The 216,568-nt window shown below is 42.1% G+C and overlaps 3 protein-coding genes across 22 annotated transcripts; 1 reads left to right on the top strand and 2 right to left on the bottom strand.

Moving 5' to 3' along the window:
- Window positions 1-14,601: 14,601 nt before the first annotated feature.
- Kdm5c (lysine demethylase 5C) lies at window positions 14,602-52,741 on the bottom strand. 12 transcript variants are annotated; one of them, XM_060375032.1, is made up of 27 exons: window positions 52,253-52,741; window positions 48,584-48,661; window positions 46,096-46,218; window positions 45,631-45,801; window positions 44,184-44,318; window positions 41,487-41,610; window positions 41,211-41,413; window positions 40,067-40,225; window positions 38,499-38,618; window positions 38,224-38,382; window positions 33,511-33,692; window positions 33,248-33,410; window positions 26,085-26,204; window positions 25,780-25,974; window positions 22,074-22,255; window positions 21,871-21,995; window positions 21,590-21,737; window positions 20,815-20,920; window positions 19,878-20,236; window positions 19,142-19,280; window positions 18,466-18,645; window positions 18,167-18,304; window positions 17,403-17,984; window positions 17,040-17,118; window positions 16,704-16,903; window positions 16,233-16,425; window positions 14,602-16,083 (listed from the first exon to the last, which is right to left on the bottom strand). In XM_060375032.1, the coding sequence occupies exons 1-27, from the start codon at window positions 52,400-52,402 to the stop codon at window positions 15,962-15,964; spliced, it is 4,635 nt and encodes a 1,544-aa protein (XP_060231015.1). In that variant the 5' UTR covers window positions 52,403-52,741; the 3' UTR covers window positions 14,602-15,961. The 12 variants fall into 12 exon arrangements, with proteins under 12 accessions (XP_060231015.1, XP_060231008.1, XP_060231009.1 ...); XM_060375025.1 differs by having other exon boundaries at window positions 14,602-16,425; window positions 52,253-52,740; XM_060375026.1 differs by having other exon boundaries at window positions 14,602-16,425; window positions 44,184-44,315; window positions 52,253-52,740.
- A 7,976-nt stretch (window positions 52,742-60,717) lies between these two features.
- Iqsec2 (IQ motif and Sec7 domain ArfGEF 2) lies at window positions 60,718-146,603 on the bottom strand. Of its 9 annotated transcripts, XM_060375177.1 has the most exons (16): window positions 145,614-146,603; window positions 119,335-119,364; window positions 105,550-105,645; window positions 83,849-84,110; window positions 82,675-83,076; window positions 77,151-78,046; window positions 75,426-75,587; window positions 74,842-74,964; window positions 73,070-73,236; window positions 70,484-70,623; window positions 69,628-69,753; window positions 66,999-67,098; window positions 66,115-66,276; window positions 64,180-64,353; window positions 63,622-63,671; window positions 60,718-63,042 (listed from the first exon to the last, which is right to left on the bottom strand). In XM_060375177.1, exons 1-16 carry the CDS (start codon window positions 146,318-146,320, stop codon window positions 62,077-62,079), a joined length of 4,563 nt encoding a protein of 1,520 aa, XP_060231160.1. In that variant the 5' UTR covers window positions 146,321-146,603; the 3' UTR covers window positions 60,718-62,076. The 9 variants fall into 9 exon arrangements, with proteins under 9 accessions (XP_060231160.1, XP_060231162.1, XP_021520007.1 ...); XM_060375179.1 differs by lacking the exon at window positions 63,622-63,671; XM_021664332.2 differs by lacking the exon at window positions 105,550-105,645.
- Window positions 146,604-172,298: 25,695 nt separating this feature from the next.
- Window positions 172,299-172,559, top strand: LOC110566474 (protein transport protein Sec61 subunit gamma). The gene has a single exon (XM_021664329.2). The coding sequence runs from the start codon at window positions 172,299-172,301 to the stop codon at window positions 172,491-172,493; it is 195 nt and encodes a 64-aa protein (XP_021520004.1). The 3' UTR covers window positions 172,494-172,559.
- The last annotated feature ends 44,009 nt before the right edge of the window (window positions 172,560-216,568 follow it).

The raw sequence follows: 216,568 nt of genomic DNA, 5'->3' as shown, positions 1-216,568 counted from the left end.
ACAATAGGTGTGCACCACCACACCTAACATAACACTGCTTTAAAAAAAATAGAGGTCAGTGAGATGGCTCAGTGGGTAAAGGCTTTCTTTCGTTTTGTTTGCTTGCTTGCTTTTGGTTTTTTGGATACAGTTTCTCTGTATGTAGGCTGTCCTGGAACTCACTCTGTAGATCATGCTGGCCTACAACTCTCAGAGATCTGCCTGCCTCTGCCTCCTGAATGTTGGGATTAAAGGTGTGCACCACCATTGCCTAGCCTCTCTCCTTACTCACCCACCATCTTGAGGACCTCCAGAGCCCAGTGTCATTTGCAAGGCCAGCAGGGTGTTTTGCACTACAACAGGGACATAAGGGAGCATAAGCTCACGTGTGGTGGTGTTCTGGTATAAAAATAGTGCCACAAACCACTCAGACTCTGGTGTCAGATATGGGTTTTGCTTAAATGCTAGAACATTGCAAGAAACAGAAAGCTGAGTAAGTCTTCTCTTCCCCCAGATAGCCTAACCCCAGGTCCCTACACTTAGCTTTTCAAAGTTGAAGGGCCAAGAGATCAGTGTGAGGTAAGAAAGCTTACAGAGGAGCAACTTTCCCCTTAGATCTTTCCCAGATATATCCAGCAGATAATCTGTCCTCTCCCACCCTTCCTCCCCAGAAAGACAATTGATTCCTCTGGTCTGATTTGTAATGTCTATTGGTTTAGGGGTTTGGCATAAATCTCTGCTCTGGTTCTTGAGGGGTAAATCTCCATCCAGCTATGCCATATCAAAGTGTCCTATTCTACTCTCCCAGTAGAGGTGAGGGCTGACTGGGGTTCCCACCGTGCTAATCATAGTAAGCACGAGTCCCCTCATTCAGAAGGGGACCTTGGAGTGTCAGGGGTCACGGTTACTTCTGAGTCCTCAAAAACTTTTAGTCACATATATAACCCTGATTTGAGGTCTTCTCAAATCCCAAGTGATTTGAGATCCCAAGAAATATAATGGGAATACTGGAGGTGCTGGGATGGACAAAGAATTGAACATACAGGGGGGAAAAAGGCCAAGCTGCAGAGAAAGGAAAAGTAAGAAATTTATTTCTTTGGTCTGGGAGGGGCCCTAATTCTTGGATTCTGCTCTATCTTGGATACTTTATACAGCTCCTGGGCCTTCCTCTTTCACTTGTTAGTTCTATTTAGATACTTGCTCTCATATCTTCTTGTCATTTTTCTTCACACTGTCTCCTAGGAATTAAAAGGTACCATCTCAAGGAGCCCACATTTATTTTCTTTTTCTATTTATGTCCCTTTATTATTCTTTACCCCCAACTATTGCAGCTATTGTCATTGCTCTTGGTCATCATAAAGAACTTGATGGTAAGTCCCTGTTGCTAGAGACATCACACATTTCAGTCACAGGACATGAAGAAATTAAGATGGCACTGACCTGGAAGCTTCCTCCCTACTAGCTAGCTTGTGTAGTCTTGGAAGGTTCTAGATACACTGCTGGAGGAAGAAAAGTAATCAGCAGTCTTATCCAGCTGAGTTATTGTGAGGTACAATAACTGCTGTCCTGGTGAAGATATGCACACTGCTACAATAGTGGCATGAACATCATAGGAGTAAACAACCACTCACTTTCTGACTGGATTTTAGGCCTGATCCACAAGGCAGAACTCATGGCTGGGCCAAAAACCCAAGTTAACCTAAGTCTTAAGGGAGAATCTAATGCTATTATTCTCCTAGATGTACATAATAATAAATTTAAAGGCATGTGACACCACTGCACAGCTACGAAGCACGCTTATGACATACAAAAAAAAAAAGTTTGTACATATGGTCCTTATGCAGATCAAAAGGAAGAAAGTAAAAATCGAGGAAAGGAAATAATTTCAGTACTGTAATGATTATCATTGAAAGGAAACACTTCAGTAAATCTTTAAAATTTGAAAGGAAAACAAAAGGGATTTGGGAATCTGTTTCAGTATTGAGACTCATTACTAGATTGATTCCTGAATGTTTCAGAAGTAGAATCCAAACCACGAGGGAGGAATTTTACACATTTACACACAAATAATGATAGAGTGAGAGAAACCTCAGTGAAAAGTTTTGTATTCATCTCTTATATCTAGTTCTGAAAATTTTCATCACCCCAAACAGAAACTACATGCAGCAAGCAATCATTCTACTATAATCTTCACCTCTGGCAACCTCTAATCTACTTTCTGTCTTTGTGAATATGCAAGTTCAAATAATATCACTTAAATTAAATCACAAAATCATTGTCCTTTTGTATGTGGATTACTTCATTGAGAATGTTTTCAAGGTTCATCTATGATAGACCTATTCCTCCCTGGAATCTTCAAGTATGGTGTTATACGTGTCAAGCATTGTTAAATACTAGTAATACTGTTACCTGCTATTAGAATCATTGATTCTCCTATTATTTCTTCATTCTAAAAATCTTTAATGTTTAATGTTTTCTGAATTGTTAACACTTATAAGATCAGGCTGTTTGGGAGGTCCTTCCTTCCCTTCTAACTGGCTACAGTAAACAGAATCAAGCAAACTCTTTGGCAGCCAGATACTTTACCCTCACTTTAGCCAGGCACCTCCTTGCTTTGAATAGTATACGGATACCCAGGGAAGCCTACATTGTAACCACAGCTACTTGCTATGGAAGGACACCTCCAACTCCCAGAAAAGATTCAGTCTGCTGCTGATATTTTTAACTATCACAAGCCTTGGTGAACTCCAGCAGTCATCTTCACCCATGGCAGAGAGGGAGCACCTCCTCTATGTGTCCCAAGCAGGGCTGTGATCGATTGAAGCCACACACCCTCTGGGCTTATTGCAAACTGGCTCATTTTTCAGATTATCAGGGAGCAACCTTCCTGTGTTGTCCCTCTAGTGTCGCAACATAGAAAATAATGGCATTTTTGTTTTGGATCTATATCATTAGGAGAGTGACCAAACTAGTAGCATGAAGGGGGACAGTAAAAGGAAGAAGCAGTAGAGTCATAACAGTGGCAAAAGCACATGCTGCAACGTAGCAGCACTGGTAGTAGCGTCAACATCAGTAACAGCACGGCTGAAGAGTTTCAGAATGGCTGGGGACAAAAAAAAAAAAAAAAATAATAGGAGAGGCCATAACGGTGAAGAAGAGAGAGTGAAAGAACAGAAGTGATGAAACAGGGCAGAGCCAAGGTTGTGAAATGCCAGTATTTCACGTAGAGATGAGAAGCTATGGGCCTCAATATCTGAAACAGTGCCAGAGAGAAGCTAAGCTTTAACACCCTGAGAAGCTGTAACACTGGCCACTATCGGAGCTGCGAGCCCAAGCACCCACCCAGGAACTAAAACTAGCATGTGCACTGCTGCTGGAAGCTGAAGAAAATAGCTGTCAAGTACCAGGTGTGTGGGTGGTTAAAACCCAAAATAGTGAGCCCCTCATTCAAAAACCTAGAGCTATAAGCCTTTGACTTCTAAAGGCAGGAACAGTAAGCCTTTTTTTAGGTCTCAGGCCTTGACACTATATATATTTAGTATTCATCTCCTATCTAGACCAGACCTATATAGACCGGTCCATCTCCTAGGTCTCAGGCACTTAAAGCTCCAGAACTGTTGGTACTAGAATTTCTTTTTGCCTGTTAACAATGTTTATCTGGTTAGAGCAGAAGGACCCAGTCAGCTGATTAATAATGCATATATCTTATGCTATATGCCGAATTCCATTTCCCATTCCTCTTTATGTCTGAGTAATAGTTCAGTATTTGTACATACCACATTTTGTTTATACATTTATCTGTTGATACGCGTGGTTTTCATCCTTTTGCTATTGTGTGCAATGGAATAAACATCAGTGTATAACTATTTCTTTTACCTTTTTTAGTTATTTTAAGTGCATACTGAAGAGTGGAATTGTTGTCTTATACAGTGGCTGCCTCATTTTATATTCCCACCAACAATCTCTATATCATCTTCAGTACTTACTGTATTCTGGTTTTAAAATGTATTACAGCCAGGCAAGACAAACACATGCTTATAATTCCATCACTTGGAAGAATTGAGAGGATCACATGTTCAAGGCCAGCCTGAGCTACATGGTGAAAACCCCTCTCAAAAAATAAGAATGTTTCGGGCTGGCGAGATGGCTTAGCAGTTGAGAACACTAACTGCTCTTCCAGAGGACCCAGATTCAACTGATAGTACCACATGGCAGCTCACAACTGTCCGTAACTCCAAGATCTGACACCTTCATCCAAATATACATGCAGGAAAACCACCAATGCACATAAAATAATAAATAAAGCTGAAAGAAATTAACACAAAATGGTTTATTTAAAAAAAGAATGTTTATTAGAACTAGATATTTAATCCTTGCATTTGGAAGACTGAGCCACAAAGATCCCAATCTAAGGACAGCCTGGGATACATGAACAAGCTCCAGGGCAATCTAAGCTACACAAAGAGACCTCATCTTAGGAAAAAAAGTGAGAGAGATTAAGAATCATTTAATGTGCTTCTTGGTCATTCTCATATCTTCTTTGGAGAAATAACCTATTCAAATTGCCCTTCAAACGGACATTAGCCATATGGTACAGAATAGCCATTCTATAATCCACAGATCCAAAGAAGCTAAGTAACAAGGAGGGCTGAAGAGAAAGTGTTTGAACCTCCCTCAGAAGGGGAGATAGAATAGACATTGGAAGTGAATGAAGAGAGAGAACTGGGTGGGAGAGGGGGTGGGTGGGGATCAGGTGCAAGGAGATCAGGGGATGGGAAGTGAGAGGGCTGGGAGAGAGAAGAGAAACTAGTGGGGGGGGGCATCATGGGAACAACAGGCTCCTGGGAGGATATGGAGGTGACTCTGGCATCACTCTTAGCAGCCAAGGATGTGGAGTCTGAAGTGCCCACCTCCTATTCCCAAGCAGGACTTCCAGTGGAGAGAGTGGTACACCAACCTACCACCCAAAAATCCTTTGACCCAAAATTTACTTTGCCAACAAGGTGTGCAGGGATAAAGATGAAGCAGAAATTGAAGGATGGGCCAAACAATGACTGGCCCAATTTGAGACACACCCCATGGGAGAGAATCAACCCCTGACACTATTAACGATACTCTGTTATGCTTGGAGTCAGGAGCCTAGCATAACTGTGATCTGAGAGGAACCCAGCAGTGGATTGACCCACAGCCAAACATTAGGCAGAGCACGGAGAGTCTTGTGGAAGAGTAGGAGGAAGAATAAAAGGACCTGAAGGGAACAGGAGCTCCACAAGAAGACCAACAGAGTCAACTAACCTAGGTCCATAGGGGCTCACAATGACTGAAGCACCAACCAAAGACATGGACTGGACCTAGGTACCTTACACATTTTTTGCTGATTGGCAGCTTGGTCTTCATGAGGATCCCCTAGCAATTAGAGCAGGGACTGTCTCAAACATGGGCTCTGGTGCCTGCTTTTGGATCACTTCCCCCTTCCCCCAGTTGGGCTGCCTTGTTGGGCCTCAGTGGAAAAGGATACATTCGGTCCTGATGTGACTTGATGTGCTGGGGCAGGTTGTTGTTGGTGGGTTCCCCTTTTATGAGGAGAAGGGGAGGGGAGAAAAGGGAAGAGAGTGGGAGGGAGGGATTAGGAGGAGAGGTTGGAGGGGGCTGCAATACGGATGTAAAGTGGGCAAGAAATAATTATGTGGATGGATGGGTGTTTTGCCAACATGTATGTCTGTGCATCATGTGCATGCCTGTTTCCTGCAGAGGTTGGAAGACAATATTGGATTCCCTGGAACTAGAATCACAATTTTGAGACACTATGTGGGTGTTGAGGATTAAACATGGATCTTCTGGCAGAACAGCCAGCATTCTTAACTGCTGAGCCACCTCTCCAGTTCTAATTTTATTTTTTCAGATTTATTTATGTGTATGAGTGTTTTGTCTGAATGTAAATACATTCTTCATGTGTGTGGTGGGTGCCAGAGGAGGTCAGAAGAGGGCATCAGATCAACAGTAACTGAAACTACAAATGGTTGTGAGCCACCATGTGGATACTGGGAACTGAACCCAAGTCCTGTGCAAGGGCAACAAGAGCTCTCAACCACTAATCCACCTCTTCAGACCACATCTCATTTTTATTTTTGCTTTTTTTTTTAATTTTTGTTTTGCTTTTTTTTTATTTATTTTATTTTTGCTTTGTTTTTGAGACTGTGTCTCCTTAGCCTAGAACTTGCTATGTAAATCAGGTTGGCTTCCCAGTCACAGAGCTCCACCTACTTCTGCCTCCTGAGTGCTGAGATAAAAGGTGTGAGGCCTGGCATGCGCTTACTTTTCCTTAAGCAGATAAGTTATGCTTCTATCTTGAGAGCTTATTGTTTCTTCTTCCTGAGTACTGGGATTGTTCATATGCTGCCATGCCCAACTGTTTTGTCCATTTATAAGTTGTAGTACCTTTTTGCTGATAAATTATTTTTATAGATGGAATAGCAAACTCTTAAGATACATGAATTAAAAGCATAGTTGAGGGGCTGACTCAGCAGTTAAGAGCCTGCACATGGTGCTCTTATAGAGTACTGAAGTTCAGTTCCCAGCACCGATATCAGATGGTTCATACTGCCCATGACTCCTGCTTCGGGGGGATCAGATGGCTTATTCTGGCCTCCAAGGACACCTGCACTTGTGCACATATCTCCATGCACAAATGCAAAATTAAAAATAAAACTTTAAAAATCACACACACACACAATTTTTACTTCTTTGATAATGTCATTTAATACAGAACCAAATGTTGCACAATGAACCAAATGAAGCACTATGCATCTGAGGTTGCTCATGCTTTTGGTGTTATAGTTTAGAATCCATTGCTGGCTGGGCATGGTGGGACACACCTTTAATCCCAACACTTGGGAGGCAGAGGCATCTCGATAGATCTCTGTAAGTTTGTGGCCAGTCCGGCCTACATAGTAAGCACCAGGCTATATATATCAAAACCCTAGCTCAAACAAAAACAAACAAAATGAACCCATTGCTAAATTTAAGGTCTTAACCAACAATATTTCCTCCTAAAGAGATTTTTGGCTTTATCTCTTGAATTTACATAATTGATCCATTTTGAGTAAGTGGTATAAGGTGAGAGGTAGGGGGTCCAATTTTATTCTTTTGCAAGTGGAATTCAGTTGTCTCAGCATCATATGTGAAGGAGACTATTCTCTCCTTTACTGTGTGTTAACCTTGTCAGAAACTAACTGGGTGACTGGGAGAAATTAGATGAGTTCACTCTCCAGCATCATTTGCTCTTTTTTCAAAATTATTTTGGCTGGGAGGTGGTTGTACATACCTTTAATGTGAGCACTTGGGTGGGAGGCAGAGACAAGCAGATCTCCGTGACTTCAAGGCCAGCCTGGTCTACAGTGTGAGTTACAGGATAGCCAAGGCTACACAGAGAAACCGGTCTCAAAAAACTAAACCAAAACAAAACAAAACAAAGAAAAAAAATTATTTTGCCTATTTATTGTATTGAATTTTTGCAAGTCCATGTGAATTTGAGGACTATTTGGCTTTTCAAAGTTTGTGGCTCACTTTGTCTGGTATCACATCTTGTCTTCTAATCTGTGGTTATGAGCATCTCTTCAGTTCTTTATGTCTTTTAATTTATTTTAGCAACTTTTAAATACTGTTTTTATACACAGTTTTAGTATTTTATGAGTGTTTTGCATGCATGTATGTCTGTGTACCCTGTGTGTGCCTGGTGCCCTCGGAAGCCAGAAGAGGGCATCAGATCCACCAGAACTGGAGTTACAGACAGCTGTGAGTTGCCACGTGGGTGCAGAACCTGGGTCCTCTGGAAGAGCAGCCAGTACTCTTTATCACTGAGCCATCTCCCCAATCCTTAATATCTTTACAATGTGTCCTCCTCCATAATCATTTACTCCTATTTTATTCTTTCAGATGCTATTGTAAGTGGAATTGCTCTAGTTTACTTTGAATACTTGTTAATGTGTAAAAACTGATTTGTAGGTATTGCTCTTGCATCCTTCAACTTTTTGAAATTCATTAGCATCCTTCCTGCATCTAAAATATGTCTTCTGTATGAACTGAGATGTTTGTGTTTTTTTTTTTTTCCTTTTGTTCTATTAATGTCATTTTCCCTATGATGAGTCACTATTGCATTCCTAGAGTAAATCTTGTCATGGTTATATAATACTTTTAATTTGCTCCTGGATTTGGCTGAAGATTTTGCGTTTATATTATTTTTGATATATTTTCAACATGAAGACATTCAGCAGTCCTCTAGTATACATAATACTAAGTACACTTTATTAGTTGAAGCATCTATGAGGGTTTTTTGTTTTGTTTTTTTCTTCCTGGGACGAGGTTTCTTTGTGTAGCCTTGCCTGTTCTGGAACTATGTTGACCAGGCTGGCCTTAAACTCAGAGATCTGCCTGCCTCTACCTCCTGAGTGCTGGGATTACAGGTGTGAGCTACTGCACTGGCACTATGAGTATTTATGAAAGTTGTTTTATTGGTTATCCAAAACTTAGACCCAACAATAGCTTGTTACATGAGTCATTTTATTGGCATGGCAGATTTTTCTAGGTTCTGGATACATTGTTTAAATGTATAAAATATACATGGCATAAAAGAAGGGCCCTACTAGGGAGGAAAAGTCATTTTTCCTTTGGGGTTTGGCCCCTTGTAGTTTGCCCATACTCCCGTAGTTGGCTCCACACCCATGCACATACACGCAATACTAACTATACTAATATTTTTAAATAGGGGGTTGGAGGGATGGCTAGTGCTAAGAGCACTTATTGCTCTTCCAGAGGACCTGGATTCAGTTCCTAGCACTCACATGACAATTTACAACTGTCCAACTGTCTGTAACAATGTTTGTAAAATAAAGTTACAGTGGCACAACTTCTGTGGGGCAATGTAGACAGAGAAATGCAAATGATGAAGGCATCAGAATCTTAGAGTTGATTAACCTTAGTAAACCACTCCACTTATTAATTATACTAACATTCCTTTCATAAGAACTCTGAGAAAATACATTACAAAGTATAGCCAAGACTGGCTTGGTAATCAGCAGCCTGGTAGCCTTTTCCCTCTCCTTCCTGCGGATAAATGCAGACTACATTTTACAGCGTACCCTTTAACTGGGTATGCCCAGTGTCTGACATCTATCTTTTTAATATCCTAAAAATAATCCTCTCACTTGGTCATTTTCACTTTTGATTGACTAGGGTATAGATAAGGACTATAATGATGCTATGTTTTGAAGATTTCAGTGGAGACATAGGATCACCTCCAGAGACAGGATGAATTTGGTTTCTATAATGGATAGCAGAACCATGACTGTAACCAGAATTTAATAGTCTGTGTAAATCTGAAATGGTTATTTTAGTATGGCTTTCCTAGCACCAAAACTGGTGGCAGCCAATCTCTGAATTCAAGGCCAGCCTGATCTACAGAGAAGTTTCAGAACACCCAGAGTGACACAGAGAAACCTTGTCTTGGGTATAAGTCCTACTTATGTCTAGCACTGCTAACAAAGGCTTGTCTAGGGACCAAAGTGTGGAGTACCACTCTCTCCCTCAGTTCACAGAATCCGTATAAACGAAGGAAAAGGGTCCTTTTGAAGTAAAATTTTGCTAAACCTTTTCTTAAGTGTATATGATAAAATCTCCCCACTTCTTTCACCAAAGACTTCTGTATTGGTAACAAAACAAAACCAACAACAACAAAAAAAAACCTACTAGATCTCTTTAAATACACTGAGTATTAGTTCTAAGTGCTAATCTCTGCTGGCCCAGACTATCATTATGGCACACCAGCTGGAGTGGGATTAGATTATACATAAAGTTTTGTCCTGAGACATTTTATTGGTCCAGGAGATTTTTCCAGTATCTGGATACTTCACCTATTTATTTATTTGTTTGTTTCCTTATTATGAGACAGGGTGTCTCTGTGTAGACTTGGCTGTCCTGGACTTACTCTGTAGACCAGACTGGCCTCAAACTCACACTGATTTGTCTGCCTCTGCCTCTGAGTGTTGGGATTACAGTCATGCAGCACCATGCCTGGCTCTGGATATTTAAATATACACAATATACATGATATAAAGAAGAGAAAGGTCCTGCCAGGTGAGAAAGAGTCATTTCTCCTCTGGGAATTAACAAAAAATAATACAGATACAACATTTTTAAGATTTTTTTTTATTACATCTATTTATGTGTGTATGCACACACATGGAGATCAGGACAACTTGCATGAGTTGATTCTCTCTTACCATGTGGATCCCTGGGATTGAATTCAGGTCACCAGGCTTGTGAAGCAAGCACTTATACCCACTGGGCCATCTCACTGACCCAAGATACAACATATGTACAATACAAAACAAACAAACAATGGAGGATAAAACTAAGTGGTAAGAGCTCAGAACAAAGAAAAATAAAATTAGAAAAGTGGATCTATTTTTTCAAATGAAAATCTGAGCACATGACATCAAATAGTAATATGCATTAAGTGTTCCATCAGATCTGCTAAATGATGTACAGGTCTGGAAGCTTACACTTACTCCATTGTCATCCCATTTCTCATCATCTGAGACCTCACTGGTGGGGGGGGGGGTTCCTTGTGACCAGACAATAAAAGATGCAATATTCAAGCTTGATTATAGATGCTCTGCACAACATGCTGCCATCTGCTAGAAGTGGCTAGTTTCAAACTTAGAACCACTTTGGGTTGATCTTCCAAACAGGAAAATTACCGTCATATAAATAGTTTAAAAAAAAAAAATCATAGCTGTTGGCTGATTCATGTCTGCTTTCACAGTTAAGGATTTGGAGACAACAAGACTGAAATGCTGAAAAAGACATCTGAGGAAAAAGGTCTATTCAATGGCTGTCCATCCTGGAATGAGATGACCCACAGTGTGAGAATTTTCATGACCCTCACAAACAAGCACCACTACAAAGGAAGATCTCAGAAGAGATAATCCATTCTGTGAATGTGGCCAGTCTCTATCCTGTCACATTTATCCTTAACAACAGGCTGCTGAACAAAGTGGCCACAATGGCGGGCATAAGCTCTAAGAGTTGACCTGGTTATAGGTTACTGATGAATGTTCAACATGCCAAAAAAGAAGTCTAAGCCCTTTGTCTTGATGGTAACTGATTACACAGGCACTGCAGGAAGCCACACAGTGCTCCAAAATCCTGAGAAAAAAAATTCTCAGTTGCAAACATGTGCTACCTCTCATGAAAAAGGAAAAAAAAGCACAGAAGTTAGGGTTAAGAGGCCAGAAAGCAGAGCCCAGAGCATGAAAACTCATCTCTAGTCATGGAATCAAACCAAGGAACTTCATTTGCCCAACAGCTTCTGCTTCCAATGAACACACACACACACATATCCTTTGCCCTTTTTGAACTGTTATGTCTGTATATGCCTTTCCCACCATATATTAGGAAGCATATTACGAAGTGTTAGGGATTGATAACTTGTGTTTTCAAGTTTCAGAGATCTACCTACAGAGAAAAACAGTACTTGAGTCAAGTCATACGTAGTGATTATGCTCAAAGCAACACATTGATATTTAGCACCTTTGAGGTTAATGTTGTAATGGGATGTGACTTAAGGAATGAATATATTTTGTATATGGAAGGGACATGAATGAGTACTAGAGAACGAACCATGGTAGTTATATCTAAGATGATCCCCTCAATGACCACCGCCCTCTGACATTTACATTCTTAATTCCTTCCTTCTGAACATGGTCTAGACCTTTTCTCCTCCTAATGGCTTCTAATAAATACTGTCAAGTGCAACAATAGAATGCCATTTCTGAGATTAGATTATGGAGTCATTTGTGGGGTTTTTTTCTTCCCTATCTTGATCTCATGAAGCAAGCTGCCATGTTGTGAGCTGGCCCATGAAAAGTTCAACTCACATGCAAGGAACTGACTGAACTCTGTCCAATGGCCAGTAGGAATGTAAATCCTGACAACAGCCAATGACAGAACTTCTAAGTAGGTCCTAGCCCTGGAGAGGACTGCAGCACCTTCACTGATGCCCACGAATGACCCTGATAAACTCAGCTGAATTGTAGCCAGATTTCTAACCCAAGAATGTATGAGCTGACTGTTGTTTTATGATAGTTTTGGCTTATTTGGGATGGGATCCCACTGTACAGCTCAGGCTAGCTTCAAATTTGCCATCTTCCTGCTCGTACCTCCAAAGGTTTGGTTTTAGAAGTATGTGCCATCCAAGCTATTGTCTTACAGCAATACACACTGAATGCAGACAGGCATGGGAATAATTGTGCAGAACCTTAACAATATGGGCTTCCATCTACCAGCCAGCATTGCTGAGGTCCCAGTTTAATACCAATAAAGTTCCACTATGAACCAGTTACTTATACCCCTTCTGATATAAATAGGGCTTCAGATTTACAGATGGGGTTTGGCAGGGCCCAGCATATTATCTTAGGTGTCTATTCCTAAATGCTTACTAAGAACTTTCACAAGTATCTTACACAGAGCATAGTACCCAGGAGTTAAGTGCCCTGGTCTTAATTTTAGGTCTTTTAGGACACATGGTTACCGCTTCTCTTTCAGGGCTCTGATGAACATGGCCCAGACCCAGGCCCTACTTCCAGAGTGCCATTCTGGACCAGGAGACATCATACAATGCAGAAAAAAAAATTCACATGTAGTATAGAGTTGGAAATGCTTCTATATTTGCCTCTTTCTAAACTGACTAAGAGAGGCTTCTACCCCAACTCCAGGCTTGAAGTAGCAGAGGATTAGGCTTGGTTCTTGCCCCCCCCCAGGAACTCTCAGTATAGGAAGTTTCAGGTAGAAGGCAAGAGACTCATTAAACATAGTGTTTCAGACATTATTTAAGGCACAGTGGAGGCACTGAAAAGATAGAGGAAGAAAAAAAATGGACACTTGGGCCAAGTGAGGAATTTAGATGCTACATGTAGTCTGAGCACTCAGGAGGCAGAAGCAGGCAGATCCCTGTGAGTTTGAGGCCAGCTTGGTCTACATAGTAACTTCCAAGACAGCCAGGGTGATACAGAGAGGCCCTGTCTCAAGAAGGAGAGAAGATGAGGGTAGATTTGTCCTTAATAGAAGCAGTAACTCTTTCATAATCTACATACTCAGGTACTATGCTGATGGGAGTGGAACTGTCTGGCAGGATGTAGCAGCAAGATGTATCTGTATCCTAAATGACTGAGAGAAAAATCTTCCCATTTATTTGGTACTCTCTTGAGGGAAGGAAACCTTGATAAAATGCCCCTTTCAAATTGGCCTTTGGGAAGGCCCAGGATACATTTTGATTCATGACTGATATTGAATGAGCTAGCTCACTGTGAGCCGTGCCACACCCCTGGGCTGGTGGTTCTGGGTGCTTTATGAAAGCAGGGTGAGCAAGCCAGTGAGCACTCCCCCATGGCTTCTGCATCAGTTCCTGACTCCTTCCCTGGATGATGGACTACAAGCTGTCAGATGAAATAAACCCTTTCCTCCCGAAGTGGCTTTTGTTGTGTTTTATCACAGCAATGGAAACCCTAAGATGGTTCTGCATCAACGATGGCTACATGTAAACTGTGAAAGGGGTAAATAGTGTATGAGGAATATGGCAGGGTGAAGTACCAAGCTGCCAAAGGCTGCCTGAAAACTGGTCCTGTGGCCCATGGACCACAAAGGATCTCTACCTTGGCCTGAACAGTTCACTAGCCTAGGAATTGTAGGCACAGTCTTTTCCTCTCCATTGACTTCTTCCAGTGCCTGGCTACTTGGAGTAGAGTGGTAGTGAAATGTCAAGATTAAGCTCATTTGGGTTCTTGTCCCATGTGTCTCTTCTGCTACCTCTAACTCTCACTGGAAACCATGATTAATTCCAATGGGTAGGCAAAGGCCAGGCTTTTCCCCTTGATTGCAACTTAGGATCAAAATGGACCCAGTGCATGAGTATTCACTAGTGTCTACCTTTCAACATAGACTAAAAGACTGGATGAGGCAGGTCTAAGCCATGTTCTCACCACTGAAAATAACCAAAAGCCGGTGAGATTATGTCATATCACTAGGTATCTACCAACTGGAGATCCCGGGAAAGGATAGAAATGAAGCAAAATGATCCTTCTGAGCACATAAATGAGGAAGGGCAAAGTAAGAGTGCTGGTGTGCTGAGTTCCTGAGCTAGGGATCAAGACTTCGCTTTAGCTTGTAACACCTATACAACCTTAAGGAGAGGAAAAAGTCTGGAGAAGCCAGGGATGCCTGGAAGCTAGCTAGAGAAGCAGGGCCTCCAAGCTTTTACTTCCTCCTCTATCCCCTAGGTAGACTCTGGACAGAGTACACTCAGAACCACAAGAATGCTTCTTTGTCTTCAGAGGGTTATGTACGGTTCCTTTATAAATATGATGTAATCTGATGGGTATTATATGGGAAAAATGCATATAGATACCCACAAAAATGTGTATAAACAATTTGAGGAGGGAAGTCCCTGATCATGCACAGTCCCTTCATCTTTCAGCCTCAGAAAGGTGAAAAATCTAACTACTGTAGGGCTATTAATAGGCCTGAAGCTACTATGCCAAGTCAAAGAAGCCAGACACAAAAGGATCATACATTGTATAACTTCATTTATATAAAATGTCCAGAAGAGACAAATGGGAGTGGAAAGGGAACACCTAGGGAATGTGGGGTTTCTTCTGAGGGCCATAAAAACATTCTAAAATTTTTTGCAGTGGTAATTCATTCAATGACTGAAATATACTAAAAGCCACTGAATTGTATACTTTAAGTGGATGAACTGTATGGTATGCAAATTTAACTTCAATAGGACAGTTTAACAGTGACACAGAAATTACAAATTAACCACACATTCATTAGGGACAGAAAGAACTAACAGAGAAACATCAAGGATGGTCTGACTCACCAACTTACATATTTAAAACAGCTGAACTTTATAGCATGGAAACTACCTCAATAAAGCCATGAAGAAAAAGTCCCCCAGAAAACAGAAAATTAAGAGCACAAAGCTAGGGGAAGCTGTTGTGCAAAACACCAAGAGGGACCAGTGCCCATTAGTCTGAAGACAGGGAAATGGCTTGGGGAAGGAGCAGGATATCTTTTCCAAGGTTAGAGAGAAGCTGGTAAGATTGAGATCCAGAGCCCTGCTTCCCTGGTCTTGGCCCTGGCACTACCACTAGCACTGCAGCTGTTCCATTAACAGGCGAGGAAGGTTCTGCTCTCTTTTTGAAGAGAAATGCACTTCAGAAACATGTTTCTAAAAACATTCCTAAGGGTTTTATTTCTAACGAGGAAAATAATAAAATAAAATTAAAATAGGCTTTAGTTGGAACAAAGTTTCTTGTTATGTTCTGTTTTTCTTCTTTTGAACAAATTAATTACACACCAACAATCTTCTTTTATTACAGCGTGAACCCAGGAGGAGGAAAGGAGACAAGGGAGGATAGGAAGGAAGGGTTGAGGTGGGTGTGTGGACAAGCACCAAAAGCCTTCAGACCATAGGCAGCCCTGTTCAACCCCAACAAAATTCATTTCAAATAAAAAAGTGAGGACAGCTATGTGAAGTTTCCTCCTCCTGGGTGGAACAGTAAGGGAAAGGAAAAGATGAAGGGGAGAGGAAAGAAGTAAAAAGGAGGTGGGAGGCAAAAGTGTGAGGTGGGGAGGGAAGGTTAGTGTAGCATGGCCTGACCCAGGGCCAGAACTGGGGATAAGGGAGAGGTCCCCCAGTCTGTATGTGCCTGGATTTGTCTCTGGAATGGTGCTGGCCCAGCCCCATTTGATCCCCTGCCCACCTGTCTATCTGCCTCTGGTGTCTGGGAATGCTGGTTAGAGGTTACCAGGGACGCAGGACTCCAGGGGCCGGCCCCCAGGAGCTGAGGTCTGAACAATACCTTGGAGTCAGAATATAAAAGTCACGGTCTTGGGGATGGTGGTGAGGGGGGAGTCTCTCCACCTACCCGCCCACCTCCAAGAAGCAGGCTTGATGGTCAGAAAGGATCCTTGAGGCCAAGGAAGGATCTTTGTAGGGGTCTGTGCTAGGCTCAGCCACTGTCACAATTGTTGCCGAGATGGCTGCTGTGGGCAGGACATCAACAGCCGGGAAGTCAGAGTAGAGAAAGGGCCTAAGGTGTCTGAACCAGCCTCTAACACTGGTTCTAAGCCATCCTGGTCCTCCTGGGTGCTGGGGCTGCCATTGGTGGGGAAGGGTACAGGAGGGACCTCACCCCCAGTCTCCTCCTCCAGCTCCTCTTCCTCCTGGACTTCCTCAGCTTCTGGTCCTGAGCTCCGTACCCTCTTTGGCTCTAGCTCCTCTCGGGCCGGGTCATCAGCCTCCCCACCCCGATCCACCTTCTTCCGCCGTCTCCTCTCTAGGGCTCGGCCTCGTGTCCGATTCCCATGGCGCTCTGCCTTCTCCAGCTGTGGACACAGAAGGCAAAAAGACAGGCTCTAAGTGGGTTCTGGTGGTTTAGGGCTGTAATGCCTGTAATGCCTGTGAGACTAAAGCAGGAAGACTGCTGTAAGTTCAAAGCCAGCCAGGACTATAAAGCAAGTTACCAGGCCACCCATGGCTATATAACAAGATCCTATTCCAAATCCCCTCTCTCCCAAAAGATAAGCATTGGCAAATAGTTAGGGCTTGAGAGATCCCTGCCTGCTTGGCCAGACCTGGCCATGTCAATGACTCTTCTCCTTACCTCCAGAAGCGTGTGGACCCTCTCCAAGTCTGGAGGCTGCCCAGCCTGCAGCAGCTGCCAGATGCTATGATTCTCATCTAGGGTCACCTCAAGCAGATCTCCTTCCATCATAAGTTCCTCCAGTGGAGCTCGGGTTGCCTCAGGCAGTTCCAACACAGGGCCAGTCAACTGTGGTAATACCGAGGATAGCAGCTCCAGATCTGGAAGATGTGGGTTCGGGTTGGATTAGAGGTTGTCCTTGGTCTTATCCTACACCACTATAACAGAGCTGAGGACATCAGGGGTCACACTGGTAATAACCATTCAACATCCCACTCACACTACAGCTAGACCTACCTCTCTTACCTGAGCCCTCCTCTGTGGCTACCTTTTCAGGACTGGTCACACTGTCCCCATTCTCCAACAGCCCCTGGACCTATCAAATATCAAGATCAGGAAAAGGCAGGGGGTAACTGAACTGAAGAGCCAGGCCCTACTCTTCCTTCACCGACATGAAAACCTGGAAGACTCTACCTCCTGGAGAAAGGCAAACATGGGGTGGCAACAGAAAGCAGGGTCTAGGAACATGGACAGATATAGGATGGAACAAAAAGGCTAGGCCAAAGGACATGGAAAACTAGAGAACAGGGGCAAAGCTAGAGCCTATGTAGAGGACAGGGGACAGGAATTTGAGGATAAGAGCTGGGGTAAGAAGCTCACCTTAGGCATATTGCCAGTGCCCTCTCCACCATCAGAAGAGTAAGTAAGGGATTCCTCAGGCTTGGATTCAGCCTGTAGCCGTTGGCGGAGTTCAGCCAGCCGTCCCAACAGAGCAGTCACTTCCTCAGAGGCCAAAACCTGTCTGGCACGGCCTTGCCAGCTAATGGCTCTCTCTGTGAGGCACTGTAGAGCCTCACCCTCAGGCAGCCGCACAGGCAGTCTCTGTAGGGCTACCAGCAGTGCCAGGATGGTTTCCAAGCGTGGGCGCCGTGAGCGCATACATAGAGGGCACAAGAATTTGGTGTCCCATTCCCACCAGGCCAGCAGTGGGGATGAGGTAAGACCAGGCCTCTGGGAGCCGAGGAGGCGGGGTACTGTCACACACCGCCCATGGAACCAGTCCTGACACAGGTCACACTGCAGAGCTCCCACCCCAGCTGGCACTTGCCCACACACGCAGATAGAGGCTGTAGAGGAGGCCGTTGTCAATGATGCCAGTGGACTTGGCTTGGCTGAATTGGTACGACGAAGCTGCAGGATCCCTTCCTTTTCCTTCTGCTCCCCTTCTTTGAAGGCCACGATCTGCCATGCCCAGGAAATGGGGGAGAACAGGTAAATAATCTGATTCCTTCCTTCTCTGGATTCAACACCCCACTCCCAAACCAGGACAACTGAGCTCAGGAAGCAAGTGGTCTGCCCATAGTCACAGGGTTCAGACAATCATCGCCAGGCTCTTTACACCCATCTGTATCTAAGCTTCTTACCACAGAGCCTGGGTCCCTGAGGTCCTGCGCAGACAGCCCCAACAGCTCTGTGTCAGATTTGTACAACCCCAGCTCCTTCTCCATCCACCGGCTGCGTTTGGTGCTGTCTGAGCCGGCGTCTGCACACGGGCAGAGCACCTGAGGCAGGCAGACAGAGGCAAATGACCAGGCTTCCCTATCTCCCATATCCTCTCCTCCCCTCACCCATGACCCCTCAAAAAACTCATATTGTCATATAAACTACCTCAAAACAGCCAGTCAGACAAAAAGAGGGTATAGGTTAAAGTGCTAGACCTCACCTCCAATAATGTGTAGCAGGAGTTCTTTTTGAGGAAGGTCTTGGAGGCCTTCTCTCTCCAGGAGTGTGCTGTCAGTACCTGCAGCTCTAGCTGTCTCAGTTCTTCCAGCCCCACAGGAAGGTCCCGACCCACAGCTACGAGGCCCTCCAAGTCATCCAAGCAGGGATAGTGGTCACCATTCTGAACATGAGCAAGAGAGAAAGGCAAGTTGAACTTGGAAATATCTACTATTTTTTCATGTCTGGCCTGAGCTGGGAAGATGGTCTGCCCTCATACTCTCAAAGCAGAAACAACTGACACCGACCTCAGAAATACTCTCCACCATGCATGACGCCTACAGCTACTCACTGGTTCAGTCCAGGTAGCCAGTGTGTCTTCAGGGATACTGAACTAGCTATGCTTTTGTGGTCTTCCTTTTCTACCTACCACCAGGTACCTGTCCTTTCTACTTTCATAACACCTGCATTCTTGCTCTATCATCCTCATCCTGACCAGCACCCCACTTCCTTCAGGACAGCCTCGTAAATCCCCCTACCAAGAATACTGCTCTGCAAATACATTTTGCCTCCTCATATGTGCTCATTCCTTTCTCTAGCCATGAAACGCAGCATAAACGCTGTATATCATGTCTTCCAGCTACATGGAAAGTCTAGCTACAGATGGGGCTGGTCCTTACTTGGATCTCATCCACATCAGCAATCCACGCCCGGGCCTTAGCAAGAGCCTCCTTGAGAGACTGGATATTGGGCAGGTGAACAGGTATGTTTTCTGCTTCATGGATTATGGCCTCAAGTGTGGCTGGTGGATGCTTCTGCCTAAAGACAACAACAAAGAAGGGGTAGGGGAGCAGGCCAGTTTAGTCTATGGATCAGAGCCCAGCCTGATTAGCAGCTATATACGGCTATGCAGTTGTCTTTCCTGCGCTTATATGTTGATAAAGATGGTTGCCAGGCTCTGCTTTATTCAGATTGCATGCACCCATATATCCTCCGCCACAGGTCTTACACCTATGTTTGCCACTCTATCAGCCTGCTAGAAGTTCATATACTAACCACCTGTGTATCCTGTGACACCCCATGTGTGTGGCATCTTTTTACCTATATCCACTCATCTGCTTGTTTCCTGTGCTTCTGAGCATGTATGTATACATGCTGACCTACTGATACTGGGACATACACAGACACACACTCCTGTTATCTTCTGCTTTTCCATCAGCCTACCTCTGCCTCTATGTATATAGACTTAAAAAGAAAAAAAAAGAGAAAAGAAAAAGAGAAGAAACAAAAGAGCAGAGAAACTCAATATACCTACATAAGGGTATGATGGCCAAGGCCATCCATAGCCATTCTTTTCAGATTCTCCACTAAATTTTGAAGGTAAGCAAAGTCAGGGAGGGGACAGACTGGACTTACCTGGCTTCTAGGCAAAGGTGGGCTTTCTCTTCCCAACGTTCAGCGATGGTCAGCAGCTCCTGAAGCTCTGCCTGGGCCTTGTCCACAGCAGGGCTAGGGGCTACATTGGCGCCTGCAACTAACAGTCCCCTCATGATGGCCAGGGTACCCCTTTGGGCAGAGGGAGCCAGCGTGCGTTTTACCTCATCCAGCCACCGTGCCTGTTCCACCTGCCGTTGAAGCTGCTGGGCTTCAGGTACCTCCACCCCCAGCTGCTGCCCTCTCTCCAACAGGGACTGCAGCAGCCCTGGACTGGAGGGCTGTGAGACCAGGGCCTCACGGGCCTCAGTCTGGTAGGCTTCTACCTGTTCCAGAATACCCTACCAGAATACAGGATGAAGAATAAACCCTTCAGTTGAAGGCACTTAAGAGGTCCCACCACATATCTTTGCTCTAGCACCTCCCAACACAATGTTTTAAGAAAAGGAAATCTAACATGGACTGAATTCTCATTCTCTAAACTCTAAAACACTAGTTCCTGTAACACTTGATCGCTCATTATGATGCTCATATTATTAAAATGCACATTCCTAGGCTGTTTTATTCATGATTGACCAGAAATTTATACTTCACTTATCTTTGCATGGGATTCTGTTCTCAAAGCATTAAGAGATCCTCTACCCTAAGAAATATTATGCTGTATAAACCCTCATGCTTGGAAGAAGGCCCCCTATCTTCTCCATCCTACTTCTATTTTTATAAACTTTATTGTTTCAGGCCCAACAAAACAAAAACCCTTGTAATCTCTTTTACTTAGGCAAACCTTCCCTTGACTCAGCATATTGTACTCATATCCCTGCTCCCTGTTCCAAGTCCCAAATCTAAAAACTTGCTCCTACTTCCTACTATTTTCTCACACATGCAACCTACTGTCTTACCTAAGCCCACCTCTCCTCACCTTGACACCCCCAATCTGGTGCATGGCACAAGGCAAGTTGTTCATCTGGCCCAGAAAATCCCGTAGCTCAGCCAGAGTCATCTGTAGACCAGCCACCCTGTTGGGGCTACAGAGTTCCATATGTGAGATTTCAGATCCAAACCCAGACCCCTCCTTCCATTTGTGCCAAAATCATTCTTCACCATATCTCCTCTACTTTGATCTTGTACCTCAATGTTTCCACAGTTGCCTAGACTACAGGGAGGGTTTTTAAATATAAGCATATTCATAAGATGAAGGGATAGGAGGAGAGAGGGAAACAGTTGGAGGGTGAAGGATCTTATAAACTAGTGATGCTAACAGAAGCCAGACTTTATTCTTACTCCCCACCTGCATGGAGCTGGAGATAGAACCCACAGCCTCATACTCTAGGTAAACATTAAGTTACACTGTTAGCCCCTAGACTGTACAATCTACACTCTACTGCGACTATGCTCAAGTTTTCTTGTTTGTGTCCTATTCTAGAACCTAAACTTCTCACAGCCCTCCCTGCCCACAAAATCCTTCAACCTATCTCTCAAATCTTCTATAGACACTGATAAACACTTCTAACTTTTCTTACTGCTAACACTCCTCTCTATGAAGAGTTGCCTATCCTCCTTGTACTTGCATGTGCTTCCCAGGCCATTTCAACCTGGCAATTTCCTGCTGATGTTCCACAGACCCCATTACATGCAGAATCCACCTCTTACAAGACACTTTTCATTAGGTGTGGCAACACCTCACACCAACATACCCAGCTTCCTGGCCACTGACCAATCCCAGGGCCCGGGACACACAAGCCTCAGCCTCACTCAGGCAGTTCTTCAGTCGCTGTAGAAGCTCACTGTTAGGAAACCTTCGCTCACGAGCCTCAGATTCTAGTGCTCTCAGTTCTTCAAGGCCTGGAAAAAGAAAGAGAGCCGCAAAGAATAGGCAGCATTGAGTAAAGGCAGAAGAAAAAGGCCAGGGACACAGAAGAGAACAGAATTTGTCTGCAGAGTCCCTCCAACCCCCCACCCCGCCCCAATCACTCACTGCGCTTCCGCCCATCTTCCACTTCCAGGGCCATTCGTACTTTGTTAGCCCAGGTGTCAAAGGACTCAGCTCGAACTTTCAGTTTATGCAGCATGGCAGGGAGCTCATCTAAGGTGTACCGATACCTGGGAAAGAACAGGAAAGAGCACATTTTAGCCCAACTTTGTACTCTCCTCCTTCCTTCAAGTAGGTCCTCGACTTACCGAAGGTACTGCCGGCTACTGGAGCACTTGCAGAGGTCATTGATGTGAGAAAGGCAGACAAGGCCATCTGGGCAGTCATAGCAAGCGAGGGCAGATAGGAAGCATGTGGTCTTGCATTTTATGCACTGACGTTCATCATCTGGAAGCAGCTCAAATGCCTCTCGCTCAGCCTCAGTGATACCCTGGGGGCATAAAACCCACATATTATTCAGAACCAGACAGGGTGACAGAAATCCCATCTCCGCTATCAAAGTAACTCAAATCTATGATGATATCTGTGAAGATTTGAAAGCCAAAGTTCCCATCACTTCTGCCCTCTGTCAAGACCATAACCTCAAAGCAGGGGTTCAGACGGATCAGGATTGACTGGATCAGCACAGACGTTAGGACAAAAAGAAAAAATTATGAAGACAGAAAAATTTGGGTGAGATTCAGATTAGGGGCTGGGCATCGTGGCAAATGCTTGCAATTCCAGCATTCAGAAGACTGGAACTCAATGCAAGCCTGGAAAACATGGCAAGATAATGTCTCACAAAACTAAAATAAAGGACAAATGAGATGACTCAGCAAGTTAAGGTTCTTGTTGCACAAGCCTGGCAGCCGGAGTTAAATTTCCAGAACCCTATGTTAAGACACAAGGAGAAAATGGACTCCCAAAAGTTGTCTTCTGACCTCCACAGGCTCACCATTGCATGTGTATCACCCACCCAATAACCAAAAAAACAAATATTTAAAACAAAAATAAACAAAAAAGATTAAAATGAAAACAAAGGGACTTTTAGTGAGAGAATGAAGAATGCAGACCTAGGCAGCAGAGAGGTGGAAATGTAGTCTTCCTAGGAAACAATGCTGGCTTCAGTTACTCAACATTCACCATGTTCCAGATATTACTCCTGCTTAGTAAATGGAAACACTGTGTACCAAGAAATTGCAGAAGGACAAATGTGCTTTTTTTTTTTTTTTTAATAAAAAAGCAATCCATGCCTAAAAATGAAAAGCCAAATATGCTGGAGTGACTGAAAGATAACAATCATGAGCAATTTTAGGAATTTTAAGAAGAAATGTTGGCTCCAATAACTTTGTCTTACATACCAACTTTAAAAACAAACCTCAAACCTCTGTGAGTTATGAGATCAATGCATATTACAAATCTTGCTCCACTGCTAATGAGGTTGTGACTGTCCATTCATCGTGATAACATTATTTAAATCTTTCTGGATCTGTCTGCTTCTCTTGTCAACAGTAACTATCATCCTTGATTGTTCTAAGTATTTCAATTAAGAACTTAATAAATAAGATTATGGATTATGAAACACTCAACAAATATCATTAGCTCTAAGTTTTAGGCGAGAATATGCATCCCATAAGCACATCTCATTTTTACTAAGTATTAACAGAGAAAACCAGCAACTTATCAAAGTGAGTTTCTAACTGCAGACAATTTTGAATCCAAAGCTAGAGAATACTGGAAGGATGAAGCCTTAGATTTCTTCAGATCACAGACAGATACATGCATCGTCTCCATAAAAATACTCAAAAATGCACATCATCTCTTAAAGACCTCACGATTAGGGTGCCCAGAACTTATCTCTGAGTTAAGTCCCAAAGAATTTTGTCCAAATGGGAAGGTAAGTCTCTATTCTTTTTTTTTTTAAATAATTTATTTAACTTTTATGTGTATTAGTGTGACGGTGTCAGATCCCTTGGAATTGGCATTACAGACAGTTGTTAACTGCCATGTGGATGTTGGGAACTGAACCCGGGTCCTTTGGAAGAGCAGACAGTGCTCTTACCCACTGAGCCATCTCTCCAGCCCAGGTCTCTATTCTTATAATCTTGATTTTTGTTCCTTTTCATACTGTGACATAGCACAGGACCATCATTTAATAACACAGAGACTATGACACATGGAAAAGCCAAGAGATTTACAAACTAATACAACAAATGAGAAACTCCAGACATCTAGCATAGCTGAAGTTTCAATAGCTGAAACTTAGCCTATATCTAACACTCACAGCAAAGTTATGAGTATGTGTCTATGTGTAGATGCTATGTAGCCTCGGCTGGCCTGAAATTTAGAGCAATGCTCTTCTACCTGCTTTCTAAATGCTGAGATTATAGGCATGCATTACCATAGCCAGCCTGTACATGAACTTTTAAACTAAAAACATATTACCCCCGAAAACAGGTCACTCAGAATCCCTTAGGACCAGCATTCTTTCTAATTTTTTCTTTCTTTTACAATGCTGAAGATCAAGCCCAGTATCTTCTGCATGCTGGGTGACACTCTGCCATCAGTTATGTTAAACTTCCAACATCATCTCATGGAGGATCCTCATTACATCACTTCCTTATCCAGGCAGGTATAGCAATAGCCTCTCAGCTACACACAACTGATACATACTTATGGAAAAAATCTATTGAAGTAGGATCACTTTCTATTTGACAGCATTATTTTACCCAAGTTAATGGACCATTGACAAATTAGGAAAATAGCTGAGGGCATTGGAAAGACTGTTTAGCAGTTAAGAGAACTTGCTGCTGTAGAAAACCTGGGTTCAGTTCCTAATACCCCGGCTCACAACTGTCTGTAACTTTAGTTCTTAGGGATCTAATACCCCTCTTTTGGTTGCAACAGATTCTGCATATACATAGTGGACTCAATATATTTGCAGGCAAAATAGCCTTTCACATAAAAATAAATTACCCCCCGCCCCCCCCCCCCCGTGAGATAGGGTCTTACTATGTAGCCTTGGTTTGCCTGGAACTCATTATATAGATCAGATTGTTCTCAAATTCACAGGGATCCACCTGTTTCTGTATCTGGGGTGCTGGGATAAAAGGTATGCACCATCATGCCCAGCCATAAATTATAACAACATTAACAAAAATCTTAAAAACAACAACAAAAACCAAAAAGCTAGTTATGGTGGAACATGCCTATTAATCTTAAGCTCAGGAGATTGTCAAGGAGGATCAAGAAGTAATAAGTCCCCAATAAATAGATAAATAATAATTTCCTAAGAAACACTCCATATTTCAACCATTTTTTTTCATGCACCAATACTACTGACATCAGCAGTGGTATACTGCAATGGTAGTAATACATTCTCTTATAAACATCAGCTCACTCAAGCTTTACAACTACCATTACAAATATCACGCTTAAGTTGGGCGTGGTGGTGGTTCAGAGGCCAACCTGGTCTGCAAAACAAGTTTCGGGACAGCCAGGGCTATACAAAGAAACCCTGTCTCAAAAACAAACAAAATCAAACTTAGGTATTTATTACCATTTTATAGGGTTGGAAAGTGAAACTATCACTTATATTTTAAATAACTTAATGAAGTGACCAAAATGATCATCAACAGGGGTTTCATATGCCTGCCTATTTTAATGGGCCATTTGCATAAAGGTAATAGCCATTGTAACCATAGCCTTGCAATTATTGAACAAATGTCCTTACCTCATTCAACTACCTACAAAGATAAACTGAATTCCCATTTTTCAGATAAGGAAGCTCACCCTCAGTGACATAAACTGACCTGTATAAAGTTAACAGGCACTGCAAGGACTGAGAATAAAATGTGTACCTCACTCTTTTCACTATACTCCATGAAAAAAGGCTGCATCTATCCCTGGAAGTTACCCTAGTCTTTCTCAACCTTTACCAGGTTAGGATGCCTGATCAAAAGCTCTACCACTCACCTTTTCCAACAGAGCCTTTCGCAGACGCCGCTCCTCCTGCACCATAATGAACATCTCCTTATGTACAGCTGCTGCCAGATTCAGGTCCAGCTTCTCTGGGCAGGCAGCCATCTTGCAAATAAGCTCCTCGTGAGAAAAGACACAGTATCTTCGTAGCCGGCGGTAGTGCTCAATGCACTGACGCCCAGCAGGCAGCTGTGGACAGGTTCAAAGTTAAAACTTGGCCAAGCCTGAAGGAAGCAGTGTCTTGACTTCCCCACAACCTTTCTGTTTCTCCCTACCAGCCCATCACATTTCATACTCACCCAGTCAGCAGTGCAAAAGTTGACTGCCTCAGCAAAGTTGTAACCTTGGTTGAAACCACTGTGGTAAGCACGAGGAAAAGTGATAACAAATTCTCCTGCACACTGGTTTGTTCGAACAACCTAAGGGGGGGAAAAGAAAGGCTAAGAACACTGAGATAAATTGAGGCCTCTCAGTTGTCAGCAATTTGACTGAACAGCAGGGTCCTAAAAGAGAGAAAGGAGAGCTTCAGGGAACAAAGTATGACAACAGAATCTTAGGCCTCTGCTCTGAAAGGTGATCTGAGTCACAGGAGGCAGGAAATATATTCATCAAATCACTTCAACTTTCCTAGTAATTTTTTTATTTGTTTGCTTTTTTTTCTGAAACAGGGTTTCTCTGTACAGCCCTGGGTGTACTAGACTCACTCCACAGACTAGGCTGGCCTCAAACTCACAGAGATCTGCCTGCCTCTGCCTCACTGAATGCTTGTATTACAGGTATGTGCCATAGCGCCCAGCTATCATTTTTATATTTTCATTCTATTATTTAGAGTACTTATTTTCTGCAACTTTCCCCCACCCCTTTTCAGATTTCACTTTTGCTATTAAAATTTCAATGTCTCAAGAGCTCAGTGGATTCTTTATATTCTTTTTGAAACAGCATATTGCTTTTCAGGTTTGCAGTCCCACTTATTCAAGACACTCAGTGGAAGCCCCAGGTAGAACCTAACCTCCATATATGTTTTTCTTATACATACGTACAAATGAGAATTTTATGAGGCCTTCTCATCCTAACAATGTACTTTTTGCAGTCTGAAGCATGACAAAAGTAGCACCTTTTTCCCCTTTTTACAGATATTAGCAACCTCAGCATATAATTATTTTCATTCCTTAAGTTTATATTTTTCACAAAAAAAGAAATACAGCATCTCTTTGTCATATCTGACCTTCCTATATCACTCTTCTTGCAATAAGGACATTATTATGTAAGACAAACGGTGTTTGAAAATAAGCACTACGATACTTTGGCAGCCAATCTAATAACCAAGGCAGACTAAGTGACTAACAATATGGGTAGCATCTAGAGCACGGCACAGTAGACAAAAGGACAATTAATGCCTCAGGTAGGAACCTTAAGACAGAGCATAGTAACATGAAATCTCATTGTTCTACTCAGAATAGCGTATCATTTTAAAGTAACTATTCATTTCTGGAATTTCTTACTAAACATTTTTGGGTTTCAATTGACCATGGATAACTAAAACCATAGAAAGTAAAATAATGAATATTTGAAGGTGTTAATGTGGTTTATTTTCCTTTTAAAGTTTACTCCTCTCTGCCATGCCTATTTCTCCAAGCTGCTTTCTTATATTTGGTTCTACTTTTTTCTAGGTTTTGTTGTTGTTTCATTTTGGTTACTTGATAATCTGTGACGGCCTACTTATTTTTGAGAGAGAAAAAAAAAGCTGAACTTAGAAGTACATAGGTAACATTTACCAACTTCTGAGCTTCACTGCAGGATGATCTGGACCACTTATTTTGGGAAATTCTAAAGAGCTTTTTTTTCTTCTTCTTCTTCCACCACTTAGATTGCCAAATTCTCCTTCCTCCCTAAAAAGTACTCATACTTTCTGTCTGCAGAAAGCGACCCAGCTGTCAGCAAGTTAACAGCGATTGAGGAAAGTAGCCAGGATCCAGTATGCATACAAAGATGAATCCTATTATTTTTATTGTAATTCTACCTTTACCTGTACTAAGTATCCCTAGATCTCAACCCTCTGTTCTAATTTCTGCAGAAATAAATCTTTCAGAGTGAGGCAATATCACAATACCAGACACAAATGATGTGAATCTCAGTTTCCCATATAGGCATGAAACCATCCACCATTATCCCCAGAATGCCAGGTTCTGTTAAGTACAACTCTTAAGAGATTATAAAATATTGAATTACATTGATTCTTATGTGTTCTCAGCAGCTAAGAACACTTGTTGATCTGGCAAAAGACTTGAGTTGGGTTCTCAGTACCCACATGAGGCAGTTCACAACCTCCTGCAACTCCAGGTACAGAGGATTAAACATCTTCTACTGGCCTCCAAAGACAGTTCCTCCCCCCACCACTACAAGTGTGTGTGTGTGTGTGTGTGTGTGTGTGCGCGCGTGTGTGCACGTGCACAGCGCCCCCCCCCCCCCACATATACACATAAATAAAAGTAAAATAAAAGTAATTTGGGGTGGTTTTCTTTCTTTTTTCTTTTTTTAGTTTTTTGAGAAAGTGTTTCTCTGTGTAGCCTTGGCTGTCCTGGACTCACTTTGCAAACCATACTCGGCTCAAACTCACAAAGATCCGCCTGCTTCTGTCTCCCTGAGTATAAAACTAACTTTAAAAAAAGTTGAACTGTAGTGTCTGCTTTTTAGTGAAGAATTTCATTGTTGGGTTGGAGAGATGGCTCAGAGGTTAAGAGCATTGCCTGAGTTCAATTCCCAGCAACCACATGGTGGCTCATAACCATCTATAATGAGATCTGGTGCCCTCTTCTGGCATGCAGGCATATATGCAGACAGAACACTGCACACATAATAAATAAATCTTTTTTTTAAAAAAGTTAAAAATGTAAATGGCTACTTTTACTCCTTATTAAAACCCAGTAAAAAAAGGATTTTTAAAAAGCTAGATCATAGAGATGGAAAAAACAGAAAACAATGATAAAATTCTTTTTTTAATTTGATGTTAAAATTGTTTTTAGGTTTGTGTATGAGTGGTTTTTCCTGCATGTATATGTGCACTGTTGTGTGCCTGATACTCAATGAAGTCAGAAGGCATCAGGCTCTTCCTTGGGAAGAGCAGCCAGTGCTCTTAACCACTGAGCCATCTCTCCAGACCCTTAAATCCTTTCTTTAACAAAGAAGTTTCACAAAATGTTTAAAGATAAACATTCAGTGCTAGCCAACATGCAATGAAAGGATAAGTGCCATGTAAAGAATCAAATTCTCCCAGAAAAGAACATTTTCTTTCTTTCATTTATTATTATTTACTTGGTACTAACAACTAAAGCCATGATCTCTGAGCTATATATCCAGCTCACTAATCTGCTATTATATACCAGAAACTAGTTTGTTTCAGCACAGTAATTCTTCTGCAAGGATTCCAGAATAATTCAAGGCATAACAACAGCTAATATAAATCTTCCCATTAATGATGTATCACTATCACATTTTCTTCTAAAATCAGTCAGCCTTGAAACATTTTTTTTGCTTTTATTATTGTTATGCTTCCATCACCAATCACCAAAAATGTTTTGTAAAATAATAATAATAATGATAATAACAACAATCACAACTGCCCATGGCACACTTCACCCAAGTCCTTATGGTATAAACTCCATGACTACATGGATAAAGTCATGAGTCTGGCAAGCAAATTCTTACTCTTTTATCTAGGACTGTGCATTGGCTAGCACCAAATGTTGATCTTTAAAAATTTTTGTGAAACTTCTTATTTAAAAAAACAAATTAAATATACAAATACTTTTACAAACCTGTTCCAGATACCCTAGTCCTAACTGGACTAATCTGCTGTCCTATGGTATCTCCCAACCTATTTTAATTGTTTACTATTCTCTGTCTTCCACCTCTAAGGCAGGAACTGCTTTATTGACCTTCAGGGTGGTGACCAGTGTTCTTGAACACAAAAAGTATTTTAGCAGTATTTATTGAACAATCTCTTCCCAGACTTTATAACTTCATAGATGCAAAAGCCAAGTTCCAGAGAAGCCTCAAGTAGAAGACAAAGAAAAATGTTCCTGATTTCCTCTTAAGCTAATTTTAACAGTGTTACTTTACTGTTTCTTACGTAATGGTTTAAAAAAAAGCACTCCTATCCAGATGTGGTGGTTCATGACTAAAATCCCAGCATCTGCAAGACTGAGGTAAGAGAATCAAAAGTTTAAGGCCAGCCTGAGGTACCTAATGAATTTAAGGCTAGCCTGGGCTATCTCACCATCAAAATAAACAACAAGAAACAGTCATTCTACAGTTATTAAAAATAAGAAATGTGGGTCTTCCACCACATGGGCCCTGGGGATCAAACTCGGGTCTGTAAGACCCACTGAGCCATCTTACTGGCCTGAAAAGGAGAAATGTGAATAAACAATAACAAAAAAATTGTTAAACCCCAAGAGTAAAGTGAATATTATTTGTCCATAAAAATAAAGGTCAGTAAAGTGAATATTATTTGTCCATAAAAAGAATAAAGGTCAGATATATACTGTGACATAGATGAACCTTGAAAACACACTGAGATACCCCCCCATGAGACCAACCAGTATTCTAGTTGCATGAACAGAAAGGAAGGCAAATCTAGAACCAGAAAGTAAGTTGAACGGTTGCCTAATCCTATAGGCTAGAATGGAGAATGACTGGGAATGAGTAAAAGGGATTTTTCTGGGGTGGCAAAAATGTTTTAAAATTGGATTGCAGTGACGACAACAAACCTCTGTAAGGACATCTAGATTATATAATTAAAACAGTGAAATTTTACAGAATGAACAGAATCATACTGCAATAAAGTTGTTTTTTAAAAAGACAATGGTAATTATAAAACCATACTAGACCAGCAGTGTCCAAGAGAAATATACTAAGCACAAAGATACCTAGGGAAAAAAAAAAACTTCCTTTCCTGGTACTGGGTACCAAACACAGGGCCTTCTGAATGCTAGACAAATGTTCTACTGAGCTGCAGGCACTGAACTTAGGATCCTCTTGACTCAGCTTCTCATATTATAAGGCACATAACATCAAGCCTGGCCACTGTAAAATTCTTTAGTTGCCACATTTTTAAATTTACTTTTTTAAGTAAAAACAAAAACAAACAAAAAAAATAGAGGTAAAATAATTTTCATCTGTTTTATTTAACAAAGCCAGAATATTGTCATCTCAATGTTTAGATGGTATATAAAAGTATTTGTGAGATACTTTACATTTTTTGTTTAATACTAAGTTTTGAATTCTAACATCCACTTTATACTCTCAGTACATCTCATCTGGGACTAGACACATTTGAAATGCTCAGTGGCCACATGTGACTAATGGCTATCAAGGTGGACAGTCCAGTTCTGGTCATATATACAAGACATTATAAAATTCACACAGTTCACTGCTACATCAAACTTTATATAAAAATAATAACATGGAAAATATAACAAATGTTTGGGATGGAGGGAATGGGGAATGACCTATTTTCCATTTTTGGAAAAGCAGATGTGCTTCCTTAAAAGAAATGTCCTTTACTAAAGGAAGGGTAAAGTGTGTGTGGTAAGTTTGGGGCACACAACATGACATGACACAAAGACTTAAACATAGCTTACTAAACTGTAGCCTGTCAAGTAAGGACATGAAAATCAGAGGTGATTTGGATTGGAATGTATAGTGTCAATCCAAAAAGTCTAGAGGTTCTGAGAACTAAGAAGTTTGAGAGAGGCAGGACAGTCAGAGGCAAGCAGTGAAGCAGCACCTGGCTAGAGAAGCTAGTAAACCACGAACAGGAAAAATACTGTAGAGGTAGAAGTAAAATGCATGTTTAAATATCTGTGATAATTTTTTAAAAAAGAGGTTAAGTACTGAATCCCTGCCCCATTTTGTATTTTAGCTGCCCTAATCCTTAAGTGAATTGTCTTTTACCCTATAGTTTTCCTTTACATTATAAACAAGGAGTATGCTCTGGACGAGGGAAAAAAATGTCTGAGGAGAGATTAGACCCAACACCCAGCAGAAATGGAAGGGACTATGATCATTTTCTGTTTGATGGTGCTTCAAGTATGCCATTTGCCTAAAAGTACTAAGTTATATCCCCAGCCCTCCTTTACTACCTAGAATTTAGTAATCTTTATATGGTGTGAAGTAGAGAAGGAAAAGGAGAGGTTCCAAGTAGAAGAATGTTATCTGTGCTGTTACTGTAGGATGCCTTTTCCCCTAAGTCCTTAGATAGCCTGATCCTTGGTTAAATGTAATTAAAAGTTATTAGAAAACATATATTAAAATAAAGTAAAAAGAAAAAAAAAGAAATGTACATAAGAAACATTGCTGACTCAAAAGCTGTGCTGTAGAGATGTCCTAGCATACCTCAAGAATACATTAATTTGAGATTTACCAACTAACTACTACATCCTATGTATTAGAATAAATGCCAAGGACAGAACAGATAAGAAGGAATATGAATAATAGTAGAACAGAGTCCAAGCAAATTGGCACATGTCTGTAATCCCAGCACCTGGGAGGCAGGAGGATCAAGCACTGCAGAGTATCCTGGGCTTCATGGGAGCTCGTCTCAAATAAAGATTAGTGATACACCAGCAATCTGGAGGCAGAGGCAGGTGGATCTCTGACTTTGAGGCCAACCTGGTCTACAATGAGTTCTAGGATAGACAGGGCTATGTAGAAAGACCCTGTCTCAAAAAAAAGAAAAACAAATTAAAAATCCCGCAAAAAACATTAAACAAGCAAACGAATGAATGAATGAATGAATGAATGAATGAATGAAGCATTGTACATTCAGGTAATTGTCCTAATATTCAATGTCTTCTTTCATAACATGACCTCTAATCTGTACGTAGTATTTGACCATTCAGAATAGGAACCCCATTCCCCAGTATTCTTTTTGTTGTTGTTTCAGAAAGATGGGTCAGTGGATAAGAGCACTTGTTGCTCTTGCAGAGGACCTGAATATGAGTCTCAGCATTCACATAGTGGCTCATAACCACCTTATTAACTCCTGTTCAAGGGGATCTAATTACCTCCTCTGGCCTCCATGGCACTGCATGCATGTGGTACATATACAGACATGTAGACACACACATACATAAAAATATACAAAATTAAAAAGAAAAGCAAGAATATTTTGTAGCCCTTTCCTTTATTTCCATTTTTTACTAGCTAGAACCTAGACATGATAACAAGACATTCTTAAGGTATCTCTCTCAAACACAAGGCCCAGAGAATTCACTATCCCATCATGTATCTAACCAACTATGATGACCACAGATCTCAAAACACTCATATCTATAGCCCAATCATGGCAGAAAAGGAATAAGACAAAGCAGGAATAATCACAGGTGAAGATTACAACTACCACCACAGAAGTCATCAGTACCTCATTCTTATACCTTGATAATGGGCCCTGGGCACTTACCGGCACACCATGGGACATGAGGGTGTTAGGATTCATGAGGGTGACAAGTTGGTGAAGGAGATCAGGCTGACTATCAAAAAGCTCAGGTGTCAGCTTCTTCATCACTTCTTCCAAGTGTTCTGCTGCAAGTGATGGGACCCCATACCAGGTTTTTGGTTCACCCCTGCTCAAGTTAAAAAGGGATACAGAATGGTCATATACATGTTTATGTAGTAGGGAGCCCAGCCAAACTGCCTCCCCAGCTTACCATAGCCACCACTCACCAGTGGAGGTAGTTAATAGAGTAACTCCAGTGATCCTCAATATGCCAGCAAAAGGCTGAAAAGACCATGCCCACATACAGCCAAGGTACCTTCATGCCAGATATATCTGCATTGATGTGGCATAGTACAGACTGCTCCAATACAGGCATCACATTCAGGTTCCAACCACTTGTAGCATACTCCTGTCAGGTCAAGCGTTTGTACAGGATGAGGATTATACCAAGGAACCGAGTATCCCCCCAGTACTGAGGCTTGAACTTCAGGCTTCACAAATGCGAGCCAACTGTTCTACTAGTGTATCCTGAGTCCTTTATTTTGAGACAGGGTTTCACTAACCTGCACTGGAAAGCCTTGCTTGAGCTTGTGATCAACCTCCTGAGTAGCTGGGATCATAGGTCCAAATTACCAATCTCAGCATTTTTATTTATTTTACTTATGTGTGTGTGTAGTGTAAGGTGAGTGTATGTTTGAGTGGGATCACATGTGTGAACACAAACGTGGAGGCCAGAGGTCAACATTAGGTATTTTCTTCTATCACTCTCCATGTTACTTTTTGAGACAGGATCTAAGATTGATTCCAGACTTCAGCAACTGGCTAAACAGGCTCTGCTGATCCGTGTCTCTACCCACCTTCCCTCAGCACTAGAGTTAGAGAGTCAAGCTACCACACACCTGGCTTTTATGTGGTTTCTAGGGATCCAAACTTAGGTCCTCATGCTTGTATAGCAGGCACTTTACTAATTAAGCCATAATCACCATTTTTTTTGTTTGTTTAAGACAGGATCTCACTGTGTAGCCTAAGCCAACATCAAAGTCATAGTAATGCTGCCTGAATTTCTTAAAGGCTCACATTACAGATGTTGAGTGATCACACTAAACAAGAACTTAGTTATTTGCTTTTGCATAGTCTTAATTTGGGCACCATACCTAACAAATTGAAGTGAAGTGAAGTCCTCTTCACTTCTTCCCCCCAAGTGCACACACACAAAATCTCAACTAAATTCACTTTAATTTTGTGAAGATTGTGGATATGTATCTACCATAAGGACTGGTCTGCCAACCGGTTTTCAACAGAAGTCCCAGGAACATGATGTGGTACATACCTGTTAATGCTAGTAATTGGGAAAATACGACAAGAAGTTCACAAATTTGAGGATAGCCTGGGCTATGCTGAAATACTCTTAGTCAAAATATAGAGTGAAACTAGGTGTGGCAGTACATGCCTTTAATCCCAGCACTCGAGAAACAGAAGCAGACAGACCTCTGTGAATTCAAGCAGAGTCTGCTCTACCTAGTGAGTTCTAGACAAGCCAGAACTACAAAGTGAAGCCCTGTCTCAACAAAACACAACAAATAAATAAAACAAAAGAACATATATTGGAGAAAGAGTAATCCTTCTAATAAATAATGCTACATAAATTGAAATAGCTATATACACAAGAAAAAAAAAAAAAACCAAAACCTAGGGCCCTATCTCATTAACAAAAGCAAACTCTAAACAGATTAAAACAAATGTAAGACCTAAAACTATATAGCCAGGACAGCCAGGTGTAGGCAGAAAAATCCTACCTCAAAAAACAAAACAAAACAAAACAAAACAAAAAAATCCAAAACAACCCCCCCAAAACCCAAATACACAAAAAACAAAACAAAAAACAAAAAATACTTAACTATGAATCTACGAAATAAAACACCAGAAAACATTTAAATAGGCAACATTCTTATACAAAGCTACAATAGCACAAGAAAAAACAACAAAAAGATAAATGTCACTGCAACAAACTAAAAAGCTTCTGCACTGCAAATGAAACAATAAGGCAAGCTAGATATATCTGTTTGTAATCCCAGGACTGTTGGTATAATGTTCTTTTGGAATGTATACAATTTACCCTTGTTCATTCAAATGCTGATTTCTCTACCCCACTATCTGGGGTAGAGGAATAAGCATTGTGATGCTTATTCTAAGCATCACCTGTCTCAAGTTCGTGTAAACATGCCACCATTTGTTCTCTGTATGGTCAATAAAACAACCAGCCACAATGCTGAGCAACGGAAAGAATAGGGTGGGACATCCTGATCCGGAGGGGAGGAGAAGGAAGTGAGTGGGAGGAGTCGGGAGAGCAGAGATCAGAAGGAGAGGGCTCAAAGGATGAGGGGAGATAAACCGGACCTAAAATATGACTAAAAGCAAGTATAAAGTGGGAAATTCTGAATGGTAGGAAACTATGTGGGCTTAGGATGTTTAGGATGGAGTAACTATTGCCCAGCACTGTGCTCTAAGTTAATTAAATGGTCTGTGTGTGGTGATTTAGGTATACAGTTGGATTAGGAATAGTTAACCACTGCTTAACTAAAAGATAAATCAATAATAAATATTATTAACCCACAACACAACACTCAGAAAGCTAAAGAGAAAGAAGAAAGACTGTCATACAAGTTTATCAGGAGCTTATGCTGAGTACCAGGCCAGGGCTGCATAGCAAGACATTATTTCAAAGAAAAAAAGCAAAATTGAAAAAAGCTAAACAAAAAACACACTAACAAGAACACAAAAAAGACAAAACAACAAAGAGACAACATACAGAGTAAATATCTGCAAACTATTTGCCTAACAAAACATGGAACAACCAGTTAAAAAAAATCCCTCAAAAAATTCAACAAAAAAGCAGATAATCAGATTTTAAATTGCAGCAGATTATAGTTATAAACAATTGAAAGATTTAGTAACTGTTAAAATGATGACATACAAGGAGCAACCAAGTATTTGAAAAATGCTCAGTATCATTAATCATCAAAGAAACAAAAGCTAAATCCACAATCACCTGGTTTCACTAAGAATAATTCTTATCGAAAACGCAGTTCTGCATGATGATTTTTATTTGTGACTTTCTTTTATAATAAAGTTTTAGTAAATTAAAAAAAGAAGACAAGTAGATAAGGGATGAAAATAGGTGGCAGAGTACTTGCCTAGCATACAAAAAGCCCTGAGTTCAATCTCCAGTATAGCAAAATAATAATAAACACTAGCAATGTTGTGGAGAAAAAGGAAGCCCCAGCTACTGTAGTAAAAACATTAATCAGTGCAGCCATGCTGGAAAACAGTATGGAAGTTCTTAAAAAGAAAAAAACACTGAAGATAAAACTACCATATGATATAGCAATTCCACTATAGGTTACATAGCCAAGAGAAACAAAATCTGTATTTTGAAAAGTTTTTTGTACTTCCATGTTTACTATAATACTATTTTCAAAAGAGCCAAGAAAAGGAAATCAGCCTAAGTTATTTATCAGCCAAAGAAAATGTAATATATAATACACACATTGGAATGCTTTTCAGTCATTCAAAAGGATGAAATCCTATTATTTGTGGCAGCACAGAAGGAACTGGTGATCACTACATAAAGTGAAATAAGCCGGGCACAGAAAGGCAAGTGCCACGTGATCTTGTCCCATGTGGACTATAAAAAAGTTTATTTCTTAGATATTGAAAGTAAAAAGCTGGTTCCTAGAAGCAGGCACAAAAAGATTGATTAATGAATACTAAGTTAAATTTAGACAGAAGTAAAACATCTAGTATATTACCACACAGTGGGATGACTAGAAACAATGATTATGTATTATACATTTCAAAAAGCTTTAAGAAGGATTTTAAATGTTTTAATGGTAAATAAAAATGTTTCAGAAGATATGCACTGATTCACACAATGTATACATGTTTTAGAAACATCACATGGTACTCCATAAATACAAATAATTTATTTCTTGAGATTAGTCTTTATTTTTAAGTAAGTGTATACATGTGTATCCCCTAAGTATCCATGGAGACCAGAAAAGAATGATGGCTATCCTGGAACTAGAGTCACAGCCAGAGCTGCCCAATGTGGGTGCTTGGATCAACTTTGGGTCTTCTGTAAAAGCAGCAAGTGCCGAGCCATCTCTCCAGCCCCAATATGTAGAATTTTCATATTTTTATGCTCCAATTTTTCAAAAGTTCAAATTAAAACCTAACAAGCAAAAACAAAACAAAACAAAAAGCCCTGAACCCAAATGCATTTTTCCATTCAGTTAAGCCTGGACTCTCAATTATACCTGTGCATACTAATCACTCCTTAGGTCACTTTACCTACTTCTCACAAATTTGCAGGCCTGGCAGTAGTGGTACACACCTTTAAGCCCAGCACTTGGGAAACAGAGGCAAGAGGATCTCTGTGAGTTCGAGGCCAGCCTGAGCTACAAAGTGAGTTTAAGGATAGCTAGAACTACACAAAGAAACCCTGAAAAAACAACAAAACAAAACAAGCAAGGTAGATATACCCCAGTATTACAAATAAGGAAATAGGGCTCAGAAGGTCAGTTAATATGCCTGTAAAGCCTGCTCTATTTTTGAAGGGAAATGGAGGAATGGATCTGAGGGAGGGAGAAGGTGGAGTTGGGGTTGGGAGAGGCTGAGAGGAGTGAAGGGAGGGGAAACTTCAGTTGGGATGTAATGTATGAGAGAATAATTAAAAATAATAAAAAGCATTTAATACATTCATGTTCCAGATACTACCTAGGCTGTGTTCTTTTCATACAACACTTCATCTAAATCTCAAAGTAACTACTTGAGGCAGGCATAATTATGCCTGTCTTACAGGGATCTTGTGTCTTTCAGATGATAAATGACTTGCCCAAGCTCATACAGCTGACATATAACCATGATAATCACCCACTCACCTCCTCCTCTGGGGTTAGGTGCCTCTTACTGTCACTGACAGGAAAACCACTGCCAAATTCTTTGGAATGGATGTCAGCCCCATATTCAACAGTCACATCTTCCTCGATGCTATTCACCAGCCGCCAGAACTCTTTCTCTACAAGTTCTGTGGGTACCATCTGGGAGGACAAGAATAGTGGAGTACATCTTATCCTGTCCACATTAGTTCAGGGGAGGTACAGTACCAGTGCCTATGCACCTGGCCCCAGCACTACCCTAGCCCTCCATCACCTACGTGCACAGGCATGTTGAAGTAGTCAGCTTTAAAGGAGTCAGCCATCTCCCCAAAGCTCTGCAGAGTATATTCCCGGGTAGCTTGTTCAAAGCCAAAGGCTTCAGGGGGTCGCTTACACTCCTGAAACCCAAAGGAGAACAGCTCATAAAACAGAGGCAAAGAGAGAATCATCTCAAGTGGAACTGAAACATGGAACCGAAGTAGGGAGGGAGAACAGCCCTCAGTCTGCCTTCAAGGATCCTAAAGCAAGCCTTGCTTTACAGCCCTACCCTTTGCTTCTTAACACACCATTTTGTACAGTAGGCTAGTCCTTTTTTATCCCTTTGTATATGTGCATGAGCACACCCAGTCTTGTCTAGAATAAGACAAGACCATCAGTGCATGCCCTTAAGAAACCCAGAGAGAAATGTAGAAGATGAACAGAGACAATACGGATGAAGATAAGACAGACACGAAATGGATCTGTAGACATCTTAGGTACTTGGCCCTCACTGCTTTTGTGGCTCCTTACCACACCTATCTGCCCTAGGCACATTCTTTCCTGAATTCTTCTGTTCCTGCAAAACCCTGTTTCCCTACCTGAAACATCAAACAAATCTAAATACTCTATTAGGAAGAAAGCAAGTAATCATCTTACCCATTTGATAAAAACTTTGTCTTCAACTTATTTAATTTAGAAGAAATTATGAGGTTACAAGTCTTTATAAAATATAAACTAAGATCTTTAGGTGTCTTAAAGATAATTACATATCAGACCAAAAAAATATTTGGGACTCCAAAGGACATTTAAAAGAATTTAATTCCTAGCCAGGACTGACGATGTAGGCCTACAATTCCACTTACTTAGGAGGCTTAAGGAGGACTACAAATTTAAGACCTGCCTGCACCACAAAGTGAGTTCAAAAAGAAAACTAGCCTGGGGATATAGTTCAGCGCAAAGTGAGTTCAAAACAAATCTAAAATAACAAAAACAAAACCAGCTTAGAGATATAGTTCAGTGGTAGAGGGCACTTCTTTAGCATGCTCAAAACTACAGGTTCCATAAATAGATAGTCTATCTACAGATAGTTAATTCTGTCATTTAAAGCTCATTCCTGACATCTTCCCTAATCACTACTCTCACTTTACCTTGAGCTGAGCATGGTGGCTCATACCCATAATCCTAGGCTCTGGGAAGCTGAGGAAGAAGGACTGATGGAAATTGGAGGCCAACCTGCACTATAGAGTGAGACCCTATCTCACCAACCAACCAACCAAACCAAATCTGATCAACTACAAGTCAGGGTTTCTAACATCAATTTTAACAACTGCTTACATGTCATTATACATAGTCATCACTGCACTCAGTCCACCTAATTGTAATACCCCATAGATAGTCTAGGAGCTACCAGAGGACATAATTTACATAAATTACATCTTCTCTTCCTCTTTCACAAAGCTCTGCAAAGCCTAGCCTCACTCAAGAAGTCTCAAAACACAGTAATATTATGGCCAAGGTAGAAGGCTCCCCATAGACTATCCAAGGAAGGCAAGATATCCCATGTGGACTAAGACTGGGGAGGCCTTACCGCCATGACACACTTTGGACACCTCCAGACACCTTTCGGAATTTCAGGCAAAGGAGGCAGCAGGCAAAAGATGTGGTAATTGTCATCACAGCCATCACACAGCAAGAGTTTGTCATCTTCATCTCCTCGGGAACACATTCGGCACACATATGACTCAATCTGCCAGAGAGAAGCAAAGGGTTATGAATATAGATTCTGCCCAGTCTTCAAACACCAGCCCCCCCCCCCCCCCCATAAAATCCTACTCCAGAGAGTTCTCCATTGGAAGCCAGAGGTGTTTGCTGGCTGGGTTGTTCATGGCCCTATATAGGCTAGTCACTCAAGGCCTGGAGTTCAGTTGTATGTATGTACAACCTCCCCCAAATAAACAGAGATGAGGAATGTCTTACTAGTCTTCAATCTTCTCAGTTTTAGTCATTCAATAAACACTATGGCAGAAATGAGAAAAATCTGGTATTTGCCTTCAAAAGGCACTCAGTACCCTAGAGTGTTCATAAACATCGAAACTACCATAGCAGACTAAAAGAAGCACTGCGGGAACCTAGAGAAGGAAGCAACACTCATATTACTTAGAGATGATGGGCTGCGGGGAAGAAGTACTTCACTCCAAAGTGGACACTTGAATAACTAACACTTGAAAGCCAGCTGGTACTTGGTAACTGGAGCAGAGCACAAAAGAGAAACTCTTTGAGGTAGAAAAAACCATATGTACAAGGGATGTAAGATTATAAAAGAAATAAAGCTGCATCTCTTGAAGAAGAAAATGAATACACCTACAAGTAGTTCCGAACAGCTATAGCAGAGAAGTGCAATAGATAGTGCTGGACAGTGAGGTTACAGGTCAGCGGGGACTAGATCATGCATGATAATGAAGATAATGAAGATTTTAGTCTAAAGCACTGGACAATAAGAGTCTTCTCTGGACACTTCTAGCACTTTATGTTGACAATAGCCGTTAACTCTTTCTTGTTCTTTGTTCCAAATTAGCTGACCTTGTTTTCCCCATTTAAGTAAAGCTACCTGTAGGTAGGGCCCTCTAGACCCACTTTTCTACTTAATGTAACCTAGTCCAGTGCCATGCTGGAGAAATGCTCACTGAAGGGATGAGAAGCAGAGCTCTAGGTAGTCAGGGCTGGGTCCTTACAAACTGGGCATTGCTGTGGTTCCTTCGCAGCCTCATGGTCATCTTGGTGCAGGGCTCAGGGCTATGACTCAGTTCCTCCTTGCCTTCTAGAAAGGTCTTGGGTGAGGCCGATTCCATCTTCACATCCCCACCTAATTCCTCCTTTACCACCACAGTGGGAGGACACTCAGGCCCTTCTTTATCTGTAGGAGAGAAAAGTGGTTCTAAATTTAAATCTCAAACATTTACAGTCTTGTCTCTCTCCACTGAAGTCATCGCCAGTGTCTCAAGTCTCACCTTTTTTCCGTAGAGTCTTATCCTTGGCCATTAGGCCCAGCCCCATCATCTTGGGGCCTGCTCCATATATCTGTAGCTTCTTCAGTTCTGGATTCTTTTCAATGTCCTCCTCTGTGGGTTCAGGCTACAAAGAAGGCAGGAAATGAAATGCGTCAAGACTACTATCTGGAGGAGACAGCCCAATTCTAAAAGAAAAGCTCAGAATACACACACATACACACACACCTATATCACCAAGTTTGTGCCAAGAACTCATGCACAAATGGCCCAGGGCAACAATTCAGAGTTGCTTTTTAAAGACTAGGATAAGTCCTCAGTCTTATCTTTAAAGGGCTACCAAGATGACTCAGCAGGCCAAGCTGCTTGCTTGTTATCAAGCCTTACAACCTGAGCTGAATCCCTGGGACCCATGTGGTAGAAGGGAAGAACCAACTGCAGTAAATTGTCCTCTAGTATATGGGTGCTAAAGCAGAAACACAGATATGCACACAAATCTAGTAATAATCATTTTTTTTAAAAAAATTAGGGGTTCCCTTGCTCAGATGTAGTCCATAGATTCAGTCTCCAAGTGGGTTTCCTAGTAAGGGGTACAGGGCTGTCTCTGACATGAACTCAGTGGCTGGATCTTTGATCACCTCCCCCTAAGGGGGAGCAGCTTTACCAGGCCACAGAGGAAGACAATGCAGCCAGTCCTGATGGAACCAGATAGGCTAGGGTCAGATGGAAGGGGAGGAGGTCCTCCACTATCAGTGGACTAGGAGAGGGACACAGGGGGAGAAGTAGGAGAGAGGGATCAAAAGGAGACAAGGGAAGGGGATACAAAATAAATAAACTGTAATAAATAATTAATAAAAATAAAAAAATAAAAATTAGGAGTTCCTAAGGTCTCAACTCTGGCTGCCAGGAGAAAGAAAGTGGACACTGGTACGTTCCCTACGCCCTAGTGGATGACCACACCCATGTACAAATGAGCAATACAAACTGAACTCAGCTGATTAAAATCATTAATTAAGTAAAAAAAAAAAATAAAAAGACATGGATGGTAGATGTGATAGAGGATGCTGGAGTAAGTGTGTGGGTGGGTGAAGGGTGTATATGATCAAGATACACTGTATAGCTACATGAAATTTTCTTTCTTTCTTTTTAAATTTTCAAATAAATAAATAAATACACAAATTGCAGGAGCTACAGAGATGGCTGAGTGGGTAAGAGCACCCATGCAGGCAGTTTACAATTAATCACCTGTAACTCCAGCTCCAAAGAATCAGACTCCTTCTTCTGGTCTCTGTGGGCAATTGTACTCCCATGCCCATACTTCATAAAAACAGATGTACATACACATTAAAAAATAAGTCTAGGGATTGGAGAGATGGCTCAGTGGTTAAGGGCACTGGCTATTCTACCAGAGGATGCAGATTCAATTCCCAGCAGCCACACGGCAGCTCACAATCATTAGTAACTCAGTTCTAGAAGCTCCAACACCCTCTTTTTGTACCCATGGGTACCAGGTATGCACATGGTGCATACACATACATGCAGGTAAACATCCATACACATAAAATGTTTTATAACTCTAAAAACAAAACAATAAAATTTTTAAAGAATTAAAAAAGGAATTAAAGGTAGAATCTCAGTTTTACCAACTATAAAATAAAAGCATTAACTTCTACCTTACAGTTTAGGGATTTTATATATTTTAAGTAAAGTGGTACTCAAGCCACCTTTCCTGAATAAATGTAGCTGCCATCCCTTATCAAAGCCTCTCTTTACAGCAAATGGAAACCATCACAGAAAAACCACAACTGGACATACATAAAGATCAATGGATCATGTGGAGCTCAGCCCCAGTGAATAAATCTGAATCACAGCTGTTGTATTTATGGCTCAGGGAATATCATGGAAGAAAGATGGAAAGATTCTAAAAGCCACATCACCAAGAAGCCTGTTGTGAAAGTCTCCCAAAAATGGCTGCACGAACAAGACCAGAACAACAGTAATATCAATGAAAATGTTAACATGAATGGGGGTTAAATTTCATGGGGTCTCATCCCTAGACAAAGAACTAGAGATAAATACTGACTGCTAGGAAGTTAATTAGCTTTTTCCTAGGGATGAGCCCCTTTATTGTCTAATGCAGATGGCTTTGAGGGAGGGCAACTGGGAGTGGATGGAAGGAGAAAAGGGAGAGAAGAAAAGATATAATTAAGTCCATTTCAACTATAAATGTTAAATAAATAAATAAATAAATAAATAGTGACATTATTGTTGAGTGTGGAAGGTATATGCCTTTAATCCGAGCACTCGGGAAGCAGAGGCAGGCATATCTCTAAGTTTGAGGCCAGCCTGGTCTATAGAGTGAGTACAAGGACTACCCGGGTTACACAGAGAAACCCTATCTCGAAAATACAAAGAAACAACAAATAAATAAATAAGGAAAAAGAAATAAGATAACTTCTACTCTATGAGCAGACTTGACTAAAGAAAGGAACAAACCAGGCACACAGAGCAGACATACAAAAAGTATAGTACAAACAGTTCTTCAACTCAACTGAGTAGAGAAAGGACAATAATAAAGCCATAGAGACATGATGATACTTAAGAGCACAAAAGAAATTGCAAGAGTGTACACAGCTTCAGTCAGAAAGCAGTATTCTTTCTACCACAAAACCCCAAAGTGGCAAGAAGAAAAGTACTCACATCAGGCTGTAGTCTCTTTGCCCGTCGTCCATAACTGTTGAACTTGGAAGGCTGCACAGACTGTCGAAGGGGGATGCTGTGGGGTTTATATTCCTTGTCTTTCTCCTCATTATCAAATGGACGTGTGTTACACTGCTAAGGATAAGTAAAGAGTAAGACCCAGGGAATAGAGAACTTCATCTGCCAAAGTAAAACCTTCCTTTGACCAATGGCAAAAGTTGTGGCCCATGCCCCTAACCAACACCAATCATAGCCCCATTTTGACTGGTCTTTATGACTGATACCTTACATACTTTGGGAATGCTTTTTCTTTCTTTCTTTTTTTGAACAATTACTTGTTTTTGTGTGTCTATCTTATGTACGTGGCATTTATTTCACAGTGGGCATGTGAAGGTCAGTGGACAATCCCTGGAAATCAGTTTTCTCCTTCCACCATGTGCATTCCAGGTCAAACTCAGGTCATCAGGTTTGGAAACAAGCACCTTAACCCAATGAGTCAGTTGCCTGCCAATGATGAGGCTTTTTCTTCTTTTTTCTCCCTTCTGGTGGGGAGGAGTGTATGTGATGGTAACAACCCAGGGGTTCTATAGATAAATAATTATAGGGCTGTGACAATAGATACCATCAGAAGACAAGAAAGTATCACTAGGAAAAGATAAGGTGCAGTTTTCCAGTCTCCAATCCATGGAACTAATCCTATTAAAAATAATAATATGTGGTTGGTGGTACACATTGGTAATCCTAGCTCTTGAGAAGCTAAGAAAAAGAGGATCAAGGGCTCAAGGCTAAGAGACCAGAGAGATGGCTCAGTGGGTACCTGCTGTCAAGCCTGAGATTCTCAGTTCAATCCTAAGGACCCACATGATGGAAAAAGAGAACAAAGTTCAGAAAGTTATCCTCTGACCTCTACATGCATGCATCTACACACAATAAATGTAATTTATAAAGTTCAAGGTAAGGATCTGGGGATACAGCTCAGTTACTTAAGTATTTACCTAACACAGACAAACTCAGCATGTTGGTACATGCTTCTTATCTCAGTGACCTGGAAGGTGGAGGCAGGAGGATCAAGAGTTCAAGCGTGTCTTTGCCTACAAAGTTTGAGACCAGCCACTGCTATATGATAGCACTGTCTCGAAAGAAAATAAAAAAATAATCTACGACAACAAGCTGAAAGCCCATATTTGGGGGACTGAAGTAAGAGGTGTACAATAAGTTCCAAATAACAAAGTCATGTCCAAACTCCCCACCAAAAAGCAGTTTTAAGCTGTGATACAAAGTGAGTGGGCTAACTACATCGTAACTTCCAGGCCAGCCTGCCACATATCAAGACCCTATATCAAAATATAAATAAATTTAAAAAATGAAAAACAAACAAAAAAGAAGTATGCCAATATATGCCCAAGGATAAAGGCCTTCTTACTCCATTGCAGTCTGGCATCCTTACCACAAGGTTGGCTCCAGACTGGTACATTTCATAGGGATAAACGATGCGTTCATAGTGAGAGCGTAGCAAGGAACCAATGTTCTTGCCAGGTGGGTAGTTGAGGCGCTGGGCCACACGGGCCCATCGACGGTCCTTGCAGATAGTTTCATAACCACCTTCTTCCACCACAATCTGAAAGGAAGAGCAGGAAGAGACATGATACACTGTATATGTAAACACATAGAAGTAGGCCTACAGAAAGGGTAAGGAGGACAAATGCAACCTCTCACTTCACCAGGAGCTACCCCTGTGCGCAATCTCGAACTGTTGTTAAGAGATGGCAAAACATGCTGATGTGCTACCAGTCTAGCTGAAACCCAGTCTCCAAACCAAAAGGGGTCGTAGAGCAAAAACCCTAGCAAGGGCATATTGAGTTAGGGTTGGGGAATATTTGAGAAAACAAAAAAACAAAAAAACTGTTCTTACTTTGCTGAGGCTATAGAGGTCCAAGATCCGCCGTTCTACATTGGGAATCTTTAAGGATGAGCCCTGGATCTCCCAGAATTTGGCAATCTGGTCCAAATAGTTCAGTTTCACTCTTGTCTGGGCCTAAAGAAGAAATGGCTCAAAAACACTGGCTACCACCTCCTTCCACCACCCACCCATCACCATCAACACTTCATCCTACCCCACCCCTCAACATGCCACAGTAACATATCTTTTGGGTCAAACTTAGGAGAGGAGAAAGGAAACAAAGTAGACTTCTCCCAATGAAATGAAATCTGGACTCTTTGTTTCTTTTTTTTGTTTGTTTTTCGAGACACTGTATCATTGTGTAGCCTTGGCTGTGTTGACCTTGAACTCACAGAGATCCACCTGCCTTTTCCTCCCTGAGTGCTTGGATCACAGGCATGTACCACTGCGCCAGCTAGCTCTGGACTCTTAGACAGTGGTTGGCCCCACTTTTCTCTCATTTCCCAGGAAAAGCTCATTATAGTCTTTATACTCTCCCTTGTTCTCCCGACAAGGCTGTTTGTGTATGTATGTGTGTATACACACACACACACACACACACACACACACATATATATATATACACATATATTTAATTTATTATTTATATATTATTCTGCCTGCATGTATGCTGATACACCAGAAGAGGACACCAGATCTTATTATAAATGGTTGTGAGCCACCATGTGATTGCTGGGAATTGAACTCAGGACCATTGGAAAAACAGCCAGTGCTCTTAACCTCTGAGCCATCTCTTCAGGCCCAGCTGTTTGTATATTATCTCTTTTATAGATAAAGAAACAGGGCCAAAAGAGTTAAGCCACATAACAAGTGCCAAGATACATGAATATTAAATAACTCTGCTTTCTTTCTGCTACTACTGATTTGCTAGATTTGAACAAATGCATAATACTCATGGCATCCCTATATATTTTTATTAGGAACTAAGTCCAAGAGTGGTAGCTAACACCTGTAAGCCTAGCACAGGAAAGGGAGAGGCAGGAAGATGAATCCAAGTCTAGCCTCCATTACATAGGAGATTTAAGGCCTGCTTGGGTTACATGAGACACTGACTCAGGAAACAAAAAAGAGGAAAAGGAAAATAGTACACTAAACCTAGAAATATGGACTTAATTAAGAATAGCAAGAATCATCTGGAAATTTCAGAATTGTATATAAGTTCTACATAGGGCACATCCACCTCCTTTTTTACCATACAGTATGTTTTATGGTGGCTGAATTATGAGAATGGCCTGAAGAACTAAGCTGGGATACTGAAACATCAGTGGTACCTGGCTAATTCAAGACCTGATACAGACAAAAGATCCTAGAAACAAGGCTTTCCATGCTTGCCTAAAATCTCACTGGCCTAAAAAGTGTTCCCAAAGTCTTTTATCACCTGAGTCATAGGTCCTTTTTCTAGAGAGAACTAGGTGAGTTGTAGGTCAGTTTTCTGAGTCCTAGTTGAGAAGAACTAATATCTACCTTTTGATAAGAAATGAACTAAAGGGGCTGCAGATACAGCTCCTTTAGTTCAGGTTAAGAGCACTGTTTGTTCTTCCAGAGGTCCTGAATTCAATTCTCAGCAACCACACGGTGGCTCACAACCGTCTATAATGTGATCTGATGCCTCTTATGGCATGCAGGTATACATGCAGATAGAGCACTCATACATGAAAGAAATAAATCTTTAAAAAAAAAAAAAAGAACTAAAGCTCCTTGGCTGTGGGAATACTTAAGGGGCTAAAAAACACCTTCCATCTGAAACCCTTACCTTTCCAAACCTGGCCTCATCCTGCTCCTTCTTCCCCTCAGTAACCACCATGAAATCTCTAGAAGACGTGCCCTAATACTTGCCCACAGCTGTACCAGCCACAGGCCTGGTCAGATTTATTTCTCCAAGGAACTCATACCACTTACTGCAGATTACTCTGATTTTGGCTGGAACAACTTCTCAACTGAGTTTAGGGCAGTAGTTCTGTGTTCCATATACATCCCCACACACCTACCCTATGACATATAACAAAACAGAGAGGGAAAAGTCTACCTGCTGACCCCTGCCCATGTTTCTAAACATTCCAGCCGCTACACAGACCAGTTTTTGTGCTGTTTTTGCTCTTCTACTTCACCACCCACTCTACCAAGTATCAAAGAAGGAAGGTTGGAAGCACAAAGCCATGGATACATTAGATATATGAGGCTACACTGAGCTGGTCAAGGAAGGAAAACGTCTTAGTCAACCACATAGCTACTACCTTTTGTTGACCCAGGTAGGGTAGATATTGACAGGGAAAATTTGTAAGTAACAAAGTTTTGTGGGAAAAAATATCCACAACCTTTGGGGAATCAAATCAAAATAGTGAACTCCTGCCCTTATATCCGGAGCTGCAAAGCTTCTTCTATGTCCCAGGCATGTTTATCCTTTCTTTCTCCAAACCACATCACCAGCCATTAATCTTACCTCCAGCTCATTCAACCTCTGGATTCGAGGAGTAAACCTGAAGTTGTCCACTTCCACAGCAAAGGGTGGCTGCCAGTCCTAGGAGAATAAAAAGGGGGAAAGAAACTTGGGTTATCCTAATAAAATATCAGAGGGCATCAAAAGCAGCTCTGTGCTCCTAAAATTTCTAGCCACCTTAGATCCATCAACCTGGCAAACATCTAAATGAACCCACTCTTAACTCTCCCCAAGCCTTATGACAGATCATAAAGGCCCTTCAGGCCCATATGCAAGGCCTCATGCACATGCCCTGGTAAACTTCTAAGTCTCTCTCAACAGTACAGTGTTATGATTTGGAGAAATATAAAAAAGTTCAAAATAGTTAACCACAAACCCTCCTCATACCCAAATCAACCTTTCCTAGGAAGGACACATAGCCTAGACTTCTGGCAACCATGCAGGACCTACACTTAGAACATCTGGGTTTATGTTGTAGCTCTACTACTTACTAGCTAGGACATCTTACCTTTCTGAATCTGTTTTCTCATCTGTAAGGTTGGCATATGAATCCTTGCCTTGGCTTCCTCACAAGACATTTGATCTAAGTCTGACCCCACCAGTGAATACACATGCAGGATAGCTCAACTCTGGTTCTGGCAGGGGTTAACAGTTTAGGCCGTCAATGTCTATTATCTCGGTTAAAGGGTCTAGAAGATACTGCAGGGAAGACCAAGGAACATGAATTTGCATCGCTGACTCACTCACCAAGTCTGAAAGGTTTCCTGTGGGTCCTTTCTGATATACTTGCCTGGTATAAGAGGCAGGGAAGGAAGTCTGGGAGTGAGTGGGAAGCCCAAAAGTGGTGGCAAAGAATACAAGGATTTATGGAGGGGAAGCCAAGAAAACTTAATGAAAGCAGGAAAAGCTTTACCATGCCGAGCTGGAGCCTGTTCTGTCCTACCCAAAAGATAGCTATGAAGACTTCCCTTCCTAACAACCTCATGAATACTTCCTCAGAGAGTCCTCTCTTTCCTGGAGCTCTGGCATGTAGAAAATGGTAAAAGATCCAAGAAAAATCTAGATCAACATCTTCATTCTACAAGTGGGAAAAGTAAGGCCCAGAGTAGAAATCATATGCTAGTAGAGCCAACACTTGAACCCATGTACTCTGATCACTGGTTCTTTGCACTGCGCCAAGCTACCAGCATTCACACACAAGTGCATACATATGGAAGGAGAGTAAAGGAATGAAAAAAGAGAAAAAGGGCCAGAGGATTCATATTTGCAAGTACACATATTCTTCCCCAACCCATGGTAGTAAACAGAAAGCACTTGAGGCTGAGTGAAGCAGGAGAAAAGAATTAGGCTAAAATTAAAATTAAAATTAAGCCCAGTGAAGCTCTCCATACCCTCTTATATCCCACCAGACTACAACACTTCCCTCAGCAGATAACCCAGAAAAAAAAAAAGGTGCTTAAGCCCAAAACTCCAGGCACCCCCTTTCCCTGCTCAGCCAAGTTCTAAACAATCAGTGAAACATCAAACACTTGACAGAACACTGCAGCACTGAAATCCTGAATCAGGAGCTATACGTGCAACAGATGGAGAAGGCTAGCAAATCTCTCCTTGTCAGTCCGATACCAGTATAAATGCTCAGGATGATGGTATTTGAAACATAGTGACAAACACGATGGCTATCTAATTCAAGAAATTGTGTGATGCTCCCATTATTACCCTGTCCTCCCATCCATCTATGCCAAATGTAGCAGTCACATGCTCTGAAATTCAAACCCCAAACCAACCCTCTAAGACAAACTCCAATACTCATTCACAGAAAGGTTTGCACCCTAAGCCCATGAATCACTTGGGTGAGTAATTCAAGTTCCAAACAGAAGAAACTTAGCTGCTTTAGGGCCTAAAGAGGGTTTATGAGAGTATGTGTGCAAGGGGGAAGGATATGCAGTGGAAGTGCACATGCGCCTGGCGGGGGGGGGGGGGAGCACTCACGCAAACACACACACACACAAAATCATGAACAACAAAAACAGTGAGGTCTCTTGGACTGGAAAGAATGCTATTGGGATAGAGAAACTAAGTCTACCAAAGGACAGTCCCCTGTGGACACACACACACTGGACTTGTCATTCTTTCCCATCTTGTTCCCCTGAGGCAGGGTAAAATCACCTTAGGCCAACCTGCTCAAAGGCCCAAGGGAGAAAAAGGGAAATTCAGATCTCTGTTATCCCCGTGTCAGATAAGCCTCTCCAGGCCACTTCAAAGTATTTCCTTAAGGCCATCCAGGAATCCAACCTTTCCTTTCTGCTGGCCTTCCAGGACGGTGATTACCAGTTGTGATTCCCTCGCCATAGAAAAGCGTCCTTAGATACCTGTGGCCAGGCTCCAACAAAAAAGAAATTAGTTTATACTTCCTAGACTCTTCCTAGACTCTAGGACCTAGAGGATCCATCTAAAACCAGCATATGGAAGGATAGTGAAAGCACTGAGTTGAATAAGGACACCTAAGGTGTTCTCCTCCTTACGTGCTAAAGCTCCACATTCTGAATCACCTCCTCGAAACAATGTTGCAGCCAAACTGAAACCAGCCAAGAATCCCATGTGCTCACTAAACACTGATCCTCATTGCCCCTCCAGTGTCAGCAACACAACAGTCTGTACTAGCTTTTGGAAAATTTCTCCTACTCTATTCAGTACTAACAGCAAAGATATGGTGCTTTTTGCTGATATTTGGAAACTAAGGGAGATTTCCATAGCTCCACTCTTGTTTCTGGGGACCCAAGAAAGCCTTATTTTAGAGGATCGCCTATATTCTGAGCCAGGGGCAGAGGAGAAATCTTCTGAGAAGGACACACACGCTGACTGGTCTAAACTTCTCCACAGGAAGTCTGTGGGGACCATGCGCAGCCAATTTCTGACACTGCCTTCAACTAGAAAAAAGAACAATTTCCAAAACCCATCTCTGAAGAACCAGAAAGAGCAGTCGCTGTGAGAATGATTTCCTGACTGGCCCATCAGGGCAGGATATTATCATAGATGAATTTGGCCTGACACAATGTGAGTAAACATGAGTCAACACACATAGGAGCAAACCAATGACCACATCAAGCACCTCACAGTCACAGTAATTACTACTTACCAGAGTGTACTATGCTACCTAGTTTAATCTAATTATTCCCAGCACACAATTCACAGGCTCAGGGATTACCTTACATGCCCAAGGTCACAGAGCTGCTAACCTTCTAAGTAGTTTTAAACTCTGGACTATCCCTTTAAAGATATGATCTTTTCATTACACCACACAGCCTGCCTTAAAGCAAATAATGACAGTAGTCATTATTTAGCATAGCCTCAATCTGAGTGATACAAACTAACCAAGAGGTGGATTCTCGGTGCTTCCCTGTGACTCTCCCCAATCCACTAAGCATCTGTGTATTGAACCAAGAGAAATTCTCAAGAGCAGAGCGAGAGTGGGTCTCAGACCCGAGGTCAATTTATGCCACAAAACGAGAGGGTCCCTGACCCCAGCACCCTTTTTCCGACTCAGGAGGCATCCACAAGATCCCAGTCAACCCATCTTCTTCCCACACCTGCTGCCCTCCTCCCGGGACTTCACACAGTTACCCGGATCCACCCACAAGCTCGTCGCCGGCGACCATCCGCTCCCGGCCTTACCGCGGGTGGGCGGATCTTGCAAATGCCGGACTTCTCGGCGATGGGTCTGATTTTCGCGATGTAGCCAAGAGGATCTCGGAACTCGGCCCAGCTAGGCTCGAACACCGGGCACTCCGGCGGCGGTAGGAAATCGTCGGACCCCAGCTCCATGGTGGGCCCGAGGGCTGGGCCAGAGATGGGGAGGGCTCAGACCGCCCTTAAGAATTCATGGCGCCGCCGCTGTCTGAAACCTAGGCACTTCTCGGTGTCTAGGCCCTAAGCAGGACAGCCACCGCCCGTCAAGGGCTTAGGGGGGCGGGTGCCGTGATCTAAAGGTCTCAGGCTGAGGTTCCTGTTACCGGCCCTTAATCCTGTTCCGTTTCTTCCACACCCAATCGCTGCCTCCCAACTATTGCAGCCTTTGCTACTACAGTTAAGTCCCAGCCGCGGCAGGTTTCATCGCTGCCACCGCCATCTTGGTTTGTCAGCGTCTACCCCCCCACCTCCGTACCTCACCACAACAAACCAGATCCGTCCGCGAGGTGTCTTTCTGAGTTTTGTTTACTTTGAGACACAATAAGCCCTAGGAAGCCTTCATTTTGTGGTGATTGAGTTAAATCTTGTGGAATATACCCGCTATTTGGCAGTGGCTAGTTAAATGTATTTCCCAGACTGAGAGAAAATAGTTCACCTCATTGGCGGAGGAACAAAATTGTAATTTTATTACCGGATCCTTTTACCGGATGAATCGTCGGTGGACGTTTAAAGGCCAGTGATGCGCATGCGCATTCTCTAAACAAACCGGAAGAGGAGCTTGTGTATATAAGTAGTGGGCCTGCCTTGGTACGCGCCCATGCACGTTCGCACACACTCGCACTCACGGACGAGCACGCGCACGCGCACACACACGCCCTAGATCCCAAGCAGGCTGTCAGCTCCTCCCCAATGTCCTTTGCTTCTTCTCCCAGGTCTTTTCAGTAAGAACCACGGAAGGCGGCGTTTTCGAGGAATCTCCGCCCCCTCCCCCTCCCCATTCTTCTAGCATGCTGCTATGGGAAGACTTACCAGATTTAACACCTCTGGGGTTTTTTCTTTGTTTGTTTGTTTTTTAATTTATTTATATTTTTATATATTACATTTTATTCACATCCTTGACCCTTGATTTTCTTGTTCATGAAATGAAGTTAAGTTATCCTTCCATTACTTAGGAAGATTAGAGAAAATGATGGAGTAATATTCTTCCCATCTTGCAGACGAGAAGAATGAAGCTCAGGACCAAGTCACACAACTAGGAACTGGCAGAGCCAGAATTCAAACCCACAACTGTCTGACTCCCATAAAACTCTGCCTGTGAAAGTCTCAGATGTTCCCCACATGGAAAGTGTTTAGGAAACCAGTTTCTTTTCCAAGCTTCAAGTCTTGTTGGGGACCAATCAGAGACTGGGTACTCCAGGCTTCAGAATTTGGAAGCAACAGGGATCTGACCTCATGGTGAAAGCTGGTGTTGCCTCACCCAGCGTCCTGAGAGACACGAGCTGGTATAGAATGTAGGCAGAGCAATAATTCAAGGTCTTGGCTGGCCTCCCAGCCACACCCCCATCTATTTTGTAGATAAACTACATGAGAATGACTCTACTTTGGTGGCAGGAATGAAACCCAGTGTTCTGAACATGCTAAACAGGTGCTCTGCTACTGAGCTCTCTACCCCTAACCCCTATGCCTCTTTTTAATTTTGGTTTGTAAAATTCCAAAACAGATATGAGTTCTTTTTGTTGTTGTTTGTTTGGTCTTTAATTTGAGGATGTTTGCTTGTTTTATTTCTTTGACATGAGGTCTCACTTGCTATGTAGCCAAGGATGACCTTAAACTCCTGATTCTCCTGCCTTCACCTCCCAAGTAGTGGGTTTACAGGCAGTAGCTATTCCCAAATAGCTCTAGAATCCATCTCTTTCCCACCTCTACCACCCTCTGTTACATCACTTGTAAACCATTTAATAACTCTCTATTATGAATTATTTTTCAAATTTTTTATCTTTATTTTATTTTATGTATTATGGGTATTTTGCCTGAATGTAGGTTTGTGTCTTTGGAGGGAACTGGATCCCTTGGAACTAGAGTTACAAACAGCTGTGAGCCACCATGTGGGTGCTGTGAATTGAACCTGACTCTGAAAGAGCAGCCGTGTGCTTAACTGATGAGCCTTCTCTCTAGCTTCTATTGTTTTCTTTCTTTTTTTTTTCTTTTCTTCGGATGGAGTATCGATATTAGTTTGACCAAGCTGGTCTTGAGTTTGTGTACTCAAGCAATTCAACTATCTCAGTCTTCTGAATACGTGGAGCTATAGCTATATACTAACACATCCAGATTCTACCCTGAACTATTATAAGGATCCTAACAAGATATATATGATAGAGTCAGAGAGAGACATACTCAAACAGAAATGCAGGTGTATAGTATGTGCATAATACAGACACTTAACAAAATCATACAATCAAAATAATAATTAAAAATTAATCATAACAGTAGTAGATTATAAATCAATTAAAATCCATAATTCCACACTGATATAAATAGACAAAATTAGAGAACAGGGAAAGTTTGGTTATTTTTCTTTTGGTTTTTTGAGACAGAGTCTCATGAAACCCAGGCTGGCCTTGAACTCCTGATCTTCCTGCCTCCACCTCCTAAATTCTGGGATTATCATGTGCCATTATGAGAACATTTAGAATTTTAAACAAACAAACAAACATGGAATAATGGAGGTAAGAAATCATCAACAGACACTGAAGCTTTTTCCAAATAAGATGATACAATTAACATATATCTATAACCCTAATGCCCAAATCTGACTTTCTATTTCTTTGGATGTAGAATAAGAAAAGGTCTCATCCTATGGCCTAAGCTGTCCTAGAATTCACAGCATTCTTTCTGCTGTGAATTCTATAAGCTTCTGGGATTTAATTTGTCAGCCACCATGCACTATCCAAGTTCTAATTTTCAAACTCTTTACTAGAAAGAATCTTTGTTAAAAATGAAAACAAAACAAAGCAACTGATTTATTGGTTAGGGTAGGGAAATTATAATATCTAAGGGCAGGCTGGCAGTGATGGTGCACCCCTTTAATCCCATCACTCAGGAGGCAGAGGCAAGAGAATTTGAGTTTGAGGCCAGGTTGGACTACAGAATGGGTTTCAGGACAGCCAGAGCTATACAGAGAGAAACCCTGTCTCAAACACACACACACACACACACACACACACACACACACACACACGAGTATCTAAGAGTGTCGGAGAAAAAAGTGGTGTTCAAAGAAAGATGGAGACAAGTCAAAGGACACAGGAGCCATCTTAGAGTCTATCTACAGATCAAATCTGGGCCATTTTGTGTTCATTGATTTTGTCTGTTGTTTGTTTTATAGTATTTGGGATTCAACCTAAGACCACTGTATTCTAGGCAAGTGCTCTTAACACTAAATTTTATTTCCTTTATATATATTTTGCTTTGTTTGTTTGGCTTTGTTTTTATTTTTATTTCTGAGACAGGGTTTCTCTGGGTGACCCTAACTGTCCTGCAACTCACATTGTAGACCAGATACAACCTGCCTCTGCTTCCCTGGTGCTAGGATTAAAAGCATGTACCACCACCACCCAGCTTTATGTCTTTTGCTTTTAAATACAGGGACTCAGAGCTGGGCACTTTCTCTATGAGCTCAAGGACTTTGTGGGCTACATTGTAAGTTCTAGACTTTGTCTCAAAGCTTCTTTGTTTCTTTCTTTGTTACTTTGTTTCTTTCTTTGTTACTTTGTTTCTTTCTTTCGGGGCAGGGAGGCTGGAGAGATGACTCAGTGGTTAAGGGCACTCACTGGCTGCTCTTCCAGAGACCCAGGTCCAACTTAATGCCCACATGGCAGCTCATACTTGTTTGCAGCTCCAGTTCCAGGGAATCCAATGTCCTTTTCTGGCCACAGGCACCAGGCACACATGTATACAGACATGCATGCAAGTGAACCACCACGACACATGAAATATAGTAATAATAATTTAAAAATTTAAAGACAGGGTCTCAGTTGTCCAGACTGGTCTTGAACTCACTCTTCAGTCCTGTAGCTCAAACTTGTGGTCCTGCCTCCAGAGTAGTTGGAATTACAGGCAGACCTGTGTCACTATGCCCAGCTAACTCTATTTTGAATATTTTCAATGTCAAAATATTAATGTTAGTGGAGCCAAGTATGGTGATGTATTATTATTCCCAGAACTTGAAAAGTTGACACAAGAGATCATAAGTTAGAGGCCAGCCTAGGCTACACATTGAGATCCAGTCTCAGAAATTGAGAGAAGTGAAGAGATTAGAAGGGATGGAAGGGGAGGGGAGAGGAAGAACGAAGGGAGTTAAGGAAAGGATAGTAGGGAAGGGGTTTGAAGGACAGAGAGGGAGAAAGAGATTTGGGTTATTGAAAAGAAGCTGTTTGTATTAGAATAACAGGAAAATGTCTTAAGGTTAAAATAGAAATTTATAGGATCTCACTAATCCCAGCCTTAAGAGTGTAAAAATTTGTTTTAAGAAAGCTGGGTGGTGAGATAGCATAGTAGGTAAGACTGCTTGCTTCTAAGCCTGCCAAATCTGAGTTTGATCCCTGGAAGAAAAAGGCCAATTCACACAAACTGTTCCCTGACATCCACATGTGTGCCCCTACCCCACATCATGCATATGAACACAAACAAATACAAACACAAATAAATATTTTTTAATTAAAAAAAAAAAAAGACCTGGAAGCTGGGCATGGTGCTTTATGCCTTTGAGTCCAGCATTCGGGGAGGCAGGCAGATCTCTGTGAGTTCAAGGCCAGGCTGGTCTTTCTGTGTGGCAAAGGCTACACAGAAAAATTCTGTCTTGAAAAAACAAAAACAAAACAGAGAGAGAGAAAGAGAGACAGTGTGCACTATTTGGAGGTTACTGGGCAGCGGTAGTGCCTGTCTTTAATCCCAGCACTCAGGATGCAGAGGCAGGCATACCTTTGAGTTCCAAGGCTAGTTCTGAGTTCTGAGTTCCTGGTCTACTGAATGAGTTCCAGGACAGCTAGGGCTACACAGAGAACCTCTCTCAGAGAGAGAGAGAGAGACAGACAGACAGACAAACAGACAGACACACACAAAGACACAGAGAGACAGAGACAGGGGAAAACTGCTGAGGAAATGAGTCATATGGCACAGTGCTTGCCACAAGCAGCAAAAGGATCTGAGTTTCATCTGCAGCATCCATGTAAAAAAAGCCAGCCACAGTGGTTCATGGCTGTAATCACAGCACTGAGGCAGAGACAGGAGGATCCCTAGGAACTGATGGATAGGTTGAATGAGAGACCCCTACCCCCAAAACAAGATGGAGAGCTTTTGGGTAAGATACATGACATCAGCCTCTGGCCTCTACATACATGTACACACACACACACACACACACACACACACACACACTCATGAGCCCTGAGGCCCACTTCGCACATGTCCAAGGAAATGTATTCCTACCCTCTGCCATCCTGGCACTAAAAGACAGGGGCTGCCATGGTCCAAGCCTCTCACCCTTGACAGCAGAAGTTGGCCACTCTCCTCATGATGCTGATTAATTAGGGTTTGGTTTAGTTTGAGGTTTTTTGAGACAGGGTCTCCTTTGTTCCTCAAGTTTGCTTTGTAACTCAGGTTTCCTTTGAATTATTAATCTTCCTGCCATCACCTCCTACAAGTGCATGTTTAAAGGCACGTGCCATCACACTTGCTTTCTATCCAAATTTCAAAAGGTGCCAGGACCCCTAACAGGCAACCCTTGAGAGGGCAACAATAAAGCTGTGAGGGTGAAGTTGAAAAGTCTATGAAGACCCCAGGAAGTTAAAAACATCAGGGAAATGGAAACATCTGCTGAAAAAAAGCTTCAGGTGGCCAGCAAGGCCAGCCAAAGAAAGCAGTCATGTGGGCTCCAACAGAAGGGCCACAGGGGAAGGGCATTCCATAACAGTATGATACCATATGACCTAGTCACTAGACATGAAGCTACAGAATGTAATATTCACCCTACTGGGTTTTCAGCCTTGCTTCGGTCCTATTCCTCCTTTCTTTATCTTCATTCATCCTTTGTGGAATGAGAATGTACTACTGCTTTGGAATTCTATAACTTTTTATTTTAAAAATTACATTAATTAACTCTCTCTCTGTCTCTCTCTGTCTCTCTCTCTCTGTCTCTCTCTCTCTCTCTCTCTCTCTGTGTGTGTGTGTGTGTGTGTGTGTGTTGGGACTTCTGAAACCTTGGCTAGGAAATTCTGTGAAGGACTCCTAACTTTTGCACTTATTTCTCTAGGTGGCTGAGAACAACTGATTGTAAGTCTGGCAGGAGGTAGGCATTTCATATGTATTAGGTAACAATTGTCATGCAAGATTTTTATCTTCATTCTAGAGGGTGAAAACCAGGCTCTGGATGGCTAGGTGACTTGCCAAAGAAGCATGGGTCAGTATATGAATGCTAAAAGCTCAACTTTGCCAAGACACAGCCAATCTCTACCTGAACATAGAAAAAGTGTGTGTGTGTGTGTGTGTGTGTGTGCTGAGATCAAGGGTAGCCTAGCTTAGTCTAAGGAAGAAACCAAAACATGCTGAGTGGACCCCACATCTGGGCTCTTCAAACACTCAGGTCCAATTCATAGAAAGGCACCAATGCTGCTCTTGCTAGTTATCTTCCCTGGGGAGCCTTTCAGTGTACTTTACCAGGAAGAAAGCAAACTCATTGATCCAAGAAGTGTAGGGTCATCTAAACCATTCCCTTTTTAGAGATCTTTGCGGATTCTAGGAAAGCAGCAAAACTATTAACTGAATGCTGTGTCTGGGGAGCTTGCTGACTCTAAGAGCCATTGCTCTGCCCCATTAATTCCTCCCATGGTAGGCTGACACCCATGGTGCTAGAAACAGGTCCATTTTACAGGGAAGCAGCTTGGGGCAGTGGAAATGGTTTGGGGCTACAAGTCAAGAAAACCTCATCTTGACTTTCTGTGTGGCCTCTTTTCCTCTGTAAATGAAAGATGGTTATTAGTTATTTTATAATTCTAAGTATATACACAGAGCTCAGATAAAGTACCTAGACCTGGGCCTTTCTGGCCCAAGTTACCTACCTGCCCTCAAGAATGAAAATATGGCCAGCTGTTGCATGGAGGGCCAGAAGCAGGGGTTTCAAGGCAAAACTAGGCCAGTCACAAAAAGAGTGAGAGCAGTGGCCCACACATGTTCCACATATCCAACCTCTACAAAGAAGGTAAGAGAACTAACCTGTTAAATACCTACTCCACCCTAGCTGCTTGGCATTTATTACTTCATATAATCATCACAATTCCATGTAACTGTTTAACTAGCCTGGCAGAAATGAAGATCTTCTTCTTCTTCTTCTTCTTCTTCTTCTTCTTCTTCTTCTTCTTCTTCTTCTTCTTCTTCAAGGGATTTATTTTTAATTATGTATATGTGTGTATCCATATATGTCAGTATGTGCAAGTGACTGTGTTGGGTCCCTTAGAGTTGTGGAGTTATCAACAGTTGTGAGACACCATGTGGTAGTTGGGAATCAAACTCCAGCACCTTCCAGGAATACAAAGTGCTCTTAACCTCTGAGCTATGTCTCCAGCCTGAACATTTTTAAGGAGATGATCAGATTATTGAAACACTGGACCCTAAGAAAGGGAATTTTGCCAGGAATCTCAGGCCACAAGGGGAACTTGTCTCCAGGAAAGAAGATTTCACCCACTTCTAACCACCTTACAGGATGAAACTGAAGCCCAGACAAGGATGGTGCCTGGGACCACGTATTGCCTATTTTTGGCACTTTTTTTTTTTAATATTCTGCCCTCTTTTCAGGACCCTAAAGACATATTTGTGGGTTTTTCTAGATCACTTTGTCCCTCTTCCCAATATGGTCACATTGAATAAATGTCTCTTTTCTTTTGTGCTCTCCACTTTTTTTGTTTTTCAAGACAGGATTTCTCTGTGTAGCCCTGGCTGTTCTAGACTTGCTTTGTAGACCACGGTGGCCTCAAACTCAGAGCTCCACTTGCCTTTGTCTCCTGAGTTCAGGGATTAAAGATGTGCACCACCACCACATGGTTCTTCTGCTTTCTGCTTTTAATTTGTCTCTTTTAATTGGCTTATTGTAGAAAAGTGGCTGAACCTTTGGAGCACAGGTTGTAAGCTCATGTTCCTCCACAGCATAACAAGAAGTGATCATTTCAAGTGGTAAACTGAAGTAAGGAAAACTTGGAGGTTGACTCCCTGAAACTCTTGTGCCTAAGTGAAACCTCAGAATGTGAACTTATCAACCCCAAGTCCCACACTCTTGCTACCATCATGCAGAAAATATATGAAATGAGACGGGAAACCCACCCTCATCTTGCTTTGTGCTCCTCTCTCCATGGGCTTCACAGTGGGGGAAGGGGACATAAGTAGGAGGCAGAGGCCAGAGGTGAGCACAAGGTCTTTTATGAGGCATCAAATATACATTCTTATATACAAGGAGGGAAAAAAGACAATGCCTGAACCCCAGCTCCTCTCCATAGAGTCCTTCCCACCAACACCTTCCCACAACCCCAAGCCCCAGGGACCCTTTGACATAGAGAGTCCATCTGTCTGCTGCATTGCAGCCCATTCTGGACTGGGGAGAGAAAGGCAGGGACTGTGAAAGGAGCTGAATGTAGGGCAAGAAGAGGAGCTGGGCCTTGTAAAAAATATATTTATAAGAAATAAACAGGGCTGCAAAGGGCTGGCGAGGCAGTGGAGATTTTGATGAACAAGAGGGGCTTGGGCATTCTGGCTCACAGCCCCAGCTCTGATGGCTTCAATCTCTGCCTCAGGGAGGACATCTTGGGCTCACGATGGTCCTCTGGGAGTCTTTCCCCAGGGCTGATGCTGGGTGCCCTGCCCTAGTGAGATATGTGTGGGAGATATCTGTAAAGTGCATTGTCTTTAGTTGTAGGTGGGAAAAATAGAAGGAATGGGGGGGCATGCAATATGGGTGAGGGAGGGCAGTACCCTTCTCATCCCAGACCTGAGCCTCCTTCCCCACCCCACCCCCACCTCCAAAACAAAAACCTTTCTGGACTTTAATCAGGATAAGAACATTGCAGGGCAAGGCAAGTTCCTGAAGCCAAAGAGGTCTGGGCTGGGGCCCTATTAGGAGAGAGGGCACAGACTGGCTCAAGAGAGGAAGCACTGCCCTCTGTAGGGGCCAGCACAAGCAAGGTTCCACCCACGGAGTGCACTGACGGTCTCATGTGTCCTCCAGCAGGCAGAAAGACACATGGAGGTGTGTGGCTAGGTCCTGAGGTCAGAGAGAGGGCTGAGCCAGCTGAGTTTTGGCCACAGCTCTACAGAGCTCTCTCTTAGCCCCACACAGCCAGAGGAGCTCTGGGGAAAGCCTTCACCTCTACAGCTCTAGAAGCCTGCCTTCTCCACCAGCTTGCAAGGAAGCTCACATTTGCCCAGAGGTCTGAGGCCACCAACTAGACCTCCAGGGACAAGAAAAGAGAAGAGGAAGACAGGAAAAGGAGGACAAGAACTGCTGAGAGGCCCTTACCACTTCCCAGCACTGCAGTGCCCTAAGTTCAGGCTGCAAGGGGCAAGGGCCCACCAATTTGAAAGGAAACCCCATGGCAACTGCTAGGGGGCTGGAAGAAGGGTCTGGAGAGATGAAAGAAGTGGAAAGAAGGACACTGCTGAGTGTATATATAATTTGAAAAAAAAACTGAGGAAGAAGAGAGGAACAAGGTCCCTCTCTTGTAGATTTCCCCAGACTGTCCTGTTCCTCAGTACACGTATTCCATTCCTCAGACCACAGTGCTGATCCGGCTTGGCTTGGCCTTGGGGTTTGCACTGGGTTGATTAGCCGTGCCAGGGGGCCCAGAGGCGTGCAGTGGGCCATGGGGAGAGGTGGGTGGTAGGGGTGAATGTGGGGTATGAGGTGAGGGTGGGGGCAGGGGAGGGTAGGAGGGGTGAGGTGGGATGGGTGAATGTGGTGACAGTGGTGATTGGGGGTGGTGAGGGTGGGAGTAGGATCCCCCTGGTGGTCGGGACCCAGGGACCCCAGCTGCACCCGATGCTGGCATCATCTGTGGGTGGTGACTGAAGATGAAGTGCTTGGGGCCCTGTTTATGGGCAGGAGGGTGCTGTGGAGCAGGACTGTACAGCGGTAATGGGGATGTGGGCTGGTGCAAGGGATGCCGGCCATGTGGAGCAAACTGTGGGTGTCCTCCAGCCCCTCGTCTTGGGGCTCTGCCTGGCCGGCCCAGAGTATAATGCTGGGGTCCTGGAACTGGGCCATGGGTGTGGAAGTGTCGATGTGGCCCCACAGGTGGGGCTGAGGCAGGTGGTGGTGGAATGGAGCTGAGCTGGGGCAGGGGTGGAGGCTGCTGAGGGGGTGGAGGCAGAGGGGGTTGCTGGGGTGGGAGGTAGGGTGGTGGGGCAGGGCCCGGTCCTTGGCAGTACTGGGCATGCAGGGCCTGGAGCTTAGACTGCCCATCAGGTAGCACCCCCAGGCCACCATGGCTGTGACCATGGTGGTGGTGGTGATGGTGGTGGTGGGTGGAGGAAGCAGATGAAGACGAGGCAGAAGCCTGGCCTGTTGGCGGTGGTGGCATCTGGAAGGGCCCTTTGCCTCTCTTGCTTCCAAATAGGGAGCCCAGGAAAGATGAGGAGTTGGAGACTGGCCTCTGGCTCTTGTACTCCTCTGGCGGCGGGGGTGGGGGCGGAGGTGGCATCCTCTGGTGAGGGCGTGGACTGCTAATAACAGACCCCTGAAAGGGGGGAGGAGGGGAAGTCAGGCCAGTCTAAATATCCTAAACCCCCAACCCTAAACTCCACCCCTGTTCCTGAAGCTGGAGCAACAGGGATCCCAAAGTAACAGCAAACATCAAACAGCAGTCCTGTATTTGTGGCCAGCTCTGCTCCCCAGCTCTGTTGCCACATCTACTACCTCAGTTGAACCTCAGGGGGCAGAGGAAGAATCAGTAGGACTTCCTGACCATTTCTCAGGCCAAGAAAATGTTAGGCCTAGAGAGGCAGAATGACTCGCTCAGGAACAAAGAGCAGGATATGGAGGTTAAAGTTTCTTGAAGCCCAAGTCCAAGGGCATCCCTATTTGGAGTTGGCCTGGGGTTGAGAAGGGGCATGGGAGAGTGGAAGACAGACTGAGAGACAGGCAGAGTGAGGACAGACAGAGTTGAGGACAGATGGAGAAAGTGGTTGGCTGGGAGAGGCAGCCATATGGTTTCCAGCACAGAAGAGGGGTAGGCAACAGGTCCCCTCCTCCTCTGGGGCTCCACAGCCAGGGCAGGGCTCATGCAGAAAATGATGGGGCAGGAGCTGACACTTACTTCGATGGTGCTGTCCAGCGATCCCACGCTGTTACGCCGCCCCCGCTTCCCTGCACCCACAAGCAAGGAGCCCAGCGTCAGAGCAGCAACCCTCCCTCCCCACCCTGCTGGGCTCCAGAGCTGGGCACCAGGCCTAGGTCCCTCCCAGGGACAGACACCCCATTACCCCTTTCCCCCATTGAAGAGGGGGAGGTAGGGAGGAAGAGAGGTTGAGAAGGAGGAAAGAAAGGAGGAAAAGATGGAGGAGAGGCAGTAAAGGAGAAACAGAAGAGGGAAAAGAGGAGAGGGGCTGAGTCCGTGGCCCCACTTTATATTCCCTGGCAGAAACCCTGGGCCCCACTTGTTCTGACCTGGCTACCAAGCCCCCCTGTGGCATAGTGCCCAGGGCTCTGAATGTTGTTTGTGTGTGTGTATGTGTGTGTGTGTATCTGTCTGTCTGTCTGTTTGGTCTGTCTGTCTGTCTGAGTGATGGAAGAAGGCTGACAGCCAGTGATAGGAGGCAAAGAGGTCACCTGGTCCCACAGCTCCCCAGCCAGGGCAGGGGCCCAGAACACTTACCTGCATCAGAGAGGTCTCGCAGGGAACTACTGAGTGCACCCCGCTTGAGCCCATCGCCTGCCCCATAAGTGTCCTCCAGACTACTGCGGGCCAGAGTCCCATTGACTGAGTCCTTGGCTCCTCCAGGCTGTGAGGCATTAGGCCGCATCATACCTTTCTGCTTCTCCAGCTCCGCTGGGTAGCAGTAAAGAAAATGGACAAAGATTTAAAAAAAAAAAATAAAAAGCATTAAGAGCCCATCTGATTGACTACAGTCTTCCTTTATTTTCCTCCCTCTTTCTGGTTCCCAGGCTTCCTGCCAAACCCCTACCCCCTAGTCATACTTGTTTCCCCTAAAGTTCAACTCTATCCTCAAAGCTCCTAGGTGCCCATCCCATCCCATGCCACGTACTCCTTCCTTTTGCTCCCCCCAGGAAAGTTTAAGTGTCTACTCTCCCTCCTCCTTTTCCATCTTCTTATCCTTCATTTCTTTACCCTTTTGTAGAAAGACCTCCTTAAACACCCCTGCCCTTTAAACAAGAGCTTTGCAGTAGATGGCTCACAATAAGGATGGAAAAGCCCTTCTAGCCTACAGTGAAGAGCAGCCCTTTCAAAGTTCAACAAGTTCTCAGATGCCTTGCTTCAGAGGTGCTCTTGAAAGAGCAAGGACATGAAACTGATTGGAAGCAAATCCTTTATTGTGTGCCAGGCAGTATGCAGGGAGCAGCATATACTTGATCTCCCTCCTTCCACATTAATACCATCATCTACACTATGCAGAAGAAGAAGCTGAGAAATTTGAGAAGTCACAGATTTTGCTCAGGGGCAGAGAGTTGAAATTTGTGAAGCCAACATTCTAGAAGCAGGTCTGGGCCCCCTATACCTTCAGTGAGGTCAGGGAAACTCTGATCTACCGGGCCTCTCCTTCTCTTGATATGGATAACCTCTTGACTTTCCCAGGGGATCCAAAATCTACTGAACTGATATTCCTCCTCAATGAAGACTTATCAAGGAACTGACTACTTCTCTCTGCCTTCTTTCTCCTCAATGTCATATTACTTAACTGGGACTGCTTAGCTTAGAAAAGAGAAAACTTGGAAGGCATTAGGAAAAATGAGAAATAATTACTATTTTCCATTGTATATGAGCAAGCTAACTTGGTGTAGCCCCTGGGAAGTGAATTGAACCTCAACTCAGGAACTGTTTCTGGGTAGAGTAGAGGAGACAGGGAATGATATTTGTTTAACACCATGGATGCATTGGGGCACTTTGTCATCTGCTTCTCTTCTCTTCTCTTCTCTTCTCTTCTCTTCTCTTCTCTTCTCTTCTCTTCTCTTCTCTTCTCTTCTCTTCTTTCCTCTTTCATCTTCACCTTCTCTATCACTTCTCCTCTTCCATTCCCTCCCCGCTCTTTGTGACAGAGACTCAATACGTGGTCAAGGCTTGCCTGGGAATTTGAAATCTTCCTACCTCAGCCTCACCAGTGCTGGCATTACAGGTGTGCAACCAGTATGCCTGGCTGCTTGTCAAACTCTGTGGTTTCTTTATCCTTGTTTCATTTGAACAAAGGGTTCAGAAGGCCACAGAAGGCACTCAAGTTTGCCCAGATAACAAGTAGCATACATGAAATCTAAAGCTACAGTCCTATCTTCTATGCCCTGAATCTTCTCCCTGATACTAGTAGTTCAATAGAAGGAAGAATTAGCTCATGATTAGAGGATGGGTTTGGAGGCCACAGCATAGACTGTCAATGACTGGAATAATCTGAGGTTAGGAAGTAATGACTTTCTTGTCACTAAAAGCATTTAGGCAGAAGCTAAAGGGTTCCTGGAACAAGGGTAGGAAGGTTGGGCAAGCTAGCCCTCAACTCTATGGTTCTCAGATGACAGGATTCTTGGTGTCTGTGGGGACACTGTATCAGGAGAGAGGTAAGGAGTCATGGCTGTAGCTACTCACATTCCACACGGTACTTCTCCATCTCCTGCACCTCAGCAATGGATTCCCGCAGGTCAGAAGTAAAGCGCAGCCTGTCTTGGAGGCTAGGAGCATTGAAGATGATGAGGACTTTTCGTTCCCCTCCAGGTACTGCAGACAGTAACTTGATCCCAAACTGATAATCTGCAGCAATGAGAGAGGACAGGAAAAGCTGGATATTTCTGCCAAGTCTGAAGCAAAGTGCCTAAGACAAGAAACTGAGAAATGACACAACTCTCTCTCCACTGTTGCCAACCATCTCTGAGACAGTCATGCTGTTTTGGCTAGGCTAGTCTCAAACTCCTGGGCTCAAGTAAGTTTTCTGTCTGTGCCTGTGAAATACTGTTCCTACAGGCACACATGTCCATCTTGGAGATGATTTCTGTAACATCCAACTCTGAAATGCCTTTTTTGTGCTTAAAAATCTTCAGTGGATTCCTTTTGTCCCCAAACTCCTGGTAACCATGGCAACCTTATTACTTATACTCCAGGATGTAAAGGCAAAGAAAATTCTGATCTCCTTTCTAGAAACATTTTCCTTTGTCCCTCTGCCTCCCATGAAGACTCTGTTCTCTTGAATGACACCCTGTCTTGCTCTCCACAGTACAGTCATTCAAAGTACAGTGTGACTGCCACCTCTTCTGCCACTAAGGAATACACAAACATCGCTGTTCTGTGCTCTCCAGGGGCCACACCCAAATCACGTTCCATTCTAGTCTTCCTTTAAGCCTTGGACCAGTAGATACTTTGGGGACTTGAACCCAGCTGTAGAGGACTTGGACAGCTGGAAGCTAGTGTACATGAAGGATGAGCATGGGCTCTGGTAAGCCCCTGGGATGCATGCTAGGGTTCAAGAGGGGACTCACATGAATTCTGGAAGAGCTGCATGTGCATTTCCACCAGGGGAAAGGACTGACGAAAGCTGTATGTCACCAAGATCTTCTTCTTCTGGAAAATTTTGGTGACCTTTGGCAAACATGGGTGGGAAAAAGATAAGACGCAGGATTGAGGGTGGGGATTTTTGCAAGTGATACCCATTTCTAGTAACCACCTTCCCCACCTATTCCCAGTAAAAGGCATATGCATATGAGCACATATACCCACAAAGGAGAACTGAAACTTAAGGAACAGAGAGGTGGGAGAGAATGCAAGATTGTGACATCATAACCATGCACAACCAGTATTTGCAACTTCTAAAGGAACTAAATGAATGCTGGTCCCTCCAGGAAGCTTGTCCTAGTACCTCACATAGATTTCTTTCTTTCTTTCTTTCTTTCTTTCTTTCTTTCTTTCATTCTTTCTTTCTCTTTCTTTCTTTTGATAGGGTATCTCTGTGTAGCCTTGGCTGTTCTGGACTTGATTTGTAGACCAAGCTGGCCTCAAACTCACAAAGATCCACCTGCCTCTGTCTCCTGAGTGCTGGGACTGAAGGCCCAGCTCTCATACAAATTTTCATTTCCATCTTCTGCGCTTCCAGGGTGCTGGTTTTAAACCTTTCTCTTGTCAGACTCCATGGTAGTTCTGAATATGTGATTGGCCCCTGTTGGCCAAGAGAACACTGGGTGGTTTTCAAGTTTTCTCACTTAACCCAAATTCCTGCCATCCAGAAGTAGCTTATAATGGCAACCTCTGCCTAGCCTATGAACAGGATCAATAACCCAAGGTCAGAGGTAAAGCGCAGTATTTAGACATTTTAGATTCTCTACTAACATAAGCTTGGACAATCTGCAAGTGGCTAGCATTCTATTTATTTTGTATGCTGGGGATGAAACCTGGGTCCAGACTCTATCACTAAGCTAAAGCCTCAACCTCTACAAATGGCTCTTAAAACACACATTTGGTTTAGGTTGGTGACACAGCACAATGGTGCCAAACACTTTTTGGCAATGGTGTGGTGTGACGGTTGAGACAAGGCCTCTATCATGCAGTTCAGTCTGACCTTAACTTCCTGTTTTTTGTGCCTCCATCTCTCAAATGCTTAAATTACAGATTGTATCACCACACCATGCTGCAAAACACATTTTAGGGCTTTTGGATTTTGAGTCCCTGAGAACAAGGACTGAGTCTGACTTATCTCCATGTACTCAGTGTCTAGCATAGAGCTAGACACACAGGGATGTCAGTGCATGGAAGTTATCTAACACTCAGCACCTGGGTGGGCCCGGCACACCTGGCTTCAGACTTGAGTATCTCTTCCTCCTCTTCTCTTTTGTACTGCTGGGAATGGAACCCAGATCCTTTCATATGCTAAGCATGCACTCTACTACTGAATTGTATTGCCAGGCACTGACTTCCTATTGAATCCTCTTGACAACTCTAGGAGATAAAGGGTTAGCACCATTTCATGAAGCAGGCAACTAAGGTTTGGAGAGAATTTTAGACGTATTTTTGGTCTAAAGTGGTGATTCTCAACTGGAGATGATTTTGGCCCCTGCTTCCACAAGATACGGAAAAACGTCTTTTGTTCCTTCCACTTTTTCTTCTCTGAAGACGTTCTCTCCTGCCCCTGCCTCTTTTTTCTTTTCTCTCTCTCTCTCTCTCTCTCTCTCTCTCTCTCTCTCTCTCTTTTTTGTGCTTTTCTCAAATAAAATAAAACACATTTTATTTGAAGACTTGTTGCTGGCTTCTAGTAGGTATCCCAGAGCGCTGCTAAATGTACTACAATGCACAAGACAGGCCCTTGCAGGAAAGAATTGTCTGTTTCAAAATGTCAACAGTGCCAAGATGGGGAAATGCTAATGAGGAGAGAAGACCAAGAGAGAAAGAAGATTGCTGTTCTCAAATCCTTGGAGTACTGTCTCAGAGGACAGGGAGAATACTTATAGAGTAAGAAGTGAACCACATCAGGAAGCAGATTCTGGACAGGTGTGGTGGCACATGCCTTTGATTCTAGTACTCCAAAGGCAGAGGAAGGTGAATTTCTGTGAATTTGTGGCTAGCCTGGTGTAGGTAGTGAGTTCCAAGACAGCCAGAGCTATATAGTAAGTGATACCCTTTATTTAAAAAAACAAAATTAAACCCCAATTTCCACCCCCTAAGAAAAACAAACAGATTCTAGCAAACAGGGCTAAGGCATCTTGCCCAGGAAATCCTGAAAATCCCTTCTGCTCTGCAGAATCTAATAAATCCCATCACTAAAATATGGTATCTCTGCTGTACCAGTGATGTGCTTTGTTTTAATCACTTCCAACAGCAAGACAACTGAAAAATTCATAGGGTCACAGATTCAGAACCCTCTGTGCAACTGCAGTGGATCGGAACATTTCCTACCGTTAACCAGGTTATAAGTGTATCATTTCCCCCTTGTGCTCACATTCGCTGTCTCTTGTGTGGCTATCACTACAGCAATATGAAGGAAAAGGAGGAGCAGAGAAGGGCTATGCCTTACTGGAGACAATGCAGATGACATGCCAGAGCACTATACCAACCACACTCCAATACCCAGAAGCTTTGCTGACTATCTCCCTCCCATTTCCTTCTGTACAATGCCCATACCACAAGGAGGTCATTGAAGAGGAAGACCTCCCTCTGATGCAGCCCCAGCCTCTGTGGGCGGTTTGGATCTGGCACCTCATAGAGCTGGCAGCAGCAAACCAGTCGACGGTGAGGAAGAGACAGGACCTGGATAGATGTTGAAAAAATCGGTGTCAGCAAGGCCATCCCATCAGTTCCAGGCCTCTGTTACCTTAATAAGGCACATCTGTCACTCTGACACAAAAAATATAAACAACTAAGTCCTTTAAGCTTTTCTGCCACCTTGCCTTTTTCTCTCTAAAACCCTCTGTCTGAAATGCCTTTCTTGCCCACCCAGCCATATTTTGTTCCTCTTTCACATCGTAATTCCAAAGTTATTTTCCAAGAAGCATTTCTGACTTCCCTTGGCTTAACATGGCATTTCCCTGCTTTTTGTTCCTCTAAAGTAGACCATGAGGCAGAAGTATTATTTGTGTCTTTGTCTTGGAATCTCACTAAACTTTGAGTGCCCCTAAAGACAGAGATTGTGTCTGATTCACATCTGTGTTTCTGGATTCCAGTAAAATGCTGGTATCAGTAGTAAGGCATCCATAAATGTTTGTTGGCCAAAGTATATCTGCTTCTTAGCAAATATTAGCTTGGTTCCCCTTACTTGGGTTGGGCAGACAAAACCATACGTAAAATGAAAATATTCATACCAAATCTGTGATGACCTTTGCAATATACTAGATACATTTACACGGAGAATATTCCATAATCTGCACCATGATCCCTAAGGAATATCATATATCCCACTTCATTTTACAGGTAAGGAGAATCTGGGGCTGGGGGGGGCGCAGAGACTTGCCACATAATAGGAGCCCCGAAAGGCACTTACCGGTTTCTTGCCAACAATCATGCGCTCCACAGCCTGCACCTGGGACACATGGTCATCATTGGTACGCAGTTCACGACCCTGGATGCGCTGGTAGATGCCTACTAGGAGGTCTCGAGGGATGTCTTCACCATTGTCAACCCCTATGTGGAAAATATAACAAAGGAGTATATCACATTAATATGGAAGGTAGGCAGTAGGGGGTTCTCCATAACACCCTATACCCGGGAATGAACCTTAGCAAAAGAGAGTGGGTATTCTTGGCCTTTTAGTTATGAAAGGGACAGGAAGGTGCCTCTCAATAAAACAGCCAATTACTTTTTTAGCCAGGATAGGGATTTTGCCTAAACAACTTACAACACACTATAATTAAAGACAATCAGGTACTACTTTTTATTCACACTCACACACACACACACACACACACACACACACACACACACACACTCATCCCTCCAAGCCAGATTAATAAACTGGAGTTGCCAGATGGCAGCACACGCCTTTAATTCCAGCACTTGGGAGGCAGAGGCAGGTGGATCTCTGAGTTGGTCTTCAGAGAAAGTTCCAGGATAGCCAGAGCTGTTACACAGAGAAACCTATATATCAAAAAACAAGCAAACAAAACCTATCCCTTCATATCCATGGGAGATTGGTTCAAAGATCTTCCATCATTACCCAAATCCAAAGATGCTCAAATCTCATAGACAAAATAGTGTAGTCAAGTACATTTGCCAAGTGGTAAGATAAGGTGTTGGTCTTGTAAACTGAGGCAGTATTTTCATATAACCTACATATATGCTCCTGTTACTTTAAATCATCTCTGTATTATTTACAATACCTACTGCAATGTTGATTCCATGCAAACAGTAGGTTTACTGTATTATTTAGGGAATAATGGCAAGATAAAAGCTTGTATATATTTAGTACAGATCTAAGTTGTTGTTGTTTGTTTGTTTTTTTTTAGATGTTTTCAATCTACAGTTGGTTGAATTCATGGATGCAGAACCCACAGATATAGAGGACTGACTCTATATATGGTAAGCATACAATTATAGATGAATGAATAATGGCAAGATTAAGGGAAATAGCTACAGGTGTCCTCTGATCTAACTTCCCCTTCCTAAGTCTACCATCTTTCTCCACTCTTGACTGTGTGCTGAATGAAAAGTTCTCACTCTTCTATTTAAAACCTCTGCTAGGAAAATGATGTCTCCTTTGGAAATACTTCTTCCTTGGACAAATGCTAAAAGTACATTCTTCTTCCCTCTGCCTTTTTTTTAACCTTAGCTACCAGACAACAGCTTAAATCCTTCAACTACATAAATTATGACAGTCAGCAACTTTGTCCTGTTCTCTCCATCTCTATTTCCCTCTTTCATTTCTTTTGAAATAATTGTAATATTTGTGCCATTTTAGTAGGCTGCTCTTTGGTTAAAGCTAGAGTTTGACATCAATACAATAAACCAAAAGAAAACATCAGGGTGACACCATTTATCTAGCATTGGAAGATCTCAGAAAGTGGACCATTTGACCTTTCCAAGTGTTCATCTACCTCATCTCAGTTATTTTTCTAAACAACTTCACATTTTCTTCCTTTGTACCTATGTTGTTCTTTCTGCTAGGTAAGCCCTCTTCCATTTTCAGTCTGCCACCTTCAAGGCTCACCTTAAAGTACAAACCCTCCAGGAAATCAGTAGGAGGTGACTGCTCCTTTCTCTGAGCTCTGGTTATCTTTTGGCCTCTTTGACATCAATGTTCACTTTCTGTCTTGCTGTTGTTATCTAGGCACTACATTCGAATCTCTCCCTCAGACTAGAAGAGCTCTCAGAACAGAGACTATTGCAGACTCCCCTCTATTGTCCTTAGTACTCATTTTACTTGGTATACATTAAGCATCCAGTGTCAACTGGCTGAGTGGTTGTTTGGCTAAGTGAATATGTGAATGGAGGAAAAGGTATATAAAGTATCTAATGTAATCTAACATAATCAAATGTGTCTTAGTGGGGATAAATAGGAAGACAAGGAGACAGAGACTGAGGACTGAATAAAACAGTTTAAGAGCCAAGCTTTCTTTTTTTTTTTTTTTTAGACAGGGTTTCTTTGTGTAACTATGGATGTCCTGGAACTCACTCTGTAGACCAAGGTGGCCTCAAACTCATGGATCCACCTGTCTCTTTTTCCCAAGTTCTGGGATTAAAGGCATGTACCACCATACTTGGCTTATTCTGTTTCTTTTAAGACAGAGTCACATTCTATAGCCTGAGTCAATATTTAGTACATAATTGGTCTGAGAGTGAGTACATGGACAAACAACTATTTTTCTTTGCAGTGCTAGAAATCAAATTCAGAGATTTGCATGTTCTAGGTAAGCACTCAGCTACTGAGTTACCCACACAGCCTGGCAAATAACTATTTGAGTGAATTAATAAGTGAATGCCCTGGGGACATCCAGCCAGGAGATAAAGTGATAGCACAGAAGAAGGCAAATTTATAAGGACATCTGAGATCTCTCTCATCCCACTCCTATCCCCACCCTCTTTTCTTTTCTCAGATGGCGTGCAAGAAAAATTGATGGGAAATTCTGGTCACCTCTAAGGTTCTTAATGAAGTCATCCAGTTTCATCTTGCGTTCAGCCTTGACACTGGGGCTGTACATGTCCGTATTGAGGAGGATGATAGCAAAAGCAAGAATGAAGATGGTATCTGGGTTCCGGAACTGGCGTACGAGGGCAGGGTTACAGACACAGTACCGCTGGCTGTGAGACAAGAAGGGTCAAGTCCAGACACAGGTGCCAGTAATATCCACCTACCCACCATTTGCCCAGGTTGTCATCACAACCCTTTCTTTCAAGGAACACCACCTTAGCATTTGGTGTCTGTCCTTTTCAATTTTTCCAACACCACCATGAAACAATCATATTCACTACCTTCTTAGAACTTTTCCATGAGACTTATGGACATTATCTCAAGCAATTCACCACAGCACCACATGAATCTTATTTCCCCATTTCTTTGCATCTGTAGTGGTGGGGATTGAACCCTGGGCCTTGAGAATGCTAAGCATATGCTCTACCACTGAACCACACCTGCAACACAGGATATAATGAAGACTTGAAGTGGTGAGGTAATGTGCCCAGGTAATAGAGCTGGTGAATGGTAAAACCTGGATGAAAACAAGTCATCTGGCTACAAAGCAAATCTTTCTCCCATAATAGAAAATGAGTTCTCAGCAATTCCTCCATCACTCCTGAAAAAGCTCCAAAGGGTGGAGCAAGATGAACAATTCCACATTTGGCTAAGGCTGAGGATCTGGCTTGCTTCCATGTATGTGGACCTATCTGCATTGCCCACGTGGCACGCCGGGGCTGGCTACCCAGAGGCTATTTAAGCTGTGGGCTGGCTTTCCCCAGGGTCAGATGATTGTTCAAGGTTCCTGAATAAACTGCATTGAAAAAAAAATGGATAGGAGTTCCCTCATCTTACAGCAAGTCACAGAGGAAAAAAAAAAAAAAAAAAAAAAAACAACTAAATAGATCTGTTTAGTTTATAGTCATTTTGGTATCCTCTTATGAGTTTAATTTTTTTCTCCCAATAAGTTCAAAAAATAAATTATTCAAATGTTAAAAAAAAAGATTTAGAGCCAGCTCTGTCAGATCTTCAAAGCATTTAGAGTTGAGGACAAATATATTGGAGTTAGATACACTCAAGTTCAAACCCTGGTTCAGCTAACTTACTCACAATGCCCCTGAATTTCAGATTTGTCATCTACAAAACAGAAATACCAATAGAAGCAGCTACCTCATAGAATGGTAGCCTTTTTTCTTCAATACTAGGCACAGAAACCAGAGTCAGTCGTAGTAGGCAAATGCTCTATTACTGACTTACACACCTAGATCCATGAATGTTACCGTTTATTACTGATCTTGTCACTTATTACTATGCCTGTATCTCAAATGCTCGAGCTAGATACTTTACTCTCACTAACTCTAAACCTTACAAATGCCTCTCAAGATGGGATTTATCATTTTTGAATTTTTGTTTGTTCCATTTGTCTTTCTTCCTTCCTTCCTTTCTTTCTTTCTTTCTTTCTTTCTTTCTTTCTTTCTTTCTTTCTTTCTTTCTTTCTTTCTTTCTTTCTTTTGAGATAGGACCTCTCAATGTAGTCCTGGCTGTTCTGGAACTCACTACGTAGACCAGGCTGGCCTCAAACTCAAGAGATCCTCCTGTTTCTTCCTTACCACACCAGACCTTCATTTCTGTTTTATGGCAAGGAAATTACAATGCTCAGAAAATTGTCTTCTGGGAGTAGGGCCCCAAAGTAGAAAGAGGCAGGCAGCTTTAGGAGTGGGAAGCAGGCATACCTGAAAGCTTCAATGAGTCGCTCCACTTTCTGGGCCTCACCCTGAACTCGGATATGGGATTGGAACTTCCTGAGTGCATCGTCCAAATCCATCGAGGAGAAGTCCATCTCATCAACCACACAGCTAAAGAGCAAAGAAGCAGGGTGGGTGGTGGCACTCTTAATTTCTCTACACAAACTACTGACTCACCCACTTGCACAAGCAGCCCAACACTCCCACTGACAGACTCCCAAACTTTGGACCTATGGCCACAAGTATAACATCTGAGGACTGTTTGAGACTGAAGTAAGAAAACTGAAGGCACATGCTTTCCATTAATCTATTCATTTCAGTGATGAGAAATTGAGGCCCAAAGCAAACTCTTAGATGAGCATGCCCTTCACAGAACCACTCTTGGGAGACTTTGGGCATAGGGTCGAGAGAGATAAGACCCTTTTGGTGCAGAGGGTTATGGGAACAGGAAAATCTACTCATCGTGTTTTGAAATTTTTATCTGAACAAAAAAGACAGACTGCTCCTTTCCTCCCTCCTGCCTTCCTTTTCCAGGAATCCCTGGCCCGCCTGCCCCATGTTGGGGTCCTCACTCCAACACATCTCTGTTGAACTGCTTCTGCCGGTTCCCCAGGAATTCCCCAATCATCTGCCGGCTCAGGCCTTTCCGCTCCAGGATGAAGTGAGCCACCCCCACAGGAGTGTCTGACAGGAAGCCTCGCTCAATCAAATACTGGATACCCTTCTCTGGCTTCCTGCAGAAAGAGAGGAGGTAGATGAGATATTTGTTCCTCTAGAACTGTGTCTATTTCTAGAACTGATTTGGGGCAGGGACTAACTAAGGCTTCAGGGAGCCTAGAATCTATAATGTGGTCAATTCCTTCAGGGTACAGATGAAAGCACCACAGTACAAGAAGAAGACACTACTTTCCTATTTCACAGAGTTTCAAAATTCAAAGGTATGCTCACACTAATTTCCTCTTTTACTGGAGGCATACCACAGTTGGAAGAAAGTAAGTATCAAAATGAAAGCCTGCTCTCTGTCAGGGATTATGATAGGCCCAGCAATCATCAGAGAGTCTTGAGAGAAGGCCTGAGCTTTAGATCAAGACTGCTTCTCTGAGTCACAGACCCTCTGGACAGGAAGAAGTGGTTATTTTGTTCCATGTCCTTCATCCTATCCAGCTTCTCAACAGACAAGGCACCTCCAATGTTTTCATAGAGTGGGGCCAAAACGTCTAGGGTGGGAACTTGAATGCCTTAGGACCTCCCATAAAACTAAAATTTGGGAGTTTGGACTTTGATGTTCTAGGTCATCTACCTGATCAACCCTGTTCTAACTGCATGACTTTGGACAACCTCTTTTACTTCTCCAGGCCTCAGTTCTTTATCTCTAAAATAAGAATGTTATTATACTACCAACCTTGTTGAGCTATTGTGAAAATTAAATATAGGTGGCAGTGTTTAACAGAATATAAAGATGTGAGTTATTACGTCAAATGCCTTCCATTATATCTAATGTTTTCTAATTACATCTTCTGTTTTCTAATTATTTTCTAATCAAATGCCACACTCTCACCCCCATTCCTAAGCACCTGGCACAGAACCAGGCACCTAGAGAGAGCTTAGTCACCATTAGTCACACTAGCCTTCCGCCAAATATGCAACCCTGCTTAAGGAAAGATGGAAAACAAAACAAAACAAAACAAAACAAAACAAAAAAAACAAAAACTGAAGCCCAAAGAAGGAACACGAGTTACCTAAGACTAGACAGTGAGTGAACAAAGGTACATTAGGGGTCCAGGTTTAGGGTTCTTTATACTTGAGATTGCCTCTCCTCTAAAAGAGGGGGATATAGGAGGGACAATGCCTAGAAGCCATTTGGGAGAGAAGTCTTGCTCAAGATCATACAAACAGGTACTGAAAGCACTATGACCTGAACTCAGACATGTTTGGGGGCTCTGTATTCTGCAACCTTGTTTTTCTTCTTTGTCTCCTATTTTATTTAGTTGTCTTTTGAGAATGGGTCTTACTCTGTAGCCTAGGCTGGCCTGATGCTCACAAATGAGCCCAAGTTATCTTCTAACTGTGGCAATCCCTTTGACTCAAGTCTATTACATGCTAAGATTTACAATCATGAACTACTACATGTACTTTCTGCCACCTTCTACTAGTCCTCGTCCTTGGACATCTGGGAAGAAATACTCTTTCACCAAATGAAGGATGGTAGAACCAAGGTCACTGCTTGGTGATAACTCCTAAAACAAGGTCCATGCAGGGTGGGAAGAGATAAGGAAACTAGAACTGAGAGCACATACTTATTGAAAAGGTTGAGGCCAATTCTGTAATGCCGCCTCTGTACCACATCATTGTTGAAGGCTGGTGAATCCCAGCTGTGCCTTGTCTCCCGCTGGTAAGTCTGCTTGCATAGGCCAGTGGCTGGAGGTTCCCTTAGGCTATCCCGAGATGAGGAGCCAGAGCTGCAGTTGATGGTCTCATTGGAGTTGCTGGAGCTCTCCAGGCTCTCATTGTCTCCACCATCAGAGTTCTCACCTGCTGCCTCACACTTTCCCAACCTCCGACCTCCAGCCACACCACTGGGCCCAGTGCCACTATTGGGGGCTGGTGGCAGGGGCCCTGGTGGGGCTGGAGCTGGACCCTCAGGGGCAGGGTAGTGTCGGTGTGGGATTGGGGCCCTGCCTGGTGGCCCCTTGTGCTTCAGGGTCCCATGGGGGCTGCAGCCATCAGCCTCATACACCAGCTGGCGGTGAACAGAGCCGCGATCTGAGCGGTCACTCAGGTCTACAGAACTGTCACTGGGAGGCTCAATGGTAAGGAGGGGAAGGTGTGCTGCCCGGAGCCTGAAATCCCGGCACTCCAAGCACCCAGGACCCCTTCGAGTGCCTTCCTCACGGCTACCATCTTCCCGGGTCCCTGGTGGCATTGGTGGAGGAGCTGGTGGGAGGGGAGCTGGTGCCCAGAACTCAGGGCGGCCTTGGGGTGGGGGCTCGGTGCTGGGTAGTCGCTCAGGTGATGGAGGAGGAACTGGGTCATCCAAGTAGAGGGGAAGGTCACTGAAAGATGTGGCTGAACTGTCCTCTTGCTGTTCCTTTGATTCCCGCTTCTCCAGTTGTGCTGACCCTGGCTCCTCAGACATAGGGCCTGATGGGTGGCAGTTCAGGGCCTCATCAATGGATTCAGCTAGAGACTTTACCTGCACACAGTGAAAGGTAAAAAAGAAAAAGGAATGATAAAAGAGGAATGGTACAAGGGTCAGAAGGCAAGAAGAGAAGGAAGAGCAGGGAAAGCTTCCTGGTGGCTCAGCCAAAAGAGCAGATCCCCTTTATTTTAAACTTTTAAAATTAATATTTGTTTATTGTCTGTGTATGAGTGTTTTGCCTGCATATATGTCTGTGCATCACATGTGGAGACCAAAAAAAGGCATCAAATCCCCTGGAATTGGAGTTACAGAGGGTTATGAGCTGGCAGTCAAACCCAGGTCCTCTGCTATCTCTCTAGCCTTTTATTATTTCTTCTATATATACACACATTTTTATTGAAAATAATTTTTTTCATATGATATATTCTGATCGCAGGTCTCCTCCCAACTCCTCCCTGATCTTCCCTACCCACCCAACCCTCTACTTTCTCTCTTTAGAAAACAGACAAACAACAACAAAAAAAAACAGAAAAATAATTTAAAAAAAGAGAAACACAAGAAACACACACAGAGACATCCAATAAAAACTCATAAAACACACAAAATTGGAAGCCATAATATACAAGCAAAATGCCAGTAAGACAAAAAAAAGTACAAACAAAGCAGTATGAGATAAGGTCTGCAAAATTACCATTGAGTTCATTGTGTTTTGTCCAGTCCCTTATTTTAACCCTTATTATTTTTTTAAAAAAAGTGTTTACAAAGAACCTCATAGATTCTTAATAGTTTATAAAATAATTTCCAGGGAGCCACTGTGGGTTCACAGAAGCCAGGACTAACAACGACATGACTGGACTAACAATGACTGGAGTATCCTTCTTGGATACTCCAGTATCTCAGTCTCCATACTGACCCAAGTCAAATAGTATCTCCTTCCTGATTCAAGCCACACTCTTGCCTCTACCATACCATTTCAACTCCCATCCAGGAAAACCCCATATTTCAGTTTCCTCCCAGAGCTCTCTGTGTGAAACTCTCTTACGAAATCCATAATATTTACTCTTGAAAATCTGAACTACACCTAGTAACTCTGTCTCCCTGTGTACCCAGCTTCCAAACTGACCCCCAATAATCTCTTCTTCCTGGTATTCATAACATTGCACTAGAGTTGGTATGTGTGGCTCACCACACACTGTAGAAGTGAAGGTATATTGTTTCTGGGAGGAGCCTGTCAAATATTGCAAACTTTGTCTTCCACGCTCTTTGCCTTTTACTCGTTCAGACTTCTCACCTACTGGGAAGCTACACTGTGAACAGTCCTAAGGGAGAGGAACTGCCAACAAAGGATTTACTGAGCATGGAAGCAGACCTGCCAGCCCCAGTCCAGTCTGCTGAGATTGGGTCCTACACAGCTTGACAGTAGCCTCCGAAGAGACCTGGAAGCAGAATCATTGAGCCACAGCCCTCACAGCTTCCTGGCCCTCAGAAACAGCATGAGATAATGTTTGCTGTTGTTGTATGGTGGTACACACCTGTAATGATAGTACTCCAGTAAGCCGGGAGGACCTCAAGTTCAAGGCCAGCCCGAGCTATACAGTGCTACTCTGTTCAGAAAAAAAAAGAAAGAAAAGAGAGAGTTTGCTGTTTAAACTCAGTTCTAATCTCAGGTTTTAAACTTTGTTATTACTGTATGCATGCACCCATGATGTGTGGGTGTAGGTACATAAGCCACACCATGTGTGTAGAGTCAGAGGACAACTTTGTGGCATTTCTTCCTCTTTCCACTGTTATATAGGTTCTATAGTTTGAATTCAGATCACCAGACAAGCCCACCGAGTACCTCAACTCACTGAGCCATCTTACTGGCCACTAAGGTCAGTATTCAATTACTAAAAATTTTGGAGTAGTTTTCTGTACAGCAATAGGTATTATACATCCCCTCCTCAACTGATTTAGCACTGAGTGCTAGGATCAGGCCTCCTTCTTCTATCTTTTCCATCAGATGGCATTATCCTATTCTTTAGTCTTCCCTTGAGGGATAGGTACAAGTCCAGTTGGTATTTTAGATCAGCTACCACTTGACACAGAAAATATGCTTATTTATCATATGAATGAATGGGTGCATGATACAGACCTTCCCTTCATTACTTCTTTCCTTCCCTCCATTTTACTAGCCTCAGAGAAGCAAGTATAGACCAATGACAAGCTTAGATAACAGAGTTTAGATCACAGTTATTTCTTCTTTTATAAAGCTTCATTCATTCAACAATTTATACCAAGTACTTCCTTTGTTTTAGGGAGAAAAAAAAAAAAAAACAACTAACTTAGCAGTTACCAAATACCAGGTACTTTCATGTATGTTACCTAGTTGAAATGCATTTCACAACAGCTCTAAAATAGCACTAAGTAGAAAGCTACCTTCCTTTTGCTGATTAAAATAATGAAGCTATGCGGCTGGGAGCTGGCACAGCTGTGATTTTTACCTAGAGCCATTCTGAAATGTCCTCAGCTTAGAATGATCTCTCATCCTACTAATTGCCATGTCCATTCCCAACATTCCATGTCTTTAATGATGTAAACACTAAATGCCTGAGCAAATAATGTCCTGTAATCCCAGCACAGGGAGGAAGCACTGGCAGGCGGATCTCTGTGTGTTCGAGGCCAGCCTGGTCTACAAAGTGAGTCCAGGACAGCCAAGGCTATACAGAGAAACCCTGTAAAAACAACAACAACAACAACAACAACAATAACAAAATCCCAACCCCAACATCTCTAAGTAGCTACATCTTTTCAGTCATGTAAAGCCTAGTTACAATGCTATTTTCTCCAAGAAACTGATGGTTCTCCCAGAATCCCGTCTGGTTCTGAGCACATTCTATTTTAGCAGATAATCATACACCTATACGCTTCTGCTGTCTACTAGACTGGAAGATCCTTAAGAATATGTACCAGAGCACATGCCTCCATCTCAGGCTCCTCCTTTATAAAACAAGGAAACGTATCTCTACCTCACAGATCTGTTGTGAAGCATAGAGAGTACCCGGCACCCAGCAGGTGCTCCTTATGTTACTAAAGCCTTTATTTGATATATATCAAGTTTCAAACAGTGGGAACTTTCTGTATTCTTATTTGTCCCATATATTCTTATTTTATTGCATTTATTGTATGTGTGTGTGCTTGTATATCACAGCACATATGTGCACGTGAAAGGAAAACTTTGAAGAATCATTACTCTGGGCTGGAGAGTTGGCTCAGCTGTTGCCTTAGTTACCTTTCTAGCCCAAAATTTCAAACTCCTTCCACAATCCTCCCCCAAACATGGTCAGGTCTGTCACAGCAATGTCTCATGGACCTCATACCAACTTATGTTTTAGTTAGGATTTCTATTACTGTGATGAAACACCATGACCAAAATCAACCTGGGGAGGAAAATGTTTATTTCAGCTGACAGCTTGTAGTCCAACATCCAAGGAAGTCAGGCCAGAAACTCAAAGCAGACACCTGGAGGCAAAAGTTGATGCTGAGGCCATGGAGGAATGCTGCTTATTGGCTTGCTCCCCACAGCTGCCTCAGCCTGCTTTCTTATAGCATCCAAGTGCCAACAGCCCACGATAGCAACACCCACAGTGAGCTGGACCCTCCCACATCAATCATCAACCAAGAAAATGTACCAAAGGCTTGCCCACAGGCCAATCTGATATGAGTGGGCATTTTCTGAAATTAGGGTTCCTCTTCCAAAATGACTCTATCTGTGCCAAACTGATGGAAAACTAGCAGCACAGCAGTTAAGAGCGCATGTTACTCTTGCAGAGGACCCAAGTTCACTTCCCAGCACCCACATGGTGGCTCACAATCATACATAATTCTAGTTTCATGGAACTAGATGCCCTCTTTTGAATACAACAGGTATCAGGTATGCACAGGGTACACATATATACATGTAGGCAAAATACCCAAACATATAAAATAAACTAAACAATCCTTTTTATAAATCAAATTTTGAGGACTAGAGAGATGGCTCAGTGGTTAAGAATATATACTGCTTTTGCAGAGGACCTGAGTTTGGTTCCCAGCACCTATGCCAGATGATACCTTACAACTGCCTTCAACTCTAGCTCTAGGGGACCGAACATCATTTTCTGGCCTCCTTGGGCACCTGTACACATGTGGCATGCACACAAAGATACACAACATAAAAATAACATTTAAAATAAAGAATCTGTTCTTCCTTCCATAGGGTGGGTTTTGGGGAATCAAACTTAGGTCTTTGGCCCTATGCACCCATGTTCTAACATGCTTGCTTTAGCAATGTAGTTTTGTTGTAACAGTGCTGGAGATGAAACACAGGACCTGGCACATGCTACGCAAATGCTCTACTACTGAGGCACATCCCTGCCCTTGGGTTTGTTCTTTTTGTTTGTTTGTTTGTTTGGGTGTTTTGGTGTTTTTTTTGACACAGGTGTCCCCAATGCTCCTACCTCAGTCTCCCCAGCACTTTGATTATACACTCAGCTGTATTTTTGTTCTCATGTTAACAATTCTCTCTCATCAGTCTCAGTTAAAATCACTGGTATTTGTTGCTATTAAGTGCTTAGTAGTACAGTTTGGAAAATAAATAAAAGACAGTAAAAACAGCCAGAGCCTAGGAATGGAGAAGAAAAGGCCCTTACAGGGCTCCTGACCTGTTTGGAGAAGGAGTCCTCGAGCTCTGTGATGTCATTAGAAAACTCTCCAGATGTGGTAACTGAACTTCCACCACCATCGATGCCCCCACCACAGGAGCCTCCATAGGGGAGGCCCCGTTCAAGCCGGTGGCTCCGGGCACCAGCCATGGCACCCTCATCCAGCGAGGCAGGCTTGCCCTCGAAGTATGCAGGGTTCTGTGCTTTCTCGTACTCTTCAAAAGAGAACTGCATCCTCATGTTGGACAAGATGATGCGGCGGGACATGCGGCTCTCTGAAGCTGAGCTGCGCAGCCGCTCAAAGTTCTTATTCATACGGTACTGGCGAAAGGCTGTCTGGATGGTCCTGGCAGCCCTGCGGCTCAGGAAGGAGCCCCCATACTTCCTCTCCAGCATTTCCACCTGTCAGAGGAACAAGTTCAGAAAGTTGCCAGAGCCTCATGGCCTTGGTCTTCAACCATATCCCATCTAAGTCACAACTAACTGCTGGACATAATGATGTGCTATGTGCTCAGTGTTTTCTCATTTGTACTCACAAGATACATACAAGAAGAATTATTTAAAGTCAGAAAAAGCTTAGAGAAGCAAAAAAAAAAAAAAAAAAGAAAGAAAAGAAACAGTAATGAAGAGTAGGAAGTTGAAGAAAGAATCAGAAAAGCAGAGGAAAGCAGGAAGGAAGGAAAGAAGGGAGAAGGGTGAGGGAGGATTCACATATAGTCCAAACATTTTGGCATAGCAATAACTAATGTGTTGATAACCCTTCCAGGCTTTATGTTTCTTAAATCTTGTATTGTCCCCCCATCCCTCCCCTCTTTTCTCTCTTTTCCACCCCTAGACAGTGTGTTGCACCATACTGTGAATTTGTCAAGTTATTTGTGTGCCTCCCCTCCCCTTAGATTGCATGTCTTTGAAAGCTGGATGCAGGTCTCATTCATCTTCTGGACAAGATGTTTGCTCAATAATGTTTGCTGGGTGAACAGGAGACTCATTGCATGTGCAGTGTGTGTTGTGAATCACCTGTACAGTGATGGGCCCTGGAGCCAGTCTTCTCCAGATCCAGCCTTACTGTCCCTCCCTGAATACCACCCTCAAGTGCCACACCCCACCTCCTCCCCCCCCTTTGGCCTTTTCTGTATCCCACTCCCATTATCAAGCAGAGCCATCTCTTCTGCACCTTCTTGTCCTGCAGGTCTGTGGAGAGTTCATAGCTGTCTGACAGGGCCTTGGAGCGCTTTATCTCCTCCTCCTCCTGCTTCCTCAAGGCGACACTGGCTGGCTGGAGGCGTGCCCTCTGAGCCCAAGGAAGGCCCACCCCAGCAGGGGGGCCACCCATGTGGCTGCTGGTGGGGGGCAGCTGGCTCAGCCGGTAGGGGGGTTGGCTCCCAGGACTATCAACCGCTGTGCTCAGGTCACTGCCTGGGGTATCACCCTCCACACTGTGGAGATGAGATAAAATGAGCCAGGATGTGGCAACAGGAGAGAGGCTTGCTAGGCCTATCTGAGTGAGTACACTAGATCCTGCCCCCAACCCCATCTTCTCCCAGTTCCTCAGATTCCTAGGAAGCCCAACATTTAAAAGACCTTCGATCTGCCTCCTCACAGCCTTCACAGTTTCTTCCCTCAAGTGCCCTTATTTATCTTCATTGCATTTCAGTCCCTTCCCTTTGGAGCTCCATTATCCGTAATTCCATTCTGAGATACTGGTCCCTCAAGGGTGTCTTCTCACAACCCACTGCCCCTCACAATCTGATTCAGTCACAACCTTATTCCTAGTCACCCACTCCTGTCCCTAGTAGCTCCAGCCTCACATCTTTCTTCCCCTGATGGCCTAGTTGTTCCCTCTCCAGACTTCTCCCAGCTCTAGACCCTCATAACCCCATGCAGTGATTTTCCTTGTAGTGCTATTCCCAGAACTACCCCAGACCAGTTCCGTTGACATATCGCCCCTCCCAGTCATGTTGGATGATTCCTGCCCATCCAGGTTCTCCCCTTCCCCCACCCAGCCCTGCCCCTGTGCCCTGCCCCTGCCCTTAGCAGCCTGGAGTCCAGGCCTGGCAGTTCCCAGGGTTCCCAGGCTGTGGCTGCGGCTGCGGCTGCTGCTGCTGCTGCTGTTAGTGCTGCTGCTGGTGTTGCTGCTGCTGCTGGTGAGAGGGCAGGGTGAAGGCACAGGCTGGGCCACAGTGGGAAGTGCCTCCCATTCAGCATCCTCACAGGTAAAGAGCTGCCCTGCGGGGAAGCTTCCTTTTTCTCCTCATGTCCTCCTTTGCTCAGGGGAGGAAGGCAGGGGGTTCTCAAGCAGAAAGGTAGCAGGAGCTGGGTCCCAGGTCTTGCCTGCTGGGGTTATCTAGAGCTGTTGTTCTGCCAGATCTGCTCCCACAGTGCCATGGCAACCGGGCTGCCAGGGAACCCAGGTGGCAGCAGAGCTCCAGGGCATGCTGAGAAGCACAGAGGTGGGGAGAACCAGGAAGCCTGAGGCATGGAGGAGGTTGTGGGAGAATGGGTATGGCTGGGACTAAAAGAATGATTTTTTTTTTTTTAAATTGGGGAAGTAGTATTTGCTGGAGGGGCTCTTGGATAGTAAAAGAATTAAAGGGCCACTCCTCAGTCTCTATTGAGAAAGGACAGAGGACAAGGCAATGGCAAACTGGGGAGGGGGTGTTGGGGGGTTGGGAGGGGTTAACTACTAGCACAAGAGCTTATGCTGGCTGGGGCCTGTCAGTCTTCCATGCTGGAGGTCAGGGGTAGTAGAGCTGGGCTCTGCCCTTGAGGGAACTCTCACTCACTGTTCATCCTCCACCCTCCCAAGCACTACTCAGAAGGAGAGTGAAGGACAGCTTTCCACCCTAAAGTTTCTTTTTCTTGGACCTCAGAGGCCCCAATGCCACCCTCCACAGGTTAGACCCAGCCCAGCATCAAAGACACTCCTCTTGTCTCCCTCAAGACACTCCCTCTTGTCTCAGCATTCTCTCAAACATCTCATTTCATTTCATCACATTTCAAACCCAGCTTTGATCAACTATCTTTTCTATCCACAAAACAGCCACAGTTCTCACTGCCTACAAGTTAGTCCAACTTTCAATCATTCTGGCATTGAAGGCCTCTAAAAGTTCAACAAACAATGCTTCTAGAATACTTAGTATTTAGGTACCATTCTTAGCAGTTTGTACTTAATAACTTGGTTGCTCTTTCTAAATAACACTATGAGGTTGTTCTCTTTCTTCATTTTATATAGAAAACAAAGCCTAGAGAGGTTAGCTATCAAGCAGGATTCAAATCCAGGCGGTGTGACTCAATCATTAAGCAACCCCTTAATCTAATTTACTCTACCCAGATTCTGTTTCTCTGAAATGTTCCTCAGGCCCCTACCTCCCAAACTACTTATCTATTCCTAATGCTATCCCCAACATTTCTTCTAGTGCAATCTGAAATGTTCCACACACTAGTTCTGTTAAGATTCAAGGCATGTGCCCTTATTGAGGATGCCCCCTTGAATCTTGCAATCTGACAGAAATTACTGCTGATCTTGCTCAGAACTACTATCTTTTCACATGACTCTTTTTTCTGGAACAGATTAGCTTTGGCAAAGAGTGCATGACTCTCAGTATCCCAGCACAGGAAGAGAATTTGGTAATCTCCTATCTGGCTGGCACAGGGTATAGAGCCTAGACCAGAGTAGGTGTTTCTGGCCTGAGGAAGTCAGTTAATGTTCTTGATGGCTAATCTAATAGAACTCTCACCCAATTTTTTACAACAAACTTCAGTTTTATTTGCAAATCTCTTCTCTATGCTGTGGACAGAGAGAATGTTGAAACATACAAATTAGCCCATCTTGCCTTCTCATCCAACCTTTTCACAGCTTTCCGTAATTCACTCAATAAACAACAGCCAAGTACTTCCTGTGTGTCAGGCACAGCACTAAGCACAGAGAATACAATAACAATCAAAGCCACAAAATTATTTCTTCAGGAAGATGATATTATAGTGAGGGAAACATACCAGAATGAAAGAAAGAAAGAAAGAAAGAAAGAAAGAAAGAAAGAAAGAAAGAAAGGAAGGAAGGAAGGAAGGAAGGAAGGAAGGAAGGAAGGAAGGAAGGAAGAAAGAAAGAAAGAAAGAAAGAAGGAAGGAAAGAAAGAAAGAAAGAAAGAAAGAAAGAAAGAAGGAAAGAAAGGAAGGAAGGAAGGAAGGAAGGAAGGAAGGAAGGAAGGAAGGAAGCTATCATTTCAAGTAGAAATAAGTGTTAAGACGGAAAATAAAGCAGAGTGCCAAAGAGTGCTATTTTAAGTGTGGTGTGTGTGTGTGTGTTTAAGAGAGAGAAAGGCAAAGGCGGGCTAGAGACAGAGACAGACTAGGGGTAGAACTCAGAAAATTATGCAGGCTATGCAAGGTCTTTACAACTGAGCCATGAACCCAGGCAAAAGTGCTATTTTAAATGTGGTGTACAGGAAAGCCTGGGATGGGGGCAGAACCCTGAGGGAAATGAGGGAGTGAGCTGTGGAGGTGATTAAGGCAAGAAAGTCGAGTCAACAAAACAAGTCTTCATGTTTAAAGATCAATTAAAAGATAGTAAAGTCAGAAGTTAGTGAAAAAGAGACAGTAATGAGAGGGATGAGACAGGTGATGAGAGTTGTACTAGTTAATTTTTGTTAACTTGACACAAGATAGAGTCACCTGGAAATGGGGAGCTTCAGCCACTAGATTGGCTTGTGGGCATGTGTGTGGGTATTTTCTTGGTTAGTAATTGATGAGGGAGGGCTCAGCCCACTGTGGATGGTACCACCCTGGGAAGGTGGTCCTGGGGTATACAAGAAAGCAGAGTAAGCCATGAAAAGCAAGCCAGCAAGCAGCATGGTCCCTGCCTTCAGGTTTCTGTCCTGAGTTCCTGCTCTGACTTCCCTGATGATGAACTGTTAGCTGGAAGTGTAACATGAAATAAAGCCTCCCCCCCCCCCCCGCCAAGTTGCTTGTGCCCTGTGATTTATTACAGCAACAAAAAGCAGACTAACACAAGGGGCACTGAGCCTATCATAAAAACTTTTGATCTGATTGAGATGAACATAGGAGGGATGTAACCTAATATCGTCAATAAAACAGCTTCCAGCTTCCTTACCTGTCCTGAGCCCTATCCCACACCTAAACCTGGCTACCTTCTGTTCACACTTCAACATTTAGTTCAGGTGTGCCCTTTCACACCTGCTTGCCTCCTTCACACATGTTGCCTTAAATATACACCCCTCCTTTATGTACAACTCTACATTCATCCCTGCTCCTTGCAATTCCCTGCAACAGGCACTGTTTCCTCCTTCATAGTGAAAAGAGGTAAGAGTTAATATAAGTGTAACTCAAGGCCACACATAGCTTATTAAGTAAGAAAGCCAAGATGCAAACTCAGAGCTCAGATTGCCCTCTAATGATATTTCAGTGCCTCTCCTATTCCCAGCCCTGTGCTGCTACAGACTCTTTACTCCTTGGTAATTCCTCTCTTGAGAACTTACCCATTTTGACTGCAATCACAGTTGCAAGAATTGTAGGGTGGCAGCACAGCCTCCCATTGGAGAGACTGGACACACACACACACAAAGGAGATTACTTAAGGGGTTGCTTCTGCTATCATACATATTGAAGAATCTGGGGCTGGAGGTGTGGAACCCCTCAACACTTTAGCAACAGGCCAATCACATGGAACTCCCCAAACACACACACGTGGATAAATATAACATCATAGACACATACAAAGGTTAACAAATCTAGAAAGAAATATATACATCCACAGTCACATGATGTAGACATGAATACACGTAGATACAAATACACATTGCATGCTGGACTATTCTTTAGTGGTAAATAAGAGCACAGAAGGGGGAAATAAACCATGCCACACCACAGAACAAAGTAGAAAGCTATCAGGGCTGGGGAATACAGGAAGTGATGGGGGAGTAAAGGAGAGAAATTCCTTCTGCTTGGGGGTGGCTGAGCAGAATAAAAATAAACTGGCACTTAACTATGCACCTACCCCGTGTCAGGCATTTTCCACACATTATTTAATCTTCATGGCAAACACAAAGGAGGAATTAGGATTCCTGTTTTACAGAGGAAGAAAACAGCTCTAAGAGGGAAAATGACTAACAAAGGTCACAGAGCTAGCAACTGGCATGATGGGGATTCAGACTCAAAGCCTGTACTGGCCCTCCTGCTGTCTTGAATTCTTCCTGGGAGAGGAAGCTCATGGACTGTGCTTTGCATAGGAAGAGCTAGGATAGATGAAAGTAGAGAAATCTTGTAAGCCAAGGCTCTAAGATGAGGGGAAGCAGGTTAGAATGCCTTCTAGGGACTTGAGGGGGGCCTGCCCATGACAGATGGTAGGGCACTGACCCTCCCCAGATGCTACTACTGTTTACTGTGGGGGGGGTCTTCTCTCCCTCCTTCTCTTTATCGGTACTGCCTGGAGCCAGGAATTCAGCAGGGAATGGGAATCAGATGCAGTTGCCATGGAAATGAATGGAGGCTGTTGCTATAGATACCATAAGATGAGGGCAAGAGGAAAGGAAGGTTGCTGTAAACTATCCCCATGAAAAGTTAGGTTGGAAAGGGAATGGACTGGAAGTGAGATACAAGAAAATAAGGGGGTAAAGGTATGTGGATAGAACCAAAGGCTTTAAGGATCTAGAAGGAAAAGGCTGGGCTGGCAAGAGTAGCAGGGTACACTAAGGAGCAGCAGCCACTGCCTCTGACAGCTCTTCTGATGTTTTTGTTTTGTTTTGTTATGTTATGTTATGTTTTGGCTGTCCAACCAGTGCCATGGACAGTCCAATCCCAAACCCAGCCTGGATTAGCTAATAGCTAACTCCTGAGGGCTGACCAGGTAGACAGTGGAAAAAAGATTCTGGGAGCCAAAAGACCTGGGTTGGAATTCTGGATCTGCTCATTTGCAACCCTAGAACAATATTGGTTGGAACTTATTTATTCTTTTCACTACGCCTAGCAACTGTGCAAAGGGTGACTTTTATTCCCAAAGCAGTTATAACATAGGTGGGAATCTAAGGCACAGAGAGATGAACTCAGTTGCAAAAAGTCTCCAAACTAAGTAGTGGAGGAGCCAAGACTCAGAAGAAAGCATATCTGAGCACACGAGGCTACTAATATGGCTGAGTGGCAGAGCATCTGCCTAGCATCTCCAGGTTCTGGGTTCAATCTCTACCTCTACATACACAAAACAATAAATCTATATAGGAAGCTCATGCTCTTCCCGTCCCCTTCCATAGTGGAGTCCTTGCACTATTCATCTCTCCATTTCTTCCCATACTGGCACACAATGGAATAGCCCCCTGGTGGAGTGGTAAGTGAAGAAGCAGGAAAGCCTGGAGTTAGATGGGAAAAGCTCCTGCACTTAAGAACAATGACTCATGGATTTGTACAGAAGGTTCACAGAGTTGGAGTTAACTTTGCAAACAAGTTTTAAGAATCATCCAATCCCATTGATCCAAGTGAAGCCCAGAGAGTGAAAGTGACTTTCTGTTGAAAATTTCCCTATCTTCTAGGCAGAAGTAGCACTTTGAGACCCATGCCATCCCCACCCTCACCACTTCCTATTGCCTCTCACTCTGCTCTGTAATGTTCCAAACAGGGAACAACAACAGGCTACTTGCAATTCCCCTATAGCAAGCTCATACATCACCTTTCTGGGCTTGCACTCAAAAAGACTTGCTTTATTTTTCTTGTCCAAATTGTCCTTTCTTCTTTTCACCTGTCGACTTAACTGGCCTAGATGAACTCATCTTCATTTAGTGGACCCTGAGCAGGCAGAATCTCCAGAAAAGTCAGTTCTGACTCACTTTCACCCTCCCAGAAACCAACAAGATCAAGTACGGTCTCCTCTATGTCTCATGCACACCCATCTTATGGTGGCCTTTACTACCAGTTAACATGTGAGTCTGTCTTGAAGTATGCATTGTCCACTTTTGATCCCCATATCTCTTTTCCAAGAGTAGTGGCCTGGCATGATTCTCTTTCATGGAGCTATTATACCAGGTCAGGACCTAGCATACCTCACTCAGCTACCTTGTACCCTAACTCCACAGGTATCATAATGTCTGTATGTGTGTAAGCATCTGCCTGATAGCTGTTACCCTAAGAACCACAGCCCCATGTTTAAAAGTCAACCATATTTTGCCCTTGTGATTAAATTCCCTGGGCACATACATAGAGACTTCCAGGTACAGAAAGCCAGACCTCATGCAGAAACCTCATATTCTCAGAATTCCTCATGCCCACTTTCACGTCATCACATTCCCTTAGATATACAAGAGCTCACACAGTCTCTCAGTACTGAGACCTCTGTAGCCTGTCACACACACATGCATACAGATGTACAGACACATGGAGGCATCTTTATCTCATAATGGATATAAATCTGCTCCCTTCCCACAGCACACACTTCTCTGTTTGATCCAGCCAATTTAGTTGGCCAAACAGGAGTTAGAACTCTTACAGTCCCAGGATGACTGTCCGTCCTTGACTTGTCTTCCTTCATTCAGCTAACCCCCGCCCACCTCCTTCTGTTTCCACTCAAATAAAGTATACATGATGTTCTCCCAGTCACAGGTCACCTAGACTCACATATCTTGGAGAGACACTTGAACAGAGTAATTACTCACCATTCCCCAACTTGATGCTGGAGCATGCCAGTGGGTTTTCCCCCATATGGTCCCTATTCTCTGAAATGTATTTTCACCTCTTGCCATCTAATCAAATCTTTCATAATACTTGAGACCCAGTTTTTACCCTTCTTCCTATAGCAAGACCTCCTGGATCCTACCACTCCCCATCCACTATTTCATTTCCTAACATATCATGGAAGGAGGAGCACAAAGTCATGAAGACTACTGTCTTCTCTCCCAACAGTACTCCTAAAAGCAGTGGTTCTCAACCTTCCTAATGCTGTGACCCTTTAATATAGTTTCTAATGTTATGGTGACCCTCAACTATAGAATTATTTTTGTTGCTACTTCATAACTATAATTTTGCAATTGTTATGAAACATAATATAAATATGTGATATGCAGATGGTCTTAGGCAACTCCTGTGAAAGGCTCATTTGAACTCCCAAAAGGGTCATGACCTACAGGTTGAGAATCCCTGCTTTAAAGAACTTACAGCCAGATCAAGAAGATGTTTATAGTCATGTTGGGCTTCTTCTCAGAGATCCTAAAGTTACAGTATCAGAATCAAGGAATCCTAATATCACAGAATATTACAATCATATCATCAGAATTTTTAATGGTAGAATTATGAAATCTAAAAAATCACAGGATTGTGGGATCCAAGTATCATAACACTGTAGAGAGAGGAGTCACAGAACTGCATGAACTATGTCCCAGAATCATTGTATCTTCAAAGTTCATAATTATAGCTTCTTAAAATGGTAGCATCTCAGATTCAGAATGTCAGAGCTGGAAGAACTCTAAGTGACCCTGGTCAAACCACCCTTCCCATTTTCCAGATGAGAAAACTATGTATCATAGAAGTTGAGGGCCATGTTCAAGATTAACCAGTTCCAAAGATGCCTCAGGCTAGTGCACTAGAGAAGGTAACAGGTGTGTTCATGTTGGGAGACATTCATACATTTATTTATTGAATGGCTTTTAGGCAATGATAAGCCACAAATCAAACCCTACTCTGTCTTCCAGCCCATTACCAGCCCTGGATAGGAAAGAAGGCAGAGTTCTGGTGGGGATGGAGAGAGGGAGATGGGGTGAGGTGGAACATACATCAGACAGAGAGAAGAGATCAGCTTTTATTGATGGAAATTTCTTTATACATAGCAACACACATGCTGAAAGGCCTTTTTCTCCTGATCATGTTTACAGAGCGCTACGGGCGTGATAGGGTTGGGGAGAGGGTATGAGGTGAGGCCTTCAAGCAGTGGAGAAAATGGCAGCTATGGCCACACCAAGGGAATGAGTGACAGAGAACTAGGCAGGCTGGGTTCCTGCTCCCGTCTGGTCCTCTGGGCCCTAGGCACCCTGCATCTCTGTTTGTGCTCACAGAGGACAGAGGTAGGTCCTTGGGGTGTCATTTGGAGACCTCTCCAGTAGTAACAGGCTCCAGGGTGCCTGGGAAGTGGGTATACGGGTGCAAGAGGGTCCAGGTTCCAAGCTTCAAGCTCCAAGCTCTGCTTCTCCCATATTTTAGTAAAATCTAGGACTCCAGCTCTTTAATTCAGGGGCTAGAGCCTAAGGGAGACAGCAGGGGTAGGGAGGAATTCCAAGAAGGAGGTAGGGGAAGAAAGAGCATGATGCTTGCCCATCTGGTTCCTGAAGCAGGGGGCAGGGTCCCATGAGGGATCCACAGAGGCAGGGGTGGGGGCTGGTTAAGGCTTTTGCTTCTGCATAGAAAATGGCCCTTGTCCTCTCAGTTACCGAGAGGAGGGACTACTGCATTCGGAGGCCGGACAGCAGAACTGGTGAGCGTCTTCCTCTTCCTCTTCCTCAGTTTCCTCCTCCTCCTCCTCTTCCCTGGGGCCAGGAAGGGCAGGGTAGAGGCCACAGGCAGGGGTGACAGAGAGAGGCAAAGACATTAGTTTGCAGAGAAGGGGAGATACATGAAGGGCCAGAACTGGGAGGTTGGGCTAGGATGGGGAAGCCAGTATGACACATTATCCAAGGCCACATTCAACTCAGTCTCTAAGGAGCCTATGTCTGGTCCCCTTGTGGAATAGCCCTCCCAACCCAGACTTAATCTTAGGGTCACCTTCACAGTATAGAAACACAATTTCTGACTCTGATAGGTGCCCGACCTTAATTTTCCTATAAATAATAGCAACTTGTTTTATGCTAGAACTTTGAATAGATCATCTCATCTAACCCTTGCAACAGTTTTGCAAAAGCATCATTTTAGAAACAATGCTTAATCTCAGAGAAGTTAGATAAGTTGGCCATAAAATACAGTCAGGATTTAATTCAGAGTTCTTATAGCTTCAGGTCTCAGACTCAGTCCTTCCAGGTTTTGTGTTAGAAGTCCATTATGTCCTTATAGGACAAAGATTTGTATTTCCTCAATATCAGCAAAAACAAGCAAACAAACAAAGAAACAAATGAACAAACAAAAAAACAAGATGCTTAGAAATCAGTACAGAAAATACACAGCATTAGAAGCAAAAGACCTGGATTCATGGGTTGGGGATATAGCCCAATGGTAGAGCACTTGTCTATCATAAGCAAGGCCCTAGATTCCACTCCTAGAACCACAAAAAAAGAAGAAAGAATGAAAGAAAAGAAGAGGAGAAGAGAGGAAAAGAAAGAAAAGAAAAGAGAGGAAGACCTGGGCCTAAACCCAGGCTTTACAAGTGCTTCCATGCTATGTGCCCTTGAGCATTGTATTAACCCTCTTGGGAGTTGTTACCTGATCTGTAAAATGGGACTAATGATACCAACTCCCAAGACTGTTGCAAGGGCTAGAATATACATCAAATGCCTAGCAAACAATCACAATGGAAACAAGAGCAATGGGGATTTTGTTAATTGTTTTAAAATCTTATTTCTAAGGGCCTAGGCTGCATATGACAGTCACTGGAGTGGGGTGACGGTATCATGGAGTATATGGATAGACAGTAGGGCTAGGAGGGGATCAGTTGCTTCCCAAGTGAGAAGGTGGGTCTTCTGGGGACAGCCAAGGAAATGGCAACATCCCATTCCCAGACTCTTCAATTCAGAGAACATAAGAAGTAAGGAATCCAGGAGAGAAAAGGATCAGGAAGAGATGAGGAGGAAAGATGACAAGCAGGGGAAGGCACTGTGGTCCACCTGACAGACAAGTACACGCATTAATACACGTACATACACACATACACACCCTTCTCCAACATGGAGATCCCTCTGACACACTGTTCCACACACTGAATAAGCAAAATCACATGAACCAGTTCTCAAGCCCTGAGCCTTAGTTTCCCATTCCTCATCTCTACAACGGGATAAAAACACCATAATTTTTAAAGTTGTCATGAGGAAAGAAAGATAGTCCAGTCTCACTGTGCATTTCTCTCTTATCAAGGACAGGCTCTTGCTGATTATCTCTCTCTCACATACTCTCTCTCTCTGGCAACCCATTTCTCCTTATTTTTAGCCTCCCTAGGGTTCACTTTAAGCACCAATCTCTTCTACTCACACGCTCATGTTGGCTTCTCATTGTCTGCTAGATAACATTAACACTCCAAGTTGGCACTAAAGGCTCCCTCATCCTATGGTCTCACTTGGTTTTTCTGGACAGATGGACTCAAACAGTTTCAATACCAGCTCCACCACCTACCAGCTCAGTGAGCTGGGATCCATTTCTTAACGAGCCTGGGACTCACTTTCCTTATCTGCCAAATAGGGAACTATCTATCCCGTAAGGTATGATAGGACTAAGTGAATCCACAAATGCTAAAGCTAACACAGAACAGGCCTGGTGCTTAACACATGGTAACATTATTACAGCTGCCATTGCCAGTAGTATCCACATTGTTATACTCACTTAGGCCCAACTGTCATCAAACTAGTTCATTATTTCATCTGTATGCCCCAGCCTTTTTGCTCCTGTATGCCTCTGCTGATTTTATTCATACTGAGTCTCATGTGCCTGATCAAATGCTGCTTCATGAGAATGTTCCTCCCTAGCTCCCAGACAGGTATTCTTTTCTTCTATGAGGCGCCAGCATTTCTGTGTTTGGTCAAGGTTCTTTAGTAGTTTCTTTCAACATCCTGAAGCATTCCTTTTACCAATCTCAATGCACCTACATGACCACTACCAACACTACATTCCCTCTCTGGGAGAAAGAGGGGTCCTGAGACTATTTGAGGCCAGTTTCCACCTGGGCTCTGGGGTTTATGCCTGCTCTCTTATCCACAGCAACCATCCCTTCTATCTCCCACATTCTCAACTGTTCGTCTTTGTTGCCTCCTTCCTGTCTTCATTTATAGAAGCTCAAGTCTTTCCCATCTGTGAATCAAAACCACATCTCCCCCTGTCCCTCTTTCTTCTTCACAGCTAAGCTTCTTGAGAAATTTGTCTACACTGGCCATCTCCACTTCAGTACCTCCCACGAGTTCTTCAACCCACTGCAATCTGCCTCTTGCACTCATTGCTGCATAGAAAATGTTTTTAAGAAGGTTGCCCATGACTTCCTGATGGTTAAAGCAATATATTCACTCCTACCCTGGACTTATCTCCTCCTGGCCACAAGGTAGAACACTCTTAACAAGGACACTCCCTTCCTTAGTGAGCCTACTCACAGTTGGTTTTCCTTCTATTTCTCTGGTCCACCCTTCTACCTCTTCTTGGGCGCATTCTTCATGTTGGTACCTCTTACCCAGTTCTTCTCTCATATTGTCTCACTCCCCTTTAGTGCTGTCATTCAATTTTATAACTTCAGGTGTGGTTCTGTCTAGCACAGATCTTTCTGCTAGGTCTAGGCCAGCTCCAACAAGGCAGCCCGCACAGTTCTCCTATGTCAGAGGGTCCCCCTCCAACAACCTTATCAGGGAAAGCATTGTCTCTTGCATTCCCCACCTTAATGAAAGCTATTGCCATTCACCTAGTCATTTGTGCCCAAAACACACCTTGGAGTTACCCCATCAGACAGGTCCAATTTTGACATTTTGACACGATGTCACCTCCACAGTTTATACTGACTAATTTTGTAGTCATGTTATGAGGAAAAAGTGCAAAAGGTCTCACAATGTTTTAAGTAAGTTTAAGATTTTGTGTCAGACCAAATCAATATCTATTATTGGCCAAATGTGGCCTACAGCTTGCAGATTGGACACATATGCTTGATTCTTCCTGCTTCCTTAGCAAATCAGTCACTAGAACTTGCTCATTTTATCTCCTAAATAGCTCTAACTTTCTTTATAGCATCAGCTGCTGGCACCTCATCCTCTACTCCTTTTGCCCCTTATTCAGCCTTTCCCAAATCACATTCTCCTTCCTACTGCTCTTCAAACACACACACCATCTTCTGTCTGGAGCATCATCTAAGTTTGTGCACGGCTTTGCTGCCTGACTTCCTTCAAGCTTCTGATCAACAATTCATCATTAAAGACTTAACTCCTTAAAAGGCACACCAACATCCTCTACTTCTTCACCACACACATCCTGCTATTTATTATTTGTCTTATCTAAAGTAAACTATACCAGGACAGGCATCTCTCTTGCTCAGCGCTCCATTTTGCATGCCCAGCACAGTACTTTAGTAAATATTCATGCAATATATGGATCCATTGCTAAGCCTCAAGACTCCAACTTACTGGGAACTCCATTCTCAGTCTTCCTCCATCTTTCCTTATGGCCCAAGTCTCTGGTCCTTTCTTCTGCTCAGTCACTTCTCAGTCCATTTCCTCTTCTCTATGCTCACTGACACTTTCTTAGTTTCTCTTCTCTTGGATGATTGCATCAATTTTCTCCCAAATCTCCCTTCTAAAACATTAATTTAATAATACTTTCCTATTCAAGAACTTATCAAAGTTCCCCAGCTGTCTACCCCCTTGAAAAAAATAACAAGCCTATACCCTCAGACATGCTTGGGGCATGTCTAACTTCTGCCCCCACTAATATTTTTATTTGCTCTTTCTTATCTCTAAACTCTGTGCAGACACTCAGACACCCTCCATCTTCTACCTTTTACCTCATTTTTGTTTGTTTGTTTTGAGACAGGGTTTTTTATGGGTACCCTTGGCTGTCCTGGAACTCACTCTGTAGAACAGGTCAGCCTCAAACTCAGAGGTCTGCCTGCCTCTGACTCCCCCATGCTGGGACCGAAAGAATGCACCAACACTGCCATGCTATCTTTAGCTCTTGACATCATCATGGATCTTGAGTAACTAGCTTAGATGTTACTTTCTTTGGAAAACTTTTTTCTGACTCAGAACTCAGAAGGAATACCTCTCCCCCTCTTCCTCTCTCCTCCCCAGTCTCTAATCCACAAGAAAATAAGTGTCTTTGGTGTTACTTGGGATCACTAAGAACAAGGGATAGGATGGAAGTTAGTAATTAGGTATGAGACCAAGTACTGTGGGTGATGGATGAGCATCGATTGAGGTTCTTGTTTCTTGTACTATTACCCTAGATTGGTCTATTACTGGCTCTCTGGCATCCTGTTAATATCTACTCATTTCTGTCCTCCAGTCCCTCACCTTTGCTATCTATAACAGTTTATATCACCCAACATTTGAATTGGAACTATCTTATTAACAACTCTCAAAGGATTTAGATTCCAAACTTTGAAATTAAAACACCTCTAAATGAATGGGGCCTATCAGGGTCACATGATGTACTAACTAGCCTTGCTTTGACACTACTTTTTCTATGCCAATCCGAAGTCAGACCTCACACTGGCCTTTATGTATACAATCCACTTCTTGTAGGCAAGGTTTTCTGTATCCCTGGCTGAACCTTAACTCTTCATATACTCCTGATCCTCCTGCCTCCATCTCCCAAGTGCTAAGATAACAGGCATGTGTCATCTTGTCTACCTACAATTCATTTTCCATACTGACTGGTAATGTGACATTTATTTATTTTTTAATTATTCTAGTTCACTGCTGATATTGTTTTTTTAAGATTTATTTATTTATTATGTACACACTGTTCTGCCTGCATGTGTGTCTGCACATCAGAAGAGGGCACCAGATCTCATTATAGATGGTGGTGAGCCACCATGTAGTTGCTGGGAATTGAACTCAGGACCTCTGGGAGAGCAACCAGTACTCTTAACCTCTGAGCCATCTCTTCAGCCTGTAATGTGACATTTCTAAAACACAAATTTTATCAAGTTATACTCTTCAGATTACTTCATGTGATACTTTGTTACTAACAATTTTGGCTTTCAACCTTTCTTACATCTCTTTATGTATATAATGAAAATTGTGAACTATCTTCTTCATAAATATATATGCATAGTTAAATAAACATATAGCATTTTGATCCATTTTCAGGATTGTGGGCCTCATGAAGCCTATCTGGGAGCCATACAGTCCACTCTCTTGTTCTATCTAAAAAAAAAAAATCTAGAATGTTCTTCAGTACTTCACCCATCTGGGTAATTCTTATTTTTTCTTTAAGACCCAGAACTCAGGGTGAGTCTACCTTTTGCCATCCCTAGACAGGGATGATCCCTCCCTTTATGCTCCTATTCTCTACCCTTTACCCTTTTTGCTCTTTTCTGTCACAGGCCTTCACAGTCTACCCTCCAACTAACTGGGGGATACATGGAGGGCAACAACCATTACCTTCCATAGGCAGTACTCTATAAGTGTCTACTGAAATAAGTACCAATAACAACTCTAATGAGTACCGATTATGTTTCAGGTACTTAGTGATAGGAATTCTGAATGGATTCATTTGAATGGGGTCATCTACTCCTTAGTTAATAAAATCCATGATGCTGTTGGTAGTATTCTGTTCTTTCCAACAAAGAAAAAAAAAGTGGGTTAAAAGATATGTGAAGTTGTTCAAGTGGCAGAGTTTGGACAGAGATTGCCATGGTCTTCAGGTAAATAGTGGCATACCATGCCTTACTGCTCTGGATTGTGAGCATCACAAGAGAGCATCAGCAAAAGTAAAGGATCAAGAACTAGGGCCAGAGCTCTGGACCTGGGTTTCATTTCCCAAGGGCACCTTTTTTTCTAATTCCCAAATAAGTCATGCCAAGGCCAGGCATCTGGCACGCTCCTTATGCATTCTCCTGTTTCCCAAAATCCTGCCTGCTATGGTCAGGGCCAGCCTTTGTTACAGAACCATCTTCACACATTGACAGTATTACACACTTTATTGGTAGGAAAACAAGATCTGAGTAATCTTTCCTCTTCTAGAGTTGACAGTCACCCTGCAGTTTTACATGTATCATCTCCAATTCTTAAAACAGCCCTAAGAGGTAAGTAAGCATTACTTACATCACAGAGAAGTAAATGGAAAAACTTGAACTTGAATAAACTGATGCAACTATTTTTCCTCAATGAGGTCATCATGCTTGGAAGAGTGAAAAAGAAAAGGCCATTCCTCATAAAGGAGGAGAATGAAAGAAAATTGTTGTTTCAACTCATTGTGAATGGCATCTATAGGAAGACTTCCCTGGGTGCCAGTTGGAGTTACATGCCTATATACTGGCAGCCAGCTCAGCCTAAGTCAGTCTCATTCCAAAGTACACCATGTTCTTTTTCTCCGTGCTAGACTAGAACTCCCTGAAAGCAGGACCAGACATACTCCATTCCATTAAGCAGCACGTGCACTTAACCACTGAGTCACCTCTCCAGTCCCAACAATGTATATTTTACTTAAGGTGAAGATAAAGGTTATTTTCATTGCTTTAACAAGTGTATAAACTAGCTAAAGGTAAAGGCTATTCATAAATTCTGTGTTTATTTAAATCATTATATAACTTTTTAATGAAGAGGTGGTCATAGGGGTGGAGAGATGGTTCAATGGTGAAGAGCACTGCCTCCTCTTCCAGATGACCTGGGTCCAATTCTCAGAACCCGTATCATCTGTAACTCTAGTTACAATGCATCTGGTGCCCTCTTCTGGCCTCATGTCTGGGCACCAGACATGCTGGTGGTGCTCAGACATACAGATATACATACAAACAAAACACCTATGCACATAAAATAAATTAATTAACAGAAAATTTAGAAGACTTGGTCAAGAGTAATATTTAGGGCTGGAGAAATGGCTCATCCATTAAGAGCATGCTCTTTCAGAGGACCTACGTTCAACTCCTACGACCCATATCAGAAGCTCATAACTTCTGGGATCTCCATTTCCAGGGGAATCCAATGCTTCTTGGTCTCTAAAGACACCTGCAAGCAGCCTGGTCTACATCATGAGTTCCAGGACAGCCAGAGCTATATGAGACCCCCCGTCTTGAAAAAACAAAACAAACAACAACAATAACAACAAAGACACCTGCACTCCAGTGCATATACCCCCCCCCACATAATCCACATAATTAAAAGTAAAATTAATGTTTTTTTTTAAGGAGTAATAGTCTACAAGGGTATTTAATAAGGAGTTGCACAATAAGAGCTCATGTTTGCAATTTGCATTGGGCATTTTAAAAAAAGCTAAGCTGAGCTTTCTATGTCAGTAAACCCTGAGAAAAATCTTGCTCGAGGATATGGTTCTCAGGTTGGAAGAATGAGCACATTCAAGATTCTCATGCTCATAATATTCACTCTCACAAACCTGTGATGTTAGCACTCACAATGATGAAGCAGAAGAATCAAGCGTTTCAGACCAGCTGGTGCTAACAGCAAGACCCTGTCTCATAAATCCAAAAAGAAAAAAGAGAAATTCTCCTGGCAACTGAAAATGTAGCCCCATAAAACAAACAAACAAAAGCCTGTATTAATCTGTACTCTAATCAAGGTATCTAAGAGGTCCTGTTCTTCACAATCCTTCTGATCTTTTCTTAATTTTTATAGCTAAAAACAGTTTGTTATGGTTTCACTTTCAGTTTGTTAACAAGTAATAAGGTTAGTGGCTATTCATACTTATTAAGTAATTTTCTATTTCGTTGTTGAATCATCAAATCATATTATTTCAACATTTTATTTTTCCTTTTTTTGAGACAGGATCTCACTCCACAGTGCAAGCTGTCCTGGAACTCACTACGTATCACAGGTTGGTTTTGAATATATAGTTCCTTTTGTCTAAGCTTCCTGAATTGTAGGATTATAGGTAAAAGCTACCATGTCCAACCTAATCCTCCATTTTAAATAGGTTGGGTATCTTTTTCTTCCTGACTTCCAGGAGACAGTATAGATTTAGACAGTGACAGCAACATTCTACCTGACATCTATGCAGTAAAGATGTTTTCTACAGCCTTGCTATTTGTGCTTTAACTTGCATACATTATCTTTCTCCACACAGAAGTTTTTAAATGTTAATGAAGAAAAAATATTACTCTTTTTTATGGCTTCTATTTTGTTTTGTTGTTTTTGAGAAGAGTTATAGGATCTCACTATGTTGCTCTTGTTAGCCTTGAACTCCTAACTTCAAGTAATCCTTCTGTTTCAGCCTCCTGAGTATCTGGCAATACTGGCTTGCACCATCATAGTTGGTTTGGCTTCTAGGATTTGTTTTTGTTGTTGTTTTTTAAAGTAAGGGTCTCACTATGCAGCTCTGGTTGTCCTACATACTAACTTTGTAGACCTGGCTGGCTTCAGACTCACAGAGATCCATTTGCTTCTGCCTCCCAAGTGCTGGGATTAAAGGTGTGCATCACTCAAGGTTTCAAAGTCTCCCATTGCAAGGCCTTCTCTATCTTATTATTATAATTAAGATATTCCAAATTTTCTTCTGGTAACCCTATGTGTTACTGGTCTGAAACATCTTCTTCATCACAAATAAATTTCCCATTTCAATATGTGAATTTGCATCCAAACTCCTCAGTCTGTTCCATTTATCTATTCCTCTATTTCTGGGAAGATATAATACTTGTGATTACTGAAGTTTTTTAATTTTTTTAAGATTCATTTATTTTATTATTTCATGTGTATTGCACATCATGTGTATGCCTTCTGCTTATGGGGAGGTCAGAGTTGGTATCAGATCCCCTAGAACTGGAGTGATGGATGCTTGTGAACTACTATGTAGGTGCTAAGAATCGAACCCAGGCTCTCTGCAGGAGCAACCAATGCCCTTAACTGTTGCGCCATCTTTCCAGTTCATTAATGTGAGCTCTATGGTAAGGTTTGGGTACATTTAATAGGCAAGTCTCCTACATTATTCCTCTTTATCAAAAAATTCTTAATTATATATTTTTCATTTAAACAAACTTTAAAATACAATTGCTCAATAATAAAGAAAATAAATAAATCTGTAGGGAGTTAATAAATTGTTTTTTACTACTGTGACCAATATTTTTTTCTTTAAAAAATGTTTTTTTTCTAAAGACAGGCTTTCTCTGTGTAACAGCCCTGGCTGTCATGGAACTTTCTCTGTAGACCAGGCTGGCCTCAAACCCACAGCAATCTGGCTGCCTCTGCTTCATGAATAATGGAATTAAAGGTGTGCGAAAAAGTATCTTTAATTATTATGTCATTTCATTAAATGCTACTGGTATTCAGAAATGCTATATTTTAGGTACATATTTGCCTTATATGTATCTAACATGCTGGAATTTCTTGGCATTTCAAGCTCTCTTGGCAGTTGAAGAGAGCTTTCAACTTATTCTCTAATTAAACAATCACATCACCTTCAGATAATGCTAACTATGATTCATTCTAATATTTGCACTATTCATTTCTTTTTAAATATCATTGTTAATAATTGGAATGAAATGTATACATGTGTGAAATCATCAAATAACAAATTCAATAAAAATAATAGCAGAAATCCCACTTTAAATTTTCCAAAAATCATCAAATAATAGTGATAGCAATCATTCTTACTTTGTTCTTGAATGTAATGAAGATGTCTTAAGTGCTTTATTGTTATATTCTCTGTTTTCTGATCAAAACAAACCATTACAAAGTTAAGGAAGTTTTGATAATTCTTAGCTTCATGTATTGGTTTTCTTATGCTGTGTAACAACTTATTCCATTATAGCAAGAGAATATACTGTAAATTTATCAGAACATCCCCAGCATCCATAAAAATTATTAAATGATCTTTCCTATAAAAGAGAAACACTGTAATAAATTACAATAGCAGAGTTCCTAACATTTATCATCATTATTACTATTTTAATGTCTATAGGTGTTTTACTTCATGTATGCCTGTGCATCAAGTGCATGTCTGGTACCTGCAGAGGCCAAAAGAGGGCATTGCATCCCCCTAGGTCTACAAAAGATTGTGAGTTGCCATGTGAGTGTGGGAAGTCAAATCCAGGTCCTCTGGAGGAGCAGCCAGTTTTTCTTTACCACTGAGCCATTTCTCCAGCACCCAGGGTTCCTAATGTTGAACAATTCCTTCATTCCTAGGAAGCCTTCATTTTTTTAAGATTCTCTCTTTCTTTCTCTCTCTCTCTCTCTGCCTAACTCACATAGCCTAGATTCTGTTTAAACTTGCTATGTTGCCAAATCTGACCTTGAGTCCTTTGTCTTTTGACCTCTATCTTCATTCCAAGTGCTGGAATTATAAACCTATGCCACTGAGCCAAGAAAAGATATAATGTTATTACTCTAGCAGATTCTATTTGATAATATTCTATTATTTGTTACATCAGGTATAGTGCACATGCCTGAAATCCCAGACATAGCTCAGTCTAACTTGTACAAATCCCTGCATCTAAACCTAGAGCTTTGTGTTCTTCCATCTAGCTATATCTCCAGCGCCATTTGGTTTTGTTTTTGAGAAAAGGTCTCTCTTCATTGACTTCAGACTCCTGGGCTAATGCAGCATTCTTGCCTCAGCCTTGTGAATAGCTGGGACTGCAGGTATGTCACTGAACAACCAGTTACCTACCTAGCCTTGCAACAGAAAAACTGGGAAGATGGTTATCTATTCCTATTACCTAACTTTGCGAGATTTGCTAGAACTTTCAGAACCTCCAGAAAAAACAACTGGTATTATTTTTCAAGAGAAAAAAAATTGACCAATATTTTTTCAATTTATTCCTTACTTTTCCATCCTATTCAGTTTTTTTTTTTGCCCTTTTGTAGGTAATTTCAGTAATGTACATGTTCCTAGAAAACCACCCAATTAAATTACATTTTTGTGTTTCTTGGTATAAACGTGCTCGTGTTATAAACACACACACACACACACACACACACACACACACACACAGCATTTTCTTATAACTTTTAAAAAATCTCCTCAGAATCTATGGTAAATCTTTTTTAAAATATTTTTCCTTACTTTTTTTTGCCTTTTCCACAGTCATATCTACCAGAGGAACAAAGCTTTTGTTTTCTGTTTCATTGATTTTGGGCTTCATCTACAATAATTAGTGTATTCTGTTTTTCTTTTGTTGTTCTTTTTCTAGCTTCTTAAACGGAATAATTAGTTCATGTAATTTGACCTATCTTGTTTCTAATAAAAGCAGTGAGAGAGCTGGGACTATATAGCTCGGTGATAGAGTGTTTGCTTAGCACTTGTGAGGCCCTAAGATCAATCCCCAGCACCACAAAAAATAAAACGCTGAAGACTATAGATTTTCCTCTCAAGATACTATGGACATTCCTCATATGTTGTAAGATGTAATGGTCTCATAAATTAATTTATTCTAAATAGTATGTAAATTCCATTCTTTCTTTTAAATGCAAGGTGTTTAGTTTTGTTTGTTTATTGAGGCAGTGTCTCATTGTGTAGTCCCAGTTAGCCTTGAACTTACTGTGTAGATAAGACTGACTTTGAACTCACAGAGATCTGTCTGCTGAGTACTGGGACCAAGGTATAAGACATCATATTGCTGGGCCTCCCTATTTTGATGTTGCTGTTAATATTTCCTTTTGTTGAATTTTAGCCAGAAATGCAAAATAGTATTTCTGATTAACTTGAAAATAATTTCGTTCTCCAAAAAATGTAGGAAGGGGTTTCTCTATACTTAAACATCCTTCCACAAGCTACCTCCTAAGTGGCAAACTCCTATTCATACTTCAGAACATCCTTCAAATGCCACATATTCCAAGACCAACCACTCCCAGCTACAGGAGGCAGGCCTCTAGGGATAGATTTCTTTTAAAAAGACTAAAGTAGAAAAAGATTCCAAAGGTCTTCTTTAGTCTCTGGACCTGATCTCCCAAGACACTCTCCGCACACATTCAGACAACCACTCCACAGTCATACAGGGGACTAAGGGACATGGGGCAGGGGTGGGGGTGAGGGGTGTCTGGCAATGATAGTGCATATTGGTTTGGAAGGGGAAAGGATTGGGAGAGGGTTAGGTCTAGCTCTTACCTGCTCTCTGCCAGCCTGCCTGAGGGGGTAAGCTTCATGGAGTCAAGGACCTGAGTAGGACAGCAATACTGGTGTAGAATATGAGACGCTGTGGACCTGAGAGACAGTAAGAGACAGGAAAAGAGATACAGAGAAAGAGACAGGGAAGGAGGGGAGAGGCAGGGTGGGTAGTGGGAACAAGGGGGTAAAAGTAGGTGGGGATGGAGAAAAGGGAAGGCTCACAAAAAGGAAGAGGAAAGGAAATGGAGGAGGAAGGGGAGGACGGAAAGGATGAGAGAGGGGCAGACAGAAAAGGAGGGTGAGAGGGAAAAGTAAAGGGAGGAATGGAGGAGGGAAGGATAGGAAAGGAAGGGAAGGAGAAAAGGAGTAAAGGAGGCATGGAAGAAGAAGGAAGGGGGAAGGAAGAAAGGAAAGAAGGAAGGAAGGAAGGAAGGAAGGAAGGAAGGAAGGAAGGAAGGAAGGAAGGAAAAAGAAAAAACCACAAAGTCAAGAAAGAGAGGACAGCACTCAACCACAAACAGAACACAATGACAACAGGGGGCAGTAGAGACAAGAGCCAGGCTTGGGCCTCCTGTGTTCCAGGTGACTCCGTGGGGACCTGGGTCACTGAGAGAGACGCTAGGACACCACAGCAGGGAAGGGAAAAAGGAGCCCTCCTCACACCAGGAAGGTAGGAAGGAAAGCAGAAGGGGAGGGTTGAAAGAGAAGGAAAAGATGTCTGGGGAAATACAAGGGTTCCCCTTAGAGAAGACCCTTCATATGAAGGGAGGGGAGGAGAGACCTCAAAGAGGAAACTGAGGTAGGTCAGGGTGGGGTGGGGTGGGACACTGAAGGAGCAGAGGAAAAGACTGCAGAGAAACTGAAAGAGACAGAAAAGAAAGAGGAAGAGGGAGACAGAGAAAGGACTAGACAAAAGACACAGAGAGAAGAGGAGAGCCAGATAATATCAGAGCAGAGGGGGCTCAGGACAGAGAGGGCTGACAAGTTTTCAGTGGTCTTGGTCACAGGATAGGACTCAGAGCTGGGGATGGAAGGGAAGGCAAGGTAGAAGACAGAGTGGTTCCAAGGAGGAGTCTGCTTCCAAGGCCCTTACTGTCCCCCACACATCCCAAGGCTGGGCCCACACTCCACTCCACTGCTGTACCCGACCCCTACCCCTCCACCCCCACCCCAGTGCACAGACTATAGGCCCCTCTGGCACCTGCTTAATGTGATTAAAGTCCAGAGAATGGAAAGAGGGACGAGGAGGGACAGTAAGTAGCGGGGCTAAAGGCTTTCTCCCTGCCCTATCCAACACAGTAAGGTTGTGGGGGTCATACCAGGTGGCCACAGCCAGGACAAGATGTAAGTGGAGCCTGCACCTCCATGTCAGCCAGCCCCTGTCTCCACAAGCTCCTAAAGGTATTGGCCATTCAAGAGCCCAAGCAAAAGTCAGAAATGGAGCTGAAGTTCAGACCAGCTGCCCATTCTCTAATGCATTACAAGTCAGAAGATGCCCAAATTTTTACAGAGAATCTTTGAGTGTGAGAACTCTTATCTGAACCTCTAGAATGCTATCATAGTCATCAGAGTGGCTGTTTCTCCAGTGCCCTCTATGTGCCAGTCACTACTGGTCCCAGACTCAATGTCTCACTGCATCTGAGCCTCAGACACCCTCGGGCTGATAGACTGTTAGCATCAGAATGTCAGTGGCTGGAGCATGCAAGCTGCCGGGACGTGCTCTGCTAATGCCAGGACAGTCACGAAGGTCACTTCTCATAGGCCGCAGACAGAGCTGCTTGGAGCTCCAAGGTCCTTACTGAGCTGGCTTTCAGATGTCCACAGACTCATAAATCGGCTCCCTCTCCTAAACCAAAGGCCTTCAAGAGTACAAAAAGGGAGCCTGAAACCAGGAAGCTAGAAGGCAGCTGAATCGGCAGCCCAGGCAGTAGGTCTAGGTCTGAGCAGAAAGCGAAGGGGATCAGGCAGGGTAAGTGGCCCAGATTCCTACCTGCTGCTCCTCCAGGGGAGTTCCATGAGTCTGGGCCTGTCCCAGGGGCAGTCCCCCTCCCTACCCCTTGCCAGTACTACCCCTGTCACGTCACCGTCACCACTGCTTCCACCCCTTCTTCCTCAGCCCTTCCCTAGAAGGAGGAGCCAAGGAGGAGGGGCCAGGCCAGCTGCAATTGGAAACTTTGCTCCTTCCTAGCTCTCCAAGGGCTGGGAATTCCTAACAGGAGAAAGCAGCTTAGAGAGCTCTCTTATTCCTCCTGGTCAAACCTGGGGCTGGGCCTCCCTCCCCTTTGCGCATCTCCTCTGCAATCTCCACAAGCAACTTGTCTCATCCTAAAAAGTTTGTGTCGGGGCTGGAGAGATGGCTCAGTGGTTAAGAGCCCTGCCTGCTTTTCTAAAGGACCAGGGTTCAATTCCCAGCACCCATATGGCAGCTCACAACTGTCTGTAATCCCAAGGGATCTGACACCTTCACACTAATGCACATAAAATAAAGTTAAATAAAAAAAAAAAATTAAAAAAAAAAAAAAAGTTTGTGTCACAAGGCCAATTTGGATACCCTCTGTAGACAACTGAGATACAAAAGCTCAGTAGTAGTGGCAGAATCACATGTTTTGGGCTTAATTTGGCTATTCTAAAATATGGACTCTATACCCTCAGCCCTATTACTTTTTTGTATATACAGAAATCTTTTAGCAAAAGCTTTTCACAACCATCCAGTTTCAGTACATTTACAAATGTATATAGAGTGTCCTAGAACAGTCACATCAAGTAAAATTCAAATCACTCAGCTTCAGATGGGGCCCTGAACAATATTCATTATGACTATAATAAGCTCTCATTCACTTCTCTGTTGTTTTCTACACTGGCACAAACAAAACAACAACAACAAAAACCAAAGAGAAAAGCACAAGCCAATTATAATCAAGAGGTTGTTCCTCTAGAAAGACTGTCCAGCCTGATTCTACCGGTCTAACAAATGAAGCAGAGGAATAGAATCTCAGCAAAGTTGATATAACAGGGCACAAGTGGGTGTTTGGCACCCTGTCTTCCCACCATGACAATCTCTACTCACTATATGGGTAGCACCAGAGAAAATAGAATTTGGGGGGGGGGGGTCTGAATGATGGGAGCGTTCCTAAAAAAGAATCGCAGGTCCAGCTCAAAGCATCCTAGCCTTTCATGGCCCCAGGGCCCAGGCTCCTGGCTGTTCTGAGCAGAAGGCTCCCGGGAAGGGCCAGGGTGGTCAGTGATGTAGAAGAAATAGGAGTTGACAGGCCACAGGCCAGACTTCCTGTCTCCCTACCAGGACAACTGGTTCATCTGAAGACAGCCAAGGCTGCTAGGAAGAGAGAGGCCTCTGAACCACCACAAACCTGGCATCTGTGGGACCTTTGTGCCCTCCTCGCTCTCTCTGCCCATCTCCTACTACCTGGTATTCAAGCTCTCACCTCAACCTCTGCTTCCTTTACTTTCCTTGGGCAACTCTTCCAGCTCCTGCAGATGCTTCACCTCTGGCCCAGACCTTCCTCTTAGCCTGACAAAGGACAGAAATTGTAGTCCTGGCTGTAAGGCTGATGATATATGACCTTGGTCAAGTTTCCTTTGCTCTATGGAAAGTCCAAGAGCCTACACTGTGGGTCCTAGTAGAGTTCAATGCAACCATTTATCTGGATCTATCCCCTGAGACTCAGTTCGGCTATTTATAGAAGAGCAACAGCAATTCCCTACTCCATAGGTTTGTTTTGTTTGTTGTTGTTTGAAAGAGTTTTGCTATGTAGCCCAGGATGCCTCAAATATCCTGCTTCAGCCTCTCAAGTACTGAGACTACAGGTGCATACCACCCTGCCATTCTCTGCTTTCCTCACAGGAGTGTTTGTTCATTTGTCATTTTTAGATAGGGGGTGGTGGTTCTTGCTACATAGCCTTTGGCTGGCCTGGTACTTGTTATATAACTCAGACTGACTGACCCTCCTGTTAGTCAGCAATCCTCCTGTTTCAGCTTGCTGAGTGCTGGAATTAGAAGCATGAGGCTTACCTCACTGGCTCTTGTCAAGACTCTATACGCCCAAGTATGCCCACGATAATGGGTAAGAGTCTGACCCTTTTCCCAATGGAGTTAGGGGAACTTGTGAGAACCCCATTTGCTTCAGAGAGGGGAAGAACTCTAGGAAAATACCTGTTAATGAACTGGGGATTTTGTGAAATTCAGGCATATCTAAGCACATTACATAAACTTCAATGATGATTCACAAAGTGCAGAACGAATTCAAAGTGAGGAGTTTAATCTAGGCACAGGTCACTGGTGAATCCTTCATTCTACAGATACCGTGGACTAGGCACAATGCTGGGTTCTAAAGATAGATAATGTCCTGTCTTCAAGAAGCTTATGTCTGAGAAGAGACAGACACTCTGCTCATGGAAGACAGGAGGGAGAAAGAATTCTATGCAGAAGAAAGGGCCTGAGGTATTGCTTTCAGGAACTTCAAAGAGGCCAGAGTGGCTGAGTGAAAACTGCAGAGACATGCATGAGGCTGGAAGTACATAAAGGGTTCAATATTACAAATCCTTGGAGGCCCTGATAGGGTTTCCTTACTCATACTAGGGTTATTTTGGAAGTCTGTGGCATAAGACGGAGTATTGCTAAAGACCCTGGAGTTGTATGAAAAGTATTCTCAAGGAAATATTATTTTCCAGCTTTCATCAGATACTTAGCTAGGTGTGTAATTTTAAAGAATAAAGAAGCTTTGGACATTAGTCCACGTTTTAAATACCTATTAAATAAGCTAGTAGCAGGTATTGTAGATCCTTCAGTGCCCCTATCTCCCACCTTCAGCTAAACACAAGTCTTCCTCCTTTTCTTTTTTTTTTTTTTTTTTTTTTTTTTTTGAGATATGGTTTTGCCTCATAACCCAGGCTGGTCTTACACTCCTGCACCTTCTCCATACTATGGTTATAAATGTGTACTACATTTTCCCCTTACCTGCACCTCACCTAGACAGAATGACTTCTAATTCTCAGCTGCTTCATGCCTCACCTTAACTTGTGCTTTCTCTCTGGGCCCCCACAGAAACCTCCCCATTTGAATATCCTTCAAAAGTCAGCTAGAAGCTGTGTCATCTGGGAATTTGCCCTGATCCCACCTAGGTAGGATGGATCAACTTCCTAGTGCCCTTCCACTCTGCTCTTCTCTCAACCAGCTTCTCTCAACACCGTTCATGGTTTCTTCTAATTAATTTGGAAATCTGTAAGAACAGTTGTTCCGCTGATCCCAATGTTTAATGCAGGTCCATCTGGTTATATATGTTGGTGGGAGACAATGTTCCCATCACAGCTGCAAGATGGGCCAGTGGACACTAGAGGGCACTAAAGCCACTGCAATACAGTGAAGAAGATATGCAGACCCACCCAGGAGGTGACCTGGCCCAGTACATATTTCCAGGAGCCTAGGAAGCATGGAAACACCACTACTGAGCCCTGTAGCTCCCTAGCAGTGAGTACAATGGACTGGGGCCCCAGTTCCAGTCTCCTAACATAAACTATTCTAATTTCTAGATCCTTTCTCATAACTATCCACTCCCACTACACATGCAGCTTTATGTCCTCACAAATCCAGGTGCCAACCACACCCCCCCACATTTCTAGCCTGTAACACTGTCCACTGCATCTCACATCACTCCATTCTCCTTCAAATGACTTCTATTCACCTACAAATCTCAGTTTGGATGTCAGCTTGGGAATCTTCCCTGGCCCTAAGGCTGGATTAGGCATACTTCCTTGATGCTCCCACACCAAAGCATACTTCTAATTGTGGGTAATTTTCTGTTTCCTAACCAGACAGTAGGGTCCAGCACAAGGCCCATCATTTTACTACGCACTATTGTATTAGCCACATTGAATCAGCTGGTACTGTAGGTACTCGATGAATCATCCTTGAATTAAGGACAAAATGCGTGAATGGATAGATTGATGATTTAGGCAAGTCACTTTACCTCCTTTAGTTATATGTTTCCTTACCCTTAAATCACCCCTACTTGGCAGAATAGTTATGAAAATTAAAGGTAATGTGTGTTAAGTGTGCCCAAACATTACCTGAAATTCAACAGATATTTTCAGCACCAAAGCAATAATTAATATTTAGAATAACAAAAACAAAAGGAGTTGAAAGAGACTCTGCCTGAGCCTAGGATAATTATTTAACAGCAATAATAGAGTGGTCATATTTTTTTTAAATAACAGCAGCATATCTTGCTGGACTAGAACCAGAAGGCCCTAGATGAGGTGGTAACAAGACTCCAGTTTCAGCCAGAAAATGCTAAGTCAGGGCCAAGTCCGGAGCGATGGGTATTGCCCTCACATCTGGAGACCACTCATTACTGGCACAGCTGGTTCCTATGTCTTTACTAATAGGTGAAAACTTGTCTAAGGGGTCATTATTTCCCTCTGTAATTAATGTAAAAATGGCAGGGTTGTATTAATGGAAAAATAAGCTCAAGCGTCACGCTGGTAATATTGATAATGTGTGTCTGTAATTATGCACTACAAATAACTATGAATTTAGTCACTGAACTAATAAAACGGAAAAATCCCTAAAGTGACCACAAATTTGGTAGTAGCTGTACCATGAGTAACATTATGCCAGTTGTTCCGAGGCTATGAAAATTGCCACAAACTGGTAGCAACAATAATTTGCGCCATGCATTTAAAAGGTGTTTTGGAATGGGCAGGGGGCACATGTCTTTAATCCCAGCACTCAGAAGTTGCTCCCAATGTGAGCTCAAGGCTAGCCTATACTACACAGAGAGTTCCAGGTTAGCCAGGGATACAAAGTGAAACTCTGCCTCAAAAAAAAAAAAGTTTAAATGGTATTTTGACTTAAAATAACGAAACAGGGTAGTTCAGGAATAGAGCATATGCCTAGCATGCATGAAATCCTGGCTTCCATACAAATATCACAAGAAAAAGTGAAAAACTAGTTTTAGATAAAATAGTGTTTTGATACAAGAACATAGAACTTGAAAACAGACAACAAATGTCACCTGGAAATAAATAGGGACCAAAAACTGGGTGGATGGACAACCTTAACATCATAGGCCTCTAAATGGAATATCCCAAGACTCTGCCCTCAAATTTGTTGTTTTCTGAGACAGAGTTGTGTGTGTGTGTGTGTGTGTGTGTGTGTATAGTCTGGCTACCCTGGAACTCAGAGAGCCTCCTGCCTCTGCCACTCAAGTGCTGGGATTAAAAGGGTGTGTTACCATGCCTGGCTCCTGACCTTGTTTTTGTGCACATAAAACTCTTGCTCAGTACCAAACAAACAACAATTTCTAAGTACTTTACCTCTCTACCCTCATCCATTTCCAAGACAACCCACCTTGCTGTCTTGTATTACCAGAGGCTGGAAAGGATTTCTGCAATTAGATGTCAGAGACTTTAAGTCACATTGCTTCCAGGTTGTGACCATGATAGGGTGCACAGCAACAGAGGAAGCCACGGAGAAAAATCAGTGAAAAAAGAGATGAGAAGGGTCAGGAAAGCTATGAGGGATAAAGACAAGAAATAGGTCCAAAGGATCCAGAGTCAACAGCAATCTTGGTCCTTGACTTCTGATCTAGATTTTAATTGGTAAAAAGCATGGCTATCATTCATTTACTATTCTTAATTTTGTGAAATGTAGTGTCATTATAGCCCTCCCCTCTCTATTCTTAAGCTAGCTCAGGGAAGCTTCTGCTCCCTGCAACAAGATGTACCTAAACTAAGACAAGTGAAATTTGGGGATACAAGTGCAGGGCTTGTATAAGGGAAAACATCAAAACGCTTATGTCAGGAGAAGTGACTGCAATTATTACAGCATTTATGTTTGCTCCCCCCAAAAGCTCCCTTTCTCATTTCCTCACACTTGCTATGACAGCCACACTACAGCCAGACATTCACACACAGAGACAAATGCAGCAACCGACAGATATGCTTACATGCAGACACCCTGATAGGCATGGCCTTGAGGCAGCATGCAAAGTTGCCCCTGCACTACTCTCAACAGCAATGACGCAGAGCCTCCCTGACATGCAGCAATACACACCAATACATATGAACACTGTGGTGCTGCCTGTAAGGCTCAGGGCAAGAGTCGGAGCTTAACTGGGCTCTGCGTAGCCTCCCTCCCCAGCTGCCAAGTGACTCATCCTTAGGGCTGCTAATTAAAGCCAGGACAGAGGGGACAGAGGCAAGGGGAGGGGAAGCGAGGGAAGGCAAGTTTATTTTAGTGCCAACCAGGCACTCAGCCAGCTTAAGGGTCACCCACTTCCGGGGGGGGGGTGGGCCAAGCGGAGGCAGGAGAACCCAGAGAGGAAGGGGAGAAGAGGAACCATTTGCTCTAACTCACTTCTCTGGAGCTTCCAGAAAAAGTTCCTCCTTTGGGAAAATTACCCAGCTCCCCGTGGTCCTTCCTTCTCTCTTGTTATCAGAATCCAGATCAATCCCTCCATACTCTTGTTCTTAGATACTGGCCATCTGCCTTGTTATCACATTCTAAAGCTAATTTATCATTGTCTGTGACAACCATAGACTAAGAGCTGCCTGTGTGCAGGGGTCCCCAATTACCTCCTTCTGTGTCACCCCTCCTCACAGAATGTCCAACACAGGTCTGCTAGTTAGGGAATGAATGTTCTACATGCTTCAGGAAAGCAATCAGGTTAAACCCATGACACTGTGGTAATTACAAATCTGATGATCTAGATTCCCAACTTAATTTTTGCTGCAAGGCAAATTACCTTACCTTTCTAAGCCTTGGCATCTTTGTAAAATAACAAAAATACATAGTCTTTAAGATTATAGTGAAGACAAAATGAGAGACTACATGTAAAGTGCCCAGCCATTGCTTGGTAGGGCTGCTGGTGCTCAAGATTAAAAATCATTCCTGCCCTACAGATAGGGGTAGAAGGGATGATACAGAGGCAATTTCTAAACCTAGATCTACCACAGGGTACCAGAAGGCTCTCAGACAAATCCCAGGAGCTCACCAAATACAGTCTTATGTAAAGTTGGGAATCACAATATGTCACCATAAATGTACCTGCCAAGTATCATGTGGAGAGCCAAGCTCTCAGAAGTAGCTCAATAAATTGCTACAGTGATCACAAAGGAGAGGGGCTCAGGCCTTTGAGGCCTAGAAAGCCCAGGATGTAGCAGTCCAGGTAGATGACAGCCAGGCTTCTCACACTGGACAGGACAGGAATTGCTTCCCTATCCCAGGCAGAAAGCATGTTGCAGGCAGTAAGTGACAAGGCTTGAGGTACAGGAAGCAGTAGGAACAGAGAGTGGGCAGGATGGGCAGCCAGGCAGAGCTGAACAGGAAGCGTATGGGAGGGAAGACCTGGACACAGGTGGGATGGCTCTTGGGATCGGTAGAACCTCAGCTATGTGAATGGGGACACAAAGGAAGGATTGTAAAGTCAAAACAGGAAAGAATCTTCAAAATACCTAAACCAAATTTTCAGTGGGACAGATAGGGACACTGAGGCCCAGAGTGGGAGGCCTCCTCTGGGAACAGAGCCAGCCATTGCTCCTCCTCCCACTTCTCCAGACACCAGTGGCTTCTGTTACCATGGGGATGTCCCTGGCTCAGAGGTTGTCAGTGACTCCCCCAATCCCCCTCCTTCCGTAGCAACAGGCCACCTCCTCTTGCTCTTATCACTACATGCCTAGCAACCTCAGCCTGGTCCTCAGGGCCATGGATTTCCAGCCTAACCTCTTCCAGCCATGATTGCCACTTGGATAGCTGGGACCCCCCTCATCTTCTGTTAATGGGATCAATCTAGCCCCTCCTGCCTGTCTTTTTAAAGTTCTACACCTGTCCACATTTTGCAGCATGACTCACTATCGTACAGCTACAAGTTAGATTAAGGAGACTGTGGAGCACACTTGGTTGAGCACATCTAATGTTGAGCATAGCTTTACTTCCATTTCCCCCAACTCAGAGAAGTCAGAACCATTGTTTCCATTTTATAAAAGAGAAACAAAGGACCAGAGAATTTAAGTGCTGGCAAAAATGAGACATCTAAGAAGCAGGCTGTGCTGGTAGCTTTGTGATCTTTAGCTATGGCCAGCCTTACTCTGGACTTTGACTTACAGTGCCTTTAGGGTTGACAAATTTTGTTGCTGGATATATAGGAAACCCAGACATCCATCTTTGCCTCCTGCCCCATTACTGGCTATTCAGCTTTAATTACCCTCTTGCACTCAATACGGAGGGGTCCTAAAGCCTGGGCCCTAAAATGGATGGTTTGCAGTCTACCTACTTTGCTCACTCCTTGCTACTCAGTTTTTACACTAGCTGGGCCTAGTCTTCTTCCTGGCTTTTCTTCCACCACCCAACTCTTCTGTATACACACATACACACATGTAAGTACACACTCAGGAATGCAGGTGCTTACTGGATGAAGAAACTTAGAGTTTACATGAGAAAAACAGATTTGCTCAGTCAAATGACTAGAAAGCAACCTAGCCCTAAATGGAGCCCTTATTCTGGATCCAAAGTTTCTACCCATTTTTTTTTGTGTGTATGTATGTGCCACAGAGCCTACTTTTCTAGCTCCTCATCACTCAGGTGTATACAACCTGCAGCCCAGAGGCCACCTACACCCCAGGATAGCTATAAATGATGCCACCACAAAACTATGAACTTATTTAAAACATTATGAACTTATTAAAACATTGTGTGTATATGTGCATGTGTATGTACACATGTGCATGTTTGTCTGTGTGTGTGTGTAGATGGTATGTGTGGATGTGGGTACACAAGAACATGTGTGTATGTTTGTGTGTGTACGCATGTGTTCATTTATGTGCATGTGCATGTGTGTGTGCATGCTTATATATGTGTGTGAAGGCAGAGGCTGATAACAGGTATCTTCTTCAATTGCTCTTCTCTATTTTAAGATAGGGTCTCTCACTGACTTGTTAGAAAAGCTGGTCAGTGAGTTCCAAGGGTCTGTCTCCCTAACACTGTGATTACCAGAACACACCATCATGCTCAGCTTTTTGTACAGCTTCTGGGCATCACCCAGAGGTCCTCACACTTACATAGCATGCACTTTACCAAATCAGCCATCTCCCCAGCTGCTATCAGGAGATTTTTTACACTGTTTTATAAACATCAGTTTACATGGTTCCTTTGTATGAACTTTGTAGATGACAACAGCATGTCATAAAGTCAAAAGACTGGACATGCCTGAAGAGAACTGTGACACATCCTTGACCCAATCATAGTTCCTACCTTCAGAAGTTGTGCTTTCTTGCTCATATCTGTTTTAGCCAAACTGACTAGTCCCTGGCTTTAAATACATCCCTTGTTTCCCTAGTCATGCTGACTCTACATGCAGGGACTCTCCTTACGGAAAGTCAGTCCTGTGTAGCCCTGCCTGCCTAGACACCGTCTGCCCCAAGAAAGCACTCTCTAACTGTAGTGAACTAGAGAAGTTATATATGTGGCCTAAAAATATCTTCAGAGAGACCTATCCAACTGTAGTTCCAAATAAAAGGGTCTGCCCCCTATTTTTCAAGACCCTGTTTTATATGTGTTACTGTTATAGACATTATCCATAGCCTGAATTTGATCTGCCTGCTGAGTCCTCAAAGCAGCCTGAGTGTCCTTGAATAGGATCCCAGTACTCACACCAGGAACAAATCTGAGTAAAATCAACACTAGCTCCAGAAGCAGAGAGTCCGGGGTATGAATCAGAGGAATGCCACCCTACCCATCGATCTTCTTTCACTGTGTGAGGCACTGACCCTCTTGGGATCTCCTTTTCTTCATTTGTTTCTAAGAAAGGCTTTTCTGTGTAGCTCTGGTTGTCCTGGAATTCAATATGTAGACCTTGAACTCACAGAAATCCTCCTGCTTCTGCTTCTCGAGTGCTGGGATCAAAGCACACCTGGCTCCTTTTCTTCACTTGCAAATCAAACATCATAATGCATGCCTAATGCAGCTGATGTGAGCATTAAATTAGGTCACATTTAGAGTTTTTTGTCTATGAAGAATCAGTGGTAGTTATTATGATTACTAATATTTGGATGATGGTAAGGATGAGCATCATCTGCAAAGCCGTCAAGAAGTCCTATAGTGACAGTATATGCAAGAATCTGGGCTTGGTGCCAGACCGACTGGAATTTGAATCCTGGCTTGTTTCCTCAACTGTAAAACAAAGATGATAAGGCCAGCGCAGGTTCCATTCACAGTGTCATTGGGTGGATCAAATAAAACAAATCCTGGCCCAGTTCTGTAAGTTATAAAGGCCCAACATATGCCATCATGTGACTCATCATTATGGTCACTATTAAATACCATGAGCTAAAGGTTCCAGGAACTCCTCAGCTAAGAGGAGCTGACAACTAGATGCATTCAGTCTGGTTCCTCCACAAGTTAGCAGGTGTATCACCAGAAATGCTTATGAAAGGCCTGGGCTTCAGGTCATCCCAGGTTGCCTTTCTCCAAATCCACAGTAAGGACATTGAGATCTATGCCCTTTCTTAGACAAGTGCCATCCTAAGTGCTAGAACAAGCTGTGCCTGGCCATGCTCTTTGGCTGCATGAAAGGATTAATTATGTGCCATCACAGACCTCTTGCCCAGACACCAGGGCTGACATCACATTCTCACTGATTTAATGCTGGCCTCAGCATGTGTCCAACCTACAGCCCTCCCCTTGGACCTGGGCACCAATATGCTTACCCCAAACTCCTACAAGGGATGCTAGGACAGACTCTGTACACAGGCAACTGACCCCAGCCCATGTCCACTAACCTGCATGACAGGAACTGTGCTGTTACATATGGTTAGGCAAGCTGTGCCCTGCTCAAGGGTTTATAGCTGAGAGGTAGTGAATAAGGGCTGACATCCCATTTGTGCTGTGTAAACTAACCTGGGAAGCCTGGTGAGTAAGGCTCACAAGAAAAGGAACATTTTTCCAATTGATCCGTTCAGAAGAAAGAGTGGTTCCTTAAAAGCTGTTTGTGCTCATCACAAAAATACCATATTTATTTGTGCAAGTCTGAAGAGCACTGACTGTCCCCATTGTGTGCCTCTACTGCCTGGGACCATCTTATTTCAAAACCATTGTTCCCAATCCGGATGCTAAGACTAGACCACACCCCAAACTGCCACACCATCCCTACATTATCCCTAGTTTTGACACTTCTGCCTTCATGAGTTTTCTGACAGATGAGGGCCAGAGAAATGCACAAAGAACCCTGGTCTTACTCCAACTTTATTTCTGCTTCCTCAAATGCCTACTGATCACCTTAAAACCGTACCAAGCTTATAAACTTTTAACCAAGCATGCAAAAAATATTTCCTTGTCACCATATCTGTTTCTAACATCTAGAATGTATCACAACTAAAGTTCATCTAAGTCCCATTACTTGATACTGGCATAGTTCAGGAGATGAAGGGAAAATAAGACAAGCCCTGCAAACCCAGCATCCATTATTCCCTTCTCTCCTGGAAGAAGAAAGTAGAAAGATTCCTGGGTCTGGAGCTGACCACTTATGAGTCCCTGTACTATGCAGCAAAGCTCTCAAGTTCCCTAGGACTGCAAAGACTGAATAATAGTCCTTAACACCATCATATCCATGCCTGCCACATTCTCCTTTCCACTCCACACCCACTTCTAATACCAATGGGGAAAGAACCCTGCCATTGACCCATACCCATGAACCCAAAATAACAATCAGAAAACCCCTCTACCCCAGGCCCAGCCCCATCCCTCAAGTACTTCTAAAGAAACAAGGTACTGACCTGACTGTTCTGGAATTCTCACCATCAGATCTGAAAGAGAAATGGGGGAAAAAAGAAACAACAAGAGTCAATATAGGCTCACTACTCTTTTCCCCTACCCTACCTTGCGGTCCAGCGTAGGTCATGAAAACACAAACATATGTGTTTCATTCATGCACAAGAGCAGCAAGTGCAAAGGCCATGATGGTGAGTGCTTAGTCAGTTGGAGCAACAGGGAGAAGGACTGGTTGGCTAGGTAAGCAAGCAAAGGGCCACTGGAGGTGTGTGAAGTCAGGGGAGTAGCAGCGATCACAATGCGTGTGGCTTTCCTTGGAGTGGGGCTTGAGGAGCAGCCAGAGACATCCAGGTTCAGATACTGTCTCTGCTACTTACCATCCCTGTGATTTAGGCAAGCTACTTCATTTCTCTCAGTCTGAGCCTCAGTATGCCCATTTGTAACACAAGGTCGATCCTCCCAGAGTTGTTGGGATGATTAAGCTCTTTGGAACCAAGCAGACAAATGCCAGATAGTATTAACAAGATAGAAGAGGCTTTATCAACTTCCCAGTCCGACCTGCTTATTTTCCAGATGAAGAGACTGAAGCTGAGAAGGGTAAATGAGACAGCTGCTGGGCTCCTTTCTACGACACTAGATTGCCTTCTGCATGGCCTCAGATGCAAAAGAAGGGTGAAAGAGAATGGAGTGAGAGCCACCTCTGAGGAGAGCCAGGAAATGAGCTAAACCAGGATCACTCCCCTTCCCTCTCACTCCTTCTCCCTGAAAAGAATGTGTGCTGTGCAGGCTCACATGCCTGTACAAGCAGCCACATGGATATTATATGTGCATGTGTGTGTGCACATGCACTTGTGTAATGAATGTTAGAACAGAGAAGCTATTATATATTAGGGGCCAAAGAGGAGAAAAAGGAGAACTGGGGACCCTGGAAGTGGAAGAGTATAGGAAATAGTCTTCCTCCCTCTTCGCCCCACACCTCTGGTCCTCTCCCACGCTGAGCTGTAAAAGGCACAGAGATGAACACATAAGACTCTGTCTTCAACTAAGAGAACCAAGATATATTCTTAGGGGTTTTTTGGGGGAGGCGGGAGGCATGTTATCTATATCTACGTTGAGAGGATGCTCTTAGAAGAGCATTTGTTGAGAGAATGAGCACACACACACACACACACGCACACACCAGCAAGGTAGGGCAGGCAAGCATTAGGGTGTTAAGTGAGTCTGAATGCTCACTATCCTGAACATTATCCTGAAGAACTCCTTGCTATCTAGTACCTCAGATTTTTCACTCAGTGAATGGGGAAGTACGTGGCTGTGGCAAAAATCCCTCCCTTCAAGGAATGGTTTAGAGGCTCAAGGCACATGTTCAGCTGATTAACAGTGGTACCAAACTGTTGCCAGTTTTTGTTCCCTTAAAGGAACAGAGAAACAAGGCCACAACACACTTTATTACAGTTATTAAAACTTTCCTTTGCAATCTCTAGCAACAAGACAGCTTCTGAATCCCAGCTCAGTTACTCTCAAATATCAAGTCTGAGGAGCCAAACTTGAATGACTCCCCAGCTTCCTACAGAATGGAAGCCAGAACCCCCAATATCTATAATACTAATCCCTTGCTCCATGAAGGCTGGCCTCCCTACAAGCACCCATATAAAAACCTAACATACATTCCTTCAGTTGACTATACCCTAGGCACTAACCTGAAAAGACAGGTTACTCGGGTAACTACCTACTCAAAGAGTTCTGTTTCATCATTGTCATCATGAATAACCAATGAGCATTTACTATGTACCAATCATAGTATTTCTGCTTCCAAAGTATTCCTGTGATGTGTTACAGTTCTCAAGATGGAAATGGGGTTGACAGGAGTCAGGGGAGAATGTCCAAGTCCTGATGCAGAGTGTATTAACCAATTCTTCTCACATTAGACCAATTCTTCTTAGGAGGACATAGCACCATAAGACCCAAAGTGAGGGTGCATCCATTCTCACTAAGCATTTAGTATGTTGTATGTGGATAACAATTATGCTGGTCAGTTTTTGTTAACTTGACACAAACCTAGACATATTTAGAAAGAGGAACTCTTAACTGAGAAAATGGCCTCCAAAAAATTGGCCTGTAGGCCACATCTATGGAATATTTTCTTGATTAATGATTGATGTGTGAGTACAGCTTATTAGGGATGGTGCCATTAATGAGTAGGTGGTTCTGGGATGTATAGGAAAGCAGGATGAACAAGGCAGGGAGAGAAATCTGGAAAACAGTGTTTCTCCATGGCCTCTGCATCACTTCCTGCCTTGATTTCCTGCCCTGACTTTCTTTGGTGACCGACTGTGATGTAGAAGTGTAAATGGAAATAAATCCCTTTCTCCCCAAAAGGTCATGATGTTTTATCACATCAATAGAAAACCTAAGATAACAATCATCATCACTTAAGACGACAATCATCTGGCACCTCTTCAGAGAACGGTGCCTTGACCAATGGTCAATCTGCTTCCTACCTTATGAAGCTGGGCCACCATTCTCTGGGAGGGAATATAAAGTGGTAGGAAGTTAGGATGTATTATGATTTGGTCTCTAACAGGCAGTGTTAACTTTAGTAAGTCATCTCTCTGGACCTTTGATCTTCATCTGTAATGATGAAGCTATGTTAGTTGAGTACTAAGCACTCTTTAGGCTTTAAAACATTTACTTTCTACTAGGCAGTGGTGGCACATGCCTTCAATCCCAGCAGTTGAGAGGCAGAGGCAGATGGATCTCTGAGTTTAAGGCTAGCCTGTTCTACAGAGCAAGTTCCAGACAGACAGGGCTACCCAGAGAAACTCTGTCTTAAACAACAAACAAGCAAACAAAAATTTACTTTCTTCAGAATCCCAAAAATTTATTTCTTTTGTCAACTAGAGTCAGCTGTCCATATGTAGAACCAAAGACCCAGGGACTACACCCTACTTTTTTAATCATATAAGTAGAAGGAAATTCTATCTATCTATCTATCTATCTATCTATCTATCTATCTATCTATCTATCTATCTATCCATATATGTGTGTATATACATATGTATATCAGCCCATATATTCATACCCTGTTTGTGTCTCCTGCCTCTTTCTCCTTAGGCTACCCTTGGGCCTAATGAGTAGACTTGGATAAGAAGACAATACAATTCCTAAAAGTGAGCTTGAGAAATCTGGACAGAAAATTTGGGGTCCCAGATACCTAAAATATGGACTAGAAGGGATAGGGTCCTAATGAGCATAGCTCTGACTCCACAGATATGTGCTTTGTGAGGATGGGCTTTTGAAATTTGGAGCCCAGGCCTCTGTTTCCTGGTACAGTCCATGATATTGTGATTTAAAATCAACTGAGCCCCAAGATCCTCTTTCTTTGGCCTCCTTAGCTAGGTCCTGCTTTGCAGAAAGTAGGGATGTCTCATGGGGTAAGATCTTCAGAATCTGTGGCCAGTGAAGAATGCACCTTTAACTTCAAACTCTGCTGAACAAACATACTGATTCTCAGGCTACCCATAAGGGTATTTCATTCACAATTCTTTTGGCATACTGATCTTCACTTCTGAATAGCTTTCTTAAACAATGTGCATTGGGGGTTGGAGAGATGGCTCAGCAGTTAAAAGCACTGGCTGCTTTTCTGGAGGACCTGGATTCAATTTCCAGCACCCACATGGGCAGCTCACAACCGCCCATGTCTGTAACTCCTGTTTCAGGGGGTCTCACACAGAGATATGCAGCCAAAACAACAATACACATAAAAATAAATTATTTTTAAAAAATTGTAATTTGAATCCATTTTTACATTAGAAAATCTAGGAAACGTTGGAAAAGGAGAGGAAAAGATGTGCATAATCACAACACAGAGGCAGCAACAACTCTGAACAGTTGCTCTATTTCTCTCATGCTCTGCATTTCTTCCTCTAGCAGAAATGATTTTGCATTGTATGATTTTTATTGATTTTTCTTTTACATATCTCCTCATGTTACTGCACATTCTTCATTATCATTATTTTGATTTGTCATGATGTAGCTAACCATCCCCTGAGTGTAGAGAATGGAAACAGGTATATTTTTCCATTGGTTTAAATTGTATTTAAGCAGACTTTTGCTAATACAGCTTTAAAGCAACTCACAGCTTTTAGAAAACTGACCTTATATAGGAACAATTGCACCCAACTTATTTCTCTTTCTAGACAATCATTTCCTCTAGCGATATCTATAGTCATTCATTCATTCCATTGGCACATATTCACTCTGTACTTCTATGAGACAGATCCCAAGCTAAGGCTATGGGAAGAAATGAGGCATAGCTCAAGACCACCAGAAGATGGGTGTCAGTCATGCTTGAAAGAGGCAATTTCAAAACATTCTGATTATGGTTGAGAGAGAAGGAAGAAGGAGATATTATGGGATAACAGAAAAGGATATCCTTAACGCACCCTATGGACATGAACATAAACTCTTTGGAGGTTATGGTGCCTACATGAGTCTTGCAAGAGTTGGCTAGAATAACAACAACAACAAAAAAGTTCACTTAAACACAATAACACAATAAGTTGATTAAACCGATTTGTCTCTGTTACTTCCCAAATTCTACCAAAATGTGAGAAAAAAAAAAAAAAGAAGAAGACAAAGTCCAGGATGCCGATCAGAAGTATACTATTCCACTTATAGAACCCCCTCGGTGCTCAGGATTTGGAGGTACTGTACACCTCAGAAGGCAGAGTGAGGTATAAAGCTAAAAATAGTGGATTGCAACGCTGTCCTCAATGCTGTCCAGTCAGATTCTCTCCACCTCCAGCACCATCCCGGCAACCGGAGGCTTTGCATTTGAGAACACCAGGTGCAGTGGCAGATGGGGTGAAACAGAGCTAAAAGCAAAGGGATCTTTCCTGGAAAATGGTGGTACCCTAACTTCCTGTTTCCAACAGCAAAGTTGGGTGCACCTGTGTAATGTCATGTGAGCTAGTCTCAAAACAGCAGCATCCAAAGACACTTAAGTTAGGGTTTCTGTTTTTAAGATGTATTTATTTTTGTTTTATCTGTATGAATGTTTTGTCTGCATGTATGTGAGAGCACTGCGTGTGTGCCTGGTGCTGGCAGAGGCTAGAAGGGGATGTTAGATCCCCTGGAACTGTAGCTGTAGATGGTTATAAACTGCCATGTGGATGCTGGGAACTGAACCTGGGTCCTCTGAAAGAGCAACAGGTGCTCTTAACTGCTGAGCCCCAAAGTTAGGCATATTTTATTTTATGTTAAATAAACTTTAATAAAATTCATTATTTTTAGAGGAAACAAAGAGCTAGGCAGTCAAAGATTACTGTATGATGCAAAGCTGCATGAGGAAGACCACCAACCCGGAAGGCAGATGGACAAAGAAAACAAACTTAAGAAGGAATTTGGAAGGAACACAGACAATATAAAGAGAAGAAGAAATCTGGGAAAGGGAAAATAACAAGAGCCAGAATAAAAATGTCAGTGGGATTAGAAAATAAAAGGAAACAAAATAACACAATAAAGACAACAGAAGAGAAAACTTGAGAATTAATTGAGGAATTCCTCCTAACAATAGGAGCTCCCGAAATAGAAAATGGAGGAAACAGCAGGAAGGAAATGCTCAAAAACAATATAAGAATGCTTCCCAGAATTAAAGGAATGAAAGGCCAACAAGATAAACAAAACAAAGACCTACATCGAGATATGCAGCTATGACATTTCAGAATACTGAGAGTTAAAGAAAGGATGTTAAATACTTCTAGAGAAAAAGCAGATATGTATAATGGCTTTTTCTGGGATGCTGTTGACCATTAATTTTTCTATAGTCCATGTTCACCATAACTCTCTGAACAAATGTGGAATAAAAATAGATGATGATGGTGGTAGTGACGGTAAAGATTGCTTAAAACTTTAAACTAAATATTTGTCTATTTATTCCTATTTTTATGAGACAAGAGTTCACCAAGTAGCTCAAGCTGGCTGGGAAATCTTGATCCTCCCATTTCTTCTAAAGGCTGGGATTATAGGAATGCACCACTACACATGACTATTACTTTTTAAATGTCATGTTCCAGAACTAAGAAGCAAAGATCACTTTTTATTTACATCTTGAAAAAAAAAAAAAAACAAAAAAACAAAGACTACAACCAGAGACTAAAAGACCAGGCAACAGAGTATGAACTTGGCCCTATAATTGCTAGGAAGCTCCAGGGAGGCTTCACCCAAGGTATGCATGGCTCCTTTTAGTCCTAAACAAGTATTATATAATCATAATAAATATAACAAGCAGGCATTATTGGTCTGTATCATAGCTGAACTTACAGCCCAAATAATAACAATGCTACTATTTATTGTGTGTTTATAATGGCCGGGGACCCATGATACAGTCTGAACATCTGTATAAGGTAGTTGTTCTCATCATATGAGTTTAGAAACTGAAGCCTGGAGGAACAGTGTGATTTATCCACAATAGCCCAGCTAATAAGTGATGGATCTGAGTTTCAGATCTGTATTTGACTGATGACTTGGCTTTTTGAAACAGGATTTTGTTCCACACTGCATGCTTATATGGAACTGGTCATCTTCCTGCATCAGCCTCCTGAGTCAGTATGTGTCGTCATCCATGCTCAGACCAAATGCTTTTAATTGTCACAGCTTGTGCTCCATTCTGTCACACCATAGACAAGAGGCACTTCATCTTCCATACCAGCCTGCACACTTGGCCTGCCTTTCTTACCTCTCTCCCATCTCCCATCCACACTGCATAGCCCAAGGCATCCTATACCAGAAACATTTAGCAAGTGCCTTTACTTTTTAGTTGTTTTTTTAACTTTAGATTTATTTATTTTTATTTTATGTGTATGAGTGGTTTGCTTGTATGTGTGTCTGTGCACCACGTGCATGCCTGATACCTCCAGAGGCCAGAAGAAGGGATTTGGTCTTCTGAAACTGGAGTTACAGATGGTTATGAGACACCATGTAAGTGCTGAGAATTGAGCTCAGATTCTCTGGAAGAGTAGCCAGTGCTCTTAACTACTGAGCCATCTCTCCAGCCACAACAAGCACTTTTAGAAGAGACAGAAATGGAGTGCACCCAAAAAAAGGAAGTTGGAGTAGGAACAGTTATTACAGATGAATGGGGAGGGACGGGCAGGAAAATGGGACTGGCTCTATTGGCCTTACATTTCCCCTTTTCTGCTAGAAGTAGAGGAATTAGCCATAATGAAAAAGTGTGGGTGGAAAGGTGGCAGCTAGAGCAAGCCTTCTGTTACAAAAGCCTAAACTCTGTCTCTAAGCCCCTTTCAATGTGCTTGGGGATTCTCTGTGGCCCACCTGCTTTCACTGCCTGGGTGAAGAAGATGGGCTGCTCTCCAAACACCTAGCTAATCCTGGAAAAGCCAGGCTCACAGCAGACCAGAGGCCTATAAAGTCAGAGCCAGGGCACCCAAGGAGGTGAAGGAGAAGGCTTAAAGTCTTCATGAGGATACCATAGCCAGAATTGGGAAAGAGCCCAGATATCTGTCCTTCATTTGAGGCTCCTGGAGTCTATGATCTAGGCAGAGGAGATTGAGGAAAGGAATGTGCCAGGGCTCCTAAAGGAATGGTCACAACATTGGCCGGGACCAACAGTAACATAGGGTCAAACTGAGCTCATCCCAGCTTGGCTATTGGGAATATGGAGTTCCTAATAATTTCTAGTTTCAATCAGGCTTAGCTAGAGCCAAAGCCTATAACTCAAAAGCATAAGCGTGTCTCTCCTCTCTTTCAGGACTGTAGCAAAACACAGGTAAAGAAATAAAATAAAGTATAAGTATGAACTCATATCAGAAAAGAGGATGGGAGAGGATGGCATCAGTGGATAAGAGATTTCAACAAACTCTGAAAACAAACAAAAGATTAAAGAGAGGACTTAGGGAGTTGAAGGAGAGCCAAGAACACCTGATAGCAGGTTGCAGCTGAGGAGGGAGCCTCTTGGGCCAGGAAAAGCCTGAAGAGATTTCAAACTTAGCTTTGGAATGTATCAAGAAGGGTAGACATTATCAGGGGTCAAAAGACAATGGATAGGGCTGGAGAGATGGCTCAGAGGTTAAGAGCACTGCTTGATTGTTCTTCCAGAGGTCCTGAGTTCAAGTCCCAGCAACCACATGGTGGTTCACAACCATCTGTAATGGAATCTCATGTTCAGGTGTACATGCAGGCAGAACATTGTATACATAATTAAATAAATAAATCTTAAAAAACGTTAGCCAATTAATTGCAACTAAAAAAAAAAAAAAAAAAAAGACAAGGGATAAACTGACAACACACAAAATTCTTGCAGGCCAGGGAGATGGCTCAGCATGTGAACGTACCTGCCATATAAGTCTAAAGGACTTGAGTTTGCTCCCTAGCTCTTGCAACGTGGAAGGAGAGAACTGACTCCTAAACTTAGTGCTCTGACCTCCACATGCACACCATGACATGTGAGTGCTTGTGCTCACACACACATGCATCTCTCTCTCTCTCACACACAATAATAATAATAATAATAATAATAATAATAAACAAAATCATCCCCTGCCACTCTATGTGCTGGACTCAGAACACGAGCCTGGCATTCTCGCAATGGCAAAATGTCACAGGGCTCCTGGAGAAGGGAATTAAACTATGAGGAATGGATTAGAGTATCTAACGACATTTTAGTGGTCCCAAATAAACTGTTCCTCATTTTGGCATTTAAAAGACACCCATTATAACAACCAGCTCCTTCGGATCACCAAATAAAACCAGCAAGTGAACAAGTGATTCTGGCCATACAAACATCTCAGTAAAGGTTTATATTAACTCTGTAAAACATAAAATAGGAGAGAAAAGGTTGGCCTAGTGAACCAATTTAGTATGTCCAATATCCAACTTGCCAACATTCTAGAAAAAGAAAACAAAAAATTAAGTGAAGGGAGCTGACAAATAAATAATATAACAAACAAGTAAATGTTAAAGAAAACATGTAGGGTGGTGGCAAGATGTCTTATCTGGTAGAGCCATTTGCTGCCAAATCAGATGACCCAAGTTTGATACCCAGAGCTTACATGGTGGAAGAAGAGGACTGATGCCCACAGATTCTTCTCTAACTTCCACACAAAACACTGTTTACGTGCAGCATGTATGTGCCTGTGCATGGATGGATGGATGGATGGATGGATGGACAGACAGACATACATACACTCATGCACATACTAAATAAATGTCAATTTTTTAAAAAGAAATAAAGTAAGAAAAGGCCAAGGCCTTCATATTGAAAGATTTCCCTGAGACCTAGTAGAGTAAATTAAGAATCAGATCTTCTGATGTCCATCCTCTTTGCCTTTCGGGATGGGGATTGAGCATTTTAGTCAGGGTCCTCTCTCTTAATTAGTTTCTTTAGATGTACAGATTTTAGCAGAAGAAGAAAACAGGAAACAACCTAGGAACCTGCCACAGAGGGCCTCTGAAAGGCTCTGCCCTGCAGACTAACAAAGCAGATGCTGAGACTTAGGGCCAACTGTTGGGCAGAGTGCATGGAATCTTATGAAAGAAGTGGGAAATAGTAAGATCTGGAGAAGACAGGAACCCCACAAGGAGAGCAACAGAACCAGAAAATTTGAACACAGGGGTCTCATACTCCAACCAAGTACCTGGCACGGAGATAACCTAGAACCCCTGCACAGATGTAGCCATTAGCAGTTTAGTGTCCAAATGGGTTACATAGTAATGGGAAGAGGGACTGCCTCTGACATGATCTGATTGGCCTGTTCTTTGATCACCTCCCCCTGAGGGGGGAGCAGCCTTACCAAGCCACAGAAGATGACAATGCAGCTAGTCCTGATGAGATCTGATAGACTAAGATTAGAAGAAAGGAGAGGAGGACCTCCCCTATCAGTGGACTTGGAGAGGGGCATTCGAGAAGAAGGGGATGGGAGGGTGGGATCAGGAGGGGAGGAGCTTATGGGGGGATACAAAGTGAATAAAGTGTAATTAATAAAATAAAATTAAGTTTAAACAAAGAGAATCAGATCTTGATCTGAGTGCTGGTTAAATCAGTGATTGGTTACTTTTCTGTATGCACATTGTGTTTCAGAATGAAAAAAATTAAATTATTTTCTTGGCTGGGCATAGTAGCACATGCATGCCCACAATCCCAGCACTTGGGAGGCAGAAGGCATAGGGTCATAAGTTCCATACCTGCATAAATACATAGTTAAGACTCTGTATCAAAAACAAACAAACAATAAAACCAGCTAGGCATGGTGGTGCACACCTGTAATCCCAGCACTTAGGGAGTCAGAGGCAGGTGGATCTCTGCGAGCTTGAGGCCAGCCTGGTTTACAGAGAGGTCAGAACAGCCAGGTTTCTACACAGAGAAACCCTGTCTCAGAAACAAAACAAAACTCCTCCAATAAAATGGTATTCCCGAACGAAAGAGATGCTATGAGGAACTCTACAAAACAGAATGAAAGTGGTAAACACAGTAAAGAAAAAAAAAACAAACAATTGGTAGAGCACAAGGAAAAGCCCAGCATGGTGACACACACCTGTGCTCCAAGTACTTAGGAGGATGAGGCAGGAAGACCACAAGTGAGTTCCAGGACAGCTGGGCTACAGTAAGTGTGCAACTCTGCATCAAAGTTGAAAACAAAAAGGGGGAAATTCACTTGGCCTGGATACCAGGAACATTTCTTGTAGGTATAAACATTGGGACATTGAAAATGTGGGAAATGGGGTACAATCATAGTACACTACAATGTAATAATAATAAGACAAAAAATTTCTAGACAAAGCACTTGATTATTTTCACAGAACATACTGAATGTAATGAAGGTTGCTGAATGTACAAGTATAGAACACAGAGACTCGGTGGTGGAAGAAGAAGAGGGATGGAGGGGAAAGGGGACATTAATTACTATGTAATGCAAAGTGGGTAATCAAGAGATACTGTGAGAAGGCCAGGAAAAATGGCTCAGCAGTTAAGGTACTTGGTGCTCTTTCAGAGGACCCAGGTTCGATTCCCAGCACCCCCATGGTGGTTCACAACCATCTGTAACTCCATTTCCAAGGGATTTGAAACCTTCCTCCAGCCTCTACTGACCAGGCACAAGCACAGCACATGTACATACATGCAGGCAAAACACTTATACACAGAAAATATAAATAAACAAATAAATATATTATAAAGAGCAATACAAGATGCCTCCTTTCTAAAAAGAGAGATACTATAGAAAAGTAGAAGGAACAAGAAATGATAGTATAAAAAATACTATCCAATAAAGTTTCATAGCTAACTAATGAGGAGCACAGTTGGTAATATAACTATCAAAATTTGAGATGAAGGAATGAATTCTATGTTACAAATAAATAAGCTAAAAGAAATTTTAACAAATGTTCTCGTTGATCTTCTTCCCTTCTCCCCACCCCTAACCCCTCACCTTTCTGTTTGTCCTCTTCACACCTCTGCTAGGCCCTCCTTCAGCTTTCATGTCACATGTATTTTGTTCCCTTCTTTTTTTTCCTCTCACCACCTCTTCCTTCCTTAAGACTGCTTCACTTTTCATGGTCCCCTTTTTCCATGACCTATACATACATACATACAGAGACATATGTGTGTGTATGATATGTATATGAAAGAAAACATCATGTGGTATTTACCTTTCTGAGTATAGGATACTTCCCTTAAGTTCAAAATTTACAGCTCCATCCACTTTCCTGCAAATGCTATGATTTCATTTTTCTTTATGGCTAAATAAATTCTATGTATATATGCATCACCTTTTCTTTATCCATTGATTTGTTGAAGTGTTATACAAACCCCATAATGAAATCCATTGCTTTGAAAACAAATTTGTAATTATTGAAAATTAAATAGCAAAAAAAGGAGAGAAATAATGCTTAAGTTAGTGAGTGAAGAAATAATTGTTAGCATGTGTTTCTTAGACACATGAAGTTACAGGGATGGTGACATGGCTTGGAGGCTTGGGATGCTTGACACCAGGACTAATGACCTGAACTCAATGCAAAGCAAAGCTGAACCTAAAGAACTCTCCTTTGGCCTCTAAATGCCACATTGCATGTGTGTGTGCATGTACACACACACACACACACACACACACAAATGTAATAATAAAAAAAGAGATAGCAAGTTACTACCAGAAAAGCTAAATGATAAAAGTGATCACATCCATCTGGCCATGGAGGCAGGGGGGGATGCTCATGTCTATAATCCCAGTACTTGGGGGATAGAGAAGGGAGGAACCAGAGTTCAAGGCCACCTCAAACATATAGCAAATCCAAAGCCATCCTAGACTTTCATGAGATCTTATCTGAAAAAACAGCAGCCAGACATGGTGATATATGAATTTAATACCAGAAATCAGGATGCAAAGCAGGAGGATCTCAGAAAATCTGATACGAATTTGATCTGTGTAGCAAATTCCAGGACAACCAGGGCTAGTTAGTGAAACTTTGTCTAGAAATATAAAACTAAAGAGAAATCAGCAACAACAGAAAGAAATGGTTGGTGACCTCCAGGGTTCAGGAAGCAAGAGGTGGGCCTCTTTTTGAACAGATCTCCCTATGTATCCTTTCCTGGCATTTTCCTCCAGAATCCTTCTCCCTTATCCTCACAAGAGCTGAGATTATAGACATGTGCCATCGTGCCTGGCAGGACATTGGCTTTTTACTCTATAACTTTTCATTTATCATTTAAAGTGTGTGTCTAGGCTGTATGAATTAACTTATACATTGGAGCTAAGAAGTAAATCTCATGAAATACAGAGCAGAATAGTGTTTACCCAAACTGAAAAGAATGAGAAAGAAATGAAGAGAAGATGATGCAGAGGTGCTGGTAGACAGAAGGAATAGCTTCTACTGTTCTATAGTGCAGTAGGATAACAATGGCTGACAAAAACTAATGGACAATTCCAAATTACCTGTAGAGAGGGTTTTTAATGTTCCCAATACAAAGAAGTGATAAAATGTTTGAGTATAGGTTGGTAATCACTCTGATCTAATGATCATATACTATATTTATGTACTAAAATGCTACATTGCATCTAATAAACATGTATAATTACTGTGCCAATTAAAATAAAAAATTAATACTGTATATATACATTGCTTCAATTTGTGCTGGTTTTGTTTCTCTTGTATTTGACATGAGGTCTTGACTGTGTTGCCCAGGTTTCTCTTGAAAATCTGTGCTCAAATGATCCTCTTGCCTCAGCCTTCCAGCTGAGTTGGCTGCCACCTTGACTGACTGGTATACTTTTTAAAATTCTAAAATTAAGTCCCTTTCCTTTCATGGGATCATTGTCTTCCATACTACACATACCAAGTGGAGAGGGTGATAATTTTGCTGATATGAGGTCCTGGTCCTTAGTGTTTGCTTCTGTTTAGAGCCGGAGCAAAAGGGGTAGGTACAGGGCTGGACACTCTAAACCAGTGGTTCTCTACCTCTGAGCTGTGATCCCCCCTGGAGGAGGAGGGAGGTTGTCAAATAACCCTTTCACAAGGGTCATCTGAGACCATTGGAAAACATAGAAAACATTCTAATGTAAGTATAAAACATATAATATATGTAATATAATATAAAATCTATAAAACATTTACATTACAATTCAGAAGAGTAGCAAAATTACAGTTATGAAGTAGCAATGAAAATAATGTTATGATTGGGGTTTACCACAACACGAAGAAGTACATTAAAGGGTCACAGCATTAGAAGTGTTGAGAACCACTGCTCTCCACTAATACTTGTGCTCCCTGTAAGCCTTTTTAACAAGCTCAGCCTGCACCACCCCCTGGGCCTCTTCAAATATCACCGTTACCATTCCAGCCTCTCCTGCTTTCCATGTACTCAACTATTTAAACCCGGTAATTATTTATACTTACCTGAGTCATGAGGGATTTAAGGTTCCTTACTCCAAGAACACAGATAAGGACCAGAAATTGAACCGAAAAGTAAGAATTCAGGAAGAGAGATCGACAAAGATGCTAGAGCTATATTTCAAGTTAACTGGTGGCTGAGTCATAAAGGAAGATATAATGAACTATGACAACCCCATATTAGGCAAGGAAAAAATATACCATTTTCAAAAAAAAAAAAAAAAAGCTTGGCCTATCACTGGACCCTTCAAACCACTGTCCACAGGAGATTTCAGAAAGAGAACGAAAATGAATGCATACTGAGCACAAGCAAGCATCAGAGGGTGTAATTCAAATTATCTTGGTTAATGTTGATCAGTGGACATTGGTATTTCATTTTAAAGACCAGGAAATAAAAGCTCATAAAACATAAAATGGCTTCACTGAGGTCATCTAGCACCTTGAGGCAGAGTTTGTCAGACCCAGGTCTGTCTTTCTCAAAAGCACAGCCTCCCTTTATATGAAAATTGAAACAGGGGCAAAGGATGGCCAGGCCTGGCTATTAAGCCAGAAATTACCTTTGAGTTGCCTCAGATACATCAAAAAAGTCCTAGCAATACAAAAATCAGCAGCAAGAAGTTTGGTCCTGAGATGGGTGGAAAAAAAGAAGAATGAATGCATAAAGCACGTGGTTTCTGAGGAGCCAAATTGGAACAGAAGGCCAGTACACCATTCAAGCAAGGAGACCCTTTAGTGGATTACTCCTCCTTGTTGCTTCATCCCCAAGCCACCCAATCTCTTGGAGTCCTAGCTTTATATTTTTCTTTCACTTGGGTTTTCTGTAAGTAGAACACAAAAACAGTCCCACCTTCCTAAGATTTTAGGGCAGGAAACAGCATATTCAAGGGAAACTGCTTTGAACATTGACATTAATACTACAGCAACCCTTGCAGGAACGCTCTCTTCTGCTCACACCTTCCATAATCTTAAACAGTCTTTTGTCTTTTCTGGTTTTAATCTTCTCACCTGTAAAGTAAATTTCCTTCAGCTGCATTCCTCAGGACCTTCCAGTTCAAACATTTGACATTTACAACCCTGCTTACCATGAATGGTTGCTGCTCCTCTGACCTCCTGCAGTGGGTTGTGTTTCCTTCTACGATGGCACTTGAAGACTTTACTGTCATTACCATTCTCTCTTCTCTGGCACTCTTTCTTTTTCTTTTAATGAGATCTATTCTTAACAAATAGTTTTCTTTTTAAAATTAGTTTCATTATAGCATTCTACTTTTCTTTCTTTTCTTTTCTTTTCTTTCTTTCTTTCTTTCTTTTTTTTTTTCTACAGGGCTATGTAACCCTGGTTGTCTTGGAACTCTCTGTAGACCAGGCTGGCCTGGAACTCAGGGATCTGTCTGCCTCTGCCTCTTGACTGCTGGGAATAAAGGCTCATTACATAATATTCATGCATGTGTGTTTTTGTCATTTGCTCACATTCACCACCCCTCTAATGCACTCTTTATTTTTCTCTCCTCCCTCCACTGGTCCCTTTCTTCCCCCAAAATAATCCCATTTCTGCTTTCATGTCACATATAATTGTGTATGTACTTGTTTGTGTGTGTATTGTGTGTGGACACACCTAAGGTTGATGTCGAGTCTTCCAAAACAGCTCTCCACCTTATCTTTGAGACAGGGTCTCTCACAGAACCTAGAGCTCACTGACTGGTTAAACTGATGAACTGACAAGACCCATCAATCCTCCTGTCTTCAACTTCCCAGCACTGGGATTACAGGAGTGTACCAAAACACCCAGCATTTTAGTGGGTCCTGAGAATTCTATCTTAGGTCTTCATGATTGCACAACAAGCATTTTACCTGCTATGCCATCTCTTTGGCCCACATATATCTATATCTATAATACATATGTTAATGTGGATTATATACATGAGGAAAACATACAAAAACAAACATCTTTCTGATTCTGGCTTATTCTGATTCTGGCTTAATCACAAAAATCTGCTTAGCATAATTTCCAGTTCTATCTATTCTTCTTCTTTTATTTATTTTTTTTTACAAAAGTCATTCTTTCATTCTTTCTAGCAATAAGTAAAACTGCACTGTTTATGTATACCACATTTTCTTGATTCATCTGCTAATAGCCATTTGCACTGTTTCCATAGCTTGTCTTTTGTCAATAGGAGCACAGATCTTACAGTTTTTATAAGACTGTTATAGACTCTTATACCCACTTCCTTACTAGTAGACGTATTCAACTCTATCTTACAGGTTGACCTTCCAGGGAAATTGCTCCAAAATGTGACACCCAATATACTGTGCAATGGGCACCTCTCTCCCTAGCTTAAAACCCTAAAGTTCCTAATGCTATCATTCTTATGTCCTCATGATCTAGGCTGACCAGTTCTCCAGGATCTCCTCCTCTTTGTCATCAAAAAGGTCAGTTATCCTCCAAGTTGCTGCTCTAGCTTGTTTTGACTGATAAAAGTCTTCCTTCTCTTGGTACATATTTCATATATGGGTATACTTAGGATGTTTCCCCTGCCTTAACCTCCCATTTGCTCCCAATTCCCAGCAACCCACATATAGTCCTCTTTCATCTAGTTAACTCTGACTTATTCTCTGAGGCTCCATTCAGAGACTATGTCCTGTAGGAAGCCTTCCCTGATGGTCTGTGTAGATATCATGGGCAATGTTTACTATTCTTCAGGGAATACAACAGAAAACGAACTCAGGGCCTCACACACAGTAATCAAGAGCTATACCCAAGAGCTATACCCTAGCCCCTAATGACCCTAACAGGGTCATATACAAGAAAACATTGGTTTGTGTGGAGGTTTGAAAGAAAATGGCCCATATAGGCCCAAAGTGAGTGGCACTATTAGAAGGTGTGGCCTTGTTGGAGTAGGTATGACTTTTTTGAAGGAGGTGCATCACTAGGGTCCTTGAGGCCTCAGAAGTTCAAGCTAGTTCTCTTCCTGCTGCTTGCCAATCTGAATGTAAAACTCTCACCTCCTTCTCCAGCACCATGTCTGCCTGCATGCTGCAATTCTTCCCACCAAGACAATAATGGACTAAACCTCTAAAACAGTAAACCAGCCTCAATTAAATGTTTTCCTTCAGAAGAGTTGATGTGGCATGGTGTCTCTTCCCAGCAGTAGAAACCCAAACCAAGACAGTTTGATTTAAGTGAGTGTAGTACACTGTATCTTGGGATCCAGTAGGAAATCATAAGACCTGAAAATGTAGTCATCCTAACCTTTTAAGAAATCACAAAAATCATATATTCACACTCCATTTTTTATGTGCCAACTGAAAATAAATGAAACCTATAGTCTAAAAAAATAACATAATGCCACAGAAATGCATCTTCTATGAGTGAAGAGTACCTCTCAGGTGATGGTGGTGATTAATTTACATTTAAAGCATCAGAGGAACAATCCTGATCAGTCATGTAACTAGCCACCTTTGTTTTTTTGTTTTTGTTTTTTAATTATGTGTAATCTGAGGAATTGCTTTTATTTTTTTTCTTTTTAAACATTTTTTATTTTTTTAAAAATTTATTTTTTTATAAATTACAGTTTATTCACTCTGCATCCCAGCTGTAGCCCCCTTCCTCCTCTCCTCTCATTCCCACCCTCCCTCCCTCATCTCCTCCCACGCCCCTCCTCTAGTCCACTGGTAGGGGAGGTCCTCCTCCCCTTCCCTCTGATCCTAGCCTATCAGGTCTCATCAGGACTTGTTGCATCATCTTCCTCTGTAGCCAGGTAAGGCTGCCCCTCCCTCAGGAGGAGGTGATCAAAGAGCCAGCCACTGAGTTCATGTCAGAGACAGTCCCGGTTCCCATTACTAGGGAACCCACTTGATATATCTGTGCAGGGGTTCTAGGTTATCTCCATGCATGGTCCTTGGTTGGAGTATCAGTCTCAGAAAAGATCCCTTTGTCCAGATGTTTTGGTTCTGTTGCTCTCCTTGTGGAACTCCTGTCCCTTCCACGTCTTTCTATCTCCCCTTTTTTTCATAAGATCCCCTGCACTCTACCCAAAGTCTGACCATGAGTCTCAGCATTTGCTTTGATACCTTGCTTGGCAGAGTCTTTCCAAGGCTTTCTGTGGTAGGCTCCTGCCCTGTTCCCTGTTTTCTCCCTCTTCTGATGTCCCTCCCTTGTTTTGGACAAGGTATGATGGAACTGTTTTCATAGTGTTTGTTGCACTTCGCCTCTAGGGGGCAGGGCAGTATCGTCTATTCTTGTCTAGCCTTCGATGTTTTCCATTCTGATCAGGACCTTGATGACTATGAGGAGCAGGCAGGAAACTTTCTGATACACTGAGGGGTTGGGATGGGGAAGATGGGGGTTAGAATGAATCAAAAATATTAGAAAATACAGTTTTATCACTATGTCCTGCCGAGGAAAGAAAAGGGGGGGAGGCAGTGCCTGCAAGTGAAATGACAGTTGAAGTCTACCTTCCAGAACATGGCACTTTCTTCAGATTCTCCCAGGTAGTACTCAGAGCTCCCAGATCCCATGGAGCTTCAACTCCTTGTATCTGAGATGGGCTTCCATGACTGTGCTTTCAAGGGTCAGAAACATTGGACACTTGGTGAGAGAGTAGCGAGCAGGAGAGAAACTAGAGTACTTAGCAAATCATCTTTCCCTAAACAGCTCCCCTCCAAAGAGGAAAAAAATCGTCTAGTCATCATTCATCCATGTGACCAATGCATATTATCCCGCCAAGGAATGAGCCAAAAAGGCCAAGTCTAATCCCACCCCAAGATGCTGTGCCTGGCCTAGGGTATAATCTCAAAAAAGAATGAATAGATACAAAAAAGGAAAATAAATGAAAAAATATGTAAATAAACAACCTGTAACTGGACTTGGGTGAACTGCATACAGGTCCTGCACAGGACTACCTGGTTTATTCAGGAGAGAAGATTTGCTCCAAGAGTCAAGAATGCGGCATGACAAGCTAGGGAGATACAACAATGAACAGATTACCCTGTATAGATCTAAAGTTTCATCCAATTCTGCTTCTCTGTCACTGTATTAATTGGAAGATAATTGGGTTAAAAGGTAGAAAAATCATAAGTCATTTGTCTCCAGAGAGCAAAAGGAAAAGGCCAAGAGAAATTTGAAGTTGACATTTCTCTCAATAAGAATCCAGAATAAAGAAAAACTGAGGCCATTAGTTCACCAGGACTTAATCAGACTTCATTTGTGTCTATTCAGAATTGATTGAGCAGCTAATTGTGTGCTATGCTATGTACTTCCAAGTGCCTCACTCCCTTGTTATGCCCTTAGCATCAAACACAGAATCTGATACATAACTTGTATTCAATACATGTCAGTTAGTCTGACTGCTTTTAGAGCAGTGGTTCTCAACCTTCCTAATGCTGCAACCCTTTAATACAGTTCCTCATGCTGTGGTGACCATAACAATAAAAGTATTTTGTTGCTCCTTCATAACTATAATGTTGCTACTGTTATGAATCATAATGTAAATATCTGATATGCAAGATAGCTGATATATGACCCCAAAGGGATTGCAACTCACAGGTTGAGAACCACTGTTTTAGAGTCTAGTAGGAGGCACCAGATGTGAACAGCTATGAAAATATTTGTAAAAGCAAGACTTGGAGCTAGAGAGATGGTTCAGTAGTGGTTAATAGCATTGATTGCTGTCGCAGGGGACCCAGGCTTAACTCCCAGCACCTGCAATCTGTAACAGTACCAGGGGATCCGATGCCCTCTTCTGGCTTCTACAAGCAGTGCATATACATGGTGCACAGACATGCAGGCTGTGCACCTACACATAAAAAGACAAACTGAGCATCAAGAAGGACCAGCAAGGGCTTGAGAGATGGATCAGTAGTTAAGAGTGCTTGCTGAGGAGAGCAGTACTCCATTGCTGGTGGGAGTGCAAACTTATACAACCACTTTGGAAATAAATGGCTATTTCTCAGTAAATTGGAAATCATTCTACCTTGAGACCCAGCGTTACCATTTATAGGAATATACCCAAAAAATGTTTCACCATACCACAAGAACACTTGGTCAACTCTGTTCATAGTAGCTTTATTCATAATAGCCAGAAACTAGAAACAACCTAAATGTCCCTCAATGGAAGAATGAATTTTTAAAATATAGTGTATTTACACAATGGAATTGTACTTAGCTATTATAAACAAGGACATCATGAAATTTTCAGGAAAATGGATGGAACTAGAAAAGATCCTCATGAGTGGGGTAACTCAGAACCAGAAAGACACATATGATATGTACTCACTTATAAGTGGTTATTAGCTATAAAGTATAGGATAACCATGCATGTTACTATACACAAACCCAAAGAAGCTAAGTAACAAGGAGGGCCCATGGGAGGATGATTAAATCTCATTCAAAAGGGGAAATAAAATAGACATGGGGGTAGATGGAGGGAAGAAACTGGTTGGGAGAGAAGGTCAGGAGGGAAATAGGAGGCATCAAGTTCTGGGAGGACTGAGGGAAAAATAACTGGGAGAAAGAACTGAAACTAGGGCCGGAGGGTTGGTGCTGAAAAAGCCAGAAACCTAGGACAAGGGAAACACCCAAGAATGTATGGTGGTGACCCTACCTAAGACTCCTAGCAACAGGAAATAGGGAAACCTGAAATGGCCATCTCTTGTAACCTAGCAAGACTTCCATTGGAGTGATGGGAACAACAACCACCCATAAAAACCTTCAACCCAAAATTTGCCTTGCCTCTAAGATGTGCAGGGATAAAGATGGAGCAGAGATTGAAGCAATGGCCAACCTGACTGGCCCAACTTGAGACCCACCCCATAGGAGAAAGCTAACCCCTGACACTATAATGATACTTTGCTATGCTTGCACACAGGAGCCTAGCATAACTGCCTCTGAGAGGCTTCATCCAGCAGCTGATGGAAACAGATGCAGAAACCCACAGCCAGACAATAGGCAGAGCTCAGGGAGTTGTGTGAAAGAGGGGAAGGATTAAAGGAGCCAGAGGGTTCAAGGACACTACAAGAAGGCCTACAAAATCAATTAACCTGGACCCATAGGGGTTAACAGAATATGAGCCACCAATCAGAGAGCATACATGGGATGGACCTAGCCTCCCTACACACATACAATAGATGTGCACCTTGGTCTTCATAGGGGACTCCTAACAGCAGGAGCAGGGGCTGTCTCTGACTCTGTTGCCTGCCTTTGGATACCTTTTCCCTAACTGAGCTGAATTGTTTAGCTTCAATAGGATAAGATGTTCCTACTCTTACCTCAACTTGATATGCCAAGACAGGCTGATATTCATGGGAGGTCTTCCTTTTTCTGAGGAGAAAGGGAGAGTGGAATGAAGGGAAGGGGTGGGAAGGAAAAAGAAGAGACTAGGAGGAGAGGAGGGAAAGGCAGCTGCAATTGGGATGTAAGTTAATTAATGAAATGAAAAAAAACATAAAAAAAAGAGTGATTGCTGCTCTTCTAGAAGATCCAGGTTCGATTCCCAGCAACTCACAAGGCAGCCCACAGATTCAGTTCCTGGAGATCTAGTGCCCTCTTTCGGCCTGCATGGACACACATGTTGTGCACATATATACATGCAAGCAAAAAAAAAAAAAAAGCCATACAAATAAAGCTTAATTTTAAAAAACTTAAAGGACCAGCAAATAAAGGTAGGAGAGGTGTCATCAATTAACCAAGGAGGAGAATTCAAGTCACAGAGGCTATGAGGAGGCCTGGCTGGGCTAATGATGGCAGCACAATGCCAGAGTAACTCAAGTATGTTCTGTGGGAAAGGGACTTACACAAATGAGAGGAGTCTGTGGACAGAAACAGAAAGACAATGAAAACATAGGAGCCAGACTGCAGACATGGCTTGGCTCCAGCTAATCAGAGGCTTGACAGAAAAAGACACTGGCAAAAATCGAGATGTAATTGTAGGGGGCTAGCTAGAATCATATCTAAAGTCAGCAGCTCTAAACCCTGCCTATCACAGGGAGCATTGAATCAAAGGACTGGGAGCCATACAATTCTAGGTGTCATCCAGCTGTGGAACTTCAGCAGGTTCCTTTACTCTACTCTCTGGCCCCCATTTCCTCAGCTGAAAAGTGAGGATAACAATAACACCCACCAGGCAAGAAGACAAGGAAAATGAGATAAGAAATAGGCCTGCCTGCTGAGCAAGAATGCTTAGAATGCCCAGAATGCCACAAACACTGAGGCCCAGCCACCGGGGTTCCTACTAGCTTTTTAGCAGTCCTGCCACTTATTCACTTAGGGAACTGAAGATGTTACCTGAACTTGCTAGACCTCAGTTTCTTAATCCATAAACTGTAGTAAATAGCAATTTGCATGAAGGGATTCATGTGAAAACAGAATGAATGACCACATGGGAAGCACTTAGGATGAACTGCCCAGCACGCAGTAAATATAGTAGAGAACAAATGTTAGCTAGTATTACATAAAGCTTCCTAAGATAATGCCTACCACACAGGAAGCTGGGACTCACTCAATATACATATTGCCTCTTTACCATGCTCCAGGCTTGTACTCTGCTCCCAGTAAATTTAGAGGCCGTGGTAGGCAGCGTTAGACAACATAAGAACAGACCATCAACATCAAGCCTGGTGTCTTCCTTCTACCACCCATCTCAACTGGACACCAAGGGACTGTGCATACTTCTTCAAAGCCCCGTACCTTGGACCCTCTATGTCCTCTGAGAAACCCCACCCTTTCCGTTTACTTTGTCCTCAGCACTGTGTCTATGGCTTGACTAAGCCTGCAACCCCATCTTCCTGGCTGGTGGGAAGCAGGCTCTGCAAGTGCCAAGACCATGGTGTTTGCTCAGCCTGGTGGCCCCTCCTGCTCTGTGAACACAGCCAAGAAATATTTGTGGATGACAACAACCCCATTCTTGCCCCAGATCTAGACAGAGAAGCAAGACTCTTAATTCTCATCAAACTTAACATTATCATTTTCTCCCACACTAGCATAATGGCTCACAAACACAGTGAAGGGGACAATGAACAGTTTCTCTCCTGAAAGGAAGGAGAGAATCCGGCATGCCAAAGGAGCCAGGCGTCCCCCAGAGCCTCTCCCTGAGCTCGCTGTCACTTGTTGTTTTTCTCAGTGGCCTTAGCCCCTGTGGGGAGCATGCTGACACCTCAGCACATGAGGATAATGATAGTTCGGCAGTGAGGTGGTAGATCATGTAGTGTCCTGTGTGTCAACAACACCAGGCTGGCCTTTCTAGGTTCACTATCCAAATGTGAGCCACCTTGTAGGGAGGAGGGAGCCGAGTTAGCACCATACTGAGTTCAACCCACCACTGCATACGGCAGAGACAGAGCTAGGCCCAGGCACCAAATGTAGGAATAAAGCTCTCTTCAGCACAGGGCACTCAGCAGTCGGTCCAAGCCTCTATAAATCATTCTAGGTGTCAGAACTGTACGAGGGCTGGGGGAGGGGGAACCAGACCAAGCTTAATAACAAAAAAGAACTCGTATTCTAATCATGGCAGGAGATGACATTAAGATCTAAGCATTAGTCAGGATCAACAACTAGTAAGCAAACAAGTAAATCCTCATGTACCAGTCACCAGAAGGAGGTAGGGACTCATGTTGCTTTCTGTCACACTAGGAAGACCACACCCAGAGCCCAGCAGAAGAGATTCTGGCATCCTGGAACCTGTCCAGAAGAGCAGTAGGGAAGGGTGTGTAACTGATAAGGACATGGATGGAGATGCCCAAAGCAACGAAGGCAAAGTTCATAGGAATGCGACTATGTTGTCTTAGTAGCATGACCTCTGATGGAAATTACTTCTCAGAGCTCTCAGTTTCTTATGTTGTGACATGACGGTAGTGACAGACACACAAGGTTGTTCGGAAAACTGAGTCCTAGGCAGAAAAGGCTCCCAACAAGCTACATCTTGACCCAGGCCTTATTCTTCCTAGTTCGTCCACCAGAGGGAGCCTGGGGCCCAGCAGAGCCCAGCCTGTACCAGTTCTGCCTGTCCTCCCCCAATGCTGCAGCCTCAGCTGCTGAACTCCCACCCTGCCTGCCACTTCCAACAGCAGCCTTCTCACCCACTCCTTAAAAACCCAGAAGAGGCCTAGCAGAGGAGTCGCTTGCAGCAGCACTGGTTACAGCAATGGCTACAGGTTTTCCTGACACCCAGCAAGGAGGAAGGTGGGAAAGAGGAAGGTAGTCTTCTCCCCCCCCCCCCATCACTCCTCCACTCATTCCAGACCCATCTCTTCTAGACGAAAACCTGGAGATCCCTAAGGCTCTCTTGGCTTTTCTCAGTTCTGTAGGGAACAAATCACATGCCTCGACGAAAGGCAGACTTAGATTCTAGTCCCAGCTCCATTAGCAACTAGTAGCATAACCCTGAATAAGGAAGGCCCCTTCGTCTGGAAGCCTCATTTCTTCTTCTCTGTAATGGAGTTGCTGATGCTCACTGAGTGAGCTTGGCTGTGAAGTCCAAATGAAGCAATCACAGACAGGCAAGCGGTTAATATGTGGTTGAGAGAAATTCAAAGTGCTATTTAGACCTCTTTATTAACTAGTAGGAAATGTGATGAAAGGAATTCCAACAAGCAACCTGGCAAAGTATACAAAAAAGAAGGAGTCAGAAGCAGGCCTGCAAGGATGGCAAAAGGGCAAATGGGCTTCCAGCCAGCCAAGAAATTCAGACCTATGTCTGCAGGATGGAGAATCTGAGAGCAATGGAATTCTGAAATTAAGAAAGATGCAGTTCTTTTTACTGAGCTTAATGTCGGAGTTGGGAACTATACGCTTCTTCCAGCTCTCTCAGACCCCCTTTAGACCTCAACTGGACCTGTCTGGCCAGCCACCACCCCCATCCCTGGAGGCAATCTACTGCATCACAACTAGCTAAGTAGAAAAGTTCTCTTGATTTTTATCTCAAATTCGCTCTCTGTTCCTGGATATGCTCCCTGGAGCCATACATATTGAGGCTGCTACCTCCATCACAGACCTGACCCCTCTACAGAAGTCTGCAACCAGGCTTAAGGACCACAATGCCCCTTGCAGTCTTTCTGTGCTCCCATACTGGGGCTGTCCCTCCACCCCAACACTCAGCTGAGGGTGCACTGCAGTGGAGCCCAGCCAAGCCCTCAAGCTGCAGCTGCTGCTCCTGGGGCCCAGCCATCTCAACCCAGCACCCCAGCCTGCTGCCTCACCATGGGGGAGTTGCAGAGAGCTGTCTCCCGGCAGATTTCCTGAGGCAGAAGGCTTCCCCACCCCCAGGCCAGCCTCCAAGAGACACTCCACTAGTTGTGGCACATGGTAGGACCAGCTGAGCAGTGAGAGGAGGGGGACGCCTGTCCATTTGCTAAAGGACTTCAGACTTGGTCTTTGGTGTGGCTGGGCTAGTAACATAACCATTGAATCTCAGTTGGCAGTCATTGCCTTTAAAAGAAATATAAGGGAAATGATGGACAGAAGAAGGGACTCAGTCAAGGTCACAAAACCAATCTGCAACAGAGCTGGAAGGGAATCCAGTTCTCCTATCTCCTAGTTTGGTGTTCTTTTCATTATAGCAGCAAAGCAATAGGAGGGCCTTCAGGGCATCCCTGTGAGCCTTCATGCCCTTGACTCACACATGTATCCCAAACAGCATACAATGGTATCTACATGGGGAAAGTAGACCCTGCCCATGTCCCATCGACTCAGAAAATATTCCTAACCCGTCTCAGACACATGTACAGATCACAACACAGGAACTGAAGCTGATCCAACAGATGGGAGATCTATGGACTTCCCTTCCTGGTAGGGCCCTTTAAATGGGTGTTGTTTTTCTTGAAGGGTGGAGACCAGCTGGACTTTGAAAAACTAACCAAGGGCCTAGCCTCCATCTTTGCTCCCCCATCTTTGCCACCATCACCCCCCCCCATGCCAAGATGTGCTGCAGTTCCCCTCAGAGGAATGTCTAAGCCGCCAGAATCCATTCTGGTCCCCACATGCCTCAAGACAAGATCACCCCCCACCACCATCACCACCAAGAAAAAGGTGTGTAGGAGTGTTTCTCTCTTTGGTGGCTGTGAGTTGTCTAAAATATATTTAATCTATCCTCTGGAAAGGATACAGCTTGGGGTTGAAGACGTGGAAGGTGGTAGTGGGGATTGCTGTAGTCTAACTGGCCTTGGTTCTAGAGGGAGGGGGAAAAAGAAGCCCGCATTCATCTGAGAAAACCAGTGTGTGGTGGCTAGGGATAACATGTCAGCTGGTTGAGGAGGACCTGGCTTCTCCCGATTGGGACAGTAGAAGCAGGAAATGGGATCAGGCATGGGCTTCATATACTTTATCCACCAGATAAGTTGGAGAGGGCTCTAGAGGGGAAGGGAAGGGAAGAGTGGGGGTTGCAAACACATTCCTTACTTTCTCTGGAGGGTTGTAGCCGGACTGGTGCTGGTACTGGTACTGTGACCTCCGCCCGCGCCAGGGCTGGAGCTTCTGGATGCGCCACGGCTCAACTGGCCCCGCTCCCGCGGTGGCCGCTGCCCCACGCCCACCGCAGCGGAATAGCCAGCTTCCTTCTCTCGGCCCGGGTGCGCTGGCCCAGCCTCCCTCCCGCCACGCTCTCGACTCAGGGCTGGGTTCTCATGGTGCAGGTGGCACTGGGCCACGTCGCGCTCGCGGGCTATGTAGCCGGTAGTGTCCTGGAGCTGATAGGAGGCTTCTCGCTCCTTGTCCCGATAGATAGCTTCCCGGTTCTGGTAGGCGCCATCCCGGTTCGGGTAGCCCACGTCCCGGGACGCCTGGTGGAACTGGCTCTCCCGCAGCTCGCGGTGGTGGAACTGGGTCTCACGCAGGTTCTGGTACTGGCTCTCGCGACCAGGGCTATCCCGCGCGCCGAGGGGGTCCCTGTGCAGTTCCCCGCGGTGCAGCTGGCTTTCCTCCCTCAGGTCGCGGTTCTCCTGGGTGAGCTGGTCCAATTGGCCCTCCAGCTCTTCGATGCGCCGCCGCTGGGTCTCCAACAGCTGCTGCTGACTCTCAATGATGTTGTTCAGCTCCAGCAGGTACTCCACCGCCCGGTTAGGGCTCTCAGATCCCGGGCCACCGGGGGGCCCGGACCCCGCCTCCATCCTGGCGGCCCAGGGACAGGGGAATGGGCAAGAGAGCCCAGTCCCCGCTCGCTCACGGCGCCACCCTCCCCCGGGCCCAGCCGGGGGAGGGGGCCGGCGGGACGCGAGGGCGCGCACCGGGCTCGGGGGCCCGGGGGCCCTAGGGGGCCCAGGAGACAGCGCTGGAGCCGGCGGCACGGGGCGCAGGAGGTGAGGCTATCGCCACCGCCGCTGCCGCCACCGCCACCACCACCGCCACCGCCAGGGCTCCGAAGGACGCGGCCCACGGCGCTCCGCCCGCTGCGGAGTCACTGCGCAGCGCGGCCGCGCGGGACCGCCCCGGCCGCCGGCCCGCCCCCCGCCCCTGCCCCCACCCAGCTCTCCCTACCCGCCCCCGCGCGCGCCCCACCTGCAGTCGCCACCAGCACTCTAACTGGACCAGCCCCAAGACACTGGCACTTAAGCTGGATGCCAACCTTAGCTCAGCCTGCAGGAAATCTCTTCATTCCAACTGTCCTGGGGTCTTCACCTAACAGCCAAATAAAGTCCTTCAACCTATTCGAAAATGCGCTGGTCCAATGGGCCCAAGACCCAAGCCATCAAAACACCCAGCCCAGGCAGTCTCCGCACTCAGCCAACTCAAACTTCCATCCCCTTAGTCTGCCAACCCCAATCAATATCCTATACCCTATCCCAGCTGGCTTCCTGTCTCAGATGATCTCCTTCCAGCCCTGTGACAATCTCTTGATTTTTTTATTACAACTAGTCAGTCTATAGACCAGTTCTCCATCCCTGTACTTCTGTGTTTCTTTTATCCCTGTGATCCTCCACCCCACCCAGTCTGTAGTTCCCTATCCCAGGCAGTCCCTGGAATTCTGCTCCCACAACTCACTACCACCACCTACACACACACACACACACACAGAGAGAGAGAGAGAGAGAGAGAGAGAGAGAGAGAGAGAGAGAGAGAGAGAGAGGACCTCCACATGCATTTACTTCCAGCCAGCCTCTAAATTCTCCATCCAAATCAATGCTCAGATTCTTAATCCTACCCTAACGCAAAGATTCCCAATGTTAGCCAGTTACTGGGTCTTTTGATGAAGTCATCCTCAAGATCATCCACTCCAAGCCCCAGGAATCCCCACTAGAGTCAGACTTGATGTCAAAGCATCTTTCTTCAACCACCGTTTCTATTCCCCATGGAAATGACATCTACATTCTTTTCATCATTGCTATCCAGTGAAGTTTTATCTATCCATCAAGAATTGAATCAAATGCTCAGGATGTGTCTATAATGCCTGCACTTGTAAAGTGGAGACAGGGAGGTTGCTAGGAGTTCAAGACCAGCCTGGACTAAATAATGAGTTCCACACTATCCTGGGCCATAATGTGTGATGCTATCTCAAAAAAAAAAAAAAGAAAAGAAAAAGAAAAAAAAAAAGAAAAGAAAGAAAGAAAGAAAAAGAAAGAAAAGGAAAAAAAGAAAAAGAAAGAAAGTTGGGGGGCTGAAGTGATGGATCAGAAGTTAAGAGCACCGAATGCTCTCCCAGAGGACCTGGGTTCAATTTCTATCACCCACATTGCAAGTCAAACTGTCTGTAATGCCAGTTCCAGGGAGATCTGACACCCTCTTCTAGCCTCCATGAGCACCAGGCATAAATGCATGTGGTACACAGAGGAGAAAGAGGAGGAAAACGAGGAGAAAGAGAAAGAGGAAGTCTTGGGTCAAATGCTTCTTTTCTAAAGCCATCCTTGATTTTTCCCAGTGATAAATGTTCTGTACTTCTGCAGAGATCCTGAAGAGACTGAACAGAAGGGTCAACTGAAAGGTGCTGAGAAGGCTGTGACTAACCAAGGAGGAAGCTCAGGGACAATGGAATAGGCAGCTTTCTAGTATGAGATTGGATTCAGAATGATTTGAAAGCATGGAAAATGTCTTCTGAGGCCATGCAGCAGTTCTCTAGTGTGCTCAGCTGGCCACTGAGTACTGGATTTCATTCAGCTCCCACTGCTACAGACTGCCTTGACAGAAACAGCTACAGAGTGAATGGTCTTAAGATATCCTTCCAAAGGCTATTGAGCAGAAAATGAAATGAACCTAATAGAAAATAAGCATCACTTTCTTTGTAAAGACGGTGGTGGTGGTGGTGGTGGTGGTGTGTGTGTGTGTGTGTGTGTGTGTGTGTGTGTGTATGTGTGTGTGTGTGTGCTGAAGGACCCAAGCAGCTGCACTGCAGCAGCTCTGCTTCCATGACAGGCTTCACAAGATACTGTCGGCCTGAGATTCTGTTTCCTGATAAAGTTCCCATAGTTGCTTGGATCATGTCTCTATTTCTCTGAACATGAAACTATAGTCCATGAAAATGAGATACAATAACTCCATAACCTCCCTGAAAATCAGAAACAGTAGTCTAGTAACTGCCTTGAAAAGTCCCCAAACACTTGACCAATACCTGGGCACATTTTGTTAGCACTCTTTGTTACCTCGGCACACCTTGTTACTTGGACACTCTATGAGGTCCCCCCCCCCCCGTTCCCTAGATCAGCAACAACTGTTTATGACAAGCTTGATTCTGCGAAATGAGAACCAATCACATAATTGATAAGTTGGAAAAGTCCTGTTCCTTGCTCAAACCATAATAAAAACCCAGCTTTCCAGCTACTCAGGGGTCCCCTCCCTAATCCACTGTGTTGGATGGTGGGAGTCCAAACTTAAGCCCATAATAAAAGCTCTTTGTTTTTGCCTGTGTGGTCAGTCTCCTGGTAGTCTTAGGAGTCTTTGCAATCTGGGCATAACAATGTTTGTTTGTGTGTGTGTGTGTGTGTGTGTGTGTGTGTGTGTGTGTGTATGTGTGTGTGTGCATATGTGTGTAAGTGTGTGCTACATATGTACAGGTGCTCTTGAAGACCATTGGATCCCCTGGAGCCTACTGATGAGGAAGCTGAGAACTGAACTTGGGACTCTGGAAGAGCAGCAAGTGCTCTTAACCTTTGAGCCCCTAAACATCAGTTTCTCAAACATACACAATAAGATACCACATCCTCTATGATATCAAAATCAAAAGTATTTTTAATAAAAATAAATGTTAGCGCAGATGTGGAGAAATTGGAACTCTCATTCACTGCAAGCAGGAATGTAAAAGGGAGCTTTTGGCTGTTGCTTTGTAAAGCACTATGGCTAGTCCTTAAAAGTAATAAAAAAAAAAAAAAAAGTAGAGTCAACAATTCTACTTCTGGGTATCTGTCCAAGAGGAATGAAAGTGTACAACTATACAAAAGCCCATAGAGTATCCATTGCTGTCTTGTAAATAACAATAATAATAACCACAAAGTAGAAACAACCAAGTAATCAATTGATGAATGGATAATCAAAATGTAGTATAATCACCAATTGAAATATCGGGTAAAGAGATGGCTTAGTGGTGAAGAGCACTTGTTTTTCTTGCAGAGGACCTGAGTTTGATCCCTAACAGCCGTAAGGCAGGTCACAATCATCCATAATTCCAGTTCCAGGGGATTCAACACATTCAATGGGCACCAGGCACATACCTTGCACACATCACATACATGTAGACAAAACACTGTACGTAAAATAAATAAATTTAAATTTTAAGTGAAATGTTATTTGACCATAAAAAAGGTGTGGTGGCTCCTGCCTGTAATCCTAGGAGGTTAAGGCAGGAGGATTGTGAATTCCAAGCCAATCTATGTTACATTGTGAAATTCTGTCTCAAAACAACAAAAGAACGAATGAAGTATTAATACACAAAAATGTGAGTGAGAGAGGAAGTAGAAGGGGCTGAGAGGAGTTGGGGAGGAGCTAGGAGGAGTGGAGGGAGGGGAAATTGTGTTCAGGATGTATTGAAAATAAAAAATAAATTAAAATATGTGTATGGGACTTTATTGGAGGTGATAAAAACATCTTTAAAAGTAGATTGTGGTGATGATAGCCCAACAATGCTTGTAAGCTAAGAACCACGAAATGGTACTTTTTAAAAGGGCCTAGTTTCATAGCATATGAATTATATCTCAATAGAGCTGATTTCAAAAGCAGCTAGTTTGGTGTTGAACAAAACTAGCACATAGCAACAACAGCTATAATAATAGCAGTTATTACTATTATGGTGTTTCCCAGGTTTTGGGTATTATGCTAAACAATTTAAATATATAAGCTTATTTTGTCCTCACGACAATGTTATGTGGTAGGTTCTGTTATTACCTCCACTTAATAGATTTCCCAAGACTGAACGATTTCCCAAGTATAACCATAATATGTATTCAACATCTTCCTTCTCACTTCTTTGCATATTCTCCTAGTGCCTTCTACAAAAGAAGCACTCTCTAAATGTTAAAGTTATATATATATGTGTGTGTGTGTGTGTGTGTGTGTGTATACATATACATATATATAGTGAATATTTCTATTCATCCATCAAACATTTGTAGGGCATTGTCCATGTTCTAGACAATACCTACATGTTCATCCTTACCTGCATCAGGAGTTGGAGGCAGATAGGCACTAAGGTTCATTCACAAAATACTATGTCTACTATGTATCAAGCAGTTCTCTGAACACTGAATATCTAACAATAAACAAAATACAACAACAACCTCCCAGTAATGTCAGAAGCTACTTCCATAAAATCTCGCCAGCATGACTGCCCAAATGTGAGACAAACAAGTACAATATCAAAAAACATGCCAAAGTGGATGGAGAAAGCCCACAAGTTCTCAACCCTGCACAGAGAACGACAAGCTACTAAGAAAAGCTGAGAGCAGAAGACATAGCCTTCCCCAGTGAAGAGCACAAGAATGAGTTGGTCAATAACAAATGGTCAACTCTGAAAACATATATAGAAGTCATATGATAACAATTAATTTTAAAGAAAACACCATGAATTTGAAGGAAAGCAGGAGGGGTGTATGTGAAAGAAAGGGAAAAATGTTATATTATAATCTCAAAAAAAACCTAGATCAAAAAAACAAACCCTAATGTTATGATGCTAGCATTCTAGTAGGCTAGAGAGACAATAAAAAGAATATGTAGAACTGTGTTGAATACTGTTCTTCAAAAAAGCCATGTCCACCTAGAAACTGTGAGTAACCTTGTTTGGAAATAGGGTTCCTGCAGATTTAAGTTAAAATAATGTCCTGTGAAAATACTGTGTTCTAATCCAATGACTGATGTCATTCTACAGAAAGGAAAAGCTGAGAGGACATAGCCCAGTAGTTACACTTATCTGGCATACACAAGTCCTAGGGTCAATCCTAAGCACTGAAAAGTGGGGGTGGGAATTTGGTAATTGGATACAGACGGGCACACGCACACACACACATACACACACACACACACACAAGAAGAATGCCATGTTATGATGGCTATTATTGTTTGCCAAGTTGACAGGATTTAGAATCACAATAGAAACAAATTCCTGTGAATGCTTGTCAGGAATTATCTAGATTATTTCAACTGTGGTAGGAAGAATCATCCATGGTCTAGCATCCTGAACTGTATAAAAAGGAGAAAGTGAACTGAGCACAAGTATGCATCTCTCTTTTTCCACTTCCTGCCTGTGGATGCAATGTGGTCAGATGCTTCAAGCTTCTGCTGTCCCTGCAATGATAGACTTGTACCTTCAAAACTGTGAGCCTAAATAAACTACCTCCCTACTCTACTTAAATTGCTTTGCTTTTGTCAGGGATTTCAGCAACAGAAAAAGTAACTAATATATAAAATTGTTATGAAAATGTGTTTTTTTTTCTTAGTTTTGTTTGCCATATTTTGGGGGAGATTGTTTTGTTTTAGAGAGAGTTTCACTATGTAGTCCTTGTTGCCCCAGAACTCACTTTGTAGACAATGCTGGCCTTAAACTTAAATAGATCTGCCTGTCTCTGCCCTCTGAGTGCTGGGATTAAAGGCGGGTGTCACTACACCCAGTTGAGGTGGATCCAGCTCTTGCTACGATAAACCTGACTATGTGGTTCTAGGTCTCTGAAACTATTTTGTGGTTGGAATGTGGAAGCGTGTAGAACTTTGGACTAGAAAACCTCTAACATGCTGGAAGTAGGATTTAGTGGACCATTCTCATGAGAACTTGAAAGATGAGAGCTGAGAGGAATGTGGACACTGGAAGCCTAGCTCATGAGATTTCAGAGGGGAACAAGGACTCTTAGAAAAGTGAGCTCAGGGCTATTCATGTGATATTTTGCCAAGAATCTGGGTGCATTCTGCTTGTACCCTAAGAACATGAGTAATGTTTAATCTAAAGATAATTAACAAACTTGCTTGGTGAAAGAAATTTCAAGACAGAATAGTATTTGAGCTGTGGCATGGCTGCTATTTATGATTCTGATCTAGGTCTACTATAAGAATGAAAAATAAAGCAAAAAGATATTAAAATTGTGTATTTTAGTGAGGAAAAGAGTGTGAGAAACCTCTTATATACAAGGGCAGTTTGACAGTAGCTCTAACTGATAAAGAGACTAGGATCATGAAAGAGAAACCCCAAGCTTTGCACTGGGGCAGTAAGAATAGTTCCACGAAGAGAACAGCACCAGTCAGAGGCTCCATCTTGTAAAGATTCAAATTCATTTGAAGAAAGAAAGACTAAAGTGAAAGGATTTCCAGCTCTTCAAAGGCAACAGCCTAAGGAAGTGTTTGCTTTGCCTGTGATCCACACACAGAAGTTGATCCAGATGTGGTCCAAATTGGACAGGCTATATTTTGAGCTGGCACCTGAACTTAGTGGTAGCATTCACATGGTACTAGTTTGAAAGCATTAAAAAAATGCAAGATTGAAGAGATCCTGCTTCATGGTTTCAGAGAGCCAGACAAAGTGGGCAAGATTGGAGGCCCACCAGGTAGATCCTGAGAGGCTATTTTATAAAGCAGTAAAAGGTAAAGTGTAAGTTGCAATGGAGACACCAGGATGCTGGAGGTGTCCAAACCATGAGGTGTCTGCTGAGGAAAGCTGCAGGCCATAGAGTGGTCTCAACGCAAAAGAGAAACTATATGTTCTGCATGTTGCAAAGCTAGAGAAGCAGGGCTATTTAAAGCCCTTTAGAGTATGAATGATTCCATCTGGAACCCCAGATGTAAGATGTGGAGCTTTAAAATTTGGTATGTTCTCTTCTGGGTTTTTGGTTTCACTTCAGTCCAATCATTCCTTGTTATGTTCCCATTCTTCTTTTTTGGAATGAGAATATTTATTCTGTGCCATTAATATATGTTAGAAATATGCAGCTTATTTTCTGATGTTATAGGGACTCACAGTTAAGAGATTACCTTGAGTCTCAGATGAAACTTGGACTTTTGTTTTTAGGATTTATTTTTACTTCATGTGCATGAATGTTTTGCTGCATGTATATATGTGTGCCACATGCATACCTGGTACCTGAAGTGACCAGAAGACATCATTAAAACTTCTGGAACTATAGATAGTTGTGAATTACCATGTGGGTGCTGGAAAAAAAAACCCAGGTCCTTTGTAGGAGCAGTAAGTACTCTTAACTGATGAGCTCTCTCTCTAGCTCTGATTTGAACTTTTAAACAATTATTAAATACTGAAATTATTAAATACTATGAAGACTTTTGAAGTTTGACTTGGTATATTTTGCATTACGAGACACTATGAGCCAATGGCTAAAGGGGGTGGACAGTTAATAGCTTTAAAATGATGTGCTTAGGTCTCAAGTTGACAAGGGGCATAGATGTGATTATTGATAATTGTCAACTCAATAGGAACCAGAACTGCTGTGGTTATGACGTTAATCGAGGTGGAAAAGGGAGACATATACCCTACAAATGTGGACAGTGCCATTCTACAACCTGAGGTCTAAGAACTAAAGTGAATGAATAAGACTTTGCGTACCATGGGAAGAGAGGAACAGAGTCAGGAAAACACAAGTATTTCGGGAGCATGAGAAAGAGAGAGAGGGAGAGAGAGAAAGAGACAGAGAACATGAGTGTTGTAAGCGAGAATAGATGGGAAAGCATTGCCTGATTAAAGATTCTATTGCCAAGCTAAAGAATTTGCATCTTCTCTTATAGGCAATGAGAAGTTTTTGAACACATTAGGTGGGGCACCCACGTGGGTATTGCAGGCAGCAAACATGCCACACTACAAGATTATTTCAGTTTTGGTTCATTATTTTTGTTCAGCAGAAACCATGGTACTACATCTCTTTTTGCCTGCTAGCTCCCGGAGTCATTTCCCAGAAGCCTCTGTAGTCAGTGAGATCGTTCCAATTCTCCTTATCCAAAGGCCATCTTTGCCAAGGAATGTGTGTTAAAGGAGGAAAGAGCCCCGCCCCAAACCACTTCTCACCACTGCCAGTATCCAGTCAATAAAAATTTGTCGTGATGTTGAGAGTCCTGAAACATTTTCCTCAGATGGTTGCATCTGTTCAAATCGGGTCTTGTCTACTAGATTCTCACAGCCCCGTCTATGCACAGACCTTCTTCTCCACCTGTTAGCTGCCAAGTACAAAATGGGGATATCAAGATTCAAAGAAAATCAGGATCTGAAGGTGTCTCTCAATGATAGAACATGTTCTTAGCATGTGCAAGTCTCTGGGCTTGCCAGTCATGGTAGTGTACAACTTTAATCCCAATCCTTGGGAGGCAGAGGTAAGAGGATCAACATCAGCTTGGTCCACATGGTGAGCTCCCGTCTTTAAAAACAATAATTTAGTGTCCAGAAGAAGTCAGTTTTGAGGTAAAGACACAGAGAACTAAAGAACTAATTGCAACTAATTGCTGTGGCCAGTGACCACTAGTCGAGGAGATTACTATTTTAATGTTTTTCTTGGGCTGTTTCCTGGAGTTGGCTGTCCCAAAGAGACAAGAGGCATTGGATTTTAGAGAGCAGACAGGTAGGAAAGTCATCGTTTGTGTGGGACACAGAACGAAAGAGAAAAAAAGACTATGGGTAGCCTTTTCTCTTGGGTATCCTTACAGAGATAGCGGTGCTTAAAACTAAGACAGCTTTTAGCTAATTAATTAACTACGCTGCCAACCCCCTTCCCCCTAGTGGGGATGGGGTGATATGTAACTGAAGTACTTGTCAGCCTCTAACAACTGCCGAGAGCAAGCCTAATAGGCTGCTGTGGAGTTTCATTATAGGAGAAATTTTCTCTCTGAAAATGATTTGTAAGCTTGATCCTGTCAGAACGTAAAACCATATAACCCATCGTGTTTCCAATTTTGTCCTAGCTGCCATAAAACTTTGAGCCAAATCCAGAGTCCAATTATAATCCAGTTCATTTTAGGTACCTGGCAACATATATTTGTGCTTCCTTTCCATAGTCACTGGTTTGATTTCTTCCACATTTTTATCCCCAATTTTCTTTCTTTCTTTCATGTTATAAACTGACAAGTCCCTTAATATCCTCTTTAAAGTAAGCAAGATATAAATCTCATATAAACTAAACTATATTTATAGATGCTAAGGGGGTTTAAAACAATGAAGAACAACAGATATTTGGCCTAAAGGAAAGCAAGCTTCTATGGACATGATTACTGTCTTCAGATATCCAATAGGCTACCAGGAGGGTAATGTAGTGGAATTATTCTGCATAGCTCCAAAATGCACAGCCAGAAGTAATGGGTGAAAATTACATGGAGACAGAGACCAAGGGAAGAAACCTCTTCCAGGGAAGCTTACTCAACAAGGCGAGTTCACTGTCACTGGAGGCCTTCAAATAGTGGCTGGATGGTGTCATTTGGAGGGCCTATTGCAATAGACAATGGAAAGGGATTAGATAGGATGGTTTTAAAGTTCCTTTACATCCCTAACATGTGCAAGACATAATCCTAGGTGTAAATTATAAGACAGGAGTGGAAAGAGGAAGGTACGGGGGAGAACAGATAAGAAGCAAAAATTTGAGGCTGGAGAGATGGCTCAGAGGTTAAGAGCACTGGCTGCTCTCCCAGAGGTCCTGAGTTCAAAATTCCCAGCAACCACATGGTGGCTCACAACCATCTGTAATGAGATCTGGTGCCCTCTTCTGAATTGCAGGTCTACAGGGAGGCAGAACATTGTATTCATAATAAATAAATCTTTGAAAATAAAAAAGCAAAAATTCCTTCTTTGGACTGTTAGCACTCAGGCATAGTAAAAATTCTAGTACATGGTAGGTAAGCAAGAAGCAATTCATATCTGTTGGATGCCTGAATTAACACCCTAATGTAATAGCATATAGATAGATATATCATAATTAAAATTTAGTATGATAAGGGATATAAGGATCAAAATCACTCCCTTAGGAAGGAGATAGCTAATTTGAGGATCAATGGTGCTAGTCTAGGATGACCTCATGAAATGGATATGCTTTGTGAAAGTGTCTCTTCTTCAGACAATCCCAGGTACATTTTAGAATTCCTTTATTTCCCCGGTCCCCCAACAAGCAGAATGTTTAGCTAGAGTGGGATAAACTGAGAATAACTTGCAGTCAGACCATAGAGGGCTGCTCCAAGAAGCTCAGAGACTCAGGATTCATAGATTGCTCTGTTCCTTGGCATTTTCATCTCTAGGAGCAAGACTGAGAACAATGATTGGTTCTGGATTCAGGAGACAGTTTTGCACCTTCTGGCTAGGGTAAGACCTACTCTCCAGCAGAAGAGTGTTGCCCTCTGGTGGTAATAATAATAATAATAATCAAATGATCATTAGTAGGTATGATTTTTGCTAGAGTGACCAATCTACCAATCTTTCCAGTTTTCCCAGAATTGTCTATTTTTCATCACCGAAGGACCTAGATCCCACTGAAGTCTCTAAATGCCAGTTCATCCAGGACATGTGGCCATTCCACCCTTCCATGGTGTTCAACATACCCTGAATACACATGGGCTCATCAGATAGCTCACGATTCCCAAGGCTAGGAATCAGGATTCAGTTCAGACAGAGTCCTCAAGATCCTGCCCATTTTCCAGACAAGGAAGCAAAGTATGAAAGAATGAAATAATCGTCTGTGCTTAATACCGTATTCCAAATTAACAGCAGAGCTGAGAATAGCATCTTAGCTTGCAGCCAAAGCCTGGTGTGCTCTACCCCTACCAAGCACCTCCTCAGCTACTTGCCAGTTGCTGAGGCTCTCCAGTCTTCCAAGAGGTCTTTCCGAAATCACCTGCTCTGCTCCTTCAGCCTTTCAAAAACCTTCTCCCTTGACCAACACTGCTAATGTTTATTTTGTTTTGTTTTGTTTTATTTTGTTTTGTTTTGTTTTGCTTTGCTTTTCCCCTCTAAATGGTAAATATTTCTCAGGGAGATAAGCCAAGAAGATGGGGCACTGCCCACAAGCTTGCCCTGACAGACCACTTGGCCCTCACATGCTCCCCCTCTTTTTCTTTTGTGTCTTTACCCTCCCCCTCCTTTCGAGGCTTCTTTTTTTTTCCAGCCCTGCCCCAAATCCCATCCCCAGAAATACGGGAGAGGAGAGCAACCTTAGCTTAGGGCAGTCTTAGGTTTGTCCAGCGGCCCCAGGAAGGGCATCTGGCAGCAGAGAAAGGAGATGTGGAGAAGGAAGCTTCCAAAATCACCAGGTGGCATGGATTTGAGAATCAAGAGCTGAGGAGAGGTAAGAAGGCGCACTGGGAAAGAAGACGTCTTGCCAGACTTCCTTACCCTAGCAACTCTGTCAGGTGATAGGTCTTAGTTTCCTGACCAACAAAATTAACAGGTCTTTCTTTGTTCTCTTGGTCCCTGACAAGCCCCCCCCCCCAAAAAAAAATCAGCTCCTGCTTCTCCCCTCCACTGAGACAAATTTGCAAACTCCCACATCTCTGTGGAAACGGCAGAGAGCAGGAGAGAAGAAAAAAGGAGAAAAATCCACCCACATGCCAACAAACTGGAAAAAAAATAACCCAGGCCTTGTCTCACTCAGCTGTTGGCTTGCCTCTCCCTCCCACTGTGGCGGCTGCTCCTGCCTCCTGGACAGAGACCTGGATCTGTTCAACTCCCTTTCCTGTTCCAAGCTGAGTTTTGTCAATATACCCTGCCTCCAACCCCACCCCAGCTACCAGAGTGAGAGTCCTGGATTCCAGGAGCTGGAGAGCTAGCAAGGAGAAATAGCAGAGCCACTAAGTGTTTGTTGCAGGCTGTGTACCCCGTGCTCCCAAACCATATGGGGGTCTCTCTTCCTGTCCCATGAAATCAATGAGATTGCTCACTAACTCACAAGCTCTCCCTGCCAGACTACTTTGCTCTCAAAAGCTTTCTCCCTTGCCTTTACCTCCCTCCTCACCACCCTGTTTAGGCTCTTGTTGCAATCTGATTTCATGTGCTTTCATCTTTTTGTGCCCTCCCATTTCTTCACCTTCTCTCCTAGTTCTGGACACCATTTAGAAAACAAAACTGAACAGAGCAAAACAAAATGGAGTGTGTTGCTAGGAAAGGAGAGATCTGGAAACCGGCACCGTTAGGAACTAGTGAGGAAAATGGGAATGCTTAGCCTGTGGGAATGAGATTATGAACTCAGAGAAGCACAGGAAGATAGAATCTCAAAGAGCTTTTGGGTTTACCAGATGAAGTGGCGCCCCCGAAAGGGATCTATTGTGTATGGTCCCTCCTCCCCGCTGGGCCTCCAGGAAGCAGGAGGAATAGTGAGTGAAAGATGCAAGACAAGAGATTTAAATGGCAGATTTGTTTCTTCTTTCCAAACTTTTGTTCCTGTTATTTCTTTTCCTCCTCTTACTGTGTGGGATCTCTAGAATGTGGAAATATAGGCTTTACTGTAGCTACAGCTAACAAAAGAGACAAAACGGGCATTTTTGTTATTCATCTAAAAGAAAAAGATTTCCATGCTTTACAATTACATATGATGCTTGATGTAGAATTTTGAAGTTTTTTTTTTTAATCAAGTTAAGGAAATTTCCTCTTATTCCTAGTAGCTAAGAAGTTTATTTGTCAAGAACATGGATTAAGTTTTCTCCATGCTACTTTCTTAGCATCTTTTCTAATGACCATACTGTTTTGTTTTGTTTCGTTTTGTTTTTTTTCCTTTTCTCTTCTATACAAGAATGAACTCAGGGATGGCAATATGGCTCAGTGGGTAAAGATGCTTACCACCAAGCATGACAAGCTAAGTTTGATCCTTTGGTCCCACATGATGGAAGGAGAAAACCAACCCACACACACACACACTGACCTCCACATGCATATTATGACAGTTGGCTTCCCTTCAAAAAAATATAATTTAACAAAAGAAGGCATGACCTCAAAATAAATAGATAATTGATAAAACACAAACTTATCCTAAAGGGACACTCTCTAACTTAGGAGCAAAAGTCACTGGGGGAAAATGTCACTGAAAGTATTCAAACAGAAGTGTAACTGTAACCAGGCATGTTGGCTCAGATGTGTAACCTGGCAGTAGGATTATGTGAATTCAAGGATAGCTTTCACTACATAGTGAGTTCCAGGCCATCCTAAGATATGGAGAAAGACTGTCTCAAAACGCCAACAACAAATCATAAGTAATAGAAAATCCAAACAATTTTTAGAAATCCTTCAAAGAATCGAGATTTAAAAGTAAAAATAAAACAAAATTCCTAGAAACTAGTGAGAAAATATAACATGATCATAAGACACAAAAATCAACATGCAAAAATCAACTGCTTCTTACATATAAGCAATAAACAATTCGAATTTGAAATTTTAAGACATCAAAACTATTTTCAATAATATCAATGAAATACTTAGAAATAAATACAACAACATAATAGGTACATGATCTTAATGTACAAAACACTGATGAAAAATCTAAATAATTAGTCTATGTTCATGGATAAGCAGACTAGAAATTGTTAAGATTTTTTACATATCTTTACATTAAGTATTAAGGCAGTAAGTTTTTCCCAACTTTACAATGTCATTTCAGCCAAATTCCCAGCAAGCTTACATTGTGGATACAGACAAAATTATTCTGAAGTTGATACAGAAAAGCCAAAGACCTGTTGTAACTACAATACTTAAGAACAAAATTGGGGGCTAGAGAGATGGATCAGTGTTAAGAGCACAGACTGCTCTTTCAAAGGACCTGGGTTCATTTCTCAGTACCCACATGACAGCTTACAACTGTCTACAACTCCAAGATTTGACACCCTCACACAGATATACATGCAGGCAAAACCCCAATGTACATAAAATAAAAATAAATAAAAAGTAAAACACCTTTAAAAAAAAAAAAGGACAAAATTGCAGGATTCATGCTATCCAGTTTCAAGGCAGCCACAATACAAGTGAGTTGTAGTACACACAAAAAAACTAAAGAAGAAATTCACATATAGATCAATAGAGCAGACTAGAACAAAATCTGAAATATATGCAACAGAACTTATTGTACGAGCTGAAGAAGAAAAAAAAAGAATCAAGTCAAGATCTGTTTATACAAACTTCCCCATGAATCAGAAGAAGGTGGCTAATACAGTCTCACATTTCATGCTTCCCTTTTTAAACAAGCTTCTTGTCACATAGTCTATACAAGGGAGCAATGAGGGCTATGTTATAAAACAAAATGGGTTCCGGCTAGATAAAAAAAAAAAAATGCATCAAACACAAACTTCCTTCATGGAACAGAATATTCCAGGTTCTCCCCCACCACTATAACTTCATTCTAGAAATGGAGAAACAAGGATGAGTGAGCCTGGTGGTGCTGGTCTATCACCCTGGCTACTCAGGAGGCTGACATAATCACAAGTTCAAGGCCTACCTGGGCTACAGAGTGAGTTTAAGGTCAACCTTGGAAACTTAATGAGTCTCTTTCTCAAAATAGAAAGGAAAAATGAACTAGGTGTACAGCTTTGTAGTACAGAGATTCCCTAGTATGTGTGAGGCTCTGTATTCAATCCTGACAGAGAGAGAGGGAAAGAGAAAGGGAGGCAAGGAAAATAGAGTAAGAGTGGGAGGAAGATCCTGTTAGAAAGCTTAACTATTCTTTCAAAGTTTATGGTTTGTTCTTTTTCCCTGGTTCTAGGGCTGTTTGCTTGGTAGGCAAATGTCCTACCAATTTGAGGATCCCCAATCCTCAAATTGTAATAATTAATAAAATATTGTGGAGGAGAATGTGGCTGAGTAGTACAGTGCTTGTCTAACATTGATAGAGCCCTGAGCAACATCCCTAGTCTCATAGAAGTAAACATTCTAAGGTAGAAGATTCTTTGACTTGTCCTATAGAAAGAATTCTCTTAATTCTCTACCGCCATGCTTGATGCTTAGAGTCTCTCTTCTTATGGACACTGTACCTCCAAACCAAAGCCTTAGTCTCTTTTCCTACTCTGTGGAGAGGATAGCAAAGATTCTGTTAGTGTGAGTTGATGAGGAAAATCCTAATTTTAATGCTGTCCTGATTTTAAGAGGCTTCAAATTTATGTCCAAACCACCCTGAATGTTCCTCATCTCATCTGATCTCAGAAGTTAAGCAGGATGGGGCATGGGGAGTACTGCCAGGTATAGTCGTGCATAACTGGGTATATAAATATTCATAAAGTATTTATATCAATGTATAAATATTCATTTAACCCCAGTACCTGTGAGACTGAGGCAGAGTGCTTGCTAAGAGTTGAAGGCCAGCCTAGGATATATAAAGTTTAATACCAGCCTGGAATACACAGTGAAATCCTATCTAAAATGGAAAAAAAAAAAAAAAGAGGAAGAGGTAAGAATAGTTCTAGGACTAAGATGCCTCTGTGATTAAGAGCACAAGTCCCGAGAACCTGAGTTTGGTTCCCAGCACCTATAGTGCCCAACACTCCTCTTTTACTCCATTTCCAGGGGACCTGGTGCCCTCTTCTGGCATCCATGGACACTGCATACATGTGGTACATAAACATACAGGGAAGACACTCACACACACAAAATAAGGCTACATTGAAAAGAGAAAAATTCCAAGCTTTGTGTGCCAAATATTTCTTTGCCCTATAATTTGTGTGTTAATGAAGCATGAGACAGAAACTGGAAAAGGGAAAGAGAATAAACTGAAAGAGAAGACTGATGGGGGAGGGGAGGAAACAAATCAAATGATCTATTAATAGATGGGGCATAAAAGATCAGGTCAGGATCTGGAACCCCCTTGGACAGACTGTACCCAATATTTTGATTGGATTTCAGCGAAATCTTCTGATTTGCAGCTGTGAGAGAAAACGTAAAGCTGATATTAAGGGAAATAATCCTTGTAGTGACTACACCTTGTTAGAGCAGAAAGAGAGATGGTTTTTGTAACTCCCACAGCGTACCAACCTTTGCCTGTAGTTCAGCACATTTGACTGTGCTGTGAAACATCCAGTCCAGAAATACCTGTGCAGGATTTCTGGGCTAGACAATATATAAAGATTTTTAATATCTGGACGAGTGGTAAGTGCAGTGGTAAAAGCCTGTAGTCCTAGCTGCAAGAAACTGAGGCAGGAGGATTACTTGAGTGCAGGAGTTTGATGTTAGACTGTACAACACAGCAGGAACCCAATAAAAAGAAAGAAAGCAACCTGACCAATAAGTGGATTACATACAATCTGCTTAGTCAAAGAGAAAGCCTGGGTTTATGATTGAGGCACCTAAATGGGTGGTGGAACCTTTCACTGAAAAGAACAACCAAACAGGAATAAGTATCTGAAGAAAAATCTTGAATGCCTTGCTATGTTTTCTCAGCCTTTGGGAAGACATCCATGAGAGAGACTCTGGTGTTCAAGAAAGAAATGGAAGCTGGAGCTACAGAACTGGGAGAGATCTTGTAGGTGATTAGTAAGAAAAGAGGAACAAATGGATCACCTGCAAAGACTGCACAGAGTAAGCCACCAAATGTACAAATGGGCAATGCAGGATGACATATAAACCGGAACTGTGACATGCAGATTGCAGCAACCCCCCATAGGAAGATTATCCTTTACTTACAGTAAACAGCCTAGGACTCGAACCCATAACAAATGAGACTTGTAGGAAGCTAGGTGGTTACCTCTACTGACCTTTTTTTTTTCTACTGACCTTTTATGAAGCTAAATAATGACTTCTGTAACTCTTGACCCAAAATGATTGTGTTTTGTTCCCCCTTTCAACTTAGCACTAATTACAAAAAGGCAATATGTACCCCTAACTGATCACATAGGATTCCCTTCTTCTAGCTGCTGAAGGCTGCCTAGGCCAAACAGCTTCTAATCAGGGCATAACTAAAGCTGACTCTTCTACTAATGAACCTTTCCTCCTCTACCTGCCTCTGAGTCTCTACCAAAACAAAACGGTGGCAGATTTCCTTGATATAGCAAGCTCTAAATAATAGCTTTTGCTATTCTCATTTAGCTTGTCTCTGCCCTCCCCTACCCCCGACAAAGAATGAGAAAAGAGCTTGAACATAGCTCTATTAAACAAGAACATTTAATAAAGGGACAGAGGAAGAAATATCCACAAAAGTGACTGATATGTAGGAGCCCAGGAATAAAGAGCAAACCCAGGAAGAGTGTGTGACACCAACACCAAATAGAGGGAGTGGCCTACAGTGCCAAATATTACACAAAACAAAGTCTGAATCAACTAAATTTAGAAACAAGATCATTGGCAGTCTTGCAGAGAACAGTTTCCATGGAGTAGTGGGCGTGGAAAGCAAATTACAATGGGCTAAGAAGGAAAGAGTAGAAGGCAAAATGAAAAGAGGTTAACAGGTGACTGGGGAGAAACAATTAAAAAGTGAAGGGGAAGTGGCCTTGTCCTCGGTGTTGCTCTTGTCGCGTGAATGTCACCAGCCTCAGGCCTGCTGTCTTGGGACTGAGCACCATGCCTTCCATAAAGTTGCAGAGTTCTGATGGAGAGATATTTGAAGTTGTTGTAGAAATTGCCAAACAATCTGTGACCATCAAGACCATGCTGGAAGATTTGGGAATGGATGATGAGGGAGATGATGATCCTGTTCCTTTTCCAAATGTTAATGCAGCAATTCTAATAAAGGTTATTCAGTGGTGCACCCACCACAAGGATGACCCTCCTCCTCCTGAGGATGATGAGAACAAAGATGACATATAAACCGGAACTGTGACATGCAGATTGCAGCAACCCCCCCACAGGAAGATTATCCTTTACTTACAGTAAACAGCCTAGGACTCGAACCCATAACAAATGAGACTTGTAGGAAGCTAGGTGGTTACCTCTACTGACCTTCTACAAAGCTAAATAATGACTTCTGTAACTCTTGACCGAAAATGATTAGGACTCGATAAATAACTGACTGTTTCCTGAGTTTTGTTCCCCCTTTCAACTTAGCACTAATTACAAAAATGATATTCCTGTTTGGGATCAACAATTCCTGAAAGCTGACCAAGGAACACTTTTTGAACTTATTGTGGCTGCAAACTACTTTGACATCAAAGGTTTGCTTGATGTTACCTGCAAGACTGTGACCCATATGATTAAAGGGAGAACTCCTGAGGAAACTTGTAAAACCTTCACGATCAAAAATGACTTTACTGAAGAGGAAGAGGCCCAGGTATGCAAAGAGTGGTATGAAGAGAAGGGAAATGCTGTACCTGACATTGGAACACTAGAAGGGTTGTTCCAAATGCTAGGTGCACTGCTCAGCTTAGAGTTGTTAATATTAGAGAACAGTAGACAAAGGCAGCCCTGTCCTCACGGCATGTATAGTTCCAGTACCGATCAGACCTGTGGCTGAGTTGTTTCTATGAGCAGAAGTTACTCCCTACCCCCCCATTACTCTGAATAAAACTGAACTCTGGGCTCTCTGTGGAAAGTGGCATTTTGGGTTTTCCCTCATTCCACAAAGCGATTTCTGTTTAGCGTTAACTAAACCCTTAACTTCAGTGAGTCTTTCAAAGTTGGCGTTGTAAATAAAACAACTGGGGAGAATTATTCTGCAATAGAATGAACAAAACATGATCTTTGTTCAGGAGTCGGAAACTGAAACAAGGCAACTTGAAGCTAATGTTGGGAGTGGGGTTGTAAGGATGCCTTCCCACCTCTTCCCTGCTGGCAAGCTTGTGTGCAACTGGGCCCTATTAATTGGATCTGAGGTCCTGTCTTGTCCTTTTTTTTTTTTAATTTTAAATCTTCTCAGCTTTGAATATGTTGCATAGTGATTCAGTTTACTACCCAGTTTGTGGTTTTGGGGGTGGGGGCATTGTAACTAGACAATTTGTTAGCTTTTCAGTTAAAAGAGACAGTTACTTAAAAAAAAATGAAGAGGAGGTGAGGAGGTGGGACAGAAGTGGTAATGCCATTTGTCATTGACAGGGAAGAGAGGACTAGGTTAGAAGCTAGAGAGCAATGCATTTGTTTATATGGACCTTTACTGATACAGAATTATATAGCATGAACTTCACGTATTTAAGTACACATTTAAATTAATTTTGCCTTGTTTACAAAATTGTTCAATTATTGCAATTCACTGTTTTTTGTTTTTTTTGAGATGGTAGTTCAAGCAATCCTCCTGCCTCAGTATGCTGAATGGCTGGAACTAAAGGCACAAACCACCATCCCCAACCCCAGTGTATTTTTTAAACTTATTTCCTTTAAAAAAATCACTCATGCCCAGTTACTTCCTATCCCCACTCCCACCCTTAGTCAATTGCTTATCTACTTTCTGTTACTATATATTTGTGTTTTGTGGAAAGTTTCTCTAGATGGAATGATGATATGTAGATGGTGTGGGAGGTTGTACCTTAGTTTTTTTGACTGAACGAAAGGTTTTGGAGGTTGATACAGGCTGTATCATGTATCACTGCTCCATTGCTGAATAACATGATTATACTGTGTTTTGTTTAGACATTCTCCAGTTGGTAGAAAACTGGACTGTTTATACCTTTTGAACAAAAAAAGGCTAAGACATTGGGATATAATTATCTTGTACACACTTGAGTTTTTATTTGTCAAGGGTATTTAGAAATATAATTGTAGAATTGTGTGGTAAATTATGAATAGATTCTTAAAAATTTTGGAGGCAATGCTTTAATTTTTTAATTACATTTTTATTGGGAAGGGCATGTGTTTATTACAGTGTGAATGTGGAGTTCAGAGGACACCTTTTGGATGTCAGTTCTCTCCTTCCATTACCTGGGTTCTGGGGATTGAACTCAGGTCATCAGACTTGAAACAAGAGTCTTTACCCACTGAGCCATCCCTTCTATCTTCTAAATCACTTTCATCACTTCAAAAGGAAAAACTCCCATAGCACTCATTATTTATTACTTCTTAACCCTAGCCTATATAGGAGCCACAAATCTGCTATTTATTTACATGCATTTAATTTGTGTGGCTATTCATACAAATATAACTACAGAATAGGTGACTGTTGTGTCAGGATTCTTTCACTTAACATTGTGTTTTCAAGGTTCATCTACAGTATAGTATTTATCAGTATTTCTTTTCCTTTTATGGTTAAAAATATTAAATTGTACTGTATATATCACATTTCATTTATTCATTCATCAACTTATAGCCATTTGTGCATTTTCTAATTTTTGTTATTGTAAATAACTCTTCTATAAATATTTGTATACTTATATTTGTTTTAATTCTTCTCCCCAACTGCTTTGAGTACATTCTTAAGAGTGGAATTACTGGCTTATCTGGCAATTCTATGTTTACCTTAAAAAAAGAAATATCAAACAATATTCCACAGGGGTTTCACAATTTTGCATCCACATGAACAATATACAAAGATTTCAATTGTCAACACTTTCCTTTTTAAAAATTATACCTACCCTAGTAGGTATGAAGTGACTTATTTGCATTTCCCTAATGGTTAATGAATGGTACTACAAATTTCTTTGTTCATTGTTGAGTCAGGGTTTCTCTATATAGACATTGCTTGCCTGAAATTCAGTAGGTAGACTAAGCTGGCCTTGAACTCACAGAGATCCACCTGCCTCTGCCTCCTAAGTGTTGTGATTAAAAGCGTGCACCACTACATCCAGCTATGAATTTACTTTTTCAAGTGCTTCATGGCCATTTCTCTTTCATCAGTGCTAGAAGTCCAGTGCGCTATCCATTGCACCATGGAGCCCACCTCTTTGTGGCCATTTCTATATCTTCATTTTCTTTCCTTTGTCCTCTTTTTTTTTCAGTTAGATTGCGCATCTTATTGTTACTGAGTTGTAGAAGGTTTTTATATATCCTGGCTTATGGTCCCTTATCAGATATATGACTTCTCCTAGTTTGTAGTTGTTTGGTGGCTTTTTGGTGGGAGACAGTGGTGAGAATCAAACCCAGATTCTTGGGAATGTTAGATATGTGTTCTACCATTGAGCTACATTACAAGACTTCTTTTGCTTTTCCAATGAAACCTCTAGTACACAAAATATTTCTTCTTCCATCCCCTGGGGACTCTACCTGGCCAATTAAATGATCCTGACTAGAACTTTGAATGTTGAAGGAGTAACAGAAACATGTACAGAGTCACTTAGTGGTTTTTAAAGGCACCTACTGAAGTCGAAAAATTTATAATAGCTGGATATGGTGGCACAAATATAAAATCTTAGCTCCCAGGAGGTTGAGTTCATGAGTTTAAGGCCAGTTTGAGCAACAGAGGGAGACCTTGTCTCAAAACAAAATCTGTGGAATGGCAGGGTCCACAGCTGTATGGGGATGGGGCAAGTGTTATGTTGATTGTGGGTGAGAAAGAATTATCCTATCAAACCATGCCATTCTTAGGTTTAAATGATTACATTCTATTAGGTTACATCCTGTTAGCCATGTCTGGCTTATGACCTTGCCTTTTTCTCCAGGACACCCATGGACCATATAGATTACTGGATAGTCTCTTCTATTAGTTGGGGTAGGCTGGCCAAAGCTATGAAGAGTTAACAAAATCTTGAAATGACTTCACACATACATAAACAAGAAATGTATTTGACTAGGTATGATGGTGCATACCTATAATTCCAGCACTCAGGAGGCTGGATCAGGAAGATCATAGGTTTAAGACTAGTCTAGGCTGGGGAGAAGACTCAAATGAAGTAAGCGGTCTTGTTTATGCAAGATCTACTGCAGGTCTAGCAGCTTTTCAGAAGAATTTCTTTCCAAGTGATAACTTAAATGGGTAGGCAAATAAATGAACTACCATCTTTGTGGCTGACTCATCTAGCTTTTATGGTTGTCACAAAAGAAGGAGGAGATGTAAGCAGATTGAGCACCTGCTATTAAACATACAATCCATTGGTCAGAACCAGCCAAGTGGCTTTGCTAAATTCTAAGAGGGCTGGAAAGTTTGGTACGCAGAAATGCCTCTGCCACACCTTCCAATGCCAATAATTTCAGTCTCAATATGAAATTCCAATATTTCCAATTTCATTCTCATACAATTAACCAGAGATATTGTTGACACAATGAGCCAACTACAAAATAGATCCATTACTAGTGAAGAATATGGGAATGAGAATATTTGACTCAACCTTTTCAGATAATTAAAGTGATAACACATGTTAAACTTTAAACATTACATAACTATCTAATGAAGAAAATAAAAAGTCCTTTATAATCTCACACCCCAAAGTAACCATTACTTATAGTTTATTACATATTCTTTCCATTTTCTATGCTATGCAAAAATTTTTATATATGTATTTTGCAAGTGCCTTGTTTACTTGCTATTGTGTATTCGAAATCATCACATGATTTGAATTATGAATACAGCATAATTTACTTGAGCAATTGCCTATCAATGAATACTCAGCTTTTGAATTTTAGTGATTTTAGTGTGGGTTTTGTGCAAATATTTTCCCAAGTTTATGCCTTGATTCCATTTGGAGTGTTATTTGACAAATGTTTAGCTTTACATGGTTGAATTTATTGACCTTGTTTGTTGAAGAAAATTGAGCAAAAGTCTGTGAATGAGATTATGCCTTTATGTACAGAAGCAGAAAGTAAGAAAATATGCTTGCATAAAGAAACAATACAGGTGAAAGATGGCTCAGTTGCTAGAGTACATGCCTTTCAAGGATGGTGACCTGAATTCAATCCTCAGCCCACATAAAAATGGCAGTGTGGTAGCCTACACTTGTAATCCTAGTACTGTAGAGACAGACACATCAGAATCTCACATCCCTGAGATTCATTGACCAGCCCAATCTAGCCTAGTTGAGTTCTGAGCCAATGAGTGACTTAAGCCAATGAGTGACTAAGCCAATGATTCAAGAAGGTGGGTGACTCCTAAGGATGACACCTGAAGTTTTCTTGTTGCCTCCAAGCTCATGTATACACATAAATATATACATATACAAGTCCAGTACAAAAAGATGAAACAATGAATACATCAGACTATAATAAAAATATTTACTGTATACAGTTCAAGGGGAGCAGTTAGATGAAGACAGATTATTGACAATAATTCCCAGGATACACTTTACATACAGTTTTTTTTTTAATTTGTATCAGTTTCCTATCTCTGGTATAACAAATTACTACAACAATGGCTAAAATAATATACTCAGGGTCAACAGGATGGGTTAGCAAGAAAAAGTTGCCACCACACCTAATAACCCCAGTTCAATCCTTTGGATCCACATAATGAAGGAGAGAACTCACTTCCACGAGTTGTCCTCTGACCTTCACATGTGCACCATGGCACATGCACACATGTGCACACACTAAATAAATCAATATTATGAAAATAACATGCTCAGCATGTACAAGGACCTGGGTTCAATCCTCAGATTTGGAGGTCAGGAGCCTGAAATGGAATAAAAGCAAAGGACATGCTCTTTAGTGCTAAGGGGAATATTTCTGTATTCATATCCTTGCCATTTCCAACTTCTAAAGGCTTTTCACATTCCTTTGTTTATAACCACTTCTTCCAAAGTTAGAAATGTAGGTTTTTTTTCTTTTCTTTCTCCTCTTTCCCCTCCTGTTTCCTCCTCACCTCTCTCTGTTCCTCTCTCATTTCTGTAATAAGTTGTTTCACTTCTCTGACTCACCTCCTTTCTCTTTCAGTTGTAAGCTCCCTTGTGATTAGATTGATCCTACCTAATCAATCCAGAGTGTTCTTTCTATTATCAAGATTTTTTACTTGACATCAACAAAGTTCTTTGTGCCATCTCCTGTAGTCTAAATATATGCATGATCCCAAAATTTATATGTTGATCCTTAGGCCACATGGCATCAGTATTAAGAACTAAGGCCTTCGGGAGGCTCCACCTTCATGACTATGATAAGTGATATTATAAACATGGCCTGAGAAATCTTGTTACTTCCTTTCTGCACATTAATCATGTGAGGATACATGGTTTTTAAAAAGAATTCCACATATAAATAGTGGATGCTCATCAAACACTGGGCCTGCCAGTGATCTCAGACTTTTCAGTCTTCAGAAATATGAGACCATAGTTGCATTGTTTGCAAAGTACCCATCTAGCCTGTGAACTAAAACAATGACCAACATGGCATATTATCCATTCCCGTGCAGTACTGATATGCATACCTGGGCAGTAATCATCAGCTGTCTAATTAGACTTAAAGCCCACTCAACAAGAAGGAAATCATACCTGGGATTGGAAACCTAGTCAACTACCTTGAGATGGCGAAGTCATGGATCTTGGAGGAGAACATATTACCACCACTTTACTAAGCCAGAATAATCCCTAACTACATTTTAAATATTTATCTTTATACTCACATATAAGTCTTATCCTTCATCATAGAAACATCTCCTTGGAACAGATGGAGACTGTTACAGAAAACCACAACCAATCAAAACACAGAGTTGTGAAGCATAGCCCCAACTGAATCATCTACAATACAACTCCTGCACACAAGGAGGTGGAAATATTGTAAGAACAGGAAGTTACTGTGAGATTGTGTCTTCTAGAAATGTCAGAGAAACTACATCCATAAGGTTTCAACAGTGTAGCTGCCTAAATATGACCTGAACAAGAACAAAACTAAAAGACATGCTACCACGGAGTGAGAAAGGCTTATGGAGTCTCAACCCTAAACAAAGAACTATAGGCAACCAAGGAATGATGAGAGCAAGAGAAATAGTCTTCCCCAGGGAAGAGCCTCCGAACTGGTTGTCTAAAACCAAAAGGTCAGCCTTGAAATCACATATACACAAGTAAAGAAATGGAGACCATAAATTTGAAAGAAAGCAAGGGAGTACATGAGAATTACTGGAGGAAGAAAAGGGAAGTGGGAAAACAATGTAATTACATTTTAATTTCAAAAACAAAAAGAATAGAAACAAATTATCCATTGAAAGCATGTTCTGATAGCATCTGGTTAAAAGGCCATGTAAAGTATGTATTTTCGAGTTATTGGGAATGATGTGGACAATCTTGGAAAACAATTATTTAGCATTCCACATCACATAAATAAATTACCCATTAAATAAAAAAACAAAACAAAGTCTGCTGAAAACATCTTTTCCTTCAGAGTTGCTGGGGTTTGAGTCCCATGAAAAAGCCTTTCCCATTGTTGGCTATAAAACATCTATTCACACTCTTTTAAAACTTTGAGCGCTGTTGTAACTAATAATAGTAACATTAATTTTTATTGGGGTATAATTTACATAAAATGAAATGCTTAAATCTTAGTTTCAACAAAAACATGAACCCATGTAACCCACATCTCTATCAAGATACAAAATATTTCCACCCTCCTAATGACCCTTCAAAATCAGCCTGCTCCCCAAAGTACTATTGTTCTTATTTTTATCTAATGTTTTATGTTATCTTTAAAAATATAAAAATGGAGTCATAGGGGATGGGTTGTTTTGTTTTGTTTTGTTTTGTTTTGTTTTTGAGGAGGAGGAGGCGTCTGGCTTCAGTAAGTCAGCATAATGACTCTGAGATTCATCCCATTTGTTGCTTTTATCAGGAATCCATACCTCTCTTGCTGAGAAGTCCCCTCATGTGTGATTGTGACATAATTTGCTTCTCCATTCATCTCCTGGTGGGCATCTGGAGTCTTCATTTTCTTTTTGTAATAAAATATTAGTGTTTAAAAATGTTTCTAATTAGTCCTAAGCCACGTGTCTCTTCTCTCTCAAACCGCCATCCCTCAAACAGTCATAGGTAATGCAATTTTTTGAGCCAAGTCAGCAGTTCATAAAGGACTCAATTCAGCTGGTTAAGAGATGCACCAAACCTGACAGAAAAGAATTCCAGAAGATTGTCACAGCCACAGCGATAGGATTTGCTATCATGGGCTTTATTGGCTTCTTTGTGAAACTGATCCATATCCCTATTAATAACATTATTGTGGGTGGCTGAGTGCTTTCTCATCGTGGGAACTAGTGAACTGATGAGAGTGTGACGAGCTCATGAAGTAAAAAGCTGCCTGTGTGCCTTGTGGTTTTCTTTCCTTTCCTCTTCCCTATGAGGTTTTCTATTTATAAATTAAAATAACAGACATTTATTTAAAATTATTTCTCATTAATTTATTTTTATTTCTATGTATGTGTGTGAGCCCACATGAGTGTATGAGCACCGTATACATGTAGGAGCTGATAGAGGTGTTATATTCCCCAGAACTGTCATTACAAACGGTTGTGAACTAACAGATGGGTGCTGAGAACCTCACCTGGGTCCTCAGCAAGAGCAGTAAGTACTTGCAAAGGCTGAGCCACCTGTCCAGCCCCTAATATTCATATTTTTGGAACATTTGGGGTTTATTTCAGCATAAGCAATAAGATGAAAACATGACTTTATTTTTGCCAAATCACAAGTGAATTGCACAATTCATTTTTTACAAATAAATTTATTATCGCTAATATGCAAAATTCTTCATGAATCTAATTTTTAAAAGCATTCTGTTGTGTTCCATTAATCTGGTCTTCAGTTTTGAACCAGTACCACAATTACTACAGCCTCACAATTTCTTTCATTATGTGCTAAGACCGGTGGTTACTCATTATTCATTAGTCATCTCAGGATTTTTCTGGTTATTTCTAGATCTTTATTTTTATAAAGGGCTACAATTCATATATAGAAGAACAATTTAAACTTATTTTAATTTCACTAAATGTATGAACTAATTTAAAGGGTATTAACATTTTTATAAATAGATAGTAAACATTTCCCATGTTTTTATTTTATTACAGTATTTATTTATTGTGTGTGTGTGTGCGCGTACGCATGCAGGTACCATAGTGGTCACAGGATAATTTGCAGGAACTAGTTTTCTCCATTCATATTGTACCCTGGGGCTTGTGTTCAGATTTTGGTTTGGTGGCAAGTGCCTTTATCTGCTGAACCATCTCACCAGCTCTATGCACATATTTCATAACCTATAAGGGAGCCCCTTAACTGTACAATGAAGTTTCCAGGATACAATGACAAGATTTAGAAGGAAATGCAAAAATTCAATTAAAGCTCAAAGGAAGGGAAGCACGGAGCCGTATTAAATACAAGAGAGATCAGAGCAGAGAAAATTATATACGAGGTAGTTACTGCATTAGTTATCTATTGCTGAGTTGCATCCACAAATTTAGTAGTTTAGAACAACAACCCTATTTGTCTCATAGTTTCTATGGGTCAGGAATCTAAGCATAACTTAGCTTAAGTCCTCTGCTTCACAAGACTACAATAAAGGTGTCAGTCAGGGTTTGGGACTCATTAGAAGAATCAGTAGAGGAATGACCCACTTCCAAGATCACACGGTTATTAGTATATTTTCAAATTTTCAATGACTGTTACACTTTGAACCCCCTCAGTTTCTGGTCTTAATTTCCTGACACATGACCTCTCCAACATGGCAACTTGCTTCATCAAAGCTAACAAAGCGACTAGAATTGTAAATCACAAGTAAAGCAATTGATGAAATGTGAAGGGTCCTGGGTTTGATATCCAGTAACACACACATACATACACACACACACACACACACACACACCAATGAGGTAAAGAATCATTGTTTAGCAAGATAGATGTTTCATTCCTAGGTAATCTAAACACTTAGGTAAAATCCTATCACTTTGTTGTATTCATAGTTTGTACACAAGTCTGTATGTCAACCCACACCTTGGGAGGGAATGACACAAGAACATCAATACCAAAAATGAGTCATCAAGGGATATCCTAAAGACTACTTATCACAGTTACAAAAAAACATAAGGTTAGGTAAGTTTGGAATCATTAGCTAATTAAAAATTTGCCAAAGGACTTTCCTAGAATCCCCTGATACATGGAAAAAACACGGTTCTTGATGTAAATTTAATTTCTTTTCTTTCTTTTTGTTTTTGTTTACATGTTTGTTTGTTTGTTTTTGTTTTTCAAGACAGGGTTTCTCTGTATAGCCTTGGCTTTCCTGGGACTCACTCTGTAAACTAGGCTGGTGTTGAACTCAGAGATCTGACTGGCTCTGTCACCTGAGTGCTGGGATTAAAAGTATGTGAAATACACAATGGAATACTACTCAGCTATTAAAAACAAGGAAAACATGAAATTTGCAGGCAAATGAATGGAACTATAAAAGATCATCCTGAGTGAGGTAACCCAGAAATAGAAAGGCACGTTTGGTATGCACTCACTTACAAGGGAATATTAGCTGTATAACATAGGATAGCCATACTAAACTCTACAGACCTAAAGAAGCTAAAGGAGGATGCTTAAATCTCATCAGAATGGCAAACAGAATAGACACCAGAAGCAGCGGAAGATGGGGAAGAGAATGGGAGTCTACTGTAGAGAGTCCTCTGAAAGGCTCCACCCAACAGAGGCTCGAAGCAGATGCTGAGACTCATAGCCAGACTTTGGGCTTGCAAGAAGTCTTATGGAAGAAGAGGGGGGAGATAGAAGGACACAGAGTGGACAGGAACCACACTAGGAGACCAACAAAGCTAAAAAGAAAAAAAAAAAAAACTGACCCCAGGGGGTCCTGCAGAGACTGATGCACCAACCAGGACTATGCATAGAGAGGACCTAGACCCCCTGCTCAGATGTAGCCAATTGGCAGCTCCGTCTCCATATGGGTTCCCAAGTAAGGGGATCAGGGCCTGCCTCTGTCATGAACTCAATTGCCTGCTCTTTGATGCGGTCTTGCCAGGCCACAGAGGAAGAGGATCCAGGCAGTCCTGATGAGTTATGATAAGCTGTAGGCAGATGGCAGGAGAGGAGAACTCCTCCTTTCTGTGGAAGAGGGGAAGGGGATGGGGGAAGAGGGTGTGATGGGAGGAGCTGAGGGGAGGGGCTTCAATCGGGATATATAATGAATAAATTTGTAAAAAAAAAAAAAGAAAAAGAAAAAAGAAAAAAAGAAAGAAATTTTAAAAGAAAAAATAAAAGTGTGTGATATCACCACTTGGCTTAATTTCTTTTCTTTATCTTTGTCCCCTTTTTCCTTTCCTTTATTAAGATACAGTCATGTAGCTTGGGCTGGCCTCCATCTCCCTGTGCAGCCAATGGTAACCTTGAACTCCTGATCATCCTGTCCCCAATTCCCTATTACTGAGATTATGCCACAATCAGCTTTGATTTTTTTTTTTTTTTTTAGTCAAGGTCTCACTATTTATTCAAGGCTGACCTGGAATCCACTATGTAGTCCAGAGTATCCTCAAACTCTCTATTCTCTATATTGTAAATTAGTAAATTGCCATGTGCCATTTGAATTCACTGAAAAGCTAACTTTGAAATTAGGATTGTCCCCAATCCATTTCAGACTGAAGCATGTTTGTCTCAAAGTGTCCTCCAAGTTCACTTGATTGAGGATGGGCCCCCATGCCTAATTCTGTGACAGAGAGAAACAACAACAGCAGAATAACCAAATAGTTAACGTTTTACTGTGCTAGAGGCTAAACCATTTCTAATAGATGTAACTACTATCCATCCTATGGTATTAATGTGCCTCCAGTGGAAAAGTGAAGCTGCAATTTTAGCCATAGCAGTTCTATCATCGAGAGTGCAGCCATTTGGAGAAAGCACAATGAGGAACTTCAGTTGACTGCCTTAACTTTTGCAATCAGTTTCTACTGGATGTCACAAGCTAATTTAGTATTATCTCTTTATGTTGTTATTTGGTCTTTTGCTTTGTTTTTACTTGGAAGCCTCACCCAAGGGGAATCTCTTTATGGTGAAGGTCATCTGACTGCCTTAAGGGGGCTTTCTTAGTTTATCTCTACTGAGTATCTAACTTTGATATTCTGTTATCAATCAATCATTTGCTATTCATTATTTTTCTTTGGCTTGCTATACACTTACTTATTTATTAAACTTAATAAACTCACTTATTCAAACTTATTCAAATATGGCTGTCCTAGGTAATTCTCTGTACCATACAGAACATCCTCATGTATCCACTTTCTGAGCATTGGAATTAAGGGCACCAATCAAGGACATGTGCAACTATATTCAGCTCAATTTTAATTTCTAAGAAAATTATGGTCCCTGGCAGAAGAGACTTCCAGGCTCATATAGCCAGATAAGTAGTACCTATATCCATTTGTGTAGCATTTGAGAGTTTACAAGTCTGCTTTCAAGTCATGACTTAATTTGATTTCCTTAAAAAAAGAAAAAAAAAACATTATGAAGCCAGATAGTAAAACTAATGTTTAAAGAAAATATATGGCTACCTCAGATCTTACAGTCAGTGAGAGGCAAACCAAGAATGAGAACGTCAAGTTTTCAGTTTATAGGTTACTACACTACAGTGTCTTCTCCAAATACCAGAGATACATTGATTTTTCTCCTACAGTAGGTAGGAGAAACCATCTTATCTTGCTGAGTTCTTATCCTTGCTCAGCTGTTACTAGCCAATCAGAGCAGTCTCACTCCATCTGCCAGCATTCCCACAGGGAATCAGAGAAAATGTTAATAAGACTCCCAGCACATTCTGTGGCACACAGCAAGTTCCTACAAAATAGAAGCTAGGTGTTAGTATTCCTTCAAGTGTTACATTTCAACCTCATTGTCAATTAAGTTCTACTTTTTCTCCTTAATCTTGATTGTAATATATCACCAGGTATAAGTTGCTTTTAGGAGCTATCAAGAGAGGAAGACTGTCTCCCATCACTTCCTACAAAGTGCATTTAGTTGTCAGCAGTGTGGCTCCCGAGTTTCTTCACAATTAAAAAAAAAAGCAGACTCTTAAATAGTGTAATAAACACTGAGTGTCCAAATCATGGTTTCTAAATGTCATTGCCTGGTCAAAACAGGCAGGCTTCTTGGAAAGTTGGCTGATTCTATTACTGAGGAATTGAAAATTTAAGGCGTCTGGAACATCTTCTGGTGTGAGAAAATAAAGAACTGTTCAAAGAAAGATGGAGTCACAGAGACTAAAAACAGGCAGGAGGCAGTTTGAATGGAGTGGTGGTTAAATTTGTGTGTCAACTTGATTAGACTGAGAGTTGTTAGAACACTGGTAAATCACCACTTCCAGGTGTGTATGTCAGCAAACTGAATGAGGAAGATCCACTTCAAATAGAATCAAGTATCATCTAATTAGATAAGGAGTCAAGTGGAATGGAGAGGAAGAAGGAAACATTCTTTTGTCTCTCTAGTTCTTCCCTCTATAATAGAAATGTTTTCTGCAATTGTTGCCCTTGGACATCAGACTCCAGCTACTTTGGACTCCAAGCATTTGAATTCTGGATATCAGCATATGTCTATATATTAGTGGGTTCTTGGTCCTTTGGTCTGGGCCAAGGCTGACGACCTGTAACATCTGCCTTTCTTGCTTTTAGACTTTCTACTCTACTTATCAAAGATGACCACTGAGGAACTTTCCAGCCTCTATGGTGTTGTCAATCAACCTAATTAAAACTCCTTATATATGTTTTATTGATTTTTTTTTCCTATGGAGGACCCTGACTAATATAAAGGTTTACTCCTAGTTGAATATGGAACACTTGAATGTTAGTATAAAGAATGGTATTAATATGCTATAACTTGCTGAGTCCATACAGATATATACATATCTATATACATATCTATCTATCTATCTATCTATCTATCTATATCCTTATATACCCACACATATATGCATATATGGATGGATACACAGATGATAGATTTATATATTATAGGTAAATATATAAGGATATATATCCTTACCCCTGAAGGTATAAGGAAAAGTTTCCTTTATATTAGAAAAAAACAATGCTAAAGGAATTATAGCAGCCAGTGATAGTGACTCACGCTTTTAATCCCAGCACTAGGGAAGCAGAGGCAGAGGGATCTCTGAGTTCAAGGCCACCCTGCTCTACATAGTGAGTTGCAGGACAGCCAAGGCTACACAGAGAAACTCCGTCTCAAAAACCCAAAAATAAATAAATAAATAAAATAAAGGGAATGAAAGTATTTGAAAATAACCATTTGACAATCCCAGTGATGATTTCAGGTGAATGTAAAAATGGGGTTCAAGTCTGAGGAATGATATAATTCCAATAAGTGTGATGCATATTTCCACAAGATGCTACTAAGTATAGTAACTCTGCTGGAAAGAATCTGGAAGACATTCTTTAACCATGTGATCACCATTAGTGAAACAAGTAGACAGTGTATGCCTCTTGATACTATGTAGCGAAAAGAATACACCATCACTCCTGCGCTTTTTCTACCAAAAATGCATAACCCGAATATAAGTATGAAAATTACTAGAAGAACTCAAATTGAGGAATAGCCTAAAAATAACTAGTTTGCATTCTTTAAAAATGTCAATGCCGTGAGACACAGAGACTGAAGAATTCTACCATAGTGGGGCTAAAAAGACAGAACAACCAAATACACATAATTCAGAGGAGACTTTTGCTATGAGAAACATTACTGGGGCCTAGAGAGATCTCAGTTGGTAGTGTTTGCTGTACAAGCGTGAGAACCTGAGTTCAATATCCAGCACTCATGTAAAAATCACGTGTTTGTAATTCCAGTACCAGGAGGTAGAGACACAAGGGGCCCTTGGGTTTGCTGGCCAGTCAGGCTATCCTAATTGTCAAGCCCTCCTGCTCCCAGTGAAAAACTCTACCTCAAGAAAGAAGGTTGATGGCTCCTGAGGAATAATGCTAGGTTTAACCTTTAGTATGCACATATGTGTGCACTTGCACCCACACACATACATGCACATGAATACACACACAAAGCGAGAATGTCTGTTTTCACCACTCCTATTTAACATAATACTATAAACCATTAAGACAAGAAAAGGAAATAAAAGGTATACTTACTGAGACTGAAGATGTAAGAAATGAAACTGTCTCTGTCAGGAGATATGATTTTCTATGTTGAAAGTTTCAAATAATAAAACAAGCCTCTTGTAACTAATAATAAATTATAGGAAAGTTATAAGATAACCACATTAGGACACAAAGGCCAACTGCCTTTTTTATATAGCAACAAGTAAAAGCTGGGATTGAAAACTTTAAAACACAGTGTCATCTATGTAAATATCCAAAACTTACTCAGGTATATATCCTAACAAAAATATGTACAAGGTCTATATGAGGAAAGATAAAAAGCCCCAATGATAGAAATCAAAGACAACCAAATGAAAAGAAATTCTACACACTCATATAGGAAGAAATAATATCAAGATATCAGCCCTGCCTACCTCATTCTAGACCAGCAGATCTCGACACCTTTGGGGTCACATAACACATATCCTGAATATCAGATGTTTATATTATGATTCAAAATCATAGAAAATTACAGTAATGAAGTAGCAATGAAAATAAGTGTATGCGCTGGAGAGATGGCTTAGAGGTTAGGAACACTGGCTGCTCTTCCAGAGGTCCTGAGTTCAATTCCCAGCAACCACATAGTGGCTTACAACCATCTATAATGATATCTGATGCCTCCTTCTGTCATGCAGGTGTACATGCAGACAGAACAGGAACTGATTGGCCTGCTCTTTAATTGTATACATAATAAAATAAATCTTTAAAAAGAAAAAGAAAAGAAGTTTACGGTTGTGGGTCACTACGTGAGGAGCATTATTAAAGGGTAGCAGCATTAGGAACGTTTAGAACCACTGCTCTAAAGATTCAGTGCCACACTAAACAAACTCCTTAAAATTTTTTGGACATCTATGGTTGTGAGCCTAGCCTTTAACAGCTGAGCCAAAGCAAAGAGGATGAACATCAGAAGAAGGAGAAAAGAGGGAACAAGTCAGAAGCCTGCCACAGAGGGCCTCTGAAAAGCTCTGCCCTGCAGACTATCAATGCAGATGCTGAGACTTATGGGCAACCTTTGGGCAGAGTGCAGGGAATCTTATGAAAGAAGTGGGAAAGAGTAAGATCTGGAGAGGACAGGAACAGAAGGAGAGCAACAGAACCAAAAATCCTGAGCACAGGGGTCTTTCCTGAGACTGATACTCCAACCAAAGACCATGCATGGAGATAACCTAAGACCCCTGCACACATGTACCCCATGGCAGTTCAGTATCCAAGTGGGTTCCATAGTAATAATAGGAACAGGGACTGTCTCTGACAGGAACTGATTGGCCTGCTCTTTAATTACCTCCCCCTGAGGGAGAAGCAGCATTACCAGGCCACAGAAGAAGACAATGCAGCCACTCCTGATGAGATCTGATAGACTAAGATCAGAAGGAAGGAAAAGAAGTCCTCCCCTATCAGTGGACTTGGGGACTGGCATGCATGCAGAGGGTGGAGGAAGGGAGGGATTGGGACGGGAGGAGAGAGAGAACCACAGGGGGGATACAAAGTGAATGAAGTGTAATTAATAAAGAATTTAAAAAAAAGAATTAAAAAAAATATTCTTGGACATCAAACCTAGAATAACAAATATAAGTGGAGGAAGGGAGGGATTGGGACGGGAGGAGGGAGAGAACCACAGGGGGATACAAAGTGAATGAAGTGTAATTAATAAAGAATTTAAAAAAAAGAATTAAAAAAATAAAAAAAAACATTCTTGGACATCAAACCTAGAATAACAAATATAAGTTTGAAAGAAAAAACAATGGAGAGTGACACTACCTGGTTTCAAGACTTACCCTAAAAATGTAATAAACTAGACAGTGTGGTACTGGTGAAAGAATAGATAAATATATCAGTAAGATAGGACAGAGAGCATGGAAGTGAGCACAGATCTAAACTAAGATCGTGGACAAGGGAGCAAAGATATTTCAATAGGGAAAAACTGATTTTTAAAATAAATGTTTCTGGAACAACTGGACATCTACATGCCAAAGCATTTATCTAGACAGAACTACATTTTCACAGAGTAGCTTAAAATTGATTATAAGCCTTACTATAAAATGCAAAATTATGAAATTCTCAAAATTTAACAAGTAAAATACAGGTGACCCTACCTTTAGCAATGACTTTTAGATCTAAGATTACACAGATACTATAATGAAAAAAAAATCAGTAAGTTTTGTTTTGTAAAAACAAAAAATTTCACCAGGCTGTGGTGGTATATGCTTTTAATCCTAGCACTTGGGAAGCAGAGGTGGATGGATCTCCATGAGTTTGAGGCTAGCCTGGACTACATCGTGAGTCCAGGACAGCCAAGGCTACACAGAGAAACCCTGTCTCAAGAAGAAGATAGAGAAGAGGAAGAAGAGAGAAAAAGAAAGAGTGAAAGAAAATAAGGAAGGAAAGAAAGATTTCTCTGCTGAAGACACTGCTTGTTAGGATAAAGAAAACACAAGCAAAATAAAGGAAGAAAATATCTCCAAAACAAAAAAGGGGGTTGTTAAGTATAGTAGTACAAGCCTTAATCCTAACACTTAACATTTTTCTACTCTTTTCTTGAGACATGGTTTCTCTGCGTAGCCTTGGCTGTCCTGGACAAGCTTTGTAGACCAGGCTGGCCTCGAACTCACAGCGATCTGCCTGCCTCTGCCTCCCTTAGTGCTGGGATTAAAGGCATGTGCCACCATGCCCAACTAAAGCCTAACATTTGAGAGGTTGAAGCAGGAAGGTGGAGAGTATATCCTGGAGGATCCAGAGCCCAGCCTAGGCTACATAGCATCACCTCTAAAAAAAAAAAAAAAAAAAAAAAAAAAAAATCAGTGATTAGGACTGGTGAGATACCTCAACAGGTGAAAGTTCTTGCTGTGAAACCGTGGTCACCTGAGTTTTCATCCATGGAATCCACATGTAGGTAAAAGGAGAAAACCAACTACAAGAAGTTCTTCTGATGGCTGTATCATCATCATCATAAATTTTAAAATAGAGTTGTTGGAGTTGGAGGAGAAAGGGATAAGCAGATAGAACATAAAGAATTTTTCATATTTTAAAAGTTTTATTTATTTATTATACTTTATTCACTTTGTATCCCAGCTGTAGCCCCCTCCCTTCTCTCCTCCCAGCCCCACCCTCCTTCCCTCTTCTCCCCCTATGCCCCTCCCCTAGTCCACTGATAGGGGAAGTCCTCTTTCCCTTCCCTCTGACCCTAGACTGGTTGCATTGTCTTCCTCTGTGGCCTGGTAAGGCTGCACCCCCCAGGGGGAGATGATCAAAGAGCAGGCCACTGAGTTTATGTCAGAGACAGCCCGGGCTCCACTTACTAGGAAACCCACTTGGAGACTAAGCTGCTATTGGCTACATCTGTTCAGGAGTTTTAGGTCCTCTTCATGAATGGTACTTGAATGGAGTATAGGTCTCTGCAGGCTCCCCTGGGCCCAGGTTTTTTGGCTCTATTGGTCTCCTTATTTAGCTTCTGTCCACTCCAGGTCTTTCTATCTCCCCCTTCTTTCATAAGATTCCCTGCACTCTGACCAATGTTTGGCTACGAGTCTCAGCATCTGCTTCAATATCCTGATCAGTAGAGTCTTTCAGAGGCCCTCTGTGGTAGGCTCCTGACCTGTTCCCTGTCTTCTCCCACTTCCGATGGCTGTCCTGTTTGCCCTTCTGAATGAAGATTGAGCATCTTCCCTAGGGTCCTCCTTCTTGCTTAGCATCTTTAAGAGTACAGATTTTAGTATGTTTTTGAGCATCTTCCCTAGGGTCCTCCTTCTTGCTTAGCATCTTTAAGAGTACAGATTTTAGTATGTTTATCCTATATTATACGTCTAATACCCACTTATAAGTGAGTATATACCATGTGTGTCTTTTTGCTTCTGGGATAACTCACTTAGGATGATCTTTTCTAATTCCATCCATTTGCCTGCAAATTTCATGATTTCTTTGTTTTCAATTGCTGAGTAATATTCCATTGTGTAAATGTACTACAATTTCTGTATCTATTCCTCAGTTGAGGGACATCTAGGTTGTTTTCAGATTCCGGCTATTATGAATAAAGCTGCTACAAACATGGTTGAGCAAATGTCCTTATTGTATAGTTGAACATATTTCAGATATATGCCTAGGAGTGGTATAGCTGGATCTTGAGGTAGCACTATTCCTAATTGTCTGAGAAAGTGCCAAATTGATTTCCAAGTTTACATTGTACAAGTTTACATTCCTACCAGCACTGGAGGAGGGTTCCCCTTTCTCCACATCCTCTCCAGCATTTGTTGTCACTTGAGTTTGTGATCTTAGTCATTCTGGTGGGTGTAAGGTGAAATCTCAGGGTCGGTTTGATTTGCATTTCCCTGATGACTAAGGACTTTGAGCATTTCCTTAAGTGTTTTGCTGACATTCAATATTGAGAATTCTATGTTTATCTCTGTACCCCATTTTTAAATTGGATTACTTGATTTGCTGCTGTTTAACCTTTTGCTTTCTTTATAGATTCTAGATATTAGCCCTCTGTTAGTTATAGGGTTGGTGAAGAGCCTTTCCCAGTCTGTAGGCTGTTGTTTTGTTCGACAGTGTCCTTTGATTTACAGAGGTTTTTCAGTTTCATGAGGGGATCCCATTTATTGATTGTTGATCTTAAAGCCTGTGCTGTTGGTGTTCTGTTCAAGAAGTTCTCTCCTGTGCCAATGAGTTCAAGGCTCTTCCCTACTTTTTCTTCTAACAGGTTTAGTGTGTCTAATTTTATGTTGAGATATTTGATCCACTTGGACTTTAGTTTTGTGCAGGGTGATAAATATGGATCTATTTGCATTTTTCTACATGTGGACATCCAGTTAGACCAGCACCATTTGTTGAAGATGCTGTCTTTTTTCCATTGTATGGTTTTGCTGTCTTTGTCAATAATCAAGTATCCATAGGTGTGTGGGTTTATTTCTGGGTCTTTGCTTCGAATGCATTGATCTACCATTCTGTTTCTATGCCAATACCATGAAGTTTTTATTGCTGTTGCTCTATAGTACAGCTTGAGATCAGTCAGGGATGGAGATACCTCCAGAAGATCTGTTTTTGTACAGAATTGTTTTAGGAATTCTGGGGTTTTTGTTTTTCTGTATGAAATTGAGAATTGTTCTTTCAAGTTCTATAAAGAATTGAGTTGGTATTTTGATGGGAATTGCATTGAATCTGTAGATTGCTTTTGGCAGGATGGCCATTTTCCCTATGTTAATCCTGCCGAGCTGTGGGATCTTTCTATCTTCTGATATCTTCTTCAATTTCTTTCTTCAGAGACCTGAAATTTTCTTCAAACAAGTCTTCCTCTTGCTTGATTAGAGTCACACCAAGGTTCTTTATTTTATTTGTGGCTGTTGTGAAGGGTTTGGTTCCCTAATTTCTTTCTCAGCCCATTTGTCTTTTGTATACATGAGGGCTACTGACTTTTTTGAATTAATTTTGTATCCAGCCCTTTGCCGAAGGCATTTGTCAGCTGTAGGAGTTCCCTGTTAGAATTTTTGGAGTCACTCATGTATACTATCATATCATATGTGAATAGTGATACTTTGACTTCTTTCTTTCTGATTTGTATCCCCTTGATCTCCTTTAGTTGTCTTATTGCTTTGGCTAGGACTTCAAGTACTATGGTGAAGAGATATGGAGAGAGTGGGCAGCCTTGTCTTGTTCCTGATTTCAGTGGGATTGATTTAAGTTTCTCTCCATTTAGTTTGATCTTGACTATAGGCTTGCTGTATATTGCCTTTACTATGTTTGGGTATGTGCCTTGTATGCCTGATCTCTCCAAGATTTTAAACATGAATGGGTGTTAGATTTTATTAAATGATTTTTGGCATCTAAGGAGATGATCATGTAGTTTTTCTCTTTCAGTTGGTTTATATGTTGAGCACATTGATGGATTTCAGTATATTGAACCACCCTGCATGCCTGGGATGAAGCCTACTTGGTCATGGTGGGTAATACTTTTTATGTGTTCTTGGATTCGTTTTGCCAGTATTTTATTGAGTATTTTTGCATCAATGTTCATAAGAGAGATAAGACTGAAATTCTCTTTTTTGTTGGGTCTTTGTGTGGTTTAGGTATCAAGGTGACTGTGGCCTCATAGAATGAGGTTGGTAATGTTCCTTCTGTTTCTATTTTGTGGAATAGGAGTTAGCTTTTCCTTGAAGGACTGGCAGAATTCTTCCCTGGGCTTTTTTTGGAAGGGAGACTTTTGATGACAATTTGTATTTATTTGGAGGGATATAGGACTATTTAACCTAGTTACCTGATCTTGATTTTATTTTGGTAAATGGAGTCTATCCAGAAAATTGACCATTTCATTTAGATTTTCAAATTTTGTAGCACATAGGCTTTTGAAGTAAGACCTATGGATCCTTTGGATTTCCTCAGTGTCTGTTGTTATGTCCTCCTTTTCATTTCTGATTTTGCTGATTTGGATTGTTTCTCTCTGTCTTTTAGTTAGTTTTGCTAAGGGTTTGTCTATTATTATATTTTTTGTTATTTAAAACCATTTTAACTTTAAATATATTTTGATCATATTCTTCCTTTCCTCCAAGTTCTTTCAGATCCTCTTTCCCTCCCTACCCACCCAACTTTAAAGTTATTTCACAAAAAAAGCAATACAACATCAAAACCAAGAAAACAAGATAGAACACTACCCAAAACAAAAACAAAACTCCAACTGTAACCAAATAAAAGCACACAGAAAAACTGTGGAGTTCATTACATGTTGGTCAACTACTCTTAAATGTGTGGCTTGTCCTGGGGTGGTTGATATACCCAATGTCACACCACTGGGAGAAAAAAAACCTGATTTCCCCTCGTCCATAAATGATAGCTCACTTGTTTTAATTTTAATATAATTTCTTATTTATAACAATTTATTTACTTTGTATCTCAGCTATAACCTCACCCTCGTCCCCTTCCAATCCTACCCTCCCTCCTTTCTTCATCTCCTCCCATGCCCCTTCCCCAGTTTACTGAGAGTGGAGGACCTCCTCCCCTTCCAGCTGATCCTAGCCTAGCAGGTCTCAGCTGTCTCTAACATGAACTCAGTGTCTGGCTCTTTGACAGTTCAAAAAAAAAAAAAAAACCTATCACACCAGAGTTGGACAAGACAAAACCAATGGAATTCCTTCCAACAGCCCAAGAAAAGGCACAAGAAACAGAAACCCACTTATTCACATGCTTAGGAGTCCCATAAAAACACTAAACTGAAAGTCATAATATATACTGCAAAGGACCTGATGCAGACTTGTACAGGCCCTGAACTTGCTGCTTTAGTCTCTGTGAGTTCATATGAGCTGCGCTCATGATGATTTAGAAGGTCTTGTTTTCTTGGTGTCCTCCATCCTCTCTGGTCCTTACACTCTTTCTATTTAGGATCCATAGACTACCTAACAGAATCCCCAGTACCAGGTATGAGAAACCTCTTTTTGAGTTGTTGGTCAAGGGAGTCCAAGAGACTCCCAATATAATGTAGACTACTGTTTTTGCCCTTGGTTGTTGCCCAGAAGAAGGTTGAAGGTAATTCCCTATTGCTACAGAAACCATACACTTTGGTTACAGGATGTGGAACAATCTATCTGCGCCTGACCCAATAGTGTCTTCCCTGGGGAGTAGCTTTTCTAACACCAGAAGTTGCAATGTAAGCTGCCAAGAGAAGAAAGTAATGAATAGTCCTACCCAGCTGTAATAGCTATGAAGCACACTGATCAACATGTCAAGATATCTCTAAAGGTTCGATAGTGGTACTCATATCTTGGTGGTTACCAACAGCTGTCTGATTGGCCTTAAGGCTAGTGCAACTGGAAGGAAGTTGTATCTAGTACTAGAAACTCGAGTGACAAAACTTTTTCTGGGAAGAAGAAACACTCATCTACTCACCCCAGATAAGGAGCTCACAAGAGACCAAAATATAGATAGCACCAAAGTCCAACGTGGTGAACGAGTTTAATTGGGGTTTCTTATAGGAATATTGGTGTCTTAGTCAAGATTTTTAAGTGTTCTGCTAAAACATCATGACCAAAATGTTGTGGAGGAAAGAGCTAATTTAGCTTACACTTCCACATGGTAATCCATCATTGAAGGAAGCAAGGGCAGGAACTCAAAGAGGACAGGAACCTGGAGGCCGGAGCTGATGAAAAGACCATGGGAAAATGTTGTTTATTGGCTTGCTCAGCTTGCTTTCTTATAGAATCCAGGACCATGAGCCCAAGAATGGGAACACCCACAACAGACTGGGCCCTCCCCAATCAATCATTAATTAAAAAAAAAAAAGGTTCTACAACGCAGATCTTATGGAGGCATATTTTCAATTGAAGGTCCCTCCTTTCAGATAACTCTAGCTGTATCAAGCTGACATAAAACTAGCCAGCATAATGGATGAAGGGTTGCTTACAGGAGTGGAAATGACTTAAAGACAACTGCATCACCAAGGGTGAAAGTTCACAAAAGCTGGGGAACATGCATACTGTACAGCCTTTAGGCAGCTCATCAGGTTAAAGAGCGTCCCTTCCAAATGACTTAGTTGGTGTAAACCTCTTCCAGGCAGCTCGGCAGCCAGTCTGGTCTCAGAATCGTAGCAGTTTTTTTTTCTACTTTAAATCTCAGCTGGTCTGAGAATCTTTTGTGCAGCTCACATTGTTTTTTCCTCTGAGAGAGACGCTCAGATTTTACTGTTTACTCTGGTAGGGAGGGGCCTAGTGAATCTGGCTAGTTTCAGAGCAGTCTTGAAGCTATTTTTTTTAGTTGTTTGCCTTTCTGTTTAGGGAGCTCCCCTGAAGAATGGAATGTTTTGATCTCAGAGGAAACTGTTAGATAACAGCAATCTAGCCAACTACCCCAGGCTGATGAGGTTATGGATCTTAGAGAAGAACTTACTACCATCAATTTACTAGACTAGCATCATTCCTAACCGAATTCTAAATCCTTATCCTTATACCTACAGGTAAGTGTAGCTCTCAGCCCTCATCAGCCCTTTGCAAGAGACAGAGACTGTTACAGGAAAACCACAACTGGTCAGAATGCAGAGAACAACTGATGGTGGGATTCCCAGGCCCAATAGACAAAAACATCTATGATGTGACTCCTGCACAGGATCAGGGATCAGGGATCATCATGGAAGAGGGGTAGAAAGATTAGATGAGCCAGAAGACCAGGATGTCTATGACATCATATCCTTTAGCTGTAACAGGGAAGCTACACCCATGAATTCTCAAGAATATAATTGGCAAAACAAGACCTGAATAATTCTAACAATATTTGAAATCCTAGTGTATATGGGGAAATCTCATGTATCCTCTCCTCTAGAGGAAGCAATACAAACAATTAACAACTGATGATTGAGGGAGACCCAGAATTTCCCAGGATGAGCTCCCTAATTGGTTATCTAATACCAATTTCTCAGCCCTGAAATCACACACATCCACTTAACAGTAAACAATTCAGCAGGTTGTATTTACATACATGTATGCCAACAATAATTAAAGAAAAAGAGACCATGAATTTGAGAGGGAGTGGGGGAGGACATGGGAGGGGTTAGAAGGAGAAGATAGTGGAGGAAATCATGTAATATCTTAATTTAAAAATTTAAGAATGTACAAGCTAAGTGTGGTCATTCACACTTGAAATCCTAGCACTCTGGGAGCTGAAGCAGGATGATTACAGTGAATGTGAGACCACTCTGGGACCAGCCAAGGCTAAGTAGTGAAACCCTTTTCAAAACTGGTATCTTAACCAAATCAACCAACGAACCAAACAACCCCCTCCACCCCCACAAAAAAAAAAAAAACCCTTGAATGTACTCAACCGCACAAGCATCTATCTTCATTCTAGTTCCCAGAACCTATAAATGCAATTGGACTTCTTATCACGGTTTCCACATCTGAAGTTTCAATTAAGAATTGAAAATATTTTTCTAACTGTACTGTACATATAAAGAATTTTTCTTTGTCACTGTTCCTAAAATAACAGAGTATAATAACTATTTACATAGCATTTACATTATATTAGGTATTATAATCTAGAGATGACTTAAGTATATGGGAGGATGTGTGTAGGCTATTATGCAAATACTACATCATTTTACATAAGGAACTTGAGTGTCTGTAGGTTTTGGTAACCAAGGAGAATCCTGGAACCAGTTCCCATTGGCTACCAAGGGATGACTGTGTAGGCTTAGACTATCCGCCTAACAGCCACACAAGGAAGTGCTAACAGTGGAGATCCTGGGTGTAGAACTGGGAAGCAGAGGATGAAGACAAAGGCACTTATTTTTCACTGATTTCTTTCTTATGCCAATCGAAGATTTTATCTTATGCACTTATTACATACTCTAAAATTCTTCTAAAATACTATTGTTTCCAAAATGCCTACACTGCTTTTTCTAATTTCTCTTAAAGAATAGTCTTTATACTACCTCTCAAAATAATATCAAGGGGAAAGAAAGTACTAAACCTGACTAAATAAATCTAGAGAAAGTAAGGAAAAGCCAGGCGTGATGGTGTATACCCTAATCACAGCACTTGGGAAGTGAAGGCTGGTAGCTGAGTTTAAATCCAGCCTCTACTATGTACTATGTTTAAAGCAACATTAGGCTAGATGAGACCTTATCTCACTTTCCATTCCCCTGAAAAAAAATCATAAAAAATAGCAAAAACTATAAATATGCCAAAAAACATTACAGAAATTAATTCTGTATCTATATATCCATTCAAATGAATATTTTGTGGTAATTTAGATATTTAGGAAAAATTCTAATTGGAGCCCAGCAAGATTGCTCAGAAGGTAAAGGGACCAAGCCTGATGATCTTAGTTTGATTCCAGGAACCCACATTGTGGAAGGAGACAATAGACTACCACAAGTTGTCCTCTGACCTCTCTATAAGCACACCACATCACACACGTAAGAAATTAATAGATGAAGAGAAAAGAGAATTTAACTGACAACGTTTGTGAGACAATGGGAGTACAGAATTGAACATATTCTATACTCAATTTTGATCTCAAATTTGTTTTTTTAAAGCTTAAAATGAAGGCTAAATACATCAGTCAAGATTCTAACATTCATTGTATTGGGATGAAGAATTTGTTTTCACCAATGAACATATATTAGAGCTATAGAAAATTGGGGCGGTGTTATTTTGTTGTTTTGGGACTTTGGAGAAGAGGATTCAGTTACTAACATTCCTCCAGTTAGTCAAATGAATTTATTTAAGTTTTTGGACCTATATTTTTTGTGGTGGTGGTGACATTACAGGTAGTGGTTTTGGGGATCCAGTAAAGGGTCTTGTACATACTAAACAAGTGCTATACCATCAATCTATATTGCAGACCTTGGATTTTTAAGAGTTTTTTTTTTCCTCACACTGACTTCAAGCTTCCAATTCCCCAACCTTCTGCCAAATGATCAAATTATGAACTTGCAGCACCATGCCTGACCTATGTCTCATGCTTTAATACATCTGCTTATTTATTTTACTTATTTATTCATTCTCCTGTATAGTGACCTTACATCTTATTCCCTTCCTAATCCCTTAAAAGACAAATATTAAAATATGTTGGTTTTGATTGATTGATTGATTTTTTGAGATAGGGTTTCTCTACATAGTCGGGAACTTGCTCTGTAGACGAGGCTGGCGTTGAACTTATAAAGATCTTCCTGCCTCTACCTCCCAAGTGCTGGGATTAAAGGCATGCACCACCACTGCCTGGCTACATTTATTTTAATTAATTAATTAATTCGTGTGTGCGTGTGTGTGTGTGTGTGTGTGCGCGCGCGCGTGTAGAAGTCAATGGAGCATTGCATTTCCTGGAGCAGGAGTTACAGGTAGTTGTGAGCTGCCTGATATGGATGCTGGAAACCAAATTCTAGTGCTCTGTAAGAGCAATTGTACACTCCTAACCTATGAGCCATCTCTCCAGTTCTTTATTATTATTATTATTATTATTATTATTATTATTACTATTATTATTATTTCTTTGTGCACTGGTGTTTTGCATACATGTCTGTGTGAGTGTATCAGACAGTTGTGAGCTGCCATGTAGGTGCTGGGAATTGAACCTGGGTCCTTCAGGAGAACAGTGTTCTTAACCACTGAGCCATCTCTCCATCCCTCTCTCCAGTTCTTTAAAGGGTTTTTATTGTTTTGAGATAAGGTCTCAAGTAACCCAGGCTGGCTTCAAACTTACTAGCCAAGGCTGAAGTTGAACTCCTGATCACCATGCCTTCACTTCTCAAGTGCTGGGATTACAAGCATGTGCCTCCATGTACAGCCAAATTTTCCTTTTAGGATCATAAAAATTTGGATATATGTATATATTCATACAGACATATATGTATATATACCCTGGTATACCAAAAGAAATGTTGTAAAAGGCCAGAACAATGTGGAAAGTGACTTCAAGTTGGTCACAGTTAATTTTGCCGTGCTTTCACTTAACTATATGGCCCTGGTAAGTTGTCAAAGTTTCCTTAGCTCCACTGATGTAGTAGTCTGAATAAGAATGTCTTCCATAGACTCATATGTTTGAACACTTGGTCTCCAGTTGGTGGAGCTTTTGGGGGAGGTTTAGGAAGTGCAGCCTTGCTGGCGGAAGTATTTCACTGGGGTTAAACCTCAAAGTATTTCACTTTGAGGTTAAAAGCTCTGCGGCACTTTCAGTTCACTCTTGTTTCGTGTTTTCATCTGAAGGCCTGAGCTCAGTTTCCCGCTCCTGCTGCCATGCCTGCTACTCCCTGCCAAGGCTCCCTACCCTGATGGACTCTCATCCCTCTCTAACCATAACCATAAACACACCTTCCTTCTATAAGTTACTTTTGTCCGTGGTATTTTATCACAGCAACAGAAAAGGAACTGAATATAGAAGTTGCTATGAAGTACCTGACCATATCGGGTTTTTGTTGTTGTTTTGTTTTATTTTTGAAAGACTATGGGATACTTCATTGAAGACTTTGGACTAGAAAAGTGGTTGAATGCTGTAAGCAGGACTAGATGGGCTTTCCTAGTAGGAGCATAGAAGATGGCAAAGTTGAGAGCAATGTGAGCCATGTGAGATCTTACTCAAAAGGTTTCAGAAGAAAGCAGAAACTTTAACAGCAGCTGGAATAGAGGCTAGTCCTGTGACATTTTGGCACTCTGGATACATTCTGCCAATGTCCTGTGAATTTTTCCAAGGCTAAGTTAACAAGTAATGGACCAATTTCCTTGCTGGAGAAAATTTCAATACAGCACAGCATCTAGTCTCTGGCATGGCTATTATTAATGACTCTAATGTGAGTCTACAATGAAAAAGAGCAAGTGGAACAGAAAAAAAAATACAGAATGTGCACTTTGAGAGAAAAAGAGCACCAGGAAATTTAATGTTGGAGCCAAGGCTTGTGCTGAAAGAGATAAGGAAACTAGAGCCATGAAGGAGAGGCCAGCTTAACACTGAAACAAGGGAAGGGTGCCCTCTGGGCAAGAGCCCACTCAGCTAAGCTTCCAACTTGTGAAAGCAAAAAGCCCAGTGGAGTTTCCTGCCTCTATAAAGCAACTGCAAACAAAACCTGCTGCTAATATGATTCAAGAGGGATAAAGGTTCATCCCATTGCTGATAGTGGGCCTTGGCAACATCATCCACGTGGTATTGGAGTTAGAAGTGTGAAGGATTCAAAGGTGAAGGGACTGTTAGATTCTTCTCCCACCGTTTCAAAAAGCCAATGAGGCCAGGCAGTATGTGGCAAGGAGGTCTCTACATGAAGGTCCCAAGAAGAAAAGAAGCTGTAGGAAGTCATTGCATGAAACTGTGAAAATGAAGCCTGGGTTACGCATCCCATGATGCTGGAAATGCCAAATCTATGAGACATCTGCTAAGGAGAGCTGCATATAGGAAATGAAAGTAGCCCAAAAAAGAGATGTATGCTGCAGGCAACAGAGCTGAAGAGGTTGAGCTGTTTGGACCCTTAGGAGCTAAAGTCCTAGACACTGAACATGGAGCTACAGGATTTGGAGTTTGCCCTGCTGGATTTTAGTCTTGCTTTTGGTCCAGTATTTCCTTACTGTGCCCCCTTTCTTCTTCTTGGGAATAGTAATGTATATTTTGTGCCATTACAAGTTGGAAATATATAATTTGCTTTCTGATTTTACAGGAAGTTACAATTAGGAGATTGCTTTGCGCCTCATGAGAGATTTTTAAACAGTATTGAGACTGTAAAAGACTATGGGAATCTAAAAAGTTGTACTAAATTTATTTTTGCATTATCATATGGCTTCAAGCCTATGGGGGCCAGGGAGTGGGATGCAATGGTTTGAATGAGAATGTGGCATATACTCAAAGACACCTGGTCTCCAGTTGACGGAGCTGTTTAGGGGGCTTTAGGTGGTGTAGCCTTGCTGGAGGAAGTATTTCACTGCAGTCAGATTTTGAGACTAAAAACCTTTTGCCACTTCCAGTTTATCTCTCTTTGTTTCAGTTTGTGTTTGAAGATGTGAGCTCTCAGCTTCCTGCTCCTTCTGACATGGCTTCTCATCATGATAAATTGTTATTCTTCTGGAACCATAAGCCCAAATAAACCCTCCCTTCTTTCTCTAAGTTGCTTCTGGTCATGCTGTTTTATGACATCAATTAGAAAGTAACTAATAAACGAGGCAGGCAAAACAGTAATACTTATCTCAAAGGGTCCCTCATTTTACACCCTCAGTGCCTCTTTGGTTATGCTCCAATTTGGATTACTAAGTCATCATACACTGGGTCAGATGACTCAAGATACACCTCTTTCCAGATAAGCCAGTCTAGTTGTGAAGAGACTGTCAGGTAACACTGACATCTCCCAGGCTCTACTTAGTAGGAGCATGCAATCATGAAACTGAATGCAAACTTCACTGATCATCAAATCATTTGTGTATTTGGAGTCATTCAATGAATATTCATTGACCATTCCTCTGGGAAGAGTCAAGTCCCGGGCTTTTGTAGAAATAGGGTCATTGTCTCAAGGAACTTTCAATCTGATAGGCCATTGAACCCCAGTCATTAGAGCCATGCTATGTAGGGGGCAAAGAGGAGCTTGCAGGACTGTGAGAACCTAAAGGAAAGAACCTGATCCCACTGAGGAATAAAAGTTAGCTGCCAGATGAAGTTACATTTGGACATCTGAGTTTATTGGGTTGGGAGAGTATTAAAGGGCCTTTAATAGGAAAAAAAATGTTACAAAGATACCTACAATAGAAAAAGCTTGAAACATTGTAGGAAGAAATTGTTAGTTCAGTGGTTTGAGGCCAAAAAATGCAAAGGATGAGTCTTGCTTGAGGTGAGACGGGACAAATTATGGATGGTCTAACTACCAAAGAAGGAGCTAGAACTTCATTATGTAGCAAATGAGGTATCCCAGAAGGAAGGAATGCATTAGCTGTTTTGTGTCAATGTCCTCACATTGCTAGTGTACAGTATATAGTCTAAAGATGGATGCTCTAGAAGCTAGGGTGTAGAATTAGGATCATTTGTGTGAGGGACATTGCAACTAGATCAGGACAGCAGCAGAGGATGAGTGGTAAATTTGACAGACAGGAGAAAAACAGGTGGACCTGTTGGGATCAGCTATGTCAGGAGACAGGAGTCTGTCCTGCACATAGGACAGAGAACACAGAGTGGGGTGCATGCATAAGTGTAAATGTAAGAAAGATAAGCACCAGAGGAACTCTGAGGACTGTGGACTAGGACAGGCAGAAAGATCTTTCTGGAGGAGGAGGGATTCAGGCTAAGACTCACTGTGTGACTTTGGCCAGCCACATTGACTTTTTCTGGTCCTTTAGGTTTCCACCTGCTAAATAAGAAGACAGAGACAAATTGTGAGGACCACATTACATAAGGAGATGCTAAGGGCTGGGGAGATGGCTCAGTGCATACATGAGCCACCACCAAGCCTGATGATCTGAGGCCAAGCTCAGGACCAACACGATGGAAGGAGAACACCAAGTCCAGCAATTGTCCTCTCAACTCCACATGGACTCCATGACACACATGTAACCACATGTGCACACACACACACACACACACACACACACACGCACACGCACACGCACACTAAAGGGAAAGAGTGCTCAGGACTCAGGAAGGGCCTATCTCTGGGGGTAACTTGGGTCAGAGTGGGGTTGCATGATATTTACACAACCCTGCTGCCCTTGCTGCAGGCAGGAGGGTATATTGATGATGGCAAATCTCCATTGCACGCTTGGCTGGATTTGGAATTACCTAGGAGACGTATCTGGGTATATCTGTGAGAGTGTTTCCAGACAGGAGTAACTGAGGAGGGGAAGAGGCACCCTGAACGTGAGTACTTCATCCTATGGGCTGGAGTTCCCGACTGAATAAAGAGGGAGAAAGGAGAACGCCAGCTCTTTATCTCTCTGGATCATGAAAGTGGGTGCAATGTGACCCATCGCCTCATTCTTTTGCTACCATGCCTTCCCTGTACCCTCATATGGTGAGCCAAAAATAAACCCTCTCATCGTAAGTTGTTTCTGTTGTGTATTTTGCCATAGCAATGAGAAAAATGACTAATACAGACATCCTTACACACAACTGAAGGGGTTTCAGTGAAGGGGATGTGTGACCAGAACACATGTGCTTTTGACAGGCATCAAAGGCCAAGGCAGTTGTACCAACTGTACCAATGTTACTATGGGAGGCTCTATCTTGGAGGTCAGCATAGAGGCCTAAGAGATCACTAGTCTCAAGCTCAGAATTGCTGTGTGATGCCCAGTCAGTTGTAAATCACCCTGGGTCCTAGTTTCCCATATGAACAATAGCAACAAAAAGAAGACAGATGTGTGTTGTGGGGGTAAATGGATGAATTGCTCTCGAGGGCTTACTCCAGGTGCTTTAGTTCCATGACACAGGGGCTTTTAAAAGGTAGGTGCTAGTTCTCTCCCTGTCCCTGACTCGTTTTGTGGCCTTGAGCCAGCTGCTGGACCTCTCAGCCTATTTTTCCATCTGAAATATCAGGAGATTGGGGAGGAGAAGCCCCAACATTCAGAGGTTCTCCCAAAGGGCACTCACCCTCATCTGGAGAGGAAAAGCTTTGGGAAAATCAGAGGAAAGTGAGACACTGGTCACAGATGAACCCCTTTCTGAATCTTCTGTCTTCTCCTACTGCCCTCCCCGCCCCACTGTCAGGAGCTTGCAGCACTGGCTAGCTTGCCAAACTTGTTACCATGACAACGGGTTACAAATAACTCAGATGCAGGCAAAGATTTTAACCCCAAAGCTGCTGGGCCAAGGGCTTCTTGTTCCTTTCCCAGACCAGACTAAGAGAACAATGCCACAGATGCTTTAGGATTAATTAACAACCCTGGTGACACACCTGCCAAGGTTCCTCAGTGTCACAAGGATCAGACCTGGCATTCCAGTCCTCTGAACACCTGATTCAAATCTTTCTGATCTTATTTTCCACTCGCCCCCATTAAGAAGTGACTGCTCCTATTTTTGACACCTGCTGTCTAACAAGCCTGGTGTTGGATGCTTTATATGCAATATCTATGACAATCTCCTCCCCCCCCCCAACTATTAGGTAGAAACTATTGTCCCACCTGAGACTAAATGCTGCCTGAGACATTGTGTTTGTTACAGAGGTAAGAACTGAGATTCACAGATATAAGAATGTCTGAGGTAGAATTCAAACTCAAACCCATAGGATTCCCAAACATTTTGTCTTGACCATGGTTCACAAGTGTAGATCTACACACTTGGCATATCCATATAAACTGTAGGCAGTTAAAACTCTAAAATCTACATATAGTTAAGAAGGTGAAATATACCTGGGCACAGTGAAATATGTATGTAATCCCAGCAACTCAGGAGGCTGAGACAGAGAGATCAAGAGTTCAAAGCTAGACTAGACAATTTAGTGGGAGCCTGACTCAAAATGAGAAGAAAAGGTGTATTGGGCATGTTGGTGCACTCTTTTAATCCTAGCACAGGAGGCAGAGGCAGATGGATCTCAGCAAAGTAAGTGCCTGTCTCAAAAATCTAAAAAGAAAAAAAAATGGGGGGAAGCTACCTAAGGAGATGGCTCAACAGTAAAGAGACTTTTGTGTCTTCTGAAGGAATCATGCTCAGCTCCCAGCACCCACATAGTGTATCACAACTGTCTGTAACTCCAGTTTCCGGAACCAGCCTTCTTTTAGCCTTCATGGGCACCAGGCATGCATGCAGTACACTTACATATATGGAGACAAAAACATTTATACCCATAAAAGAAAAATAAGTTTTTAAAGATGCAATACATCCATCTAATTTCTAAGACCCCAGATCACAAAAGTAGAGAACTCAAAGATAGATGATAATACCTCAGATTTTTAGCTAAGAACAAGTATAGATCAAAGGCAGAAGCCACAAGTTCAAATTCCCTATCTGTGAAGGAGAAATTTCAACAGTGTTCTGGCAAGCAAAAAGTGGGTTGAAGGAGTGCTACCTGAGAACCAGGGCAGGGAAATGCATGGACTTTATCCATACCTGGGTAAGAATCCCCAAGGACAAAGCTGACCTACCTACCCATACAAGAGGACAGAAAGGTTCTCTGACAGTGGGAGCCAGATGTCAAGGACCAAGCAGGGTAGTTTAAAGTTCTTGTTGTAGTGGGATGAGGTGGCTGTGTAGTTACAGAGCTGGACTGCTCATACTGGAAGCTCCTGGCCTCCCTACACTTGCCATTTATCACTCTCATGGCCCTGTGTAGAAATGACAAGAATCTAGTACCTACACTCTAGCAAATATCAGGGGCTTTCCAAACAATTATACACAAAGGCCTCCGCTATCTATACTGAAATGCCCCCTAATGGATTGTATAGGTCCTCATTGAGTCACTCAAAGGGACATCTACTGGTGGACCTGACAGGCCTTGCCACCTTGACTAGGCCCCAAATCAATTCAGTGTTTTAACTGAAAGAAAAGTGTGTGTGTGCGTGTGTGTGAAATAGTCTACCTTATTGAAATATAGCAACTGATGTTGCTTCAAATTGCTAAGATGAAGAATCACAGTGGGTCGTTTGTTAAAAGAATTTTTAGGGCTGGAGATACGGCTCAGTTAAAGAGCATGTACTGCTTTTCCAGGGGACCAGGTTCTCAAGTTCAACTCCTGGCACCCACATCAGACAGCTCACAACCACCTGCATCTCCAGCGTCAGGGGATTCAACACTCTGCCTGCTGCAGGTGAACATGCCACACCCCTGACACATACACACATAATTAAAAATAATAAAAATAAACCTAAAAAGTCATTTCAGCTTCAAGTAACAAAAATACTGACTCACAGTGGCTTTATTTATTTTCCAAATTAACTTTAAGCGTATTACAGGTTCAGCTGCATGACCAGGGAATAAACTACTTTAAGCATTTTTATAACATCTTCATGCTCAAGCTCATCTCTTCATGGTCCTAAGACGGCTGTCATGGGTCTATGCCATATGACTCTATTCAAATGAGAAAGAAGGAGGTGGGGAAGAGTCAATTATCTGTGTTTCTTTGCTCAGAAAAAAAAAATAATAAGAGAATTTTGCAGAAAGCCCCTAGAAAATAACTCATTGGTTGTAGGCAAGTCATATAGCCATTCTTAGCTGCAAAGGAGGCTAATAAAGTAAATGGCTCTTTGTCCTCTGAATGGCAGCTGCCAGGAGGGATGAGATCAGGAGTTGCAAGTAACAGCAAAATGGCCAAACCAGATAACATAATTGAAAGTAGTAAATGCTAGGGAACAAGACTTGCAGTGGGAGTGAGTGGGACAGAGCATTGTTAGGTTTAATTTGGTATCTTTTAGCACTACTTTGCTTTTAAAAACTGTGTGTACTGTCTGGAGGGATAGCTCTACAGTTGAGAATACTTGCTGTTGTTATAGAGGGCCTGGGTTCAGTTCCCAGCACCCACATGGCAACTTATAACTCACTGGAACTCCATCTCTATGGAATCCAACACTCTTTTCTGGCCTCACAGCATCAGACACACAAATAGTGCACATACATACATACATACATGTAAAATACTCATAAAATAAAAATAAAATTGTAAAACAAAACAACAACAAAAAACCTGGGCAGCTGGTTGTGGTGGTGTACGCTTTTAATCCCACCACTTGGGAGTCAGAGGCAGGTGGATCTCTGTGAGTTTGAAGTTAGCCTGGTTTACAGAGTTCCAGGCCAGACAGAGCTACATAGTGTGACCCTGTATCAAAAAAAGCAAAACATAAAAATGAAAAAGTAAATAAATAAACAAACAAATAATACCCTATGTGTCCAAGGGATCCAATGCTTTTTTTCTGGCCATGACAGGCACTGCATACATGTGGTGTACACACGCAGACAAAACACCCATACATGTAAAAGGAAATTAATGTCCTAAAACAAACAAAACCCGAAAACATTCTAAAACAAAACAAAACAAAACAAAAAACAAGAACAAAAAGTGCACTGGATTACTTTGATAAAAAAGAAAAATGTAAGCCAGGCGAGGTCATGCACAACTGTAATCCCAGAACTCTGGGAGGCAGAGGCAGTCAGATCTCCACGAGTTCGAGAAAAGCCTGGTCTAAAAGTGAGTCTAGGACAGCCAAGGCTACACAGAGAAACCCTGTCTTGAAAAACAAAACAAAACAAACAAGCAAAAAGAAATGCTATACTATACATTTTCGTTCTTTTCTTTTCTTTTCTCTCTTCCTTCCTTCCTTCCTTCCTTCCTTCCTTCCTTCCTTCCTTCCTTCCTTCCTTCCTCCCTTTCTTTCTTTCTTTCTTTCTTTCCTTTTCTTTTCGTTCTTTTTTTGATGCTATTTTCCAAGACAGGGTTTCTCTGTGTAGCCTTGGCTGTCCTGAACTCACTTTGTAGACCAGGCTGTCTTCGAATCACAGAGATCCACCTGCCTCTGCCTCCCAGAGTGCCGGGATTATAGGCATGTGCCACTGTGTCCAGCTTAGTATGGGGTTTTTAATGAAAAATATTTAAAAAATAAAAGCTGGACTATTTCTCTGTCTCCAGAACAATGGATGCCAATTCATCATGGAAGGAAACTTACCAGAATCGGCTGTTCACATAGACCGAGTTATCTCAGGGGTTCACCCATGAGTCATAGAGAATAGTGTACTGTTTCTTGTAGTGAGAATTCTGTGATTTTGGTTTCTTAAAACAACAACAACAACAACACAGAAATATTGTAAGAATATGTTTTTAGGGGCTGCTTTGAATTGTCCGCAGAACCTCGTGCACTAGCAGAGGCATGGTTTTGCCAGCTGAAGATGGCTTCTGGGATTGTGGGTGCTTGGAATTCTGGGAACTTTTCAGAGGGCATATAAATGCTACTGCCCCAAGAGATGGGGTCACTGGTTGTTGGTTGTTTAGGGAGGTTGATTTCGATGTGTTAGTAGCTGTGGTCAAAGAAGAAACTAGAGGTAATAAATTACATTCAGGACTTTTCCTAATTCCTCCCTCCCATCTATCCTTGTTCCTCTCTTATCTAGTGTTGGGTGGTGACCACAAAGTGACAAAAGTCCAGTTACAGCTGCTGTTAGTGTGAATGTGGCCAGTGAAAATAAGCATGGCTCTGTATAGCAGTTTCAAGGATGGCTGTGAATAGATGGTCCGTATACAATGTTGCATTAGCTCCATGACCCTTGGCAGCTCTTTCCTTCTCTATGAAATAAAGACAATTCAAATCTGTAGCATATATTATCCACTGATTTAAAACACTATCTGGGATGTGGGCTGAGGATGTAGTTCAACAGGTCAAGAGCTACTTAGCATGCATGAATCTATGGGATAGATATAGCAGTGCATAGAACCACACATGGGTGTTTTGCCTGCATGTACGTCTGTGCATCATGTGCATGCAGTGCCTAAGACAGTCAGGAGACGACAGTGAATCCCCTGGACACGTTTTTATTTTATGTGTATGAATGTTTTACCTGAATGTTTGTATGTATACTACTTGTGTGCTTGGTGCCTGTGGAGGCCAGAATGCCAGAAAAAATATCAGAAGTTCAAGGCTATTCTCAGCTACATAATGAATTGGAGTGCAGCCTGGGCTAAATGAGACCCTGTCTTAAAAATAAATAAAAGATACTGTTTTGTGCAATGGTGTAATCTGAGCATAGTTCAACAGTCTTTTGTGTCTACTGACTTGAGTTTGTTTTTAATTCTAAACATGGGTTTTTCTGGACTGACTCTAAAACTGAAAACCATTGCTTTTCTGAGAGGTGTGCACATATTTTATTGTCAAATTTTTCCATTTACATTAATGAGTAAGAATACCTTAGCTTTATGCTTATGACTGTCTTTCCTCATACATAGTTGTGGTGGTTAAAAAAAAAAAAGAATGGACCTATAGGGTCATATATTTGCATGTTTAGTCTCTGTTTGATGAACTGTTTGGAGGATTAGGAGGTGTGGCCTTGCTGGAGGAGGTGTGTCACTGAGTGTGGTCTTGGAAGTTTCAAAAGCCCACATCATTCCCAATCTCTCTTTTGTCTCTCTGTCCGTCTCTCTCTGCCTACAGATCAGGATATAGAACTCTCATCTTCTCTGGCACCATGTCTGACTGCATACCACCATGCCCTCCCTACCCCCTCTCCCAGCATTAAGATAATGGACTAAACCTCTGAAACTGTAAGCCAGCCCCAATTAAGTGTTTTTATTTTATTTTCAAATGAATTGTGGTGGTCATGGTGTCTCTTCAAAGCAAAAGTGACTAGGGCATATGATAAAGCATTTTTTTTAATTATCTTTGAATATTTTCACTGTATTTTTATTCTTTTTTATTAGTCCTTTGAGAATTACGTACAGTGTGTTTTGATAATATTCATCCTCCTCACAGATCTACCTTTTCCCTATCTGCCCAAATTTTTATCTTCTTCTCCTCCTCCTACATCTTTTTTTTTTGTTTCCACACATCAAATCCAATTTTGCTGCCTATATATTCCTAGATGTGTAGCCTTTGTCAACTTACCAGAGCGCGACTGACTCTCCCTCTCTCAGCAGCTATGAATTGCCAATAGCACTTTGCTTGGTACCCCAAGGTGACTTCACATTCACCTACCTTCTCCGTGTTGAGATTTGGTCTGGTTTGAAGTTGCATGGGGCTTATGCACATTGTCACAAATATTGTGAGTTCGAATGCCCTATTATGTTTGTCTGGAGGACACTGTTTGCTTGTATTCACCGTCACCTTCAGGCTCTTAGTCTTTCAATCACCTCTCTCACAATGATCCCTGAGAATTGGGAAGACAGGCTGTGATACAGATGTCCAATTTAGGGCTGGGTATTCTGAAGTCTACTATTCTCCTAGAAGTTTACTCATAGAACATGCTCAGAGGGGGCCACATCAGTAGCCCAGCAGGTTGAAAAATTGCTGTCAGTTCCTGCTGGCGGAAGCACTGGAGAGAGGAATGAGATTTGGCTGTTGATTCCATTATAAATACTAGTGGTGGGATTGATTTTTAAGAACACTGTGACATGAGCCAATGGATATTGTGATCACTTTGTGTGGGCTCTGGACCACTGTAAGGTAGGTATGGGAATCTTTCAGGAAGAAAATATGTACATGGAATGTTAGTCTGGAGCTGGAAATGCAGTTGGTCTAAGAATGAGATACATGTGGACTGCATGCAATAGTATAAGATAATCTTGCCAATGCCTAAGAGTCTGTGAAGAAACCTACCCAGGAGGCAGTCTCACTCAGACAAGTGCAAGTGGAATTCTTTTAAAGGGATAAAGGTACTATCTGTCATAAATTATTTTTTTCTCTACCAGGCATACTGGTACATACCTTTAATCCCAGTACTTGGGAGGTACTGAAGCAAGGTGGATCTCTGTGAGTTCAAGGCCAGCTTGGCCTACAGAGTGAGTTCCAGAAAAGAAAAAACCCTGTCCCCATTTTTTAAATTTATTATTATTATTAATTACAATTTAATTACTTGTATCCAGCTGTAGCCCCCTTTCTCATCTCCTCCCAGTCCCACCATCCCTCCCTCTTCTCCCCTTCTATCTACCCTAGCCGATCAGGTCTCATCAGGGCTGGCTGTATCCTCTTCCTCTGTAGTCTGGTAAGGCTGCACCTCCCGGGGGAGGTGACCAATAGAGCTGGCCACTGAGTCCATGCTGGAAGCTGCCCCTGCTCCCCTTACTCAGGAACCTTCATGGAGACTGAGCTGCCTATGGGCTACATCTGAGCAGGGGGTCTAGGTCCTCTCCATGCATGGTCCTTGGTTGATTCATCACTGCAGGATCCCCTGGGCCCAGATTTGAAAAATATTTTTCCTTCTTTATTGACTGTCATCTTCTGTTATCACCAAGATTCACATAGATAAAGTTCTATGTCACACATACATACACAGAAAAGGTACCTATTTACAAAAAGAATAAAAGTACCCTTTATAAAAAGCACCTTTGGGTTCATAGAGGCTGGAAAATGAGGGGAGTATGTGGAAAGGATGAGTAAGCATACCCAAGGATTTGGGAGTGTTTTATAGACAGTAGGGAAACTGTGGATAATTGCATTCAGTTGTATGTTTAAAAATTGCTAGCAAGAGATTTTACATGTTCCCAATACAAATCAATGATAAACATTCAGTTAATATTTCAGCACACTATATCACATGAACTTCTATACATAAATGTGTACAATTATTATGTATCAATTAATTTTTTTTGGCTGGAAAAGCAAGGGAGAGAGAAACATTTAGCAGAACCACCATCGAAGTAGTAGACATTCTACAAAGCACAGGGAAGGAGAAAATTACCTAAGGAATCAAACTGATTTCTTAGCATAAAGGACCATACGTCTTCAGATAGAAAGAGTCCATCAGTGCAGCAGGTAACCAGAAAAATAGATGAAGAAAAAGCATGCATCTAGACATATTATTGTGACATTTTAGAAAACCAGGAATAGATTTTCTTAAAAGCCTTTAAGCACCTAGAAGTGAGGAAAACAGGTCAAAATCAAAGGTACGAGAATAATATTAGCATATGACTTTTAATCAGCAATTGTGTTAAAAGTAATACTTTCCAAAACTCAGAGAAAATTATTTCTAACGCAGAATTCTAAAGGCAAAGTATAATTGAAATGTGAACATAAATGTAACAACCATGTTTTCAGACACACAAAGATCCCCAAATTTACCCTTTTGGGGGAGGGGTTCAAGGCAGTGTTTCTCTGTGTAGCCCTGGCTATCCTGGAACTCACTCTATAGACCAGGCTGTCCTTGAATTCAGATCTGCCTGCCTCTGCCTCCCAAGTCCTGGGATTAAAGGCATATGTCACCACTCAAATTTACCTTCAGGCTCAAATTTACCTTTGTTAAGAAGTTACTACAAGATGTCTCCAATAAAATGCAGGATTCTTAGATCAGTCAGGAATCTTGGATATGCATAACAGAAACAGACACAGTATACTTAAGAAGGAAAGAGGGCTTGTTGTGACATCAGCTGCCTTAAGTATAAATAATCTGGCTGAGACAACAGGAGAGGAATTAGAAAAGCCAGGCAGGGGGAATCACAGCTAAGGTTCTACTGTAGGGATGGTAGTCTGGCTAGGAAGCAGCCACCGCTACTGCTTCTCACAGTTGGCTAGATATGTGCATGTGATGTTACCATTATACACCATAGCAAATGAATGCTGCATCCTCATGTCTGGTGCTTACTTGCTGTGGTGTCAACTCACTCAGCAAAGGCTGGGGTCTCCTCTCAAAGAAACTGAGCGACCTCACAGACAGGATCCTGGTATTCTGGGGATTGAGAACGGTAAACAACCCAGAATTCTTATCATCCTATGGGGAATTTGCCTAGCCATGCCCCCCTCCACCTGAAGTTCTGATCAGATTTTCATTGTTTATATTTTTAAAAACTTTTACTAGTTCATTTTGTTATTTGACAGTTTCATACATATATAGAATATATTCTGATTGCTGTCCCCACACAGTCTCTCTTATCTGCCCTTTATCCCTGTCAACATCCTCTATCCCATCCATACTAGTTTCTTTCCCAGATTCATGACTTGTTTTGTGACTCATTTTAGCTAGGACAATCAAATGTGGCCATTGCATTGAAACTATCCATTGAGTCTGGAGGGGTTATTGGTGGCCATACAACTGAAAGATTCCTCCTGAATCTATTAGCAGGAAATAGTCCAGCAGTACAGGCTAGGGGCCCTCTTGAGTTCCTTCTCCACCCATCTCTGATAGTTGATAGGTCCATTCTTGTGCATAATCAGTGAAGGCATCCACAGGTGCTGGGAGCTTGTAACTGTGATGGTCATATCTTGCCTAGAAACCACATTTTACAGTTCTTCTCTTTATTTTCTGACTCTAACATTCTCTCCATCCCCTCTTCCACAAGGCTCCCTGAGCCTTAGAGAGGATAGGATAAACGACTTGTGCAACCACAAATCTCTGCATCCACCACGGCTGACTGGAAAGTGAGGCTTCTCTGAGTAAGATGAAGAGTCCATTGCTACATTAAGGCAATGTCAGCAAACAAGCACAGATCACAAGGTTTTCTTTGAGGAAAGATCACACATGAAAGAAATATTCCAAAATAAGCTGAGTAACTGAGTAGAGAATACGTTAGCAAATGAGTGGCAAAATGGTAGGTATCTAAATCTGTTTTTCACCTCAGATACTTCAGACTGAAGGCCAGAGAACCATCTATCAGACAGTAATTGCTCTACTTTAGCCAAATATCACAAAAGGAAATTGTGGTCCTACTCCCACCACACTAACAAAGGCCAACAGGGAGTTCAGACTTCCACTCCCACTGAGGTGGGACAGCCAGAACGCCCATTTTCACTTAGCAATGAGGAACCCCCGGTGCGGGTATCCAATGGAGACTAACAGAGACCTTGAATATTTCTATACCCACTGCTTTAACGACGCAGGGTCTCTTCTTCCACGGTAATAATTGTGCCTGACAATGGAAGCTAAAACAGAATACTGAAACTGAAATAAGATCCAGCATCTCATGACACAATAGTTCAAATACCAAGGTCTCAAATGACAGTTACTCATCATACCAAGAACTAGGAAAACCTCAACTTGAATGAGAAAAACAAAACAAACAAACAAACAACAACAACAAAAAAAAAACAAAGGCACTAGTACCAAGATGACAGAGATATTAAAATTATCTGAAAAGTTTTCAAGGACAAAGATTCACTATAAAAATACCTCAACAATTAGGAATCTGCTCAAAACAAATCAAAAATTAGAAAATCAGCTAGAGCAACTGAGATGGTTCAGCAAGTAAAGACATGTGAAAACTAGTCCTGATGACCTAAGTTTGATCCCAAAGGTCCATATGGGAGAAAGAGAAAACTGATTTCCACAAGTTGACCTTTAACTTCCACATGCACACTGTGGAACACACACACACACACACACACACACACACACACACACACACAATGCAATAATGTTTTTTTAAATAGCAACTGTTACCAAAAAAATAAAAATATATAAGGGAAAATCATTGAAACTTTAGAACTGAACATTACAAGGCCCCAGATAAAATTTTTTATGGATAAGATATGGTAATAGCAAAATGAAGGGGAAAAAACAAAGAATTAACTTAAAAACAGAAGCACAGATGTTTCACATTTTGGAAAACTGACAAAATAATTGACTAGATAAAATGAAAACAACATTAGGGACTTAACAGGAGGGAAACTATGCCAGGTATAGGAAACCTAGCCAGCTTCTCCAGGCTGATGTCATGGGCCTTAGAAAAGAATCTACTATTACCACCTTGTTAGACCAGCATAATTCCTTACTTCATTCTAAATCTTATCCTCATACCCACAGATAAGTGTAGCTACCACCCCTCATTACAGACACCTCTCTTTACAGCCAATGGAGGCCTTCAAAGAAAACCACAACTGGATATAATGAGGAGATCAACAAATCATGGGGAGCCCAGCCCCAACAGATAGACCCTCATCACAGCTCCCGCATCTATGGCTCAGGGAACATCAAGGAAGAGGGGGTGGAAAGCTTGTAAGAACCAGAACACCAGGAAGTCTGCTGTGAAACAGGCTCTTCTAAAAATGGTTGCATGCTGTATAAAAACAGCTGAAACAATGGCAAGATCAGTGGGAATGTTAATGTAGAAAGGGTAAAATTTCACAGGTTTTCATCCCTAGACTTCAGGCAACTAATGACTGCTTGGAAGAAGAATTAACCATTCCCATGGATGAGCCCCCTTACTAGTTGTCTAATGTAGAGTGGTGAGCTTTCAAGCCATGTATAGACAAACAACAAAAACAGACCCAGTAAGTGGCATTTATACATTTGTGTATATGCATACCCACACATATAATAATGATAAAGAGAAGGAGACTATCAGCTTGAGAGGGTCTTGGGAAGGGTTTAAGGGAGAGTAGCTGAGAAGAACTAAAGGGAGAAAAGGCAGGAGGAAAATAATTTAATTCTAACTCAATTAAAAAATAATAATACAAAAGAAATCTACTTTCTATCCAACCTTTCTGAGAAAGCTACTTGAAGATGTGCTCCATCAAAACACTGGGGGAAAAAAAAAGAGGGAAAAAAATAACTACTGGGAAAAACAAGCAAACAAAACCAAAACCCTTAGTGAACTCTTAATGAATGGTGGCTATAACCATGGAAAGCAGTAAAAAGAAATTCCAACACAACAATCCATATTTGAAAAAGGAATGAAATCTCTAGAAAAAGGTTCTTATGGGGAGGATGGAAGCAAAAAAGCAGACTTACTGGAATTTTTTTTTTTTTTATGTAGAATTTTTTTTTTTTTTGAGACAGGATTTCTTTGTATAGCTTTGGCTGTCCTGGGCCAGGCTGGCCTCAAACTCACAGTGATCCACCTGCCTCTAGCTCCCTGAGTGCTAGGATTAAGGTGTGAGCCACCATGCCCAACTTAAATGTAAAATTCTTAATGCAATGGCGATTCTGAAAAGAAATGAAAACATGATAAAGCAATAAAGTGAAAGAAGAAAAATTAGAAACCAGGGAAAAGAAAGCTTTCTACAAAGCAAAAAAATCATTAAAGTATATTGGTTGGCTCTAAAAGAAAGACTATTTAGTCATATCAAATAGCTGTTCATTGCTCTTCAATTTTTAGAATCATACTATAGACAAAATACCAAAAGGCACAAATGAGCAATCATGATTATAGAGCAGAATTTAATCTACTACCCTCATCTTGCTAGATCAGTTTTGACAATATAAAAGCACACATGAGAAGACAAGATGTGGTGGGAGTAGCCATGGCATAGAACAGGAAGAGTAGGTGTTCCAGGCCATTCTCAGCTACAAAGCAAGTGTACGGACAGCATGGGCTACATGAGGCACTGTCTCAAAACAAAACACCACACACACAAGCACACGTAAGTAAGTAAGTAAGTAAGTAAGTAAGTAAGTAAATAAATAAATAAATATCACATCACCAACCAAGAGTGTCTTTAAGATAGCCAAGCAGAGCCAGGCTGTGGTGGCATAAGCCTTTAATCCCAGCACTCTGGGAGACAGAGGCAGGTGGATCTCTGGTCTACAGACTGAGTTCCAGGATAGCCAGAGCTAGACAGAGAAACCTTGTCTGGAAAAAAAAAAGAAAAAGAAAAAGAAAAAAATGGCAGAGCAGGTAAAGGTTCTTGACACAAAGCCTGAAGACCTGAGTACAATCCCTGGAATCCACATGAGAGAAAGAAAGAATTGACTCCTGAAAACTGTTCTCTGCCCACACATGGGTATTTGTCTCCATAAATAATTTACAAAAAAATTAAATTTTAAAATAGATAAATAGTTGTATTACAGAAGTTTAAAGGTCAATGGTGAGTGCTGAAGGAAAGAATATTTTCTTACTTAACAAAGCCCTGATCAAGCAATATTGTATCAATCCAGGTATGATGATACATGTTTGCAATCCTAGCACTTCAGATATGGAAACAAGAGGATTAGGAGTTCAACGGCAGTGTCAGCTACATAGTGAGCTCAAAACCAGTCTAGGTTATAAGAGACCCTGTCTCAAAATAACCAAACAACAAACAAACAAATAACAGGGAGGGAAATAGTCTCTCTAGTTCATAGAAAAACAAAATATTACTTAAATTCAGAATGTTATCCAACAGTAAAATAAAATTATATTAGAAATAAGCGTAAGAGTTGAACTTGGTGTGAATAATCAAAGAGCATCAATAGTCAAAGAACATCAATATGTATTGTCTGAAATTGCTTGTTGTTAAAAATGTCCCCATCAGAGCTAGGCAGTGGTGGTTCATGCCTTTAATCTCAGCACTCAGGAGGCAGGGGCAGGTGAATCTCTGTGAGTTCCAGGCCAGGCTGGTCTACAGAGTGAGTCCAGGACAGCCAAGGCTACACAGGGAAATCCTGTCTCAAAAAACAAACAAACAAACAAACAAACACAACAAAATGTCCACACAAGGTTCTGAAGAGATGGCTCAGCGACTAAAAATGCTTAATACTTTTGCTGAGCCCCTTTCTCATTTTAACTGGTTAGCATCCTCCTTATTCTTAAACTCTTAACTGAAATTCTACTTTAGGATGACTTTCTCACACCTCAGGGGTTCCCATGAACCCAATGATAACGTTCGCTTACACTTTATTTACATGTATTATTTAGGTCAGGGCTTTATGACCCCATCTTCTTTAAAACTAGCTACCGGACTGAGATTCTTAATGTCATTTTCCCGTTTCAGATTCTCCTACAGGTTCCTATTGTTCTTAAGATCAAAGCTAAGCTTGACTGCGTGGCTTCCACCAGTTTTACCATTGCGTGGACCAATACTAAATGCTCCTCTCTGGAACCCGTATACTTTCACATTCTCTGCTTACACAACTCTTCATGACCTTTCGACCCTTCCTCAATATCAAACACTAACTCCTCTTTCAAGATTCAGTTGAAGTACACCCACTTCTATAAAGGTGTTACTGAGCAATTCCTCCAACCCACCACCCAGTGCTTTTTTGTTGTTGTTGTTTTCGTTTTGTTTTCTTTTGTTTTTAGACAGGGTTTCTCTGCATAGCCCTGGCTGTCCAGGACTCACTTTGTAGACCATGCTGGCCTTGAACTCACAGAAATCCACCTGCCTCTGTCTCCTAGAGTGCTGGGATTACAGGTGCACGTCATGGCTCCCAGCTGCCCAGTGCTTTCTATATGCTCACTTTGCCCCATCTAGACTTCTCTTATATCATCTGCTACATTTAGAGCACTTCTCTGAGTCATTACTCAAACTGTGAATTTCTGGAGGAGCGGAGAACTCAGTCTAGTTGAGGGCCTGATCCGCAGAAAGTAATACAATATATGCCTGTAGAGCAGATGAATGAAAAACTGATGTGAATGGATGCAGGAAAGAACAAACGAGAAAACGTTCATGTAGTTGCATAGACTAATAAGTAAAAAAATGAACCAGGCAAATAAGAAAAAGAAATCAACAAGTAAATGAGTGAAAAGTACATGAGAGAATGAGGGCATGAGGGAAAGAATCAATTCTCACCTCCGTGTCTGCATCAAACTCACCAGAAAGAACTTTCCTGGTCTTCACACATCTAAATTGCACGTGTTAACCTCTTTTAGATTAAATGAAATATAGACACACTCGGGTTAGTGATGGGCATTTAAAACACCCACAGAGAAATGAGACAGGAAGGGCTTCACAGGCAAACTTGGAAATGGCTTATGATCCAAAGTGAGCTCTAGAGCCTGGTTTATCTTGTCACCCCCTCAGTTGCAGGCATCTGTTGCTCCTTTCTCTAGTGCCTCCCAAAATGGTGACTCAACTACTTTCTGGCTGTATTTATACTCCTCCTACTGCTACTGACTAACGTCTTTCTGCTTCCCTTGTCTCTAGTCCATGGCTTTTACTGCCTCGCTGCTTCTAAGACTTTCAGCTTCTGCTGCTTTGTGGCTTTTGGGACTTGGGCTTCTATTAAGTCTTGGGTTCTCTTGTAACTTCCACTTGTCAGGTACCCCTGCTGCCTCTCCTATTCCCATTGCTTTATACCACATGTTTCAAGCTACCTGGTAGCTCCTCTTGCAGTCTCATCACTTCTGCTCTCTCACGGATCTTGTGTATGTATTCAAGCCTTCTGCTGCATCATGGGTTTTACATAATCACTTTGTCTTGTGGCTCCTGCTACATCACAGCTACTATTGCTTTATGGATTCGGTATTCATTTGACCCTCAGTGCCTTGCCTCTTGATGGCTTCTGCTACCTCGTGGCCAGCCTTATAAATTCATGATAGAAATATCTCACAACTTATGATTTTTGAAAATATTTGTTATGTGTGAGTGTCTTTGTGTAAATATGTGCACCTCATGTGTGTGGGTGCCCACAGAAGCCAGAAGAGGACATCAGATCCCTTGAGACTGGAGTTAGAGGCTGCTGCAATGAGACCAGGAACCAAACCCAGGTCCTTGAAAAACCAGCAAGTGCTCTTAAGTGCTGGGTCATCCCTCCAGTGCTATGATCTGATTTCCACAGTTTTGCTGTTGAGGTGTATTATTTGGTCTCGCCAAATTCTTATTGTTCCCTTATTCTGAACACCACAGATTTCACTTCTCTGAACTATCTATTTTACATATTTGCCACCCACATAAGATGGAATCTCCACAAGATGGAATCCTTATTCCAGTCCACCTAATAGACTGCTAGCCAGCCTAGAAATCTGCTACCTTTGTCTAGATGTTATCCCAACCTAATTATCTGTAGTCAGGCCTGTGAAGGTACATGGTACAGAGTGTGGCAAATTACATTAGAGAAACCCCTTAGAAGGGGCAAGGTGATTTTTTTTTTATGGCTTTCATAAGCAGGTAGTATAACTGGCAAGCACTTTATTTGCTCTGCTTATCCATCAACTTTCAAAGCTCAACCTAAGTTCCACCTCCCTGGCCATTTCTGCTTCTCCTGATTAGAACCTGAGTTCCATTTATGGCTCCAATACTTCCTAATTGTATGACGTTTGGGAAGTTAATTTCACCACTCCGAGGGCCTTAGGGATTGAATAGTCTCTAAGTTCCTTTATAGATTTGACATATTGGGCATTTCCTTATGTAATTGAATAGAGGATACATCTTCCCTGGGGTCAGAGGAAACCTTCAAAAATATTTTAAGGGAGGAAAGAGGGAGTTGGAGCCCTGGCTTAGAAGAGTCTCAATGCATACAAGAAGTGCTCAACCAAAATCTATTGAGCTGAATGGGTGAATCAGTAACTAGGGGATGCAGGGGAACTGTACATGATACACAGGATGGTTAACTTAAGGGTGAGTTACTGAAAAGGTGCTGAAAAGGCTAAAAGAGGATTCTGACTCAGAGACAGATGAAGCAAAAGACAACTGGCTATCTTAGTTGCCAACCACATCCAATACTCAGTCATCGAAATGCATCTTTTTAAATCTTAATGCACATGGGTATTTGGCCTTTATGTATGTTTATTTACCACATGCACGCCTGGTGCTCACAGAGGCCAAAAGAAGTCATTGGATCCCCTGAAACTGGAATCACAGACAGTTTTAGGTGCTTTGTGGATACTGGAATCAAACCCTCAACCTCTGGAAGAGCAGCTATTGCTCTTAGCTGCTGGGCCCCTTGGTTCATTTCAGCAGTTCATCTCATCACATTCAATCCATTGTCCTTGTCTATGGTACACAGTTTGGTCTTTTCACAGCGCCATCCACGTGACAAATGCACATATTCATGCATTCCTTCACTTGGAATCTTACCAGGTGACTTTTGTATCAGGCGCTGTGCTTTCTGCAGGGAATTTGACAGTATGCAAGCTGTCTCCAGGCCTACCCTTGTCGTTTGGTGTATTTGCTTGAGACAAAGAAACCATGAGTAAAAAGCTAGCTGAAAACGCAAACTGCAGCCACAGGTATATAGAACATAAGCAGCTAACCCAGTTCATTCCCACCCAGGCTATCTTATCTCTTTGGGTCTGGAATGTCCTAGGCTTAAAGCTTGTTTCATAGAAAACCCCACCCCCACCCCACCTCATGGTCTTATGATTCCCAAGTCTGCAGGACACTAGTCATCTGGTGAGTAAGCACTTGAGGCTGAGGGCTTACGCCACATGCTGAAATGGAAGGTTTGAAGTTGGAGCCCATAGACAGCCTGTCTCTTGGGTACAGCAAGTATGGGAATTATAATATCCCCTAAGGCCAAACTCTAGTCAGACACTTAAAATCCTTTGATGGGCTGGAGAGAGGCAAAGCATTGTCTGCTCTTTCAGAGGACCCAGGTTTGATCTCCAGCATCCAAATCGTGAATTATACCTCCAGTCATAGGGTTCCAATGCCCTCTTCTGACTTCTCTGGGCACCAGGCATGTATATGGTACATAAGCAGGTAAAGCACTCATACACATAAAATTAATATTAAAAAAATCACTTGGTTCCTGATTGCTTCTAGCATTCCATGCTGCTTTCCCCCATCTCTGCAATCCTTACACTCCAATGCTTTTTAATTGTGGTTTCTGGCCTCCAGATCTGATGCTCTCTAGTGCAAGTCTAGGCTCTATGCTATTGCCACCACCTGGAGCTTCCTTTTACTGGAGCTAGTAAATTCCTATCCAACTCTCAGTTTAGATATCACCCTCTGGGCTGGAAACTGTCTTCCTTGAATCTGAGCACATCCTTCCTATGCTTCTGACAGAGATACTTATGAATATCTCTGGATATTCAAGTATCCCTTGGATACTTATGAACTGGCTTCCAACTAGACAATGACTTAACTACTCAAAGCAGGATAGATATTTGACTCATCTTTATATTTCAGGTGTGCAAAACTAAGATTTCCAGAATGAAGTGTCCAATTAAACAAAGATACTAGTGTAAAAATACTCAACTCCTTAGAGCAACTTAAATCAGGCAAGCCTAGCTCCTTCTAAGGAATGGGATTCTTCTTGGGTCCAGCTTGCTTAGAAACACACCATGGTGTCCATCAGAAAGCAGTAAGCAAGAAGCAGGGAGATCTAAGTACAAGTCTAGGCTCTATCACTAATCCATTTGAATCTCACCTCCCTGACCTTGACTCTGAAGGTGCTTCTCCTTTGAAGAACTTGTGTTCATGTGCCAGGACCATAGTCTAAGACATCTCATGTAATCCTTTCTATTCCATAACATAGAAAGTTAGTTATCTGGGTTATTATCCACACCTACTGAATCATATTTCCAGAGGTGGGACCAGAGCAATTTATTTTTGAAAAGCTCTACATCCTTTGGAATGTGGGGGTGTGGAAGGTAACTGCTGATTTTCATCACAAGCCCTTCTGTACTATTTTAATTTTTACCTGTGTATATATTGCTTTTATCTTGAAAAAAAATGGGGAGGCGGACCTCACAAGTGATTCTGATGTATAGACAAGGCTGTTAACTAAGGCTGTAATGGAAAAGCACTGGAATGAATTAAAACAAAACAAAACAAAACAAAACAAAACAAAACAAAACACCTTCAAGCTCAGTGTTATCTGGGCATTTAATCCCTTGTGGAAGGGGGTCAGTTTTCTTTAAGGCACAGAGAATGGCAACTGCTATGTTTAAGAATCTGGGATTGGCCCAGCAATGGTGGCATATGCCTTTAATCCCAGCAATTGGGGATAGAGACTGGTGGATCTGAGTTTGAGCCTAGCCTGGTCTACAGAGTGAATTACAGGACAGCCAGGGCTACACAGAGAAACCCTGTCTCAGAAAACAAAACAAATCCAGGATGGGTAGGAGAGATTGCTCTTGTAGCTCTTGCAAAAAAGCACCTGTGTTCTGGTCTTAGCACTGACAGTGGTTTATAACCATCTGGCCTGCAACTCCAGTTCCAAGAGATCTGATGCTCTCTAGGCACACACATGGTACACGGACATACACATAAAATAATAAAAATCAGAAAATATTTTTAAAGCTGTCATAATAGGTATGTCAGCCAAATTGCTTCAAATACATTCCACATTATCTTCCTGTCAGGGTTTCAAGTAGGCGTTTTGTCATCTTTTTAAAAATGAGGAAACTGAGCCAGTGGCAGTGGCACACGCCTATAATCCTAGCACTCAGGAAGGCAGAGACAGGTAGATTTCTGTGAGTTTGAGGCCAGACTGGTCTACAAAGCAAGTCCAGGACAGCCAAGGCTACACAAACCCTGTCTCAAATAAACAAAGACAAAAACAAAAAAGAGGAAACGGCCTCATAAGTAACTTGTCCAAGTTTCTATAGCTAGGATTAGAACTGAGTCTGATCCTCAAACTATGCCAGCATTTGCCAAATGATATGTGTCTTTGGTTGAAAATAAGCTTGTTTAGTCATGCCTTTTTAATGTGTATTAGAAAACAATTATCACATTAAACCTGTGATTTCATGGATATTGTTCCTTGGGATGAAACATGGATAGTTAGAGCTCAGATCACTTCAAGAAAAATATTGAGTTAACAGTGCTGGAGGCCAGTTTAGAAAAATATACTAGAAACAAATATATAAATAGACTATGTTTCCATAATTCCATTTCTGGGAATCAACACAAAGATACACACTGAAAAACTTTTACATGGTACAGCAATGCTCCTATGTAGTATTTTGTAGAAAAAAACTGAACAGTCAATGTATCAGAAGAGAAATGGGTAAGTCGGATGTGGCTGTCATAGGACAGCACTCTGCACAACATTTTAAAGATATACTAATCTATACTGCACAAACTCAAAAACATTGTTAGATAAAGAAAGCAAATTTGTACAGTTCAAAGTTCCATTTTCATTAGATTCCATTTTCATTAATTCATACTTTTAGTGAATTAATGTATGTATGTAAAACATTAAAAAGTAAAGATAGATGGACAGACAACAAACTGAGAAATTAAATGGAGAAGAGGGGAAGTAACTGGCAATAGAATGAGACTACCTTCATAATGATAAAGATTTTCCTTATTAAGTTATACTTTAGGTTTTTGTATGTTTGTATGTATGTATATGGGCACATGTGGAGGTCAGAGAACTTGCAGGGGACTGGGTCTCACTTTTTCACCATGTGGGTTCCAGGGATCTAACTCAAGACATCAGTCTTGGCAGCAGGTGTCATTATCCAGCAAACCATCTCATCAACCCACAGTACAATTTCTTAAAAAGAGAATGGATCCATGCACTTCTGGACAAAGCTATCTAAGGTGGAATCAGTGCCTCACACACTGAATACCACTGAGCAACCAGTCCTGATTAAACTCTACCCAC

Source organism: Meriones unguiculatus, chromosome X, assembly GCF_030254825.1.
Source record: "Meriones unguiculatus strain TT.TT164.6M chromosome X, Bangor_MerUng_6.1, whole genome shotgun sequence".
NCBI lineage: Eukaryota > Metazoa > Chordata > Mammalia > Rodentia > Muridae > Meriones > Meriones unguiculatus.
Note: the sequence above shows the minus strand (reverse complement) of the source record. Positions and strands in the feature narration are given on the sequence as shown.

What these genes read in the sequence shown, in the direction of transcription:
- Kdm5c (XM_060375025.1), bottom strand. Translation starts at nt 52,402, where the DNA reads ATGGAGCTGGGGTCCGACGATTTCCTACCGCCGCCGGAGTGCCCGGTG. An exon ending in ACCTCTATAGCCTCAGCAAA is followed by an intron (nt 45,802 to 46,095) that starts GTAAGAACAGTT and finishes TCTTCCTTTCAG; the next exon opens with ATTGTGGTGGAAGAAGGTGG. An exon ending in GCACTGGCAATATGCCTAAG is followed by an intron (nt 17,119 to 17,402) that starts GTGAGCTTCTTA and finishes GATATTTGATAG; the next exon opens with GTCCAGGGGCTGTTGGAGAA.
- Iqsec2 (XM_060375177.1), bottom strand. Translation starts at nt 146,320, where the DNA reads ATGGAGGCGGGGTCCGGGCCCCCCGGTGGCCCGGGATCTGAGAGCCCT. An exon ending in GCTACAACCCTCCAGAGAAA is followed by an intron (nt 119,365 to 145,613) that starts GTAAGGAATGTG and finishes TTTCTCTTTCAG; the next exon opens with ATCTGATGGTGAGAATTCCA. An exon ending in GAGAATTCCAGAACAGTCAG is followed by an intron (nt 105,646 to 119,334) that starts GTCAGTACCTTG and finishes ACTGTCTCTCAG; the next exon opens with GTCCACAGCGTCTCATATTC.
- LOC110566474 (XM_021664329.2), top strand. Translation starts at nt 172,299, where the DNA reads ATGCAATTTTTTGAGCCAAGTCAGCAGTTCATAAAGGACTCAATTCAG.